The sequence below is a fragment of the Malaclemys terrapin genome, chromosome 6 (assembly GCF_027887155.1).
Source record: "Malaclemys terrapin pileata isolate rMalTer1 chromosome 6, rMalTer1.hap1, whole genome shotgun sequence".
NCBI classification, from domain to species: Eukaryota; Metazoa; Chordata; order Testudines; family Emydidae; genus Malaclemys; species Malaclemys terrapin.
In genome coordinates this window covers 111,321,811-111,565,603 of record NC_071510.1, presented here as the reverse complement: position 1 = coordinate 111,565,603, position 243,793 = coordinate 111,321,811, and the positions used below count along the sequence as shown (strand labels likewise).

Sequence of the window (243,793 nt, the reverse complement as noted above, 5' to 3'; positions counted from 1 at the left end):
AAAAAAAAAAAAAAAAAAAAAAAGCAGTGTCTCTCTTGAACCCATGTAAAATCTGTCTGCAGTAAACATTGCTAGACTGAAATGGAAGTATATCAATGTCTTTCCACAGACTATATAAAATATTAATTATGATAGCTGGTTCTTTCTGTGCTAAAGATCTAGGTTAAGATTTTAGCACACTGGCTGAAGTCAGATGCAGACACTTGAAGGGAAGAATTCCATCATTAAGATACAGCATAACATTTAAACCTGAAGTTTAACATGTACAGCTCTCACTGAAATTTGTGCCAATACTTTAATTTTTCGGTTTGAGTCATGTTAAATCACTTCACTTAAATCAACAAACTCATCATCTCTCTTGGCCAAGTCATCCTCATCTTCCAAGTCTTTCCAGGTGCTGGTGGGCAGAACTGGCTTGAGAGAATGTCTTTGAAGCAAAGCAAATGGAAACAAGGATGACAAACGGGCAGAATTTCTCAGCATAGGAAGAGCTTCCCTGCCTTGAGGGACTGTCAGACTATGTTTTTCATCCATTTTCTTCTGTAAGCTCTGAACTTCCTCTATCATGTCCAAGATTTTAGTTGCAGTGGCAACTGTACCACCGCCAAGCAGCTGTGCTTCAGGAATCCATCGTAAATATCGCTGCGCCCAAACTTTGATTCCTGGCCCTTCAATGTGAGGCAGCAGAAGTCCATGAAAGTCAATAGGTTTACAGTGCCAGCTATCATAGAATTCTGTAAAGTTATTATGAAGCTCATCTGAAGAATTTATCAGTTTGCTAATTCTTTTGCCCAGAATGTTTTTAATAAAGTGATCAGTTTCCTCCCTGAAAAATCCTCTTTTTGGAGAAGATTTTGTTTGCGTCAGTGGCAAAGAAAGCTGTCGTTGATGCTTAAAAAAAAAATAAAGAAAAAAAATGAATAAATGCACTGAGGTAAACTGCACTGGAACTATATTCTACATTGAAGCCAACGTTTGAAATGAGCCACGTTATACAAAAGTTATATTCAAATAATGCTGAATTACTAAGACACCTACTGGTAAACAAAGCCATGCTGGTTTATTATTTAACCCTTCATTATTTAACCCATACCTTTGTCTGCGGTGTATATGGTCGATGTTACAATATACAAGCTACTGAGGCAGCCAATGCACCAAGTCAGAGAAAAAAAGCCCGTTTGTGTCAGCTTGGTTTCATAAGACTTAGTACTATACTAGTTTTGTTGCCTTGTACTGAAATTCCCACTTATTTGATCTCCAACTACAGCAACTCAATATCTCTGGGCCATGAAGTCTTTTTTTCAGCAAAATAAGAGGCAGATTTTAAAAGCACTTTTAGGGACCTATAGAGATTAAAAGTGATAAAACAACTCCAGTAAAGCACTGATTTCAAGCAGCCCATGCAGACTAAAGAAAATTTATATTTTCACACTGTTCAGCCTCCAAATTGCAGTTTCTCAGCATAATGATGTAGCTGTCCAGATACTCATCATAGTTATTTGTGAGCAGTTAGTGGTCTTAGTACAGAACAGAACGTTTAGCCCCAGCCCCAGGAAATTTACGATGAAAAACTCCTAGTTAGACACCAAGCAATGCCATGAGAGAAACCAAGTATATTTTATATGAATTTTTACTACCCTATAACAAAAAAACTGGGTGCCCATGACAATCTTAAAAATACTGTAACAGACCCATTAGTTACCAGATCAAACTCAGATTAAGGTAATCCATCAGATTTAAAATTAAACTATGCATTTGGATTAGATGTTTCATGAACCACAGCAAAGCAAGTCTAATAAACTGTCTATTAAACAGATTGGTAATAAATGCTTTGGCACTACAATAAGCAATATACTGAAGTTATCACTACATTCACCCTTTTGCCAACTAATGATCCAACATAGTAGCCCAGGTTAGCTCTTCCATCTAAGTGTTTCTGCATTCATTTGCAGCGGTAGGAGGCAGATCAAACAGATCTGCTTCTTGCTAGTGCAAGAAGAGGGCTCAGAATCCTTTGGATTCTAATGTGGGCTTTTAAATCTCACCAAATACAGTGTAAGTTTTGGCTCCAAGTATATTTGTCTCAAGTATAAATGACTTGCACAAAAGTGGAAAATGTATTTTTATGGTTTCTGAATGAAGTTGATTGAACATCTTACTTTGAATCGTGTAGTTTTCCGCTGACTTTTGTCCAGTTTTGGCTTCTCCACATAAAGAGGGTTGTTGAGCAAAACCTGTGCTTTAGGTTCAAACTGCACAGACCAATCCCAAACTGTGAGAAACCTGAAATGGCTGCTTTGTGCATTGTGGCCTTCTCCAGGCTGCCAAAACAAACAGAACAATTAGTTAGAGGTGGTCAAGAACAGATTTCCACAAGACTCTTAAGAAGAAATCCGAATCTTAGACAAAGCCCTATATACTCGGTAGCAAGCTGGACAATTCTGCAGCTAGATCCCTGGATTCTGCAGTAAACTCAGATAAAATTTAAAAAAACAGAGGTTTTTAAATATAGATATTAATGCAGTCTATACAGTAACCTCTGTTTATTTTGGTATTAACCATTTTATTTTACACTGTCTCCCTGTTGGGTTTTCAACATGCCAGGTTATTGCAGTGAAAATCCCTAATTGCTTCTTGAAGATTGTCAAAAGGGAAACTGGAGGTTTGAAAGCTAAGTAGGAGACTGACAGAGCTTGTGACACCTGGGAGGCAGTTTAGGATTGTGAGATAAGCACATTAAAAGGTGTGTCTGCTAAAATGATAATGTTGCCAACTGAATTATATTTTAAACATAACAGTTAACACTCCAGATAGATCCGTGGTTCCCAAACTTTAACAACCTGTTAACCCCTTTCACTAAAGTGTCAAGTCTCGCGAACCCCCTAGTAAAAATGAGTATTTCCAGAGATTTTCTCCTTTACCTGAATACAAATTATAAAATCAGTGATCCTGGAAATATAAAATTTGTTTTTATGACATGCTTATTACACACTTATTATTTATCATTACAGTATTTTTATTACATTATGAAAATGGCAACACTCTTCCAAAATCTCACTTTCATCGCTTGTATCACTTTGAATAAGCCTGTTATAAGACAAGGCTCCTATGTTTCATTAAGGAGCATCAGATGTGAAACAGCATGAAGGTATTTAAGAAGCCAACTCAAAGAGTTCTTCCTACACAAGCATTCAGGTCTTGAGCAGTCCAGGCAAACAACACACGGTACAACAAACCTTAAACTTGTTCTTCATAATAATTTTAAAAACCAATACTAGCTGCCTATTTAATTTTAAAAACAGCAAAAAATATCCACCTCCCTTTCCATTTCTTACAAGGAGTCTTGAAATTTAAATCTCCTCAATGTAATAGATATGTTTGCTTTGATCTGCTTAGCTCTTGGAAGTCCAGAGGCTCCAGGCTGCCTGTGGTCCCTAGGGACAGCTCTGTCCGTCATTAGGGAATCTGTTCCCGAGAACCCCCTGTAACATTTTGCGAACCACTGAGATAAATGAATGGAACACTGAATATCAGCTATTTTTTCAGGCTGTTTGAATCAATGCATGTCCTTCCTAAATCTACACAGTTGATTCATGTTTTCAAGGTTTTCTACTATCAAGGGGGCTACACGAAATGTACAAGAAGTGAAGTGTGGATTCTCAAGCACAATTCTACAGCAAATGAATTCTGTGGCCACGGAATACAGAGCAGCCAGTCCACAGCTGTAGCAGTACTAGACATCTTTTAAAGATATTTTAGTTATTCTTGAAGTCTTACACTCCCATAAATAAATCCCTATTTTGATAGAACAGTAGCAACAAAAACAGATCTATAGCACTGTTTTTGAAACATAGATATTAATCTTAACACTCCTGCTCAAGTATCTGACTTTTACAGTTTGACGACATCAAAGAGATGAAATTACTTACCTAAAGCCACAAGTCAATGGCGGAATCAGGATCAAAACTCAGCACCTCCAAACTCCACACCCTGTGTTCATTCCTCTAGATCACACTGCCCTCAAATTTTCCTTGGAAACATAATTTTGTAGCTAATTCTAATGCCAGTCAATTTTTGTTAAATATTACCCATACTGTTGGCAAAAGGGTTGTCTAACACACCACTTCCCCAAAAGTACACCCTTACCATGTTAGCGTCCTTTTGATGCTGTGAATTGAAGAAGAAGGTGCTAAAAATCGGTATATAGAGACTGTCTGATAAGACAGTTAAGTAAGTCTCAGTGAACTCAAATGCCGGAGGATACTGTTGTACCAACTGCCAAACACAATCTAAGAAGAGCAGAAAAATAGGAGCCTAAATAAAAAGAAATATTAAATCAATTTCAGGGGGGAAAAAAAATAAAAATAAAGACACCACACGTTGGCCTATCATGCAGATGGTTTACTTCTAAATAGGTTTGTATTTGGAGACATTCAAATTATCTAAAAACAGCAATCTGGATTTATAGTGAATTGTGTTGAAATGTTTTACCCACTTGTTTTGTCTAAGACAGTGGCCTCCAACCTTTTTACGCACAAGATCACTTTTTGAATTTAAGTGCATCCCAGGATCTACCCAGCCCCTTTCCCAAAGCCCTGCTCACTCCATTCCCCCCCTCTCTCTGTCGCTCGCTCTCCCCCACCCTCACTCAGTTTCACCGGGCTGGGACGGGTTGGGATTCAGAAGGGTGTGTGGGCTCTGAGCTGGGGCCGAGGGGTTCAGAATGTGGGAGGGGGCTCCGGGCTGAGCCTGGGGCAGGGGTGCAGAAGCAGGTGAGGGGTGCAAGCTCTGGGAGGATGTTTGGGTGTAGGAGGGGGCTCCAGGCTGGGGCAGAATGTAGGGGTAAAGGAGGGGGTGCAGGCTCTGGGAGGGGAACCAGGGATGGGGGAGGGGTGCAGGAGTGAGTATGGTGTGCTGGCTCCAGGAGGGGGCTCAGGGCCGGGGTGTGGGCTCCCTCTGGGCGGCACTTACCTTGGGCGGCTCCCGATCGGCCCACCCTGCTCCCGAAAGGGGCCCCAAGGCGCCCCCTGGGGAGGGGCACATGACTCCCCTCTCTGCAGGCACCACTCCTGCAGCTCCCATTGGCCCCAGTGCCCCGTTCCCAACCAATGAGAGCTGAGAGGGCGGTGCTTGCAGGCAGGAGCAGCGCGCAGAGGGAGACCCCTGCCCTCCCCCAGGGGCGTGCTGGCTGCTTCTGGGAGCAGCGTGGGGCCAGGGCTGCCAGGGATCCTGCCTTACTGGCAGCCCTGTCACACCGCCTGACTTTTAGCAGCCAGAGAGTGCGATTGACTGGTTAGTGACCACTGGTCTAAGACAAAGCATAGTTTGCTCTTTGCTGACACATACAGTTTAAAATTTTGTTATGCCAATTGCTAATCTTTAGCTTAACAATTTGCCTTTTTGCACTAGACATGAAATGCATTAGCTTGTGATGAAAACTGTAGATCTGCCAGCACCACTGGATTAGCAGTGAAAGCTAGAGATTAGTTTGGATCAAGAGTCACTGGAAGCCATGCTAAAATGTTTCAGAAGCTATAGATTCCCTTCTCTCGATAAAAAATAACCATTAGCTTATTCCTAGAACTCAAACTACACAGGGAAATCTAATTAAATCCATGTTAAAAATCAATATTGCATGGAATCCCAAACATGGATGTTTCAAATCACTCCCCTGCCTGATTAGTTAACTCTATGCTTCTGCTCTATGCTCTCTACTATTTTAGAAAGACAACTTTGGAGTGTTTCGCTACACCTCCTTCAAAGACAGGAACTCCATTCCAAAGAGTGCAATCAGACAGGCATATTTATGGTGGAATTGTCACCTCTGGAGCACGCTGTACTGCAAGTTTATGAATGATGAAATACTTATCTTAAACAGATTAGTGTGATTTTTTTTTTTTTTTAAGATATGTATTGTAACCTAGTGAATAGCAATATTCCAAGATAACACGTCATCAAGGTAAAGTTTTAAAAAGTTATTTCCCAATGGAATAAAGAATAGACAATGAAGTATCTGCAATCCATAAGGCAAGATTTACAATTAAGACATTTTCAAAGCAGACCCCGTTAGCCCAAACACCCAACACCATCCCTCACAGTGAACAAGCTTTGTGAAGCTGTACATAACCAAGAGTCAAGAAACATACCTCCTCTTTGTCGTTTTGCCGTAAATGGTTGCAGCGATCCAAAAAACAATGTCCTCCCATTACCCACTCTTTCTGAATAAGGCTCTGAAAGCCAAACTTTGTTCTGTAGTGTGAATCCATCATCACTTGAACTAGACTGGAGATCACACAGCACAGATCAGAGGCATTCTCCTCTAGAAAATAGTATTGAAAAGACAAAAAGTGGTCACACTGGTAATGCATATTGCTCCCCTCACCATTTAAATGCTTGTTCACATTAGTTTGGCGTGACTAATGCTTATGGAAATATAATTTTGACCAAAAAATTTTCTAATATTTGTTTAGACTTGGATGCCTAAGGAAGAGACTTTTTAAGAGGGGCTTAATACCCACTGCACTGGTAGTGTCTTTACAGAAAAAGATGTTAATAGGTAACATTGCAGTAAGTACTATTCTGTTTTATGGTCTTATTCCATGGTCTTCTCTTCCACACTGAAAATCATCCTGTATCTAAGCATCTAAAACTTGTTCTTGCATTTTCTGTGAAAAATTAACATTCTCCCTCAAAAAAGGCTCTATTGTATTTAACAATTTGTTAATTCAAGGAAATTTAGTTTGACGTCTAAAAAGCTCCTGTCAGGTCAAGCTACAACTGCCCTAGAAAAATACATTTACTAGTCAGCTTATGAAAAAACCCAATTCATACATTTGGCATTTTACATAGAACTAGACACACTGATAATCCACTCTGGTTCACATCTCTAGCTCACCTACTGAAGCCTTAATATGAAACTTGATCTTCAAAAGAGTATTCAAAGTTTGTATGTATCAATTCTGGCTTCTGCTGTTCTCCAGCAGGGAGAGAGAGACACTACACACTAGATGCTTGAGGCCATCTCCCAAGTAGTTCCTCTGCTTTGCCCCCATGTGCTTTATCCCCTACACTCAATCCAAATGTTCATGATGTGAAAAGACGACAGAGGTGGTAATGATGGAGGACTGGATGAGCTGACAGATGGCAAAAGGGAACAACTAAAGGGAAGAGACATGGGAGGAAGGGGATAGTCATGGAACAAGGTGTATACCAAATTGTGCCTCATTCATTTTGCTTTGTAATATCTCCTTGCTTCCCATACTGTCTTGTCTCCTAGATTGCAGGCTTTTTGTGGCAAATACCTGTCTATGCCTTTGAGACATGCAGCATGTTTGCCAGCACTCAATATATTTGTATATTTCGAACTACTGTATTCTCTAATACCCTCTCCCAATTATTTAACATAAAAATAACTCCCTCATTTAATATTTTCAATACAAGACAGAGCTCCCAGTCTCAGTTTATGGTATTTTAAGAGTTGACCCACAATTCGAGGAAACTAACATGTCTGAGAAAATCTACTTTGCCATTAAATACACAGATATGTAGACTAAGCTTTAGATTATAGACCAGTAGTTAGGGCATGATCCTGTACATCATATACTGTTCACTGGTGACTACATGTGCATGTAAATGCAACAACTATTCTCAGAATGGCCATGTATCAGATAAAAAGCAACAGAGGGTCCTGTGGCACCTTTGAGACTAACAGAAGTACTGGGAGCATAAGCTTTCGTGGGTAAGAACCTCACTTCTTCAGATGCAAGTAATGGAAATCTCCAGAGGCAGGTATATATCAGTGTGGAGATAACGAGGTTAGTTCAGTCAGGGTGGGTGAGGTGCTCTGCTAGCAGTTGAGGTGTGAACACCAAGGGAGGAGAAACTGTTTCTGTAGTTGGATAGCCATTCACAGTCTTTGTTTAATCCTGATCTGATGGTGTCAAATTTGCAAATGAATTGGAGCTCAGCAGTTTCTCTTTGGAGTCTGGTCCTGAAGTTTTTTTGCTGTAAGATGGCTACCTTTACATCTGCTATTGTGTGGCCAGGGAGGTTGAAGTGTTCTCCTACAGGTTTTTGTATATTGCCATTCCTGATATCTGACTTGTGTCCATTTATCCTCTTGCGTAGTGACTGTCCAGTTTGGCCAATGTACATAGCAGAGGGGCATTGCTGGCATATGATGGCATATATAACATTGGTGGACGTGCAGGTGAATGAGCCGGTGATGTTGTAGCTGATCTGGTTAGGTCCAGTGATGGTGTTGCTGGTGTAGATATGTGGGCAGAGTTGGCATCGAGGTTTGTTGCATGGGTTGGTTCCTGAGTTAGAGTTGTTATGGTGCAGTGCTTGGTTGCTGGTGAGAATATGCTTAAGGTTGGCAAGTTGTCTGTGGGCGAGGACTGGCCTGCCTCCCAAGGTCTGTGAAAGTGAGGGATCATTGTCCAGGATGGGTTGTAGATCACTGATGATGCGTTGGAGAGGTTTAAGCTGAGGACTGTAGGTGATCAGAGCACCTCACCCACCCTGACTGAACTAACCTCGTTATCTCCACACTGATATATACCTGCCTCTGGAGATTTCCATTACTTGCATCTGAAGAAGTGAGGTTCTTACCCACGAAAGCTTATGCTCCCAGTACTTCTGTTAGTCTCAAAGGTGCCACAGGACCCTCTGTTGCTTTTTACAGATTCAGACTAACACGGCTACCCCTCTGATACATGTATCAGATAAACATACTCTGTCCTTTCTGCGTAGGCCGAATTAAACCATTATCCCTTGTACAACGTTCACAATGACAATAATAAAAAACACGTTATTTGAGCAAACTCTGGTACACACACACACACACACACTCACAGAATAGATTCAACTTTCCATTTGCTTTTTATTTAGCAGTTTGTATAACTATATTAGGGGGTTAAAGTTAAACTTAAAGTTGTTAGACCAAAAAGCATTAATAAAAAAAATTATTTTGACTCGAATTATTGAAGGACTGTTATATTTATCTTCACCCCCTTCAAGTGATTCCCTTATGTGCTGAGACTACGCATGCCAAATCTCAAATAAAGGAAACACCAGTTGCAGTACAGATGGAAGTTTTGTATGTGAATTGCCACAACATTAAATAGAGCAGATGTGTATGAATTTTAAACTCTGTTTACCATTATTTCCCCTTCCTTATATATATTTAATGGTGTATCTTAAAGTCAGTACATTTCTCGAGGTGGTAGGCGGGTGGGAGGAATAAAGAGAAGATTTATCTGATACGATCATCTCTTGATGAAAGATTCTTACCTACAAGGAGAACGTTTGTGTTCTGTCCTTCCAGATATTCAACCACCTCTATTGCTTTTTTCAGACATCGCCTAATGTGGTATGGAGAAATAAGACAACGAATATTCTCAAATGTGGTTTTCAACTAGTTCAGTTTAAGCAGCATTATGACAGTTCATATATAGTTTCAGTGATCTGTTACATTAGTTTCCCCTGAAAAAAAAACTACCATGCCAATCAGAAGCAAGTTTGGGTAGAGCAGATTCCTTAATCAAGTTTGTGTTTTAGACTGTTTCTCTCAAATTTTATCCAATTACAATTCATGTTTTAAATTTAATCTTTGGGATCAGAAGTTTTTTTGTTTTCTGATTTTACAAAAGTTTCGATTTCCAATGTGCACATTTTTGAAGAGTAGTTTTATATTTCTACTTTATAATTATCTTTCTGTTGTAGGCATTCATAGCACATCAATATATCTAGCCTCCTTCAAGTAGAGTTTACTTCATTCTGGTCTTTTTCTAACTGCGTGTTATAAAGAATTATTATTGTGCTTTACATTGAGAGCAATATAGGAATCCTCAACAAGCTTGAAAGGTAGGAAAATATTTTCTGTAAGCGTTTGGGGATGGTGATTAACCAAAGCCTCTGAAAATGCAAATAAAAGCCAAACTTTTTCACGTTAGAGACAGCATTTTCTCCCAAGGAAGAACAAGAGATTTTTTTAAAAAGGAAATACAAAAACAATTTGGAGAAGTTTTGGGTAAGTTCAAACCTATCTTTAAAGTTAGCGACTTGTTACATTGGCACACAGAGGTGAGATTCTTGCAAAGGAGCCAACATAAATCAGTACTTTCACCTTCAGTGTCTATTTTGTCATATTGCTTCATTCAGAAGTCTGGATCCCAGAACGAAGAGACTGCTTGCTGAAGTGCCAAGAATCTGCAGAGCAAACTGTGCCAAATAAGGGAAATTGCTTTTTTTCCCCAAGAGTGAGGATGTGAATTTGGCTAGAAGTTTGCATTTGGTTTGATTGTGTTTATCTCTAGAAGTTATGCTCACACTTTAATGCATGAAGGTTGAAAAATACTTGTATAAACTCACAGGCAACCCAGAAAAGGGAAATGCAATCCAGCAAAGAGGAGAAGAGAGTGCAAACAATGTATCATACTACTCCTCTGGTCGTCGGGTGAGGTCAGGGGGTGGGGAGGGAGGAACAGGGTTTTAGTATCCTTAGAGGTAATGTCTCCAACCACTGTCGCTGTTTTCAAAATTTTTTGGTCGATCTCCAATAAAGAAAAATGTGTTATATATCTGATCGTACTTACTTCTCAATTTTACACATAGGAATTCTATAAACACAGGCGGATACTACACAGGAGATTTCAGGAGATCAGGACAGGTTTTCCATATTCTGGAGTTCAGGATAAGAGACGTTTGGAAACCCAAGAAGTTGGATATTTCAAGTTCTCACATGGTTTTCCCACTGTTTCAGACCTTCCTTTCAATAGAAAATTGCTTTTAAGTTAGAAATGTTGCCAATTTGCATATTTGGCCAGTTGTTGCCTTTGCAGTCTTAACCTCAGTTTCCACAATTCCACTGCTGCTCAGCAGTGGTAACTCATGTCAAAAACTTAAATTTCTGAGACAGATTCCATTTGCGTATTTTACTGAAGACAGACTTTTGCAGGACACCTAGCTTCACATGCAGAAGAATTTTTTTTGTTTAAGGCCTTGTCTACATATAAAGCTTACAAAAAATTACTCACAGTTGTAATCACTGGTTCAGGTGATCTGGACTTTATGCTATAGCTACCAGTAGTGCAGATGACCACTATTTCAGTTGGGTTTGCTTTGCAACAAGTATTGCTACACCACTGAAAAAAAATGAATTTAGTCACCAGACTCATCTGCACTATGGTTCCCACCAGTTCACCTGAATTAGCATGAGCACAAGTGAGAATTTAAGTGTCCCCAGTACACATGTAGTCCACAGTACTACAAATCTTTTCTCCAGATACCGTCTATGGGGTGTGATGGCATGCACTCTATTGTAGTCCAGAAGTCTGAGGCTTCAAGAAGTCTTTCCTCAGGTTTTCATTTATTCTTCCATTCTTGATGAAGTTTATGAAACAGGTGATGTGAAGGCCCTTTCCACCAATGAGAAAAGTTTAGTGACCAGAGTTTGGGAGGTTTCTGTCCTCCAAACAGCTGTTTTACAGTGCATCTGCTCTGGCTGTCGCATGTACATTTTTTATTGATATTGGATCATAAAGAAAAGAAATTGATTAAGCTATGTATTCTATGCATCTCAGACTCCTGAACCAAAGTGTTTTGATAAAGATCCCCAAAAATTCATTTAATATAAAAAGCATTACTGATTTAAAACTAGTTTTCCAATAACTATAGCTAGAAAAATCACCAGAGATTCATTTAATAAAGACTGAACCCAAAGAACATATATTAACAAACCTAACAATTTCCAGCCAGTTTGTGCTCTCCAGTAATGAAAACCATTTTACATCAGTATCCCAGAAGTCTGTACTGTTATCTGTAAAAATAGAAAATTGGAATGTGAGTGCAAGCATCATGCTAGTTAACAGTGGTCTGTCAAATAAAAACAACCCCTTCAACCAGAGTGGACATCAGGCATCCAACAGACTAAGTTTTCTTTTAAGATTGTAAAGGAATCTTAGTTAGATTTAATCAAACCTGTTCATTTTTTAAAAGTGAACACCTAGTTTGGGCCCAAAATATAAAGTTATGTAAAAAGTAGTTTTACAACCCTTTATAAAGCTTCATGAAAATATTTCTAAAACCATCTGAAGAAAGTTTGGATTCCAGTATTCACTACTGTAGGTCCATACCTAGGGAAACCAAATAAGGAAGTTTGTGGAGTGTTATGTGGAGACAAGAGGAGATTAAACTGGAGATGTGAGTTCTCAGTAATCTTCTATATACCAATTTTTGTATTTTTAGAGCACATTTTATGCTGAACAACATTCTGAGACCTACCTGCTTATTTAGAATTCTAAATAAAGTTGTCTCAATGGGGAGAGAAACATTGGAAATAAGAAAATGGAATAGTAAAACCACAGAATTGGCAATGGGATTCAGGCAAGTGCAGTACATTAAGCTACTTTAAACTTTTTGTTTAAACTTTTCTGAAACTGATTAAGTATCAAGTTGACTGCTTCCTTTTAAATCAAATAGGTACTAAAATCCCAGGGACCCAACAGACATATAACCAAAGCTGACACTAGTTTGCAGAAGGGTTTAAGATTTTTGTAAATTTCAATTAAAAAAGTAAAACAAAACACCTGATCATCTTCTCTATACACACTGTAAGAGCACTAGACCCCAGGCCTTGCTCCAGGACTCAAGTCTACCTCATTCCACAAACTAAAAAAGCTTCTCCCACACAAAAAAGTGTTTCTGCTGCTACTCACTCTGAGTTTGAGATTTGCTGCATATCCCTTGTTTTGTTCTTCCTCAAGAACTCTTCAATCTTCTTTACTTTCCTGACAGTGTTTTTTATTGGGAACTTTGCTTCCTTGACACCTTCCCTGCCCTTTCAAGTCTTTCCCTTCATTCACTTCCTAGTTTTCTGTCCCCATGACATCTTACTAATTCTTGCCCTTATCTCTCTCCCATAGCTCTCACATATGATCCTTAGACCCAGTTCTTTCCTTCTGTGTTCTGGTATCTGTTCCCTGTTCTCTTTTCGGTTCACTCCATGCTTTTTAAAAAATTCTCTGGTTATTTTCCTACTCCCATCCCTCCCACCAATTCTCTTCCTTTCTTTCCTACACCATGCAGAATCCATCAGTTCATCCTCTGCACTCCAAGCCATTCCTAGTTCACCCTCAAACCTGACTGATCAGGTCTGCCCACACAAGCCACCCTCTCCCCCTTACTCAGTGAACCATCCCTGAATTCCCTGCCTCAACCCCCTGAATAAGTTATCTGCCTCCACATATCAATTCCCAATCCACCCTCTGCCCTTCCAAAATATTCGGAAGAGCAGCTATTTCTTCCCCACCTCCTTTCTGGATTCACAGGAGGCAGTTTGAGTACTCTGGGGGCTGCAGAGGAGGAGACACTATTGGTTCGCTTGAAGGGTTGACAATTTAAACATTATCGGTGAGCTAAAAATGCACTAGAAGCAGAAAGACAAGAACTGGCCTATTTTCAGTTAATAGGAATGAAGTGCAAGAATACACTGTTTGAATATAAAGATTCAATGAACTAAAACAGGTTTTGAGAGAGTTAAGAGTTTTTAAAGAAGGGTCAATTTTAACCTAAGTGTCCCTTTAATTGCAGATCAGTTTTCATCTTGTGGGTCACAGGATAAAGAAAGCCCAATATATGCAAACTTCTCCTTCCCCTGCAATAGTGGATTGCATATAGGATCCATCCAAAAAACAGTAAAACGTATGAAATGTTGTTTGCTTTAGGAGATGAACAGAAATCCCTTCTTTTCAGAGACAGACTTTAAGGGGATATGATCCTCCCATAGGTGTAGATCAGACAAGGCCAAGTTACTAAAGAAAGCAATTTTAAGTCTAATGATCTGACAGTGCCTTGAACTGCTCCAAACCCAAGCAGCAAGTTCTGGAAGGTGTAACAAGTAGCTCTGGAAGAATTTTACAGTTGACACGCACAGAAAAATTACGTATGTGCCCTGTTTGCCTCCAATATAAAGAATTAAGCCCCTCCTCCCCCCCCCCCCCCAAATATAGTTTTACATCATATATATTCAGGTCTTGTCTAGCCTTAAACTCTGAACAACTGGGGAGCTAGTGGAATTTTGACATCCCCAAGTGCAGCAATTATGGGGAAAAGATTTTCAGTCAGACTATTTAAAGAACTTAACACTTTAACTTGTCTAGATATTTTTATGGTCCTCCTCACCATCTTGTGAGTGCTTCATACAGACTACATACAACTCCTAGCATGCTTAAAAGAAAGATGTCTTGAGTCAGCAGGCTTGCCTCTTCATTTAAAATGTATGGAAGCTCACAACAGATTTGATACTTCAAAAAAGTAAAAAAAAAATCAAATACTTTGATATATTTAGGATTGGCAGGATTTGATTTTAAAATCAATAACTGTTGGTAAATATTAATTTCAGCTGACCCTGAAATTGACAAAAAATACTTATCGGAACAGTCAGCGAGTCTGCAGGGATCGGATGTCGCTGGCCCTGCAGATGTGCAGGGACCTCTCTGCAGCTCTGCTATCACAAGCCTGGCTCCCTCGCTCAGAGCGGGAAAAGGCAGACATCACATTTTTCTGAAATTTCTTTTTAAGACTCCATTAAAAGAAATACTTTGCTTGTATGACTGTCATTATCTTAAAACAATTCATTAAGTGGCAAAGCATTTTGATATCTAGATGTTTTAGTTTGGAGCTGAATTATAAGACTCTTAACTGATTCAACTGGTCATTTAAAATAATCTAGATGAACTTTAATACACTAATAGTCATGTACAAAAACCACAATAAGTAGTTAAAAGATAAAGTAAGAATTTTGTCTGAGTATCACTGCTCTGACTCCTTACATCAGTGGTTCAGGAGCCAAATTAGCAATCAACATTACCCAAAAGAACCACACTAGTGTGAATTAATTATTTCATTTAATATGAATACATATTACTCACACACACAATTCTCACAGCAAAATGACTGACCAGGTATTCTACAATTGGTTACTAACATAGCAAAAACATCCTGATCGGTTAATAATTAAAATCACAGTGTTTTCATATTATGTGTTGCAAAGAGCCTGCGAGAGACACGTTAAAGAGCCACCTGCAGTTTCCGAGCTTGAGTATCACTGAGTTAGGGAATCAAACAGGTTCACTGTTTAGGACCATTTTAACACCTCTGCAAGAAATCATTGAACAAGCAGAAACCACAACATGTTTGTTCAGTGTGATCACGTATTCAGTAAACTACAGCTGAATAAATAAGTTTATTAAAAAGCTGTAAAGTTTTTTTTTTTTTTTTTTTACATATACCCCATATTTTAAAACACATTAAATCTTTCTTTTTAAATAGAACTGTAAGAGTAACAAGTTACAGTATATGTTTAAATAAGGGTAGCTCAGCCACTGAAAGATCTTTTTTTCAAATTACAAGGGCTTCATGCATGCTTGGAAGCTACCTTAACTTTTGCCTTTTCTCCTTCCTATATGGGGGGAAATTAATGGCAACTGTGGAGGAGAGGAGGTTTCTAAGCAACAGAAGACAGTTGGATTAGCAGCCTAATAGCAGCTGCAAAGGGGAAAAACTGCCAGGAGGCAGACTGATCCTGTGTGGTAGCTGGCTGTCACATGTTTAGTAGCTACACACTAGCTAGTTGAAGTTAGTAGGTAAACTAGAGGGCCTACTGGAAAGAAGGGGCAGTGAGACTAGTGGAAGAGCTGCAGAACCAACTCACAAGGACATGCTTTCGGTGCATAAAGGGTTATAGGATTTCAGACTTTTATACAGATATTTTTCCTACCAAGAAGTTTTCACATTTAAAATGGTCATCTAAATTGAAAAAAGTCTAGGGTCTCACTAACATCTTTATTTTGATTACATCACCAACAGCTGATAAATAGTGCATGCTATATTTGCAACCACCACCACCTTTTGATATACTGAACTTCCCTAAGTCAAGAAAACAAATGGTTACATGCCATCAGGGTTTGCAGCTTTAAGTCAGTAGGACTTGTGCTCCTATCACTTAGGGTTATGTATTCACTGCAGAGTTAGCCCACATGATCTGCACCCAGCTTAACCTACCCTATATATAGGCAGCCACACTGCAAAGCCCTACCTGCATTCCTGTGTCCACACTGGTGCTGTAAGCCCCATGGGCTTCTGGAGCATATCCCTTTGTTCTGTGTGTTGCTGTACAATTCTTTCCCAGTAAATTACAGGGCAATTTATCGGTCCTCGGCAGATGTGGAGAACTGTGGGAAGGCACTGGAGGACTATCAGCATTGAAGTAATTTAGCTTGTTTCCTGTCCTCCAATGAAATGGGCTGGTTATCAGCCTGAAGCGAAAGCAGAACCTGGTCTCTAATCCACATCACCAGTCAGGCCAGCTAATTCGAGTTAAAAATTTAACCCTGGTGAGAGGTTTCTGTGTGTGGACAGGAGAGCTGTTAGGGGCAACACCTGAGTAAGAGTCCAAGGATAACCCTGCAGTAAAGACACACCAAGTGCTTTTGAAAATCCCACCCTTAGGAGTCAAATTTTGGCCTGTTTGCATAGAAGAGTTCACAGTAGCTTAGTCAATGGATTGAAAGCCTAATTTTTTTAATTCAATTCTTAAAGTAATTTTGTTTTGAAGTGATAAAGATTTTACACCATTTTTAATAAAAATACAGTTTTAGACCCTGATGCTGAAAACATTTACGTGCATACTTAACGAAAGCCCAAGTTGTCCCACTGGCTTCAATGACACTACCTCACAAGTAAAGTTACATATCTTCTGAAATGCTCACAGGATCAAGGCTTAAGTTTCAATATTTTGTTTCTGCCTATGGCTGTCTTATAAAATTCAAATGAGACCCTATCAGTGGCATTTGAAAAATTTAGCTCACAAACGTTAACCTAAAATTGCAATAGCAAAAAAAATTCAAATTAGCTCTACAAATTCACAATCTGGTCTAAATCAATGGGTTCTGTTCAAAAACAAGTGATTTAAATTAATTATTTAATCCTTCCCCCTAATCACAGCAGAGTGACTACACGATTTAACAGCTCTTCTCTAGCCTGTTTTTAAAACTGTTTTCTCTGCAGTTAACACAAATGTTGTCTCTATCTTTAGTCCTGTCCACACACAAAACCCCTGAATTTGAGCGTCAGGAGATATAGCTGCAGCACAACTTGTCAGCTGCTCATAAAATCATTCTTGTTATTTTGCAGTGTTACCTCTCTCACCTGAGCTAGGTTAGCAAAAGAATAGTTGACTGGAGTGTAGATAACTCCAGTTAACCCTGCAGTGAAGACAGCCTCAAACAGCACTTCAGAATTTAAAAAGGCGCACCAAAAATGGTGAAAGTTAATTTAGTCATCATGTTTGGAATATACATTGTTAATCAGGATGAAGTCAAACTAAATTGCATTTGTAGAGAATGTAGTCTCTTATCACCCCAATTATACTGATGTTCTCCAATATTCTGAAATCCCGCCAAATACTTGCAAATAAGCAGTGGTAGTATTTTTGGGTTAAAAACACTGATTTAACCTCATTTTAATTAGGTATGGGAGCTCTGAGACATCTGCTTAACGGTGTTCTATTTTAACCATTAGATTTTAATGAGAGACTTAAGTCAGTTTCCAATTGCTTTGTGTTCTAAGTTTTTGTAACTCATTTTCTAATGGATACTGTGACTTGTTAGTGTGGGCTAACAATTTTGACAACAGCAGGCTTCCAGTTTAATACACCAATCAAACACGCACAAATCTCACTTGATCTGCAAAGACCATCATCAGATAACTATCCAGAAAGAGTTCCTTTCACCATACAATCAGAAGAAATGGACCACCAATTTCTTAAATCAAGAACCGTATTCAAGATCTGTTAGAGACGTAATTTGAGTATCTGGAGGCAAAATTAGCAAGTCTCTAAAGGAATATTTGTCACACCTTGGTTCTTCCCACCTCATTTAACTCTAATTTTAACTTACCTATCAGAAACAGCTGTTTAAATCTAGTGTATGCAGCTTGAATGTCTTGAAGAGATGGAAGGCTGCTTGAAAGGTCATCAGTTTTCAAGACTTCATAAGGAGGTTTGTTAATTGTCTTGTAAACTCTGAATAATCAAAGAAGAGACAAAACCTTTCAGTTTAGAGAAACCTAGACACTGGTCACTGAAGGTAGCAAGGTTCATGTCCCACCCCATATACATATAGCAAAAGTAGAGCATTTAGCCACAAAAAGGTGTGTATTAGTGGGCTAATGGCCCCATGTGCATTTTAGAATACTCAGCAACAACCTTGCTATGGGTTTGTCTACACTACAAGAGTTTTGCTGCTTTACATATGCCAGCAAGCCTAACCCAGCAAAATTGTCCTGGTGTAGATGCAACTATACGGTATAAGTCCTTATACTGTCAGCTAATCTGTAATAATTTATGAATATTGTATCTTGAACAGATAGTGATTACGGTAAGCATACATTAAATTAATTCACAAGTAGGTTTGTCAGGATAAGTACCAGGGAAGGGAAGGGAACAGGGGACCGATAGTCACATCTCCTAGCAAACATTTCAAGTGATAAGAGATAATGCAGAGCCAACTGGCTAAAGAGACACAAGAGAGAACAAAGAACTTTGGCTGGTTTTCAGCAGACACTCCCTGAATGGGGGACACAGGTAAGATAGTCATGAATGACTTGTGTTAAAAACCCTTTTCTCTGGTTTTAAGAAAGCTGTTTTGGATCACTGTATTCACCACTGTCACAGCTCTGGAAGGGAGGACTTGCAGACACTGAAGCCAGTTGGACTTAAATAGTTGCCATACATATGCTGTAGTTTGGGGAGCTGTCTAAGAGTGGGAGAATCACAAGATTCCACCAGTCACGGTGTCTGGAGTGACTCTCAGCCAAGAATGCCCAAACTCAAGACAGACTGTCAGAAAACAGGGCAGATACCCCTAAGACGGTGGTCTATTCTATCATTAGATTCACCAAGCCAGTAATAAAGAGTATTCCTGGAATATAGAATGTTGTCAAGTATCAGGAGGTAGCCATGTTAGTCTGTATCCACAAAAACATCAAGGAGTCCGGTGGCACCTTAAAGACTAACAGATTTATTTGGGCATAAGCTTTTGTGGGTAAAAAACCTCACTTCTTCAGATGTATGGAGATGGCCCTGTCAACACTGGTTCTCCACTTGTGAAGTACTCCCTTCTCTTTTTTTTTAACCCATGAAAGCTTATGCCCAAATAAATCTGTTAGTCTTTAAAGTGCCACCGGACTCCTTGTTGTTTTTATGGAATACAGACAATCCCCTTGACATTCCAGCCCCTATTTACTATGCAGGCAAACTGGACTTTATGGTGTAAGGTTATTAAAACCAAAACACACCACACAATAGGTTCTTCCAACCCCAAGGGGTTGGTCACTCACCACAGGTTACTGGATACTTCAGGATCTCACCAAAAACAATACTGTGTTAGCCAATCCTTCGTAAACTAACTGAAGATTTATTAAGAAAAAAGAAATGAGTTATTAAAAGGATTAAAGGCAGATTAAATACATTACGGTTGAATCAGAATATATGAGTCTAGTTGTTAGCAGAGGTAGATCATCTTCTAAACCTCCATAAGTCTCTTAAGAGTTCTTCCATGAATCTTTCAGAGTGTCCTAAAAAAAATTTTTTTGGGGGGGGGGGGGGGGGGGGGATTTCAGTCCAATGGCTCAAACTCCCTCGATTTAGTGTTCAGTGGCTCAGAGATGGCAAGATCATGCCCAAGACCCAGTATCTATAACTGGAAATAGCCCGGAAAGTGATTTTAGCACAGCACGTGTGTTCCTCTGACAGAAGAATAGACACTTGAGTCTATGAAAAGTCCTAATGGCACTTGGTCAGAAGATCTAATGCTTCACCCCTAAAGCTTCTGTCTTGTAAAAACAACGTGAAAGCCAAACAATTCTTCATTAAGTAAACTTGCATCTAAATGTTAAATACATGCCTTTAGATCCAATGACAATTGAGTATAGTTGCATAATAAATTAATTATAAGGTAATATAAAGTTACAAGACATTAAAAGGATTTAGCAACTACAGGTTATTTTGGTTATGCTGGTATAAGGCTAATAGGGTGAAGGTAAATACAATTAACGTCTATTCTTGATTTTTATCAACACAAGTGAATGGGCTTCTGTCTGCTATTTAACATTCCTTTGTTACCCAAATACAGTGAATTAACACCTCTTTGAGGTCATGCCCTGAGCTGGCTAGCTGCCAGCGCCACATTCCTCACAAAAGGTAAGAGCATGATGCTTAACACCTGAGGAACTGCACTGAGACAAGAAAAGGAGACAGAAGTACAAGTAACCCTGTAACCATGATAAGCTTATTTTTGTTCAGGTAGGGTTACCATTCGTCCGGATTTACCCGGACATGTCCTCCTTTTTGTGTTAAAAATAGCGTCCGGGGGGTGGGGATTTGTAAATCACTCAAAATGTCCGGGATTTCCCCCCCATGCAGAGCGAGGCGCGGCTGGGAGGACTGCAGGAAAGTCAGCCTCTCGCATGGGGCTCTGGCAGCCAGAGCCCTTCCCCCTGCAGCTTGCCGGGCTAGATTCCAGAGCTGCTGTAGAGCTCCTCCTCCCCACCCCTGCCTCCCTGCATTCTGAGCCAGCCGGCCGGCCTGCCGGGCCGTTTGCATCAGGCCTCGGCAGCTCCTCCTCCCCTGCAGCCCAGCACCCCACTCCGGCAGCACTGTGCAGGGGCAGAGACCGGGTTGTGTGTTGTGCTGGGGAGTGCAGCCACGTGTCCGGCTCCGCACAGAGCCCAACACCATGTTCTGAGCGGCGGGGTAAGGGGGCCAGGAGAAGGGGCAGGGAGGTTCTGGAGGGAGCAGTCAAGAGACGGGGGGGGGGGGGTCAGGAGTTCGGGGGGGCTTTTTGGGGGGGGTGGAGAAGGTTTTGGGCAGTCAGGGTACAGGTAGGGGGTAGGGTCCTGGGGGGGCTCTTAGGAGGGGGCAGTTAGGGGACAAGAAACAGGGAGGCTTAGGTAGGGGGTGGGGTTCTGGAGGGCAGTTAGGAGCAGGGGTCCCAGGAGGAGGCAGTCAGGGGACAAGGAGCGGGGGGGTGGGGGGTTGGGAGTTCTGGGGGGGAGCTGTCAGGGGGCAGGGGTGGGGAGAGGGATCAGAGCAGTCAGGGGACAGGGAGCAGAGGGGTTTAGATGGGTTGGGAGTTCGGGGGGGGGGGCCTGTCAGGGGGTGGAGAGTGGTTGGATGGGGCGTGGGAGTCCCAGGGGTCTGTCTGGGGGTGGGGGTGTGGATAAGGGTTGGGGCAGTCAGGGGACAAGAGGCAGGGAGGCTTAGGTAGGGGGTGGAGTCCTGGGGGGCAGTTAGGGGCAGGGGTCCCAGGAGGGGGCAGTCAGGGGACAAGGAACGGGGGGAGGGTTGGGGGTTCTGAGGGGGACGGGAAGTGGGAGGGGCAGGGGCGGGGCTCCTCCCATCCTCTTTTTTGCTTGCTGAAATATGGTAACCCTAGTTCAGGAATCTAAAATAGTTATACCAGTGTAAGGCACTTCTACACCTTTATAACTGCAGCTATATAAAGGCTTTTACCAGCATAACTGTCAACAAAAAGTCACACCACTTACCAACACAACTATGCCAGTAAAATTAAGTGTAGACCAGCTGTATACTTGGAAAAAACCACAATGTTAAGCATACCTCTTAACATTGGAGTGTTACTGGACACCTTGTTGTTAATGTTAAGCATAGTTTTACCTTCAGCATACACAATGGCAATCATGTTTAAAAACTTGATAGTGGTAGTTGTCTGCACTAGGAGGTGCCTAGTGGCTGGCTAAGGCAGAGTTCTCAGGTAGATGAAGACAATGGTCCAACATTAGGGTTACCATACGTCCGGATTTTCCCAGACATGTCCGGTTTTTTGGTCCTCAAATCCCCGTCCGGGAGGAATTTCCAAAAAGCCAAACATGTCCAGGAAAATAGGGAGGCATGGTAAGGGGACCCCCGAGTGCGAATGGCTGCAGCAAAACTTACAACTCCTGCGATCTGCCAGGGCACAGAGGCAGCAACGGCATCCGAGCACACAGCCGCTTCCTCCCCGGGCTCCAACTTTCCTGGCTTCCACCGCGGCGGGGGGCTGAAGGAACTTTCCCAGCGCAGCAGCAGCCAGAGCCCGCGGGGCGGGAGGGAGGAGGGGGAATGCGGGGTGCTCAGGGGAGGGGGCAGAGTTGGGGCAGGGCCAGGACCCCCGTGGAGTGTCTCTTTCTTCAGTCTTGAAATATGGTAACCCTATCCAACATACCAACTCACATCTTGTTGTGCTATCTGCTATTTGCATATGGTTCTTTACCTTTTGAAATAAAAATGTTTTTCAAACAATTCTGAAAGGTTATTCAACATACCCTTCCATTATGAAATCTGGAAGCATAAGAGAATACAGGGAAACCTTCTCTACTGTTTGAAGCATATTAAGTTAATTATTTTAGCCCCGCCTAGAAATAGTCTTTTGTTTATCTTCTTCACCCAAATAAGCTATCCTTCAGCAGCTGTTTGTGGCTCAAAGAATCTTCTCCTTTATAATGCACAGGGTGGTAACTGTTTATAGAGCCAAGAAACTACTCCTGAAAGGGCAGCTGGGCTCATGGAGGATGGAAATTCAAAACTCACTTTCCACTTCTTTCTTAGCCTAACAACCTTTAGTCCTATTTTAGATTAATTGGGAGTTGGTTTGGGGCTGCCAGTTCACCTCAACATCAAACGTTAAATGAATTTAACTGCTTCTGTTGGTGCTGCAGCTCATTTGGATTAGAAATTGGTAACTACTAATGCTTTAAGGCAGTGGTTCTCAAACTTTTTTTTTTTTTTAACTGGTGGCCCCTTTCATATAGCAAGCTTCTGAATGCGACCCCCCCTTATAAATTAAAAGCAGGGTTTGGAGTGGAGGCTGACAGCTTGTGATCTTCCCTACCCCCATGTAATAGGCTCGTGACGACCCCCAGTTTGAGAAACCCTGCTTTAAGGGAAGCAGATGCATCTCCTCCACAGCCTAAATCAATGCTGGAGAAGCAAGATTTTTAAGATTATATAACCTCTGGAGGCCTAAAACAGCTTTAAGTAGAGCTTTAAGTAGAGCTTTAAAAAGAGAGGTGTTTGAAGTTCATTTGCCTGCAAAGGATGCAACTAGACTAAGGGAATCTGTAGAAAGGATAGGCTTTGCTGCTACTACAGCTAAAGCCTGCAGTTACCCAAAAAAGCTAACAGAGGAAACCTCTCCCCACCTTTCCCCAGTTTCCATAAAGATTTATTCTAGTGAGTACACACAGTTGTGAGATCACTCCTCCTCCCCAAAAGTTATTTGACCAATGACATCACTATTACAATGTGCCTTTAAAGCTAAACCTCTAATAAAACTGCTTTTAATACACTGGATAGAAAACAAAACTTTATCAAAAACAATTGTCTCTTGTTGCTAGGTAGGCTTAGACACAGAATATAGAAGACATAAGCAAGGGCCATAAGAAGCACTTTTTAAAAACGTCATGGACAGAAGAGCTATTACTGACCCATCCAAGAAAATTTTGTGCATTTGTGAAGTGCTGTCCTCTTGTTCTTTGGGAAAAGCAGACATTTTGAGAAGAGAAGCACCATTATGACAAGACCAACACCAAATCTACAGAAAAAACACATTTACCTGATTAGTTAGTTCTCAAGTACACATGACAGCTACATGTTTCTATTTGACTGAAGATTAGACTATAAGAAATCCCTTCCTGCTGCTTAACACAAATAGTTTTGAGGCATCCAATGACTCATTCAGCAGCAATCTTGTACTTTAGAACCAACAGCAAATACTCCAGTCACAACATTGCATAGTATTACCCTCAAGAAGTTTAATCATTAGGTACAGGCAATGGACAAGGTAGGTGTAATATGTTTTTAAGTTATGGTTGCTCTTCCCTCAGAGCTTGCACACATTGATTAGAATTGGCAACAGCTATTCCATTCAGTTCCCTTGCGTAGGCAAACTTTTAGACTGCTTTGTCTTGTCCAACAGATACTAGCTGGACTACTAAAATAGGAGCTGAGAAACTCCGATGGTGTGCATGTTACTAAAACTAGCTCACAAATAGTTCTGTTTTACAGGGCAGTATTACGCCATGTCTCATTGGAAGACAAAGATTTTGATACCCAGGTTTAAACTGTGATCTGAGATTTTCTTCAAGCAAGACTGACAAGAACAAACGACAAGCCATAAAGAAAGAATGAATCTACACTGAAATAAAGTAGAAATTGCAAAGACGTTTACTTTATGAAAACTAGTTCCTTTGTCCCTGCAATGATCTACACTTTTGGAGTGCTCACATGGAGGCATATCCTATCACAGTGGTTCCTAAACTGGTCTCAACTCACCTTTGACTCTGAAAGCCCAGTTGTTTCTTCCCTTCTCATACATCAGCAGAAATATGCTGGCCAAATTACGACTCAGTTACTCCTATGCACACCATTAGATGCCAACAATTGCACAAGTGTAACCAAGTCATAATTTGGTCTAGAATATCTGCTAGTGGGAGAGAAGAAAAGCCCCAGCTTGGCTTCCACATCCAAGAGAGAATTTGCAGGGCTGGCAGTTTGGAACACAGCTTTATTTATAAACTAAAATTTGAACTGGAAGTAATTAAGTCCAACGGTACCATTTCACAAAGACAAAGAGCTGTACTTTAAGAGGAAGGGGACTGATTGCTTGCATCAAGAAAACTGAAAGTCTGCCACATTACCCTGTAATAGTCATCTTAACCAGAACTAATTCGTCACAGAAGTGATTTTTAAACTTAGTTTTTCACTTGTTCTTTGTAACCAGAAATTAACTTAACTGAAGGGCTTCAAAAATTTCTTGCTTTCACTAGAAGAAGCCATCAGGGTAACAGCAGGTTACTGTATAACAATTCCCTTTGCTGTACTCTGTCCTGTGGCATATTTGAAGATCAGAGCACTGAACTAGGTTTAATGAGGGTAATAAAGGCAGCCAATGTTTTCTTCTAGAAAGTGTCTAGTTTAGAAACTAAAGGTGTGAAAGGACTTGCTTTTCATAGGTGAAGTCAATGGGCGCTGTGGGTGCTCAGCACCTAAGACAGAGGTCTCCAAACACAGGAATGTTCAAGGGGGCATGGCAGTGCCAGCCCCCAATAGGGGGGCAAGGAGGGAGCAGCACCCAGCCCCTTCCTGCCACCAGCTCTGCTCAAGTCCCACCCACAACTGCATCCCCAGCTCCTGGCCCCATGCCTGACCTCATCCCCAGCTTCAGCATGGCTCCATTCCTGGCCTTGCCCCCAGTTTCAGCCACTGGCCGCAGCCCCATTCCCGGCCCAGGGCCAAGGCTAGGGGTGGGGCCGGGAGCAGAGCTGCACCTGGCTGCCAGCCCCCACCACAGCAGCCCTGTTCCTGCCCCCGCCCCCAGCCTCAGCCCCTGGCCCCACCCCAGACCACCCCGAGCCTTGGACTTGGGGGGGGAAAGGGGGGGGTGATTCTAAAAAGTTTGGAGACCACTGACCTAAGATGATCAGCGATCTCTATATAAAAAGTTGCCTTGCTTTCTCCTCTCCACCATACTTTATCTGTTCTTATGACATGACTATCATATTCAGTGCCTTAACACTCACTGCTGAAGTACTGTCATTAGCACAGCAACCAGCACCAAGCAGAGTCCTGCAGATGCCAAGACACAGGTGCCTCTGGAGAACCTCAAAATCTCAAGGAAGAAAGACTAGTCAGCAAATGCCATGAGCATGTGTGGGGTCCATTAATATTCGCACATGTCTTCCTAGCCTTATTCAGATATGTAGGGAAAGGTAAAGTAAAAACTATTGCTTTATATGTTCTTTAGGGGAAGAGGAAGCTTCATGAATACCTATTTTCAGCTGCTGCTTCCTCTTTTACAGATGAGTTTGCTGTTGCAGAAATTACTTTAATAGTGCAATATGAATTACACTAAGACTAATGAACTTAAATAATGCATAATTTATTTATAGATGTATTCTGTCTGAAATACAAGTTAAAATTTTCCCATCTACATTTTTTCATGCTTCAGAATCGCATGTATACTCACAGGAATGCCTCTTCCTTGGTACTGCAAGATACTCTCTTCAGAGAGGGACATGGGAACAACAAAATACAATGGCAATCTAAAGAAGAGAGAAACATTTCCTATAGCAAAGAATTCCACAGCAGATTTAATGCCCCTTGTATGATGCGGGAAGTCCTCGCCACAGAATCAGGAAATCTGAATACTTAGTAATTCCCAATTTCCTACATCAAATCAGCAACTATGTTCTGGAAGGCACACAACAAACAGTCCAACTTTTAAAGACATTTGATACTTAAGGCTCAGTACTTGCAATATGCTATCGAGATAGCTTTAGTAGTATCTTGAGGACTCACATTCCATTGTTCTGAGAGTTGGTACATATCTGCAGTCAAAAGCTTAATGAAAACCTTAATGCTGCTGAATCCTAAAAACTAAAAGGATTTCCACTTGAAAATAAGGTCTTGTCTAAACTTGAAAGGGTTCGCGGATATAGATATACAACTCTCTCTGAGCGGGAGACAGTTTGTATCAGCAAAAGAGGGTCTGGGTTTTTGTTTTTGGGTTTTTTTGCTAATTTAGCCTAAATCAGTTCCCCAAATAGAGTAAACTATACTGGCAAAGGACCTTTTTACTGAAATAATGGTGTCTAAACTAGGGCGTTTCCTGACCCAATTATGTTAGTGGGGGGGAGGGGAATCATACCCCTGAACAATATAGCTATGCCAGCAAAATTTAAGCATACACCAGGCCTAAGTGTTTCTTACAGTGCGTGAGGCCTTGGAGAAATGAGTTGGAAGACAGCTTCCACATGGGAGGGTAGAGATTTACCACTGGTGTTCATCACTAACTTTTGAAACATGAACAGTGACTTTAATATTGAATTTGCTATACAAAGCACATTTTAGAGTTCAAGCTTACTTTTCAGAGACTTTGTAGGCTTCGTTGGCACTCAATACTTTGTATTTCATGTTCCCTTTGGTCCGTTCTAACTCCTCACGCCAATCCTTAATAGCATCAAACATCACAGTTTGGTTTTGTATGTCTGTCAACAGAAATCCAATTAGATACTAGTTTTACAGAGACAGTTGTAATTACTTGGCTATTACAAAAGCATTTTTCATTGTAAAGCAACCACTTTAAACCAAGTGCATATACAGAACCCCTCACGTATGAATGCTTTGAGCACAAAAAGTTAACGTGCCTTTGTACAGAACATTCTATGCTTCTGTCTGATCTTTACTACTTGGTCTTCAGTCAAATGCTGCTTAAACCAAGACAAGCGTTGATGCACACGGGGTCGGATTAACTCTCCTGTGGGCCCAGGGCTATTAAATTTTGTGGGGCCCCTGTATACACGTCTTTTTCTAATTAAAAACAAAATGATCACAATTATGGCATCAAGGCTATTAACGCTATATTAAACTTGCCTTTTAATTAACATAAAGCTGTTCTATGGTTACATTTCAGTCTTAAAACATGTAGAATATAGTTAAGTTAATTCAAAATAGCCCACTTCTTACCTTAGAACAGCTGTTACATTAATTTCTTTCTGGGGGGGAGTTTGGGTGCAGGAGGAGGCTCCAGGCTGGGACAGAGTGTTGCAACAGGAGAGGGTGGGGAGTGTGGGATCTGGGAGGGAATTTGGGTGCAGGAGGGGATTCTGACCTGGAGCAGGGAGTTGGGGTGCAGGAGGGGGTGTGAGCTGTAGGCGCCAGCTGGGAGGTGCTTACCACAGGCAGCTCCCGGCCAGCGGCGCAGCAGGGCTCAGGCAGGCTGCCTGCCTACCTACCAGCCATAGCCCCATGCTGCTCCTGGAAGCGGCCAGCTGCTGGCACATCTCTGCACACCCCTGAGGGGAGGTGGACAGCATGTCTCCTCACACTGCCTGTGCCCGCAAGTGCTGCCCCAGCAGCTCCCATTGGCCAGAGCTGTGGGGATGGTACTTGGGGCAGGGGCAGCATGCAGAGCTGCCTCCCCCTAGTAGGGGCCGCAGAGACATGCCAGCAGCCGGCCGCTTCCGGGAGCGGCATGGGGCATGGCATGCAGGCAGCCTGCCCGAGCCCTACTGCCCCAGGGACCCCCTTAGCCCGAGGTCCTGGGCTGTAGCCCCTACGTTAATCGGGCCCTGGATGCACAGTAAGATTTTTTTTTTTTTTTTTTTTTTTTATATAAATAGTGCTTCCAATATGCTTAAAGGCTAGTTCGCAGTCTACAGCCAAGACCTACCGTGTACTCTGCAGCACTTGCAACCATCACTGTTTACTCTGCTTATATGTTGCATCCCCTTCTCCCACTTGGTCTAGTCTATTTGGATCATAAACTCTTAAGGGCAGGGCCTGTCACTACAGTGTTCAGTGCCAAGAACACGGACCTCAATGCTAGCTGGGATCTTTAGACCCTACTGGAATATTTAAAAAAAATTAAATTTCAAGCTAAACGCTTGAGCCAACATCATGGTGCATCAAAACACCTCTTGATAAAACAAACAGATGTTTTGGGTACACAAGGAATGAAGAATCAGCAGGAACATCATTAGAACAGCACGATTACATCAGCTAGGTTTCTATTAAAACTGGCAATTTAAGAAATTAAAAGTTATCTACACAAATGTTTTGCTTGTTCAAAATATAACAAGCCACTCTGTGTGACTTAACTAGATATGGCTAAATAGAAACTTTTAAATTATTTTGCAGGATGTGTTTTACTGATAAAATATACTAATCCAGCTGGTTTAAATTACCATCCATGCCAGGCCGATCAGTGCATCTTTCCCTGATGATTGGGGGAAAAACCCAATCCTGGAATAAGGGTGGGTGTGTTTATTGCAAAATCTCTTTTGAAAAATGCAAGAACAGTTTCACTCAGTTCAAAAAGTGAGAGCAGGAAGTTACGTTCACCCTTCTGACAGTATTTTAGCCAAAACAGAAAACAGAAGTACAAAAGGAAAACTAAATAGCAGTATTTTATTGGTATCAAGGGAAAAAAATTGTATATGCAAAACGTCTGCACAAATTGATCATGAATAAGGCTACAATTTAGTGATGGGTATTTTTAGTAAAAGTCATAGACAGGTTACGGAAAATAACCAAAAATTCATGGTCCATGACCTGTTCATGACTTACTAAAAATACCAGTGCTTGACCTGCAAGTTGCAGGCTTTGTGGAACCTCTAGCATTAGCTTAATACTATGAATTGATTCCCTTCATATGCTCACTTAATGAGCCTATGAAGACCACTTTCTCTGGGCTAAAAATTGTATATTAGATACAAAAAAAATCGACATCAAAAGCCCATTGGGGGCTAGGAGCATGCAGCTGGCATGTTTGGAGATTTTAGTAGCAATCTCTAACAAATTCGACTTAGCATGTATAAATGAAAATGTTCAGAGGCTTATAACTCTGCCAAATTTGGGAATATTATCATGGGTCTAGCAAACTTCTGGGCACTAAAAAAAAATCACAGGCAGCTATAGCCTAGAAAGTAGGAATGACAGCATGCGGTAGTTACAACAAACTAAAAAAATAAAGAGCAAAGTTTACCTGTATTGGTTGGCGCAGCTGTTGCATAAGAGAACAGAAACAAGCGTTTAAGTAGTTTAGGAGTCTGGCTATGATGAACTATGCCACTGACGATCTAAGAAAGAATCAACAAATTAATACATGATATATAAGATTGTAATAAAAGCCAACTGATGCAAAGAGCATCTGCACCTCAAAGGCAAAGCCAAGGAAGGAAGAGATTACACATTTTAAACGGACATTGTCAATAAGCTTCAAATGTAGCAAGATACTAAAGACCGGATTTTAAATTCAAAAAGATGGCTTTGCCTAAGCATCTGTGCAGCTACTATGTCTAGCACTATATTTAAAGGGCAATCCTGAAATCATAACATTACTCCACTTCAGTTTCTCTGGAGCCCTTTGGTCAAGATGTATACTTTTTTTGAAGGAATGTCTTAAGAGTTTAGAAAGATCATTAGGTGAACTTCACCCTAGACTAGGGCTCAATCTTAGTTTTAGTGCACCCTTTGACACCAAGGTATCTGATATCATTTCACCCGAGTACACTCCTATGATTTGTGTGAAACTCCTTTAATACCAGCAGGAGTTGCATGTGTGCATTAAGACAACTATGCGGCCTAGTTATTTCCCTTGTTTGTGTAATGTCAGCCTTGGACATTCTTCATATACACCTTTTGGTGAGAGACTTCTCAGCTAAAGGTTTTGGTTATTTTTCATGTTAAAAGGTCAGAACTGAAATTCTTACCAAGAGAATATACTTTGATGTCTATAAGGCAGATGTAGTGTTGTGAATCAGCCTGTCTCTCTGAACCAAGAAAATTGAGTTCTATTCCCAGAAGCTACAGTCTCACTGTGTGACTCAGGAAAATCACCTACCTTTGAAAATACTACATCTCCCTAGATCAATATAAAAAGGTATGTCTACCAAACCTGTGCTAAAGCTTTTAAAAGTACAGTTAAGTCTGGAAGCAAATTAGCTACACCAAACTGTAAAACAACTCAAAAGCCAATTATTAATCATGGTCTTAAAATTTAAGTTCTAATTCTTACTTCTACTTTCATAATTCAAAGAAAGCCAAATAAATCCTTCAGTATCAGAAGAAATAATTTGCATGCCAAGTTATTAGAGAATGGACATGGCAGCAGGAAGTAAAAAGGTTAGCAAAGCAGTACCACAAGTATATACAAAGCCAACTTACATTATATTCTTTAGCTAGACAAGCTCTAGAGCAATTTATGCAGTACTTCCAAACTACTAGAACTTTTCCACAGTAAAAGCCAGTGCACCCAACATTTTAAGTTATTAGATGCACACAAAGAAAGATAGTTAAACATGTTTAATCAAATCAAAGAGTGACTGTCCCATGATTGTTCACCCCAATAGTGAATGACTCAAAAGCAAGCTTTGTTGTAAGGATTTCAGTGAACTGTTCTCAAATCAGTCTCCCTATTCTCCAGAAATTCTACATCGTTTCCCTGTCATTAAAATATCCTGTTAACACCCCACCCCAGATTTTTAAGCGGGGGAGGGGGGATGTAATCAAATATGTAAACATTGCTATACTTACCCTTTTTACCTCCTCTTCCTTTGTATACCTCAGACAGAAGTGAAATACTCTAAGATCTTTACAGTAGATGATTAATTTCTCTGGGTATTTTTTCAGTTGTGCAGACAGAGATTTCTTTTTCTCATCGTAAACTACAGAAGTAAGAACAAGGAAGAACATATCAACTTTAAAAATTCTGGCATCTCTTGTTGGGGTCCCAATTAAACTAAGTCAACAAAAGAGTTTTACTAAGTATCCTAGAACACTGACTTGCAGTGCAGACAAACGTCTGTACTCACATACTTGTCAACACTATCTTTACAGGTGAGATAGTCTCAAGATTTTGTGCTCTGTCCTAGGTCTCCTCTTTTCACTCAGAGAGGAAAGACAGTTACCTTTTCCATAACTGGTGTTCAAGATGTGTTGCTCATGTCTATTCCACAATAGGTGTGCGCGCTCGTCACGTGCACCGGTGTCGGAAGTTTTTCCCCTAGCAGTACCCGTAGGGGAGCGCCCCTACCAACCCCTGGAGTGGTGCCTCCATGGTGCGCTACATGGGGCACTACGTGCTCCCTCAACCCTAAGTTCCTTCTTGCCAGACAACTCCCACATTCCTTCCCCTCTGTCAGATGTGGAATAGACATGAGCAACACATCTCGAAGAACACCAGTTACGGAAAAGGTAACTGTCTTTTCTTTGAGTGATTCCTCATGTGTATTCCACAATAGGTGATTCCAATATCCGTTGGAGGTGGGTAGGAATTCACAAACTCTCGGGACGGAGCACAGCCCTGCCGAACCCGGCGTCTTCCTTGATCTGGGAGACTATTGCAGAACGCAAGATGAATGTGTGAACTGAAGACCATGTGGCAGCCCTGCAAATGTCCTGAATGGAGACATGGGCTAAAAAGGGAGCCGATGAGGCTTGCGCCCTAGTCGAGTGCGCCCTCACAATTGACAGCGGAGGGATTCCCGGCAGGTCATAACAGGTACGGATGCATGAGGTGATCCAGTTGGAGAGCCGCTGAGTGGAGATCAGCCAACCCCTCATATTCGGCTGCAAAGACTTCCTGAACGGCTTAGTCCACTCCAGGTAAAAAGCCAGAGCCTGTCGCACATCCAGCACGTGGAGGTGGCGCTCCTCACTGGATGCATGGGGCTTGGGGCAGAGGACCGGCAGGAAAATGTCCTGACCCATGTGGTAGGCGGAGACCACCTTCGGGAGGAACGAAGGATGTGGGCGGAGCTGGACCTTATCCTTATGGAACACCACGTATGGGGGCTCGGAGGTCATAGCCCTGAGTTCCAAGACCCGCCTAGCCGACATGATCAATCCACCGGAAGGTGGTAGGCCTGTAGGCAAATGTTGTGGGCTATACAGAAGTCCCACAGCTTGAGGGCCTCCAGGAAGAGGGCAGAGGATCGGGCCCTGTCTTGCCTGTTGACGTAAAACATCGAGGCCGTGTTGTCCATGAGAACCCTGACCACCCTGCCTTCGACATGCGAGCAGAAGGCCACGCGCGCCAGCCAGACCGCCCAGAGCTCCTTGACGTTTATGGGGAGGGCCAGGTCCTGTGCAGACCACAGACCTTGGGTGCGAACATCTCCCACATGGGCTCCCCACCCCAAGTCCAATGCATCGGACACCAGTTCCATCGATGGGGGCCTGCCTCTGAATGGAACTCCGCGGAGCATGTTCCCCAGGGAGGACCACCATTGAAGGGAGACTATCACCGGTTCGGGCACAGTGAGGACTTTGTCCATCTTGTCTCTGGCCTGGGAGAACAGAGAGGCCAACCAGAGCTGGAGGAGTCTCATCCCGAGTCTGGCATGGCAAACCACATATGTGCACGCCAACATGTGACCCAAGAGCTGGAGACATGCTCTGGCTGTTGTCACTGGAAACCTTATGCCTGTGTCAATGAGTCCTTTCAGGGTCTCAAACCTGTCTGGTGGGAGGGAGGCTTTGGCCAACGTGGCGTCCAGGACTGTCCAGATAAACTCTATGTGTTGTACCGGGACTAATGTGGACTTGGTGTTGTTTATCAACAGGTCCAGAGTAGCGCACGTGGACAGAAGGAGCGCCACGTGATCCTGCACCTGCGACCGGGAGCTGCCCTTGACCAGCCAATCGTCCAGATAGGGGAAGATCTGGACCCCACGGTGCCTGAAGTAGGCCACCACCACAGACATACACTTTGTGAATGCCCTGGGAGCAGTGAACAGGCCAAATGGGAGGACCGTAAATTGATAGTGTTGCTGTCCAACCGTGAAACGGAGGAAGCGCCTGTGCCCATCAAATATATGGATGTGGAAGATTGAGGGCGGCGTACCAGTCCCCCGGATCCAGGAAGGGAATGATGGAGGCCAGGGAGACCATGCAAACTCGAGCTTCACCACATGTTGGTTGAGGCCTCACAGGTCCAGGATGGGCCTGAGCCCCCCTTTGGCCGTCGGGATAAGAAAATAGCGGGAGTAGTACCCCTTGCATTAGAACTCTGACGGCACCACTTCCACTGCTCCTAGGCCAAGGAGCCACCCCACCTCCTGCTCGAGCAGGGCCTCATGAGAGGGGTCCTCCAGGAGGGACGGGGGCAGAGGGTGGTTGGGAAGGGTAGAGGTAAACTGGAGGGTGTAGCCCTGGGAGATGGTGATGAGGACCCCTCGGTCCAAGGTCAGCCACGACCACTCCAGGAGAAAAGCATACAAACAGTTGGAGAAAGGAAGCTTTATTGTGGGTGGAACCCTGATATGAACTGGTAGGTTGCCCCCTGGCATACCGTCAAAACTGCCGTTTCCCTGCCTGTTTGCCCTTGGAGGACCCAGGCTGGGGGGCAGACAGACTGCCTCCGCGGGTGTCGGGAGCCACAGTGTGCACTGGTACCACTGTGGCAGCCACGGGGCCCAGTGCCACTGCACCTGCTATGGCAACAGTGTAGCAGGCTGTTTGGCCTGGCTGGCCTGACCCATTGATGGAGGACTACGAAGGGAGGCCAGGCTGACGTACAACCTGCCGCTGTCCCTTGACTGGGAGGAGCGGCGTCGTTGACCATGAGACTGATCCCAACGTGGAGGAATGGTACTGCCGGTAACAGCTGTTCTGTGATAGACTCCGGCAAGCAGATCCATGACTGCGCTGCGCCAGCGATCGACGCCCACGTCTGCGGGAGCAGTGCCACGGCAGGGTCCTGTAGTGAGATGACGAACGGGAATGACGTTTACGTTCGGGTCACGACTGGCTACGACAGCCCCTCTGAGACGAAGACCTTCGGCGGCATCTGCTTTGGTCCCGTCGGTGTCCACTCCTTGAGGCGGAGCAGTGCCTGGAGTCTCTGTCAGTCGGAACCCAGCCAGACAACCTGGTGGGAGTCAACAGCGACCTGCGTGGACTACGCACGGGACAGTCGCTGAGCAGCGAATGGTGTTGGGAACATTCCCTTGACTGTGACTGGTACTGAGTCTGGGGCATCTGCGGAGATCCCAGCAGCGGCTTGCCTCTGGCCAACATTGACGGTGCTCTTGGTACCGGTATGGACATAACATCCTGGGCTGCTTGCAGAGCCTCTGGCATGGAGGGAATCCGGACATTCGGGAAAGCCTGCTCCAAATGGGCCGGGCTACTCCACTCGAGCCGAGTCAGAAGACTAGAGACTGATGGGAACCGAGGACTGCCCAACATGGGTCTAGCTTCTCCCCCAGCCTTGCTCCAGTGCCATGGCAGAGAAGGCCTCTTATCCTTCTTGGCATGCCCTGCGGATGGGGAACGGTGCCGACTGGTAGATGGTGCCGGGAAGGGAGGGAGGGGGGTGTTACTGCGCACCAACACCGTGGTACCCAGTGCCGACTCGGAGCGGTGCGCTGGAGTCGGGGTCAACGCCGACTCCAACAAGATAGCCCGAAGCCTAATGTCTCTCTCTCTCGGTCCGAGGCTTGAACGACTTGCAAATCTTGCAGCGATCGCTGAGATGGGTTTCACCCAAATAGCATAAACAGTCCGTGTGCGGATCACTCACTTGCATCCATCGCCTACAGCTGTTGCACAACTTAAAACCCAGGGGCGCAGGACATGCCCCAGCTCGCGTGCACTAACTAAACTAAACTAAAAACTAAACTACTAACTACAGCTATTATACACTGAATGAACAAGAGTTCTGGGGAAAGAGCTGCAGCAAAGCTGGAGCAGAGCAGTTCCGAAGCAACTTCATTGGTGGCAAGAAGGAACTGAGGGTGGGTGGAGGACGTAGCACCTCTTATACCGCGCCATGGAAGCGCCACTCCAGGGGTTGCTAGGGGCACTCCCCTACGGGCATTGCTAGGGAAAAAACTTCCGACACTGGTGCACGTGGCGAGCATGCACACCTAGGCCTTGGCTACACTTACCAGCTAGTTCGACGGCTGGAAATCGAAGTTCTGGGTTCGACTTATCGCGTCTAGTCTGGACGCGATAAGTCGAACCCGGAAGTGCTTGCCGTCGACTGCGGTACTCCAGCTCGGCGAGAGGAGTACCGCGGAGTCGACAGGGGAGCCTGCCTGCCGCGTGTGGACCAAGGTAAGTTCGAACTAAGGTACTTCGACTTCAGCTACGTTATTCACGTAGCTGAAGTTGCGTACCTTAATTTGAATTAGGGGGGGTAGTGTAGACCAAGCCCTATTGTGGAATAGACATGAGCAATCACTCGAAGAACTGAGTTTTTGGCTGCAGTTCTTAATTCTGACTACATGGTACCATTCCTTTGGTATGCTGAACAGGGAAGAGGCTTCTCTTATGCTGTTCACTGCTCCCTTGGCTGTTTCCCACAAGCAGTTAACCGCTGTTTCAGCTTGGGCATTAAGTTGTGGCAGACAGGGAAAGAAGCCCACCAAGTTGCCATGGGAGCAAAGAAGATTTAACTTGTCACTTCACATAAAACCATGATAGCATATAGGCTTTCCTTGAAGATCATCCAGAAGAGGGGTGGTTTTATGGGAAAGCTATAGGGCCTAGTGGAAACCTCCACCAGTTCCGATAGAATTTAAAATTACCAGATGGTGCTTATCTGAACTAACCTTTGGTGCCCACACAGCCACCAGCCTATCATTATTTTTCTTAATTTGCCACATTTAACAACATCAAACATCATCAGCTATGCAACACTGCAAAACCAAACGTAAGTATTGATTTGTTGTTCCTCTGATATGGGTTGTAATTGATTGTCCAGTAGAGAGCAGATCTTTAACACCACACTAAACACTGAGATGAGGTTCTGATAATTAAAATGTTTTAAATAATTCAAGTTCACCAGAGTGGTCACAAAGCCCTCTAGATCCTTCCCTCACTTGAATGCATATAAGCAAGGCCAACTATACAGTTGCATCAGTGACCAAAAACACAATCTCTTATGCCACCAGGTTCTGCTGTTCTCTCCCAAGGCTATTCCTTTCCCCTCCCCTCCTATCCTAACCCAAACAACGAGATCATAGGTCCCCTTCCCTAATCTCCTCCAGACTTTATTCCTTCCACTAATGCTTACATCCTACTGCTTACAAGTCCCCAGACTAGTTTTCAATTTTTATTTAACACTACTACAAAGGATAGACTTTTCTTTGAGACCTTTTAATTTAAGTAAGCTGAACCCAGTATTTGGTACAAATTTCTTATTATTTTTCTTTCCTCCCCATCTCTTTTTCTAAGGTTCAGATAATGAGGAAAGGAATGTTTTTTATTCTGAGATGGTACTTCTAGAGAAGTGCACCACAGAAGCAGGAAGTAATCACTTGGCAACTGAATATTTAAATTGCTCTGATGTGATATTATCCAGAACCAATAAAGTGAAGCACTTCTATACCTCCGTGCATCAAATATACTACAGTGGCTTAGTAAGTGTGGGGACTGATGTGGTCCAGTTTTAACCCAATACGTTACTGGGAGCACTTTGCCAAGAATCAGGACATCTCCCACTTAATTTAACTTCCAAACTGGCCTAACCAGATATGTAGACAAAACGTAGATTTTTTCCAATTTCATCTACCAGGTTAAAGAAGTGGGTAAACTATCAGGATTAGCCTGAATCAAGGAATTTTCAAAGCTATGCAAGACCTGTATCACACCTTGACTTATGCGGCATTTTGGGCTCAATCTGTTCAATCCAACCTTTACTTGAAAAGATAGGACATATGAATGTAAAAAAGTTAAGTGATGAAAGAGTTACATTGCAATGATGTTAGTTATCCTAAATAGATAAATTTGTAAACCAAGAGCACTGGTTTAAAAAGTACAGAGTCCAGGTTTTTAAAAAGGTATTAAGACGTTGCTACAACACCTAACTAATTTAGGAGCCTAAATCTCATTTTCAGTCCCATTGATTGTCAATAGCTAAATACTTTGAAAAATCTGGGCCCATGTCTTTAGAGTTATGTGGAATGTAAGACGGGGCGAGGGGGGGTGGGAGAGAGATAGGGAAGCTAACCTACCTCCGTAAATATGGTCTATACAATGCAGAGTTATGTCATTTTCTCCTACGATCATATTCTTAAATTCTGGCTCCTATAAGACAAAAAACATTTCCTGTTATACAAAATTCCTGTCAATAAAGCCCATTATAAACAATGGCATCTTCCCATTCAAGAGCTATACCCTATGTATTCGGTAAAGATATATTTACTTTAGTGACAAGTATTTATCTGTTTTTTACTTATTGGATTTTCAAAGCAAGAGTAGGAGATGGAGCAATACAAATTAGTTCAAACTTGTTTCGTACGTTTCAGTTATGTATAGGGTGACCAGATGAGAGGAAGAAAATATTGGGAGAGAAAAAAAAAAAAGTGCTGCCAGGCAGGCAAAATCTGGTCTGCAGAACTTGTTATTAACAGTGACGTAAGAAAACCCAAAGTGGTTTTCAAATCCCACACAAGTTTGCAGGGTTTATAGTTAAAGAGTTTTGCTTGTCAACTGAGCATATTTATTACAGAAATCAATTATACAAACTTGAAATTAAATCATGCCAGCTTTGCAGTCACTTTTTAGACTAGAACTTAATTTTCAGAATGGGCTTAATCTTAGTCTGATGTATTGCCATGCATATCAAATATACTATACTACACGAAACACATACATTACACACATGGTATTAGAATCTTGCTTCAATGAGCTTAGTTCATAAAATTAACTGTACAGAATTTTGGGGGGGAGGGTTTGGCTGAGTAATAGATCTAAAATAACCTTGAGTTTCTGTTCTCAGACACCAACTCAGTGCTTCAGTTCCTAGATTAACCTCAGATATTTGAGGGGAAAAAAAAAAAGGAAGTCATTTTGTTCCAGTGTCACTGAAACACTGTGCTCTGTGAAACCTGCTTAAGTTTAGTATAATTTTTAAGTCACTTTGGCAGATGCATTCTGTTGCTTCTATAAATTAAGCATAGCAATAATTAAATTGATTTTTTTGGCATTGACTGTTACAAGTGTAAGTCTTCCAAATAAATGTTTTTAACTGTACTAACTTTAAATTAAAATTTAATTTTTTCCACATGAACTTAATTGTTAATGTATCTAATTTAAAACAGACACTGAACGTGAGTCATGCAGCTATTCACATTCTATAGACTCCTAACATTCCTACCAGATTCCAGGTGACAAAAGGTAACAGTTGAGATTTTCAAAGCCAATATTTGTATTGTTCAATCAAGGACTGGGATCTCATTGTACAAACATAAGGCCATCCCACTCTGAAGAGCTCACAATCCAAGGAAACGAAGTTATAGGGAAGATGTCAATTCCCTAGACTGTTTTGAAGATCTCTTTTTCCCCCTCCAGCCCAGGAGAATAGGAAGAAGGATGTAAACAGCCAGAATTAGTTGGCCTCAAAAGGCTTCTCCACAGCTGTGCAAGACCTGTTTAGACAATACCTTGACTTACACATTTTGCGAAGGAGGTGCAGTGGTTGAGGCACGACACTGGGACTTGGGAGACCTTGGTTCAAGTTACTTGCTCTGCCATAGACTTCCCATGTGACCTTGGGCAAGTCACTTAGGCCACGTCTACACTACAAACTTTGGTCGACGCAAGTTACAATGGCATACGGGTGCCAAAGTCTCTATATCGCTCATGCATGTGCATATTTGGCTGCTTATGTCGATGCAGCAGGTACTCACCAAGAGCACTTAGGCTGATGTAAAGCACTATGGGTAGGTATCCCAGTATGTCATGTGCTGCCATCTGGCATGATGCCTTTTGGGAACATATCATAATGTGTTGCGAGATAGAAATGACTAGCGCTGGGAGGTCAGACCTCAACATGCAACTTTCTCTATCCCATAATACCATCCACATACCATAATTTTCACACTTTATATTAGGGCTGTCAAGCGATTAAAAACAACTGAATCGTGATTAATCGCACTGTTAATAATAGAATACCATTTATTTAAATATTTTTGGATGTTTTCTACATTTTCAAATATATTGATTTCAATTACAACACCGTGCTCACTTTATATTTATTTTTGATTGCAAGTATTTGCATTGTAAAAAAAATAGTATTTTTCAATTCACCTAATACAAGTACTGTCGTGCAATCTCCATCATGAAAGTTGAACTTACAAATGTAGAATTATGTACAAAAAACTGCATTTAAAAATAAAATGTAAAATTTTAGAGCCTGCAAGTCCACACAGTCCTACTTCTTGTTAAGACAATTGCTCAGACAAATAAGTCTGTCTACATTTGCAGGAGATAATACTGTCCGGTTCTTGTTTACAATGTCACCTGAAAGTGAGAACAGGCATTCTCATGGCACTGCTGTAGCCGGAACTGCAAGATATTTACGTGCCAGATGCACTAAACATTCATATGTCCCTTCATGCAGACTGTGAATGGCTAGCCAACTACAAAACCAGTTTCTCCTCCCTTGGTGTTCACACCTCAACTGCTAGAAAAGAGCCTCATCCTCCCTGATTGAACTAACCTTGTTATCTCTAGACTGATTCTTGCCTGCATATTTATACCTGCCTCTGGAAATTTCCACCACATCCTTCTGACGAAGTGGGTGTTCACCCACGAAAGCTTATGCTCCAATACATCTGTTAGTCTATAAGGTGCCACAGGACTCTTTGTCACTATTTCTTTTGTTTATCATTTTTACAGTGCAAATATTTGTAATAAAAATATACACACTTGGATTTCAATTACAACAGAGAATACAATACATATGAAAATGTAGAAAAACATCCAAACTGTTTAATAAATTTCAATTGGTATTCTGTTTAACAGTGCAATTAAAACGCAATTAATTTTTTTAAAGTTAATTGCAGGAGTTAACCGCAATTAATAGACAGCCCTACTTTATATTTAAAATTGCCAGTCTTCGGTCTCTACCATTACTGACAGAAGCATGGAGCCTGCAGAGCTCTGCACTATTCTCATTAATATTACAAATAAAGGAGGCACAATTCTCCTGTATTTGCAGACCCACAGGACATCATGATTTCTTCGAGGATAGTTTGCTGAGCCACACAGCAAAAACAAAAACAATCAAACAAATCAAGGTTATTGGTGGCATTCATGCAGCAAGTGCAGATGGTGAGGCGCCACTTCTAGGCATGAGACACAAGCAGCGATTGGTAGGATTGCATCATAACATAGCCTTGGAATGATGAGCAGTGGCTGTAGAATTTTCAAATGTGGGAGGCCACATTCCTGGATCTGTGTGCAAAGCTTGCTCCAGTCCTCCAGGGCAGAGACACCAGAATGAGAGCAGCCTTGACTGTGGAGAAGCAAGTGGCAATCCCACTCTAACAACTGGCAATGCCACAGAGTACATGAGCGGAAAAGGCTATTTTTCTATGGTTATGCAAGCACTGCTGGATCACTGGGGGCACTTCCCTAACCAACCCATATTGATATCAGTGAAGGCCCACTACACACCTGTAAGAACACATACAGCTCACTGTTAAAGAGGCATGTCTGCAGCTCAGCATAGATCTCTCGCACTCCCTTCCCTTGTGGCATGTTGCTGCAGTTCCTCCTCTTTCACGCAGCACTGCAGCCGATCCCTGCTGTACCCCTTTGCCTGCATCCCCCAGGCAATCTGCCTGTAGAAGTCTACATTTCTACAGTTGGTCCATAGCTGCGCTTGCATAGCCTCTTCCCCCCTACAGACCCAGGAGATCCAACACCTCCTGTCTACTCCAGGCAGAAGTGCATCTAAGGTATGGGGCCAGCATGATTGGTTGGCCAACTGCCCACAACAAAGGGGCATAATCATGAAAGACATTTCAAAAATACATGCTGGGAGTCGGGGAATGGCGGGGGGCACGGGGGAAGGCTTCCAGTCTCCATGACCCCTGGCAGTGGAGTTCACAATTGTTGCACTGTGGGACAGCTGCTGAACAACTTTCAGGGGTGACACAAGTCATACAGTGTTTACCTTCATGCTGCACTGACCTCAGTAGGTTGACCAGGGCTCCATGCTATTCAAGGAGGTGGTTGCGACAACACAGTAAAACAAGGTGCTTACATCAGCAGGACACAAATTTGCATGCAGCCACATGCACAAATAGGTTGACACAAGACAACTTACATCAAGCTAATTTTGTAGTGTAGACCAAGCTCCTCCATGCCTCAGTTCTGTATCTAATACATTGGGGCTAATAGCTCTGTACCTCACAAGGGTTTGAGGATAAAAGACTGGGGCATTCAAACACTACAGTAATGGGACCAGATAACTAACTAAGACTAGACTCTACATTACAAGTTGCATGGGTCTAAATAAAGATGTATTTTATTTTTAACTAAAGAGGTGTTTTTAAAATTTAATTAAACCAGTAAAAGCCCCCGTGTGGACACTCAGATTTAAACTTGACCTACACAGATTCCTTACCGACTCACAAGGAATGGATACAAACTAGGTTTAAATTTGTTAAAGAGTGCCCACAGGGGCTTGCACTGATCTATTCAAAAGAACGCTTTTAGTCAAACCCATCCCCACTTGCAACATAGCCATAGACTTAATCTTTTCCCTAAAACTTAGGAGTATAATATAAAATGCATTATTCTCAGGAACAATTTTCAATAGTGTGATAGCAAGTCTAAAACAGGCCATGAGAACTAGAGACTAAGACTTCACCTAGAAACATGACAGCATTAGTTTTATCATATCACTCTGTTCTGACTCTTTGGGACATAACAATTGGTGCTTTTGAGGAGAAAATTGTGACCTCTCACAGAAGAGATGGACTCAAGAAATAAAAGTTCTGTCATGACTGCTGTTGCTACTCATTAAGTGCCACAGAGGGTCCTATGGGGACAGTCAGTGTACAAACTGGGGTTAGTGAGTTTGTGGTGCTCAAGGCTTGCTACAAAAGCTTTCCATTTCATTTCTTTATAACATTCCCTCTACCAGGAGAGGAAAAAAAAGACTGCATAGAGGCAGTGTATATTACTTGCTACTAAGAAGTACATTCACAAGACTTAGCCAAACAAAGTTTGTCTTCCTACATTATCATCCGAAGCAGATTCATCACCAAGAAAAGCAATCTTGAAGTTTGTGCAAATGAGTTTCCCGTAGGCTCCACGATTTGACCCATCTTCTTGTACACACTTTAATACAGTGTTTGCCTCACAGAGCAGCAATTCACCTGATTGAAATAAACAGTCTTAGCTTGCAGTGTAATGAGACATTCTAGATATTTATTAATACACAAAGTCATCTTTCAACCTCCAACTCAGCATTAACTTTGAGTCCAAACTTCCTATGCATTGTTTGGCTGAGTTTACGATGTCACAGAAGTGCCAGAAAAATCAGATAAATGGCTCATGGGACTGATGTCTTCTCACCTGGGCATTCTATCTTTAGGTTACTGGTTCAAGTTTAAACCAAAAACCTGGGCAATAGCCTTTGAAATGAACTGCTGATCTTAATTTCTAATGGACAAATGTCCATATTACAATTTGTACCCTTGTGGACAGTTACATCTAAGCAATATATTGAGTTTAGATGTAAAGGTGGGTCCAATCTAAGTGGCTGCTCCAGGTTCAAATTGGAGGCATATTGCTGCCTCCTTGTGCTGTAGACAGGGATTGCACTGAGTGTCTTGGCAGATTAAAGCCAACTCCTTTCATGAAATCAAGTCTCAATTATAATTTTTCTCACTGTCAAGTTTTTGTAACCTACAGCATTCTAATGCTTTGCATCAATTTCTACCTACAACCTTAATTATCTTAATGAGGTTTTGGCTGGGAATCATGACATGCATTTGATAGGTTACCAACAGTATACAGATTCTGCAGGTACAGAGGACATTCCAAGGGCTTAAGACCACATTTGGAAGTGTCATTATGGATCTGTGATGGCCAGAATTAAGCTCTATACCCCACATGCAAAGACTGACCTCCAAGCTTAATGCTAATTCCACTAGTTTTTGTTGACTTTTTATAGCACACAGGAAAGATTTAAAAGTGGACTAAAGAGTTTTAAACAGTTGGGCTTGTGTCCTTGCTAGCATCTTTATGAAGAATGCAAAGGCTTGAATTTTTATTTTATTACTGCTACATTCTCCCATTTTTGTTGTAGAACATTTGGAATATCTCAGGGATGTTTACTGTGATCCCTAACATCTTAATCAAAGGGGAAAGGGATTATCTTTACCAAAAGCTTTTTATCTAAAAGGTTAGTTACCGAAGTTGAATAAAAAAAGTTGAAAAAATAGTGTAAGAGTAATTTTGAACTGTAACTAAAAATATTTTCAATAGCTCAACTTGCACTCTTTTCTTGAGGTCATTGCACTAGTTCTCTAATCAGGCTTTCAGCCAAGACAAGACCTAAATTTCTAATATATAGAGATTTTCCTAAATTCCTTCTAAGTCTTCTTTATAAAATAAAGAAACTTAAAACATGGGCACAATTTTTCCTCATGCAGGACACCTATAAACACAGCACTCAAGGTCCAACAGAAATACCAAATTTGCATTTTAGACCATGCAGATGCAAACAGAGCATTCAGCCTGTATGGTTACTTACCTCACATCCACTATTTTACTACTCAAGATACAGACATCTCTTGAGCGTTTACTGCACCAAACAAATGAGAATATTTTTTATATAGACATCTTCATGAGAAGACATAATTTTGAATTCTAAATTCAAAATACAATGTAACACAGCAGTTACCTGGTAACAGGTGAAGATTTAATTCCTTTTCTATGGGTTCCTTTATGTGTATTTCCTAAAACGAAAGAAGAGTCATTGTTCCTTTGTAAAGAACTTTACTACATTAGTACCATTTACAGAATGATTTTCTTAAATGTAAACACTAGATTACCTCAGGGATCTGCATAGCACTGCTCTGTTCAAGAGGCAAGAAAAAAAAGAAGTTTTATAAACTTTTCAGTTTGCAAGAGAGAAGAGATAGGGATATTTAAAAGGACACCATCCACTGGAAATAAATGTCAGAACAGAGCTAGAAGCTGAGGCCCCAACACCTCATGCAATATTTGTAGTTTTACAGTAGTCTCTGCAATATTAGTAATTTTGCAAATTTTAAAAAGGTGTTACTCTTCTGGTTTGTGACAGATCTGAATAAGAGCGCTGTCAAACACACAGTAAAACTGAAGAGATTTTCCTTCTAATATTTCAATTATTAATAACTTTAGGTAAAAAAATATTCTAGGTAGAAGTGTGACTTTTTCCTTTTTAAACAGACAGAGTTTGGCAGTAGTTCTTAAAGGTTATTTGTCCACCAGCAACTTAGACAAAAAGCACTGTCACTATTAAAGAGATCTCGGAGAAAGTGACTCCAGAAGCTCAGACAGAAATCCTTTACACACACTGAACATGGCATATTTCAATTAAGAGTCATACACACAGCACAACCCAGACGAGGGTCCCAGAGAAGGTCTTTATATATATTAATTAATTAATTACACTAGCCTTAGTGCTACTCAGCATGATTAGTGTAACTTTACTGTAGCCTCCCTAGATCAAAGAACATAATCCTTCCTGCTGAGGCAGTTCAGAATGCCCCCTCATCCCCCTGGAGTCACAATGAACAGCTTCACCTAACATGCATTAGGAGCCCTTGTGGAGAACTATATTGGTTAGCTGGAAAACCAAAGGAAACATAGCTGTTGCAAACTAAGGTTAGTTTGTGCCCAGTATTCTAACAAGAGATTGTGACAACCAAGAAAGCCAGTTGGGAAATTTATTAAAGGTCAAAATAAGAGGGAACAATAAACAGTACGCCTGAGTCTTGTCAAGCTAAGCACAAAGGAAGAGAAATAGCTCCTGGCACAAACACAAAATTAAAAATTTATATACATGCATATAAATACAGATACTGGTTATCCGGACCCAAAAGAACCTACATGCAAAATGGTGAAGTTATTGATAAGCATCTAACAAGGCAAAGGGTAGGTTTACACAGCCAAGAAAAACCACCAGCTGACTGGCTTGCCGGGCTCTGGCTGAGGGGCTGTGTAGATTTTCGAGTTTGGGGCTGGAGCCCGAGCTCTGGAACCCACCCACGCTGCAGGATCCCAGAGTCGGCTGCCATGACCAGCTGCAGGCTTTTCTTTGCTGTGTAGACATACCTAAACAAAATACCAGGAATCCTTTGCAGGTCAGCAGCAAAAAGTATTGAGTGCTGGGATAGAAGACAGAAAAGGTAGTCATCCTTGTAAAAAAGGAAGGTAAGGCAATCATGGAAAAAAATTCAAGCCAGAAGATGACAGCTAACAGAAGGGGAAAAATAACAGCTACTTTTGTGTTGTATTGTATAATCATGAATGGAAGCTTGAAACATTTAAATGAAACTGAAGAGTTCAGACATACAGAAGTGCTTTTAAACCAACAAAGTTTGTCTACAGGCAGCAACTCCAGTACTTCACTAAACCAGACCACATTGCGTGTGTGTGGAGGTTTGATGCACAGACAAAGAAAACCGAGAACTGTTTTTCCCCCACTGATTAAGCTCCACCAATTGGACAGACTATTGCTATCACTGATGAAGAACTACAGTTCCCATTTTTCAGAACACAGACACAGCCGCACATGTATGCACAGCCAACTCTGCAATTCCTGTGTGCTTAGTTCATGTGCACACACCAGCCAGCTTCCTCTTCTGATGGACAAACATGAGCTTATTTTTAAAAGAGATGTTTTCCTATTAAACTTGGCTTCAGCAGCCTAACATACATAACAGTTAAGACTATTTAAAACAACTCTGTTTCAAAATTGTATGGCTACGAATGTTAATTTATTCTGTGACTATTACTTGCGGCTCATTAGCAGGCAGTTGGCAAAATTAGGACCAAAAAAATTATTCACTTAACTCAATGACAGCAGTGGATTTTTGAAAGTTTACATCAATCAGTTAACACAAAGTGAAACACTTACAAGAGACTGCCTTTAAAAGAGATCAGCTAGAATCTTTTAAATGTATAGCTGCAGTCCTGTGAAGAGAAGCAGGCCAAAACAAGATGGCCTTTTTAGTTAAAGGTGATCTACAAAGAAAAAAAAATGTCCTTTTTGATCTTTTAAGACAACCTGAAAGGTTTTCCCAAAAGAATGTTTTCTGCATTAGAAATTCAAGTTGCATCTGCTTGAGAAACCTGGTATGAAATGGTAACACACCTGAGTGTGACAACTATTGTTAACAATAAATTTGTTAGTCTCTAAGGTGCCACAAGTACTCCTGTTCTTCTTTTTGTGGATACAGACTAACACGGCTGTTACTCTGAATATTGTTAACAAGTAGTTTAACAGTCTGATTGATACCTTGATAATTTCAGCTATAAACCGATATAAATTTGAGAAATTAATTGTTTGCTAAAGATTTAATCTTCTCACCCCCTCAATTAAAGAATGAGTTCAAAATACACATCTCAGACATCCAGGACGAGATCCTGGAAAAATAAGTAAGGATCAGACTTTACATTCCTTACTTTGTAAGAAAACACAACAAGAAGAGACTTTCAAACAAGTCAGGCCTTCTTTCTACATCAGGTAGAAAGAGGGCACAAACTCATTTTTAAGAAACATCTCTGAAGGTCAACTTAAGCAGTTATGTTGTATCCTCAAGTGGTCACAAGGGTCTTTAATGTTAGTATGCAGGAATTTTACATTAAGGTAAACTGCATCCCAAGAAGTGACTATTGGTCTCCTTTTCTTTAGCCTTATTCCCTGGCCCAGAACACCTCGAGCCTGACCTCTACATTACACTTTTTTTTTACTGAAAAAGTTGTGAGAGGAATAGAGGCACATTTTCCAGAGTGCAGGCTATCTTCTGAAAAGCCTGGACAACATGTGACAATTAAAAATAGATTAATAGTTTTGAATATTAAAATGTTTTAATTTAGTACCTTGTGTATGAATCTACTGCTTCCTTCCTATTTATTTTGGAGCAGATTAGGTACCCTTTTCTCCTTGCCTGATGGCCCTAGGGAAAAAAAATATATACGCCAACTGTTCCTAGACAAATGGCAACCTCCAACAAGTCATCTTAACCCTTTAAGATCATATTTATCAGCTAGAAGTTATCTTGTTTCAGTCATAGTTCATAGGAACTGATTGAGAAACTATGGAATTTTCTGTTGGGGCTCTATGGATTTGCTGTTTCATCTCAGGCTCTGGATAGTTCTCAGTACAGAAAGATTGCTTGCAGTCTTCTGAACCAAAGCAACCCAAAACTCCTTGAATGAAGAATAGCTACTACAGCTGTTATACCTGCAAAAAAGTCTCTGGCATTCTATACCAAGCAACCAAAAATCAGCCTGTGCTGCAGGATGATATCAAACGCAGATATCTTCCCCTTCATTCCAGCTTTGATACAGTTCTCTGTGCAACAGCCTCGGAAGCCTGAACTTCCAGGAACATCAGCTAGACTGGGAATAGCATTAGGGCATGTTTACACTAGAAACTTTTTGCAGTGTTTGTGTATCTGTTATCTGCAATAACTGATGTGAGCAGTGCACACACACTGCACTGTTAAGATGATTAAGGTACTTTTTCCTTGTATCAATGCAGCCACACAGTACAGCAATGTTTCAAAATGTAAGTGCTAGGTATTCTGGTGGGACATCCTATGGTTTATTGCTTCATCACTGTTATGCTTTCTGGGCTTTTTTTGATTGCAGTGGCTAGAATTCAGATGAGCCTGTACACTCTCCAGGGGGTAACGAAGTCCAGGACATACTCCTGATGATTGAACAGTCATAACAGATATGTGAATCCCCATGAGCTGGAACCACAAAGGACAGCACATGGCTGCACACCAGCTTTTAAATGGGAAAGTGACATCCATTCAGGATAACCCCAGAGGGCTAGCGGGTATACAAGTAAACAAAACAATAATCCAGGTAATGGGCAAAGCGGTGTATGATAGAAGTGGAAGGACTTGGCAGATATGCAACAGTTGTTCAGGATGGAGATGTATCCACACCTACTTCGTGGCGGGTACTCTCATCCTGGAAGTGGGTTTTTTAAGTGGGTTCAATAACGTACTTGAAAATGCCAGATGACTCGCACTAGAAGATTCTGTATGTGGACACAAGTTAACCCGCAATAAATGTCAAATGTAGACAAGCCCTTGGTCTTGTATCCTATGTATGAGTGCAGTTTCCTCACCTGGAGTATTATGATGCAGAAAAGCATTTATATTTTCACAAAAAATGATAACTGTTTTGAAGATAAAGCCCATGAAGATCAGATTACCTTATCCTAACACTGTAGACGTTTGCACTACCTAGTCGGTTGATTAGCTAGAGTTCAGTCAATAAAGTATATCCAATCGAGTACTGTCCATGAGGACCAATTCCTGTGAGCTCCACTAAGGAAGGGATATTATTCATAATGTACAGTTTGTGGAAAATTAACTAGTTCTACAAATTGCAAATTAGATATTGTCTTTATTACATAACTGTTCAGAAGTAAAATCTGAGATCTTTTTGCAAAGCCTAGATAAACTTAGCTTTCCAGCGACACTTATCTTAGCCAAAGTCAGCAAGTGGTGGCAGCCAAGCTATATATAGAACCATAGGACTGGAAGGAACTTCAAGAGGTCATCTAAACCAGTCCCCTGCATTCATAGCATTAAGTATTATCTAGACCATCCCTGACAGGTGTGTGTCTAATTTGCTCTTAAAAGTCTCCAATGATTCCTAGGCAATTTATTCCAGTGCTTAAATATCCTGACAGTTAGAAATCAAGATATCTACCAATATCCTAAATCCTTTTAAATCGGGTTTCAGATAGTTTTTGACACACAGCACAAACTACTACTGACCTGCTTACAGGACATAACTGGGATAGATGTTATAGCATTATCATAACTGAAATCATTTCTCTCCAAAAGGAACATAAGAGCATAAGTACGGCCATACTGGGTTAGACCAAAGGTCCATCTAGTCCAGTATCCTGTCCACCGACAGTGGCCAATGCCAGGTGCCCCAGAGGAAGTGAACCTAACAGGTAATGATCAAGGAGCATTAATGTAGTGCTGGGCAACTACTCCTCTTCCCCAAAAGACCTCACCTGCACAATCCCATCAATATCTACCATATCACTGTTTGGAGATGTAGTGAGATGTCAACAATATGACAAACATATTTAGCTGCATTATTTTCCACAGGTATAACTAACACCATCACAGGGATGCCACAATGCCTTCCATGAATCATCATCTGGATAAAAGGGCTAACACTAAATCCATGCATAACTGAAGAGATATTTGTAGGAAGAGGGAAACATTCTGAAGAACTAGTCAAGACACTGACTTCACTCTCAAAAGGTGTCTTCCTCCACTAAAAGCAGTATGCAGCCTTGGAGTCTTAGTAACAGGCCTCAATAACCAGGTAGCATCAGTGGCAAAGAGTAACTTCTTTCATCTCCAACTTGCTAGGACGCATAATTTCCTCCTGGCCAGAGCAATCCATACAGAAGTACTGCAAAGGCTCTAACTTGTGCAGAGTGCATCTGCCTGCCTCTTCAAAAGGTCAGACCACCATGAGTATTTCACTTGTGTTCCATTCCCTTCAGTAGTTCTTAGCCCATGGCTTCTCCTTCAAAGATGTCAATGGGGTCAGAAACAAGCTATCACAACTATCATGAATTGTCAAAACAGCTATCTCAAATAAGCACAATGAAGCTTACAAAGGACAAAGGACATAAGTAGATCCCCATGGGGATACAAAATTTGTATCTGCATCTGATCCGCAAAAATGGTCTGTAGATAGCCACATCCGTAAATCAGTCTTTCTGAGAGGTGGTAGCTAGGCTGACGAAAAATTCTTCAGTTGACCTAGCTGCAGCTATACTGGGGGTTGGATTGATCCAACTACGGTGCTAAGGGCACAAAACTTTTTCATAGCTCCAAGCAATGTAGCAAAGTCAATCTAATTTTTAAGCATAGACTACAAACTGTAATTTAGGAATTAAGAAAGTTTTAAGTCCTTAGAGTTGAAAGTTACATCAGTTTGCATTTGGAAAATTAACATCAATTTAGTTTGAAACAGCTGAGACCTGTCCCTAGTCATCTCAATGTGGGTGTTAACTATTAAACCCAATGAATGACTTTAAGGGACAGTCTCAAACAAGGTGCACAACTGTGTATCTAGTTTGCATTCAACCAGTACAACAGTGTGAGTAAACGGAGTAATTGCATGGGTGGAGATGGGGGGAGGCATTGCCCCCCCCACCCCCACTGGATATATTGCAGAAGCGATGCATTGGGAGGGGGACGTCCAGATTTCTCCCTTAGCCCTGCTTCCTCCCTGTGGAGGAATGCAAGACAGGGCTAGTAGTGACACCAGGAGCTCTGTACCCTGCTGGGCAGTTTCCCCAACATGGTCTGCGTAAGGGGAGGGCAGGAGAGCTGCTCCTGTTGATTCACTGCACAACCCATGTGGGGAAACTGACTGGCAGGCACAGAGTACCTTCAGTTTATGCTCTCCCCCACCCAGGCACAGAGCAACATTCGGGGGGTTGGGAAAACACTGACACCAGCCAGGTGTTTTCTGTGTGAGGTGGAGGACAGGAGAGCAGAGACCAAGGAGAGACCAGCAGCTGAGCTGCTTCCCAAGCATCTGTGCAGTGTACAACCCAGGTGAGTTAATCCTGGGGGAATTGAAATTCAACCTGGCTCAGCTGCTAAGGGGGTGGGGGAAATGGGACTTCCTCTTCCCCTACAGCAGCTGGGGCCAACCCACAGGAAACTCCCTGGCTGGAGGAAACACACACACACACACACACACACACACCCCCACACCCTGCACCTCACTTCCTGCCCCCATCACTCCTCAGCCTCAGGGGGGAGGGGGTCACTGTAGGGCATCTGCCCAACCCACCTGCATCCAGACCCCCCCCCCCCCACACACACACACTCAGAGCCCCCTGCACCTGAATCCCCATCCCACGAAGCCTCACCCCCTGCATCTGGACCACCCCAGCAGAGCACCCCCCCCCCAACCTGGAATCCTCCCCTCCCACACACACAACTCCCCTGCACCTGAATCCCCACCAAGACCCACCTCCTGCATCCAGAACCTCCCTGCACCCGAATCCTCTTGCCAAGCCCCACCCCTGCACCCAGACCCCTCTGCCAAGTCCCCTCACACCTGAATCCCCATCCCGTCCACCCAGAGCCACCCCAACAAGTCCCACCCCCTGCACCCATATCCCCCCATCCCACACCCTGTCCCCCCCCAAATACAGAAGTCAAACTATGCCTATGAGTAATTGTATGCATTTGTCACAAACAAAAACTAGGTAGAATAGTGGTCCTGAAAATGTGGAATTCCCCAAACAACTTTGCTAAGTTTAACTTTAACAATTATTCAGGAAGATCCTGAAGTATAGCAGTAATTTTCTTCTGGAGAAGAAATGTTTATTGGAAAGGATCCATTGAAAATGGGGACTTACAGAAGGGAGAGAGTTATGTTCAGATAGGTGTGAATCAGGAAAACATTAAGATTGTTTTGAGGTTAAAAGAAAATGAAAGACCTAGTAGCATGTGTTTGGTCCAGAGGAGGGCCTAGTTAGGTTATACAGGAGACCTGATACTAACTTTAAAATTCAAACCTTGCAGAGAAAGTGTCTTTGGTTACTCTCAACACTCTGGGGACATGTGACCGCATACTGACCTGACAGAAAGGTTGCTTTGAACTGCAAAAGAAAGGATTTTACTATGAAAAGTAATCAGACTTTATTTTGGCATTCTATAATGGATTACAAGATCTGGGCAGGGACTGTCTTCATTGTCTCTTGTACAACACACAATAATATGCTGTCTGTGTTTAGTAGTCTAGACATATTTGCTTCTGTTATGATTTTCTTCACGATCAATAGGCTATTCTTTAGTTTAAGGCAACTTGAATTTCATTCAGAGAACTTTTGGGCTGAACCCGGAAAAAGCAAAAGGGAAATGGACAATGATGTCATGTCAAGCACAGAAAAAACATGCAGTTTTCCTCTCTGAAACAGGATCACAGCTATCCTGGAGAGGGTGTTTGTGTGCCCATGTAGAGATAAACAACCTACGAGATATCAGGCACAGTTCCAGATTCTTCATATATTCAGAATGAGGAATTACATGTGAAGGAAGGAAGGAAGGAAAGATGGAAGCAGTAAGAAACAGACCGAAAAACCCTTACATAATATCAGCATCTCCAAAATACAAAAGTCCTAAGAACAAATAGAGGATCAAGTGAAGTCATCCAAGACAGGGCAATTGAGTTTGGACAGAGTGAGGAGTGGGAAAAAGGGAAGTCTCAGCAGATCTGAAGACAGATTTTATATTTCATGAAGTTTTAGGAGCTTCTCACTCAAGAGAAGTGGACAAAGATAATTGATCTAACATATGCTTCAGTTGTTGAACAAGAAGGTGGAAACCCAGAAGTCTAACTGGGTCACTTAAGACCCATTAAGCACTCAAGCATGTGACTGCTTTGAACATGTACCTTAGATGAAAAAAAAAAAAAAGGGCTGTCAAAACTCCCACAATTTCTTATTTGTACATGGCAGTGGATATTCTGGACTGCAAAAGCTATGAAAATGAGTTGTGTTAGGAGTGAATGAGCATTCATCTGTAATTAATGCTATAGTACAGAGGTTCCCAAACTTATTTGGCCTACCGCCCCCTTTTCAGAAAAAAAATTACTCAGCGCCTCCCTGGAAATCTACCTTCTTTAAGCGAACAAACAGAAAGATGCAGTGACAAATTTGTGTTCTTTTACGTATCTATATTTCTACCTACGTCCTACAATATAGTAAAGAAAGATGTGTTATTAGAATATCGCCCACGACATCAGGTATACAGTGGTTTTTGCATAAGATGGCAAAAGACAACCAAACTAAAATACTAATGAAACTAATAAACTGGGTTTTGTTCTTTGCTCAGCATTAGATATATGTATTTGATATTAAACTGTCAAATATCAAACTAAATTTATCAAGAAATAATTAATTAAAAATAATCAATATGCAATTAAAAATCAGTTAATAGTTTTAATTTAGTTTGCCCTTATTTAAATAATTGTTCCTTATTAACACATGCCTTATTTACCAATTAACACAGATTATTCGATAGATATAAATAAATGTTAATAGTTAACAGTTTTTTTACGATTTCATTCCCGTTTTCGTTAATATTGTAATAAAAATATGACAAATATATTGACTGCACACTTCAAATAGTACTGTACCGACACAAGCCTGCTACGATTTTATTAGTAAGCACTAGAGACACAAACATATGGTAGATATGTAAGAAAATGTATAAAAATACTCACGTGTAAATTGCTGTTTTATTGAAACAACAATAATACAATTTGCTTTGTATGTGATCCGTAATCCGTAAAGATCGAAGGTATTGAATATGAATAAAAAATTTTAAATACTTATTTGCACTATTGTTAACTGCTTTTTACACAATTAAGAAACAATCTAAATTAGATTTCATACATGTCGCCTATTTATAGTATCGTATTGTAAACAAGTCATTACACGCACATATTCCTGCCGATGCATGCTGGACTTCCTGACAATGCGCGACACGCTCGCCTGCCAACACTTGCTTGTTAAGAGGTGTTGGCGGACTTGACACCTGATCAGTTATAATTTGTGAATTTATTTGGAAAATAAAGTAATCACTACAACTTTAACTCTATGTTACACAACAGATGAAACATGTACGAACGTTTTTTCAAAATTTTCTTATATTCTTTCTTTATGCTTCCACTGCCCCCTTATTTTTATTCAACGCCCCCCAATTGCACCCGAGGCTACTACTGCCCCCCGGGATCGTTCCAACGCCCCCCAGGGGGCGGTATCGCCCACTTTGGGAACCTCTGCTATAGTACATGCAAGATCATTAAAGCAATGTAAAGTGTACAACACTTAAATACCTATCTCATAGAACTGGAAGGGACCCAGAAGGGTCATCAAGTCCAAACCCCTGCCTTCACTAGCAGGACCAAGTACGGATTTTGCCCCAGACTCCCTAAGTGGCTCCTTCAAGGAGTGAACTCACAACCCTGGGTTTAGCAGGCCAATGCTTAAATCATTGAGCTATCTCTCTTGCCTGTTCCATCTTTTTATCCTTTCCTCTTTTCCTGCATCGTTATTTAGCTCTTCTTGCTTCTTTAACTCTTCTCTCCAGCCACACTAACCTAGTTTTTAACTGTTTCCTCTTTTTCTAACCCTAACTCATTCTCAACCTCCTGCAACAACCTCCATGCCAATACACATTAGAGGAAGGGATAGCTCAGTGGTTTGAGCATTGGCCTGCTAAACCCAAGGTTGTGAGTTCAATCCTTGAGGGGGCCACTTAGGGAATCTGGGGCAAAAATCAGTACTTGGTCCTGTTAGTGAAGGCAGGAGGCTGGACTCGACCTTTCAAGGTCCCTTCCAGCTCTATGAGATAGGTATATCTCCACATATAGTAAGTGCTCCAGCCCATATTTCTTGCCCTCATCCTATCCTGTCAGAGCAGTGACAGATGACTTTTGAGATATCTTACATGAGACATCACTGTAGACATCTGAACATAAAGAAATGTACATTGCATAAGAGGGAGCGCCATAACTGATAAGGATATGGATTTGCTGTGATGGGGCCTGACAAATATATGAAAATCATCTGTACAGCAGAGAGTCCAAAAGTGGACTCAGAATTGTAGAAGCCAGCAGGGCTTTGGAGCGGAGCCCAGAGCAGCTCCGGAGCAATGGAGCTGGAGGTTTTTGCCTGGAGCTGGAGCAGAGCCACAGCACAGCTCCAAAGCCCTAGAAGCCAAGGTCATAATATCTGGAATACAGCTTTCCTCCTATACTTCAACTTCCATCACTTCAACTTTCCTCCTATACTTCAACTTCCTATACTTCAACTTCCCCCCATGAGGGACACAGACCTTTTCCTATGGATGAGACTAGGATTCCTTTCCTTCCCAATACTGCTCAGCAGGATGGATAAAAATTGATGATTTTTATATCAAAAATAAAATTTGAAATGGACAACTTACATTAAGGCCTAACTGTATTATAATCTATTAAAATCATTAAATAAAAACCAAAAGTTAGAACGGTACATGTTTGCTGCTAAGTTTTAAAGAAAGTCAAACCACTGAACTGATGGAAGTTACTAGCTAAGCACTTGGATCCAGAGTTTGTTCAAATACTAAAATCAGCATTTATGACGGTACCTCCCATAAGGTTTTATGGGAATATGACATAACTGGAATATGTTTTGTGCTCCCTGTGCCTTGTAACATCTCTCTGTAAAGGTTATGGTCTACTATATCTATTCATCCTATTTGTACATATATATCATTTTGTACTTGAGGTTAAGAATATTGGCTGTATACTTGCTTGATTTCTAAGTAAGCTTTGTGAGGCATTTGGTCAGCTTCTTTAGGAAGGAATTCGCAAGGTTAAGTACCTGATCAGGAAGCACTTGGGGAACAATGCATCTTGGAATGCTCCAATCCACATAAAAAGTCTTCCTGGAGACATACAAGATATGTGGACAATGGCTTCTGCCTGTAAAGACTGAGAGTCATGCATGGACATGTGACTTGCCCAGGTGACTCCAGAACTCCATCTCGGGGCTGGATTTGCATAGGAGTGAGGAGGGGGGTCTCCACCCACAAGAGAAAGTCTATTTAAACCCAATAGAGACCCCTCCATGGGGTCTTCAGTTGGCTAAAGAAGGAGCCTCTCCACCCCCCAGGATACTTGAAGGAAACTGGAACAAAGGACAGTAATTACAGTGGGTGTGAGTGATTGCTGGACCCAGGCTAAAAGGAGATTAGTCTGTAAAAGGGAGCATTCCGGAACTGGTGAGTATCTTATCTGCATTCAGTTTGATTAGACACAGATTTGTGTATTTTATTTTATTTTGCTTGGTGACTTACTTTGTTCTGTCTGTTACTAGTTGGAACCACTTAAATCCTACTTTCTGTATTTAATAAAATCACTTTTTACTTAGTAATTAACTCAGAGTATGTATTAATACCCGGGGGAGCAAACAACTGTGCATTTCTCTTTATCAGTGTTATAGAGGGCGAACAATTTATGAGTTTACCCTGCATAAGCTTTATACAGGGTAAAACGGATTTGGGTTTAGACCCCATTGGGAGTTGGGCATCTGAGTGCTAAAGACAAGCACACTTCTGTGAGCTGTTTTCAGGTAAACCTGCAGCTTTGGGGCAAGTAATTCAGACTCTGGGTCTGTGTTGGAGAAGATGGGAGTGTCTGGCTCAGCAAGACAGGGTGCTGGAGTCCTCAGCTGGCAGGGAAAATAGGAGCAGAGGTAGTCTTGGCACATTAGGTGGCAGTTCCCAGGGGGTTTCTGTGATCCAACCCATCACACCAGAGTTTGTTCGAATACTAAAATCAGCATTTCATAGCCATAGTCTCTTCCACAGGTGCAGAGAGAATATTTTCTTCCTTTCAATTTATTCAATTACTTCACTTCAGTGACTAGTTCATTCAAAGTTAAGGAACCGACTGGGAGTTTAAAAAAGCAGGAAAGCTTGTTTATACTTCCAATCTATGAATAAGAACTAGGTGTGAGAGGATGAGATTTACTAGTTCTAAAATCTTGAAGGACATGGTGACCAAAAATAGTGAATTCAATTCATTACACTATAGACAATGCTTTCTTTGTTTAACAAAATCAGTTCTAAATCCAAATAACGTTTGGGTAAATTTTACTATTTTTTTCCTAATATAGCCAGTATACTTAAGGTAATTTAATTTAAAAAAATGAAAATGCTGTTTGTGAATTTTAAAGTGAACCTACATTTCCATCCAACTAGATAGAGCTTGACACAAATCACAAGTACAAAAAAGTAAACAAGAAATGCATCATTCACCATTTCCTACTATAAAAATGTAAAAATAAGAAATCTGAATAAACTTAAGCTAAGTAATTGCTTCAGTAAATGTGTATAGATATAGCATGTCCTCCTGGTTCAAAAAAAGTAAAACCAAATTTAGTGTAAAGGGTATATTTAGTTGCAAGCAACATATTTTAACAGCTGCCAAATAATGAAAAAAATCAACCTTTCTTTAGAAAAATAACTAAAGTACAAATGCAAAACACGATTAAAACGGATTTAAATCAATCCACCCTATTGCAGAGGAACATTCATGGCTCCCAGTTAGATTAGGGATGACACTTGTCCAAAGTCACCAATGTCCTTGATGCTGCTATAAAGTACAAATTTCACAAAGAAAGGACTAACCTAAAAGACAGGATTTATTGGGTGGCCTAGAGAAAAGGGCTAACTTGTAGTTTTTCCATTTATTACAATCTAAGTGTCCCAAAAGTGAGTGAGGTTTTTAGGAGTGATATGAAAGAGGATGGGGTCTTGGCAAAAATCAGATTTAGAGGACATTTCATGCATAAGGGATAACATGGTAAAAGCATGTTGACTTGTGATGAGAACCTGGAGAAGCAATTTAAACTAATTTTAAAGATTAATACCTTTGGCTTTGAACTGACAGTGGGTTTGTAACTGAAGTTCCACTTTAAGAAAAATAGGATTTGGGTTGTTAGCCAGTAGTGATTTAATATCTCAAACACCTGAAACAATGAGAGAAAAATGGATGTACAGTAGAACCTCAGAGTTACAAACACCTCAGGAATGGAGGTCATTCCTAACTCTGAAATTATAACTCTAAAGAAAACGTTATGGTTGTCCTTTCAAAAGTTTACAACTGAACATTGACTTAATATAGCTTTGAAACTTTAATATGCAGAAGAAAAATGCTGCTTTAAACCATCTTAATTTAAATTAAAAACACAGAAACAGTTTCCTTACCATGTCAAAACTTTTTTTTAAAATAAACTTTCCCTTTATTTTTTAGTAGTTTACGTTTAACACTGTACTGTATTTGCTTTTTGGGGTGGGGGGGAGAGATGTGAAATATATAACTGTGCAGGAAAAAAGCTTCAAATGAATCTACACTTACAGTAAGAACATAAACATAAGAACGGCCATACTGGGTCAGATCAGTGGTCCATCTAGAGCAGTATCCTGTCTTCTGACAGTGGCCAATCCCAGAAGCTTCAGAGGGAATGAATAGAACAGACAATCATCTAGAGATCCATCCCTCATTGCCCATTCCCAGCTTCTGGAAAACACAGGCTAGGAATGCTCAGAGCATAGAGTTGTATCCCTGACCATTCTGGCCAATAGTCATTGATGGACCAATCCTTCATTAACTTATCTAGTTCTTTTTTTAACCCTGTTATAGTTTTGGCCTTCACAAAAATCACCTGCCAACAATTTACACAGGTTGACTGTGTGTTTGTGAAGCAGTATATCCCTGTGTTTGTTCCCTGCTGCTTATTAATTTCACTGAGTCATCCATGGTCCTTGCGTTATATGAAGGAGTAAATAAACACTTCTTTATTCACTTTCTCCACGATTCTATAGAATATCATAACCCCTCTTAGTTGTCTCTCTTCCAAGCTGAAAAGTCTCAGGGTTTTTAATCTCTCTTCACACAGAAGCTGTTCCATACTCCTAATCATTTTATTGCCTCTCTGTTTCTTTTTCAATTCTAATTTTTTTTTTTTTTTTTTAAAAGATGGGGTAACCAGAACTGTATGCAGTATTCAAGGTGTGGGCATACCATGGATTTATATAGAGGCAATCTGATATTTTTGGTCTTATCATCTATCCCTTACCTAATGGGTCCTAACATTGTTTGCTTTTTTGACTGACATTGCACGCTGAGTGATGTTTTCAGAGAACTATTCACAATGGCTCAAGAAAGAGACCTTGGAGTGGTAAAAGCTAAATTAGATCCCATCATTTTGTATATATAATTTGGGTTATGTTTTCCAATGCAGATTACATTGCATTTATCAATATTGAATTTCATCCGCCATTTTGTTGCCCAGTAACCCGGTTTTGGGAGCTCCATTTGTAAGTCTTCACAGCCTGCTTTGTACATAATTATCTTGAGTAATTTTGTATCATCCACAAATTTTGCCACCTGTTTACCCCTTTTTCCAGATCATTTATGAATATGTTGAATGGCACTGGTCCCAGTACAGATCCCTGGGGGACACCACTACTTTCCTTTCTCCATTCTGAAAGCCACTTATTCCGATGCTTTGTTTTCTGTCTTTTAATCAGTTACCGATCCATGAGAGGACCTTCCCTCTTACCGCATGACTGCTTGCTTTGCTTAAGTGCCTTTGATGAGGGATCTTCTCAAAGACTTTTTGAAAGGCTAAGTACACTATATCCACTGGATTACCCTTGTCCACATGTTTGTTGACACCCCCTCCTCCCAAGAATTCTAATAGATTGGTAAGGCATGATTTCCCTTTACAAAAGCCATGTTAACTCTTCTTCTTCAAATCATGTTCATCTGTGTGTCTAATAATTCTGTTCTTTATTATAGTTTCAATAGGCAAATATACCTATTCTAGGATCGGAGGTGTCAAGACATTGAATTTTGCACACTTCTATTCATCTATGCTTCCGGAGAGTTTTCCGCCCCAAACAGAATTGGCTGTGTGTCATCAAGGACCAGATCTTAGATTGTTGACATTAACTGACAATTGATCAACCTTTGCTCCCACCTAGCAAAGGATGACTGGGCTATATTTAGTCAGACTCAAAGCTCAGCTTTTCCAGAGATTCTGGGAATAGCAGTAGTTCTCATCTATTTTAACAAATGGCAACAGGAATAAAATCTGACCATGAAAATCCTCAGTTGAAGGGTAACATGAACAAGATTTTATTTTCCCTCTTGTTTTAATATTCCAAACTACTAAGAGAACCCTAAATGACAGTTTAAACTTAAAATAAACTGAATAAAATGTGAAGTTAAAAACTGTCAGTGGTCACCAGATATTAACCAAGATTAGACCATTTGTGGGGCCAAACAAGCTGGGAGCCTGGTCAAAGTCAGCTTTGTACCATCACTGTGGCTGCTGCATTCTTCATAACATCAAGGCTGCTCTAATCAATACAAAGCAGCGCACAGTCGTAAGCAGCCATTCTGGCAGCCAGAAAGAGAGGACATACGTTTCCTAATCATTTCCCTTTCCTCTGGTTGGAAGCTACAAGAACGGTGGTTGTCAGGCAGCACAACAACTGTACGACACCAAAGGATTATCTTTATGAAAGGAGAACTCCCAGCTGGCCAAATCCACCTGGTTCCCAAAATCTTTACACTAGTGGAGTGATACAAAGAAATTGGAATGAATGATCTGGCTTTGTTTATAGCAACTTCTGTAACTTCCTTCACCGCCCATTTTTCCTCACTTTAGCTATTTTCATCAAATGTCCTTCAGTGTTGAAAACTGTGTCATAATGCCTCATTGTGCAAGTGAAACTCCTACCTGCACCTCAATCAAATCCTCAGGGGAGACACCTTCTCTTCTTGTATATTTGAAAAAGCACCTAGCAGACCCTGAACACTACCACAGACAAATAATTCCTAGAACAACATATTCAGGTCATGAAGTCTAACTCCATGTATGGATTTAGTCTAGATCAGTGTTTCTCAACGACCGGTCCCTGAAATCTCCCTGACACAGTTTAGGATGGCAGCAAGCTAGTCCCTGGTATCAAAAAGATTGAGAAACACTGATTTACATGATCCAGGAAGTATATTAATCATTCATATAGGTCTTCAACAGGAAAGACAATAATGAAGTATCTATTTTACAGACAGACCGTGTCAAACAAATTGTAGTAGGTCTTTAGGACTGAACAATAGTCACCTAACAAGTAGCTTACAAATGAAGTGACTGAGCTGCTAGCAGAAACAGGTAATTTGGTAAAGTCAACTAGACACTGTCTCTTAAAACACCAGAGGAATTACAGACTACTCTGTTTTACTTCCAAATCCGTCAGATTATCTGACAAAATACACGTAACACTGTAAAACAGATCAAGATATTATATGTTGAGATTAGCGAGGCTTCTTTAAAAAAAATGCATATCTTCCTATCACTTTGAGTTGACAAGACAGTGAATAAAAATAAATTATTTGTCCTTTGAAGAGACTACTAAGAAAACTAGGTATCGAACTTTGGGGGGGGGGGGGGGGGGGGGGGGAGCCAAAATTCTGTCATGATTTAGACATTGATTAAGGAGACAAAACTAAAAGCAAGGGAGGCTCATTTTTAATATAATAAAGTGGTTGAATAGTGGTATACCCAAGGGTCTGTGCTAGGACCAATGAGGATATATTTGTTAATTATCTCGAAGACAAATAAACAGTGAGGTGACAAAATATGCTATTGACAACACTATTTAGGTTAATCAAATTCAAATTGATTTAAAGCTGGGCAATTGGGCAAAACAGTAACAGATTACCCTTCATCTATCTACACTAAATTTAAAGTACATTGGAAGAAACAATTTGAAGCATTTGCACATATACAATTTCTAAAGTAACTAACTGCTCAGGAGAAAAACCCAGGCCTCACTGTGTTCAGCTCAAAGAAAAAGTTTGTTCGATACAGAGCAGCAATTAAAAGCAAAAGAAAATACTGGAATGTATAATAAGAATGGAATAGAAAATGGAAATATGCCATTTTACAAGTTGATTGCATACGTTCATCTTGAGCTTGACATTTGGTTTATATTACCTGATCAATTACACCACAGAAAAGTTAAAAAATTTAGCTTAAAAAGAGTTTGAATTAACACACTAAAGTATCAGACACTGAAGGCTAAACACATTTTGTTGGTCAGGTTATCTTATCTAGCAGCATTAATTTTCGTAAAATGCTTCCCCTTGTTCTGAAAGTAGAACTTATCTTTACGGAACCAGAATTGTACATTCTCCAATACTAGTTGTAAGTATTTGGTCAGCTATGACAGTGGATTTTTAGTTTATATAAGCTATAATTTAGGTCTTCAGAACTCTAAAACAAAGTTTGAAATAGAAATTGTTAAACATACAGTTAGTACTGGAGTTGAATGAAACTGAAAAACAAGAATAACCAGTACAGTGTTGGCCTCAAGGGCAAGTTCAAGTATCTATCAACTGTAATTTCTTTTGCAGTTTGGCTTGCACAAGTAGATCAGTATCATTATCCTCGTCAAACGGTCTAGTGGACAAACTAGTAGCCTGTCTTGTTCAGGTTACAAAAGACATGCTGATGTTACAGTACCTAACTGTAGATGTTACAGTATCTAACAACTACCTGAGTGTGCGAGTTGCATGCTGATGCCCCTTTACACTCTGGTTTTGGGAGACAGGAGTGCAGCTCTCTGACTGTTCTCACATCTGTTTGCAGATGTGGGAGTGCAGTAGTTTGGGCAAAGTTCAGATGGGTCCCGAGACCCTGTGCCTGTGTGTCGGCCAACTCTGGTATGGCTAAGCTGCCTGTCACCACAATACAGATAAAGGCACATCTCACAGTACCCGACTCCACTTGGCACAGCTCCACCACCACCAAGCACCTCACTGCCCCAAGACTCAGCACCAAAAGCTCCGCGGCGCCCGAGCCCATCACCGGTAGGTCTACTCTGCAGCCGGGAGCGAGCCCCCTGGCCCGGCTAACACGCTAAAAGTAGCAACGTGATCAGTGCCGCCGCCCTCCGACTCCCAAGCCCAACGGCCCTCCGTGGGGCGCTGAAGCAGCAACAGCCACAGGCGATTTTTAGCAAGCTAGCTCGAGCCCCGCTGAGCCCTCCCCCAGATAGCCAGCCAGCCAGCCCCACCCCCAGCTCCCCCTTCCCTCCAACGCTCCCGGTCCCCACGTGCAGCCCCCCCGCCCAGTTCCCGGGCCTCTACTCCGCCCCAGCTCGCCCGCGCCTGGCCCCCGCCCAGCCGGTGCCCTGCGCCACACCCGCCTCCCCCACCCCCCAAGCCCCCATCCTCGCCCAGCCTGCCCGCCCCCCTCACCTCCGGGCTGACGTAGGACACGAAGGAAGGCTTGGCGGGCTTGGCCCCGCTGCCGCCGGCCCCTTTCCCCAACATGGCTCCGGGCGCTTCCCGCCCGCCCCAGCTCCCAGCGGCGGTGCCAGCCAGCGGGCACGACGGCGGCGGCACCAGCTCCTCCCAAGACTCCTCGTCAGGCTCCTCCGGCTGCAGCGCCGCCCGCCTCCGGCTCACGTAGTTAACCCCTCCCATGGCGGCTCCCGCCCCAGCCCGACATCACCTCTCCCGCCCTCAACGCCGGCCCTTTCTTGGAAACCGCCTCACAGCGTCCCGCTTCACTGTTGGACCCTGCTCGCTGTCAATCAAATTCAGCCCCGCCTTAACAGCCAGATCCCCTGCTCGGATTGGCTAACATGGGGAGAGGCCGGAGCTCACTACTGGGTCCTAGCGCCGGCCTCGTTTGAACAACAAGACGGACGTAGCTTCAGCCGACAAAGCAGTGGAGCTTCCTTGAGCGCTCCGCTGATTGGCCGATGGAGTTGCCTGCTCTGGGCTAGTCGCGCAGCTCCTGGAGGTGGAGTTGGGCGTCGCTCCTGGAAGTGGTCGGTCCGTGTGTTGCTGTGACTAATGGTTATTGTTCAGTTTATACCCCACTAACCCTTCTTCTCCAATGAGGAGAGTCTCCGCAGCCTCCCCCACTCGCAAGAGACGTGCCAGTGCCAGGCTCGGGCCAGTGCAGGTTTGGCGGTTTTGTTTGTAACATGAAATAAAACACCCAAAATGCAAATCTGCTCTAGCCTGGAGGGCAGAGAGTGTTCACCACGGTTGTCTACACTACCAGAATAGACCGGCAGCGCGGGGCTCGGGCTGCGGGGATATAAACTTGTACCATGTTCGGGATTCTGCAGCTCCAGCGCAAGCGCTAATGTTCACACTGCAATTTTATAGCCCCACAGGCTGTCAGCTGACCCAGGTCAGCCACAGGTCTTACTGCAGTGTAGACATGAGAGCAGCAAGCCCACAAGAGCTGGGCTCTTCCAGCACTTCGCTAAGCAGCAAGCCAATTCTTTAACAAATGCCAATTCTGTCATTTAGAATAATCCTTCCTGCATCAGTCGTCTCAGACCTCGCTTAGGGCACAAATTAGGCTCTGCCATCCCTGTCGATCCTAGGCTGCATTTTACATGTCCTCTGTTAGCAAATCCCATAAGGTTTCCCACCCTTTCCCTCTCCAAGTATTATTTGATGGAAGGATTCTTTCAGTCAGCTCCTTTTTCGTGTTCCTACCATTGCACCTGGCAGATGCTCTGGCTTCATTCTTAACACGTCCCAGATATTTTCATCTTCTTTTCTAGATAACTTTGGAGCGAGGTTAACTCTCTGACACTTCTCAAAATTTGTTGGTCGAACTTGCAAGGCTTGTCAACTCAATGGTGTTTCTCTGTATGTATATATGTTCCATGGTAACCTTTGAACTCTGCATCTGATCATTTCCAACATTTCAGGGAATGTTCTAGGCATCAGTGAACAGGACCCTATTGGTTTTGGGGACAATTGGAATATACTAAGTGGAAACACACGGGACACATGGACTCACAGTCATCTGTTCATCACACTCATCTCATTAACATCTTGCAGCATAACAATAACTCTGCTCATCCTCCCAATAGAGTTTAACGTGTTAACGCCCTGAATGACAGAAGAGAAATAATTGCTTTCTGTGCTGAAAGTCACGAGTCAGATAAGGGAGAAGAGACAGAAGACTTCATTCCTTCCTTCCTAAGGTTCTGCCTCCTCAGAGCCTGTTCCAGTCAGGAAAGAGAGGGCACCATCTGTCCATCTCTTCCTTCCAATCTAGGGGAAAGGAAGATACATAGGTAGGGCTACCATATGTCTGGATTTCCCCGGACATGTCCGGCTTTTTGGTCTATAAATAGCCATCCGGGGGGATTTTTAAAAATCTAAAAATGTCCGGGATTTCCCCCCGGTCGGCTATTTATAGATAGAAAAGCGGCGGCCAAGCGCCGCTGGGCACCCAAAGCCCCTTCCCGGCTCCCCCCATCCGCTGCAGCCTTATCACGCTGTCCGGCCCGCAGCTGTCTTCCCCCTCCTCTCCTCCCCTCCCCTGAAGGCTCCGCCCCCTGCTCCTCCCCCTCCCCTGCTTCCCGCGAATCAGATCTTCGCAGGAAGTCTGAAAAGAAGCAGGGGCAAGCGGGAGGCAGCAGCAGGTAAGCTGGGGCGGGGGGGAGGGGCACGAGGAGGAGAGCTCCGGGGAGGCGCGGCCTTGGCCGAGCGGCTCCCTCCGGCCCGGGCCAAGCGGCGCCCGGCTGCCCCAGCGGCTCCGGCCCAGCACCCCCAGCCTGGACCCGGCCCAGCTCAGGCCCCAGCAGCGCCGGCCCGACTCAGGCCCCAGCAGCGCTGGCCCGGACCCAGACCGGCTCGGGCCCCAGCAGCGCTGGCCCGGCTCGGGCCCCAGCACTCCCCAGCCCGGACCCGGCCCAGCTCGGGCCCCAGCAGCGCCAGCCCGGACCCGGCCCGGGCCCCAGCACCCCCGGCCCAGACCCGGCCCGGGCCCCAGCACCCCCGGCCCAGACCCGGCCCAGCTCGGGCCCCAGCACCCCCGGCCCGGCTCGGGCCCCAGCAGTGCCGGCCGAGCACCTCCGGCCCGGCCCCAAGCCCGGCCGAAGCGCAGCCCGATTCCTGGGCTCTTTAAAGCCGGCCCTGGTCAGGGGACAGGGAGGGGGGGTTGGATGGGTCGGGAGTTTGGGGGGGGCTGTCAGGGGGGGCAAGGGTGTGGAGAGGGGTTGGGACAGTCAGGGACAGGGAGCGGGGGGGTTAGATGGGTCTGGGGGGCTGTCAGGGTGGCAGGGGTGTGGATAGGGGTTGGGACAGTCAGGGACAGGGAGCAGGGGGGTTTAGATGGGTCTGGGGTTCTGGGGGGGCTGTCAGGGGGCAGGGGTGTGGAGAGGGGTCAAGGCAGGCAGGTAGCAGAGGGGGTTGGATGGGTCCTGTTGGATTGGTTAAAGACCGAGCCCAGGGAGGACTGCAGAAAAGGACACACCAACCAAGGATACGGTGGCGGGCCCCGATGGACTGTCTTAGAAGACTGAGCCCAGAAAGGGCTGCAGGACCATTGGGGACATTTTGGACTGTGTACCCCAAAAGGGGTTTGTTTGTTTTGCACGTGAACAGAGTGTGACTTGGCTGGAGGGCTGAGTCACCAAAGACCTGCCTGACATGCACAGTGGCAGACAGGGGGGGCAATGTGAGCAGAGAAAAAATTGGAGGCATGCAGACACTCGACCGGGGGCACTCACATGAGGTGACTGCACTCTCTTACAGGAGCACACAGAACCTCTGGTATGCAACAACTAGGGGACCCTGGTATGGGAGAAAGGGCTCAGTGGATACACAGAAACCTTAGTGGGGGTCACTGAGGAACCCTGATATGGTGGGGTGAATGGGGGCACACAGAACCCCGTGTGTGTGTAGGGGGGGGGGGAGATTGGAGGATTCTGAGAAGTGGGGAAGGAGGAGACACAGAGCCCCTGGCATAGGGAAAGGGGTGGCAACCAGAGTTGCTGGTATGGAGGAAAGAAGGGGGAAACGGGAGGGGTCACAGAACCCCTGCCAGTGGGGAGAATGCAGGGAGTCCCTGAAATAGATGGAAATGAGAGAGTGGTACACAAGGAGCTTGTGGGGGCATTGGAAGGATGCATGAAGCCCCTGGTGTTGCAAGCCGAAGCCTGCAGAAGCTATAAAGTGTGCATCCCCCAATTATAAATTAATTCTATTTAATGCCTAGAATTTTCCTGACAATTTTCAAAGAAGGTTAGCCATCTGTCTATACCCTCAGTGGATTTCCAGTTTTCACATCCATATGTTAAGGTCTATCTCTTGTGTGTTTTCTGTGAGGGTTGTATAGCTGGGATATAGGCCCCTAACTAGGACAGGTGAGAAAGATCTATGTGTTTTGGTGTAGGCCTGGTGACTAAGATTCTTGGGTCTTTGACATGCCAGATGTTTGAAGTCTTTGACTAGTTAATCTTTCCCTGTTAGCAAGGAAGTAGTGCTGGACAGTAGGTCTTAGTATTTGTCATTTGCAAGGCAAACATCTGAGCAGCCAAATAGTGGAATTTCAAAGGGGAATGTGAGAGCCTCGCTTGCCAGGTTCAGTTCTATGCTCAGTATTATGATGGCCAGTGGTTGCGATCTGCAATGGATGTGGGATGTTTTCTTTTCACCGTGAAGACAGAATAGATTTCCTGGGTCTGACATGTAAATTGATGGCTGTGCTAGAAGAAGATTCTTGGTTTGAAAGGGCAAGTACAGACACTATGGGACATCACAGAGAGGCTGAGGAGTTCTTGGACCAACCAGAGTTGGGAACCATTACCACCTCAGATTTAAGGAAGAAAGGAACTGTCTACCAAGGAAACACAGGACATCTGAGAGGAGGGTTGGCAGTTCTAACCACCAGTGGTAAGAAGACAAGGCAGCACTCTATAGCACCTTGGAGGCACACAAGGGTGGACAGGCTGTGACTCCTGGTCCTCTTCTCTCTGGTAAGTCCACACACCTAGAAATTTCCAATAGTTACCTGGTCCTCAGCACTGAAACAGCTGATTTAATAGAACAAAGAGGACTTTGGGACCCATCTGTGTGGGACTGCTCAGCTTAACCCAGTCGAAAATCAAGTGTGCTCATAAAGAGATCTCCAGTCCTCCAAGACTATCCTTTTTGGGAATTCTATACTAAGAAAAATTGAAAGAACGTTATGGTGTGCTGCCTTCTCAGAGCCAAGACACAAGATGTGTCACTAAGATTGGACAGGCTTCTGAAGTTCAGAATCCACTGGTAATGGTGCATGTCGGCACTAACAACATTGCTTTGCGGGATACCTCACCAATTGTAGATGACTTCAGGAAACTCAGATTGCAGAAGGACAACATCCAAGTGATTTTGGAGCTCATTCTTGTGTTATGAGCAAAGGAAGACAGAAGGCAGAAGATTCTGGAAGTGAACCACTGGCTAGGTAAGTAGTGTAAGTAGAGTGTGTTTTCATTTTGTGGAACATTAGTCCACCTTCAATGGGGAGAGGAGACTGTACAATTTGGATGGCCTCCATCTCAGTAGAAGGGGAACCAATCTTCTTGGAGACAGGCTGGCTAGACTAGCAACAACAAAAAAAGGGTGAAAAGAGGGAACAAATAAGCACTTATTTAGCATAAAATTGAGGTGATGAGAGCAAAATTAATTAAGACACAAAAGGACTTAAAGAGAAGAAATTCTTTAATTGCCTATGTACCAGTGCTAGGAGCCTGGGTAATAAACAAGAGGAATTGGAATTGCTCACTTTCTGAGCATAAGTCTACCCAGCTGGTATTGCTGAACCCTGGTGGGAAGATTTGCATGATTGGAATGTTAAAATCACTGCTTATAACCTATTTAGGAAGGATGGAGTGGGCAAAAAAAAAAGGGGAAGGGTTGTGGCACTCTATCTCAAAAATGGCATTACCTGTTTCCAAATCACTAACACCTTGGAAACAGATGATCTTGAATTCTTATCTATTTAGGACATGGATACATAAAGCACAAGATGGGGTAGACAGTGTTGGCTACAGACCACCACATCACACTAGAAAGCAGGATGATCAGCTTCTTAAGCACCTTTCTATAATGTGTAGGAAAAAAAGCTGCATTATCATGGGAGAGTTCAATCTGAGTGACACATACCACAAGACTTTCTCATTATTATAGATGACAATTAATGTATTCAAGAAATGTTGCATCAAACTTGGAGTGTGTTTGTGGGGGGGATTTTATATAAGCTTTTCTTGACAGATAAAGAAAAATCGATCACAGAACTAAAACTTAATGGTAGCTTAGGTACAAGTGATCATGACTTGATCACAAAGCTGAAAACAATTATGAACCAAGTCATTTGGGAGAAAGACTTTCAACATAAAACTGTGTATGATAATTGAGCACTATTTAAGAACATTTTACTAGATGCCAAAAAATCCACAATCCCACAAGTGAGAGAGAAAGTCACACTGGTTAAAAAATAACATGGCTTAGAGAGGAAGTGAAAACAGCTTAGAGGGGAAGTGAAAATAGATAGATAGATATGTAAATAAATGGGGAAAAGGTGAAATAGGTAGAAATGTATATAAATCAGAAGCTAGGAATTATAGAAAATTGATAAGGGAAACCACCAAAGGGCACAAGGAGAAGTCTATAGCCAGCAGAGTAAAGGCAATACGAAATTTTTAAAGTATATTTGGAACAAAGGAATCCTAATAATGGTATGAGTCCATTACTAGATGGAAATAGTAGAATTATCAATAACACAGAAAAAGCAGAAGTGTTCAATAAATATTTTTGTTTATTGGGGGGGGAAAGCCAGATGATGGAGTTATATGATGATTAAATACTTTCCATTCCAACTATTAGAAGGATGTTACTAAACCTAGAGATTTTTAAATCAGCAGATCCATATAACTTGCATCAAAGAGTTTTAAAAGAGATGGCTGAGGACTCTCTGGACAGCTAGTGATGATTTTCAATAAGTCCTGGAGCACTGAGGAAGTTCCAGAGGATTGAAAGAAAGCTAATGTTATGCTAACATTTTAAAAGGGCTAAAAGGACTACCCACGTAATTACAATTACCTACCTTTTCGTAACTGTTGTTCTTCGAGATGTGTTGCTCATGTCCATTCCATTCTAGATGTGCGCATGCCCATGTGCACAGTTGTTGGAGATTTTTGCCTTAGCAGTATCTGTAGGGTAGGCATTGGCGACCCCTGGAGTGCCACGTCTATGTACAATATATCAGTATACTTAGCATCAGTATATCAGGCACCGCCAGCCCTATGCCCTCTCAGTTCCTTCTTGCTGGCAACTCCGACAGAGGGGGAGGAGGGCAGGTAATGGAATGGACATGAGTAACACATCTCGAAGAACAACTGTTACGAAAACGTAGGTGTGATGTTCCCCTCTGGTGTTGTCTGGACCAGTGATCTGCTAGGTCACTCCAATCCTTGACTCTGGGAGCCAGCCTTACCCTGATCTACTGTGAGAACCCCCACTCCTGGGCTGTTCAACGCACAACCTCTGGCATGTAAGCTGCTCCCAGCTACTTGCAACCGAATGACACTAGCCAATATCTCTGGTCCCAGACACAACCCTAGGAACCTCCATCTTGCAGTGACCAGTTAAGCCTGCTGGACGCTGCAAGCTTCTATGAGTTCGTCAATTTAACGAAGAAATTGATATGTACCAGGCTTGTTATCCCAAGGGGAGTCTCTGACACATTTCAAACCAAACGCACTGCTTCAGGTAGAATAAACAAACAGATTTATTAACTATAAAGCTAGATTTTAAGTGATTATAAGTCAAAACATAAGTCAGATTTGGTCAAATGAAATAAAAGCAAAACACATTCTAAGCTGATCTTAATACTTTCAATGTCCGTACAAACTTAGATGCTTCTCACCACAGGCTGGCTGGTTGCTGTTCAGTCAGACTCTCCCCTTTGATCAGCACTTGAGTCGCTTGATGTGGTGTCTGTAGATGTAGGTGGAAGAGAGAGGAAGAGCATGGCAAACATCTCTTCCTTTTATCATGTCCTTTCCTCCCCTTGGCTTTGCCCCCCCCGCCCCCATTCAGAGTCAGGTGAGCATTACTGAGTCTGTCTAAGCAAGGTTGAGCAATTCCCCTGGTGTGGCCTCATGCAGGTGAGTCATTGCATTGTAGCTCCCTTGCTGGACAATGGCAGTTGATGGGTTGTTTGACACACTGCCAGGGTGTTGGTTACTTTCCTTGCTGTTGCCTCTGGGGAGCTAATATCTGGCTGATTCCCCCAACTTACAGCATGTTTTATTGACAACCATACTGCACAATTCTCATAACTTCATATGCATTAATGATATACATATATGGATAGAGAAATGACTTTCAGCAGATCATAACCTTTCCCCTGATACCTTACAAGGCATCCTTTATATGTAAGATCACGATTATATGAAAAAGAGGAATATGGGGGTTACAGCACGCTCCCCCAAGGTATAGAATGTCACAGGAGGTAACCGTTTTTTCTTCTTCAAGTGCTTGCTCATGTCGATTCCATTCTAGGTGACTCTGTTGACACGGTTTATGAGGTGGGCTCGGAGTTCACGGTCTTGCAGCATGCAGCACTGTTCTGCTGAAGCCAGCATCGTCCCGAGCCTGCTGGGTAAGTGCAAAATGGGACATAAACGTGTGGACAGATGACCAAGTAGCAGCTCTACAGATCTCTTGGATTGGCACCTGAGCCAGGAAGGCTGCTGATGATGCTTGCGCTCTCCTTGAGTGTGCTGTGACTATTGCTAGTGGAGGTACTTTTGCCAGCTCATAGCAGTAGCAGATGCAGGCCATGATCCAGGACGAAATCCTTTGAGCAGACACTGGGCGACCTTTCATTCTGTGTGCCACTGCAATGAACAGCTGCGTTGACTTGCAAAATGGCTTTGTCCTGTCGATGTAGAAGGCCAGTGCCCTCCTGACGTCCAGGGTGTGCAACCTGCATTCCTCTTCTGATTTATGAGGCTTCGGGAAGAAGACTGGTAAGTATATGTCCTGGCCAGTATGAAACTGGGAAACTACCTTGGGCAAGAACACCGGCTGCGACTGCAGCTGGACCTGATCCTTGTGGAATACTGTATAGGGCAGTTCTGAAGTAAGCACCCTGATCTCAGACACCCTGCAGGCAGATGTTACCACAACCAGGAATGAAGCCTTTCAGGAGAGAAGGAAAAAAGAGCAGGAAGCCAGAGGTTCAAAGGAGGGCCCCATGAGACTCGGCATCATGAGGTTCAAGTCCCAGGGAGGGGCAGGGTCCCGGATGTGAGGGTAGAGATGTTCCAGACCTGAGTGAAGACCGACCTGCCTTGGAACGGAGGGTGGAAAGCCAAAATAGTGGCCAGGTGGACCCTTATCGATGTCAGGAACAAGCTCGGGAGCTTGAAGTGCAGAAGATAATCCAGGATCACCAGCAGCAAGGCCTGCTCGGCACGGATACGTCGTTCCGAAGCCCAACACCTGAACCTTTTCTACTTGGCCAAGTAAGTCACTCTGGTGGAGGGTTTTCTGCTACCCAACAAGACCTGTTGAACCCAGGCTGAGCATTCCCGCTCTTCCACATTCAGCCATGCAGTAGCCATGCTGTCAAGTGCAATGTCACCAGGTTTGGGTGCAGCAGGCTGGCATAGTTCTGGGACAGCAGGTCCGGTCAGAATGGTAGCCACAGTGGGGCACCTACCAAAAGGTCCAGCAGCATGCCAAACCAGTGTTGGCAAGGTCACTCAGGGGCTATCAGGATAACCTTCGCCCTGTCCTGTTTGATCTTCACGAGGACTCTGTGGATCAATGGCACTGGCAGGAAGGAATACATCAGGGCCCCCAACCACGGGAGCAGGAAAGCGTCTGACAGGGAACCCCTGTCCATCCCCCGGAGTGAACAGAACACGTGGCATGTCCTGTTCTGACAGGACGTGAACAAGTCTACCTGGAGAGTCCCCCACTTCCGGAAGATCACACTGATTGCCTCCAGATGCAGTGACCACTCGCAGCGAGATGAGAAGGTCCTGCTAAGGTGTTCTGCAAACATGTTCCTTGTCACGGGCAGATGCATGGCTACCAGATGAATGGCCTGCCACATACAAAAGTCCCAAAGGCAGAGAGCTTCTTGGCATGACTGACCACGTACATACAGGCGGCCATGTGGCCCAACAGCCTCAAGCAGGTGTGAACCATGGAGAGCAGATGGTTCTTCACATGGGCGATCAGCTCCTACATGGCCTGAAAACGCACCTCCAGAAGGAAGGCTCTGGCTCGCATGGAGTCGAGAACTGCCCCAATGAACTATTTGTTAGACTGGCTTTAAGGTGGATTTTTTCTTATCAACAGGCCCAGGTTGCGGCAAGTGGAACGCACCAGATTGAGGGTTCTCTGCACTTGTTCCTGAGACCTTCACTTGATGAGCCAATCGTCTCAGGTAAGCAGCCAGTGGCGCCATACATTTTGTGGCTGAAAACTGCAGGGTGTAGCCTTGTGACACTATGTCCAGCACCCAACGGTCCAAGGTGACCACGACCAGGCCGAATAGTAGGAAGGAAAAGGGTTGAGGAAAGAATGGGATGGATCCTGGGAGCTGACTGGGGTGTCGCTCTTAAGCACACCCTCAAAATGAGTGCTTCTGGCCCCTGGGATGCTTTGCCTGGCTGGGCTGGACTGCGCCAGTGAGCAGGAGGAGGAAGGGCGGTAGCAGTTGAAACTTACATCCTTATCCCTTCTCCTTGCAGACCCCGGATGAGGCTGCCAAGGCCTTGAGGGTGGGGGCGGCCAGAACTGCTTCCGTGCAGACTGTGGCATACGCATACCCAGTGAGCAAAGCGTGGCCCGAGTGTCCTTCAACCCATGCGGCCTGGCATCCATCTGCTCCAAAAAAAGACCATTCCCATCGAATGGAAGGTCCTGGATAAAGGTCTGCATCTCTTGCAGGAGGCTGGTGATCTGAAGCCTGGAGCTGGGCCTCATAACCACCGCTGATGAGACTACCCTAGCTTAGGGTTACCATCCGTCCGTATTTCCCCGGACATGTCCAGCTTTTGCATCTCTAAATAGCCATCAGGGAGGAATTGGTAACAAGGTTAAAATGTCCGGGGTTTTTTTCTCCCTCGCCTCCCTCCCTCCCTCCCATGCAGAGTGTGGCTGCTGATTGAGCGGCTGGGCCGATTGAGCTGCTCCCATTGGCCTCCAGCAGCCAGAGCCCTCCCCTGCTCTCCCCTCCCTCTGCCTGCAGCCCTGTGTAACACACAAACCGACCCATCAGGCAGCGTGTTTTGCCTACATGTGGAGCCAGAATGGTAAGGGGTGGGGGGCAGTCAGGGAGCAGGGGAGTGTTGGATGGGTCCCCAGCCTCCTCCGCGCGTCCCCTCCGTGGGCCTCCCTCCCTGCCTGCCTCTCCCTTGCCTGCTTGTACTGCCAGAGCTAGCAGCAACTGCTGTCTGCTGCCCCTGGGTCCTAGTGTCCCCACTAATGGGAAGACAGGCTGCCCTTACCCTGCCCTTCCACCCTAGCCCTGAGCCTCTCCAATGCTCCAAATCCCTCAGCCCCAGCCCTCATCCCCCCGCACCCTAATCCTCTGCCCCATCCCTGAGCCCCCTCCTGCATCATGAACCCCTCATCCTCAGACCCACAGCCCTCACCCCTGCATCCCCTCCTATCCCCAAACTCCCTCCCCCTTCCCACACACACCCTCCTGCCCTCAAACTCCCTCCCAAAGCCTGCACCACCTCCCACCCCCAAACTCCATCCCAGAGCCTGCACCCCTCACCCCCTCCTGCACACCCACCCCCTGCCCCAGCCCGGAGCCTGCACCCAGCACCCAAACTCTATCCCAGAACCTGCACCCTGCACCCCTCCTGCACCCTAATTCCCAGCCCAGGACCTGCACCCCAGACCTCCTCCCCCCACACAAACCCCCTCCTAGGGGGGCAGTTAGGGTGGGGGGTTCTCATCAGGGGGCAGTCAGGGGACAAGAAGCAGGGGGGGTTGGGGTTCTGAGGGGGGCAGTCAGGGGGTGGGAAGTGGGAGGGAGTGGACAGGGATGGGGGCGGGGCTCCCCCCCCCCCCCCAGTGTCCTCTTTTTTGATTGTGGAAATATGGTAACCCTACCCTAGCTGCCGAGTCAGCCGCGTTCCGCACCATTTGGAGGGAGTACCTAGTCGCCGTGGTGCCCCCCTCCACCAGGGTACCAAATTTTTGGGCTAAACCCTGTGGGAGGAACTCTTTGAACTTAAGAAGGGAGTCCCATAAGTTAAAATTTTATCTGTCTTGGAGGGCCTGGTGGTTCGCCACCCAAAATTTCAGTCTAGCAGTTGAATAAATTTTCCTCCCAAACAAGTCCAGTCTTTTGGCCTCTTTGTTTTTCAGAGTTGAGCCGGTGTGCCCCTGCTTGTCTTTTTCATTGGCTGCAGAGACAACCAATGAGCCTGGGGAAGGGTGGGTATAAAGATACTCTAACCCTTTGGCAGGGATAAAGTACTTCTTTTTGACCCTTTTGGAGGTGGAAGGGATGGACGACGGGGTTTGCCAGACAGCCTTGGCAATTTTGAGGACTCTGTCATCCACTGGTAGTGCGACACAGGTAGGGATAGAGGTTGAGAGGACATTGAACAAGGAGTCTGCTTGCTCAGCCATTTTCTCCACCTCTAGGCTCAAGTTCTTGGCCACACGTCAAAGCAGGGCCTGGTGTTCTTTAAAATCGTCTGGTGGTCTGGCCCTTAAGTGTCCCATGACTGCCTCATCCGGGGATGAAGATGATGACTGTACCACCGGGGAAGGCCCTGGGGCATCGTCCACTGTTGGGGAGGGAGGTTTATGGCAGGGTGCAGTCTCCTCTGCCTCGACCTCTGAGCACATCTCATGCACCAAGCCCAGTGCCGTCAGTGCCGCCAACTGTTGCTTCGAGATGGCAGCAGATGAGCGGTGTGAAGGGTGCATTGCCATGACTGGCACTCACCATGCGCTCCAATAAGGCCACTGCGCTGGCCACTGGCCATGCTGCCAAGGCAGCACCGTCGATGTTGACGTGGCCTCAGGTGCCCAATTGCACTGGTGGAGTCTGGGTGAGGGGCTGAACTGCCCTTCCATGCCGGAGGAATCCCCTTCCGGTGACCACGGTGGGGCCGTCGATGTCTGTATCTGCCTGCTGACCATCACCGCCAGAGACCGGTGCCTGGAATGAGCGGATCAGTGCCAGTATTGAGGAGATGTGGGCAGGGGGGACCGGAGATGTGATGGGAACCACTCCCACAGGGCAGGCGATCGAGATCTGTGCCGAGAGGACGACCGGTGAGAGGGTGAACGGTGCCAGTAGTATGGAGATGGGCGCCTCCCTCTAGGTGATCTGTGTCGAGACGGTGGGGACCGTAATCACAGTGCCAGTGACCAAAGGTGAGCCCCAGAGGATTTGGGCTGCGACTCTGGCCAACTGCGGTACAGAGGTGAGGAGCACTGTCTTGTTTCAGGGGATTGGTGGCACTCCACTGCCCCCTGACGGGTTTGAGCAACTGGCTTGCCCTTGTGGGGAGCCTTTTCCTTTTCCTGTGGCATGAGTGAGGCCTCTGCTCTCACAGTGCCGGGGGAGCTTGGGAAGGCTTCGGTGCTGTCAGGGATTTGGGTCCCCTGCCGCTCCTGGGAGTCGATGGTGGACGTTTTTAAGGGGCCAGGGAGGCACAGACATGTGGCTCCGGAGTGACTGGGCGGCCCAAACTGGGTCTCTTTCCATGGCTCTTCTTGCCTGGTGCCGGGGAGCCGTGCTTCCTTGTTTTCTTCTTGAACACCGGCAATGGGGAGTGGTGCTGGCCAGAGCCTGGTGCCAGGGGTGCACTGCACGCTGAGGCCGAGGTACCCAGCGAGTCTTGGCGGGACGGCTCAGAAGCTGGACGAAGGGCTGACTCAATGAGGAGAGTCCTCAAACAAATATCCCGCTCCCTCTGAGTCTGGGGCCGAAAGTTCTTACAAATACGGCATTTGTCCTTTATGTGTGATTCCCCCTAGCACTTGAGGCAGCTGTTATAGGGGCCACTTACAGGCATAAGCCAGTTACAGTCTGCGCAGGGCTTACACCTGGGGGACCGGGGCAAGCCCTGCCTGGAACGAAGTCCCCAGTGGGACACTAACTTCTAACTACTAACATGTAACAATTGCTTAACACTGACTACTATAAACAAACTATTTACAAGGCCCTAAGGCTCGAAGTCAGTAGAAACAAAACCGCTAGCTCTTGCTATGCAAGGAAAGGCACTCCGACTAACCACCATGGGCGGTAAGAAGGAACTGAGAGGGCGTAGGGCCTAGCAGTACCTGATATACCAACGCATAAGTGCAGCACTCAAGGGGGGACTACTGCCAACTCTATGGATACCAGTAAGGCAAAAATCTCTGACTGCACACGTGGGCGCGCGCAGACCTAGAATGGAATTGACATGAGCAAGCACTTGAAGAAGAACTATACAAAATCAAATTAAATGGCACACATCAATGGATTGAAAACTGGCCAATTGAGAGGTCTCAAAACATAATTGTAAATGGAGAATTAGCACTGAACGGGTGTGCTTCTTGCAGGGTCCCACAGGGTTTAGTTCTTGGCCTTATGCTACTTAACATTTTTATCAATAATCTGAAAGAAAACATAAAATTATGGATAAAGTTTGCAGACGACACAAAGATTGACGGAGTGATAAATAATGAAGACAGGTCACTGATACAGAGTGATCTGGATCGCTTGGTATGCTGGGTGCAAGCAAATAATGTTTTAATACAGCCAAATACAAGGTCATGCATCTAGGGAAAAATTAATCCAGGTCACACTTACAAGATGAGGGAAAGAAGTGGCTTTGGAAAGGACTTAGGTGCATAATCAGGTGCAGGTAGGCTACTGTAATCCTTGGATGTATAAGCAACGGAATATCATGTAGGAGTATTATCTCCATCTATGGCATTAGTAAGATTGTTACTGGAATACTCTGTCAAATTCTGGTATCCACACTTCAAAAAGGACACTGAAAAAATTAGAAAAGTTTCAGGGAAGAGCTACAAAAATTATTCAAAATCAGGGAAATGTGCATTAGAATGAGAGACTTAAGAAGCTCAATCGATTTAGCTCATCAAAGAGAAGGTTAAAAAGTGACTTGATTATGGGCTATAAGTATGTACAGGTGATGAAGAATTTTACTAGTAGAAAAGACTTCATTCCAGCAGACAAAGATATAACAAAATCTTGTGACTAGAAGCTGAAGCTAGACAAATTCAGACTGTAAATAAGTTGCAATTTTTTTTTTTAAAGAGTAGGGGTATTTAACTAGTGCAGGGGTGGGCAAACTATGGCCCACCAGCCGTTTTAATCCAGCCCTCGAGCTCCCACTGGGGAGCGGGATCTGGGGCTTGCCCCGCACCGGCGCTCCAGCCGGGAAGCAGGGTTGGGGGACTGCTCCATGCGGCTCCCAGAAGCAGTGGCATGGCCCTGCTCCAGTGCTCCAGCCAGGGACCAGGGTCAGGGCCCACTCCACACGGCTCCCGGAAGCAGCGGCATGGCCCCACCCGGCTCCTATGCATATGGGCAGCCAGGGGGCTCCACTCTGCATGCTGCCCCTGCCCTAAGCGCCACCCCTGCAGCTCCCATTGGCCGGGAACCGCAGCCAATGGGAGCTGCGGGGGCGGGACTGTGGACAGGGCAGCGCACAGAGCCGCCTGGCCATGCCTCCGTGTAGGAAGCAGTAGCATGGCCCCACTCCGGTGCTCCAGCTGGGGAGCAGGGTCAGGGGCTGCTCCACGCAGCTCCCAGAAGCAGTGGCATAGCCCCGCTCCAGCCCCTACACGTATGGGCAGCCAGGGGGCTCCACTCTGCATGCTGCTCCTGCCCCAAGCGCCACCCCCACAGCGCCCATTGGCTGGGAACCACAGCCAATGGGAGCTGCGGGGGCGGTGCCATGGACAGGGCAGCGCACAGAGCAGCCTGGCTGCACCTCCGCACAGGAGCCGGAGAACGGACATGCCGCTGCTTCCAGGAGCCTCTTGTTTTTGCCTGGAGCTGGAATGGAGCCGGAGCGCAGCTCCAAAGCCCTGTTAGTCTATTTCTTGTTTTTGAATGGATGATTCTCCAAAATGACCTGTTTGCTACTGCATGTGCAGAATGAACCGAAGTGTTAAAAGAATTTCTGCTGCTGTAGATGGAGTGCAGGGAGGAACACCACCTTTTCCACCAGTATGAAGGAGCAAGCTGTTCTGATTCAACTGCTGGGATTATATTCCACATTGTTTTGAAATGATTGAGCAGGATGATTCTTGTTTATAATTTGCCGCTGTCCGAATTGTTTGTTCATTTGTATATCCATTAAAACTTGCATCAGCCACTATGCGGTCATAAACTGAATCAGATTAGTCATTAAAAGGGTCTTGGCCCTGGAAGCATGGATCAAGAGGTATGCAGCATTATATGCAGGTGGGATCACCTGGTTTTTCAATTATATCACTTTGTCTGTAAACTTTTTCACTTTGGTTTTTGTATGTGGACTAGATTTGTAAGCAGAGTCTGAATGAGCTCTCCCCTGACATCTAGTGGTGAGCTGTGGAAAAAGACTTCAGAAGCTGATCTCTTGTTATTCTTGTTGTGTGAACCAGGGGCAGCAGAAAAGACAGTTACCTTTTCTGTAACTGGTGTTCTTTGAGATGCGTTGCTCACGTCTATTCCACAATATGTGTCTGTGCTCACCACGTGCACCGGTGTCGGACGTTTTCCCCCTAGCAGTACCCATAGGGGAGCGCCCCTAGTGACCCCAGGAGTGGCACCACCATGGCGCGATATAAGGGGCACTGCGTGCTCCCCCCACCCTCAGTTCTTTTTTGCCAGACAACTCCAACAATGGGGAAGGAGGGCGGGATGTGGAATGGACATGAGCAACACATCTCAAAGAACACCAGTTACGGAAAAGGTAACTGTCTTTTCTTCTTCAAATGATTGCTCATGTGCATTCCACAATAGGTGATTCCAAGCTGGATCTGTTGGAGGTGGGTAGGAGTTCACACTCAGGACGGAGCACTGCCCTGCCAAACCTCACGTCCTCCCTAGACTGGGAGACGATCGCATAGTGCGAGGTGAACGTGTGGACCGATGACCATCTGGCAGCCCTACAAATGTACTAAATAGGGATGTGAGCCAGAAAGGCAGCCGAGGCTTGCACCCTTGTCAAGTGTGCCCTCACAATCGGCGGCAGGGGAACCCATGCCAGATCGTAACAAGTACGGATACAGGAAGTGATCCAGTTGGAGAGCCGCTAAGGAAGACTAGTACAGGTTCAGGCACAGTGAGGACTTTGTCCAGCCTGTCTCTGGACTGGGAGAATGTCGAGGCCAACCAGAGCTGAAGGGGCCGCATCTTGGGTCTGGCGTGACGAACCATGTAAGTGCACGCCGACATATGACCCAGGAGTTGGAGGCATGCCCTGGCGGTTGTCACGGGAAACCTTGTGACCACCCCCATGAGCTCCCTCAAGGTGTCGCATCAAGAATCGCACCAATGAGCTCTATTCGTTGCACCGGCACCAATGTGGATTTGATGTTGTTTACCAGCAGCCCCAGTGCAGTGCACGTGGACAGAAGGAGTGCTACGTGGTCCTGTACCTGTAATCTGGAGCTGCCTTTGACCAGCCAGTCGTTGAGGTAGGGAAAGATCTGGACCCCCCGACACCTAAGGTAAGCCGCTACCACAGTCATACACTTTGTGAAGACTTTGGGTGCCATCAAGAGGCCAAACAGGAGGACAGTGAACTGGTACTGTTCCTGTCCTATTGTGAAGTTGAGGAAACGCCTGTGGCCCTCGAATATGTGAATGTGGAAGTAAGCATCCGGGAGATCGAGGGCGGCGTACCAGTCTTCAGGATCCAGGGAGGGGATGATGGAGGCCAGAGAGACCATGCGAAACTTGAGCTTTACCATGTACTGGTTCAGGCCTCGCAGGTCCAGATGGGCCTGAGCCCCCCTTTTGCCTTTGGGATAAGGAAATCGTGGGAGTAATACCCTTGTATCAGAACTCCCCAGCACCACCTCCACTGCCCCTAAGAGAAGGAGCTGCCTCACCTCTTGCTCGAGTAAGTTCTCATGAGAGGGGACCCTGAAGAGGGACGGGGAGGGAGGGTGGATGGGTGAGGTAGAGAGAAACTAGAGGGTGAAGTCCCAGGAGATAGTGTTGAGTACCTATCGGTCCAAAGTCAGCAGCGACCACTCTGGGAGGAAAGTACATAGACGGTTGGAGAAGGGTAGGTCGGGTGGATCCCCGATACAAACTAGTAAGTTGTCCTCGGGCGTCCCATCAAAACTGACGCTTACCCACCTGCTTGCCCTTGGAGAACCCAGGCTGGGGCACAGGCTGAGACTGCTGCTGTGGGCACTTCTTATAGTCCCTTGATTTTTTGTAATGGGGCTCATATCTGGAGTGGGTGGCCTGACTGGGGGCCTGCTGCAGTTTGAACTTGGTCCTGGCTGGGGCCGAGACATAGAGACCAAGAGTCTTTAATGTCGTGTGGGAGTTCTTGAGACCATATAACTTCATGTCTCTTTGTTCCGTGAACAGGGCCCTGCTGTCAAATAGGAGGTCCTGCAAGGAGCTCTGTGCCTTGCTGGACAACCCAGATAACAGGAGCCACGACGCCCTTCTCATAGACACCGCAGAGGCCATTGTTCTTGCAGCCGTATCCGCGGCGTTGGAGGCCGCCTGAAGGGCCACTCTGGCGGCAGCTGTGCCCTCCTCTATCAAGCCTTAAACTCCTTCCTAACTTGCTCTTGGAGGGAGTCTGCAAACTTTGGCATTGAGCCCCACAAGTTAAAGTCATATCTGCCCAGCAGGGCTTGGTGGTTCACCACCCTCAGTTGGAAGCTCGAGGAAGAATAAATCTTTCTACCAAACAAGTGTAGTCTGCTCGAGTCCTTATTCTTAGGGATAGGAGCGGGTTGGCCTTGACACTCCTTATGGTTGACCGCCTTGACCACTAGGGAGTTGGGGGTCGGAGGGTATATAGATATTTGTGCCCCTTGGTGGGCACAAAATACTTTTGTTCTGTCCTCTTAGAGATGGGGGGCAAAGACGCCGGGGTCTGCCACAGGGCATTTGAGATTTTTGCCATCCCTTCATGGAGAGGGAGAGCCACCCTGGCTGGCACTGTAGCCGAGAGGACATCGAAGAGGGAGTCTGAGGGCTCCTCCACCTCCTCAGCTTGTAAATTGAGGCTTGAGGCCACCCTTTTCAAAAGTTCTTGATGGGCTTTCGTGTCCTCCTGAGAGACAGGAGGAGGAGGTGCCATGATCGCCTCATCGGGGGACGATGAGGATGGGGGTGTGGTACTCTGTGTCCCCACCAGTGCCGCAGGTCCCAACACTTGGTCCCATTCTAGTGCGGAACTGGGGAAGAGTGCTCCACTGACCCCTTCCTGGGGGGGCTGAGAGAGGGAGGCCGATGGTCTTTCCGAGGCTCCAGCCATTGAGTGAGCCACCACCGGGGGCCATTGGTACCAGGACGCTGGCCAGGGATCCTGGTGCCACTGCACCTGCTGTGGCACCATCGGAGCAGGCTGCCCCGCCTGACTTGCATGGCTCACCAACTGCTGCAAGCGTATAGACATTGTAATTGGAGTATTTTGTTACACGGGCAGAGTTAAGGGTGCTTGAATTCAGCGCAAAAATTTAGAAATGTTGTTTAATGGAGTAAGTGCACAAACTCTGTTAAAGTTGGTGAATTGTTTATGTAACCATAGCTTGTGATTTCCACAGTTTAACACTCAGGGGTTTTTTTTGGCGGGGGGAAGGGGGTAATATTAATGTGTTCAATGGAATATATTCTCATGTTCTTAAGTGAAACTTACATTTTTTGTTCTGAATTACACTAATTCTATTCAGAGATATGCAGTCTAATTATTTCATTGTTTCAGTTAAATTCCTAATGCAGAAGTGCCCACACCACATCATTGTAAACCATAACTGGCACCTTGGATATCAGTGAGGAAACAGACCACAGACTTGTGGGGAAATAGAAGAGGGGGGCCTTTTTTTTAAATAGCCAAAGCTGTGAATCTGAAGGCCCTGAAATAAAGCCTCTAACAGAGGACTGTTATGTTGACTGCCTTTACAAAAGTAGTACAGGCCAGGGCCTGAACAAGACTGAACTGCACAGTTCTCTGCCAAATTCGGTCAAGGGTCATGACCAGAGGAGGGAGGGGGGAGGAAGTAACAGTGATAAAGGCCTCAGCAACCTAATAACCACAAGTTTATGAAATGTAATAACCGCTTGTATGAAGAAATTGCTTTTGCAAATGCCAACTTCTCCTGTGATTCCAACTATCTGCAAAATTAGCCAATCATAGATCTTCTTTTAGCGTCCCCTGATAAATCCCCGTTAACCCTTCACCGAAAACCCCCGGAAAATAACACGTGCCTTGCCGAGAAATGTACTCAAACTGGTGCCAAGTACCACCCCTGGGGAAAACCACCAAGCACCTCTCTACCCAAATAAATACCCAACTCTTGGGAAATAATAAGGAGGATGGAGCGGGGGGGGGGGGGGGCTCACCCCAACCCCAATTTCTGAATTCATGACGTATTGTTTGTACTTCGCTTGCGATTTGACGAAATATAAGCCGTCTGCATGCGGCCCTCGGTGTGTCAGTCTTCGGACTGCACTCCAGTGCACGGGTATGTATGTCAATGAAGACTCAAGCCTGAGGCCAGTTTAAACTAAAATCACTGCGTAGGTGTCTTTGACCACAACAGACTGAATACTAAATCTTGAGACTGAACCACTCAGTTTTAGGAATAGTTCTATTAGGGGTAAGGAACATTCACAGAAAAGTCAGTGCTGCTATTTGACAAGTCTTCTACCGACAGCGCAGGCATAAGTGCTAACAGCTTTCACAAATATAACATTATTAAATAAAAATACAAAGGAGAGTTAACCCTGTGCAGTAACTGGAATTCGAGATGTGTCCCCCTATAGGTGTTCCATTTCAGGTGCTTATGTGCCCCTGTGCCTTTGATGGGACATTTTTGATAGCAGTGCTCGTTCAACCAGGCATGCACCCTTACATCCTCATCCCCTACACTAAGGATACTGCACAGATGAACATGTTACCCCCAGGGAAAGTAACTTTTCCTTCTTTGAGTAGCTGTCCCCACACTCCCAGACCCCTCCCCCACTGAGCCCCAACCCCCTGCACCTGGACCCAAGCTGCAGAGTCCTATTACTGTTCCACCTGGAACAACCCCCTCCTCCCCCCCAACCAAACCCCTATGCATCCAGAGCTGCCCTCAACCAGATTGCTCCACCCAGAACTCCCTCAACCCACACCTGGATTCCTCCACACATGGATCCTGCCTTGCTCAGCCTGCCTGCCCACACCTGGGGCACCTGGCACAGAGGGGCAGGTCTCTGGAGTGTTTCTGGGACGGGCCCGATCCTTGTGCTGTATCTGGGTTGGGTGCAGCCTCACCACTGAGTGTGTCCTGGGGAGAACTGCACACTGATCTCCCACCTCTGTGTAGCCCCTGGCTTGTGCTCCCCAATGCCATGCTGGAGCCTTCACAATTATTTGACAAATAAAATTTGAAAAATTTTCAAGTATTGTAAGCAGATTTTAGGGGAGGGGGGGGAAGCGCAGAATGCCCTCAGGAGTATGAACAGGAAGGCTCTAGCCATAGAAACTTCAGACAGGGGTGAAGTTTCTGACTGGCATACTGAGACAACAGACAGGAGCAGATCGGAAGCCGCCACAGTGGGCAAGAAGCAAATTGGATGGGGTAAGGATACATCTGTCTTGGCCAAGTTAGAGCAATCAAAATGACTCTAGCTCCGTCTTGCTTGATCTTGTTGGAACAGAATTTGCTGCACTAGCTGCACTTCATAGTGGCTGCTCCAGCACCAAGACTGACCTCTAGGAATCCTCAAGCTAGGAATAGTTGTTGACAACCTAGAAGTCCAGTTCCCATTCATGATTTATGGCGAAGTGTTAGCTGAGGTAGTCTGCCATGGTGGTAAGAAGCTGAGATGACTGGTTGTCTAGACACCAATACCAGACTTTTATTGCTTGTTCCGGTTTGTTTGGTCTGTAGACTATATGAAACCATCCCTAGAGACACCGAAGATGTAATCTGGTGTGCTGAACTACAAAAATTCAAGCTGTCATGTGCCCCAGCAGTTGAAGACAATCTCTTACTGGTGTTTGGGAACTGAAATGAATTCCTGGGATGAGAGTCTCTCGGGTGAGAAATCTGTCAGAAGGCAGATAAGCCCCATTTGCCACTACATCCACAAAAATGTCTATAAAATTTAGATGCTGAAGTGGTGTCAAAAACAGACTTCTTGAGATTGAGTTGGAGGCCTACCTAGACTGTGGAATAGAGCCTGTCCCCTGTACTGCCGGTAATACTTTAAGATAAGATCTGCCACAATCAACCAGTTGTCTAGATAAGGGAAAATTATGCCTAGATAATGAAGATGCTCAGGTATGACTGCCATAATCTTTGAAAATACCCTTGGGGCCAAGGATAGGCTGAAAGTGAGTACCTGCTGCTACTGGCAGTGGTTGATGATTGAATACGAATCAAAAAAACGTTTTATGAGAAGGGTGAACTGCCACATGAAAATGAGTCTTGTAGGTCAAGAGTTGCAAAGCAATCTCTGGAGTCTAGAAAGGGAATTATGGCTGCAAGGGTCACCATCTTGAATTTTTGTTGTTTCACATATTTGTGTAGATGTCTGAGGACTACTGTTGGCCTCCATCCTTTTGGGGAACCAGAAAGTATTTGGGAGTAAAATCCCTTTATCTTGTGCTACACCTAAATGTAGAATAGAGGAAAATCTCATATCAAGAATTGATCATGACATAGGTCCCTGAAAAGGAATGGGATGGAACTGAAATGGATGGTGTAAAAAACAGGTACTAACCTTTTGTAGCTGTTGTTCTTCGAGATGTGTTGCTCATGTCCATTCCACATTAAGTGGAATGGACATGAGCAACACATATGCCGTGTGCACCATTGCTGGAGATTTTTCCCTCATTGGTATCAGTCGTGCCAGCTCTAGCGCCTCTGGTGCCACGTGCTTATGTGCCCATATAAAGGGCACTACTGGCTCCACACACTCAGTTCCTTCTTGCTGTCTAACTCCCAAACAGAGGGCTAGAAGGTGGCCTGTGGAATGAACATGAGCAATGCATCTCGAAGAACAAGTTACAGAAATATTAGTAACCTTTTTTTCTTCTTCAAGTGCTTGCTCATGGCCATTCCACGTTAGGTGACTCACAAGCAGTACCCAAGGAGATGAGTTTGGAGTTCATGGACTTGTGGTCTGCAACACAGCTCGCCCGAACATGACAATCTCAAGTCTGTTGGGTGATGGCATAGTGAGAGAAGTACGTACTTACGACCAGGTTGCAGCCCTGCAGATTGGATTGGGACCTGGGCCAGAAACGCTGCTGAAGAGGCCTGGGCTCTTGTGGAATGAGTGGTCAAGATGGCCAGAGGTGGAACGTTCACCTGTTCGTAGGATGCCCAAATGCAGGCAGTTATCCAGGATGAGAGTCTCTAGGCTGAAACCGGGAGGCCTTTCATCCTCACTGCTATTGCCATAAAGAGATGCATGGATCTATGCAACGGTTTAGTTTTCTGATGTAGAAGGCGAGGGCGCACTTAACATCCAATGAGTGAAGCCGCTGCTCTTCCAAATTCTTGTCTGGCTTCAGGAAGAAAACTGGCAGGAAAATGGCTTGGTTGGTATGGAACAGTGAGATCACCTTTGACAGGAAGGCCAGATGGGAGTGTGGCTGAGCCTTGCCGAACACACTATATGGTGGTTCTGACATGTAAGGGCCAGGAGAGAAACAGCAGAGGGCACAATGCTAGCAGCTCAAAGGGAGGGCCTGTGAGTTTCAATAGGACAAGGTTTAAATCCCACAGGGGAATTGGTTTGTGGAACCTGAGGGTAAAACCTCCCTAACCCTTAAGAAAGCAAATTGTCAGGTCATGAGAGAAAACTGACCTATCACTCACAGGTGGGTGGAAGGTTGAAATTGCTGCTAGGTGCACCCTGATAGATGTAATGACCAAGCCTTGCTGTTTTAGCAGGTAATCCAGAACAGATTGAAGGGAAGACTGAGTTGGAGAGACCATATCGAGAAATGCTTCCACTTTGCAAGATAAGTAGCCCTTGTAGATGGTTTCCTACTTCCCAGCAAAATCTGGCGGACTTGTTCCCAAATAGGTTTGCTCCTCCGGTTCAGCCATGGAGTTTCCATGCAATTAGGTAAAAGATGAGGTTTGGGTGGAGTAAATGACTGTGGTCCTGTGAGATCAGGAGCAGGCAGAGTGGGATTGGTGGCGGGAGTGCTACTGATAAGTCTAGCAGGGTGCCAAACCAGGGTGCCAAACCAGTGGTGTAGCCACACTAAGGCTAGAAGAATAATTCTCACATTGTCCCGCTAGATTTTCAGAAGGGCCTTGTAAACCAGAGGTACTGGAGGAAATGCACAGAATAGGAGCTTTGTCCATAAAAGCAGGCAAGCGAAAGGGAGCCTGGGCTGTGCAGCGAGCAAAACTGATGCCATTTCCTGTTACGATTGGTGGCAAAAAGAGAGACAACTCTCCCCCCACAATCTTTGGAAAATTAAATTGGTGACGTCTGGGTGAAGGGACCATTCAGGGTCAGAGGAGAAAGATCTGCTTAAGTGATCTGCCAGAGTGTTCCGGGGTCCTGGAAGATGGGAAGCCTTGAGGTGGATGGAGTTCTTCATGCAGAAATCTCAGACAGATGGCCTCCTGACACAAGATGGAGAAGTGTGCGCCTCCCTGATTTTTGATGTTACACATGGCCGTGGTGTTGTCCATCAGTACTCGCACTACTTTGCCTGTGATCTGGGGGAGAAACACTTGACAAGCTAAGTGGACCACTCTTGAGCTCCCTGATGTTTATGTGGAGGGAGAGCTCATCCTGGGACTGCAGGCCCTGTGTTCTGAAGCAATCAAGGTGGGTTCCCCAGCCTAAGTCTGAAGCATCCGACACCAGGAACACTGACGGCTTGGGAGGAACAAAGGGAATGCCTGCCATTGCTGACAGGACGGTCTTTCCAACCATCCAGGGCGGCGAGGATTGGGGCTGGAACCATAAGCACTGAAGCTAACCACATCTGCAGGGGTCTGAGGTGCAGTCTTGCATGCGGTACCACATAAGTGCATGAGACTATGTGTCCCAGGGGCTTGAGGCAAACCCAGGTTGTTGTGACTGGATGGGCCATGACCTGGATATCAGGTCCAACGTTGTCTGGAATCGAGCCTCTGGAAAGCAGACTCTGACGTGGGTCAAGTCTAGTACTGCAGTGATGAACTATTCTCTGTACTGGAATGAGAGTCTACTTTTGTTTATCAACAGGCCCAGAGCTCTGAAGGTAGTTTGGACCAGGGTGATGTGGTTTCTTTCCTTGAGCGTCTGAGTGGCCCTTGATCAGCCAGTTGTCGAGGTATGGGTAGACTTGGACTCCTTACCTTGTGGAGGAAGACCGCTACCACTGCCATGCATTTTGTAAAGACCCAGGAGGCTGCAGATAGGTCAAAATATGAGGACAGTGACTTAGTAAGGGTCTGGTTTACTATAAACCTGAGGAATCTTCTGTGGCCTTGAAAGACTGAAATGTGAAAATAAGTGTCCTTTTAGTCAAAAGTGCCATATCAATCCCGTGGATCCAGGGAGGGAACGATGGAGGCCAGGGAAACTGTGAAACTTATTTCTTGAGATAACTGTTGTGGCGGTGCAGATCCATGATGGGGCAAAGACCCCCCCCTTGGCTTTTGAGATTAGGAAATAGAGGGACTAAACCTCCTTCTCTCTCAAGCTTTGAGGGCTTTCACAGCTCTCACCCAATAGGAGGGTTTGCACCTCCTGACTTAGGAGTTGTTCATGAGAACAGTCTCTGAAGATGGATGTGGATAGGGGGTGCATGGGAGGGGGGTGGATGAAAACTGAAGTCTGTAACCATCCACCACTGTATTTAGTACCCAGGAGTCTAATGTAATGAGAAACCATGCTGAGTTGAAGTGGGAAAGTTGGTCCAAAAACAATGGGGATGTGTGTGTCAGGCTCCAGAACAGGAACTGGTATAGCGCCCTTGGGCGCACCTTCAAAAGGCCAGCATGGGTCCTCCAGAGTACCTATGCGACCCGCAGGAAGACTGAGTCTTTAAATTTCAACAGGGAGTCCCACAAGTTTTAAATATATCTCCCCAGAAAGAATCACTGGTTTGAGATATAAGAACATATGCAGCTGGAGTCCACCCGTCGAATAAATTTTTTGAACAAACAGATCCAGTTTCTTTGCATTGTTTTGTTTGGCCCTGTCTATCCCTCTCATGGGCCACCACTACAACTAGGGACCCAGGAGGGTGCAAGTACAGGTACTCATACCCTTTGGCTGGTACACATTTCTTTTCAGCCCTCTTCCAATTGGGAAGGAGAGAAGATGGAGTCTGCCACAGGGCACTGACTGGACCCATTACAGCTTTGTTAATGGGTAGAGCCCACCGTAGATGGAGCTGCTGCAGCCAGAATGTCCGTGAGGCTGTGGGATGATTCGTGGAGCTCCTCCACCTCTAGACCCAGGTTAGTCGCAATCCTGTTTAGAAGCTCCTGATGGGCTCTAGAGTCATCTTCCAGCAGCAAGTCACTCGGTCCCGAGACAGCCTCATACGGGGAGGAGGAAGAGGTCTGTACTGGAGAATGAGCTTCTTCCTCTTCTTCAGTCTCAATCATCACCGTGGGGCCCACAGCCTGTGTATCAGTACTGGGTTTGGTACCGGAATCAGGTTCCAGTGCAGAGCAGAGTGGTGTGGGGGCCCACCTCTCGGAAGTAACCAAACATGATTGGTGGGATGACAGACCCAGTACCTGGGGAACCCCCCATGGTTTCCAGATCATCCACTGCATAGGCCACTGGCTAGGTACTGGCAGAGGGGACCTGCACAGGGGTCTGGTGGTATGTAGGATGGGTACTGATGGTGGCCCTTGGGATGGGTGTAGGGCTCCACCTCAGACTCCGACGAAGAGTCCTTCCATGGATGACCACATGGGAGCAGTACTCCTCACTTCTGCTGTTTGACGCCAAGAGTATGGGGACTGGTGCCAGAAATGACCTTGTAGAAGAAAGTAGGGTTGGCTTGCCCCTGGAAGATTCAGTATAGGGTAAGAAAATAAGAACTTGGAATCCCTGCTGGGATGTAGTACTTTTTATCTGCATGCTTGCAAGTTGATGGAGTCTGTCAGATGGTTTATAGCAGGCTCCAGCAAAGCTTCATTGATGGGGATGGCTACCTGTATAGAGGCGGAGGTGTGTAAAATGTCCAGGAGTTTATGATGGGAACCCTGGACTTCCTGTAATGGAATTTGAAGCATATAGGCAATACGTTTCATCAGCTCTTGAAACATCCTAAGTTGATCTGCCATGGAAAGAGGTTAAGGCATGATAGCTTCATCAGATGGTGATGAAATATTAGTGTCACCTCTTTGTCACCCCTTGCTTCCTGCACCTCAAAAGTCTCCTTCTCTGGTTGAGAAGAATGTCCCTATCTATGCTCCAAGTGGGTAGATACTGACCTAAACTGTTGTCGGTAAATGGGCCAAGGATCCCAACAAGGCCACTAGGGCATAGCAGGAGCAGCCTCTACTGATCATACCAAGGGGGTGGAAGCTGAGGTCTGGTATCCTCCATAGTATCAGTACATGTGGGTTAATTATGCCTCCTAGAATATACAGAAGAACCCTATACTAAAATTTGTGAGTCAGAGGAGCTCTCCTCAACATATCCCAGGGGAGGTGATAACTATTCGCCCTGTGTGGTTGAAGTCAGTAAGACTGCCTCAATGACAAATGTGGAGCTGGTGACCTAGCAGACTGCAGTACCACAAGATGACTGGTACCAGGAGGTCTTTAGAGTATCTAAACTCCTGCAATACCGATGGTGTATCAGTGGGAATTTGATGATTTCCTTTGGAGGCCAGTTTCGGTATTGATGGTACAGAGAACCCTGATATGAGAAAGATCAGGTCAAATGCCATTGGTACCGATGCAATACATGATGATGGTATAGCTACCGAAAGGATAACTGAGTCTGATGACACAGCTACTAGCCTAAGTTCGGTTATCTATAGTTGAAGAGGTCCTCAGTACTGAATCCTGTTGCAAGGTATTGCTCTTAGAATATGCTTTAGAAACCTTCATGGTAGCAGAGCCATTCAAATCCTCAGGGACCCTTTGGGACCGGAGATCTCCGGGAACCTTCTTGCGAATGGTGATGAACATTTCATAGTAGAACAGGTGCTCCTACTCTTTTTATTGGTGGTCAAAGGCTTCGATAATACAGCTCTCTAACCTGAAGGTACTGTCACAGAAGCTCTCTCCCCTGAGGCTTTCGGTGAGACACGCCCAGAGGTTGAGGATGACACTTACATACTTGAATCTCCAGAGATGCTCAGTGAGTGTTGTCTTGAGATAGATGAAGCACTAGTCATACTGGAAGCTCTGTGTACAGGGAGGTCCTTGGTACATGGGTCAGAAGCTGATCTTAATGCTTGCTCCACCATTAAAAGTCTAAATTTGACCTTTCTGTTCTTTTGAGATCTGACCTTGAAAGATGAGCAAATCTTGCACTTACTGGGGCTATGGTAATCTCCCACACAAAGGAGCACCAAGGACGCCCATCACTTACTGTGATAGCCTCCCATACCTCTTAAAACCCAGGGATGCTGAAATACATCAGAATAATCAATGGTGGAAGGGTGCTTGCATCCCTGAAATGGAGCAACTATAGGGAAACTACTCAAAGAAGGTAAATATTGCTAAGTAGTTATGCAATATATTATCAATATTATTCAGTTTAACTGATTATTACATTGGATAGTCAAATGCTTAGTATCTATTATCTGTGTGTTTGCAAACCAGTTTTAGGTATTTTTTGTAAATGCATGCATATAAAAAAGATTTACTAGATTAAACAGTTTAATGCAAAAGTATTCTACAAGCTTGTTAAAAATAAAAAACTCAAATTGTCTGATTTTTCCTTCTCTTAATTCTGCACAAGCCAGTAATTTTTGTCAAGTTAAAATAATCCATTGATCATGGATAGGAAAAACAAAACTGCAAATCCACTCTTTACTACAAAAATCATGGTCACAGTTTCATGTTTAATGGGGAAATCACTTCAAGTATACAATATTTCAAACATCCAGAAACTGGTTAAGAGGTATAAGTCAGTGAAACAAAAATGCAGGAAATCCAAAACTTATCTTTGACCTTTTCATCCTAAAGAATAGGGTCACATGACTAAACTGACAGCATCTCTCATTTGGGTAGGAAACTTCCGTAGGGAGTTAAAATGGCCAAATGAACAGCAACTGAAATATAAAACATGAAGCAACTTCCAAAATAATAAACGGCAATGACTGATTGGACACCATGGCAGCAAAACGTCTTCCTTTTTAAAGGCAGAGGATCTTGGGCAACTGCATACTGCTGAACTGAGTGCCAAGGTAGCACAAAGGACGTTAGTGCAATCCTCTTTTGTTAAAAATATTTTTTGAGCACATGCTAGTTACTCTATTTCCCATATGAAATTACTTTTAAGGAATCTTTTTCTGTACTGGGAAAGCTTTCCATTATTTTGTTTGCTGACCACTAATATCTTTGTATTAATTTTTTTAAGTCGCAGTGTTTGATGCTCACAGGATACTGTATATTTAAACTTACGCAAGATCCCCCTCCTATATTAATATTGTATTTACATTCCACAGGCCACTGTGTTAAAATGTTTTCGGAATTTCTCCAGTATATTTTGAAGGACAAGCAAAATAATTAATTACTTAAAAGGTCAAAGATAAGTTTGACCTGATGAATTGGATCAAAAGGCTTTGAAGTAATTTTAAATCAAGAAAACCAGTGTTCTTTGCAATATCTGACATTTTCCTACAGTCATTTGTAAAATAGTTATAGGAATGTTATCATAGTCAATATTAAACCCACGTATTTTTTCAGGTCTTCAGCTAAGCATAGTGCACACCAAACAGAAAGAGTGAAACTTCAGTTTCCAGTGTATAATGAATGTTAAAGTCATTTAATAAACTTTAGTTTTTATTTGCGTATTTCACTGTTGCGTATCCCACTGTAGTGCTGTGACAACAAATCACATCTGTGTACTGGAGCATACATCAACAGTATGATGTAATTTTACTTACACCATTGCTATAATATTTAGCTTTTGAAGAAGACATAAGCATACACTATGGCCACACCAAATAATTTTCTGGGTTTTTTTCTTTGATAACCTTCACTTTGTCAGCAATACTTTATCCACTTTAGTTTTAGTTTTCAAATTACTGAAAAAAAAAAAAAAATCACAGAAAAATAGCTATACAGGAATAGCTACTAGGAGTTACCTCACAGGCACTGATATGGCAAACATCTATTTTAAGGGCTAATGAAATGGCATTAGTATCACATTGACAAAGCTGTTTGAAAACAACTGCCAACTTTGTCCAAATGGGAAAATGCCCTCTTTTACTAGCATCTTAAGAAAAAAAAAATTCAGAAAGTTATTTTTTTGGCCTTGCTATGTCACAAAGTCAGTCATACAAAGACCTATGCATTAAACCTAAAATGATAGTTTTAAAAGCCCTTCTATTAAAACAAAAATGTCATGCATTTTTGATCAATTATGCAGCTGCTTTAAAACTGTTGCAAGACCATACTGTATATATTAGCTTTTATACTGCTAATGCACAACTAACAGCAAACTTGATTAGATTAACACAAATCTGTCTTAATTACACCGTTATATCACACTAAAGAGACAAAATGCCACAAGATTGGCAGAAACATTTAATTCTGAGCACTCAAACGGCAGGATAATTGTGTGTTGTAACCCTTCACATTTAGGAAAAAAACCGAAATCCTGCAGTCTCACTTTACAAAAAAAAGTTCTGCTGTAAAATATTAAGTGGGAGGGAAACTATATACCATCTATAACACAGAGTAACTTATACAACTAGTGTCAAAGGCAAACAAAACTTCTAAATAAAATATCAAAATACTCATAGCTACTGAAGCACAAACGCTGCATTAAATAGAGTCAGGATTTAAGACAATGCACTAGTGACTAGTTAATAAAAAGGACAAAAAAATAGGGAAGTTACTACAGTTAGTAACCTATGTCTAAATAAAAAAAATAATGGGGGGGGGGGGAAATTAAGCTAATATTTTTTTAAATCAGAGCACAATTTCCATTTGTGGTATCTTTACATCCATAATTTGTCTGATACTGCACATCCATTAAAAGTTTAGAACTTCACAGAAGAGTTAAGTCCTCTTTCTGCAAAATTGATCTTCCATCTGTTTTTTGGATGTTTTAAAACAGACATTATTATGAATAAAAAAGAGTCAGGCAACAAATGGACTCCTATTATCACTTCCTGTCTTAACACTGATGACAGACATTTTTAAAAGTTATCGTAATCTTTTTTGTCTTTTTTCCCCTCTGCTTCAAACCCATCGACCCCATCACTGTCTCTTCTCCTTTTACGATTGTTATGAATGTTGAAACGTTGATTCATCTGTGGCAATGGATCCATTCCTAGAACTTTGTGTATTTGACGGAATGCAAGGAGTCTCAGTGCAAACTGGTAACAGAGGGAGGAGGGGGGAAACAAAACAAAAACCTTTTATCAGAAACAAATGTTAAACCTAAATATGACAGTGGAGGCAGTTAACATTTTCTTCATAAACCAAATTAAAAAAAACAATCAAAGCTTACGCAAATTTATCTACAGTAATCCTTTTCAATCCAATATAGTTTTAAGTTTAAACAGGTACAGTCATTTAGATTGATAAAATACAGACAAGTGTGAAGAACTTTGCAAGTACAAAAGGATGGAACTGCAGTAATCCTTTTCCTAATCTTGGCAGTAGCAACAGCTAATCTTAGGTCCACATCTTAGTTTATGACAAAGTACCCTTTGTGCCATAAAGCTGATCTAAAACTGCACCAAACGTACAGTTGGAATACTTCCCCTACAAGGGAACCCTTGTCGGGCATAAAGCCATCATAAAGGCTATCCTTATTTAGGAGCTAGTTTGATTCCTAGTGTAAGTGCCCTCAGGATTTATTGCCTGTTTCTAATAGGTAGACTGAGCATTATGTGAGAACACCTGAGTACTCAGCCCTTAAACTGAGCATATATCTGTGCATTTATTCAAACTTTTGTTACATTCGTCAATCCCCCCCCCCAGTTTTACTACTGAAGGAGAACGATCTTCAATATTTCAGCATACCACCACCACCACACTTGGCTATTTTATTATAATGTTGATTACCTGTGCACTCGAAGTAATATCCTCTCGTTGCTGGTCTGTCATTAAAGCAAGTGTATCATAAGGATCTTTTTCACAAGGATCCAAAAGGCCAGGACCACCTATAACAATACGGCTAGTTACCATTACTAGAGTCCACATATACTGATTATATATAGCAACTATAATATACATTTTAGCTGAGCTTATAAATACCCTTGACAAAATCTAAAATTTGTATCAAACAAGTGCAACCTGCCTTTAAGGATTATTCCTGAAGATATACACTCAAAAACTCTCCTCAATGCATCCCCAGGGCTTTGTGGTCCAGAAGCACTGCTGATCGCTTTCTCTACTAGTAACTCCATAGCCTAAAATCAAGAATAGAAAGAGAGACTATTTTATTAGGCTGCTTTAAAAAAAGAAACCATCACAATTCAACTCAGATCTTCTGGTATACACAGCTTAATACGTTACACAAAGAATATTGTGTCCAGTTGAAAAGTAAGGAAAAGTTAGACTAACAGATTTTTAGACAGCTGAATAGTGATACAAAATTAGCCTAAGAGCAATAACCCCTATATTTAGGTTGTTTAACACTTCCCATTATAAGATTCTTATGACCTTTTTTGAGATGCTCTAACACCTCCATTGTTTGCAGTTGGCCTTTGAAATTCAGCAGGGAGAACATCCTAGGGTTAGAAAAGTACCTTTTCTTTGACCCATGAAATTCTGTTCAGGCTTAGCTAAGATATAAATGAAAAAAAATCACAATTTTCCTTCTGTCACATCTGTTAGCAGCATGCCAAAAAACAGTCCCCCGAACACAAACATTCTAATCCAAGTCTGGCCTACATCACTGCCAAAGCAGCACCAGTAATACAGACTGCACTGGGAATCCCAGGAGTGGGCACACTCTTCAGGGAGATTGGGTAGGGAATGGGTTGGGGGTGGAGAGAGCACAATCTGAGCCTGGTTCCTCCTCCCCTTCCTGTACTGAGATGGGAGGGTGAGAGAAGAGAAAGGGAGAATAAGCGTGTGCGCACTGGGCCAGACTTCCCTTGATCAACCCCTTCCATCCTGAGGGATAATTTCCTATGCTCAAATTGTTAGTCCTGTGGGTCAAGCTGTGTGGAACAACTGAAGGTTTAGCATTCAAACCCTACACCAGGTGATGCATGATAGTGGGGATGATACAGCTGCACATGAAATAATTTACCTTTTTTTCTTTTAAAAGACTAGGAAATCCCATAACCTCCCTCCCCCTGCCTCCCCTGGCCAAAAAAATCTCCACCCATTAAAAGAGGATTATTTATTTTACTAAGAAGCGACAAAGAGTCCTGTGGCACCTTATAGACTAACAGACGTATTGGAGCATAAGGTTTCTTGGGTGAATACCCACTTTGTCAGATGCATGTAGTGAAAATTTCCAGACCATGCGTCTGACGAAGTGGGTATTCATCCACGAAAGCTTATGCTCCAATACGTCTGTTAGTCTATAAGGTGCCACAGGACTCTGTCGCTTTTTACAGCTCCAGACTAACATGGCTACCCCTGTTATTTTACTAAGTTGAGCATTAGAAAATAAGGCATTTGGGTTGCCTGTGCGGCCGTAATTCTGCAGCTTTGTTTACATTCATTCTGATAGTATGTGATCAGGTAATTAAAGACTGTTTTCCAGAGAATCCCGGCTTCATTGAGTGCACAAGATGCACAGCAAGCAGGGAATGAAGCACAGTCAAGTAATGAATTAGTCTGTAAGAACCTTGCTTCATTTGTTCTAGCAGTTGGATAGTGTGTAGAAACCAAGACAGGGGACTGCAAGAAGAGAAAGGATGATCTTGTGGTTAAGGCAGGTGAATGACATACAGGAGAATCCAATTCTATCCCTGCTTCTGCCACGGTCTTTCAATATAATGCTGAACAAATTACTTAAACCAACATTTTGCTACTAATTGTGTATTCCTCATTCCTGCTCTGCTCAACTTGAGATACCTGGGGCCTGATATGCAGAGCACTCACAGCTACAACAGAAGTCAATGGGAGCTGTGAATATTCAGCAGCTCTAGCAATAAGACAGTATGGTCTGAAAGAATGAGGACAGGGTTGGGAATCAGGAGTGTGTGTTCAAATCCTAGGTTTGCCACTGATTCACTATGTGGCCTCAGGCAAATCTTTGTGTCTCAGTTTCCCTACCTGTAAAATGGATGCCTCCCGTCTTGCAGTATAGAAAAATTCATTAATGTTTGTGAGGCACTCACCTACTAAGGTGATGAGTGCCCTAGAAAAGACTATGAGGAAATAATTCTGAATTCACTGGCGGCTTTGGATGGCATCTGGTAAACAAGGGAGAGAGGGCCACTAACTGAACGGGGAGTACAAAAATATCAAACAGCTGCCTCATTCTCTGAGCACTGTCCATCCTATGAACCAAATCAGGTAGGAATAACGAGGAAAAAAAAACAGTGTATGATCATTCAATAAATAATGCATCATAATGCAATGGGGTAGAATTTGCAATGCATAAGTAACCTAAATACTGGCATTTCCTAATTTTTGAAAAAAGAACGAGGAGTACTTGTGGCACCTTACAGACTAAAACTTATTTGGGCATAAGTTTTCGTGGGCTAAAACCCACTTCATCGGATGCATGCAGTGGAAAATAAGAGTAGGAACACACACACACACACGCACAAAAATTGGTGTTGCCATACCAACTCTATTGAGACTAATCAATTAAGGTGGACTATTATCAGCAGGAGAAAAAAAAAACTTTTGTAGTGATAATCAGGATGGCCCATTTCAAACCATTGACAAGAAGGTGTGAGTAACGGTAGGGGAAAAATTAGCATGGGGAAATAGTTTTTACTTTGTGTAATGACCCATCCACTTCCAGTTTTTATTCAAGCCTAATTTAATGGTGTCCAGTTTGCAAATTAATTCCAGTTCGGCAGTTTTTTGTTGGAGTCTGTTTTTAAGTTTTTTTGTTGAAGAATTGTGACTTTTAGGTCTGTAATTGAGTGACCAGGGAGGTTGAAGTGTTCTCCGACTGGTTTTTCAATGTTATAATTCTTGACGTCTGATTTGTGTCCATTTATTCTTTTGCGTACTGTCTGGTGTGGCCAATATACATGGCAGAGGGGCACCGCTGGCACATGATGGCATATATCACATTGGTAGATGCGCAGGAGAACGAGCCTCTGAGGGTGGGCTGATGTGATTAGGTCCTATGATGGTGTCCCTTGAATAGATATATGGAGAGAGTTGGCAATGGGCTTTGTTGCAAGGATAGGTTCCTGGATTAGTGTGTGGTTGCTGGTGAGTATTTGCTTCAGGTTGGGAGGCTGTCTGTAAGCGATCCCTCACTCTCACAGATCTTGGGAGACAGGCCAGTCCTTGCTTACAGACAGCCCCGCAACCTGAAGCAAATACTCACCAGCAACCACACACACCACAACAAAAACACCCATTTTTTCCATGTTCTCTGTGTATATATACACATCTTCCTACTGTATTTTCCGCTGCATGCATCCGATGAAGTGGGTTTTAGCCCACGAAAGCTTACGCCCAAATAAATTTGTTAGTCTCTAAGGTGCCACAAGTACTCCTTGTTCTTTTTGCTGATACAGACTAACACGGCTACCACTCTGAAACCTAATTTTTGAGTGTTTGATGTTTTGCAACCTAAAATGTTTTGCTGTAGTATTTTTCTCCTGTATGCAATGCATTATATAACTTCTTCTGTAGAAAAAGAGAACTTGTATCTAAATTCCTCGGGGCCTCTAGGAAGTGTGTATTAATGAAGAGCGTAGTAGTAAACTTCCTCCTCCCTCTGGCTCATCACCCCATTTTAAATAGTTAAAGCCTCACTTTTATTTTCCTAGAAGAGGGAGTTTGAACCATAAATAATGAAACTCAATACCTTTTTTTCTTTCTGCAGAAATTTGTAACTTTACATTGAGGACTAAAGAAACTATGAAGCTGATTCTATGCCTGCTCGGGCTCCTATATCGCACACAGATGCAGCTGGCACATAGGGCCAACACAAGTTGCACACGCAAGTTCCAGTTTAAGGGGTGTGTTTCGGGGGCACAGTCATAGTACCTATCACTATGGTGACACTGCAGCCCAGAGGGCAGCCCGAGGAAAACAGTCTTAAGTCAGAGCAGCCTCCAACTTCTACTGGGGACTGTACCAGCCTCTCAGCAGTCTGGAATGCTGGTGGTTTACGGAGGGCACCTTTGCCCTCTCTCCCCTTGAGCTATGCTGTGTGTGCTGGCTCTTTCAAGAGATGCAGCACAGAATCTGGTGCTGTGTTTAGTTTGCTCAAGTATTATTTTAAAGCCAAATAAGCCTTAATGAAAAAATGTAACTATTATACACTATTTTCAGTTAAGCAGAAGTGAATTGGTAAATTCTTTTATAGCCCTCCTTCTACCTTAGAACTCACTTCTGGTCCAAACCCAAACTAACAATGAAGTGGCTTGGACTATTTCCAACACGCTCCCTGTCAAAGATGGATCATCATATATCAGTACTCTGGTACGATATCTGGCAGCAGCAACAGATATTAAGGGCTTGTCTATACTTACGCGCTGGTTCGGTGGCAGGCAATCGAACTTCTGGGTTCGATTTATCGCGTCTTGTCTGGACGCGATAAATCGAACCCAGAAGTGCTCCCCGTCGACTCCAGTAATCCTGCTCGGCGCAAGGAGTACGTGGAGTCGACTGGGGAGCCTGCCTGCCACGTCTGGACCGCGGTAAGTTCGAACTAAGGTACGTCGACTTCAGCTACATTATTCACGTAGCTGAAGTTGCGTACCTTAGTTTGAATTGGGAGGGTTAGTGTAGACCAGGCCTAAGGAGAATGGTAACAGAAGGGGTCCTCAGCAAGTAACTTTTACACAAAGTTTGTTCTGCAATGGTTATCCAGATACATTTGACAAATTATTTCAAACAAGTCTCAGGAAAGGCCAAGCAATTCAGAGTAAACTGAGATGAAAAATAATCATTCCTAACTTCTATACAAACTCTTAGAAGAAGAGAAAAAAAGTACTGAATTCTTTGGTAAAGATCTAGCCTCAGAAATCACAGGATACCAGAAGTCTGGGTTCTTTTTAAAGATTTAAAAGAAACTGTCTGCTGAGGGGGGGAAAAAAAACACCAACCAAAAAACTGATTCTTGACATATGGCTTTATTTAAAAAAAAGTTGCACCAGCATTTTCTGACACTGAATTTGTAGCAACATGCTGCTGCCTTAAAGTGCATGCAAAAGAGGATTACTCACCCAGCTTGGGAAGTCAGACCAAGTTGGAACTCTCTGACAGAGGTCACGAAGAATACGTATGATAATCACACAGGACTGCAGACCATTAGCTCTAGCCTTGAGAGCAATACAAAATCAAGTTAATTAATCCCAGCACCTACAGAAAACAGGCCACAGGTTGAAAAGCTAAAACACCACTGTTCAATGGAAGCTCAGATATAGAATAGAAACAAGTCACTAAAACTGTGTTCATGAGCTGCCATTTACAGCAGTATTTTGTGCCAGGGTTAGTAAACTTAAGGTGGTAGAAGTCAAAGTGCACAGGTTATACAAGAGTAATATTTCTTGATCCCCTGTACACTTTGACCTATATTCATCTGTAACAATACATATAATATCATATCTTTCTATATTAGAAATAAAAAGAATAAAGATCTAAAAAGTATGTATAGAGACTGAAAGGTCAAGGGAATCTGTTTGGTTTCTTTGTTGTGCCTTTGCCAGAGTGCAAAGTCACTAAACCAAACAGTTATTTCTCACCTTTCATTCCCTACACTTAATGCACTTCAAGAAATAGGGAAAAAAAGTCTTAAATCTAAACACAAAGCTTTAAACACATATTCCATTATTTAAAGCAAAGTTACTCTGCAGCCTTATGGAACATATTACAAATACACACAGCATATGATCACCCAAAGCGAGTCAAGCTTTCAACATCGCCTTCTCAATGATCAGAAAAAGAGTTTATGTCAGATCAGCAATAACTGCATAAAGCAGTTCTTCCATACTGAGCTTTCTATGATAACATTTTTCTGTTCATTTAATTTAAAGTATTATTACCATGGGCAACCTTGAGTTTTTTCACAGTTAAACATTTATATTGCAACTGAACTAATCTCTCATAAGGCTACAAGAAGAAAGTAAAATGATGTTCCGAACCTGGAACCACTTAGCGTGGCGTAGAGCAGCCAGAGCGTCAAGGCATTTTTGCCTGTCCAAGACGTCCGGTGGGTCTTTCACCATACCCGAGGTTACATCTAAAATGGATTGAATTGGCAAAATGCAGTGAGGAATGGGTGTTTGACCAGGTAAGCAAGACACTTCCTTAAAGTAGCTTCAATGTCACACGTGCCATTTAGAGTTTAACCCCCATCCAACATATCAATAAAATCCCTTTAATTGGGATTAGAATATAACCCAGTATAAAGATTAAGAGCATAATACAATTTAGCCCTCAATCTCATTTTTTAATGGACTGCAGATTATGCAGTAGTCTGCAGTTATTCATACAAACTAACTCTGTAAAAATAGATTTCCCCTAAAATTAAATATTGAAGGAAGGATGGTTGGACACAGTGCACCAGCACAGAGAACACAGACAGAAGGAACACAAAAATCCACTTTAATGGAGTAGAATTTACAACAAACTGAGTTTGCTGAACTTAAATGGTCTCATGTTACTCTGGACCTACTTCTAATAAAAAAGGGACAAGTATAACAAATAAGCTCTGGAAGCACACAGAATCTGGTGATATCATCATTAAAATTTAAATTATAGTGCAAATTATTTTGCTTTAATATGACAAAGTATGTGAAATACTCTCTAGAATTCCAATCAGTTTAATTACTTTCCACTATAATTTCTATAGCTTTTGCATCTCCACGGTGTGCATGTGCACACCTTCCAATTTCATCTAAGAAATATTAACGAACAGCTGAAAAAGGCATATCTTGGTTAAGTCTAAGCAGGAGAAAGAAGAAAGAAGAGTAGTAGAAGCAGTATCAGAATGTTTGGAAGATAAAAGAAACAATAGATCTTGTACATTTAAGTGTTCAAGAAACGGGGTTTTGATCGTTATGACTACCTAATAAGTGACCAAAAGATACAATAAGCTTTTTCAAATTGGTTGTCCCAACAAAACAGGCAACACTGAGTGATTCCAAAAGGTAGTTTCTAGCTGGCTAATGGTGTACCAATGATGTAACTCAATTATTAGTTTTATAACGCCCTTAGCTTATTATATATGAAAATGGCCTTCATGATGAGTAACAAAATATGTTGATATGGCAGAGGATGACTAATTAAACAACACTCCATTTGGCTCATTCAGAAGAGTGGCAATATATTAAAAGCAGTCTGGTGTTGGAAAATGTGACATGAGCAAGTTAGAGTACCAAACAAAAAAAGTGAGGACATTCACTATAACACTCATGAAGCATACTGACTTGAAAAAGATTTAAGGGAAAACTTTAAGGCAGCTGCCAACATATAAAATGAAGGAAAAAAAGTCAATAGGCTATTAGGATGTACCCACAGTTAAAAAGCATATAAATCAAAAAGGATAATATAACTCTCCAATATAATTACTAAAAATTAAATCTAGAATACTGTTTGGATTTGGTTTCCTTTTCATTGGAAAATTTATTTTGCTCTGCACCAGGTGAAATATAAGAAGCCACAATGATTCCACATTAAGAATTTTTGTTGGGGAAAAAGTAGATACTAATGTTGAGTATATTTGTGAGATTGTATTTGATAAGGTGAAATGAGGAGCCATTTACACTGATGAAGGGGTCAAAGAGTAAGTGAAGACATTAAAAGTAAAATTATTTCAGTCAAGAATAGTAAACCTACAGAAAAAAGCTGTCAAGTAAGACAATCTAAGAAAGGAGCATAATGTGAGTATTAGAGACAATGAATACATTTAGAGTAAACCCATTGTAGAAAACCAAGGGGAGGTTGAGAAATTAACTCAAACTGGGGGGGGGGAGGGGTGTCAAGTGGCCTGTGTGTGTCAGTCAATTATCTACATTCTTATAACACGAATGTGCAATTAGGTGACACTGTGCAATCTTTCAGCATAATAATATACTATATAACTTGAAACTGCAATTACTCAGTTTCTAGCACTGAAACACTTTGGAAAATAATTCTATTATGAAATATTTACATTTTAATGCACAGTAGACAATCTTACTTTATGCTGGAAACATGGATCTGAAATATGCCATGTGCCATTAATAATGGAGACTGCATGAATAACCTTGAAACTTAAAGCTATTGTGAAAGTCAGAAGATGCCAAGGCACCTATTGCAACTGAGAATAAATTTTGGCTGAAAATATATTTGAGAAACTCTTGTAAAATGTCATTGTGGATTTTTGCACCTGTTTTACGTTTCAAGTGGATTAACCCCTTAAAGACTATAGTAATTAGACTCCTAACCTGCCACCCTGTTAACCTAAAACAAAAGCTATGTTAATTTACAAAAACAAGTACAAATTCTTACCCTATGTAACTGTATTTTATAAATAACCTAAACATAAGGGGTTAATCTTTGGTTAGAAGACATGCTGTGTCCACACTATTTCCTCATTAAAAGTTAACAGGTATATCAATTTCAGTAAATTCCACTATGTGAAATACATGTTACCCAGTCAACTATTTCAAAACTAGTGTGAACACTGCTTAATTCTAGAAGAGAGACAAAAGACAAAAAGAAAAAACACAAAGTAACAGTAAATGCTAGGACTATGCAACCAAAGCCTATCCTTTATGCAGTATGGCAGGTGTGACACTGAGCTTTAGAAAACCTTGGTCAAAAATCCTTCCGATGTCTTGGCAGCAACCCCTGACAGGATTCAACTCCCTCTGCTAGAAGGCTTTGGACCGGGACTGATAAACTAAGGATTAAAAAAAAAAAAAAAAAACCACCAACAAAAAAAACAAACAAAAACCCACACACACACACACAATATACTTTGTTTGCTGAGAGAAAGATTCTACAGCAAGGGTTAGAGCATTTAGAACTTATCAGATTCCAAGTCAATTCAGGGAAATGCTGGATAACTGTCAAATGCACAATAATGTATGGCACAATTGCCGTGCGGTTAACAGTTTTATTTTTAAAATAATTCATTTTCTTTTTTATCCTTTTGTCATTTAATGGGATTATTATCACACACTAAATATGATTTTACTTCACATGCAAGTCACAGTCTCATCTTTAATCAAACTGTTTCTTCCGGCAAAGCCTTCGTTATCACCTAAACTAGCTCCCACAAAGCCAGCAAAAGACTTTAAACCATTTTAAGACACAGAGCATTAGGAGCTGCAGTAAAAGAAAAAACACACATTGTTATTCTGCAGCAAATAAGCAGCAATCTTCATAATAAGACCTGGTTTATTGCAATAATCTGCAGTTCAATATTCTGCATTTTCTTCTAGTTTCACGAGTGAACTTTTCCGCACATCCATTTTACACTGCTCAGTGTCTTGAAGTGAAATCGATTTACCCTGTTTGATTTTGCTTCCCTAAAGGCAATACCATCAACTCAGCAGGTGACTCAAACTCAGAATGACAATTCTAGCTCAAGTCTGGGTCAGACAAAAATATAGTTTTGTTTCCTTTGGGGCATAAAGTATCAATGAACTGAAAAACACCTGTGATTTATCTTTTTACATTTATTATAGGATAAAATTCTAATGGCCACAAACCAATTTTACTGTAGTTTAGAACTTCAGTGTGGACTAATTGTAGTTTTCCACAGTACATTAAGGAATAAAGATAATGGTTAAAATTAATCTAATTTCATAGCATCTATAATCAAACCTATAACGGCGACTGCTTTTTCTTTTCTTTTTTTTTTTTTTTAAACCAATTGTTAACAAGGTGAAATGCTTTGCATGATTCAGTCCAGGTGAACCGAGTATCACATTTCTGGCATAATTTCAATTGCCAAAAATGGAGACGAAAATGGCTGGGTTTGATGTAATAATATTTGTACAAAGCATGTATAGTTGGAGATATACACACAGTTCATTAATTGTGTACAGCACATTACTAAAGATCAAAAATAAAAGTCATCCAATCCAGAGAACACATATTCCAGCTTTGTTTTCTGGCGTAGGAAGCAGCTCTGACAACAAAGCTTGATTATAATTCTCTAATTTCAAAAATATCTAACATAAGGAAAAGCCTCAAATATTTTAAAGGATAGATAAAACTGCTGAGACAAAATAAAAGAATTAATTCTAGGATTTTAATTAAATAACTATATATGTATATACACACGCACACATATACATACACACACTTTTTTTCCCAACCTGCATCATGAAAAAGTGTTAATACAGACAAATTGCCTGCTTGTAGGTTCATATTCAACAACAGACCCTGGTTTGTTATGATCTCTTTGACTACGAAAGCACAGGATGAAAGGAAACAAAGTTAATTTTATCTGACCCACAGAACAATAGAACCAACCTATTGCAGACATTAATCATGCTTGTTGGCTAAAAAGCTTTTGGAGCTTTGAAAGTGTTACAGAACAGACCCTAAAGCAACACTGCTGGCACCAGTGGGATTGCACATTCACAAATATAAATCGGTTTTAAGAGCGCCAACCAACTTCTACTTTAACTCAGTGACCAAACCATTTCTTATTACTGTACTACTCTGTGTATGCTATTTGGGTAAAATACTCAGATCTTAATACCAGGAGCCTGTATATTTAAAAAAGCACTCCAGTCCAAAGACCAACCTCAGACAGCTGGAAAAATTCACATCTTCTTTCAGAAAAGCTACAAGCACTATGAACATCAAAATAACGTGTATATTATAAGCAGCAATGCCATTTTAAAGATGTAAGTGGTGGCAAGACAGATCCAGTTTCAAAACCAGAATGTAAAGATATAAAGATTTAGTTTTCTAATATGCTGCAAAATCTCTGAGGGCAGGCTTGTAACCAACTTGCTGTAAAACATTTAGTTTTCCAAATAACTGAATTTTGTAAGGGGAGGGAGGAGAAAAGAGACACAATTTAGTAACTTTTCCAGAAAGCTGAGGCTGGACATTAAGTTAAGGGGAAGATGATAATTTTTTGATCTAAATAAATGCATCATATAAGCCTTGAATTTTAATGATCTCTAGCAAGACTGGTTGTTGAATAAGTAGGGTTTCAATCAAATACGTATATTATGCCAGCATGTTGCCTTCCAGGACTTAATGTCATCTTAAACAGACTAGATAAATATACAAAAACCGGTAATATAGAGGTAACATCTTTAACAACTTTCCAACCTCCATCCCTCATGTTCTCCTCCCGAATGATCGGTGATGTCAATGTGATAGTAACTTGCATTTTGGGTTCCACACATGAATTCAAAATTATGGCTGCTTCTGGTACTGCACACTTTATTTCATACTTCTCAGGACTTATTACCTGAATAATGAAAAAAATCGGAAGCAATTGCACGTTTAGCACTTACAAAAAAGAGGGGGTGGAAGGGGGACACGTTCATTCTCAGAGGGTCACAGAACTACAATATAAGAATGGTGTCTGCTCAATACATAATTATGATTTTAATCATGCAGTTTAAAAAAAAAAATGCCATGCAGTTTTATCAGGAACTGTAACTAAAAACATGTAGCAGTTGCCCCAAAAGCATTTTTAAAAGATACCACACTGAGGAAATTCATGCACAAAATATATTAAAATAAGGGGTCAGATTCTCAGCAATTTTTAAGTTAAAAAAAACAGTCTTAAACCCGGTTTAACTAATCAATGGAGGATTCCCCTGTTTTGGAGAAATCTTTAGATGACGCAGAGCTGAAGTAGTGATTCCTATGCCACAACCCCTTCGAGTGCAGGTAAACTGCTATATTTACTTTATTAATGGTTGCTGGAGTGGCCCCCGGGGGCAGCTAACAGACCACGCAATAACTTAAAGAGTAGCCATGAGGCTAGTCTAAGTTATTCCTTATGATCAGAATTACTGGCTTCTAATGACACAAGGAAAACCTGTCAACACTGTCCTCCCCTCCTCCACAAGCTGCACAGGGAAATGGCTGGTTTCGAGGACCTGGCCCAAGGTTTGCATATTTTGCTTACAACAACAAAAGCAAACAAAAAATTCAGTGAAAGCTAGTTATTTCTCAATTCATCCACTGTGCCAGCATATTGTCTTGCAATATTATCCTCTGTCAAGTAACATCAGAACAGAGGACAACATTGCAAACCTTCTATGATTCCATAACATACGTAGGCTTTTGGAGTAGATGAGAGATAAGATCATAGTTCTAAGTATGAATTTTTCATTATTCGGGGATTTATGGCAGATGTTTTACTTCACATTCAGTGCTATGTATGTGTGTGCAATCTTAGAGTGAGTAATGAGGTAGGTGCCGTTCATAAGCCGAATATTTTTGGTAAAAAAGTGACGCATCAACGAGCAGGGGTCAGCTTATAAACGGGTCTACACCAAAATTTGATGATTTAAAAAACTATGTAATCATTGAATTGAATATCTAATACATTGTCATTTTGTTTACCTGGAGCGTTCACTGGCATGCCATTTCCCGTAGCTCCCATTGGCTGGGAACGGCAAATCGTGGGCACTGGGAGCGGAGGGGCTCCGTGCCTGTGAACGCCCCAGGTAAACAAAATGTCCAGGCTAATGCTAGCGGCTTACCTTAACGGGCCAGGAGCCAAAGTTTGCCAACCCCTGAAATATAGGGTCGGCTTATGAAAGGGTCATACAGTTTTTGCTATTTTTACCTAGTCATCTTGGGGGGGCATAGTAACGGATAACTGTATTGCTATTTATAATCTCCATTCAAGTAAACCACCTACGACTGTTACCATGTACGTATATTACTTCCGTCTTTGGCACTGATGGTAGTTTAGGCAAAAGAGGATTCTTACACCAACCTCTGTCTCCACATATAAAAGGACAGAGAGATTACTACATCTATGAACTGGCACTACCTGTGAGGAGCAGAACAAACATTTCCATGCTCTTGTGAAATGGATCCCGCTTCTTGCTTACCCATACAATGGGTTGAAAAGACTTTTCATGGGCACTGAATTCAGATACAAATACTGGGAAAATGCTACACAACTTTTAATGTCCCTGCTAGGGAACAGTCAGCCCTACAAATAATTTGACTCCAGAAAACGTTCTTTATGGCATCTTCTCAAAAATCCAAATCCAACTTACTGCAAGTTGTTTGGGAAGACTTTCTGCAATACGACTGAGTAATGCCTTTGAAGGCTTCTCAGCACACAGCAAAACAAGGTTGACATTTCGGTCTCCACGGAGAAGTAAGCCTTTAGCCAAAACTCCTACCCGTAAAACTCCTTTCAAAGCTCTGTGGGGAAGTGAAGTTATAGTTACAAGACGTGCTTCAAATCATATCAATCATTCATAAACAACTTTGAAGATTAAAAAAACAGATAAAGTAAAACACAGCGCTCCACATACTCAGATACCATCGTGATGCATGCAGTCAGAACCTAGAGAGAACAGAATCTGAGGCAGCACTAAAGATGATATAGGGGGAGAAACATGGGATGACTTTTTCCACCTCAGCACAAAATTTTTTTAAACTGCAGACAGACATACCTGTCTTTACTGCCATCTTTCTTATCATCTCCCTCTTTGCCCTTAGTTTTTTCATTGTCAGTCATGTTGTCAGACACAAGTTTCAGAGCACGCTCAGTGATGGAAACTATTTTTTGGACTGCCTGAAGTTCCTCCTCAGTTGGATAAATGGCTGCATGTTTGGTCATCACATAACGGTCATCAGATGAGTCTGGACGACGCAGAGGCTACATTGAGAAAAATTTTATGGTAACTTTACTTGAATTTTTAAAATACAAGTTCTAGCAAGAAAACTTAATTAAAAACAAAACCAGTAAGAGGGCTGAGTGACAGCATCATAATCACATATAAAACCTGGCAATTTAAAAGTAACAAAAACTAAAAGCTAAGGACACAGTAATTTTAAGACTACTCAAGTAAACATGCATGCAGATGCTCCCTGACTTACGCAAGCGTCCCGTTCCAGAACACCTTCCATAAGTCAAATTTTGCATAAGCTAGGAATGTAAACCTGACAATTACACAAAAAAAAAAACCACCAAAAAAACCAACCCACAAACACACACTGCTTACGGAACTTTTTCCGTAAGTGCGGGTTTGCGTAACCTGGGGAGCGTCTGTATAACCAAATATAAGAAAGGTTGGAAGGATTAGATTTTTATCGGTAAATGTAGATAAATGCTGAACACACACACACCATGAAAAAATAGCTCCATCTATTCTAAATTTGCAGCTAGGCAAAGAAAGAAAAGTCTGCTTGAGAACTTAGTAGAGTTTTAAGGATACTGACTTTATATATCTGGACACGTTACAATTTGTGGTTTAACCGCTAAAAAGCTTTAACTTTTTGAATTCCAATGCCTACTCTTATTAAATTATTATTGTCTTACTCTTATCCCGTAATTTCCTGCAACAATTAAAATTTAAATTGATAATTAAAAAATGCTTAAAAATAAACATGGATATTATCCTTCAAAACTATAAAAATCAAATTCTGTCAACTCTACATGTAAGGAAATGCATTGTTTATCAAAATCTAACCTTAACTTTTATCCTCTTTCTTGTAAATAATGTAATGTTTGTTGTTTTACTGTTAATTGGGAAATAGTTAGATATTTATTAATCAATGAAATTTTTTGTAAAGTATTTATTTCTGTTTTTTGAAAATAATATTGTATATGAATATTAACTCATGGTAAATTTATGCAGGTAGACTTGCACGTGAGGCTGGTCAACATGTACCTTTAATAGGCTCTTATATTGACACTTAATCCAGCAGGACTCTCCGACAGATCGTTATACCTGTACAGAGTCCCGTTTTTTTCACATTTCCAAGCACTTTATTAGAGAATAATATTGAAACAGATTAATGTAGTAATACAGATGGCCAAGATCAAATATACCCAAGAACTATGCCTGATTTAAGAGACTTCAACTTTTAAATTTTCCAATTTAAGAAACTTACAGCTGGTCCCTGGGGCTGAGGAGGCATTCCTGGTCTGACGCCTAGCAAGCCTAGAGGTCCTGGAGGGCCATGAGGATATCCTCCATCAGGTATTCGGCGACGGTCATCCCAGTGATGCTGCTCCTCCTCCATCCTCCTCCAGTACATGTCCTCCTCGTAGCGTCTGAATTGTATGAACCAAAGTATGTTCTTTACATAGCAAAGAGCAGTTTTCAATTCTTCTAAAAAATTATTTGATACTATTCACTAGCTCATCTTTAGTAGTCATGACCTTGGGAGCTCCAAAGGATAAGTAAAAAGGGATAGTTGCACTAGAAGCAACCCCTACTCTTAAATACAAACAATTTTAAACAGACCCCTATTCCTCAGATGGATCAAATAAAAAATGCTCAGAGTTGTACGATGGCCTGAAGACAAAAAGGTTTAGAGTCCTCAACATGAGCATTCATCAGGAGGTAATTAAATAGGATGGAACCAGAGTTCCCTCTAATTTTTCACACCAATGTGCAGAATGAATTTTGCAATGTGCACCAATATGGAAGTGATGTGTGACACATTACCTCTATATTGGTGCACATAACAAAATTCACGTGACGGGGTGGGGCAGAGAGTTTCGGAGTGAGGGAAGGGACTCAGGGCTGGGGCAGAGGGTTGGGGCACGGGTTCTGGGGTGGGGCTGGGGATGAGGGGTTTGAGGTGTAGGCTGCCCCGGGGCTACGGCAGGGAGAGAGGACTCCGCCAAGCTCTCTCCCCCCCAAGCAGCACCTGGACTGGGAGGGAGCGGCGCCTCTCCCCACTGTGGCAGCTCCAGCGGGGTTGGGCCAGGCCAGGGGTGGGGCTCCTGTCCCCAGCTGCGGCAGCTCCAGTGAGCGCACATAACAAAATTCATGGGGTGGGGTGGGGCGGGGCCGAGGGGTTCAGAGTGCGGAAGGGGACTCAGGGCTGGGCAGAGGGTTGGGTTGCAGGGGGATGAAGGCTTTGGCTGTGGGTGCGAGCTCTGGGGGTCAGAGGGTTGGGGTGAGGGCCTGGGCTAGGCCGGGGCTCCTCTCCCCGGCAGCTCCTGAGGGGCTGGGCCGGGCCAGGGGACCTGCGCAGCCCTAAGTAGTCTGCTGCGTGGCCATACAGCTTACAGGGAACCTAGGATGGGAACCCTCTTCAGGTGACCTCACTGCAGCTTTTGTTCAACTCATCCGATACTTATAATATTAGACATGTTACCTCATTTCCATCCTCCAACGTTCCTCCTCTTCTCGTCTTCTCCAATATTCTTCTTTCTGCATCTGCTTTCTCATCTTCTCTTCTTGAATTTTTCTTGCTCGGATACTGGGCTTTACTTCTACTTGCAAATCTGGATTTACTTTTTTCTAATGTTTCAGAGATAGAATGAAATGTTGGTTTTACTTTTCATTTCACCCTGGCTTTAGGAAATTTACTCTTATAGTATTTTTCTACCAAGTCAAACATTAGTACTTTAGAACACAAGGTTTTGGTTAAAACATGCAATTTTAATAAATCATGTTTTAAAGACTGGAATAACTGAGCAATGCCCAGAATTAATATAAAATTAAGAAAATACTGCCAAAAATAGAAAGTTTTACTCTTCCTATCACCCTAAGTAAGTCAATTTAAAGAAAAGTGTTCTGTAAAATGTAGCCCAATGCTAATCCTGTACTATTGCTAATTCATAGTAAAAAACATGCAAGGACCTACCGTAACTTTAATTACTACATTTTAGTGTTTCCAAACACTCAAATACAGTGCTGCTTAACATTTACATTAAAAAAAAAAAACACAGCACATATCACTTCTTTAAGCCACCATATATCATCTTAAAATACACACCAAGATAAATACAACATTTTTCTACCCTTTTACATACCATTTGGGCATGGTAACCACTAATCTTGAATCTAAGTAACAAGTTACTACAATTAAGGTCTTGTAAAGTTTAAATACGGTCAGCAGTATATCAACTAACTTTATATTGAAGCCTGTGCCGCCTTCCTTTTAGATGCATCTCCTTGGCATTAGGATCGTTAAAGCTGCACTCACAAAGTTTGCAGTGAAAGCGGATCACCTTCCCTTCATCATTCCGTACCTTGGAAATAAAATAATGTTGTATTAGTTTTTTTGGATATTAAAAATCCCACAATTTACCTTTTCTACAAATTAACCTAATTTTACAAGAATCTTAATTGTATCCCACTCAAAATATGTTAACATATTTACACACATATTTTAGTATGCACTTTAAAAGAGGTATTGTCAAGATAAGAATTGTCAATCATGATCAGATCCCCACTGTGTTAGGTATTGTACGAAGAGGAACACATGATTCATACCCAGAAGAGCTTACAGGATTAAAAATATAGTTGTTTTATTTACTCCTTAGATTCAAACAAATACTTAAAAAAAATAGTGGAAAACCTTTTTTAGTATATTCAACTTAAACCCTGGATCCTACAAAACTTATATACACATGCTTACCAGAATGCATGGTGAACAGCTCCACTGACTTCAAAGGTTCTGCTCACAAAGTTTAAATTTAAGCACATGCATAAGTCTTTGCAGGATCAGGGTCTTGCGTTATAATTTTAATTGACACATTTTATTTAATCAAACAAGTACACTAAAAGGATGTTCAGATTAATACCTCCTCCACATAGTCATGGCCCACCGGCTGGACATCACTCTGCAAAGCAGCAAGAGTTGTTGGAGTCACTGGTTCTGATGCCGTATCTGGTTTTACTTCCTGCGTCTGTACAACAGCAACCAAAGGAGTATTCTTAACATTTTCAACTGCTTTCATATCTTCCTGTTTACTTCCTGTTGTCTGTAGTTTATTACCACCTAAAATCAAACAAGTTTAACAATTCATTTTAATTTTGGTAGAATGATTATATGCTTACAGATTAAAGAGATTTCATTTGCAAATGGCAAGATTTTGGCCAGAGTACCTCCATTTTTTCAATTATTTTCAGAATAAATTTAAACACCATAAACATACAATTAAACAGAGAACACTGTATAGGGTTACCATATTTCAACAAGCAAAAAAGAGGACGGGAGGAGCCCCGCCCTAGCCCCGCCCCTGCCCCTCCCACTTCCCGCCCCCCCAGAACCCCCAACCCTCCCCCCGTTCCTTGTCCCCTGACTGCCCCCTCCTGGGACCCCTGCCCCTAACTGCCCCCCGGGACTCCACTCCCTATCTAAGCCTCCTTGCCTCTTGTCCCCTGACTGCCCCAACCCTTATCCACACCCCCACCCCCAGACAGACCTGGGACTCCCACGCCCCATCCAACCACTCCCCACCCCCTGACAGCCCCCCCCAGAACTCCCAACCCATCTAAACCCCTCTGTTCCCTGTCCCCTGACTGCTCCAATCCCTCTCCACACTCCTGCCCCCTGACAGCCCCCCCAGAACTCCCAACCCATCTAAACCCCTCTGCTCCCTGTCCCCTGACTGCTCCGATCCCTCTCCCCACTCCTGCCCCCTGACAGCTCCCCCCCAGAACTCCCAGCCCCCTACCCCCCGCTCCTTGTCCCCTGACTGCCCCCTCCTGGGACCCCTGCTCCTAACTGCCCTCCAGAACCCCACCCCCTACCTAAGACTCCCTGTTCCTTGTCCCCTAACTGCCCCCTCCTAAGACCCCCCCCCAACTGCCCCCCAGGACCCTACCCCCTACCTGTACCCTGACTGCCCAAAACTTTCTCCACTCCCCTCCAAAAGCCCCCCCCCCGTTTCTTGACTGCCCCCTCCAGAACCTCCCTGTCCCTTCTCCTGCCCCCCCTTACCCTGCTGCTCAGAACAGGGTGTTGGGCTCTGTGCAAGCCGGACACATGGCTGAGCTCCCCAGCACAACAAAACCCGGTCCCTGGCCCTGCACAGGGCTGCCGGAGCGGGCTGCAGGAGGAGGAGCTGCCGGCCGGCTCAGAATGCAGGGGGGGGGGTGGGAGGAGGAAGCTGCTCCGGAGTCCAGCCCGGGACTTTCCTGCAGCCCTCCCAGCCGCTCGCTCTGCCGGGGGAGGGGGAAATCCCGGACATTGTGAGTGCTTTACAAATTCCCCCCGGATGCTATTTTTAGCACACAAAAGGAGGACATGTCCGGGTAAATCCGGACGAATGGTAACCCTAACACTGTAAAAGTTCAGCTACAATCAACATTTAGGGTGGGTTGTTTATTTTTCTTAAATACTTTAATGGTACCCAAACTTTTAAAACTGTTGACCAAAAGTCTCCATTTTTGCAGTAAAGATTTAGTAGGCTTATGCAATTTAGACTTGTATTAAATCCAGCTCAGTGTTCTGCAAGCAGGAGGCAAGATTGAAAGGGAGCAACCAAAGAAACAACGAGGAGAGTCCATTGTTTTTGTGGATACAGACTAACACGGCTACCCCTCTGATACCGGGGTTGTGAACTCAATCCTTGAGAGGGCCATTTAGGGATCGGGGGGGGCGGGGGAGAAGGGGGGGCGGGGTGGTACTTGGTCCTGTTGTGAAAGCAGGGGACTGGACTCAATGATCTTTCAAGGTCCCTTCCAGTTCTACGAGATAAGTATATCTCCATATTAAAGGTATTCAGATGAGCAATCTTTTTGCTTTCAGAAGTAAACCACTGTACAACTGCTTTCATAAGATACATTTTTTGCTAACAGGATAAAAAAAACGGAAAGCATACCAGAACTGCATGTTTATATCACATAAAACACATAGCCCTCAATGCTGCCAACACTTATGCATTTGACTTCAAGGGGATTACTCTATGTGGACAAAGTTAACATGGATAACTCACATGCATAAAGTTATGCATATGCAGAAGTGTTTGCAGCACTGAAACCATAGAGACTAGATACATATAAATTTTAAATCCTTATAATAGGTTAGATTTCAAAATGAAGACTGACTTCTGTACTTGCCAACAAAGTTTATTTTCGGTGTAGATATTTTCTTTACAGGTATATTAGCAGCAACTATGGACACTTTGCTGTTGGATGCGGAGTTAATTGGTGTGCTTGCTGTGGGAGTAAGAATTTTCACTGCAGAAGATGTAACGGAGGAGTTCACAGTGCTGCTGCTAGTTGCAATATTTGAAGCAGAGGCAGTCTGTTTGGAAGCAGATGCAGCTGTTGAGGAAGTAGACTGGGTAACAACGTTTGGTTCAGTTGAAGGAATGGGCTTTCCAAGTTTTGTGTGCAACTTAACCACCTAAAACCATAAAAAAAAAAAAAAAAAAATTAATAGGCTCCTCATTAAAAACATGAACCGCTTGGTTTACATTTAAAAAAATAATATGGCTAATATCCTTAAAAAGTTGATCTGTACATGGGGAAAAAAATGAACTTGTGTCAATTTTTGGTTTCTTTAATGATTTATGAATAGAAGTTTCAGTCCTCTGTAAACTTTTCTCTGCTTGCTTTTTACATTAGAAATACTGGCCTCATCTATCCCAGAAAAACTCCACGACGACTGGACAACTAGTGAAAACGTGACATCATCAGAGTCAAGAGTCAAAAAAGCCAAGAAACCGAGATGGTGGAGGGATTTTTAGCCAAATTGTTTAAGATTTCATGTGCTCTCTTCCGCCTTCCATGCACCTTGGTGGGGAGCTTACTAAACTATTTTAACTACTATGACTGATGAACACTTTGGAGAACAGAAGTCTTTATTAAAGATTCAATAACTCTGCCCCATCATTTAAAGTAAGAGATTCCACAACACAGACTGACATGAGCAATAACATGTCTTTCAGCAAATGACATTCCTGATATTATATACAGTAAAAAACAAGCAGGAAAACAAGTATTCAGGTTTCCTTTATATATCATATCAAGTCCTTTGCAGGACACCTTAATACAATTAAATTTCAGTTTTCTGACAGATCAGATTTAAAAGAAATATTGACAGACTCCAAAAAAAGAATAATTTAGTGCTCAATAAAAGGTACAATATGGGAAGTGAGGGTGGAGAAGGGGATAAAAACGGTAGATTAATCTTAAAAGTTTGACAACTACAGTAGAACTCAGAGTTACAAACACCAGAGTTATGAACAGACTAGTCAACCACACAAGTCATTTGGAACTGGAAGTATGCAATCAGTGAGCAGCAAAGCCAAAAAAATAAAACACAAATGTAGTAAAATATTGTGTTAAATGTAAACTAGAAAACGTAAGCTAAAAATAGATGAAAAGTTTTTTAAAAATTGACTAGGTAAGAAAACTATTTCTGTGCTTGTTTCATTTAAATTAAGATGGTTAAAAGCAGCACTTTTCTTCTGCATTGTAAAGTTTCAAAGCTGTGTTAAATCAATGTTCAGTTGTAAACTTTTGAAAGAACAACCATAATGGTTTGTTCAGAGTTACGAACAACCTCCATTCCTACCTTCTGATGTTTAGCTCCACGAATATGGGCAGCATATGCATCTGCTCCTGTACAAGACACATCACAGAGCTCACAGCGCAACTGATTCTGAGTTCCACGAGCAGAAGTACTGCTGTTGCTAGTGTTCTGAGATGCTTTTAATGCCGCTTCTTTCTTTTTGTGTTTCTGGCCTTCTAAATGTTCTTTATAAGTCTATTTAAAAATGCAGTGAAAAAGCATACATCCTCAATAAATTATTTTTACTCCATTAATTATGTCAATCATATGATGCTATAAAATATACAATAGGTTATAAGCTAGAAATAATCATCAACACTTAGTTTGCTAGGGAACATATTTCCTATACATAGCACTGCCATTTTATTGGGCACATGCTTTGAGGCATAAGCCAACTGCTGGCAAGGACCAGGAAATAATTTTCCTTTCATAGGGTTACCATACGTCCGGATTTTCCCGGACATGTCCGGCTTTTGGGGGTTCAAATCCCTGTCCGGGGGGAAATCCCCAAAAGCCGGGCATGTCCGGGAAAATCGGGAGGGAGGGAGGGATGGAGGGCTCGGGCGGGGCCTCTTTGGCCGGGCCGGTGCGGGGCCGGGCCGGGGGCATGGTGCCGGGCCAGGCGCGGGGCCGGGCGGGGAGCCGGGGGCGCGGTGCCGGGCCGGGAGCCGGGCGGTGCGCCGGGCCGGGGTAGCGGGGGGGGTGCGCGGGGCCGCGAGCCGGGCCGGAGTAGCGGGGGGGTGCGCGGGGCCGCGAGCCGGGCCGGGGTAGCGGGGGGGGGGGTGCGCCGGGCCGCGGGGCCGGGCGGGGAGCCGGTCCGGGGTAGCGGGGGGGGGGTGCGCGGGGCCGCGAGCCGGTCCGGGGTAGCGGGGGGGTGCGCCGGGCCGCGGGGCCGGGCGGGGAGCCGGTCCGGGGTAGCGGGGGGGTGCGCCTGGCCGTGGGGCCGGGCGGGGAGCCGGTCCGGGGTAGCGGGGGGGTGCGCCGGGCCGCGGGGCTGGGCGGGGAGCCGGGGGTGCGCGGGGCCGCGGGCCGGTCCGGGGTCGCGGGGCCGGGCCGCCGGGGGGTGCGCTGGGCCGCGGGGCCGGGAGCCGGGCCGGGATAGCGGGGGGGGTGCGCTGGGCCGCCGGGGGCCGGCAGTGCTGGGCGGGCTGGGGGTGGTCGGCCAGGGCTGGCACCCCAGGGCCCCAGCCGACCCAGGCTGGCGCTGCCGGGGGGCCAGCCTGGGCCGCGCCTGCTCCCCCCACACACCCCCTTACCAGCTTCAGGCTTCCCGCGAATTTAATATTCGCGGGAAGCAGGGGAGGGGGCGGAGACTTTGGGGAGGGGGCGGAGTTGGGGAGGGGGCATGGGCGGGGCTGGGGGCGGGGCCGAGGCCCCGTGGAGTGTCCTCCATTTGGAGGCACAAAATATGGTAACCCTACCTTTCATGATATACAGAACTCCATAGTTGGTAAAAAGCAGTAAGGACTTTTTTCACCTTCCTACTTCCCAAATCATCAAGTATTGTCAATGCCAAGTGACAGATATTAACAATCAAGTGATCTTATCCAGTAGGCTGTACCCAAGTCCCGAGTGATTTAGAGCACCCCAAAGAACTTAATTCAGAAGGAGACACTGAATAAATACATCCAGGTGCAAAGTAAAACTTTTAAAATTGAAAGTGTCCTTGCGTGGGAAGGGGCAGTCCAAGTGGGAGGAGAAGTAGAAAACAATGACAGTTTTTTAACATGACATGCAGAACAACAAATATTCTAACCAAATGTGTAAAAAACTCATGTTCTTTACTGTCTTAATCTGAATGCCCTGGCAAGACAGTACTACATTTAGCCATTTCAAAACTAGACTGGGGTGCTAGAAGGAGAAACAGAATACTACAAAGTAGATTATTTTTCAAGGACAAATTTTATAAAAGCTTAAATTCTCAAGGGTCTATGGGTCTGAGAAGAGTTTTCCCCAGGAAGTTTGCTTCTGAGCAGAACAGTGCTTCAAATGGAAAATGTAAACTTTTAGGGTGGGAAGTAGAATTCAGCTGTTCACATAGAGCACAAACATCAGTATTTCCTTTTCATAGTGGTACACATTTTCAAACTGCTTCTAGAGCAAAGTTATTTAAATAATTTCCTCAATCCACAACTGTTCTTAAATAATGCCTGTTTTTAGCTATATGAAATGATGACTAAGAGGTACAGTGGAATGTCATGTAATACAGGTACCTGTGGTCCAGCACAACTGATTTTACAAACATCACAATAGTGGATCTGTGGTGGTTTGGGAGGTTGTTTTGGTTTCAGCTGCTTATTTTGGAATGGTGCCTTTTTAGTAAAGGTGGTCCCTGTCCAGGCAGCTGTTGCAGCAGCAGCAGCCGCCGCTGCCGCCGCCTGTTTCTGTTGCTGCTGCTGCTGCTGGTAATAGGACGATGCTGCTGAATATACTGCGGCTTCATAGCCGGAATAAGAGGTACCTCAAAGATCAAAATATGATAATGTTACATTATAACACATTGTATATCACAGTTACACACAAGCTAGTTCCAGGGATGCTGCATGACATTTAATTTTTTTCCATAAAGGTACATTTTGTGATCTAAACATTTTGACACGGTCCTGAGATGCAATGTGTGGTCAAATGATCTTATCACTTACTTAATCAGAATTTTACTTGACTTTTTATGATGTACAAATTTAAATACTATTTCCCACTTACGTCAGGGGTATGTATTCTCTCAGACAGATCTTTGTAGGTATACAATTTTAAATATACAGCGGTCCACTATGCTGGCAGCAGTATCAAAGCTGCCATTCAAGAATGTGTCAATGCTCCTGGTACATCTGGGAGAGCTGGGTGTGCACAGCAAAGATGAGATAAAAGCCACTAGAAATGAATATTTCTTCAAACCCAGGTTTATTAATAAGCAACAATTTATGGTGCAAGATTCAAAATGCAAAGAAAAGGACACAAATGGATGTGAAACAAAAACCACAACAGCGCTTAGGAGCCTCTTCTCTTTGGTATTTAACCATCCAGCACCCTCAGATGCACTTTGGTGCAAACAAACTGTTGGCCTGCTTGGTTCTCTGTAACTTGCCTTATCTATTCACATCTTAATTTCTAGTACCACAGTTGAATAAATCAAGAAAACTGTGTTTTCATACCTTTGAGCCAGTTTTCCCATAAACGCTCCACATCTAGTGTTCAACTACTTGAATCCACTGATTAGGCTTTTCCTGTTTCAAGGAACATTTTAAATGTCCCATTTAAACAGGATACCAAAAGATCCAAGCAGCTGCAACTTTCCAGTTGATTACCATCTGGTTATAAAGCAAAACAGGATTCCTTCCACTTTTAATCAAGCCTTGAATCTCTTATGTTTGGAGCAAAGCTCTTGTACCACCCCCTCCCTCCCACGTGAGATGAAAGTAATCCAAAGTCTAAGTTTTACTCTGGATTGCCCAGTCTACTCTTCACAACTGTTGTCTGATGGTGGTACATTGCCTCCCAAACATTTTCTTTGGACAATTGTCTGTTTTTTTCCATTCCATGGTCTCTGCTCCCTTCCCATACTTGACCACCACCAAAAACTATCCAAGCAGTGCTGCAATCGCTTTGATTATGTACAACAAAACAGGACCACATACAACTATTGTTCTCGTCCAAAAATATGTCCGAATACTCTGCCAATACAGTGATCTAACTGGCTGAATATTTCTTGGTGCTTTATGACACAACTAAACACAAACTTAATTACCAATTTTTTGAGCCTACAAAATCCTTTTCCATAACATGACTCACAAACCGCACAGTAATATAACATGCAAAATTCTTACCAGAGTAAGTAACTGCTGTTGTACTGTAAGTAGCACTCTGAGTATAGGATGGAACGACAGTTGCTGCAGCTGCTACTGGCTGCACAGTGGAGGATACTGGATATATGGAAAAAGTAGTTGTAGCTGGACTTGGGGTGGCTGGTTTTATGGCTGTCACTTGTCGAGTTTGCTGGGCTTGAGTATACTGAGTTGCTCCTTGGCTATATCCTGCTTTTGGAGCTAATTAAGATAGAAGAGTAAAGTTGTACAAAGATTTAAACATTTGAGACTAGGAGAATTTCAAACTACATTAAAATAATTACATTCAATTATATACAAGTAACTAAGCATATAACAAATGAGGATTTTTGTGTTACAAAACACATATGCCAGAGAGAATGACCATGTAATAAAATGAATACAATCCCAAAGCGCATCTGCATAACCCATTTCACTTTTCTTCTCTAAATACAGCCAGGCATTTTTCTTAAGGGTTTAGTTTGAAGCTCATTAACTGACAAAAATTCAGACGCATATTACACAGATGCTGGTATTATTTGTAGTATTCAAAATACTTTTTGGCTACGCTGAAAATGAAAAACCAAGCAACACAAGTATATTATGCCTAATCTCTCATCTGCTAGTAGCTGCTCAGTAATTTATAACCTGTCACTGGAGGGGAAAAAAGAAAAAAAAGAAAAAAGTTCTACCATAGAAGAATGGTTTAAAAAAGCATAGAAGGATGCTATTATGGAAAAATTAACATACCAATTACATACCCAGAAAATTGACAGAGGACAAATAGATACTTAGATATTGGATTGGGTTACCTTTTATTCAGTACTCATAAGAGCAGCCCTACTGGGTCAGACCAAAGGTCCATCCAGTCCAGTATCCTGTCTTCTGACAGTAGCCAGTGCCAGGTGCCCCAGAGTGATTGAACAGAACAGGTAATCATCAAGTGATCCAGTCCCTGTCTCCCATTCCCAGCTTCTGGCAAACAGAAGCTAGGGACACCATTCCTGCCCATCCCGGCTAATAGCCATTGATGGACCTATCCTCCATGAATTTATCTAGTTCTTTTTTTGAACCCTGTTACGGTCTTGGCCTTCACAACATCCTCTGGCAAGGAGTTCCACAGGTTGACTGTGCGTTGTGTGAAGAAATACTTCCTTTTGTTTTAAACCTGCTGCCTATTAATTTCATTTGGTGACCCCTAGTTCTTGTGTTATGAGAAGTAGTAAACACTCAGCGTACATTCACCAGAAAACCCACCCAGCAAGTGTCCTTTTTTCCAAACTAACATTTGATAGACATGTCTGGTCCATTAATTATGTATAATCAGAGATTTCACTCAATTTAATAAAATCACTAGAAATAACATCATAGGTGTTGTTAACAATGCTCACTCTTTAATATGGCTAACTCCCTGATGAACAAAGAGAGCTATCAGAGGGGTGGCCGTGTTAGTCTGAATCTGTAAAAAGCAACAGAGGGTCCTGTGGCACCTTTAAGACTAACAGAAGTATTGGGAGCATAAGCTTTCGTGGGTAAGAACCTCACTTCTTCAGATGCAAGAGAGAGCTGATGAATATATTCATGCATGTCTCTTTAAACAAAAGATTAATGATTACTGTTTTGTTTCTGATATTTGTATGGCAAGGATTTGTAAACCTGTTAATACTTCCTAAAAAAAAAAAAAAAGATACTATGCCAGGAACATGGTGTTTTCACACAAAGAACACTACTACAGGCTCAGGCCACAAAAACCCTTCAAGTCCAAACTAGCTATGCATAAATATCCCAGAATATTATTTCCTGTAAAATCTCTCTCTTGTCCTTTAGTAACATAGCTGTTCTAGTTGTTCCTCTACTGCTGTACTTGGTAGGAAATACCACAGGTTTCACTCACTTCAGGGCAAAAAGGTTACCTTCAAACTAATTAGGAAAAAACTTTCTAACTCACTGGAACAGGTTCCCTAGAGAGGCTGTGGAATCGCAATCACTGGAGGTTTTAAAAACAGGTTAGACAAACATCTGTCAGGGATAGTCTAGATATACTTAAACCTGCCTCAGCACAGGGGGATAGACTAGATGGCCTCTTGAGGTCCCTTCCAGGCCTACATTTTTATGATTTTTGTGAGTCACTCACTTCTAGCCTGCTGTTCCCATAGCTTTAGGAGTATTTAGTGTTGAGTCCTAGACTTTGTTTCTTGTTTAGACTGCATATCTGCATCTACCTTTACTATTTCCTTTAGAATTCTGAAACCAGAGAATACCAATTTTTCCAGAATGGCACGAAAAATAATCCCCCTTGCTTCTTTTGATCCTTCTCAACCTCCTCAAAATCCCTTCTCTAATATGGTACTCACAATTTAGCAAAGTAATCTACAGATGGTCCAACAACAATCACAGAAGAATAATTTCTACTTGTGTCCAATTCTCTTTGGCCTCTTATTGCTGTATTAGGTTTCTATAACCCATAGAGCAGCGATCTGGAATTTCCCAGTTGTACTACTTCCCATTGACTCCATATAGGCCTCCCAGGTCATGGGAACCTTGCAGAATCTTGAAAGCCTTGGCATGGCATGGCAACAAACATTCAGAAAGTTTTTCTTCTGTATGTAGATCTCAGGTTACAACTATTTTCTGGACATGAAGACTGAACTGACTCCTTTCAGAATTCCAGTAAACTAGAGAGAGATAGTTAGGGATCTACCAAATTCACACTTCATTTTGGCCAATTTCAGGGCTAGAGGGTTTTAAAATTAGTCAGTTTCACAGTGTTGTAACCATGGAGATCCTGACCCAAAAAGGGACTGTGGGGCAGGAGGGATCCCAGAGCTGTTACAAGGTGGTCATAGGATTGCCATACTCACTTCTGTGCTGCCTTCAGAGCTGGGCTCTGAAGGCAGCAGTTGTGGAGTTTCCTGAAGCTGGAGGTGATGGTAGGTCCGATCTACTAGGGGCTCCCAGCTACTAGTCACGGTCAGTGGCAGATTAATGCATGGGGCCACTGGGTCCATGCCAAGTTGAAAAATTAGTGCCTGAGCTCTGGCAGTAACAATGGGAGGGGGGGAGAGGAGAGGGGGAAGAAGAGGGAAGGAGGGGAGAAAAGGCCCGAACCCAAGCACCCCGAGCCCCAGCTGGAGCCAGAAGAGAAAGCCCTGAGCCCGGGCAGGAGCCGCAAGGGGCGGCACCCCCAAGCCCCGGCTGGAGCCCAGGCACCCCCATCCCCTGTAGGAGCTGCGGGGCGTGGGAGGGCAAAAACCTGGAGCCTGGGAACCCCAAACCCTTGCAGGAGCCGAAGGGGGCAGCAGCCCCCCATCTGGGCACCCCGAACGCCAGCAGGAGCCACAGGGCAGAAACCCTGGGGCTGCTGCAGTGCAGAAGTGAGGGTATTTTACCCTCACTTCTGCACTGCCTGCGAGGTAGGTCTGATCTCCTCCCATAACCACTATACTGGGGAAGGACAAGTCCTGTCCCTCCCCAGGCCTGCTGAACTAGTAGATTTCAGGGAGATCAGGTTTACAGGGAAGGTCTTATTTCACTGTCCGTGACATGTTTTTCATGGCTGTGAAATTGGTAGGGCCCTAGAGTTAATGACACTTAAGTTCACACTGTATTCCTCTCTTGAGCAGAGAAGAGTGCCTCCCCTTGCTGGAGAGTGAGAGGCATTAAGTATGAACTCTGAACGTAGGTCTCAAACTGTGCCTTCTCTTTGTTATTGGATTTAAAGCCCCTCCTAATACCATTTTTTTTAAACTGCAGCCATATACTGTACAAATGGCATTTTTTTAAAACCACATACACAGTAACTGGTCTCTCTCCCCACAGACTTCTGCCATGTTCTTAAGCAACTTGCTCACCCTATTGCTTTCTTCTCCCACCCTATAGCTAAAGCTTGCCTTTAATTTCCCATCCACACCAACATTATAAAGCTTTAAAACCTGTTTAAAAACAGGATTTAAACTTTGTGATGGCCAAAATGGGTTAATACTGACGTGTACTATTTAATATAACAAAACTGTGTTCAAAAATACTTTTCTTGTCCAGGTCTCTTCCTGGCCAGCCAAAGTGTATTTGAACTTCGTAGGCATAACATATTTTAAAAACAGAAAAAATTGTTAAATTCAATTTACATAGAAAAAAGTGTGTTTATTTTTGGGCAAGAAAGGTATTTGAGGCAATGTCTTCTTATTAAGTGTTGGGTAACAGCAGGATTTTTGTCCATACATTTATATTTATAAGGGTTACATTATAAAGCTAAGAATAAAAATCAATTTGTCGGAGGTATCCAAAGAAACGTTTTTAAAAAACAAAGCGGCACACTGTTTGGCACTGACCAACAAGGAATTTCATGCACGCCACCCACCTGTCTGGTAGTACGATTCGGCTACAGAAGGCTGAGGCTGGGCAGCAGCAGCTACTGCAGCCGCTGCTGCTGTTGGTTGTTGATAGTACTGCTTACTGTCATAAGCCACAGCTGGGGCAGTGGATCTAACATATGAGTAGGAGTCCTTAAAAAGCATGCAAAACAGAAAGAAAGGACCTGAGTTTCTGCTTAAATATGTCTGGGGCCTGGGATAATCAAAGGCATCTATAGGGAGAGACAGTCTACTGAATTAAGTCAAACAATTCATTTAAATATGTATATGATTCTAGAGTTAAATAAGCCTTATATATTTTAAAAATCTTTCATCTTAATTTACAGAGACTAAGAAGAACAAGTGCTGAACAGTTTTGATGAACATTAACAGACACAATAAATAGCAGCAATTCAACTCTTGCATTTACAAGTATTTTCTCATTTTTCCCCTTAGTTATTTCCATTAAGGAACAGAAAGATGCTACTGTCAGACTGTTCCACTATTACATTTATATCAGAGCAGAAATTCTATATACTTTTAAGAAAAGTCACAAGCCTGCTCAAAATGTGTATTTTCACAAAGAAGAAAAAGCCCACCAACACTTTCTAGGTATTACAAAGTTGATGTAGCATTTTTCCTATTTACATATATATTAACTGTACCTTTTGTAAGCATTCTGTTTTATATCTCATCAACCATTCTGCAGTTCAGAGAATTTTCTACTTGGATTTACAGCACTTGTTAAGAAGCTTAAAAAGTAACACTTCATTCCCTAGCAATTTTGGCAACCTTGTATTTTTTCCCCCTCTTTGTTTAAGGCTCCTTTTTTCTCTGTCTGTGCATCAACATCTAGTAGCAGACATATGCACTGCTCCTGTAATTATTAGGATATGTTAACTAATTGCTGCTTCAGACCATGGGAAAGAGCTTGCTTGTTTTTCAGGACTCTAACCAGAAGTGGCGATTTATAGGATTTTTTTTTTTTTAATTAGAGGGAACAATTAAATAATCATTAATACCACCTAGGTCTTCTAAAGTGCTTTTCATCAAATGAAAATAAGTATTTTAAAACTAGAAGGCACCCCTAATAGATAATTTTATAACATGGCCCTTTAAATAGGGCAGTCTTTTTCAATTTATTCTGCTTTACCCATAAAGGAAAACAGTAGTGTCCATACCTTCATTTTAATACTTTACATTACACATTAAATATGACTAGTGCCTGCATATTTACCTCACATAAATCCTGTAAATATAGATACTAGCCTCAGTAACCAGGAAGACTCCGAGGTACCGACTGACTTTAATGGGAGCTGAGATAGCAAAATAAATAATTTATTAAACTGGACCCATACCCTGTAAAAAGAGCCACATGGGCAGACGTGCCCACACAGAGCCCCAGTGACTTTATTTCATGTCCCACTGACTTCAATGGACTATTCACATGTGTGAATGTTTGCAGTATTTGAGCCTAAATTAGCAGATAGGGATGATGGCGGCTTTTAGTTTATTTATTTTTAAATTGAGTGAATATGGGCTTGAGAAAAGTGCCAGATTAACAGTTCTGGAGACTGAAATCTGCTCTCTCTACAAAGCAGATGTCGTACTGCCATTCTTGGTGTAACTTTCCTCACAGTCCCTTGGTTATATGCCTCAACCCTGACTTGGAGAAGAGGGCATGCCACCCCCGCCATTTTTGGCCTTTGTAGAAGATATCACAAGCTTGCTAAACTTAATGGTAGTTTTTACGATTTGGACATTTGCCCAGTGGGAACTAGACAGATTATCAAACTAATTTCACACAGATCACCAAACATCCATCAGATAAATTTTGATCACTACCAACCTGAGATGGATTCAAAGTGGCACTTACCTGGTAGTTTTGTGTAGTGACCGGAGGAGGTGGTGGTGGGGCTTCCTGTTGTCTTTGGGTATAACCGTAATCTGTCGCCGTGTGTGCCGTAGGATAACCTCCATAGGCAGCAGCTGTGGCAGCAGCTGCAACAGCTACTGGCGCAGGCCTGGCTACTGCAACTGTAGCCGCTGCTGGGGCATATGCAGCAGTAACCGTGTGTGCAGCTACTGGAGCCTGATGGACAGTGTAGCTAGCAACTGTAGTTGGATGGGAATAGGCTACACCCGAAGCTGGCTGCTGGCTATATTGGAAAAGAACAGTAAGTATTACCCATGGAGTAATAAGTCCATTAGTTCAACAGCTAAACATGTTAGACTGATACCTAAATATTTCATTCAATTTCAAAATACCAGAAAAGTCTTAAAACTAAGCTTTGAATAATCCGGGAGAGGTCTACAGGTTTACATGAAGCACTAATTTATTTTATATATAGACTTTTTTATGGCACTCATTATTTAAGTATCACTACATTGAAGTGCTTATGGCTGAAACATTCAACAAAATGGGGGCCCATCTGATAAAGGTAAACCTTTTGGCACTGGCAGACAATCTCTTCATTTCAAAACAGTAAAGAGATCTCAAATAATCAGATTTTGCATGGTATGGAAGTACTATAATAATTCTTTGGGTAGCATATTTGACAACTCACGCACTGCAAAAAGAACTACTACTTCCGTGAAAGCTATTATTGAACTATTCCATCTTGCATGGCATTTTCAGGGCAAAATACAGGATTCCTTTTATGCTACTGGAGTTGTAAGACTAATTACTTCGCCAAAAATATACCACCCCATGTAGGCCTGTTGACTGAACAGTTGAATGAAGGAGAGTGACTTTTAAAATGTTTTAATTAGAAGTCAATGCAAAAATCCCTAAACTCAATAGGGAGAGACTTTTGAAACTAATTTCTGATGAGGGAGTCCCCCCTCCAAATATTGAGATTAGATAGGTAGGCCATTGTATCTAGAAAAAAACTAAGAAAAGATGTACTAACAAAAGGTCTGGTAGCCAAATCAAGTGTACTATAGAAATGAGTGTGAAGAGTCTATCAAGATTCTTCCAATCTTCAGAGAATGCTGTAAGACTCATCTGTTTCCCCAACCTTTGCAGAAGGTGCATGCATGAAGCAGTGTACAGGTAAGTATTAACTAACAAGAGGCAGATATTAACAGTCCAGTGAGAGAAGGACAGTCTCAGAAGGTGCAGTGATTATTTGAAGGGTAGAATCTAATAACTGCTATTGCTCTATTTTGATTTGTAATATATATACAGTGCATTATACAAGACGCCTAAGAGTTTAGGTAGGCTAATTTAAACATATAAATAAATTAGTAAAATAATTATTGCCAAGAAATCAGTACTTATTACAACCCTGAAAAGAAATGGGGGTTACAAAACAAAAGCTAGGAACTTTTATTTGACAAACCGCCCATGCACCAGCATGATTTGTTTCCTGCACGTTCATCCAATAACACTATTAATTACTCACACCACCTACATGAGGATACTATTATCTCTATTTTATAAACTGGGAAATCAAAACAGAGATATTAAATGCTTTGGCTAAAACAGTATACTGAGTCAGTGGCCGAGATGACCATTTGTAATTTTGGGTTTGCTTAGATGCCAGAGAGATAATACCTAGCTAAAGTTTCCAATAGTCAGTCTGGCACTAGCTGCCAAAAACCGTATTACCTCTTGTCTATGGGTATGCTTTCTGCTTCTATAACTTGTCAGTGTTCATGCTTGGTCAAAATTTATCAGGAGAAAAATGCTGTACGATTCTGTCATTTTAATGTCAAAACTGCAGTAAGTCTACATATCAAAATGGCATTCCAATACCAGTGGAAACATAGTAAAATATACTGCCAATTTTGGCAAGTCCAAGTAAATACAGCAGTTATATTTAAAAAAGTCAAACAGAATGTTTAAAACATTGTTTGTTATGATTATTCAGAAACGTAAAGATGTACTAAAAACTCTAATTTTAATAAAATGCCCTTTAGTTATCCTTTTTTAAAGACAATAGTACACATCTTTAAATTAGTTTGCAATGAACATCCAACTGTATGATCAATTAGTTCAAAAATCACAAATCAAATTAAACTAAGGTAAAAAATAAAAAATGCTATCTTTCAAGTGAAGGGGATTCTGAACAGGGAAGTGCAGAGTTAACTATGTGGGATGGGTCTCTACCAGGATAACCTCCTACAGTATTTAGGCACAAGAAAAGTAAGCATTTGGAAAGAACAGAATGAATCTTTTAGCACAGTGAACAATACCCACGCACACAGAATTTATAGGAGAAAAAGTGATATGATAATATAATAAAGGGTGGAATATCACAGAAAAATCCTTTGAAACCTCCTGGCTTTGTTCTTGCTGAATACAGCACTAGATTTATAAGAAGAAATCAAGAAATTACAGAAGAATGCTCCAAGTTATCATATTTAATATATTTCTTATTTTACCAAATGTAATACAGTCCTGAAACTAAAAACACTTTGAGATAGTATTTTGATGCCAGTAATTGCACAGGACACAAAGGAAGAATTAAATAATTGGATGAAGATCTTATTTGTGTTGTAGAAGTTTAAACTTGACGCTCAAAAAACTATAATCTTCACTGAAAATCAGATGCTACAGTCCTTTCAGTAGCTCCAGCAAGTTTATATTTCTGAAAGACAGTCTAGGTTGGTTGGCACTCCCCACTCCTCAAAAATTTTATTTAATCACTAAGAGCCCAACTCTGTTCCATTTAAATCAATGCGGGGATGTGCCACTGACTTAATGATCAAGCCCACATTTTCTTTCAATTCTCCCTCATTGCAATGTTAAGAATCATGGGGGCAAGAAACAGGTCGGAGCCGTTGCTACCACTACTTGAGAATGGTTCCTGCTGCTTCTCAGACAAGTCTACGCTACAAAGTGAACTCGCTTTAAGTTACGTTGACGTACAGCCACCACAGTAATTAAATCTGTTTTGCATGTCCATGCTAACTCCTTCTGTTGGCGGGGTGCATCCTCACCAGGCGTGCTTGCACTGATTTAACTATCAATGTGGGTCACTGGCAGCCCTGACGCCTGGAGCTGACAGCCCGAGCCCTATCGTGGCTTTGGGCTTTCAGCCCTGGTGTGGCTGGAGTCCAGGCTGTCAGCTGGAACAGTCTGATGTAAGCAACACAGCATCTACCCTGACACGGCGTTGACCTAACTACATCGACTTAAGCTCTATGCCTCTTGCGGAGCAGGAGCAGACCAGTCTGGGAGGGGTGGCTTCTGGTGGTAAAAGGTGAGAACTGCTACCCAGAGACATTAGATCGGGCTACAAACAGCTGCCTGTTTATCAATACTGAATTGTGCATGTGGAAATAACAGAGATTTCCTGAATTTGAGAGAAGTTGTTCATGAGATCACAAGCAGCTACTAAAAATAAGCTAAACCATGAAATGCTCAAAAATGTTGAGAGCAGGCAACTCTTGTAGTAAAGCTTAATTATTGTTTAAGTTATACTACAATACCACTGCTCACATACTGGTTAGCATCATACCTATCAAAATAAGGTTTTTCATTTTATCCTTGATTTTTTTTAAATCTCATTTGTAACTAGGAACCAATTTCCCAATCATTAGTGAGAGTTTAGCAAGGTGGATCATAATTTGAAAAATATTTAGTGTTTGGCAAAAACAGTTGTCTTGTAATGGTACAGAATTAACAGCCCTAGTCATGTGATTTCTAAGGCTAATAAGGTTCTATTACCATGCTTACTTTAGCAAACCTGTTCCCCTTGCTTCTGCAACATCATGCAGAGCTAGTGATCGAGTTTGCAAGATTATAGGAAAGTATTCTGAAGTGACAGTTTCTTAGGCAATTTTTAGATGCTTACTGTCAATCATTACAGTCTTAGCATTCTGAAGAACTCACCACACTTCCCTGGAATCTTCAAATCTGGCTCAGTACTCACAAAAATCCCTCTATGGTTCTTTTTTTCAGTTTCTTTTACTCTATCACAACTGGTCCCTATCTAATGAGTGTCACACTTTACTGATTCTACCTTTCAGAACTCCCTCCCTGTCATAGGTTATTTTGTTGTTCATATGGATATAACCCACAAGATGTGCATTAACAAGATATGGTGCACACTGTGGGTATATTGTAATCAACCACCCCACAAAACCACCAATAACCTAATGCCACACACACTGGCATGGCTCATTTATCATTGATATGATTACCCACACTTTCCTGCATGTGAAATACAAATGGACATCTTAAAGTTCCAAGAAAGTAAAAAAAAAAAAAAAAAGGCACTGGGTAATTCTGCAGAACCTCAAATGGCTTTGATTCTCATCCAATCAGGGGAATCTACAGAAGCAATTATCAAAGGAGAACTTCAGTTACACTGCAATTTTGGGTCCAACTTCTTTTCAACCCACTCATTCCTATCTTTTAATTTTTAAGTTCCACACCACAAAAAATTTGATTACTTCTGGGTTATCTACCTTCTGCTCTCTTGGTTTGCTTAAACCCTAGAGTCCCGATCCACAGCAATTTGTCTTTCCAGAGGATACTAGATAAATGGATAAATTTTGTCTCATTTAATTTTAAAGGAACTCACTATCTGAGGGTACTTTAGATCAGTGGTTTTCAAACTTTTTTTCTGGGGACCCAATTTAAGAAAATTGTTGATGCTCACAACTCAAGGGAGCTGGGGATGAGGGGTTTGGGGTGCAGGAGGGGCTCTGGATTTTTTGGGGGGGCACTCTGACCTGGGGCAGGGAATTGGGATGCAGGAGGGGGTCAGGGCTCTGGGCTGGGGGTCTTGGGGTGCAAGAAGGGGTTCCAGGTTTGGGGGGGGCTCAGGGCTGGGGCAAGGGATTGGGGTGCAGACTTACCTCTGGCGGCTCCCAGTTAGCGGCCCAGCCGGGGTGCAAAGGCAGGCTTCCCACCTCTCCTGGCACCGCGGACTGCCTCAAGCGGCCAGCAGCAGGTCCGGCTTCTAGGCACTCGGCTCTCGCCCGCAGGCACCGCTCCCCTACCCCCAGCTCCCACTGGCAGCAAAGTGGCCAATGGGATTTTGGAGCCCGTGCTCACGGTGGGGGCAGCGCGCAGAGCCCCATGGCCCCCCTGCTTAGAAGCCGGACCCACTCCTGGCCAATTCTGGAGTGCAGTGCGTTGTCGGAACAGGTAGGCACTAGCCTGCCTTAGCTGGCCAGTACCGCCAATGGGAATTTTTAGACTAGCCTGCAATGCTGACGAGAGAGACCCAGTGCCTTTCATGCTGTGACCCAGTACTGGGTTGCATCCCAAACTTTGAAAAACGCTGCTTTAGATGCTCTCTATCCATTCCTGTGCCTTGCTCCTATCCCCAGTGGTCATATAGGCAGAGACCAAGCCTGGGGACATTTCCTTCCTTATGTACATGAGCTGTTGCAAAACTTGCCTCCAATGGCTCTGCAAGCAATGTTTGCATTTGATAGATTATAATGTTCCTCCAGAAAGTCACGTATATGTTTTAGACAAATTTTCTTAAGGGCAGGATATCAGGGACTCTCAAAAGGGAGACTTTTTTTTCCAGGAACAAAGTACTCAGGAGAAATGTAGACAGAAGGTCAAACAAGGATGAAAAAATCCTTATTTTCAGTGAGCTCTTTTTACATACAAATAAGACTTATTTCCCATTTAAAAACAAATACTAATTAAAAAACATAGCACCATGTGGAACCAAATTGGCCCCCGTGTAAGTAATCAGCACGGTTGGAATCTTTAGACCCACAGAATAGACCTCTACTACTTGAGTTAACGAGGTATTTGGTAACAGTAGTAAGTAGGCTGTTATACTCTGTGTTGGACCAGCCACTAGAAAGAGAATGACATGCACACTGTAATTCTGGGTTCTATTTCAAGTTTGAGGGGAATGTATTCCAGCCATTACAGACCTTTCTGACCCATCTCCCCCTAGTATGACTATATCTAGCCTCTCTGCTTCTCTCCAAGTCTCCCACACAAAGCCTGTCCCTGTCTCCCTCTACTTACATTGCCCTACTCAGCCTGCACCCCTTAGCTTGCTTTAGTCCAACCCAGCCAATTCCTAACCCTTCAGCCTATGCTGTCAGCCCGTGCCTGTTCACCTCTGTTATCCTCGGCTTCCTCAATCTCCTCCACACTGCCTGCATAATCACACCTGGAGCATTGCAAGCACAGGAGAGATACAATCTCCTTGCTCGCAGTTCTGGTGCTGCAGTGACTCCCAGGAGGAACATTAATAGAAAATGTCATCTATAGCAGCAGTTCTCAAACTTTAGCAATCCGAGGACCCCCATTTTGACTTAATTTTTTTTGCCAACCCCCCCACCCCCATTCCCCCTGCACAGCCCCAGGCCCTGCCCCCATTCCATCCCTTCCTCCAAGGCCCCACCGCATCTCTTCCCAACCCACCCTTCCCCGCCTCTTTCCGCCCCATCCCTGCTGTTCCCTGGTGCACAGGAGGCGCTGGGAGGGGGAGGAGTTGATCAGCGGGGCTCCACAGTCAGCACAAAGAATCTGGGTGGGGATGGAGCATACACAATGCAGATGGAATCTTTGAGGAATAACACTACCAACCTCTAAAAACCTCTACAATTAGTGTCAGTTTGGACAGCGCTATGTTGGCGAGTGACAGTCTCCTGCCAACACAGCTACCACCACTCCTTGGGGGTGGTTTAATTATGCCAGCAGGAGCATACAGCAGCTAAACAGGAGACCTTACAGCAGTGCAGCTGCAAGGTCCATAGTGTAGACATAGCCCAAGTTAAGAATTATTTAGACAAGTTATGTGTCTTCAAGTCAGCAGGGCCAGATGGACTATATTCTAAAATACATGAACTGGCTGAAGAGATCTGAGCCATTAGCAATTATCTCCTGAGAATTCATGGAGGACAGGAGAGATCCCAGAGGATGAATAGGGCAAATATAGTACCTATCTATAAAAAGGATAATAAGGAAAACCCAGGGAATTGTAGACCAAAGTACCCGGAAAGATACAGGAGCACATGATCAATCTGTAAGCACCTAGAAGATAATAAGGTGACGAGCAGCAGTCAACATGGATTTGTCAAGAACAAATCATGTCAATCCAACCCAATATCCTTCACTGACAGGGTAACAAGCCTTGTGGATAGGAGGGAAGCAGATGATGTGATATATCTCAATTTTAGTAAAGCTTTTGATACGGTCTCACATGATTGTCTCATAAATAAACCACAGAGATCGGTCCTGGATCTAGTTCTATTCAATATCTTCATAAATGATTTGGATAACAGCATAGAGAGTAAGCTTATAAATTTTGCAGACAATACCAAGCTGGGAGGGTTTACAAGCACTTTGGAGGACAGGATTAGAATTCAAAATGATCTTGACAAACTGGAGAAATGGGTCTGAAATAAACAGGATGAAAGTCAACAAGGACAAATACAAAGTACACCTCTACCCTGATATAACGTGACCTGATATAACACGAATTCGGATATAACGCGGCAAAGCAGTGCTCCGGGGGGCGGGGCTGCGCACTCCAGTGGATCAAAGCAAGTTCGATATAACACGGTTTCACCTATAACGCGGTATGATTTTTTGGCTCCAGAGTACAGCGTTATATCGAGGTAGAGGTGTACTTCACTTGGAAAGGAACAATCAATTGCACAAATGGGAAATGACTGCCTAGGAAGGAGTACTGCAGAAAAGAATCTGGGGGTTATAGTAGATCACAAACCTAATGAGAATCAACCGTGTAATAATATTGAAAAAAAGCAAACATAATTCTCTGAGATGTATTAGCAGGAGTGTTGTAAGCAAGACACAAGAAGTAATTATTCTTCTCTACTCAGCACTGATTAGGCCTCTACTGTAGTACTGTGTCCAACTCTGGCCACCACACTTTGGGAAAGATGTGGACAAAGTCTAAAGAAAAGCAACAAAAATGATTAGAGGTCTCAAAAACATGACCCATGAGGAAAGATTTAAAAAACTGGTTATGTTTAGTCTGGAGAAGAGAAGACCAAGTGGGGCATAACAGCTGTCAAGTATGTAAGAGGTTGTTATAAAGAGGAGGATGATAAATTGTTCTCCTTATCCACTGTGGACAGGAAAAGAAGTAATGGGCTTAAATTGAGGCAAGGGAGATTTAGGTTAGACAGTAGGAAAAGCTTCCTAACTGTAAAGTAGTTAAGCACTGGAACTAATGGCCTACAAAGGCGGTGGAATCTTTGTCACTGGAGGATTTTAAGAACAGGTTAGACAAACATCTGTCAGGGATGGAACAGATAATACTTAATCCTGCCTCAGTGAAGGGGACTGGATTAAATGACCTACTGAAGTCACTTCTAGTCCTATATTTCTATGATCTCTGACTACTTTGCTGGGTTGGAGCGTCTGTGATTTTGCTAACTGTTAATAAAAATTAGAGCGGTCAATTAATGGCAGTTAACTCACATGATCAACAAAAAATGAATCATCGCTAACCACACTGTTAAACAATAGAATATCAATTGAAATTTATTAAATATTTTGGATGTTTATTTTCAAATATATCTATTTCAATTACAACACAGAATACAAAGTATACAGTACTCACTTTATATCTGCAGTGCTATAGTGCAATCTCTTCATCATGAAAGTGCAACTTACAAATGTAGGTTTTTTTGTTACGTAACTGCACTCAAAAACAAAACAATGTAAAAGTTTAAAGCCTACAAATCCAGTAGTTATCAGTTTAATATCTGATATGTTCTTTATTTCTTGTTCAGCCAACCACTAACACAAACAAGTTTGTTTACATTTACGGGAGATAATGCTACCCACTTCTTATTTACGTCACCAGAAAGTAAGAACAGGCGTTCGTATGACACTGTTTTAGCTGGCGTCGCAAGATATTTACGTGCCACATGTGCTAAAGAGTCATATACCTCTTCATGCTTTGGCCATCATTTCAGAGGACATGCTTCCACGCTGATGATGCTTGTAAAAAAAAGAATGCATTAATTAAATTTGTGACTGAACTCCTTGGGGAAGAATTGTATGTCTCCTGCTATTTTGCCCGCATCCTGCCATAGATATGTTATAGCAGTCTCAGATGACGAACCAGCACATGTTGCTCATTTTAAGAACACTTTCACTGCAGATTTGACAAAATGCAAAGAAGATACCAATATGAAATTTCTAAAGATAGCTACAGCACTCAATCCAAGATTTAAGAATCTGAAGTACCTTCCAAAATCTGAGAGGGATGAGCTGTGGTTTTAAAAGATCAGCACTCCGATGCGGAAACTACAGAACCTGAACCACCAAAAAAGAAAATCTACCTTCTGCTGGTAACATCTGACTCAGATGATGAAAATGAACATGCGTTGGTCTGCACTGTTTTGGATGGTTATCAAGCAGAACCCGTCATCAGCATGGACGCATGTCCTCTGGAATGGTGGTTGAAGCATGAAGGGATATATGAATCTTTAGCGCATTTGGCAAGTAAATATCTTGTGATGCCGGCTACAACAATGCCATGAAAACCCCTGTTCTCACTTTCAAGTGACATTGTAAACAAGAAGCAGGCAGCATTATCTCCTGCAAATGTAAACAAACTTGTCTGTCTGAGCGATAAGCTGAACAAGAAGTAGGACTGAGTGGAGTTGTAGGCTTTAAAGTTTCACATTGTTTTGTTTTTGAATACAGAGGTTTTTTTTTTTAACATAATTCTACATTCGTAAGTTCAACTTTCATGATAAAGAGATTGCACTACATTACTTGTTTTAGGTTAATTGAATTTCTTTTGTTTTTTACAGTGCAAATATTTGTAATAAAAATAAATATAAAGTGAGCACTGTACACTTTGTATTCTGCACAGTAATTGAAATCAATATATTTGAAAATGTAGAAAACATCCAAAAATATTTAAATAAATGGTATTTATTATTAACAGCACAATTAATTTTTTTAATTGTTAATAAGAGCCCTAATAAAAATATTAGAAAGTCAAGAGGCCTTTCCTAACGGAGAGTGTCTCTGCTGTTGACATTGGAATCCTCATAGTGACTCCAATACTTCTGGCTCTGATCTTGGGGTGGAACCCTGCCAAACCACAGAATGGTAAATTGAGGTTTCTGATTAACAACATATAATCAATAGATCAGTCAACAAAATGGGGCTAGAGCAAAGGTTATTTTTATATTTCTATATTGAAACGACTATAGGAAGAATTGTCAGTGGCTTACCAGACAATGGCCTACTATAACCTTGCCCCGTTTTCTTCCCTGATATTGGCCTTACCTGAAAGTAAACTGTGGACTTCCTGCAGCACAAAAGCAGGTCTTTTAGGGTTAGAAAGTACTGTGGTTTATTAAATATTGTTAATGACAATGTTAATGCAACGTTTCATGTCTTGGAAAGTCTCTGACCTGATTGGTCAGAAAACAAATTTTTGGGAAGCAAGCTCTGAAGAGTCTTTGATGGCTACATTTAAGGAATCTATGAACTAACTGGGTAGAATACACATTAGTAAACTTATTTAAATCTGCAGCAATTACCAGAAAAGCAGCACACTTTTCAGAAAGAATATGGTCTATATACTATTTCTGTGAGAGGATTAACTTTTACCACATTGTATCTAATGTGTGCTTGCATACAATAAACTTTAGTGTTGCTGTTACTCCCTTTGTCTACAATTCTGAGCACTGAAAGAGCTCTTATCAAACTAAAGGCAATCAAAAGATTGAATTATTTCTTGCCATTTTAATCTTATGGAAATACTATTTCGCTTTATAATTAAGGTTGGGACTAAGTAAATTTTGACTCTACCCAAACTCCCTCAGACAACAGGACTTCCAAAATAAGTCTCATATAGGTGCTCTCCTGCAAGGAGGAAGAGGAAATTCCTCTTGGAAACAGTCACTAAATGTACTATATATGAGTTAACGTTTGATAGCTGTTGATTAATAATGTTGATGCATTATAGCAGAAGTGACTGTTTTCTATGCTATAAAAACACCCCCAACATTTGAAAAGGTACTACATTTTGGAAAAAAAATGAGAGACCCTTTGTTCTACTCTGAGGATGACCAAGTTCAGCTGTATTTCCAAGGGTAGGCCTAAAGAAATATAGGAAATATCATACTGGATCAAACCCACCATCCAACTAGTCCAGTATCCTGTCTGCCACACTAACACCAGATGCCTTGGAGGAATGTCCAAGAACTACCTACATAGATGTGGAATAATCTGTCCCCCCATGAAAATCTCATCTTAACCCCCAACAGTTAAGAGACTGGTTTAAACCCTGACATATGAAGTGTTTCTCTCTTCCAAAATGTTATTTATTATAACTCCTCCAGATCTTCTTATAGTTTATATAAATGCCCAATCCTCCTTTGAATTTTGCTATATTCTTGGTCTCAATGACATTCTGTAGCAATGAGTTCCACAGTCTAATTAGGCATTGAATGAAAAGGTGTTTCCTTTCATCAGTTTTCCCACCTTTTAATTGAATACCTCGTTCTTGTAGTATGAGAGGGGAAAAATAGAAGCTCCCACTGTCTCCTCTTTACCATTCATTATTTTGCATAATTTTATCATGTCCCCTCTTAGTGATCACCTTTCAAATGTATGAATCCCAATTTTTATGAGCTTTTCTATGCTCCTAATTATTCTTGTTGCCCTTTTCTAAATCACATTTTATTCTGTAATTCTTTTTTAGATGGAATGACCACTAATGCACGTTGTACGCCAGATGAAGGCAAACCACTGATTTTAGCACAATATTTTCTCAATCCCATTCTTTATGCATCCTAATAGATTTCCTTTTTGACTGCAGCTGCACACAGTGGAGAACTCAATGATGAGATCTCCTTCCTAGACAGTCACTGATTTTATGAAAGAATCTTTTGCCAGTAGTGGTATTTGATACCATACCATGACTGCCCAGGACAAAAGGAAAAACAATGGCTACTCTGTGGTACTCTGCCTAGTAGATGCATCACATTTTATTTTACAATTTTTTTTAAATTAAGAATTTATATGAACAAAATAAAAACAACTCCAAAGATACTTCCTGTTTGGCAATGATACTGAAAACCGCAGCCTTACCGTACGGTGCAAGAGCCTCCATCAATATGAAAAATTCCAATCAATTTGGTCAGACATTCTATATTTCCTGTCCCAAAGTATGGTGTAGTTTTTTTCTGGGCACCATTAAGTTATTTCACCCTAGAATTAAACTCTAACTTTAGTAAGCTGTTTCTATGGGAAAAAATTTATTCTAAAAAGAAAAAAAGTTTATGTGCCCAACCCTCAAAAATAACCCTATTTTTCAAACCTGTAAGTAGTGAGTCATGATTTTTCAATCCCAAATTTGATAAAATGCAAACAAGATACCAATGTGTAATTTCTCAAGACAGACTATAAACCCACAAACTCACATACACATAGATGCTTGCAAGCAGTATGGTTTAGAACAAAGCTAGATTTAAATAAAAGTTATTCGTAATGATCATTATTAACTGGAACATCATCAGTCAAGACACTATAATGGACTACACATGGATTTATGCACTGAAAACTTGATGCACTAAACTACCTTACTGACATTACTATTAGACATAGATGTTCTTGCCCCAGAAAACTACAGAATAAGAGAGAAAAAACTCTTGCACTGAAGTTGCTTGCTCAGCTAAAGTCTAAACTTTGCTAGGCAGGCACCTTCTGTCATGAGACTCCCGCCCTTTAGCTCATTGTCCAGACCTCAATAGAAATCTGACAAAGTTCTCAAATCTCTAAAAGATATCTGTGCATTGATACATGCACCCCTGCAAAACTTTAACAGTTAAAGTGCACAAGAAGACTCCAATGAGGTATAACAGTGTGTGTGGATCTGTACGCCAGAGTGACGTAGACTGAAGGGTGGATGACAAGGAGCCCCCCCTTCTCAAAACACTTCATCTCCTTTATGTCTTCATTGACAAAGAGTTGAGAAATTTTTATTTATTCATTTTTAATTAACCCAAGGTAAGTCATGCAAGATAGCTAACCTCAAGCAAAATCCCAGTAGAGACAAGGCACCTGTAATTTTTAAACACAAGGTAGCTAGGAAAGATCAACACTATACTTCCTCTGCCCATGTCAAGCCTTCTCCTAGTTTACCTTGCAGTAAATAACTACAGGTGCCTTGTCTCTATAAAGATTTTACGGAAGGAAAGCCAATGTGCATTAGTTATTCCACCATAAAAACATAATATTTTTCTTTAAAGCAGTGAAGTCAAAGCCTAAGGGCATTTCTTCACTACAGAGCTAACCTGAGTTCTTACTCAGGTGGTGCCCCTAACAATCATAGAATATCAGGGTTGGAAGGGACCTCGGGAGGTCATCTAGTCCAACCCCCTGCCCAAAGCAGGACTAATCCCCAGACAGATTTTTGCCCCAGATCCCTAAACGGCCCCCTCAAGGATTGAACACTTAACCTTGGGTTTAGCAGGCCAATGCTCAAACCACTGAGCCACTTTTGTCCACCCACAAAAACCTCTGGCTGACATTTACTGTTACTTTCAACCTGAGCTAGCTGGCCCATTTAGGGCTGTAGGTTAGAGCCCTAAGTGCAGCACTTCACAGCTTCCTCAATGTTTTGTGGCGGAAGCTGAACCCAGACAAGACAGAGGTAATGCTAGCGAGAAGAGGGAAATATGGAGGAGACTTCTCCAATACAACAACCCAATCCATCCAAGGCACTTGATGTCAGATTGTTAAATTATTCTATAGCCTTAGGGTCTTGTAGATTCTGCTCTGCACTTGGACACTGAAATAGTCACAGTGGCAAAAGACTCTCTTCCATCTGTGGCTCACCAGAAGATCTCACCCAATTCTGGCTACAGTTGTTAAGCCCAGCACAGATCACTGCAATTGTTTTTTATCTAAAAATGAGAAACTCTGAGAAAGATCAGATTACCAGTTCACTACTCGCTGCACTGAGAGAATATAGTCCTGTTCAAGGTCACTGAACTAGTCCTAGTTTGAAAAATTGCCTCTCTCTCTGTAGCTATGACCTCTTTTACTGAAACAGTGAAACTGTCAACCAACAGTGGGAGATGCAAGATGTTCACAGAAGCCAGACAAAGACTTTGGAACTTACTGCCAGATTAAATAAGGAAGACCACTAACTTCATCATATTTGGAGCCAAATGAAAACCTCACCTCTTTGCCTAAGCTTTCCCTCAATAGTACACTCTCACATACCAACACACTCTCACTTCTACAGTTAGTAGTAATTAAAACAAGAATCTAACATTGCCTCTTGTCAGCAGGGAAGTGATTATGCTATTGTCATTTATACTCAACACAATCAGATACAATGGTGATAGGTGCCAATATAAGAACCTAGGCAAATAGTGGATCAGGGAGCTCAGGGCCACCAAAGGGAAGGATTACTTCACAAGGTACCATATGTACTTATGAACTCCCAACATATCCCATCACAGTTTATTTTATTTACATAATAATATTTCTTTAAATGTTGAAAGAGTTATGTTGCAAAATCAAAGTCTGTAAAGTGAATTTGTGTGTGTCAATACCATTAACAGAATGTACAAACTATAAAGGTAATGGAGTATTTATAGCAGTTACCTTAATTGGTCATTTCAATAATGTAATGTTTTTCCCCTGTAGACTGTAATGTTACAACTATATAGTTTGCGTAAATGGTTTTGAATGAAGGCTATATAGAAATGACTGATAGGCAGTAGGAAATTATACATAGTGGTGTAAGAGTGAAGGAAATAACACTTCTACTCCATTATTTGTGTGTGTGAAATGTGGGCACTTTGCCCATTTCCTTATCTGCCTTCAGTTTACAAATTTGTACAAATGTACAAATGCAGCTGGTTTACGTATTACATGTTCAAAATCTTACTTCATCTCCTACTTATCAACTAAGGGACTTCCATGCCTTTTTAACCACCTAATCAGTTCAGGGCACTGTGCTTCCATAGTTTTATGTGTAAGAGATGTTATGAACAGCTGCACAACACAGTAATCTTGAATTACCTGAACTCAGGCCCTCACTCCTAAAAAGACTCTTACTTCACCTTCTACATTTGTATTTTTTAAAAATAAATATGTATTCATTTTAGATTTTTTTACAATACTTTTGATTCACCCGTCATACAAAGAATGTGAATATTTAGTTATGAAATCAAGCTAGATTAGGCAGCAAACTAGGTTCATAGCAATACTGATAGCACACAAACAATTTCTATTTCAGTTACATTTTCATCTTCCTCTAACTTTTTGTCAATTTTAATAAACTGAGGAATTACCTAGTTTATTTATACTTTGACAATAGTTCTTATGTAATATATCTATCATTATTCTGTTGCATAACTGTATATTTAATCAGTGTACTTGGGGTGCTAACAGAGTTGGTACTTGGTCTCATTTTAAAAATCTGTTCTGAACTAAAGGAAAAGATACCCCTCAGCACCTGACAAATTTAGAACTATTTAGTCTCTCTCGGGATGAAAAATTATTTTGCTTTGGATGTTTTTAGTGAGAGATTTTAAGTTTTAATTCGTATTTTGAGATATTCAAAAATATAAATTAATTAAGGCTCAGATCCAGGAAAGAAATTCATGCAAAGAGATCCTTGTAGTTTCATCCATGTCCAGTGAAGTCAATGGGACTTCACATTATCATAAAGTATAGCCCATGTGGATCTTTTTCCAGGATCTAGCCTTAATGTTGTCCCAACTGGTCAGAGTTTTGAGTATTTATTTGTAAAGAGTTGGAAGGGTCTGACTTATGTCTGCATGAAAGATTATGTAATTATGTGTTTGACGTATATTAGTGGGATAGGCATTTTGGTACTTACTACAAAAATTAGCTACATTAGTGCACCTTTAATATGGGATGGGCCACTTTTTATATGTCCAAATAGAGTATTGATGCAAACCAGGTAACAAAGCATTTAGTCATAACTGCTACAGGTGTAATCAGTTGAAGTCTTACATTTCAAATCTGCGAGTTAGTCTTCAACAATTCATGATTTTGTCCATCTTTATTTAAGACCTGCTGATATGTCCTCTGCCCAGGTATTAAATCCTGTACCTTCACAGCAACAGACTATTTACAAATAGTAAGTAGATTTATTCTCTCTGTAATTTCCGTAACCCTAGTTTTTGAAGTCTTATCCTCCACTGACGCAAACTTTATTTTTTGTGTGTTTCAGAGATATACTTAAGATAAATTGGAACATTTTGAATGAGGGTACTCAGCCATGTAGGGTTATTTTTTATTTTAGTATAAAGGGCATGTTAGTACTTTTGCTGAATTGCCCTTCACCACCTTGTCTTTTTCCAATATTGCACAGTGACACATACAGTTCTAGAAATAAATTACTATGGACCTACTGAGTCTTACACACTTGGGAAGTAAAGTCCCTTGTAAGAGATTCATTTTTAGGCAAGTTTTTTTTGGAATCTCTTCCTCTTGTAATGGATTTTTGGTTTTGGCTGTGTTTTTCCAACAAAACATTTACAGTCTTTTTCTCTTAATCTGTCTTGTATACAAAGGGTATGTTGAATACTGCTTACTTTATCTCATTTCACATCTACATTTGTAAAATCTAACTCATTTAGCAGAAGGAGATTCCTGCACTAATGTATCTATGAAACAATATCTTGCATTTGCGAAGGAAACACAATAATCAACTAGGACAGTTCTATCACTAATTCCTACGATTCTATTTAGAATTAATTACAGAATCAATTTTTAAAGTCTCATCCTCTTGCAATGAAGGACTTTTACTGTGTGCTTCAATGGGAAATTCCAAACCTCAGCCTTTCAAGTTATCATCTTGTCAACTATGCAAGTTCCCCCCGACCCAATATAAAGAGAATATTAATTATTTTGTGTCAGTCTACAATTCAAAACTGTAGAATTCAGTAATTTGGGATTCATTTTAAAAAACAAATTTTGTTTTGTGTTAGAATAGTGTTTGTTGTTCAGAGTTAAGAGAAGTGTTTACACTTTTTCTTCCAGGTGGTGAAGGATTTTCTCTCAGGAAGTCATTTACAAATATGACAGTCATTGTTAAATGCCATGTATGCTTACTGTGCATACATAATAACCGGCAGACCTATCAAATCTCACTCACTTAGGGAGGGAGGTTCTTTGCATTAAGAGCCAGTTATCTCACATTTTATGTTTAATTCTGTACTTCCAGGAGAGAATGGAAGCAATCATCTCTAAATTTCCAATATCCATTATTCTATTTTGAGTTATTTTAAGAGTACTTTTCAGTGTCTCTCCATGTGATAGATTTTGGTAAACAAGCACCATAGATGTTGAATGATCTCAAGGTTCCTTTTAAAAATAAACCTTCCCCAAATTATTGGTTAGGCAAATAGTTATATTATTAGGAAATAGCTAATCTATATGAACACGATCGTATTAGCATCAGATTATCTCAACCCCTCTCAGCTATTAGTTAACAACAAGACATAGGTGAATAAAACAGACTCCTAAAGGGAGGGCCTGCACAGCTCTTAATAAAAATTGGTTTTGTCCCCTGATTAGGTCCAGTAGGTGCTGCTGTAATACAAACAACCCCAACCCCTCAGATCACATACCAGATTCTGCCACTATAAGCAGACAGTGCTGACAAAGAAGTCTTAGCTAAAAGATCAGGCGACATAATTTTAACTATGGACATGTTAATGCTTTATTGAAGTACTTTCTTCCCCTTATCTGTAAGCAGTATGTACAGTTATACTCTAAACTCCACTACAGGAACTTCAAGTCTCACATATTTGAGTAGAGACCTTCAGTACGAATGGATTTTAACGGCCTTGCCTCTCTACCCCTTCTGCAAAGGAGGATTTTTTTCCGGAGCGCATTTCTGTGGAAAATACACACCCCTCCACCCCATGTTCCTGGTGCTTTAAACTCTCCTTCATTCACCCGCTCACCCCGAGGGGGAAGAGGCGATTCTGCCGCGTAACAAAGACTCTCCCATCATGTGTGCGTCGGGGGCGGGGGGGATAAAATCCCCTCTATCGAGGAGGGTGTGAAAGGAGGAGGCAGCTCTGTTTCCCTGGCGTCGCAGACTGAGTGGCCATTTTAATTTAAGGGCCTAGAGATCTGCTGTTCCTCCTCCGCACGGAGCCCAGCTCCGCTCCGCCCACCACCGGATCGGGGAGGCCCCGGCCCTGCCGCACACGGCGGAGGAACGCCAGGCCCATGGGAGAAGCCCCCCATGGGGTGCGAGCGTGGGCGAGGGGCTCCGGCTGGGCGCACGCACGCGGGGGCCGGGGGCCAGGCGCGGACCCACACGAGCGGGCAGAGGGAGGCGAAGGGCGGGGCGCTCGGTTACCTATACTGGGCAGCAGCCCCGCTATGGGTGAATCCAAAGTAGTTGCCGGTGGCCATTTTGGCATCTTCCCCCAGCCGGCTGGGCACTGCGGCGGCGAGGCAGCGGCGACGGTCGGGGCCATGGCGGGAGGCCCGGCGGCGAGGGGGAGGGGGGAGAAAGAGAGAGAGCGAGCGAGATCAGACACGGCGCCTCAGGCAGCCCCCGCGCGCGGCCCGCAGCCGCTGTCCCCCTCCCCCGCCCCACCCGAGTGGTGTTACTCACCATAGGTGAAGGAAACTACCGGGCATATGGGAATCATGAGTCCTGGCTGGCAGCAGTGGCGGCGGCCGCTGAACTCTCAACTCTCACCCCCTCCCTCCTCACCGCCGCGCTCGCTCTCTCTCTCTCCCTTCCCCCCACCCACCTACGGCCTCAACAACGACGAAGTGATGTGCGAGCAGGCCCGGGTGATGCGCATGCGCCGGATGGGCACTAGGGGCTGATGGGAGATGTAGTCCCCGTTCATCCTGCCATCGCGCGCGATGTCGTAGCTGACTCGCGGGCGTTGGGGAAGGCTGCCGCAGTGAGAATGCATGCGCGGGATGGGCAGCGGATGATGGGAAATGTAGTTTCTCCCCTTCCGCCACTATCCCGGAGTCAGAAGACGTAAAGAAGCCTATAAAGAAGCCATTGACGTATTGCCTATAATCATGCATATGCACTTTCAGCCCTTTCTTCTGGGGAAAACATGTTCATTTGTTTTGCACCGACATTATTTTATATATCATTGAATGTATCAGTAGTTCCATTACAACTATCTTTGTACAAGTGCACATCTATACAGTTACACATTATATACAAAAAGAAGAACAGGAGTACTTGTGGCACCTTAGAGACTAACAAATTTATTAGAGCATAAGCTTTCGTGGACTACAGCCCACTTCTTCGGATGCATATAGAATGGAACATATATTGAGGAGATATATATACACACATACAGAGAGCATAAACAGGTGGGAGTTGTCTTACCAACTCTGAGAGGCCAATTAATTAAGAGAAAAAAAACTTTTGAAGTGATAATCAAGCTAGCCGAGTACAGACAGTGTGATAAGAAGTGTGAGAGTACTTACAAGGGGAGATAGAGTCAACGTTTGTAATGGCTCAGCCATTCCCAGTCCTTATTCAAACCGGAGTTGATTGTGTCTAGTTTGCATATCAATTCTAGCTCTGCAGTCTCTCTTTGGAGTCTGTTTTTGAAGTTTTTCTGTTGTAATATAGCCACCCGCAGGTCTGTCACTGAATGACCAGACAGGTTAAAGTGTTCTCCCACTGGTTTTTGAGTATTTTGATTCCTGATGTCAGATTTGTGTCCATTAATTCTTTTGCGTAGAGACTGTCCGGTTTGGCCAATGTACATGGCAGAGGGGCATTGCTGGCACATGATGGCATATATCACATTGGTAGATGTGCAGGTGAACGAGCCCCTGATGGTATGGCTGATGTGATTAGGTCCTATGATGATGTCACTTGAATAGATATGTGGACAGAGTTGGCATCGGGGTTTGTTACAAGGATAGGTTCCTGGGTTAGTGGTTTTGTTCAGTGATGTGTGGTTGCTGGTGAGTATTTGCTTTCGGTTGGGGGGTTGTCTGTAAGCGAGGACAGGTCTGTCTCCCAAGATCTGTGAGAGTAAAGGATCATCTTTCAGGATAGGTTGTAGATCTCTGATGATGCGCTGGAGAGGTTTTAGTTGGGGGCTGAAGGTGACAGCTAGTGGTGTTCTGTTATTTTCTTTGTTGGGCCTGTCTTGTAGGAGGTGACTTCTGGGTACTCGTCTGGCTCTGTCAATCTGTTTTTTCACTTCAGCAGGTGGGTATTGTAGTTTTAAGAATGCTTGATAGAGATCTTGTAGGTGCTTGTCTCTATCCGAGGGATTGGAGCAAATGCGGTTATATCTTGATTGCTTCCGTCGACGTGCAAAGGCTGAAATTGTGGAAAAGCAACATCACTTGCCACATAACCTCAGCCATGCTGAACACAACGCCATCTACAGCCTCAGAAACAACCCTGACATCATAATCAAAAAGGCTGACAAAGGAGGTGCTGTCGTCATCATGAATAAATTGGAATATGACCAGGAGGCTGCTAGACAGCTCTCTAACACCACATTCTACAGGCCATTATCCTCTGATCCCACTGAGGATTACCTAAAGAAACTACACCATCTGCTAAAAAAACTCCCTGACAAAGCACAGGAACAAATCCGTACAGACACATGCCTAGAACCCCGACCAGGGGTATTCTATTTGCTACCCAAGATCCATAAACCTGGATATCCTGGACGCCCCATCATCTCAGGCATTGGCACCCTAACATCAGGCTTGTCTGGTTATGTAGACTCTGTCCTAAGACCCTACGCTACCAGCTATCTTCGAGACACCACTGACTTCCTGAGGAAACTACAATCCATCGGTGATCTTCCAGAAAACACCATCCTGGCCACTATGGACGTAGAAGCCCTCTACACCAATATTCCACACAAAGATGGACTACAAGCTATCAGGAACAGTATCCCTGATAATGTCACAGCTAACCTGGTGGCTGAACTTTGTGATTTTGTCCTCACCCACAACTATTTCACATTTGGGGACAATATATACCTTCAAGTCAGCGGCACTGCTATGGGTACCCGCATGGCCCCACAATATGCCAACATTTTTATGGCTGACTTAGAACAACGCTTCCTTAGCTCTCGTCCCCTAACGCCCCTACTCTACTTGCACTACATTGATGACATCTTCATCATCTGGACCCATGGAAAAGAAGCCCTTGAGGAATTTCACCATGATTTCAATAATTTCCATCCCACCATCAACCTCAGCCTAGATCAATCCACACAAGCGGTCCATTTCCTGGACACTACTGTGCTAATAAGCGATGGTCACATCAATACCACCCTATACCGGAAACCTACTGACCGCTACACTTACCTACATGCCTCCAGCTTCCATCCAGGACACACCACACGATCCATTGTCTACAGCCAAGCTCTAAGATATAACCGCATTTGCTCCAATCCCTCGGATAGAGACAAGCACCTACAAGATCTCTATCAAGCATTCTTAAAACTACAATACCCACCTGCTGAAGTGAAAAAACAGATTGACAGAGCCAGACGAGTACCCAGAAGTCACCTCCTACAAGACAGGCCCAACAAAGAAAATAACAGAACACCACTAGCTGTCACCTTCAGCCCCCAACTAAAACCTCTCCAGCGCATCATCAGAGATCTACAACCTATCCTGAAAGATGATCCTTTACTCTCACAGATCTTGGGAGACAGACCTGTCCTCGCTTACAGACAACCCCCCAACCTAAAGCAAATACTCACCAGCAACCACACATCACTGAACAAAACCACTAACCCAGGAACCTATCCTTGTAACAAACCCCGATGCCAACTCTGTCCACATATCTATTCAAGTGACATCATCATAGGACCTAATCACATCAGCCATACCATCAGGGGCTCGTTCACCTGCACATCTACCAATGTGATATATGCCATCATGTGCCAGCAATGCCCCTCTGCCATGTACATTGGCCAAACCGGACAGTCTCTACGCAAAAGAATTAATGGACACAAATCTGACATCAGGAATCAAAATACTCAAAAACCAGTGGGAGAACACTTTAACCTGTCTGGTCATTCAGTGACAGACCTGCGGGTGGCTATATTACAACAGAAAAACTTCAAAAACAGACTCCAAAGAGAGACTGCAGAGCTAGAATTGATATGCAAACTAGACACAATCAACTCCGGTTTGAATAAGGACTGGGAATGGCTGAGCCATTACAAACGTTGACTCTATCTCCCCTTGTAAGTACTCTCACACTTCTTATCACACTGTCTGTACTCGGCTAGCTTGATTATCACTTCAAAAGTTTTTTTTCTCTTAATTAATTGGCCTCTCAGAGTTGGTAAGACAACTCCCACCTGTTTATGCTCTCTGTATGTGTGTATATATATCTCCTCATTATATGTTCCATTCTATATGCATCCGAAGAAGTGGGCTGTAGTCCACGAAAGCTTATGCTCTAATAAATTTGTTAGTCTCTAAGGTGCCACAAGTACTCCTGTTCTTCTTTTTGCGGATACAGACTAACACGGCTGTTACTCTGAAACTTGACATTATATACAGTATTAAAATATAGTGAGACGAGTAGCATTTGACACAGGTAAAACGTGACAGAGTCCTGTGACACCTTATAGACTAACAGACATATTGAAGCATAAGCGTTCATGGGTGAATACCCACTTCGTCAGACGTATGGTACAGGTAGTCAGTCAGTCAGTGGTAGTCACTAGATTTTCACCCATCTTCTTTCTATACACATCCTCAGCTTTTGCAGGTCCCTCCCTCTGAACAGATTCTATTTCCACATGTGGGAGATTAGAGCAAATGAATAGTCACACCCTGATCCTGCAGTGAGCTTCTTATGGCTGCATAGAGCACCTTTTAAATCAATGGGCTCCTGTTGGGCACATGCAGGGGTCTGCCCATGAGGCCCTGATCCTGCAAAATCTGAAATGGGTAGATCCCTTCTAATATCCATGTGGGGGCCTACTGCATCTACCAACACAACATGGCATGAAAGTAAGAGTCCACATAGGTGGATCCCTTTGCAAAGCTGAGGCACAAAGTCCACAAACTACCCATTCCACTCACACAAATGGATGAGTAGAGGGTTCCTTTGAAAATACAGTCCTTAGTGTTGACCCAGTATGAACAGTTTAGAAACAGTGAATATGATCACCTTTGTTAGGAAACCTATCATCCTAAGATTCCTCAAAAACTAGGGTTACCATATTTCAGCAAGCAAAAAAGAGGACGGGAGGAGCCCCTCCCACTTCCCGTCCCCCCAGAACCTCCAACCCTCCCCCTGTTCCTTGTCCCCTGACTGCCCCCTCCTGGGACCCCTGCCCCTAACTGCCCCCCAGGACTCCACTCCCTATCTAAGCCTCCCTGCCTCTTGTCCCCTGACTGCCCCAACCCTTATCCACACCCCCACCCCCAGACAGACCCCTGGGATTCTCACGCCCCATCCAACCACTCCCCACCCCCTAACAGCCCCCCCCCAGAACTCCCAACCCATCTAAACCCCTCTGCTCCCTGTCCCCTGACTGCTCCGATCCCTCTCCGCACTCCTGTCCCCTGAAAGCCCCCCCAGAACTCCCAACCCATCTAAACCCCTCTGCTCCATGTCCCCTGACTGCTCCGATCCCTCTCCCCACTCCTGCCCCCTGACAGCTCCCCCCCAGAACTCTCAGCCCCCCACCCCGCTCCTTGTCCCCTGACTGCCCCCTCCTGGGACCCCTGCTCCTAACTGCCCTCCAGAACCCCACCCCCTACCTAAGACTCCCTGTTCCTTGTCCCCTAACTGCCCCCTCCTAAGACCCCCCCAACTGCCCCCCAGGACCCTACCCCCTACCTGTACCCTGACTGCCCAAAACTTTCTCCACTCCCCCCAAAAAGCCCCCCCCCCCCGTTTCTTGACTGCCACCTCCAGAACCTTCCTGCCCCCTGGCCCCCTTACCCTGCTGCTCAGAACAGGGTGTTGGGCTCTGTGCGAGCCGGACACGTGGCTGCGCTCCCCAGCACAACAAAACCCGGTCCCTGGCCCTGCACAACAAAACCCGGTCCCTGGCCCGGACCGGGCTGCAGGGGAGAGCTGCCCTTGTATCAGCACAAAGTGCTCCCGCTCCGCTAAGCTGCATGGCAGAAACCGCTCCCAGTTGCAAAAGGGGAGGGCTGCACTTTGTGCTGAGACACTTGCTCAGAATGCAGGGCGGATCCGGCTCCTCTACAGCTGCTCCGGAGTCCAGCCCGGGACTTCCCTGCAGCCCTCCCAGCCGCTCGGTCTGCTCTGCCGGGGGAGGGGGGAAATCCCGGACATTGTGAGTGCTTTACAAATTCCCCCCGGACGCTATTTTTAGTACAAAAAGGAGGACATGTCCGGGGAAATCTGGACGAATGGTAACCCTATCAAAAACCCCTAAAAGAATCTCCAAATATATGGGACCAAGTTCACCATTTGTGTAACTATAGTCAAAGTTATACTCAGTAGGCTAGATGCATTTACTTCTCACCTATTGAGTTCCATTCTGTTCCACCTTTAAGCAATCTTCATTAGGGAACCGATAGTTGCAAATCCCTTGAAATGGAATGACTACACACAAGTTAACTTTTCCCCCCTTCAGTGGGTAATATTGACCTTAAGACCCAATATCTGCAGCAGCTTCAATAAACTATCAAAGGCCTGTCATGTTGCACTCTTTTTAAATTTAATTTTAAATTAGTCATTTAAAAGAATTTCACTCCTTGAGGAAGGATTTTGCTCTGTTTCAAAGTGATTTTTTAAAAAAACTGTTTAAGTAATTATCACAGCTTGAGCGTATCTATTATCATTAAAAAACAGTGACTCCCAAAATGTTTTAGCAGACTTCTTAGTGATAATTTTTACCTTTTATTTCACTATGGACATATTTATAAAATAGGCATAACAAAAGGGAGGCATCTGCGGTTTTGATTCTCTATGCATCTGCAATAGTTTAATCACATAACTTTCCACACAATTATTAGCATACCAGTAGTACCAAATCACTCCACCTAGCTTCGTAAGCCAATGTAGTAGCTTCATAAGAGGAAATAAAGATATGTACTCCTCTTGTTATCTTTGTTCCCACTCAGGCAGAGTAAGGAAAGAAACCTGCACTGGTAAGAGAATGAACAAGGTGAACATAGGTGTTTTAGTTTACATCTCAGACTACCAAAATTACCAACCTCCTGTAACAGATAGTGTGCCATGAGTGAAAGTGCTCTCTTGGATCCTCTCTGTGAAGAAAGCAGCTAGTAATTAGGGCCATTTAATTGCTTTTGCTTTCATGTCAGCTAAAGATCTTATCCTGCAAGATGTTCTACACAAGCTGACACCTACACAGAAAAATGCACGGAACTGGGAATTAAGTCATTAGAGCCTCAATTGGAGTCAGGACACTTAAAAGAGTCATTTTGCTCCTAAGAAACTGTTGACTCACTTAATTTTCCATAACTGGACTTCAGGTTTACAGTGTTTGGGATTCTCTTTTTCACTTCATCCTTGAAATTTTTCCTCCTCTGACAAATGACCTCTGAGTGTTTAGTTTTGTTTTTAAATGACATTGCTAAACAAGTCATCTGCAGGAGATGTGCAGACCTTGTGATTCCACTTTATCTCCAAGATTCAACAAATATATTTGCAACATTTGTCTCTTCACAGACTTTTGGAGCTAAAAATCTGGGAGGAACATTCTCTTGTCTTATCTACAGTACAGATTTCTATTTCATACTCATTCTGCACAAGGAGCTTCTATGTAGATCACAAGCAGTTTGTTATACAAACTGAGTGCAGAATATTTAAGAGTTCAGCACTATTGAGCTGCATTCACTCCAGATGCAGACTTGGGTTTCCCACTTTGTTGCCTGATGTAGCTACACAGGAGTTGCTTTTCCACATAGTTTAATTTTGATTGATTCTTCATACTTCTCTTGTTTTAAAGAGACAGTAGTATAATCACTTCATTTAGATATGGAATTATAACAACTTGATGTTAGAGTATTTTTAAAATATCCCTGTGGTGGTGGGGCAAGGAACTACTTTTAGAAAATTTTCTAGAGTTTTCCTCAAAATATCAGCACTATTTGACTAAACATTGTTCCTCAGCAATTTCTAACTGATTAGAGTGCTCACAGTTCATATAGTCACCAGAAATCATTATGTGAACTATACTTCATTACTCACGTGAGTAGTAGCTTGCAGGATCAAGTGCACAGGATGAACTGCAGCATTAGGCACAATAATACCTAGAAGAAAAACATCCCACATCTTAATGATGGGAGTTGTAATCTGAAGCAAATCGGATACACCATTACTTTTGGATAAACTCTCCCCATGGCAGTTTGAGATGCAGCTGTTTCTGCATCCTTAAATGCGAGAAAAGGAAAGTGGGGGGGGGGGGGAGTGAAGAAGTAGGTGGGAAAGGGAGTAGGCAAAGAAAAACATTATTCAAACAGGTTAACATATATCTGAAAATATTTCTTAAATAAGGGAAGAGTCCTCTCCCATCTCTTCACCCATTGAGATACCACAAAAATAGTAAAACTTTTTTAACAAGTGATGGAAAAATGTTGGGGGGGAAATAATAAGCATGATACATTTTAGCCCAAAGGGTGGGGTCCCTCCTTCAGTTAGAACTTAGATGCACCTAAAAACAGATAGGAACACAAATGGAAAGTGAATCTTCCTCAACTTTGGGAGTAGGAGGAACAGGAGCAGATCTCCACTTCATGGTGAAAAAGAAGCAGTTTAGCATTTTGCCATCCATTTTGACTGTTTAATTTGAGTATATGATGCCTAGACAGGATGCAAATATCTGCTATTGTATCATAGCATTGCATGATGTGGGTTTCCCTCCATCCCTTCTCTCCCCACAAAACTAGCCTCTTTCGAAGCTCTCAAAATCATAGACTGAGCCAGCCTTGAGTAGACTTGGAAGTTTTTGTACCAGGAGGGGAAAAGGTTTCTTTAAAAGATATTCCTGCAGGCTATTAAAAACCTTAAATTTAAAATGGCCCTTGTTTGGCCACCAGAGGGCAGGGCAGAATTTTCTACAAAAGAAGATGAATTTAAAATTTTTCACACACACAATCCAGACTAAGCTGGTCTTCACTTCCCCAAAATCTATCTTTTTACAGAAAGTTAGTTATCTTTCTGTAAAATAACCCCCGGCCTCCACACACCCCTTTTTAAGCAGTGAAGAAAAAGCCTAAGATGAGCAGTGCTAACACTCTTATCACAGAGACTGGTGATTAAAGAAAATGTGTTACCTCTTGGCAATAGGCCTAGGTGGTGGATGTTCCTGGCTAACATGCAAGTAAATAAAATTAATTAAACCATGAATTAAACGAAAGATAATATGTTACCAGCATTTACAAAGCCTCAGTGCAACAAGTATCGGGGTAGCCACATTAGTCTGTATCTACAAAAACAACAGGGAGTCCGGTGACACCTTAGAGACTAACAGATTTATTTGAGCATACACTTTTGTGGGTAAAATCCCCACTTTTTCAGATAGTTTATGCCCAAATAAATCTATTAGTGTTTAAGGTGCCACCCTGTTGTTTCAGTGCAAAGAGAGTCATGAAAAAAGAAAAAAAACATGCAATTATCTTGAGTTTTATAAAATTCATAATAAAATTATAAAGCTAGTTAGTTAGAATTCATAATACATGTGACACACAGAGAACCAATCATGACACACAAGTAACTGCATAGCCTAATTGTATCCTTCAGACTTTCTCCCCTCAGCCCAGTGTGTTGTCATCACACATTGCATAGGTCTAGAACCTATTTTGGGGTGTGGTGGGGTAAAAGAGTAAAATTAGAGCCTTCATTTGTAACTGACAAGTTTTTTTTCACATCCATTAAAATGTATTGAAGCTCAACATTACTGAAAAAGACAAGTACTATAGACATAATAATAAAAATATACCTTGTCAAATGTTAATTGTGCCATTTATAGCTTTAGGAGTCAAGAACCATGCAGTTAATTACTGCTATATGGCTAAAGCAGATTTTATTGGAAAAGTGGCAGTATAATATTTTTCCTCATTCTCATTCAACTACCTAAGCATGCTAGCTAAAATTTTTCCCTCTGAATGAAGAGCAAAGAGCACTACAACATTATTTCCAGCCAAACTTGTATGTGAAATTAAATGAAGTTTTCATGCAATTATTGAATTAGGAGAAGGATTTACATCCTTTTAAGGAAATTAATGAAGAAGAGAGTTTGGACAGAGAATACACCCACTATGGAAGGTATTTTAAGGGTTCTGAAAGTAGAATTGAACCACCTGGGTCAGCATGTGTCAGCAAGTAGAAGAAGGGTTTACCTTGGGAGAGTAAGTCTTCTTCACCTTTTTCCTAAAATGTCTAGAATCTGTTTTTTTTCTTTTGAAACAGGCTTAAGTAGCAAAACACTACTCAAAGGAACCCCTCATCATAGGGAAGTTTAACATTAGATCCCTCACTTTAACCAAACATTCCCTTCCTGAGCTTGCTCTGCTGCTTGGAGCTATGGATATTAGAACAGATTTGGTGCCTGCTTAGGAAAATAGCCCAGGTGGGATGGATTAACTAATTAAGAACCATGAGGGAAAATCCTTGTCTCCTTTATTTATTTTGATTTCTTTTAGGGCCCAAGTCCTTGATTTAAAATATAAACATAATTTAGAATGTGTCTGTCATTCTCTATTTTGATTTGTGTTTAATGTCCATAAAAGTTTCTTGTATTAGGACTAAGGAATAAAAGCTGTTAGCCCTTTAAGAGAGCAAAGTGCATTGGAATACTTGCAAATTATAAAGGACTGTGCAGGCATTTTTAGTTTAGTATAAGGGTTTGTTCGTGAGGTAAGGGTCTGAAAAAGAACACCTTCTGTATTTAAGTATTTAGGAATGTTTTGAATATTCCTAAAGAAAATCTCATCTCTTGAAACCCAGGTCTGTTCTTTATGTACAGTCTTCCTTACTGTAATTTATAGTAGTCAAAAAAATACCTGCTGAATGTATTTGTGGTTGTGATAAACATTGCCTTCTTTTTCTCCTAATTTAGAGCTCCTGTTTTGTTTTGTTTTTTTCTTCCCCTTCACCATTCTAATTTAGAACATGATTAGCTGTATGTGACTCAAATTTCAAGTGTATACTGGCATAACATTACCAACTTTGAGCATTCAAAAATCATGAGTTAAGCCCTCAAAAGTCATGAGACTGGCTCAAAAATTGTGTGTATGTTTGTTTAAAAATAATGCTGGGTTATTTTCTTTTTTCTTTTAGTATCTGAGCCTTGGGATGAATTTACTTTGTTTTCTCTACATACACACACACACCCCATTGATGGGGAAGTTTTGAGCTTAAATTTGAGTATAGGCTATTTACCGAGTGCTAGTGATATTTGAACTAAAACTTTTTATTCTTTCAAATAACAAGGGTTTCTTTTCCCTGCATGATGCATGTCAGTGTAATAACTGTTGAGTAAGTATGGAATGGGTTATCTGTAAAAACTTTTTTCTGGGTGGCAGTCTTTCTGTTTGTTCCTTCTACTGTAGTTATTCTATGAACATTAAAGAGGTTTTTAAAAGGGTGTGGGAGGGGGCAGGAGTAGAAGAGCGGGATTACCTCATATTTTGTGACTTTCATTTGTATGGAATTTGTTCTTTATATGTGGTGGATTAGGGATGAACAAAGAAATCTGATGACTGACTGCATTCATATTAAACAAAATGGAGAAGACTTTTGATGTATTGCTGGCTTTTAATACAGAATGGGTTTATCTACAGAAAATGCTTGTCTTCCTACAGAAAAAGTTTCCTTTTTATCCCTATAAATAAGTCTTTTTTCCCAAGAATGCTATTAGGGGTTTGTTGATATTTACTCTGACTCTTTTGAGGTTATCCTTGCTTTGACATGTAGTTGATTATACATCCTGCTGGCCTAGCTAGCTGATAAGTTTGTGAGATTTTGGGGAGTGGAGACATTTGTAACCCTGTTTTCTAATGCATTATTGCATGTGTTTGTCCTTTAGAGTAAACTGATGAGGCTGATGACCCAACAGCTCATCAGTTGTATTGCTCCTCAACAAACAACTTTATTTGGATGGTAATATTGAGACTATTCCCACTCCCCTCTCCTATACCTTGTCTATGCTAAGTGTTTTATGGAAAATCCACTCTTGTTGGTGTAGCACTAGTGCAGCTCTGCTAGTAATAACCATGGTGGGAGAACTAGTGTAGAGTGACCCTGGGTATCTTAACTTCTGAGGGCTGGTCTTCACTACCTGCCCGGATCGGTGGGTAGAAATCGATCTCTCGGGGATCGATATATGGCGTCTCGTTGGGACGCGATAATCGATCCCCGAATCGATGTGCATACTCTACCAGCCCAGGTAGGAATAACGGGGGAGCCACGGCGGTCGATTTGCCACTGTCCTCACAGTGGGATAAGTTGGATCAGATACATCGAATTCAGCTACGCTATTCCTGTAGCTGAATTTGCATATCTGAAATCTATTTCCCCCCCGTAAGACAGGCTATGGAACTTCCCAGAATAATTCATAGAACATATTTTTTTAGAAAAACATCCAATCTTCATTTAAAAATTCTCTGTGATGGGGAATCCACACTTGGTAAATTGTTCACTGGTTAATTACTCTCACTGACAAAAAAGTTTATATCCTGTCTGAATTTGGCTAGCTTCAACTTTGCATTATATCTCTGCTAGATTGAAGAGCCCTGTGACACTGCACCCCATATTCTTCATAGGGATATTATAATTATGCTATAATCATAATGCATTTTATGTAAGATGGGTCATGTAAGAGGTCATTGGGAAAGTTATGATTTGCTGAATATGATTATCCTATTTGTATGCATTTATCACTTTTGTATCTGAAGTTATGAATATTGACTGTATCTGTACTTCAAATGTAGTTACACCTGGGGGATGCCCATTAGGCAAGATGCTTTCAGAGAATTTCAGTGGGTGGAGAAGGGCTTATTCAGATTAAAGATCCATTACGGAAAACAATAGGCCTTAGGACAAGCCTGGTGAGCCTTCCTGAGAATGCTCCAGACAGCCTGTAAGTAATGGCTTCTATGACTTCTATGACAAGGTATGCAAGGGCCTGTGACCAGGCCACGTGACTCTGGACTCCATCTTGGGATGTCCATGTCTTTCCACAAACTGAGTTTGGGACAAAGGGTTTCCGCCATATGCTAAAGCTATATAAGGCAGGGAGTGACATCATCAGTGGTTCTTCACTCCCCACACAAGAAGATTGTTCTTCAGGTGTTTCCAGGAAAGACTGAACTGGAGGAAGTGCTGGATCCAGGCTAAAAGGATTTCTAGCCTGTGTATGAAAGACCGGGTATTCCAAGCTGTAAAGCAAGTGCAGCTTGTCCCTTAAGAATCTGCAGCCTGCTTGTATCATCAGCCAGGGTGAGAATTTGTTAATTAATATCCTATCTGTCTAGTATCTGAGGGTATGGCTACACTACGAAATTAGTTCGAATTTATAGAAGCCGGTTTTATAGAAATCGGTTGTATACAGCCGATTGTGTGTGTCCCCACATAAAATGCTCTAAGTGCTCTAGTCAGCGGACCGCGTCCACAGTACCGAGGCTAGCATCGACTTCCGGAGCATTGCACTATGGGTAGCTATCCCACAGTTCCCGCAGTCTCCGCCGCCCATTGGAATTCTGGGTTGAGATCCCAATGCCCGGATGATGCAAAACAGTGTCGCGGGAGGTTCTGGGTACATGTCGTCAGGCCCCTCCCCCTCCGTCACAGCAACGGCAGACAATAGATTCGCGCCTTTTTACCTGGGTTACCTGTGCAGACAACATACCACGGCAAGCATGGAGCCCGCTCAGCTCAGCTGAGCTCACCGCCACCATATGTCCTCTGGGTGCCGGCAGACGTGGGACTGCATTGCTACACAGCAGCAGCTGCTAACTGCCTTTTGGCGGTAGACGGTGTAGCATGAGTAATAGCCGTGGGGCTGGCAGCCGTGGGGCTGCATTGCACCAGCCCCTTGCCCTTTGGTAGAAGATGGTATATTACGACTGGTATCCGTCATCGTCATATTGCAGTGGCTGTCAATCATGGGCACCTGGGCAGACATGCTACTGTCTCGATGATGATGGCTATCAGTCGTAGTATACTATTTTCTGCCAATTGCCCAGTATTGTCTGCTAAGCACCCAGAAGAGGCTGAGGGCGATCTGGGTGCTGGCAGACGTGGGGCTGGAAGACGTGGGGCTGCATTGCTACACAGCAGCAGCCCCTTGCCTTTTGGTAGACGATGGTATATTACGACTGGTATCCGTTGTCATCGTACTGCAGAGGCTATCACTCATGCTGCACCGTCGGCTGCCAGCTTAAGATGTAAAAAATAGATTTGTTCTGTATTCATTTGCTTCCCCTTCCTCCGTGAAATCAACGGCCTGCTAAGCCCAGGGTTTTCAGTTTAATCTTTGGGGGGACCATTCTGTGTGACAGTTGTTTGTGTTTCTCCCTGATGCACAGCCACCGTTCTTGATTTTAATTCCCTGTACCTGTACGCCATGTCGTCACTCGGCCCGCCCTCCCTCCTTCCCCTAGTCAGTCAGATACTAGTTTCGCGCCTTTTTTCTGACCAGGCGCCATAGCTAGCACTGGGATCATGGAGCCTGCTCAGATCACCGCGGCAATTATGAGCACTATGAACACCACGCACATTGTACTGGAGTATATGCAGAGCCAGGACATGCCAAGGCGAAACCCGGACCAGCCGAGGAGGCGATTGCAGCGCGGCGAAGAGTGATGAGGAAATTGGCATGGACATAGACCTCTCACAAGACACAGGCCCCAGCAATGTGGAAATCATGGTGTCACTGGGGCAGGTTCATGCCGTGGAACGCCGATTCTGGGCCCGGGAAACCAGCACAGACTGGTGGGACCGCATCATGCTGCAGGTGTGGGACGATTCCCAGTGGCTGCGAAACTTTCGCATGCGTAAGGGCACTTTCATGGAACTTTGTGACTTGCTTTCCCCTGCCCTGAAACGCCAGGATACCAAGATGAGAGCAGCCCTCACAGTTGAGAAGCGAGTGGCGATAGCCCTGTGGAAGCTTGCAACGCCAGACAGCTACCGGTCAGTCGGGAATCAATTTGGAGTGGGCAAATCTACGGTGGGGGCTGCTGTGATCCAATTTGCCAGGGCAATGAAAGACCTGGTGATAGCAAGGGTAGTGACTCTGGGCAACGTGCAGTCAATAGTGGATGGTTTTGCTGAAATGGGATTCCCAAACTGTGGCGGGGCCATAGACGGAACCCATATCCCTATCTTGGCACCGGAGCACCAAGCCACCGACTACGTAAACCGCAAGGGGTACTTTTCAATGCTGCTGCAAGCCCTGGTGGATCACAAGGGACGTTTCACCAACATCAACGTGGGATGGCCGGGAAAGGTACATGATGCTCGCGTCTTCAGGAACTCTGGTATGTTTCGAAAGCTGGAGGAAGGGACTTTCTTCCCGGACCAAAAAGTAACCGTTGGGGATGTTGAAATGCCTATCGTGATCCTTGGGGACCCAGCCTACCCCTTAATGCCATGGCTCATGAAGCCGTACACAGGCAGCCTGGACAGGAGTCAGGACCTGTTCAACTACAGGCTGAGCAAGTGCCCAATGGTGGTGGAATGTGCATTTAGACATTTAAAAGCGCGCTGGCGCAGCTTACTGACTCGCTCAGACCTCAGTGAAAAGAATATCCCCATTGTTATTGCTGCTTGCTGTGCGCTCCACAATATCTGTGAGAGTAAGGGGGAGACCTTTATGGCGGGGTGGGAGGTTGAGGCAACTCGCCTGGCCGCTGATTACGCGCAGCCAGACACCAGGGCGGTTAGAGGAGCACAGCAGGGCGCAGGGCGCATCAGAGAAGCTTTGAAAACGAGTTTTGTGACTGGCCAGGCTACTGTGTGAAACTTGTTTGTTTCTCCTTGATGAACCCTCCAAACCCCCCCCCCCACCACCACCCGGTTCACTCTACGTCCCTGTAAACCAGCCATCCCGCCATTCAGCCCGCCACCTCTCCTCTCGTTCATATTGTGCTTTTCTCATGTCCGACATTGACTGCCTCCACGCATTCTGCTTTGCTCTATCAGCGTGGGAGGACATCTGCAGCTCCGTGAACATATCGTCCCGCGTCCTACGTTTTCTTTCTAATGTTCACTAGCCTCTGCGAAGGAGAAACATTTGCAGCTGGTGGAGGAGAAGGGAGAGGTGGTTTAAAAAAGACACATTTTAGAGAACAATGGGGACACTCTTTCATTACAAGGTTGCATTTTTCCTCTGCCTGCCGGTTTGGTATGAGAGATCACTCACGCAGTGCCCCAGGCAACATATTTCGGCTTGCAGGCAGCCATGGTAGGCCACAGTGTTTTGGCTTTTTTAACCTTCTTAACATGCGGGAAAGGTTTCAAACAGCAGCGCATTTCCCATATCAAGGATGAATTGGGTTGGCCATTTAAAATGGGTTTTCAATGTAAAAGGAGGGGCTGCGGTTTCCCGGTTAACATGCGGCACAAACACAAGTAAACCACCCTCTTCCCCCCCCCCCCCCCACGATTCTCTGGGATGGTCACTTCACCCCTCCCCCCACCGCGTGGCTAACAGCGGGGAACATTTCTGTTCAGAAGAGCAGGAACGGGCACCTCTGAATGTCCCCTTAATAAAATCACCCCATTTCAACCAGGTGACCGTGAATGATATCACTCTCCTGAGGATAACAAAGAGAGATAAGGAATGGATATTGTCTGCATGCCAGCAAACACCGGGACCATACGCTGCCATGCTTTGTTATGCAATGATTCCAGACTACGTGCTACTGGCCTGGAGTACATGAAGGAGAGCTTTCTGGAGATGTCCCTAGAGGATTTCCGCTCCATCCCCATACACGTTAACAGACTTTTCCAGTAGATGTACTGGCCGCGATTGCCAGGGCAAATTAATCATTAAACACGCTTGCTTTTAAACCATGTGTAATGTTTACAAATATTTACAAAGGTACTCACCAGAGGTCTCCTGTGTGCCCTGAGGGTCTTGGTTGAGTTCGGGGGTTACTGGTTCCAGGTCCAGGGTCACAAACATATCCTGGCTGTTGGGGAAACCAGTTTCTCCGCTTCCTTGCTGCGGTGAGCTACCTACAGTACCTCCATCCTCATCTTCCTCGTTCCCCGAACCGTCTTCCCTGTGTGTTTCTCCATTGATGGAGTCATAGCACACGGTTGGGGTAGTGGTGGCTGCACCCCCTAGAATGGCATGCAGCTCCGCATAGAAGCGGCAAGTTTGCGGCTCTGCCCCGGACCTTCCGTTTGCTTCTCTGGCTTTGTGGTAAGCTTGCCGTAGCTCCTTAATTTTCACGCGGCACCGCTGTGTGTCCCTGTTATGGCCTCGGTCCTTCAGGGCCTTGGAGACCTTTTCTAATACTTTGCCATTTCTTTTACTGCTATGGAGTTCAGCTAGCACTGATTCATCTCCCCATATGGCGAGCAGATCCCGTACCTCCCGTTCGGTCCATGCTGGAGCTCTTTTGCGATCCTGGGACTCCATCATGGTTACCTGTGCTGATGAGCTCTGCGTGGTCACCTGTGCTCTCCACGTTGGGCAAACAGGAAATGAAATTCAAACGTTCGCGGGGCTTTTCCTGTCTACCTGGTCAGTGCATCTGAGTTGAGAGCGCTGTCCAGAGCGGTCACAATGAAGCACTGTGGGATAGCTCCTGGAGGCCAATAATGTCTAATTCCGTCCACACTACCCCAATTCCGACCCGCAAAGGCCGATTTTTTTATCGCTAATCCCCTCGTCGAAGATGGTGTAAAGAAACCGGTTTAAAGGACCCTTTAAGTTGAAAGAAAGGGCTTCGTCGTGTGGATGTGTCCAGGCTTAATTCGATTTAACGCTGCTAAAGTTGACCTAAACCCGTAGTGTAGACCAGGCCTTAGACTTAGTTTGCATTTTTGTTTATTTACTAGGTAATCTGCTTTGATCTGTTTGCTATCACTTAAGAGGTATCTTTTTGTAATTAATAAACTTGTTTTTTGTTTTAATCTAGACCAACGAGTTGGAATGAAGTGCATGGAAAATCATAGGTCAAGGGACGAAGACTGTTGCATATTCCTTTCCACATTGAGGGGGAGGCGACATGGATAATAAATTCATAGTAGTTGTGGTTTGGACCAGGGCAGGACGGTACAGCTCTGGGCCATAGGGTGGGAAGCTGGTGGTTACATTGGCTGTAGTCTCTCTATTATTGGGTCATGCAGGGGTTGGTCAGAGAGCCTGCAGGTAACTGCAGCTAGGTGTGTCTCTAGCCGTATGAATGCTGGTGGACGTTTAGGACAGGGAGTGGGTCTGCAACTTGTCACAGCAGCTCAGTGAGAGAGGGAGCCTAGGCTGTTGGGTCAGAGGGCTCAGTGGTACCCCAGTTCCAAGTGGCATCCTGGGGGAAACCTGTTACAAGACCATTGTTCAATATTTGTTCCCTTCGTAGGTATTTATAGACTGTAATCAACTCACTCCTTAACCTTCTTTTTGTTAAATTAAATTGAGCTCCTTAAATCTGTCACTATAAGACATATTTTCTAATCCTTTAATCTCATGGCTCTTCTCTGAACCCTCTCCAATGTACCAACAACCTTCTTGAAGTGAGGACGCCAGAACTGGACACAGTATTTCAGCAATGGTTGCCCTACTACCAAATACAGAGGTAAAACAGTCTCTCTCCCTCTCCCCCTACTCAAGATACTTTTGTTTATGCACCAAGGATTGCACTTGCCCTTTTGGCCACAGCACTGCAGTGGGAGCTCATATTCAGATGATTATCCACCAAAACCCTCAGTCTTTTTCAGACTCTCACAATGATGGACTATCCTGGGAAGCAATAAATATGGCCTACATTCTTGGTGCCTAGATATATACGTTTAGTCATATCAAAATGCATACTGTTTGCTTGAGCCCAGGTTTCCAAGTGGTCCACTTTTTGTGTCATCAGCAAACTTGATCAGAGATGATTTTATATTTTCTTCCAGGTCATTAATAAAAAACGTTAAATCACATAGGGCCATCCCTGCAGGACTCCAGGTACCCATTCCCTGTTTACAGCTTTTAATTCATTTGATGCATTCCATGTTAATTTTATGTCTTTCTAATTTTTTTAATCAAAATGTCATGTACCAAGTCAAAAGCCTTACAGAAGTTAAGGTATATTACATCAACACTACTACCTTAATCAATTAAACTTAGAATCTCCTAAAAATATATCAACTTAGTTTGACAGGCTCTACTTTAATGCCCATCAACATGGGTTTATAGAATTATATTCCTTCCCCTTTAATTATTTAATAACTTAGTCCTGAATCAGCTGTTCCATTTTCTTGCCTGCAATCCATGTCAGACTGACAGGCTTATAATTAACTGGGTCATCCCATTTACTCTTTTTAAATACTGGTGCAACATTAGCTTTCTTCCAATCTTCTGGAATTTTCCTGGTCTTCCAAGACTTATTGAAAATAAACATTAATGGTCCAGTTAGCCCTTTAACTTTAATCCAAGACTTTAAAAGGGCTGGCTATCTGGATCTCCTGACTTAAGAGTGACTACTTTTAGTAGTTGCTGTTTTAACATCCTTCTGAGAGGGTGGAATGGAAAGAGTGTAGGTGATGTACTCATCATCTGATGTTTCTTCCCCCAAATAAATAACAGAAATATGTAACAAACTCTTCTGCATTATTATTGATGATTCTATTATTTCCCTCTATTAATGGACCAATAACAGTTAGAATTATTTTAGTTCCTAATATGCTTAAACTCCTTCCTATTGTGTTTAACTCTGCTGGCCATAGATTTTGTTATGTCTCTTTGTTTCCCTTATCAATTTTCTAGAATTTCTAGCTTCTGATTTAAATTAATGACTATCAACTTCCCACTTCTTCCTATTTATTTAAATAAATAAATTTATTTATTTATTTTATTTTCTATATCTGCCTTCACTTCCTCTCTAAACCAACTTTCTTAAAAACCAATGCAGCCTTTTCCCTTGGTTGTGTCTTTATGGGCATCTAGTATAATGTTCTTAAACAATTTCCAATTATCATACATATTTTTCTGATAAAATTCTTCCTCTGAATTGATTTAGCTCAATTGTTTCCAGCTTTGTGAAATTGGCCCTTTTAAAGCACCACTTGAAACTGGTAGCCCCCTTCTTCCCTCACAGAAAGGCAGGGACACTGGGGCCCTTTGTCTCCCTGGAAGAGCTGCCAGGAGCTTTGTTTATCTCAGCAGCTGGAGTGCATCTGCTTGGATGGGTGCTGCATTCTTGTTCTCCTGCTACCCAGAGTTCCCTGCTGGACTGGTGTTGGCATGGCACTCCAAAGCAGTGAGTCTTGTTGTTAATACCTCATTGAGATAAATGGGGTAGTACATCCATCTTAGAGCTGTTGTCTTAGGCTCTAGATTCTGTAGACCTATTCAGACGTCAGTGCATTGGATACACTCAGGTCATCTTTTCAACCTATTCTTTCCAACTAGAAGGGTTAGAAACTTTTTTTTTTTTTTTTAAGAAGATAAAAACAGATTCTTATGTAATAACATGACTCCTAGGGCTCTAGGCATGGGCCTCTAGTGCCTACACCTTAATCTGGCCCCAGCTATCAATGAAGATACAGAACCTTCTAGCTAATACAAATGACCAAATGATAAGGTGCATGTATTCCCCCCAGAGTCTTGCAGCAAGGAATTAAACTCCTTCACTAGAGTTAAGAGAAGAAAACTAGCTCTTTCAGGTACAGTATCTTGTATGGCAGGCAGGCATGGGACACCAAATGAAGTGGATTGTCCAGCAGTGTCAAAGACCCTTATGTGCAACATGTACTAAACACGTGGGAGGTAGGTCAATGGAAGAATTCAGAATGAGATTCTTCAGGTTTCTGGAAAATGCCTTCTTCATACTGAGCATTCTCTGACATTTAACAAAGACATAGCAAAGTCACTACTGTACTAGCGTTACATCATCTCATTTGCATGGTTACCATCTATTAGCAGGGAGTACGTCTACACTATAGCTGGCAGCGAACATCCCAGCCCAGCTGGGTAAGCCTGCTCACACGAGCTTGGCATGAGCTAGCCTGCTAAAAATAGTAGTGTGGACGTTACCACTTCCGAGGAGACTCAGACCCTTGAGAGCCTGAACTGCACTAACCACACCATGCTGCTATTTTTAGTGCACTAGCTTGAGTGGAGCTCACGTGAGTCTGTCTGCTTAGGCTGGAACACCTTGCTTCTAGCTGCAATGTAGACATACCCATAATGGTGTGCATGCTATATTCTTGTAGAGGAGGTTCTAAGTTAGTGGTTCTCAACCAGGGGTCAGAGGGCCTCTAGGTGTGTGTGAGCAGGTTTCAGGAGGGCTGCCCAGCAGGGCCAGCAATAAGACTTGCTGTGGCCCAGGACAGAAAGCCAAAGCCCTGCCACATGGGGTTGAAGCCTGGGCCCTGAGCCCTGCCACTCAGGACTAGGGTGACCAGATGTCCTGATTTTTTGGGCTTTTACTTATATAAGCACCTATTATCCCCCACCCCCTCCCAATTTTTTCACACTTGCTATCTGATCACCCTACCCAAGACTGTTGCCGAAGCTTCATAAAGTAATAGTGTGAAATAGTAATAGTGTGAATTTAGTGCTTGTGGAAGGTGACAGTCTTGGAACATTGTCTTTTTATCAGTAGGGCAGTTGGTACAACTCTGCAACTGATGATACATGTTCCTCTGAAACTCAGCACAGCTCTATTTCATCACTAAACTAGCACTTAAATTGTCACTAGCATTCAGAATTAACACCCATTAGGATGAATGAGGGAATCGTCTAGAGATACTGCATGTTTAGTTGTTGACTTGTAGGATAGCACTGCATCTGTTCACATTTGGAAGGGTCTATTTGCAACTCTACAACCTAGAGACTTCTTAGACAAGGACAAAATCTCAAGGGTAAGTGATAGGGTCCTATGCAGCTGCAAGCTATGGCTCTGTGATAGCCATGACACAGGTTGGAAAGGCCACTGCTGTGTGAAACTAGTTTACTCCCCAAATGTGCTGAGATTATTAGCAGGGTGGCATAGTGTTAGCCCCCTTGGTAGCTGGGGGACTACTGAGATGCACCTGCTGTGCAAGGGGAGTCTGGGCCCAGAGTCCCTGCTCTTGATGTGTCCAGTCTCCCTTCAATTTAGGGTGCAGGGGAGACCAAGACAGGCCCTGCACAAAGGCGCTTTTACGCTCCCCCCCAGCTGAAGGGGGTGAATAGGGTTCAGCTTCCTGTCCGTTCTCTGGGCTTGGTCCCTTCTAGGCCGGGGAGGGCAGCACAGGGCCGCCCATGCCGCCTCGTGGCTTGGAATAAAGAGACGCTTCCTTCCTCTTTAAACACCCCCGGGTGCCTCCGGAGTACCCTACGTGACGCAATGACGCAGGCAGGCGGGTGGGGCTTGCCGGTTGCGACATTTCCGCTTCTCTTAGTGGTGGTGTGCTTCGGAGAAGAGAGCAGCACGCAGAGTGAGCGGGACGTGAGTATCGCATCGCTCTCGCGCCCCCTCCCCCCCCGGGGGGGCCGCGCGCCTGCACCCGCCGCCATCTTCTATCCCCCTCCTCCCCAGCTCAGGGCCTGTCGTGCCGGGGGAGGGGTGGTCTGGCAGCTCCGCGCTCGGGCCAGGCGGGAGGATGAGCCGCCGCGTCTCGAACGCTGGGGAAGGCTCGGCCCGCGGGATTCCCGCCGAGCTCCTGCTCTGCCCAGTGCCGTGGGGTAGGAAGACCTTCCCCCGGTCACCGGGGGGGCGGGAGGAGCGCTGCGTCAGGAGACGCTGCCATGTTTGGGGGGCAAAGAAAGCTCATCGGAACGAGGGAGAAAATGGCGGCGGGGAACCGCCTACCCCCATCCCCCACTGCGCGACCCACTCCCGTTCTCCACTCCATGACATGACGGCCGCCCCCCCACGCCGTGAGCCGCCCCCATCCCCCACCCCGTCCGCCCTCAGTGATTCGGTGTCGCGTCTCCCTTGCTTAACCCGTCCCGTCTTTGCCCCATTCTCTAGTCCTTGGGGGGAGGGGAGCGTCTGAACGAGGGAGAAAATGGCGGCTGAGAACCGTCTCCCCCCTTTCTCTGCTGTGTTTGTAGGCTGTCCCCCATTCTCTATTCAGTGACCTGTCCAGTCTCATCTCCCTCCATTCCCCTTTCAGTGACTCCCCTCCACGCCATTTTCCTCTGGGTGCCCCACATCCACTCCCACCTCGTGACCCGCATCCCATCCCTATATACTAGATAACCTTGCCTCTGAGTGACCCATTCGATCCCCATTGCCCTGTTACTCGATATGGTCTCTCCCTAATCTGAACCTATCCCCTATATTATTCCCCATTGGTTCTCTATCCCCCTCACCCCATTCTCATTCTTGGTGCCCATTCCTCCTCCTTCCCTTCATGCACCTTTTGCTATTCCCCCCCCCCACACACACACACACTCTTAAAAAAATTCTGTACTGTTGCCTGCACACTGTATCAGACTCACTGGCCTACCTTCTTTCATCCTGTTCCCCACCCACGTAGTGGGTCCTGCCCCTCTTCAACACATTTCCAACCCTATAACATGGCAGACCGTTTTTTTTTTTTCCTCTCATCCCTTTTGTAACCCCCAGCACATTCCAATTTCCTATTCTCCCTTCTCCTCCTCACCTGTGTTTCATTTCCCCTCATGTTGGCTGCTTTTTCACCTGACACTGTTCTTTCCCCACATGCATTCATTCCATATGTCAGGGGTGGCCAAACTTACTGACCCCCTGAGCCACAGAAGACAACCTTTAGAAGTTCGAAAGCCAGGACATGCCTGCCGCATGGGGTTGAAGCCCTGAGGTCCCCTCCCCATTGGATAGAAGCCCCCACCCCACCACCCTGCTGTAAGGCAGAGGTCCTGAGCCTCCTCGCTCCCCACCAAGTCTGGTAGGTGGCGAGTGGGGGGCTCCATGAGCCACACTTTTTAACTGTAAAAGAGCCCCATGCTGCTCATGAGCCAGTTTGGCTATCCATGCCATATATTATTGTGCCTTCATCCTAAAACACTACCTTGTACTATGTTATTGCCCTGATAGTCATCCTCCCCTTACTTGACATAAACCAGTAGTCCAAACCGGACAGTCCCTCCGCAAAAGAATAAACGGACACAAATCGGACATCAGGAATGGTAACATACACAAGCCAGTAAGTGAACACTTCAATCTCCCTGGTCATTCTATCACAGATTTAAAAGTCACTGTCATTGAACAAAAAAACTTCAGAAACAGACTTCAAAGAGAAACAGCAGAACTAAAATTCATTTGCAAATTCAACACCATTAATCTGGGCTTGAATAGGGATTGGGAGTGGCTGGCTCACTACAGAAGCAGCTTTTCCTCTCCTGGAATTGACACCTCATCTATTATTGGGAGTGGACTACATCCACCCTGATTGAATTGGCCTTGTCAACACTGGTTCGCCACTTGTGAAGTAACTCCCTGCTCTCCATGTGTCTGTATATAATGCCTGCATCTGTAGCTTTCACTCTATGCATCCGAAGAAGTGAGGTTTTTACTCACGAAAGCTTATGCCCAAATAAATCTGTTAGTCTTTAAGGTGCCACCAGACTCTTTGTTGTTTTTGTAGATACAGACTAACACGGCTACCCCCTGATACTTGACAGTAGTCCACATACTCACCAATCTCCCACTATAGTTCCTTCCTTACAAACTATTCCCCTTTATAACATACTTTTCTGCTTTGTTCTTTCAAAAGCTGGGAAGGTATTAAAAGCAATTAATTAGAATCCTTCCTGTGCCTCTTCTCTACATGGAATACTAGATGTTCACATACTATATCGATAGGTTTGCAGAGTATACGCATCTGGCAGAATGCCTTCAAAAAGATATGGATTTCCATGCATGCCTAACTAATGAAATTTGGGCCATAAGTGGTTTGCCTGAGATCACCTAGGCAATATGTGGCAGAACTGAGAATACAATTTTAGATATTCTCACCTAAATGTGGTTTAACCGCAACACCATATTTTCTTTTAATTTCTTGAAACATAGGTAGGAAAGTTTATAATGATGGTTCTGTATCTGTTTACCAGTACTTGTCATTCTGTGACCTGGAAATCAAAGTAGACAAAATAACAATACATAAGAGTGAAGGGAGTCATTTGCTAGATAATGCTGTACCCATATGTTTTGTGACATTAATTGAAAACTTCAGTTTGTTTTGTTAATAAATTAAATACTTAGTAACTCAAGGCTAGTCTACACTAGCCGCCCAGATCGGCGGGTAGAAATCGATCTCTTGGGGGTCGATTTATCGAGTCTCATCTAGACGGATAAATCGATCCCCAAATCGACGCGCTTACTTCTCCTGACGAGGTGGGAGTAAGTGCCGTCGACAGCGGAGCCGCAGCGGTCGATTTGCCGCCGTCCTCACAGTAGGGAAAGTCGAATAGGATACGCCGAATTCAGCATAGCTGAATTTGCGTATCTTAAATTGACCTCCCCTCCCCCTTAGACTGAGCAGTTTATTACTATTTTGTGCACTCCAAAATGTGTTAAGTGTATCACAAGTCAAGTAAAAACGGAGGCCACGTCTACGCTATAAACGTACATCAGCATAACTACGTCCCTCAAGGGTCTGAACAATCCACACCCCATAGCAACGTAGTTATACCGAACTAATCCCTGGTGTAGACAGCGCTGTGTCAACGGGAGGGCTTCTTCCATTGACATAGCTACTGCCTCTTGCAGAAGTGGATTAACTGCACTGACAGGAGAAGCTCTCCCTTCAGAGTAGTAGTGTTTTCAATGAAGCGCTGCAGTGGTGCAGCTGCTGCTGATACAGCGGTTTAAGTGTAGACCTGCCCTGAGTCCTTGTCCTGAAGAAGTTTCAAAATAAGTAAGACAGTACACAAATGAAGGGAATGGATCAAAGGAAAGGGAGATGAAGGACTAGGGTGATAATGAGATTACACGTTGCTCAGATAGACATACATTGAAGTTTCCTGCCACTTCCTGTTGACTTCAAATAGGAGATATTTGAATAAGATGAGAGAAGAGGCTTAGCAAAGGGGTTTGGGGTGTGCATTCCAGTCATAAAGGGCAGTGTTTCCGGTATGATATTTTCACAATATCTTTCTTCTCTCCAGAATGCCTAAATCAAAGGAACTTGTGTCTTCAAGCTCATCTGCCAGTGATTCAGATAGTGAAGTTGACAAAAAGGTGAATATTGGACACAATTGTTTACTGCATTTTAGTCTAGTAATTAAAAAACAAAACACCAAACAAACTTCTGGATTTGATTAGGAGGCAATTCAATTCTGATGGAATATGTACGCCAAATATGGAATGAATCTATTTTTTGTTTTAAGATTGATTGGCTTTGTATCATTTGTTATTTCACTTGTGGCATCTAACCACAAGGTTCTTGTAGTTCTGTAGATCTGTGGTGAGAGCAAGAATACTAAACCATTTTAGTCCCCTTGCTCTGTTAACATTTATTTTCCTCCTAAACAGCTGTGAAAGCTGATGTTGCTAAACATGATTGTTTAGCTTCTCAAGCCCATCAGGAGTTGATATACACGCTGGGCTACAGTGATTGTAGTGAGCATTCTGCATTTGAAGTGCTGGCTGAGTTTTCTGTAGATAGGCCAAAACAGTATTATTTTGTTATGTATATTCTGTAGTTCACTGCAGATACTATGGCCTTGGCTACACTGGCAATTCACAGCGCTGCACTTGCTGTGCTCAGGGGTGTGAAAAAACACCCCCCCCCCCCCCCCCGCCGAGTGCAGTGCTGTAAAGCGCCAGTGTAATCAGCGCCTGCAGCGCTGCACGCTCGCTCGTAGCGCTGCAAGCTATTCTCCTCGGAGAGGTGGAGTACTTGCAGCGCGACTACACTTGCGCTTCACAGCGCTGCCGCAGCAGCACTGTGAATCCGCGAGTGTAGCCAAGGCCTAAAGGTGTGGAAGCATGAAGATCTTGGAGTGCTGTATGTAAATTAGTAACAAAATGGTAAAGTCAGAATAAAAGAGAGAGGAACATTCTTTCTCTCCTTCCCTTTCCCTTGAATTGGGGAGATTTAAAAAATGCAAGGTGAGTGTGTATAAAAAGAAAATGTACTGTCCACCTCAATTTTATTTAGATCTTCTTTGGGTTCCAAAAGATAGAGTTTACAAAAGTGCTTATTCTCCTAAATATGTTCCTCTTGGAGTCCAATGAGAGTTTTACCATTGACTTCAGTAGGAGCAGAATTAGGACATCTTAAAGCACTTCTGAAAATCCCACCCCAAATTCACTGTATTAAAGTCTTGTATTGGTAGTGAGATGAACTACATAATAGAATAGTTCTTTGCAGCCTCTAATTCTTTTAATAACTAATAAAATGGGATGTGCTTTATATTTTTGGTTTAAAGGCAAAGAGGAAAAAGCAAGCAGCTCCAGAAAAGCCTGTAAAGAAACAAAAGACCGGTGAAAGTTCTAAAGGTGCAGCTTCCTCTAAACAAAGCAGCAACAGAGATGAGAATATGTTCCAGGTAATATTGATAATGCTACTTCTAGAGGCTGTTGATTGAAGGGTTCCTGAGGAAGCATGTTACAGTTTGTATTCTGTAATCTTTATGAAGAGAACTTTGAATGCTTTGGTTTTTTATCCAGGTATAGTATAGCATTCACTCTCTTGTCATCTTTTGGCTAAATATGGTTACAATGTTAAAGTGAAAGTGAGATACCCAGAAAAAACAATGATGAGATTTGGTAGAGTAAAATAATCCATGCTATGCCATTCAATTCTAACTTTGGTTCATTGATTGTATCACTTGTTCCCAGTATTTTGTCTTGGTTTATAGTGTCATTTTTTGAGAGTTTGGCATTTCTATTGTAGACTCTATTAATAGGCTTATGATTAGGCTGTAAATGTTAGTTCAAAACCAGAGCTATATGGGAATGCTTTTAATCAGGGCACTTTGACAAGAGGTTCCCAGAAATCAGTATGGCTTCTCCTCTTGTCTACCCAACTAGACCAAGAGCAGCTGTCAGAGCTTTCACTGTACCAGACAGGGTCTCAGGATAAGTTTGTCCTTCGGTTTATATGTGCTTCTTTATTCTGTGGTTCAGTTTTTACTAACAGAATATCAGAGAAGATTGAAACAGATCTTCATGGACCACTGCTAGTGGTATTTGCAACAGAGTGTGCTGGCCTCTTTAAGACAGGCCCAGGGTTCAATACTATCCTATTTCTGCAATGAGGCATTCAGGGGGATTCCTGAGGATATCTGGGAGTTGTAAGCCTTACATCAGTCAGTGTGCTGAGAAAGGAGCAGGAATATAACGATTCAGTTTTCTCTTCCTCATTGCAAGAAAGATTGGGGAGAGGAGAATGCCTGCATTAAGACAGTAAGAAAGGGACAGGGTTTTTCCACTCAAGGAGTGAGGGAGGAGCTTTTGAAGAATTTGGTGAAAGGGCCTGAAAAGAAGCCTAAACATAGGGCATGAGTGCTAGCAAAGGGAGTAGCTTGGGGTGGGGGACAAAGCAAATGAGAGTTGGGCTTGAACTTTAGTACTCCGCATTAGCTCTTCAGTCTGCCTTGTATTTAAAAATAGAGCACACTGTGATGTATCCAGAATCTGACTTGAATCAGAACATTTCCAAAGATTGGGATTCTGGTTCGGACTTGCTTTTGTCTGTTAGCAATGTCAGTGGCATATCGGTGCTGAAATTAAATATGAAGATTAATAGGAAAACCAGTAAAATATGTTTTTACTTTTTATGTTGAATGAAAGTCTCCCATCTTGGAATGCTTTTCACTTACTTTACATTGCTTTCAAACTTGTAACATACTTCAGAATTTGGCACCTATAGGCAGGCAGTTCTTAAATGTAGGGTAAAGTACTGTTCCCTCCCATTCTTGATTACTTAAAAATTCCTATGGCAAGTAAAGCAATTGCTTACCTGGAAAAGCAATATTAAACTGTTTGTGCTTTTAAGCTTCTTTTAATGTAATTTGGTGTCTGAAAACAGTGGAACCAATACAGTGCTTCATAGGGGTTTTTCACAGTGAGAGGGTGACTTCTGGAAATTCTAATGGTGCTGTCAGGTGCAGTTAATCTGAGAAAACCAGACAGTTGCTTGCCATATATAGATGTGAAATCTGCTTTCTTGTGCCACCTAGGATTTAAATTGGTTGTGATATCCAATTCTCTAATTCTGTGAGGATTTAGCCTTGAGCTAAGCATCAGACAATCTGTGTGTGTTTGGAGCTTGTGGCCTCCACCACATTAATTTTTCCAGTACATTCAGAAATTCAAGGATTTTTGTTTGTTTAACCCATGCAGATCTTTGTTTCTGGAAGCATTGAAATGAACTCCGATTTAGAGCGGGAGGAGGTGATGGCTCTTCTATCATCTTCATTAGTCTCATAGCTTGAAAACAAATTTGAATGTATTGTCTTCTCTAGCATTTTCTAGTTTCATTAAAAAATTTTGCACAAGGAAGCAGGATTTTTTTCTGAAAGAATCAGTAATTTAAGTTGGCAATATTTATTAGGCATTCAGCTTTTACGTACACATGAATTTTCTTTTGAGGACACCCATTTTTCCAGGAAATAATGCTGAATTCTCTTAATGTGTTAAGTCCTTCATCCATTAATGCTGTCATCACTTATTAGTCCTGATATACTACTTTGGGAAAATACTTAATCCAATCATTTCTACTTAAATCTAAAATAAGCTGCAGCAATATGCAGTGCCTCATGTCAAAGTATTTAATGCTGATTAGAAAAATGAATAATCCTGTACTGTGTAAAATGTATTATTGTTCTGATTTGTTTTATTGGCAGATTGGCAAAATGAGGTATGTCAGTGTTCGTGACTTTAAAGGGAAAGTCCTAATTGATATTAGAGAATACTGGATGGATCAAGAAGGTGAAATGAAACCTGGCAGAAAAGGTGAACTTCTATTTTGTGTCATTGGTTGCATAGTATTAGCTAAATATATTTAGCTTAGCTTTATTGAGGAAAGTGGACAATTGTTTAACTTGAAGATTCGTATGGTTCACAGCTAAATAATGAGGCCATTCTTGATTCTAATACAAAATTTTAATGTGCCTTGATTCTACTTTCTTCTTACCTGATAACATATTTTAGAGTTACTTAGAAGATGTCTTAATGGGAAAGCGTTAATATTGGCGGGGGGGGAGGGGGAATCTAGGCACATGCTGCAGTTCTGGTCCTTTTCCTTTTCTTCTCCCACTCCTAAAAGTCTACTTTGGTTCCTTTGCAATGAGGATACGGTCCACAGTTTTAGAACAGGGTATAAAACCCCGTAACTTAAAAATAAAAAGACTATTTTTAAACAGATTAAAGCAAATTTAAACCTGAATTTACAACTATCTGCCTGAAAGTTATGCTTTAAATTTTTATAATTTAAAATGAAAAAAGTTTGTGTTGCAGTGGATTGAAGTTAGGCACCATGTCTAAATAGCATTAATCAAAACAAGCCTGCATTTTATCTCTTTAGAAACTATAGATGGGAAAAGTATTAAAAAAAATTCTGTAACCTGGACTACTGAATAATTGTTGCATTTTCTCTAATATCTTAGCACTTCTTATTTCCCTCAGGTAGTTTTAAGTTACCATTGCATGAGATAATAAACTGCATGATAACCTATTATCAGTTTTGGAGCTGAACAGGGTTCAGTTGAGAACACTAAAGTGGAAACACAACTGCTGTGATACAAATTTTGCAGAAAAATTTTGTTTAATTTTTACAGTGTTATACCAGTAAGTTATAGTACTAAACATTTTTTGGGGGAACCTACCGTGTCTCCAAGATGCAAAAGTCCCATATGGGAATATTTTTGAAGAGATTCCTGTATCATTTGGAAGTATTAAGAAAGGATCACATGCTGTATAAGCGTAACAAAGACAATTCAGGGCTTGGTAGCAGGAATGAAAGAACATTTTGAAAAGTGTGCTACCCATGCCAAGGATGACATTGAAGATACTGTTTCTCTGTCAGTCTGAATATTCTGGATCTTTTGGTGAGTAATGTTAGTGTTTTTATTACATTTTAGAAAAATATTTAAAAACAAAGTTAAATATTGCTGGGTTATTTTCCTGTGGGGGTTATAACAAGAAGCAGAGAAATTTCGTGTCATCTGAATGAGAATTTTAAGTGTTTGAAGTTTAGAAATTTGTCATTAAAGGCTCCATTCAGTGCCTGTCCATGTTTAGGGAAAGGCTCCCATTGACTACAGTGGGTATGGGACTGGACCATGAGAGAATATCAAAGGTGGAAGTGCAGTGGGGCATCCATAATATAATGGAGATGTCCAGGTATCCATATTGATTTGACAGCCTTGTACTGCTGAGTTTTGAACTTGACACAGACATTCTGTATGAACTAGCTTAGGCAATGGAGTAAAACACCAACCACAAGCAGGTTGAACTACTATACTGCTGGTATAAACATCATTTGAGCAAAACACCATACATAATTTTTCAGTTTTTTTAACTAAATTTCTTGAAACGTCCAACTATTAATCCTCAGTTCAGACTAAATCCATTGAAAGTTTGAAGTTTTAAAAACTAACTGCTTTGAATTATCTGAGTACAGATAAACTATCAACGTCTGTTTAACCCTCTTAGGTTGGGACTAGGCATGAGAAATTTAATTCCAAAATGTTAGTTGAGGTGAAAATAGGAGTTTGGAATGCAATGACTATTCCAATATATATTTTATAGTGGTGGTGCAATTCAGATCTGGAACACAACACAAACAATGGCACTTTCTCATAATCTTTCCTTGTGTCTTATGGCACCATTTTTACTGAGCCGTTCCTAGTGTCTGTTGCCAGCTGGAGAGGGACAGAGTTAAGGTACACACCATCCCTGCAACACAACCTTAACTTTGTATTTCCTGGTTTTCAGAGGTTTAAGTTTAGCCACTCTCTCCACATTCTGGAAGGGCACGAGGCAGCACTGGGCAACTTTATCTGTGTGTCAACGAAGTTTTCAGGCAGTTAATTTTAGAATTATACAGGTGAGATGAATGACCACTTTCTGCATTGTTGTTAGCTTCATCATTACCACTATTTGATGCATCTGGCAGCAGCAGTACAACTGAACTTGTTAGAACGCTTGTTTGGTGCACAGTCAAAGAAATATCCATTTTCATCATCCAAAACAACCATGGACTACTTTATATTCAGTATTGGTATTCTCAATGAACAGTTCATAGTTGAAGATTGCTTGGTTCATATAAGGAGCTAATTTTTCTTACAACTTTTTCCGAAGAGTTTGAGATGGTTCAAGCTTTGACAAGGATCAGGAAAAATGTCAGCGGTACCCAAAATTAAATTGTAGATATGTAAAGCACTTACTTGATTCAACTTTCTTTCCTGCATTTTCAATCTAAAGTACCAGTACCAGATGTTAAAAGTAAAAATGAAATGAATGCTGCTATGACATGTACATTATAATAATTTTTCAGAGCTGGAAGAGAACCACCCAAAAATGTGTGTTTTGCTGCTGAACTCCGAAGTTAAACCCGTGGACTGGTGGAAATGTCTGGCCAGTCTCTCAGATGTAGAGCTCAGAAAATAACTTTTTTTTTTTTTTTTTCTCCTGGGGTTGAAGCTACTGCAGGTGTACAAACGACATTATCTAAATCTTGACTAGTTTGTTCTAATTTCAGAAACTGATAATGTGTAAAGGAAGTAGGTAATCTATCTTGAACAATTAATCCAGGTGGCAGATGAAGACACTTCTAGAAAATTTCTCAGTGCAGTTTCTCTCATTTATTTAGTCACAGTTTACTAAAACTGAAAAAAGAAACTTGTTTTGTCATTACCTACTGTTGATTTAGTACATATCACACTAGAGCTTGATTTCAATTGAGGTTTTGTTACTTCAGCAATTGGGAAAGCCGAGGCCAAGCAGTAACATTCTAACGTGTTGGTTTTGGTGTAATCCCAACAAAATTTACTTGTACTGTAGTTTCAGGCTAGGATTTTCAGTGGAGCCTACTAATGACTTAAACATGCAAATCCCATTTAAATTCTGTGGGAATAAAGTGCCTAACTCCATAAGCCCCTTTGTAAATCCAACATGACTAAACAAATGTTGACTAAATCAGAAATGTTAAGTCTCTAAATTTGACTACCACAAACTCTCTGAAGAAGTTTGGTAAAGTAAATTGCTGCTGGAACAAACCATGTATGTTACTAAGATCATGTCTATATGTGCTGCAGCAACGCAGCTGTACCAGTACAGCTGCAGCTCATCTGATGAAGATGCTCTGTGCCAAAGGGAGAGAGCTTTCCTGTCACCATAAAAAACCCACCTCCAAGAGTGGCATAAGCTGTGTCAGCGGGAGAAGCTCTTCTGCCGACATAGTGCTGTCCACATGAATGCTTATGTTGGTGTAACTTACGTTGCTTGGAGGTGGAATATTCACACCCCTGAGTGGCATAAGTTTTACCGATCTAGGATGTAGTGTAGACATACCTAAAAAAAATTAAGTGATATTTAGGCTATGTAGCCAACACTAATATTACATCAATAGACTGTTTTCTCTGTTATCAATTATGTGATGCTTCCTTTCAGAAACGAAACTAAAATCTAATCTTAAAATCAGTATTGTCTTTCTGCTATTGATTTAAATTGCCTTGACTGAAATCAGCACACTTTGAAAATCTATGCTAGATTAGAATACTTGATATTTTGTTGATCTGTTCATCTAGAAATGAAGTTGGTGACTATGGTAAGAATTTTGAGATAGTTTTATCAAATTTTGAGAAGACAGGTTTGTTTGTTTTTTAAAGAATCTTGAACACTTTACTGAAACTGAATATTTGATTTTGCACTGGAAAATATCAAACAGCATTAAGCCCTTTCAGTCAGAAAATATACAAACTGATTTATGAAGCTATGTGTGACAGCATGTTCAGAGTAGCTGGTGTCCAAAACATGAAAGAATGTAGGAAAAGTTTTTTTCCCTTTAGATTAATGTTCACAGGTGGCTGACAACAGCAGTACTTATGTTTAATATTCTCAAATAATAAAAATACTTGGTACCAAAAAAGTCCTGATCCTGTTTCCCTTGGGTCCTGTCACAGGTTTCCCCAAAGTGCGTCTAGATTGGTCCTTGAATGAATGGAGACAAAATTGAATAAATCCTTAAATAAACAATGAGCTTAAAGTATAAGAAACGTGCGTAGAAGCAAGAGTAAGATTGGTGCATGAGAAGATATAGATGTCATACTATTCTGTGTGGTGGGAGAGAAGAACGGTGCAGCACAGTGCTGCTTCAAAAATGTTTACATGCTTAACATACAGAATTTAGTTTTAACAAAGAAGATTAAGGGGTGACTTTAAGGAATGGGGAACAAGTATTTAATAATTGGCTCCTCAGTCTAGCTGAGAAAGGTGTAACACAATCCAATGTCTAGAAGTTGAAGCTAGTCAAATTCAGACTGGAGATAAGTCTTACATTTTTAACAGTGGAGGTAACTAACCATTGGAATAGTTTATCAATGGTCATAGTGGATTCTCCATCACTGACCATTTTGAAATCAAGATTAGCTTTTTAGAAAACATCTATGCTCTAGGAATTTTGCAAAAGTTGACTGGGTCCTGTTGTACAGGTCAGGCTAGCTGATCATGATAGTCTTGTCTGGCCATTGAATCTACGAACGTGTGTGCAAACTCAATCCATAAACACATGGCTTTTATCACACTAAAGAAAGAAGCCTGGGCCTCTCCAGCTCATCCAGAGTTTTAGTGCAGCCTGCCATCAGGGCCACAGCTACATTTGTAGCTTCTTGTGATTCACATAACACCTGTGGATGGGTTTCTACAAAGATGCTGCACTACAGTTTGTATCTTCACATCCAAACAGAATCCATAAAGAGACTAATCTCTTGTTTAGCCTGAAGTTAAATGTAAATATTCCAGTGAATAATCAGATATTTTAGATAATGTAATTATTCATTTAACACGCACTACAGCTAACATGGTTTGTTAGTTATAAAAATATTGATGACATCATAGTAAGATTGTTTTGGGTTCAAAGATCGTTAAAGTTGTACAAAATCTTGATCTTAGTTTTCATACTGCACTAAGGATATGTTTTTAATGCATTTCAGGTATTTCTTTAAATCCAGAACAGTGGAGCCAGCTGAAGGAACAGATTTCCGATATTGATGATGCAGTAAGAAAACTGTAAAGACAGCCATACAGAAACTTACTGTTTTAGTTGTTTTAAGCAGTCTTTTTACACATTGGCTTTTGTTTTCTAAAATACTTGTTTTCCAAGCTATTGTATATTTGGATTGCAAAACAATTTGTAAGATGAATACTTTTTTTTTATGTGCATTAAAAGTGTATTCTAAGTGAGGCTATTTGTGTATACTTTATTAAAAAGGAATGATTTGCTTTCAACACAGTGTAAAATAAAAACCAATCCAGTAATACTATATAACGCATAGCTGTTTGTGGCCTTCCAGCTAACAGTTTTTAGTCTCCTTTTCTTTAATTTTGGTTTCAGTTCAGTTAAAATATGTTCATATTAACTGTTAATCAGGCGACATTAAAAAAAAAAAAAAAACTTGCCCTTATTGCAAATATTCGTAACTTTTATATTTGAGATTTCAACTCAGTCCAAATAATGAATAATTAAAATAGTTTTTGTAGATAATCTTAAATACTGTTTTTGAAAATTCACCACATTATTCTTATGTAGATAAGTACATAGGTATTTGGCATTGCTTGCATGAAGTATTACACTAAACAAGCTTATGTGATTATTCCACAATAACACTTGGACACAAGCCACATTCTTCCTTTTCATTCTTCTGCAGGTCATTTGACTTAGAAAAGATAATTAGCTTTTATTCTTAGACACTAGATTTTTAGTATGGTATACGTACATATGGTAAGATTTTTACCTCAGAATATGATTTATTAAGATTGTATTTCAAAGGTCCCAGCTTAAACAGATGAAGTAATAACCTTACTTATCTACTCTTTTCAAGCTTTGCATTAGATTAAAATAGTTTTTGAACATACTATCTGATATCCAGGGATTATTCTAATTGGCAAGAACCCTTACCCTCCCTTGATAGAGCTCTTAGTCATGCTCGACAATTCTGCTTAAGTATGGCTAATACTACCGGTAGGCTATAATACAGTTGGTGTAGATTGAACCAAGCAGGGTTAAAACTGGCGTAGCCAAGGTTTCAGTGTGGGCTAAAACAGTTCTGCTCTGTCCATATTGCTTGATCAGGCCACATGTGTGGCTTACATGTGCACAGTTGTTTTAGCCTTTTGGGAAGGGCATGTTTGGTGCTGGCATACAGCAGATCATGATTTTAGTGAACTTCACTTGGCTATCTGCATCCTGATCTGAAGTAGAGTGATGCTTCTTTTCAGTAGGAGGTGAGGTAGTGTAGATGCAATGTAACTGAAGGGAATTTTGATAGCTAACTTAAGATACTTTTATGCTTTCCCTTTCAATATTCTTATTATAGTTGGGAGTGAGCTTATAAAGGTCACTCCTATATTAAAAGTTATCACACCTTATTTTTGTTATCAGTTAGTGGATGAATTAACACTACATTGAAGAAATTTATGTTGGGGGCGGTGCATGTGTGTATCTGATTTTCAAATTGCTTTAATCCAAGGAAGAAGATCGAGACTTCATGAAAATTGCAGTTTTGGGACTGTATATCACTGAATGTACAAATACTGAATCTGCTGTATTTTTCCCATTTAATGTTAAACTATTGTATTTTTCAACATGTTTAGATAACTGGTTTTTGCTATTCATTTAATTTCAGAATATCTTAATATTGTTTGCTGTCTAGGTCATAAGAACAGCCGTACTGGGTCAGACCAAAGGTCCATCTAGCCCAGTATCCTGTCTACCGGCAGTGGCCAATGCCTGGTGCCCCAGAAGTCATGAGAAATTTATTGATATTGCAGATGTTCAGAGGCCCTGTTTTAAGTGCCATATACGCTGACTATCCCTGCCCTGAAGAATTTATAATCTAGTACACATGATACACGAAGCCTGAGGAGAAAGGGATCTAATTAAATATACTGTTTAATTTACATATGCAGTATCATATTTTCCTCATTTGCTCCTTAACCCAGTCAGCAATGATTTCAAATGTGACTAATCAAAGAGGTGATTTAGTCCCTTGTCACTTAGAAGAACTTTGAGATCTTAAAGTGCTATTTGTGGGCTGGAGGGGAGGACGAGGCATGTCTGAGGGTAGCAATCTCATCTTTAGCTCCACTGTCCTTTTTGAATAATATCCTGTTGCTTGCAGTGTATCTGCACCAGAAAGAATAGTAAATAAGTACCTGCCAAAATTCCACAGAGAAATGAAGGAAAATAATTGCTTACAGACCTGTATTCTTGTTAACATTACTTATTCTATCTTTGGAAGAGTTTTTTTGCCTACTTTTGCAATATTTATATCATAATAGATTTTATAGTATGCAAAATCTAACTAGAAATCTCACCGTTAAATCAGAAACTTTGTAACTTCAGACTTCACCTGCCTTACCTCAGTTGTTTCATCTGGTTGTTTTGAAGAACAGAATTGTAACAACGGAGGGAGCAATGTAATTTCTCCTTAGACGGATTAGTGGTTGTCACAGCACTGTGCCTTGATGTTCTTGCATGGTAACTGTGGGTTAGGGCGCAATATAACAAATGTGTGTGGGTTAAGGAGAGATCGGAAGTTGAGTTCTCTGGTGTTGGGAATGAATGAGAAGGCTTAATAGGGTTGGTGTTAGTTTTATTGGGGAAACAATGCTGGCAGAGATTTATAGAAGCAACTAATTTTTTTAGCCAAGGAGTATTGGCTCTTTTTACAGACAAATTACAGTTTTAGCAGGGATAATTTGAATTTACTGAAGCTGTTAGATTTTACTTAATCCTTGGTTTTGTTGGCATTTTTTACTTTTTTACATTAAAAGTTTGGTACAGATTCATTTTACTTAAAACTTACTACATTACAAAAACAATTTTTTTAACCTGCCAGCCATATTTCCTTCTGAAATATTTTCATAAAGCTTTGTCTATTTTACTTCAGAGCCTTCCATTCCCCAGCCCATTTACAGCAATAAAATGCTCCTCCAAAAATACGAAGTAATTCTCTCATCAGCCAGTCAGTTTCAAGATTTAACTCAACATGCTCTCCAAAATAGAATGTTTTGGAACATGAAGAAAGCTGGAGTCCTGAATGGCTGATGTGGAGGTATTTATTTAACAATGGTGAATAAGTGTTCCATTTTAAGAATTCTGCATCAAGAATTACAAGAAGTATTTAAACTGCATCAATTTACATCATATGACTATTATCCAATGCTATATCATTCTGGTTTTAAAAACAAATTGGAAGGATTGTATGTCACATCTAAAATTTGGATAATTGACTTGCGAATTAAATAAAAATTGGTGGTTATAAGTGTACTTGTGAAATTAAAGTGCACAAGAAAGAAAGATGTTACATAGTATTGACTTCTTCATATATTCCAGTTAAATAGGAACCAGTAAGAAGAGAGATGTACAAGTTTGATAATCAGTATTTATATAGTGCGTAACTGCAAAATATTAAATCTGTTCCGATCCATAAGATCTCAAAGTGCATTGAAAGTTTTGCCGAAATATAGTCTCAGTGCTAAATGAATACCTCATAATGTACATTATCCTTATGTACAGGTATTCATTTCATTCCTATTAAAATTAAACAGATGTAGTAGTAATCTGATATTGACTGTTAACAGAAATACCCCAGCAACAATACTTTGTGTTATCTGTAAGCAAAAAAAAAAAAATGTATAAAACAATAGTTGTAATTCTAGTAACTAAAATGTCATTTTGTTAACTGTGTGGAATGTATGTATGTTTTGGTGGTATCTACTATGGAGATACCACTGGAAATATGAACCATCCAATTGTAATTATCTTAAATGTTCAAATAAAAATTAAAAATGATATGCATGATATCAGTTTCAAGATCTGAAAATGAATGAACGTGATTCAAAAAATAGGAAATTAATGACAGTTGAAATGTAATCTTTAGATTTTGATTTGCACCGATATTAAGGCTGCTATTCTCTCACGGTGGTCGTGGAAGTCACGGATTCTGTGACTTTACGTGACTTCTGTAGTGGCTGCTGCAGCTGACTCCAGGGCTGCCCGAGCAGCTGGCAATGGGGCTGGCTGCTCGGGTGCCCCATGGCCAGCTGCTGCTGGAGCAACCTAGGGCCAGCTGGCCCCGGGAACTGCATGAGCAGCAGCTGGCACAGCTGGTCCTGCAACTGCCTGGATAACGGTCCTGGGGACCGCCCTAGCAACAGCTGCGGTCCTGGGACACCCAGAGGCCATCCAGAGAGCAGCAGCCTGGGGCAGTCAAACCCCGTCTCTCTCCCCCTCTCCCTCCCCAAAAGCAGGGGCCACCCAGAGTTGCAGGGGCCCAGAAGTAGAGATTTAGTCAGGTATTTTTGGTATAAGTCATGGGCTGTGAATATTTACCCAGAAATATCCGTGACTTAAATCTTAGTGTCGACCATTATGACTGGAACAGTTGATATCTCTTGCAACTATTAGTTTAGTTTGCAGTTTCAGGCAGAGAATGCTGCATTTTTACCCTTGGTTCATGTTTGGAAGGTTTTCCTCACAACCAAAACTGTAAGACTATAATGTGAAATACGATTCTGCAGCTAGCTGTGGATGCAAAATCACAAGATATGCAGGTCCCTACCTTTAAGTACTTTGAGTGTTGCTTCCAGGTTTGAAAAATCCACTTATGCTTGGTGAGTAGAAAACATCCCTATGAATTATTTTGTCTGACAAAATCTAAACTTTATTTTTTTTTAAGTGTCTATTCTTGAGGTGATTCCTGTTTTAATTATCTTGTTCTTTCCCCATGCCCCCCCCCAAAAGTGCCAAAGAACCCCAAACAAAAATCCCAACCCCCACTCTTCTAACCTTTTTTTATGGTCAGGAGTAGTTAGTTCAGTATAGGGCTCTTTTTAGAAAGAAGACTCCCGTTTTTCTCATGCTTGCTGGAGTGGTCTGTAGAGAATGGATTTTCTGGTTGCATTGTCCTTCCCTGAATTTAGCTTTCTTGCAGAGCAATCCTTGCTATGTCTTTTGTTTCAATACAAGCAGCACTGAAAGGGCAGAGATGCACTTTGAGAGAAATAGAGGTCCCCTGGTATGAGACCAATCAATGGAGAATATTTTCTGCAATAAATTGTCCTTCGTGGAAGGAGTCTGTTCTACAAAAAAGTAAGAACTACCCATGCTTATGTTCCTTGAGTGAGCAGAAAGTCATAGCACTGTTCTAGGGTGACTTTTGTAGACTTAGAAGACTTGGTGGCTCTTCCTCTGTATAGCGATATCCTTTGAACAAGAATTTTGTAGCTGTTAAAAACAAACCCCTCTTCTCTCCCCCTCCTCCCCACCCAAATATTTTGATTAAATGGAAACTGAGGACTTCCCTTTGTCCCGAAAAAGTTCCTAGGGCACTGGGAAACCATGTGAAAAACTGGTAAACCAGGAACGTGGTTGGTTTAGCTATCACAGTACCCTTCTATGAACTTTCCTATGAAAGCTTAAGTTTTATTCACTACACTTGGGTTGCCATGCTTTTATTTGAAAAAGACAAACGCTGAGTCACTATTTAAATGTTTCACTGCATCCCCATGTATTTTGTCTGATTTATATTGATTATTTATGTACAGATTCCGCCACCTTTACTCTTAGTGGATGTTCCTGTTCAAATCAGTGGGACTAATGAAGTCAGGCACTACCCAGCTTAAGCAACAGTGACAGAATCTGATCTTAGATTGTGAACTCTGAAGGAGGGAGAGAATTTTCCTTTTATTTTTGTGTATTCAGTGCAGTATCTATCATGCCATATACACAACAAATAATTTCCCAGTTTTTGCCTGGGAACAGGAGTCATGGAACTCTGGAAAATGTTTGTCTAACTAGCTGCTAAGATATTCGTGGAGACTGCTTGGGTTTTGGAAAGAGACTTTCTAACTTTTTTACCCTCTCAGCCCACCTTGATGCACTGACACTTTCACCCTGTTCTACTGTTCAGTGAGAAAACATTGCTGAAAAAATGAATTATTTTCTGGGATCACTAGAGGGCATCACTTGCAAATTTATTCTAAACTTATCAAGTGTACAAGTATAGAAAGTGGCAATAGCCAACAGTCAGAAATATATGCCGCCTAGATTCATATACTTATTTCATAAGAAATGTCGGATTCCTAGTTTTTAAGTCCAGAAGGGACCATTATGATCAATCTAGTCGGAGCAGCGTAACAGGCTATTGAACCTTACCTTGTAATTCCTTCATGAAGCCCATCAAATGGACAGTTGGGTAAACCTTTCTGTTTTTTAAAAAAATGCAGCCGCAAATAAGATGATTTTTGCTTGTGTGCGTGTGAAATGTCTTCTAAAAATATTGCTTCCCTTACATTTTGAACCCAAACTCTGATAATGCTTAGACAAAATTCTAATTTGGAATAATTTTTATTTAAATAATTTCCTGTTAAACATACACAAGACAGAAAAATCTGTTCATTTTACACATTTAATTTGCCCTATATTAAAATATGAGTAGTTTTTTAATAGGTGAAAATTGCCATATTTTATCTTTAGATACATTGGAAATGTTTCTGCTAGTTGATTTCTATAAATATTCATTTTAAAGTTTTTCTTTTGATGTGCTATATTACCATTTGTACTGTTTGGAGCACTGAATATGTCATCTCGTTAAAAGGTATTACATGAGGTGATGTTTCCTGAAGCTCTCTGATCTTGTCTGAGCAGGTAAGACTAGACTATTGCTTGTGGTGAAGTTTTGTGTCTACCACAGCCAGACCACTTTGATCAATGAAGCAGGGTCAGGCTTGGTAACAACTTGAATGAAAGATTTCAGGCAAAAGCCTGTGCTGCATGGATGATGTTGGTGTTCTGTTTGAGTCAGTGTTGCAACAATGTCCCACAGTTGTCATCGGGGCACTGTCACTGGAGGTGGTGGTGTTAAGGTGAGAGACAATCAAGGTTCTGACCATTTGTAATCATTAAAGATTCCATGACACTTCTAAATGTGAATCTAGGGCATTTTTCACAAGGTAGGGGTGTTACTATGTATTTGAAGTCAAATTGAGGGAGAATTTAGATAAAAATTATGGATGTAAATTGTGCGCGCTATTTTCCTGACCTAAAGGAAGTAAAGACCATCATATACAATTAACAACTGTATATTTGTACAGTTTCCTGTTGGATATGCTGCTTAGGCAGCTTCCTAATTCTACCTCAGAACTGGTTGTATTTCAGTGATTGGCAAAGCGATTCCTGTAGGTGTGCATATATACGTATGGTTTCTACAGCATTTGGGCTGAAGTTACTATGTAATGTAAGGTGATATTACTTAGTAAAACAAATCTTATTTCACATAATAAAACATTCATGTGTAAGATGAAACGGCCCTATGAATTTCACTGGCTTTGGGATAGTCTGAGGCTGAATAAAGCAAGATTTCAAATTGTATTCTCACATTTGAAAAATGTCTTCCTTTTCTGAACTGAAAGGCAGAAAAAGCTCATTTTGGATCAAACATTTTGACTGCTTAGTCAAAGGGGGTAAATCTTTAGTAGGAAATCTCTGATCACTTCTGAAAGATTAAATGTTTTTTTGGATACATCCGTTAATTACTTTTGAGTTATTCTTGGCATGTGATGGCAGTTTTCCCAGATAATAACCATTTAAAATGCTTTCTCTGTGGATTAGACTACATCAGAGTTTCCCACTCTGTGGGTGGTGACTTCCAATAGAATTGGACAGCATTTTGTGGGGGGAGGAAAGATTTAGTAAAAATATAGCATAAAAATAACTAAATATGAGAGAAAAAATAGATATGCAATATAAGCCCTGTAATGGTGATATAACTGTAGAAACCTAGGTACTGCTGCAACCAATAGTGCCCTTGACTAAAGCAGTACTAAACCAGAATCTCTGCACTTGGATTTACTTGACACTAAACTGTTTATATATACACACACACACCAAGCAAACCAAACCTCCATTACAAACATTTATTATAGATGACATAAAATAAAAGCATCCATGCATACAGGCCATGACAACATTGAGTCATTGAACTGGAATGCTGGCTATGTCAGCTATAATTGGTAGGGCCCGAAGGTACTTATAAGCATCATGACAGCATTGTATATCTTGTTAGCCAGAGTGAGCTTCAAAAAAGACCTAAGATAAGATTCAGAAAGATATGTCATGAAAAGGAGGGTGGCAAGTTGTTCCGCAGACAGCTGAGAAAGGGGGGAAAAAATAGAAATATGAAGGCAAATATTTGATGGGTGGCCTTATATTAACTAATTTGAAGCCACAATGTTTTCAGAGGAGCTGATTGCCAAGAGTGTGGAGCCTTTGAAGCAGTTGCAACATTTAGAAACTATCTTTGTGACAGATGTTCAATCTGGAGGATTATTCTTAGCAAAACTTGAACCATCAAATCAATATCTTGATTACCCAAATTGATGCCCTCCAAGCATTTTGTTTGGTATTTCTATAAATCACATCAGTGTAAGGCATTTCCCACTGTAGAAAACCTTATCCTTCTTTCTTTATATCGACATGTTTTGAAATCCAGATTGAGCTCAATGACAAAACTTTTATTGACTTCAGTGGGTTCAGGATTTGACCCATGATTTCAAAAGTTGCAGGACCTAATGCAGCAACTTTGTCAGATAACACTGTCCTGCTGTTTTAGTGACATGACCAGATGACAGAGAGCAATTGCTTTCAAATCTCAGGAAAAGTGATCATGTAGCAATTCTGTTTTAATGAGTCAGATGTGTCTCTGGTGCTGCACATATATATTTTGTGAAATATCTTTGGGTCTGTTGTAAAATATGCTCTGTTGTAAAACTGTGCCAGAATGCGCAACAAAAGAATGCTGCTTATTCAAGACACTTTAGAAAGCAGGCAAGGATTTTTGTACAGTCATTAAAAACAATTCCGTACAATCTGCATGGATGATTCCAAGGCAATGATAGGTTAAAAAAATTAATTGCAATTAATGGCGCTGTTAATAATAGAATACCATTTATTTAAATGGTTTTTGGATGTTTTCTACATTTTCAAATATATTTATTTCGATTACAACATAGAATACAAAGTTTACAGTGCTCACTTATATTTATTTTTGATTACAAGTATTTGCACTGTAACCCCCCCCAAAAGAAATAGTATTTTTCAATTCACCTAATACAAGTACTGTAGTGCAATCTTTTTAACATGAAAGTTGAACTTACAAATGTAGAATTATCTAAAAAACACCCTGAATTCAAAAATAAAACGATGTAAAATTTTAAAGCCTGCAAGTCTACTCAATCCTACTTCTTGTTCAGCTAATTGCTCAGACAAACATGTTTGTTTACATTTGCAGGAGATAATGCTGCCAGCTTCTTGTTTACAATATCACCTGAAAGTGAGAACAGGCGTTCTCATGGCACTGTTGTAGCCAATGTCACAAGATATTTACGTGCCAGATGCACTAAAGATTCATATGTGCCTTCATGCTTCAACCACTGTTCCAGGGGACATGCGTCCATGCTGATGATGGGTTCTGCTCAATAACAATCCAAAGCAGTGTGAACCAACGCATGTTCATTTTCATCATCTGAGTCAGATGCCACCAGCAGAAGGTTGATTTTCTTTTTTGGTGGTTCAGGTTCTGTAGTTTCCGCATCAAAGTGTTGCTCTTTTAAGACTTCTGAAAGCATGCACCACACCTCATCCCTCTCAGATTTTGGAAGGCACTTCAGATTCTTAAACCTTGGGTCGAGTGCTGTATCTATCTTTAGAAATCTTACATTGGTACCTTCTTTGTGTTTTTGTCAAATCTGCAGTGAAAGTGTTCTTAAAATGAACAACATGTGCTGGGTCATCGTCTGAGACTGCTATAACATGGAATATATGGCAGAATGCGGGTAAAATAGAGTCTGAGACATAGAAGATTAGGGTTGGAAGAGACCTCAGGAGGTCATCTAGTCCAACTCCCTGCTCAAAGCAGGACCAACCCCCACTAAATTATCCCAGTAAAAGCTTTGTCAAGCTGGGCCTTAAAACCCACTTGGGATGGAGATTCCACCACCTCCCTAGGTAACCATTCCAGTGTTTCACCACCCTCCTAGTGAAATAGTTTTTCCTAATATCCAGCCTAGACCTCCCACACTGCAACTTGAGACCATTGCTCCGTGTTCTATGGAGAACAGTCTACCTCCATCCTCTTTGGAACCCCCCTTCAGGTAGTTGAAGGCTGCTATCAAATCCCCCCTCACTCTTTTCTCTTCTGTGACTAAATAAGCCCTGTTCCCTCAACCTCTCCTCCTAAGTCATGTGCCCCAGCTCCCTAATCATTTTCGTTGCCCTCCACTGGACTATCTCCAATTTGTCTACATCCTTTCTGTATTGGGGGCCCAAAACTGGATGCAGTACTCCAGATGTGGCCTCACCAGTGCAGAATAGAGGGGAATAATCACTTCCCTCGATCTGCTGGCAGTGCTCCTACTAATGCAGCCCAATAAGCTGTTAGCCTTCTTGGCAGAAAGGGCACACTGACTCGTATCCAGTTTCTCGTCCACTGTAATCCCCAGGTCCTTTTCTGCAGAACTGCCACTTAGCCAGTCGGTCCCCAGTCTGTAGCAGTGCATGGGATTCTTCCGACCCAAGTGCAGGATTCTGCACTTGTTCTTGTTGAACCTCCTCAGATTTCTTTTGGCCCAATCCTCCAATTTGTCTAGGTCACTCTGGACCCTATCTCTACCATCCAGCATATCTATCCGGCACCAACCCCTGGGGCACTCCGCTTGATATTGGCTGCCAACTAGACATCGAGCTGTTGAGCCCGATGATCTAGCCAGCTTTCTATCCATTCATCCAATCCGTACTACTTTAACTTGCTGGCAAGAATACTGTGGGAGACCGTATGAAAAGCTTTGCTAAAGTCCTGGTATACAATTCTCCCCCAAGGAGTTCAGTCACAAATTTAAGTAATGAATTTTTTTAATGAGTCGTCAGCATGGAAGCATGTTCTCTGGAATGGTGGCCAAAGCACAAAGGAGCATATGAATGTTTTTAGCATATCTGGCATGTAAATACCGTGCAATGCAGTCTACAAAAGTCCCACACGAATGCCTGTTCTCACTTTCTGGTGACATTTTAAATAAGAAGTGGGCAACATTATCTCCCATAAATGTAAACAAACTTGTCTAAGGGTATGTCTTCACTAGCTGCCGGATCGGCGGGCAGCGATCGATCCAGCGGGGATAGATTTATCTTGTCTACTCTAGATGTAATAAATCGACCCCCCTGAGTGCTCTCCCATCGACTCCTGTACCCCAGGTCGGCGAGAGGCACAGGCAGAGTTGACAGAGGAGTGGCAGCAGTCGCTCACCACGGTGAAGACACCATGGTAAGTGGATCTAAGTACGTTGACTTCAGCTACGTTATTCACATAGCTGAAGTTGCGTAACTTAGATCGATTTTTCTCCCTCCCCCCACCCCCAGTGTAGACCAGGGCTTAGTGTTGGCTGAATGGAGAAGTAGGACTGAGTTGGCTTGTAGGCACTAAAGTTTTGTACTGTTTGTTTTTTGAGAGCAGTTATGCAAGAAAAATCTACATTTGTAAATTGCACTTTCACGATAAAGAGATTGCTCTACAGTACTTGTATGAGGTGAATTGAAAAACACTTTCATTTATCATTTGTATAATGCAAATATTTGTAATAAATATACACTTTGATTTCAAGTGATTACAGCACAGAATACAATATATATGAAAATGTAGAAAAATATCCAACATATTTAATAAATGTCAATTGGTATTCTATTGTTTAACTGCAATTAATTGTGATTAATTTTTAATCACGATTAATTTTTTGTTAATTGCATGAGTTAACTGCGATTAATTGACAGCCTAATCAAAGATATTGCATATAATGCCTCATATCTTCACTGTTTCATAAACCACCAAGCATTTGCTGCTAAGGACACACTTGAAAATCTGAAACAGGTCCTTCATGAAGCTGTGAAAGTAGGGAGCTGCTTCCGATGACTTCTTGCATTGTGTTCTGATTACATGAGTTCTCATCACCAGCAACTTTTTGCACTGAAGTGAATGACTTTATGGGATACAGCGCTCATCAGCTCTTTGAACCAAAAGAAGTACAGGTTTTCCTGAATGATCAGCAGTCTCTTCTTGAAGGTGCCTTCCATAATTCATCTTGAGTAGCACACTAAGTCTACCTTGCATCAAGCTGACCACTTCTCTCCAGCAAGGAATTTGTTCATGCACAACAGGGTAGAAGCTTTCATCAGAATGCTTGGTATTGGTCTTCCTGGAGTGAAGAGGAAACTTTGTCATTCCCTTGTTTCAGATTGTCTGGAGGGAACTGAGGAGATGGTCAGGACCCAACAGGAACTCCTAAGGACCAGGTAAGGAATGTTCGAATATAGCTGCAGGGCTGTTTTCTGCACAGAGGGGAACCAGGTGGACTACCAACCCTGTCATTTAGGATACTGTTGACTTGGCAGCACTGATTGGGCTGTTGTAAGCAAAACTGACAGACCTCTTATGTGACGAGACCATGCAACTGACTTCCTTTAGAACTCAGCAGATCTTGGCCACCTCCAAAGGAGCGCCACTCTGCTTGATTAGCAGAACCCATGAAAGTTCCATTTCCATATCTCTAAGTCAGATTTCTCAACAATTTTTGGCACGTAGAAATCAAGTATGGTAATTGCCTGTTGATCACAAGTGGCTTAGGATTGTTCAGTCTTGTGTGGAACATATTTTGTCACCATGACAGGCTCTTCCACTAGATTGGATTGTGATTGTTTAAAATGTTGTATCTTTTAATGGGGTTCAATTTTTGAAGCTTCATCCTTAGCTGTTACAGTTACAACATTTTGCCTGCTCAGAGTAAGGCTTAGGGGGCTTGAAGGAGGGAACAAAATATTTCTTACAATGGAAAGGGATTACTGGCTCTGAATTTTTTTTGAAAACCCTGGACTAGACTATACTTTTACCAGTTTCCCAACAGAAGGTCCATTGCTCACAGTGAAAGCATGAAAACTACTGTCCTTAAACTAATCTCAACAGTAGAAGGCAATTAAAGAACATAGATAGCAAACAGACATGCATCTTAGGGGAAACACCTGGGATGTAGTTGTGGTTTCTAAAAGTCAAAGGTACCATGGACACAATAAACTGATTAACAAAAGTCTGTCTTTATTCCTAATCACAGGTTTTCTTGTGTCTTCAGTAGCAGGAGTGCTGATTTTAATTTCTTTTTGGTATTCTTTTATAATGGAAGTGGTTATATTTGCCTGCTTTTCATTTGGATAAGAAGGATAGTCTTGTGATTAAGGCACTAGCTTGGGACAAAGGAGAACTGTATTCAGTTTCCAGCTTTGCCACAGAATTCCTGTGAGATTTTGACCAAGTCTTGATCTCTCTGCTTCAGTTTCCCATTTGTAAAATGGGGGTGACAATACTTCCTTTCTCCCTTATCTGTCTTGTTTAATTGTAAATGCTGCTGGAGTGGGACAGTCTCTTCAAGTTTGTACAGTATCTAGCACAATGGGTTCTCAGTCTTAGTTGGGGCCTCTAGGCATTATTACAATAGAAATTCAAAATAGTAAGTGATGATAAATATCCATTTTTATAGTTTTAAGGACTACATAGCTGTAAGTAACAGTCTGCCAGTAGATGTCAGCATTATTCTAAATGTTCTCAACTCGAGGAGTGCTTGTACAATAGTTCTTGGAAAGAATAGTCTGATGTGAAATTGACATTTTGCCTATGGACGTTGGGAGAGTCACTGCATTTCTAAGCTAAAAGTACGTTGGTAAAATGTAAGTGGTTTTTTGTGAGTAATCATCATGTTAGAGTACCAGACACAATTATTCAGAGACTCACTTCTGTACTGAAATTATAATAATTATAATAAAATAATCATCCATATTAAGGATTTTTGTATTAAAGAAATATGCAATGAAGCCAGTACTGGTAGCAGATAAGCATGGTGAATTCTCCTAATGACCAGTGAAATCTCAGTCCCTATGAAAGTTAAGCAGCCACCTGTTAAAATGGCCAGAAACAAAGTAGTCTTCAGTAATGTGACCTTGACAAGTTTTGCTTTATGTAAGATTTGTATTCATTTGTAAATAATTCCAACAGTGAAATGTCACAAATTTCTTCTAGTCGACCTTCAAGCCTCTTGAGAATTCTTCTCTGACCTACCTCTCTGATCCTGTTGTTTTCACCTCCACTTCTGCCTCATCAGTAATGCCATCCTTACTGCCCTATTTGCATTTTCTCTCACTCCCCTCTCTCTGCCATTTTTCATGCCATCATTAGGCATGGAATGCCCTCCCTCTCCTGATTCACTAAATCATCTCTCCACATTCATGTCTCTCCTAAAAGCTCACTTTTCTACAATGCCCACAAGAAGTGATTTTTAAACAAATTTTCAAAATTAACCCTTTCACTAGGCTTCCCATTGCATCACACCTTCTTGGTTAGAACTTCTAGATCTTGCAATTGGATGCATGTTGGCAGAGTTTTGCATCCATTGAGAGGTCCACTAACAAAAGAACTTTGAGTTGGCCTAAGGGTTGGCCTGTGCAAATCTGATTGCAAGATTAGGGCCTGTGATTGTAAATTCTCTGGGGGCAGGGGCCATCTTTATTTTGTTTCACCTACAGGGCTGAACACAGTCAGTGCTTACAACGAATGAAGTGATAATAGCTGATGTGAGGTAGTCCTTGATATCCATTTTAAGTGTATGAAACTATCTGTTAACTTCAGGGTTATATAGTCTTTCTTTCTTTCTTTCTTGTATACTGTTGTTCCCATGCTTTATAGTGATTAGTTTGTCAATTAAAATGTTTTATCACTTTATTTTGTGTGGGTCTTCTATCATTTGCCTCCACTTATCAGTCCTTTTGTTGAACTCATAATTTACCTATCAATGTTGTTTCTCATTTCAGAATGATTCCTTTTTGGCTTTAGGGAGGAAGAGAAGTTGGCCATCACAGATTGTGAATCTTTGTGTCTCAGATGTACTGAAGAGATGAAGAGTGTGGTGTTTATTCAATAATGATTGAATTCTATATTCCCTCAAGCCCCCTTTCATGTTTTGCAAAATTGTTTGGTAGAATCCAGTAAATACCAGCAAATAGCCTTTATTTTGAATTGGGAATTTCATATTCTTTTGTCCATTACTGGAACAAAATACTTTTCCCCACATGTTTTGACTACATTATAGTGGCGCCTTTCACATCACTATAGTTAAGGTTGTGTCAGCATTCTCATGATAAACTCTGTTTTTCAGGCATTTGTAACTTGGCTGTAAAAATTTACTTCAAATTGGAAACTTGGTCTCAGGCCAGGAGCAATTAAGAAAAACAAATACGGATTTTATATAAAATTCATGTGGCCAATTTGGAGGGTGGAGGAAATTTAAAACTCGAGACATTGGATACTTTAAAGTGGCAACTGTGCATATGCAGTAGCTACTTTTAATTAGTGATGGGAAACTCAAGAACATGTCAGTCAGAATCCTTTAAAACTTTGGGTTCTCATATTTATTATCATCAGGCAGAGAAAGAGATAATGTTTTAACCCTACAGATTTAGATTTTTGTTCATTTACTATTTGCCGGCAGTGTGTCTGTCACAGCATGAGACACAGGAGGAGGTATGTACTGTCCCTTCCTGAAGGAGGTTGCAAGAGAAATAAATCTTTAGAAGTTTTCAAAAAGTTCCAGAGGTTTATAAAATCCCCAATCTCTCCTGGGTTCTCACATCTCAGTGCCAGCCAATCAAGGAGACCATGTATCTATCTATCAAAGTTACAGATGTGGCCCCTGTTACCATAGTATTTATGACTGTCACAATCTTCAGTGTATTTCTCCTCACAACACCCTGTGGGCTAGGGTTAAACTATTATCCCCATTTTACAGATGTGGAACTGAGGGACAAAGTAGCTACATGACTTGCCCAAGGTCCACAAAGGAAGCCTGTGGCTGAGCAGGCACTTGAAACCAGCTATCCCAAGTCCATGAGTAGACTTAACCACTAGACCAGTGGTTTTCAAACTTTTTTTTTCTAGGGACCCAATTGAAGAAAATTGTTGATGCCCATGACCCAGCAGAGCTGGGGATGAGGGGTTTGGGGGGTGGGGGTGAGGGCTGCGTGGTGAGGCCAGGAATGAGGGCTTCAGGGTCTGGGCAGGGAGTTCGGGTGCAGGCTCGGGGTGGGGCTGTGGATAAGGATCTCTGGGTTTTGGGGGGGGGGGGGGGGGCTCAGAGCTCGGGCAGGGGATGGGAGTGTATGGGGAGACTTTGGCAAACCAGTAAAGTGCTAGAAACCACTATGGCTTATTGTTAAAGGTGGCCTAATCAGCAAGCTGTAAATTGGCTATTTAGCAAACTCAGCTTGACCAAGGCAGGAGAGGAGGGGGTTTTGGGTGGCACGGAAAGGGCAGCTTGACCCCGCATCCTTCCGGATAAGAATTGTGTTGAAATTGCTGATGCATGCGTTTTAAAAGAGTAGGATATGCCCCAGGAATATCTATTGAGGTCTCAAGGCTGCAAGTTCTGGAAAAATCCACACCTAGCTAATCAATAATCAGAAAGAACCTCTTGCTTGAAACTGCTTACTTAACAAGGTTTCTTTAAGGGACATATCCTTGTATTACTAATGTATAAATAAGGGGGGAAAGCTTGAGATAGGTGGGACTCTCCTTTGGGGGACTCTTCAGGACTGGTCTCTCCCTCTGGATGCATCTTGTGTTCCCCACCAGCAGACTGGCTGCCACTGTGCCACTCGAAAGCCACACTCAGCTTTGGTAATTATCAAAGGTTGGGGGTATTTTACTAATCTTGTTGCGGACGTGTGTAAGTGCTTGAGACTAGTAAAGTTTAGCTTTAAGTGAAAGCACTCTCGTGTTGTCCTGTTTGTGCCAGCCATCTATTGGTCAGACGGCCGTGTCTCCCCTGATTTATTTCCTGACACCACCTCATACAGAGTAATGTTACGAAGAGCTTTGGGTTGAAAGAACCCCGAGTAACAGGGGGTTCGGGCTTACTTCGGGCTGCTCCTGGTCAGTGGTGCAGTGGGGATACTAAGGTAGACTTTCTGCCTGTCCTGGTACCACGGACCGTGCTGCGCCTGAACGGGCAGCAGCAGGTCCGACTCCTAGGTGAAGGTGTGCGTGTGGCTCTTGTCCGCAGGCACCGCCAGCCTCAGCTCTCATTGGCCAGTTCCCAGCCAATGGGAGTGTGGGGCTGGGGCTAGCGCGTGCGAATCCCCGTGGCCCTGCTGCTTAGAAGCCAGACCTCCTGCTGGCCGTTTCCAGGGCCCAGCGCGGTGTTGGAACAGGTAGGCAGTAGCCTGACTTAGCTGGGCGGCAGCACCACCAATGGGACTTTTAATGTCCTAGTCGGCGGTACTGACCAGAGCGACCCAGTGCCTTACATGCCGCAACCAAGTTCTGGGTCGTGACCTGAACTTTGAAAAACGCTGCACTAGACCATCTCTCAGCTTGTGTGATTGGGGTTATACTCTTTTGCCAGGGGTGCATCCCATGAAAGTTTAGCAGCCCGTGGGCTGGACTTTTCTTCTTGAGCAGCAGGGAGGGAAGGGAACAGTTTACCCCCAAACTTCCTTCTACCTGCCAGCAGGACTAGGGGGAGAGGGGACTCTTGGGCTGATTTCCCCACGTTCAGCCCCCTCTCAGGTAACTAGGGTCACTCTCTTATAGTCTCATACCAGCACTTATGACCCTTTCCAGATCAAGTGCTCTCCTTCACTTCAGAGCCTACAGGTGATTTGTAATTCTCCTGGGCTCTGCAGCATTGGGGAGTTACATGGTGTTCAGTGGGATCCTTCGCCCCGCCCTGCATCTGTGTAAACCCTCATACAGCTACAAAATTTTTCCCAGCCAGTGTTTGAGAAAGTGCCTTCCCATGCATCCCAAGCAGTCAGGGAACACTTGATGTGGCTCAGAGAGACTGTTGACTGGCAGATCCTTTATGGGGGTGCAGTTCTCAGGCAGAAAAAGAAGAGAGAGGATCACTAAAGGCTTTTTGTGATGCTTTGTACCAATCTCTGGCTGCCACCCTGGAAGACGACTTGGTTTGGTAATACACCTTCCAGCTGGATTATAGCAACACGGTCTACGTGGGAATGAAACTGTCTGACATAGAAAACTACAAAATATACAATAGTACAAATGCAGCAGAGCACCTTCTCAGCAAGCAATTCAAAACAGTTCTCCACTCACTACACTGGCAACCTGTAGAATAAGAACTGCCCTATAACATCAACCCGATGGTCCATCTAGCCCAGTAACCGGTCTCTGACTGTAGCCATTACCAGGGCTCCAGAGGGGTGTGTGTGTTCAGAACAGGGTAGCTGGAGTGATCCCTTCCTGGCTTCTGGTAGCCAGAGCTTTAGGGTCACCCCAAGCATAGGGTTGCATCCCCCTTGACCATCTTGGCTAATAGCCAGTGATAGACCTATCCTCCATGAACTTATCTAGTTCTTCTTCGAGTGATTGCTCATGTGTATTCCACAATAGGTGTGCGTGCTCGCCACATGCACCAGTGCCGGAAGTTTTTCCCCCAGCAGTACCCATAGGGGACTGGCCCTAGCAACCCCTGGAGTGACGCCTCTATGGCGTGGTATAAGGGGTGCTGTGTGCTCTCCCCACCCTCAGTTCCTTCTTGCCACCAGTGAAAGTGCATCGGAACTGTTCTGCTCCAGTTTGTCTGCAGCTTTCCTCTTGAACTCTTGTTCATTCATAGTTAGTAGTACCTGTAGTTGAAGTAGTTTAGATTGGTGTTAGTTTAGTCTAGTGCGCCCGGGTTGGGGCATGCTCTGTGCCCCAGGCTTTAAGTCATGCGACGCAGGCAGCCGATGCCATTGAGTGACCTGCACATGAACTGTTTATGCTGTCTGGGGGAAATCCATCTCAGCGATTGCTGCAAGATTTGCACATCTTTCAAGCCTCAGACCAAGAAGGAAAGGGACATAAGGCTCCGAGCCATTCTGATGGAGTCGGTGTTGACCCCGACTCTGGTGCGCTCTGAGTTGGCACCAGGTACCGCGGTGTTGGTGTACGGTGACCCTTCAGTGCCTTCCACCAGTCGGCACCACTCCCCATCCACATGGCACACCAAGAAGGCTAAGAGGTCTTCTCTGCCGAGGCACTGGAGCAAGACCGGGGAAGAGACTAGACCCTCCAGGCCCCTGGCCCATTCAGCACAGGCTTCCCCAGATGTTCGGGTGCCCTCCACGCTGGAGGCCCTGCAAGCGGCCCGGGATGTTATATCTCTGCTGGTACAAGGGGCACCGCCACCATTGGCTCTCTGGTCCAGAAGCAAGCCACCACTTGGATCTCGTCAATCATCTCCTGGTCAGTACCGTTCATGGTTGAGGGATGCCATTCGCCACTCAGCAACCATCCTGTGCATAGTCCATAGAATATCAGGATTGGAAGGGACCTCAGAAGGTCATCTAGTCCAACCCCCTGCTTAAAGCAGGACCCATCCCAGCCAGGGCTTTGTCAAGCCTGACCTTAAAAACCTCTAAAGAAGGAGATTCCACCACCTCCCTAGGTAACCCATTCCAGTGCTTCACCACCTTCCTAGTGAAAAAGTTTTTCCTAATATCCAACCTAAACCTCCCCCACTGCAACTTGAGACCATTACTCCTTGTTCTGTCATCTGCTACCACTGAGAACGGTCTAGATCCATCCTCTTTGGAACCCCCTTTCAGGTAGTTGAAAGCAGCTATCAAATTCCCCCTCATTCTTCTCTTCTGCAGACTAAACAATCCCAGTTCCCTCAGGCTCTCCTCATAAATCATGTGCTCTAGCCCCCTAATCATTTTTGTTGCCCTCCACTGGACTCTCTCTCCAATTTTTCCACATCCTCCTTGTAGTGTGGGGCCCAAAACTGGACACAGTACTCCAGCTGAGGCCTCACCAATGTCAAATAGAGGGGAATGATCACGTCCCTCGATCTGCTGGCAATGCCCCTACTTATACAACTCAAAATGCCATTAGCCTTCTTGGCAACAAGGGCACACTGTTGGCTTATGTCCAGCTTCTCGTCCACTGTAACCCTTAGGTCCTTTTCTGCAGCCCTGCTGCCTTGCCATTCGGTCCCTAATCTATAGCAGTGCATGGGATTCTTCCATCCTAAGTGCAGGACTCTGCACTTTTCCTTGTTGAACCTCATCAGGTTTCTTTTGGCCCAATCCTCTATGCCGGTCACTATCGACCCCCCACCAGGGTGTCTGTCTGGGTTCCGACTCACAGGGGTTCCAGGCACCGCTTTGCCTCAAGGGACCGTATACCTCGCCAGGGGAGTGGGCCCCGTCGAGACTGAAACAGATGGCACTGGAGTTCCTCATCTCCGAGAGGCTACCGTAGCCCGTCGTGATACGGGTGTCAATGCTGTATCCGTTCGTTGTCTTGTTCCAAGACCCTATCACAACATCGCTCCTGCAGTCCCAGGCATAGATTGCTGACACCTCACCGTCGCAGATCTGCCCACCGGACCAATCGCAGAGCAGCTGCTACCAGCGGTACCATTCCCCTCTACGTCAAGTTCACGGTCTCGTGGTCGGCACCATTCCCGACACCACGTCTCCTTCTGGTCCCGGGACAGCGGTAGGTTGTACGCCAGCCCGGCCTCCCTTCATAGTCGTCAGTTGATGGGACAGGCTAGTGAGGCTGAACAGCCTGCTCTGCCGATGCCACAGCAGGTGCAGTGGCACTGGGCTTCTTGCCCAGCACCGTGGTACCAATGGGTCCTGTGGCCCCCGACGCAGCCCCCCATGGGGCTCGCTCGGTGGCCGGAGCCTCGGAAAGACAGTTGGCCTCCCTTTTCCAGCCTCTCAGGAGTCGGTGGGGCATGCATCTTCAGTTCCGCGCCTGGAGGGCAACCAAGTGTGGAACCTCCAGTACCAGTGGGTATGCAGAGTACCGCGCCCGTATTCTCATCTTCCCCTGATGAGGACTCTAAAGCCCACCAGGAACTATTGAAAAGGATGGCATCAAGCCTCAACCTTCAGGCTGAGGAGGTGGAGGAACCCTCGGACTCCCTCTTCAATGTCCTATTGGCCTCGGTACTGGGCAGGGTGGCCCTCCCACTCCACGAAGGGGTAGCAAAAATTTTGAACGCCTTGTGGCAAACCTCAGCTTCCTTGACCCCCATCTTTAAGAGGGCAGAACGGAAGTACTTTGTACCTGCCAGGGAGCATGAATATCTGTACACCCACCCAGCCCCCAACTCCCTGATGGTCAAGTCGGTCAGCCATAGGGAGAGGCAGGGCTAACCAGCCCCTACTCTGAAAAATAAAGACTCAAGGAGGTTGGACTTATTTGGGAGGAAGGTTTATTTGTCCTCGAGTTTCCAGTTAAGGGTGGCGAACCATCATGCTCTCCTGGGCCGGTATGAGTTCAATTTGGCTCTCTACCCAAATTTGAGGACTCCCTCCAGGAGTGTGACAAGAAGGACAAGCTCTGGTGGAGGAGGGTACAGCGGCTGCCAGGGCAACCCTGCAGGCAGTGTCGGATGCTGTGGATACAGCTGCAAGGTCCAGGGCCTCAGTGGTGTCCATGAGGAGGGTGTCATGGCTCCTGCTGTCTGGGCTATCCAGTGAGGCGCAGAGCTCCCTGCAGGACCTCCCGTTGATGACAAGGCCCTGTTTGCGGAACAGATGGACGTGAAATTGCATGGTCTGAAAGATTCCCGCACTACTCTTAAGACATTTGGCCTCTATGTCCCGGCTCCAGCCAGGACCAAGTTTAAGCCTCAGCAGGCTCCTCCCAGGCCACCCACTCTAAATATGAGCCTCGTTATGAAAAGTCATGGGACTATAAGAAATGCCTGCAGAGGCAATCCCGGTCTGCCCCCGAGCCTGGGTCCTCCAAGGGTAAACAGGCTGGGAAACATCAGTTTTGATGGGACGCCCGGAGGTGATCTACCAGTTCTTACCAGGGATCCACCCGCAATAAAGCTTCCCTTCTCTAACCGGTTGTGTGCTTTTCTCCCGGTGTGGTCGTGACTGACTTCGGACCATTGGGTCCTCAACACCATCTCCCGGGACTACACCATCCAGTTTACCTCTACCCCGCCCAACCACCCTCCATCCCCGTCCCTCCTGAGGGACCCCTCTCATGAGGCCCTGCTTGAGCAGGAGGTGGGGCAGCTCCTTGGCTTAGGAGCAGTGGAAGTGGTGCCAGTGGAGTTCAAAAGCAAGGGGTACTACTCCCGCTATTTTCCTCATCCCAATGGCAAAAGGGGGGCTCAGGCCCATCCTGGACCTGTGAGGTCTGAACCAGTACATGGTAAAGCTCAAGTTTTGCATGGTCTCTCTGGACTACATCAACCCCTCCCTGGATCCTGGGGACTGGTACACTGCCCTCAATCTCCAGGATGCGTACTTCCACATTCATATATTCGAGGGGCACAGGCGCTTCCTCCATTTCACGATTGGGCAGGAGCACTACCAGTTTACGGTCCTCCCTTTTGGCCTGTACACTGCTCCCAGGGTATTCATAAAGTGCCTGTCTGTGGTGGCGGCCTACCTCAGACGTCGTGGGGTTCGGATCTTCCCCCATCTGGTCAAGGTCAGCTCCCGGTCACAGGTGCGGGATCACGTGGTGCTACTTCTGCCCACGTGCGCCGCCCTGGGCCTGTTGGTGAACGACACCAAGTCCATGTTAGTCCCGGTACAGCTCATAGAGTTTATCGGGGAAGTCCTGGATGTGACATCGGCCAGGGCCTCCCTCCCACCGGACAGATTCAAGACCCTGAAAGGCCTCAACGGCACAGTCACAAGGTTCCCTGTGATGACAGCCAGAGCATGTCTCCAGCTCCTAGGTCACATGTTGGCGTGCACATATGTGATTCACCATGCCAGACTCAGGATGAGGCCTCTCCAGCTCTGGTTGGCTTCGGAGCCTCCCAGGCCAGAGACAGGATGGACGAAGTCCTCACGGTGCCCAAGCCGGTGATTGCCTCCCTACAATGGTGGTCCTCCCTGAGAAACATGCTCCGTGGGGTCCCCTTCAGGGGCAGGCCCCCGTCAGTGGAGCTGGTGTCTGACATATCGGACCTGGAATGGGGAGCCCAGGTGGGGGACATTCAGACCCAACCTCTATGGTCTTTGCACCATATAGAAACATCAAGGAACTCAGGCTGGTGGCCTTCCGCTTTCATCTGGAAGGCAGGTGGTCAGGGTTCTCACTTACAACACGGCCTTGATGTTTTACATCAACAGGCAAGACTGGGACTGCTCCTCTGCCCTCTGCCAGGAAGCCCTCAGGCTGCGGGACTTCTGGATAGCCCACGACATTTGCCTACAGGCCTACCACCTACTGGGTGCCCAGAACTCACGGGCAGATTGTCTGAGCCGAGACCTCTCAGCACGAGTGGTCTCTACACCCAGAGGTGGTGCTCAGACTTTTCCAAGAGTGGGGAACTCCACAGGTGGACCTGTTTGCTACTCGGCAGAACCGCTGGTGTCCCCGGTTCTGCTCTGAGGGGGTTGGGAGGGGGTGCTATCTCCAATGCCTTCCTCCTAGCCTGGTTAGGCCAGCTTCTGTATGCCTTCCCCCCGATCCCGCTGATCAGCAAGGTCCTGGAAAAGATAAAGAGGGCCTGGGTTCCTGATTGCCCCAGCGTGGCCCAGGCAACATTGGGACCCTCACAAGCCTGGCAGTCGCCCTGCCGTGGTTGTTGCCATCTTGCCCGGACCTTCTCTCCCTCCACCCCAATCTAGCGGCACTACACCTCACGGTATGGCTGCTCAATTGTTAGGCTGGGAGGAAAGGACATGCTCGGAAGGGGTTCAGCGTGTCCTCTTGGAAAGCAGGTGGCCTTCCACGTGTGGCAAAGTGGTCTCGGTTTTCCTGGTGGGCGGCTGAGCGTTTCCCCCGTGGCTGCCCTGTTCCAACTCATTTTAGACTACCTCCTTCACCTTAGAGCCCCAGGCCTGGCGCCCTCGTCTGTCAAGGTGCACTTGGCGGCCATATCGGCCTTCCACCCACCGGGGCAGGGGCACACAGTATTCTCCCAGGGTATGATTGGCCGATTCCTTAAGGGATTGGATCGTTTCTTCCCATACGTTAGGCCTCCAGTCCTGCAGTGGGACCTGAACTTGGTGCTGGCCTGGTTGATGGGTCCCCCTTTGAGCCGCTAGTACATACTCCGTGTTGCCCCTCTCGTGGAAGGTAGCCTTCCTGGTGGCAATCACATAAGCTAGACGGGTCTCAGAACTCAGGGCCCTGACTTCCGAGCCCCCGTAGACGGTTTTCCATAAGGATAAGGTCCAGCTCTGCTCACATCCTTCATTCCTCCCGCCTACCATATGGATCAGGTCATTTTCCTGCCGGTCCTCTGCCTCAAGCCCCATGTGTCCAGTGAGGAGTACCACCTCTACACGCTGGATGTGAGTCTTCACAGCTGTTTATCACCTCAGCCGAACGCCTAAGGGGTTGGCCAATTTCCACTCAGAGGCTCTCCAACTGGATCACCTCGTAACTTGGCGGGAATCCCTCCGCCATCAATTGTGAGGGCACATTCGACTAGGGCGCAAGCCTCTCGGCTGCCTTTTTAGCCCATGTCCCCATTCAGGACGGTTGCAGAGCTGCCACATGGTCTTCAGTTCACACGCTCACCTCGCATTATGTGATAGTCTCCCAGGCCAGGGAAGACGCTGGGTTCGGCAGGGCTGTGCTCCATCCCAAGAGTTTGTGAACTTCAACAGTTATAGCTTGGAATCATCTACTGTGGACTAACATGAGCAATCACTTGAAGAAGAAAAGACAGTTACCTTTTCCGTAACTGGTGTTCTTTGAGATATGTTGCTCATGTCTATTCCACATCCCGCCCTCCTTCCCCTCTGTTGGGGTTGTCTGGCAAGAAGGAACTGAGGGTGGGGAGAGCGTGCAGTGGCCCTTATACCGTGCCATAGAGGCACCACTCCAGGTGTTGCTAGGGCTGCTCCCCTATGGGTACTGCTCGGGGAAAACACTTCCGGCACCAGTGCGCATGACGAGTGCGCACACCTACTGTGGAATAGATCTGAACATTTTCCAGTTCCACTATATCTTTTTTGAGATAGGTTGACAAGAACTGGACACACTATTCAAGGTGTGGGTGCACCATAGATTTATACAGTGGCATTATGATGGGTTTTTTTGTTGTTTTCTATCCTTTTCTTAATAGTTCCTAACATTCTGATAGCCTTTTTGACCACTGCTGCTTATTGAGGTGAAGTTTTCAGGGAGTGACTCCAGGATCTCTTTCCTGTGTGGTAACAGCTAATTCATATCCCATAATTTTGTATACATAGTTGGGATTTTTTTCAGAGTAACAGCCGTGTTAGTCTGTATCCGCAAAAAGAAGAACAGGAGTACTTGTGGCACCTTAGAGACTAACAAATTTATTAGAGCATAAGCTTTCGTGGACTACAGCCCACTTCTTCGGATGCATTATGTTTTCCGATGTATATTACTTTGCATTTATCAGCACTAAATTTCATCTGCTATTTTGTTGCCCTGTCACCCAGTTTTGTGAGATCCCTCTGCACCTTTTCACTGTCAGCTTTGAATTTACCTCTCTTGAATAATTTTCTATCAGCAAATTTAGTCACTTCCAGATCATTAATGAATATGTTGAACAGCACAGTTCACAGTGCAGATCCTTAGGGGACCCTGCTGTTTACCTCTCCATTATGAAAACTGACCATTTATTCCTACTCTTTATTTCCTATTTTTAATTACATTAAGTTCAAGGTCTCAATCTTTATCTTCAAGATGCTTAACCATCGGGAACCAGAATGCTTAAAGCGTCATCTGATCTTTGAGACAAGGAGCACAGCTGATAACTCTGCTCCTCTGGCATGATAGAACTGTTAACAGCAAGTGTAAAGCTCATCTGTCCAGGAGACAGCTTTCTTGAGGGCTGGTCCAAGTTTACAAACCAATTTCCACAGGTTCTAAGAACTACCCCAAACCTCACCACCTTCCATTCTAAATGCAAACCACCTTTCTTTAACCTGCCTTCACCAATAAAAACAGAGCACAGTAGCCAGAAATAAAATTGTCCTCTTTACTGCAAGCAGTGACTGGGAAAGGACAATAAAGAGCTTTCCTTATCCCATCACCAGCTCCCAGTTTCTCCTGTAGATAGGAGAGGGTCTGTACCCCAAAACAGTATTTTTGTGGGCCTTCTGAGTGTGATTTTGAGTACAAAAAGCACAAAGAGAACAGCCTTGGTTTCCTTCTATTCTTCCCCCTGGATACAATAGAGGGTTATTGTAGCTCTAGTGACTTGTGGGATGAAAGACAGGAGCTGAGAGAGAACAAAAAATGTGAATACAATTGGTTTAGGCACTTGGCTTTATGGAGAAGCTTGGAAAGAAAGATATTTACTGGTTTCTCTTTGTTTTGCAAAATAACATTTTACATCTGAAAACAACATTTTGGATCTAGAGCAACTTTCAGTTTCATGGTTAAACTAGTTTTTAACTAGACTTCTTAATTCTCATGGACGCAGCCAACACATTAATGATGAGTGCTTTAGAAATGCTGATCAGTTCCTTAAAAATGGCTATGTAATCACAGTAGTTTATTTTGTAATATTAGATCAAACTGAGAAGTTCGAGCTAGTAATTTCAATAAGGACCTGGGATGGGGTGTACCAGACACTGAGGCCCCTTGCTGGAGGACTTGTGGTCCTACCACACCCCATCCAAGGGAAGTGCAGGAGAGGTGAGTCCGCCAGGCTGCCTAGAGTGGCCAATCAGAGAGGCTGTAGGGAGCAGCCAATCCAGGCCCAGCAAGATAGTGTAAAAGGAGCTGCAGGGCTAGATAGGTTCAGTTGCTGGCTGGAACCAGAGGAGCAAGGATAGTGCTCTTAGCTAACTGCCAGGTTGGACAGGGCAATTGCTGGCAGGGATTGGGGAGTAAGGAAGGAGCTCCTGGCTGGCTGCTGGGATTTAGTACAAGATCTTTAGCCCTGAGGTAAGGGTGAAGGGGCCCTGTGGAAATTGGCCCATGGAAATGCAGTAGATTAGTACATGGGATGCAGCAGGAGGCTACTATTTGTAGGGTCCTTGGGTCGGGACCCACTGTAGTGGGTGGGCCCAGGTGTCCTCCCCCCCCATCGCCCCCCCCCTGTCCAAAGGCAGTGTGGCTAAAGCCCTGAGAAGGGACTGCATTCATGGAACATTGATACCCTGGAAGGGGAATGAACTGAGCTAAAGGACTGTCCCAGCTGGAGAGCTGGGGCAGTAGTCAAAGGGTTTCCAGGGAGGAAGCCCTGGGAGCACTGCTCCATTCTAGAGCAGGGACAAGAGCAATGCTAGCTCAGAGGAGAGGGCTGAGAATTGAGCCCAGGGAGACTACAGAAGAGAATACCAAAGAGGGTACTGGGATAGGCTTTGTTGGATGGACTGACTGAGGACTGAGCCCAGGGACAGGGCTGAAGACTGAGACATTTAGGGCACTGTGCTAGATCCTGTTGGACTTGTACTCCAGAAGGGTCTGTTTGTTGTTGCACATATGGACTGTATGTGACTTGGCTGGAGGGCCGAGTCACTAAAAACCTACTGCAATATGAGAAAAGTGCAGGCATATGCAAACTCAATTGGGGCACTCAAAAGAGGTGAGTGGCAACCATCACAGGAACTTTTCTGCATAGTCTTCTCTTGTGATTGAATTGCCTGGAGGTGTCTGTGCATTCTGAATGCCTGTTTAGGTTCCTCCACAATGAAGTAAGATCAACTATCAAGATTTCTCATTGATTTTTGTTTGAATAGAGTATCTCCTGGAGAATCAATATAACTGAAGGAACTGTAACATATTGGGCTACCTCACAGGTCTCCCTGGAGACGATATTGGTTTGCTTCTGGGAGGCAATCTTAGCTCAAGGAAAGACATGTAGCAGATCAAGGATTCCTTCTGACTGCTTTTAGATTGCAACAGCCTTTTCAAAGTTAATGCAGATTCAGTCGAAGACCCTGTAATGTGTCCTCTTAACTACAAGATGTCTAGCCAACCCATACTCCTCAAAGACAACTATGTCTCTTTCCAAAATCAGTAAATTCACACGCAGACCCATGATTAAGAGAAAAGATGTTTTGTGTCTGTTGAAAATATTCAGAAAAGAATATTGCAAAGTGAGATGTTCTGGATATATAGACTCAACCACTGAGGTGCTGAGATACCACAGTAATGGATATGGTGCAGCTACATGGGACCTGATGCCCATTTTATCCTGGGGCCACTTTGGGAATGATTTTCACCCACTTTCAGACCCCTTTACGCTGCTAGTGTGGCTTAGGGTAAATGAGAATCAGGCCCACTGGTGCTGAAAAATTCAATTTCAATACTGCAAAACTAAGGCTATGTCTGCATCATTGCTGTGTACCACTATTAAATTGTTTGTTTAAAACGTATACTGTGTGTGTAATATATATAGTCTTTTGTCTGGCGAAAAAAAATTCCCTGGAACCTAACACCTCCTATTTACATTAATTCTTATGGGGAAATTGGATTTGCTTAACATTGTTTCGCATAAAGTCGAATTTTTCAGGAACAGAACTACAATGTTAAGCAAGGAGTTGCTGTACTTGGAAAAGGATATTGTGCAAAACCACAATTGAGACCAGAAATTTAAAGTCAGTGATCTGGTTTGCCAGTCTTTGGTCCTCATGTCAGATTCCAGCCTCGACTTTACTCGACTGTACCAGTTCCATTAGGGTATCATAAACCTCAGAAGCTTGGTACTTCACTGGCCTTATGCTATCAATGTGGATCTTCCAGCAAGTGTCGACCTCATGGTCAGATTTTTAACACTGTTCATGAGGATCTAACATCTGATAGTTGATGCTGAAAACAGGACCTATATCCTTTGCAGTAATCCGAAGAGAGATACTGAATCTAAAGAAGATGACACTGCATCTGACACAAACAAGTTGAGGGAATGGCGGCACCAGGCACAAAGGAAACTCTTGGATTCAGTGCAAGGATCCTTGCCTGGATGCCACTGTTTCTTCCCTTCATGTTCATGCCACTGTCATAGCCTTGGCTGCAGAAGTCCTGAAGCTTTATTTTAGTCTCATTCAAAATGTTCATAAACAGTTCTGTTAGGCCTTTTCTAGTAGAGGTGTCCACAGACCGGAAACAGATAGTGTTCCTTTACTTGGATACAGCCATCCTTGTCGTCAACAAATCTTACTGTAAATGACATCTTTTCACTGTGACTAATGTTGGAAGTGAAATCCATTATTACGGCATAGTACTTCACTTTTGCCGAGCCGTATCAATATATTATCAAGCACCTTCCTTGCCATAAGGTCAGTCATTTCGTTTTGAATTGTTTTACTGTGGTAATGCTCCATAGCTTCTTTACGAACTGCTCAACGTAAGTGCTCATGCATGTCGTCATCATCGTATTTCCCAAGGAGATCTACCAAACTGAGAAAATTACCATTATGATCAGTGAACATCTTATCCAACAAGTCCCAGAAAACCTCTTCCTTGCAAAGAATAATTTGGCTGACTGAGATCAGATGCTTGAGCATGTTCCTCCAACCGTGAGTTTCTATATTAATAATGCACTGGTTTTCTGCATCTATGCATTTATTCAGCTTGAGCCTGGACTTGATCTCCGTCCATTTGGAGCAGGCCGTAAAATGGCCAGGTGACTTTTCATGTTGCTTCACAGCATCGGGTAAGTTATGCCAGTAGTTGTACCCAGAAAGTGCAAGCACCAATTTGTCAAATATTTTGCAACAAAACCAGAATACTTCATCAGTTGATTTCGTGTAAACTAGCCAATGCCGATTCAGTTTCTCACTATTTTCGAGCACTCTCTTTTGCAGTGTGATTTTTTTTTTTTTTTTTTTTTTTTTTTTTTTTTTTTTTTTTTTTTTTTTTGGAGAAGTGTTGCTTCTGCTCTTTTACTGGAAATATCATATCCTCAATTTTGCCTGGCCTGTTAAACATTGTACGATCAATATCAGCAGAGTTTAGGACCACTGGCCATAAAGCAGGATCTGATATATTGACTTGTGGTATGCAATTTTTCTCACTGTGTGAGGCTGATTCTTCTTTATTGTTTTCTCCGTTTCATGTAAACCAGATTTTTCTTTGTCATTACTCTCCTTTTCATGTGAGCTACATTCTTCTTTATCATCACTCTTCTTTACCTCTCCAGGAAAACTGGACGAGTCTCCATCACTTTCCTTACAGTTCCATTCCTTAGGATCAGGTAAATCTGCTAATTCCTTAGTAATAGGAATTCCATCATTTATGCTTTGGTCCTCAATTTCTTCTGTACTGCAATGATCGCTGCTGCCTAAAGCCCCAGCCTATGTTGTACTGTTTCAGATATTTTCCCATCAAATTTCCCCTTGCTGTGAACTAGATTGCAATTGAGCATTTTGCTTCCTATTCTGAGCTTCTAAAGGTTTCTTCAGGGGCATCTTTTATTTTCTAGGGGGAAAAAGACACCATTAGGGAGAGTAAAAGTCTGTTCTGCAGTCTTAGAAAGTCATCAAACATTATGTATTAAGCATGGCAAAAGAAATAACAGTATTTCTTTTATATTGTTGTGTAGATAGGGGTTTGATATCTTGTTTAATATGTCCTTCATTAATCACTACTTACACTCTTCCAGTCTTAAAACACAAATACAGTTTCACAATTACACAATAAACCAAGGTTCACAATATTGTAGCTGGGCTATCACTTCATTCTTGTATCTCACTAACTGACTGGCGATGCTCCACCCCTTTTTATACCCGCGAGGGCATAGCTGACATTCTAGGAGGTTCAAGGAAAATGTAGTTCTCAAAGTCTGGAAGGTTCCATGAGATTCTACAAAGGTCTAGAACGTTTTAGGAGGTTAGTGGAAAAAAATCCACACATGGAATACCTGAAACATTTTACTTAAAACATGCTATTTCTCTTTTGTCGCTAACAACAAAAACAGCACCCTGAGCCTGGCGCCCTCCAAGCCCAGCATCTCACATGATTGCCTGGATCACATGCCCCTAAATCCAGTCCTGCTTGCACCTTCCTTTAAAGTGGCTGGTGTTGGCCAGTGTTCAGTGCATGCTGCGGAATTATATGGGCCACTGAGCTGATCCAGTCTAACAATTTCTATGTTCCTATAACCAGAAATTGACATTAACTACAAGCATAACAAGAAATTGACCCATCTGTTTTTATTGTCCAAATTGAATGAAATGCAAAGATTAATAAGTGGCTGAAATGGTCAGAAGAAAGTTAGACATTTAATAGTACTTCATTTTCAATTAAAAAGTCTTATTAATAAAAGAGGTAAGGAGAATTTTAAAAACAGTACCTAACCGCATAGGCGCCAACTCCTCCTGGCGCTGGTGGCTGCTCGATTTTTTTTTTTTGTTTGTTTCCCCCACCCATCCCCAAACCCGCAACCATTCCAACCCCTTCCCTAAAGCCCCCGCCTCAACTCTACCCCTTCCCTGTACCTATTGGACTCCTTCCCCAAATCACCACCCCAGCACTGCCTCTTCCACACCTCTTCCCCTGAGAACGCCGCGTTCCCCCTCCCTCCCACAGCTTGTTACGCTACGAAACAGCTGTTTTGCGGCGGCAAGTGCTGGGAGGAGACGTGGGGACGTGGCGCACTCCGGGGAGGAGGTGGAGGTGAGGTGAATTGGGGTGGGGAGCTTGGCTGCTGGTGGGTGCAGAGCAGAGCATCCACCAATTTTTCCCCATGGGTGCGCCAGCCCCAGAGCACCCACAGAATCAGCGCCTATGCCTGACTGTATCTTTTAAAAATGATTGTCTATCTTTCTTGGGAATGCAAAATTAAAACCACTATGGTATATTTAACTCCCCCATCTCATGTAGGATTTCCACCTTTGAAATGCAAATAAACTGGCACCTCCACAAGGCAAGCCCGCCCCAACCCCAACCACAAGGCAACTCCGCAATCTCCCCCTTTCAACAGCCACTTATCTACATGTGTTCTCTCTCTAGATAATTATAAGATTGAGGAGACATGCAGTGTTCTCACTGTCTCGCACAACTCAAACCCTCTCCCACACAAGCACAGTGCACTTGCGTGTTGGTGGGCAGACAACTGCAGTATTTTCAACAGTTTTGATCTATTATTGCGTAAACTGCGGAAGTGGGAATGCTACAGCATCTTTAGCTGGACACAAAAACTTTTAAGATGTTATCCCAGTGTATTGGGGTGATAATGCAAATCTTTAGACCCATGTAAAAAAAAAAAATAACAACCCAGCAGATTAAATTATTTTTCTGGCAAATCCTACTCTCATGTATTTATTACAAAGAATATAGTATGTAAGCAGGGTCTGAATGAATTCTCCCCTGACAGCTAGTTGGGAGGGGGAGAGAGTTCAGGAGCAAACTGTATTTACATGAACACACCTACTCTGCCAAGATATCCAGCAAATAGAGCTGTGTTGCTCAAAGCGATTAACTTTGGCTGGTGTTGGGTTACAAATCACTTCAATACTGAATACAGGGGTAGTAAAATTTTATCAATGTTGTTGTCTTTATTGTATGAATAAAGGTGAGCAGAACTGTGCTTAATGTGTCCCAAATGAGGGGGTCACCCTCAGCTGAAAAGACCTTATTAAGCCAGGGGCTCAAATGCCAGACCCCTGTGAAACTAAGAGGATTGCGAACAGATATCCTAGCTAGGAGGTGTGGATGCTCCATAAAGGTCCCAGATCTGGTTTAACCCATTCCTTCCACTGTTTAAACAGGCTCCATTAGAAGCTTTTGTTATTTCAAGTGCTTAAATAAGAACTGAAATCACTTGTGGTGGGACAGCATTTCTGCCCAGCCTGCTAAAAAACTGAAAGTCACTAAGAGCTGACAATCACTAAGAGACTGACCTGCAGAGGTCACAACAGAGAGGCAGGTGGCAGCAGAAAGTAACTGATAGTCGGCTGGCAGGAGCGGTGAGCAGGCAGCTGGCGGGGCGGCTAAAGGAGAGGAACCGCTGCTGGTAGGGTGGCTAGCTAGAGCAAATGCTCAAATGGCAGAGCAACAAGATGCCTTCTTCCTGGGTAGGTCGTCAACCTACACAGATGCACCTCTGAACCCTGGGTCCTCACTGACCAAGGACAACCGCTGTGAGTGGGATACGGTGAGGGAGCAGAGGGGGACACAGAAAAGGAACTTTTAGTTGCAGAACTCAAGAACATGAGGCAAAAGGCACTGCTCCACGCACTCTGGGGTGGGTGTCCTGCTCACGGTTTTATGATTATGAATCCTGCTTGTGGCATTTTCCCTAATTTAATGTCGGGTGACTTTCCTCCTTTCATTAAAAGTTTCTTTTCTACACTCTGACTCTGTGCTTGCGAGTGGGGAAGTATTTTCTCTCAGAAGCGCCCGCGGTGATGTGTAATTTTACTGGGTGGGGGCTTGAGTTGGTTCTGTGTTGTATTGTTGAAAAGAAACCCACCCCTAGATATTGAACCCAGCCCTGGTTGCTCCTGGCTCCACCTGGCAGAAAGGTTATAAGTATATGGCTTTTCATCACAGTATCCCATAACACTAGAAAATTGAACATGCCTGAGAGAGTCCAGATGAGGCTGCACAGGACACACAGGAACTAGATTATTTTATAAACTTTTCTTCCAAGTCCCATTCAGGGTCTCTTCTTGAGCTTTTGACCCCTTCTAACAACCATTCTGCTGCCTCTGCTTCCCAGAGGAGGTACATTTTGCCAGCATGCTTTGTTTACAGTTTTGCTGGGGAAAGAACTGCTTTTTCTAGTAATGAAGTTATAATTGGGTGCTTTGCCTGAATGCTAGAGTTCAAGTGAGGAAGGAAAGGGAAATTACTGGGTTTAAACAATAATATTCACCAGCTTGCAGAGATTTTTTTTTTCTTTAAAATCAGATAATCTGAAGGCAACAGTACTTCTCACATCATTGTTGTTCGTTCCTCTAATTAATACACTGATAACCATCCTTCTTTAAATGCAGAGGGTCAAATCCTGGACCAGAGTATTTAAAGAGCAAACGCCTGTTGATTTCAATAGGACCAGGATTTGGTCAGACCATGGTCTTTACCAGCTAGTAATATATGAGGAATGACATCTTCGCTTCTTTGGACAAACCTGAAATCTAAGGGCTAAATTCTGCCTTTGAGTATGCATGTTCATCACCCCTTGCACAAATTTATGATGCAGGGTAAGGAAGCCAATGTTATAGCAGAGCAGTATCTATCTACACCTCTAGCACGATATAACGCAACCTGATATAACACTAATTCGGATATAACGCGGTAAAGCAGCGCTCTAGGGGTGCGGGGCTCCATGCTCCGGCGGATCAAAGCAAGTTCGATATAACACGGTTTCACCTATAACACGGTAAGCTTTTTTGGTTCCTGAGGACAGCATTATTTCGGGGTAGAGGTGTATATGTAAACAGTTAATAGAAAAGGTACCGGTAGATCATGCTTGAGAATAGGAAGCCTTGTTCCTGAGCTTTGTAGGAACAATACAATTTGGGATCTGCATATAGCTTCTTCTGGCTGCTTTCTCTACATCAGCTCTTAACAGTCTCCTTAGTTGATTTCTGTGTGTTTAGTGTGTGTGTATGTGTATAGTATATTAAATAAACTGCAACTCTGGATTATGTTTACTCTCTGTATTTCCTGAGTCTCCCATCTTCTGGATGATTTTCCCACCTCCATCAAGTTCTTCTCTTGTTCCCTCTGTTTCTCCATTACCCTCTCTTGTTTTCTTTTTTTAATCTTGATCTCTAATCTTCTCCCACTCCTGATTCATTACACTGAGTCTGATTACTTCCCCCCCCCCATCCTTTCCTGGTTTACTTCCTCTTTCTTTCCCATCATACCCCTTCCTAATTCTCTGATCCTGCCCCTGCCTTGCTGCTAGGAGCGCCACCAGCTTTTCTGCCGTCCTAGGCGGCGGAAGGTCCTGCCCCGAAATGCTGCCCCCCACAGAGGCAGCGGAAGGTCCCACCGGCAAAATACTGCTGCGGTCGCCGCCCCCCAAATTGTAGTGCCCTAGGCGACCGCCTAGGTCGCTTAATGGGTTGCGCCGGCCCTGCTTGCTGCTCAGAAGTGCTGCTCCCATAGTACTGTCTGCCTATTAGAGACTGAAACAATCTGCTTCTCCAAAGGTCAATCAGATTTCCTAGGAGTGGGACAAGAAACTGTGAGTAGCTGCTTGCGGGACAGAAGAGGAGGCTGCTTTGGAGTAAGGAAGCTTCCATATAGGGTTGCCAACTGTCTAATCACACAAACCCAAATACCCTTCCCCACCAACCCTTTCTCCGAGGCCCAGCCCCCCTCCCTCCATCACTCACTCTCCCCCACCCTCACTAACTTTCACCAGGCTGGGGCAGGGGGTTAAGGTGCAGGAGGGGGTGTGGGCTCTGGTCTGGGGGGTGGGGCCGAGGGGTTCGGTGTGTAGGAGGTGGCTTGGCTGAGCCTGGGGCAGGGGTTGGGGTGCAGGAGGGACTGTTGGAGGGGGTGTGGGCTCTGGGAGAGAGTTTGGGTGCGTGAGGAGGCTCTGGGCTGAGCCTGGGGCTGAGGGTTGGGGTGCAGGCTTGGAGAGAGCTTGGATGCAGGAGGGGGTGAGGGGTGCAGGCTCTGGGTTGGGGCAGGGGGTTGCAGCGTGGGAGGGGGTGAGAAGGGCACCACTTACCTCAGGCGGCTCCCGAAAGTCATGGCACATCCCTCTGGCAGTGGCTCCTAGGTGGGGGAGGGGGGCAGGAGGTCTCAATGCACTGCCCCTGCTCACAGGAACCACCTCAATGGGAGCTGCAGACTCAGTGCTTGGGGCACGGGCAGTACGTGGAGATCCCCTGGTCTCCCCTGCTCCCCAGGGATTTCAGGGATGTGTCATCCACTTCTGGTAGTGTCGTGGAACCAGGGCAGGCAGGGAGCCTATCTTAGCCCTGCTGTGCTACCGGACTTTTAGTGCCTAAAAACTCCTGTTTTGGCTGCAGTAGTCTCTGGGAGAAAGATCCTGATTCTGGGAGACTCCCAGTGAAACTGGGAGGGTTGGCAACCCTACTTCCATACCTTGTTGTTATAGGTCTGATGCAATATCCATTTTGGGGTTTTCCTGCCTTGGGTTTCTGGTGATGTAAGGCTAGGTGTTGTCAATAGCACACCTTGAACAGCCTGAGGGATGAAAGCCTTGAGGAGGAACATAGTGATCTGAAAGACTGGGTCTTTTTGCTAATTCTATCTATCCAAGATACTTTTATCATTTCACTACTACAGTATGTGAGTGCTCATATTCTTTACGTATTTCTGCTCATAACATCCCTGTGAGGTAGAGTATTATTATCATCCCAATTTTATCCCCTGTTCCACAGAGTAAATCATTCTCCTTGCTTGCACACAGAAAACAGCAGCCTCAGAAGTATGGGAACTCACTGCGGCTGTCCTATTTAGTCCTGGTGGACTAGATCAGGGTTGAAAAAGAAAATTGTTCTTCCTGTTGAAAACTGTAGTGCAATATAATACTTGCCACACTTCATCATGTACCCATCTTTAGGATGGACTTAGGTCAGTGAAAATGGTTGGCAAAAGGATGAAATGTCCGCTAAGGAGCTATAATTTACATCTGGGATTTTCAAATGGGCCTAAACATTTGGTGCCTGAATCCAATGAAATTCAGTGAAAATTGGGTGCCTAACTCACTGGGGCGCCTCTGGAAATCCCAGCCTATGTGTCGGCTGGAGTGTGTGGAAAACTAATTGATCTATTCAAGTACAATATTAAAGTTTAGCATGCTTGAAACCCATATTTTAAGTCTGGTTTCAGTGCAAATGGCAGGAGTAATTCTAGGCAGCTTTTTGGTAGAGAATATTTCATATATCCTAATGAAAGGGTTTATTCCTTCACTGATTGCTCTGTTGAGAAATGTAATGATTTTCTCAAGTTTTTCCAGAGTAAAAATTGATGGTATCAGAACTGCTTTTCCCATCACCCAGGATGAGTCTCTGACTGCCTGATTTCCTGCTGTTGCTATTACTGTCTTTTTTTTTTTTTTTTAAATCCCAAACCCTAATCCCCCTTCCCCCAGCAATGATCTCAGCATTCAGGATTGCTGTGATGATTTCAAAATTAAATCCCACTACTCACACGCTTGATTCTTCTCCAACTAAATTACTCAAAGAATGTATTCCTGAGACAATTCCTCTGGTGACCAAAATTGTTTTGTTCATCCTCTGGCAACGGGTATTGTGTTGCTTGCTTTGAAAATGGCTACAATTACAGGCCTTTGCTTAAAATAAATAAATAGAATAAAATCTGCACCGGTTCCAGAAGCATAGGTCTAGGTCTGATTAGCCATTTTTGTCAAACATTCTTGAACAAGAACTTGTTTTCTCAGTTGCATAGCATTTAATTACATATAATCTCTGAGGAATTTCTGAGGGCTTCATGAGTCTTCAGAGGGCCGAGACATCGTTAGTGAAGGCTTTCAATCATTGACTAATGATGCCTTACTAGAGTTGTTAGTATTAATTCCTCTGAACTTAAGTGCTACTTGGGCACAGTAAATCATGCCCTTCTGAAATGTCTTAGCAATTGTGCTGGGTTGTCTGACGCTCTGTGTCAGTAGCTTTATGCTTATTTTGCCCAAGGTCATATTGAGCTTGAATTGTGCCAGGATTATGTTAGTCTGATTCCCAATTATAGAACTGTTTTATTACGGATTCTGACTCTATCAGTGGTTAAATTGAATCTAAAACTTTTTGTGTTAATATTTGCACGATTAGCACTTTTACTTTTTTTTTTTTTTTTTTGTAATGACGACAGTATCCTTATACCATCTGTGCCTTGAAGTTCCCCTGATTACAGATAGCTGGTTGGAATCTGTACACACACCATCTCACTCATTGCTTCACTGTTCACAGAATGCTAGCACTAGCAAATATATTGTAGAGAAAAATTCTTCACTGGTAGGGGATAGAGCAAATGGTCTGAAAGCTCCTTTCCCAAGGTAAACATGCCTTTATCAACCTACTTGATATCACTGAAGTGTCTAAGTATTTTACTTTTAATAGACCTGATTTTTAGGCTCAAGATGAACTACAATTTTGTACTTGCAGTGAAATGCATGTACAGTTGTTCCCATTTAGATGCCTAACTCTAGTAAGAAACCTGAGTCAGATTCTGGTCTCCGTTATGCTTGTGTAAATCCAAAGCAATTCCACTGACTTGGCAGAACAACATAGTCACTAAAGTTACTCCAGATTTGCACTAGTACTAGTGTAACTGAGAACAGCTGCTTAGTCTCCCATATACTGCATTGTCTTTTAGGTTATAACAGAACCAACATAGTGGAATGGCATTGCTTTGCCATTCAAGAGGCCAAGCCAGCTTTCATTCCCAGAGTCTTTTCAATCTTGGGTTCAACAGAAGCTAGAAGAGCTGTAGTGGCAAAATACATTGCCATCTGCCACACTACTGCTGACAAAAAGAGTCCTGGCCAGTCCTCTCTATGTGATACAGAACATATATGCAAAACCCAAATAAGCAGCATTCTCTGGCCCCGGGAGTCTTATCCGAGTCTCCTGCACTGGAAGGCTGGACTGACACTAGGCTGCTGAGTTGGCCTGAAAAAACAATTAATTTTAATTATCCAAAAAAGATCAATGACTAGAAGATACCATAGATTATTGTCAGTCATGTTTACGTCATGTAACATCAGAAATATTTGCACAGCAAATAATATAACTGTTGGCATGCTAATTACGGAAAAAGTTAGTGTACTGTAAATCAGTACCAAAAATTTGCAGATGCTTTTACAAGTGCGCGCACACACGGCTCACTGAGACTTGCCAGACTTCCAGAAACAGGTGGGTGGCAGTTGCTGAGAACCAAATAAAGATTCTTTATCTCTGCATGTCAGATTAATAGAATAGATATAGTTGATAAGAAAGCAGCAATAGTGCACTTTGCCACATGTCATAAGTTATTTATTCCCTATGGTAGCCAGAACATTAACAATATCCTATAATGTTGGAGCTGAATGTTCCTTAATATACAGAAGCTGGTTGGCATTGAAAGATTATTATATTTTCAGCATATAATGGTATCCACCGTAAAACTGGAGTTACTTACAAGGCTTTGGTATCTTCTTGTGTATGTCCCTCTGTAGGTTTTCTATGATGTTCATGGTGAACATGTTGTGCCTCATATTGTCCTCTTTTGGTATCTAAAAATCAGTGGTTAAAATCGATCTTGATAGGTGTGGGGAGCTTGACTGATTTGGTGGCTGTTTTCACATCACCATCATGTGGTGATGTACTGTTGCATTATCTTGTAATGTAGGTATTCATCTAGAGGAGAATAGGGATGAGAGGAAAAAAGCATTCAGGTCCCAGATAGGTTTATAGGCAGACGGACAAAGTATATATGCATGCAGTGTGTGGAGCTGCATAGGGGAACAGCCCTAGCACTTTTAACCCCATTTTGATCAGGATTAGGAACATTCCCAGGATGCAGAATATGTATCAATGTAAAAGCAAATGAAAATGTGATGCCCGGTGGGCTTTTCTTCCCCAGAAAGCTTTGGAATCCCCCATATGATTTTTGGCATTTTTAGAAAACAAAGATATTTCAAAAGTGATTTTACACATATTCTATGGATTATGTAATATCCCCCAACCAGAGTGGGGGGCAGAGCAGGGTGTGCCTGCACCTCTCCTCCTGTAGGGAAGGGGAAACAGCCAGAGACAACAGTAGTTCTACTTCCCCTCCCTTCCTGGGGAAAAGAGAGAAAGACTGTGGGATTGGGCAGTTCTTCCTTTAGAGGAGGTGAGTAGGAGACTCCCAAACAGGACAACTCTTTTCCCCCTATACATTGCTGCTGCTGCTCCTGCCTTCTGATAGGAAAGGCAGAGACCTCCAGCAATTCCTTATCTGGACATCAACTCCTCCTACTGCTCTCACTCCCGATGCCCCTAACTGGCAGGTGGGAGTGGGGAATAGAAAGGGAGGAACTCTGAAGAACCAGAGAAGGAGATGGACTTGGGGTTTGAGGGAGAAAGTGAGAAATGAATTTAGAAGCACAAGAAGGACTATTTGACCGTATATTTTTTTTCTCTTCCTTACCAGCTTGAATCTACTTTGTTCCTCATCAGTAGGAAAATCAAAGGTTCTTTTAACACTTGACATAATAGGAAGAGACATCCCAGTTTGAGACACATGAGGGAAAGTCAGAATGGGGTGAAGAGGGGAGACATCTACTTTTCCTGTGATATCCTGTTCTTGTTATGATGCAATGGAAGCTCCTGTCATCTCCCACTCTGCACCTGTGTGTCTAGTCCTTTCTCTGTTGTTATTTCCAAGGGCTGAGTGATTCCATCTGTCTCCTAATGTGATACACAGGCAGAGATTCTCCAGGTGCACTCAGAGGCTCAGAAGATGTCTACTGGCCAAGAAGGAGCTCTGCTTGAAGACCTGGATGTGGCTGATACAGGAGGGCTTGCCAAAAATTCTATTGTACAACGGTTTGTTTCTATCTTCTGGAAGAGGTCCCTGTCAAGGCTGAAATGGCCAAGTAGAAAGTATATGCAATGTGTTTGTTACTGGAATATGAAGAGGGCCAAACAGATGTAGAGCTGAATCCTGAACTCTGGCTACTGCTGGAGGTTGTGGATGGGGAAAAGATTTCTGAGCTACAACTAGACCTGGGGGCTTTTGTGAATGCTTCCAACTTTCACTTGACGTGGCCTCTTTGTCAGCCTGCTGAGCAAAGCTCCAGAAACTCCCTATGCTGATATAGAAAGTTGATGATGTGTAGAAACTATTTGAGCCAGATTTATTCTGATGGTCCAGCCCTGGAGGTGGAAAGTCCATTCAGGGTCCTACGTGGAGGTTGTGGAGGGTGCCTCCAACTTCTCTTTCACCAAGGAGCTTGCAGGTGCCAACACAGCCCCCTAAAATGGGTGAAACTGACCAGGGAGAAGACATGGCCAGTGCAGCTGGGGGGATATGTTGATTCAGTGTGTCCTCTAGGCAAACTCCTCTGGTAATGAAAGCTCTCTTCCTTCGGCAGATCCTCTCAGGAGGGCATTGTTAGAATACTGTCTAGCCTTACCCTGTTGGTGAAAGGCCCTGAGTGAAATGGCCCTTTTTGGCTCAAGGCAGTGCAGTCTGCATCTCTTGGCATCAGCAGCAGTAGATTAAGTCCCTGATTATCACCAATACATGATTTGTAGGAAGTTCCCCCTCTCCCGTGACAGAACTCCAAGATGTTTCAGGTCTGGGTGACCTTTGGACCTTAGTGGCAGAATTTTCAAAAGTGCTAAGCACCCAGCAGCTCCCATTGACTTCTCTAGTTCCATATCTATTATTCCTCTCATCACAACACTTCCCAGTTCCGTAGTATCTACAAATTTCATTTATGTGTTGTTTACCCCCATACTCTTCCCTGTGTTCTCCCTACTAAGGCCTTGTCTGTATACAGTTTTTGGATAAGTAAGTCAGTTAGGGCGTTATTTATTTATTAGTTCACTGAAATAATTATACCGGTACAAAGCCTAGTGTGGAGACAGTTATGTGGTAATAAACGATTCTACTATAAAGTAGGGTTACCGTATTTCAACACTGAAAAAAGAGGACACTCCACGGGGCCCTTGGCTCCGCTCCCGCCCCAATTCCGCCCCCATTCTAACCCCTTCTCCAAAGTCCCCACCCCAACTCCGCCCCCTCCCCTGAGCACCCTGCATTCCCCCTCCTCCCTCCCGCCCTCCGGGCTCTGGCTGCTGCTGCGTTGGGGAAGTTGCTTCAGCCCCCGCCGTGGTGGAGAGTGGCGGGAGCCGGGAAAGTTGGAGCCCGGGGAGGAGGCGGCTGCGCGCTCGGATTCCGCCCGCCGCCTCTGTGCCCCCGCAGATCGGGGGAGTTGTTAGTTTTGCTGCAGCCACTCGCACTCGGGGTCCCCCGAGCGTCTTTTGCCCGCGCGTGACCTAATAACATAACCTTATAGGAGCTATCTGTAGGAATTGAGGGTACTTAACAACTTGCAGAAGGTGCCTAGCAATTCACAGGGTCAGGTACGTAGGCACCAATCTTCAAAGGTATTTAGGTGCCTAACTCCCAACTGCCTAAGTACTTTTGAGGAGCTGGGCAATAGAGACTGATTTTCAGAGGAGCTGCAGCTCCTATTGATTTCAACTGGTGTTGGTACTTCTGGAAGTCAGGCCCAAAATGTGCTAGCAAAGAGCTCCTACGCACTACTATGATGTAATTGACTTTAGAAGTTCTGTGTCTGGTAAGAAGTACACTAAAGTTGCCATATCTGTTGTCCAGTCCCCTGGAGAGCTAATATAGATGCAAACAAAGGAAGAATTCTTTACAAATGTTCATAAATTTGTTTGCTGTTTGGCCTGCTGAATGCAGGCAGTCTTCCCACTGCGTCCATGGGATTGGGAAGTCATGGAGACAGCAGACTTTGTTCAATTCCTCATGCTGGTTGGCATATGCTACTCACCTTTTCATACCGGTTCTAGAGCAGATACTCCAGCAGCATGTGACATACTATGCCTGCACCTCCACTCACCCATCCCGTCCCATTTGTTTCCAACTGAAAAAAGGGACACTGTCATATTACAAATCATGAGCTCAATTCTAACCCCCTCCCTGACCCTTACATGCCACTCAGGCAGTGTAAAGCGACCTTACAGGAGCTGCAAATGCTGGATAAGAATTCCTCCGGTGCAGGGGCAGTACAGAATGAATATAAAGAGCCCTACACTGCCCCTGCTGTGGGTTGTTTGCAGGCGTCAGGGCTGGGGATGGAAGAGGAAGTGCCCATAACAAAGACTGCATGTCTATCAAGGAGGTCACAGATTCTGTGACTTTCCGTGACTTCTGCAGTGGCCGGTACGGCTGACTCAGGGGCTGCCCGAGCCAGGCAGCCCCAGGACCAGCAGCACCAATAGTTTGGGTGTGGAAGGGGACTCAGGGCTGGGGCAAGGATTGGGGTGTGGGGCAGTGCTTACCTCAGTGGGACTCCAACTGACATGTCCCTGCAGCTCCTAGGCAGAGGGGCTAGGGGGCTCCGCATGCTGCCCCCACCCGGCCAATGGGAGCTCGGAGCCGGCGCTTGTGGCGGGAGTAGTGCGTGGAGCCCCCTTGGCTGCTGCTCCCCCTAGGAGCTGCAGGGACATGGCGATCGGAACCAGGTAGGGAGCCTGCCTGTCCTGCCAACCCTTCCCCCAGCATGAGTCCCGGGCCATGCACTGCCAACCGCCCCCCCCCAGCACCAGCAGGGGTCCCGGTCCGTGTGCTGCTGCCCACCCAAGCACTAGCAGGGGTCCTGGGTCAACGCTGCCACCCACTCCCTCCCCATCAGCACCAGCAGGAGTCCTGGGTCCCTGACTGCACATCGTTGCCTGGCACCCCCCAGCGCCAGCGGGGGTCCTGGGTCACGCTCTGCTGCCCGCCCCCCCAGCGCCAGTGGAGGTCCCAGGTTGTGTGCTGCTGCCCGCCCCTCCCCCCAGCGCCAGTGGGGGTCTTGGGTCACGCACCGCTGCCCGCCCCCCTCAGCTCCAGTGGGCGTCCCAGGTCGTGCACCACTGCCAGCCCGCCGCTGCCACCTGCCCCCCAGTACCAACAGGGGTCCCAGGCCATGCGCCGCTGCCCACCTCCCTCCCAGGACCCGTGGTGTCCCCGGAGTGCCCCTCCAGCACCAGCAGACCCCCAGCCCAAGTTTTAGTTGAGGGTAGATAGGAGGGCTGTTGATTAATTGCAGTTAACTCATTCGTTTAACTCAAAAAAAGTAATCACGATTTAAAAAATCACCGAAAGCCGCCTGACTGCCGTGCTTGGGGCAGCAAAATACATAGAGCTGCCCCTGACCCGAACCACCAAAAAATAAACCCAATCTTCTGCTGGTGAGATGATGAAAATGAATAGGCGTCCATCCGCGCTGTTTTGGATTGTTATCGAGCAGAACCCATCATCAGAATGGACTCTCGTCCTCTGAAATGGTGGTTGAAGCATGAAGGGATATATGAATCTTTAGCACATCTGGCACATAAATATCTTGCGACGCTGGGTACAACAGTGCCATGAGAATGCCTGTTCTCACTTTCAGGTAACATTGTAAACAAGAAGCGGGCAGCATTATCTCCTGCAAATGTAAACAAACTTGTTTATCTGAGCGATTGGCCAAATAAGAAGTAGGGCTGAGTGGACTTGTAGGCTCTAAAGTTTTACACTATTTTATTTTTGAATGCAGGTTTTTTTGTACATGATTCTACATTTGTAAGTTCAATTTTAATGATAAAGAGATTGCATGACAGTGCTTGTAATTGGGGAATTGAAAAATACTATTTCTTTTGTTTTTTTACAGTGCAAATATTTAATAAAAATAAATATAAAGTGAGCACTGTAAATTTTGTATTCTGTGTTGTAATTGAATCAGTATATTTGAAAATGTAGAAAACATCCAAAAACATTTAAACAAATGGTATTCTGTTATTTTTAACAGTGCTATTAATTGTGATTATTTTTTTTAATCACTTGACAGCCCTATTATATAGTAAAAGTCATAGATAGGTCACAGGGTGTGAATTTTTGTTTACTGCCCGTAACCTGTCCATGACTTTTACTAAAAATACCCGTGACTAAAACTTAGCCTTACCCATAACATTGTGTACTATGGAAATTGTGAGTTGTGATCCAGCCCATAAGCAACCCTTAAGAGTTGCCACAAATTAGAGCTACTTCATCTCATGCTGGGATGGAAGCATTTTAGCTCTGTGATGGGATGTACTTGCCCCACACTGGACATGAACAGATTAACCCCACAACTCTGGGCAGAGGAAGTCATGCCCCCTTGTTCCTGCTGCAACTCCAACAGTTGCAGCAGAATAAAAGGGAGCAGCCCAGTTCATTCTAGGGTGACTGTTGCAGAGGAAGGATGCACCTTGCAGGCTGCAGGCCAGGAGCAACTGGATCCTCAGACTGTGGGAGCCAGAGGTGCCAAGACCCAGGTAGATGTCTGGATACCTGTGGATACCCAACGGAGGCTGGAGCCACTAGGAGCAGTGCAGGCTGAGGAACCCGGAGACCCCGAAGACATCCAGACCACAGCATCAGGAAATACGGTAGGAAGTAGCCCAAGAGAGCTAGACAGTGGACTGGATATTGAACCGGATCTTGAGCCAGTGACTCAGTGGCACTCACACTTGCCACTGCCAGGGCCCTGGGCTGGGACCCAGTGGAGAAGGAGGGCCCAGCTCCTGCTACCCCGGCCACCTCCCCTCCACCCCCAGGTGGCAGCCCACATCCCCGACCCTGACCACTAGGTAACATAACCCTGTTAAGGAGGGCAGCCACTAGGCCATACAGCCTGAGAGAGAGAGGGCAGTTCTATTGCCTCTGGCCATTCGGCCGTACTGCCCTGACAGCAAGGGTGACCCTATTGACTCTGGTCATTGGGCCGTACTGCCCTGAGGCTAAGGGATGGCAGGTAGACTTAACAGTGGGACTGCAATGCTTGTGCCCCGCCCCAAAGGGGGACAAGTTGTACTTGCCCTGCAATAAGTTCTCCCAGCAGTCCAGAAGCCAGGTGATATAATGCCTCTTTTGTACCTCCTAACCAGTCACAGCACAGAATTGGTCTCCATATTTTAATAAAATAGCCTAATCATGTGGCAACAATTTACAATGAATATTTAAACAAAAACCTAAATGTACTCTTCGCCATTTGTTTGTTTGCTCATTTTCTCTATTTATGCAATGAAGTAGACTAGTCAGTTACACATTTGTTTATAGTGAATTTCTAATCATTTTTACTCTTGAGATGTCAGACATGGGCAAAATACTTCGGTTGTAGGTTTGAAAACACTTCAGAGGAATGTTTATATCCCAACCAATCAATGTTTTCATTTTTGGAATTTAAAAAAAAATTGAATTTTTTAATTTTAGGAGTAGCTGGATAATGAGAACATCCACCGTTAGATTAGAAAAGGAAAACTATATATAAGGGATATCATCCTTCATGCTGAAGGACATAAGTCAACATCTAAAGCCCTTTCTAGATTGGGGTTTAAAGATGTGTTGTTAGAATGTGCTAGTGAACACACTCCAACTAACATTTGAAGAGTGTAGTGTAGACACGGCAGCATATTCTTTAACAAATGCTAGGTTGTAACATGACCAGCTTAACATGTGTTAAAGACAGCATGTCTTGTCTACACTAGACTTTTCAAATGTGTTAGGATGTTTAGCTGAGATATTTTAACAACACACTTTTTATTCTAGATGAGATAAGTGATGGGGGTTAGGAGAAGGAACTTCCCCTATTGGCTGGCTATTCCCTAATTGTCCACTATGGGGGTCTCCTGTACCTTCCTCTGAAATATTTAGTACTGGCTGTTGTCAGAAGCCCCAACTCAGGAAAGCACTTAAGCACATGCCTGATTTTAAGCATGTGCTTAACTCCCAGTGACTTAAATAGGACTTAGGCATGTCAACACATAAGTACATGCTTATGGATGTTTTCCTGTATCAGGGCCAGAGACAGGATACTGGGCTGCTGGTTTGATTTGGTATGACATTTCCTGTTCCTAAAAACTTGTCTCACAATCTATACTTTGGGCTTAAGTCAACTTGATGGTTTGTCCTTTTATTAGTAACGATTATAAATTAATGCTTAATAAATATAACATTTAAATAGGAAAAAGTGATGGTGTCATATTGTGAGAATCAGCTGTAAGGTCCAAAATTCCTCAGATTTACCCTAATTATCTTTCATTTGAGACAGGGTGGAGGGTGGTGCCTGTATGCATGTTTGTTGATTTGATCTTGGAACCTGAACACACAGTTCACACTGATAATTTAGGTGTTTTTTGTTTTGGTTGCTTGTTTTTGTTTTAATAAATTATCTGTCTTCTGTACCAATATAATCTCTACCACCTATGCCTGATTTTTGGAGCATAGGTTTTTATGTTAGCAGCAAATTGCTACAAGGAAAAAGGCTGGTTTATTTCCTTTCTTTTACCAGTAATAGAGGATATTTCAGAGGAAATTACTATGTATAGCACACGACAAAATATTTTGTTCCCATTGTGCTGGAATGTGTCTAGAACAGAAAAACTATACTTAAGATTACAAAAAAAAAAAAAAAAAGAAAAAAGAAAAAGAAAAAAGGGAAATAACAACATGGGGTTGTCTGCAGTGCAATAAGGGTAACAGAAAAACACCAGAAGAGGCATCCTGAAAATATGCTTTCTACATGCGTTAAATATTTTAAAACATGAAGGTTTTCATTTCAAAAACAGCAGACCCATTGTTTTTACAATTCCTTATTTTTCTGAGGAGAATGTTGCATTACGATATTTGTAGGACACTCCACTCCAGTTATAAAGAGAGTTGATTGTGGTTACTTTGACAAATAGAGGAATCAGCATGTGGCTTGCCTGGATGAATATACAATTTATTTTTTTGTAAGTAAAATATCTATAAAAGCAAGTCAGAAACACAGCCTTGCCATCTATTGGCTGGTTATTGGTCCATGGTACTGCAAGTACACAATACAAATACACAATAAAAAAATACATTGCATTGTACTTTGCAATTTTATAGGATATGATTACAGCTTGTGTTTTTTTTCCTCATGATAAAACTTATTGTATTGATTGTTCAGATTTGTAGCTAGCATTGTAATAGTGAAAAAATGTTTTTATGCTTAACAAAGATGAAGCGAGAAAGATATCTGATTAATAGCACTTATTGCCATATCCTGTAGTTCCAAGATAAGAAATGTACGTAATTCCCAGAAAATAGTTAGAGTAGGCAGCCCTTCTCCACTGAGTTATTTGGAATCCAGTGCTTCTTTCCTATATCCAGATCATTTGTATGGGGGAGGAGAGTGACAAAAAATAAACTATACTATGGAACATATTGAACCACTGATTTTTTTAAAGGATAACTCTTTATTATTATTTATTTGTGTTATTATAATGCCTAGAGTCCACAACAAAGATTGTTGCCAAGTTGTGTTAGACACTTACCCAAAGAGTTTACAATCTAGCCAGGCAGGAAAAACCGAGGGATGAAGAGACTTGCTCAATGTCACCCAGCAGATCAGGGCATAGAACCCAAATGTCCTGCATTAGTGCCCTGTTCACTGGACCACACTGCCGGACTACGCTACAGGACTGTAGTATCACGATTGTTGGAGCCTTTAGGGAATCTTTCATCGTCATGCCTGGCTTGTGTATGAAAATAAAAATCAAAGAGAGAACATAATTTTTAGCACTATTTGTCCTTCAACTTTCAGACCACAATATACACCGAAAAGAATATTTCAAAAGGGGAAAAAAAGTGTACCTTTTTTCACACAGCATTTGGACCTTGTCTTAAAGATTTATGTTGAGTTTTTCATTGCAAACTTCTCCCCACTCTCAAAGGAGACCATACAAAGTACTTTTATGTTGCTGTAACCCTTCTGCCCCTCTGAGTTGGCAGCAACAAGGGCCGGGATCAGTATCTAGGGGTTCCATTTCAATAACGCAATGCAAAACCGGCTCGAACCCCCACCCAGTGACCTGGGACAATTACATATCACCCCCCGGGCGCCTCTAGGAGGCAATACTTCCCCTCTCGCAAGCACAGAGTCTGAGTGTAGCAAAAGCCTTTTAATAAAGTAGGGAAACAATGCGGCATTATGTTGGGGAAACACCACAAACAGGATTCATAACACAAACCATAAGCAAAAGACCCACCTCCAAGTAAGTTTGGCAGTGTCCTTTTCCCCTCAGGGTCTTAAGTCCAATCACCCCAAAGTCCAACAACCCCAAAGTCTCTGTCCCTGGTCAGTGCTGCCCCAGAGTTCAAAAGTTTATCTGCAGAGTTTTACCCCCCCAGCCTGGGTGGAAATGGGGGGGGGGCACACAGGATGTTAAGGAGCACCTTACGTGGTCCGAGGCCAACTGCCCCACCTCTCTGTGGAGTTCTGCTGCAGCCTTTACCACGAATGGCTCCGCTCTACCAGCAGCGCCGCGCCGCTCCTCCAGCCGTCCCCGCAAACTGCTCCACTCCCCGTTCCGTGGGCCACTCAAACCATCCCACAAACTGCTCAGCTCTGCCAGCTGCTTAGCAATATATCTTCAGGCTCCCCCACTGGTTAACACAGCACTTAGTGATCTCAGCTCAGCAATTTTAGTGATTTCAGCTTGTAGTAGGGGAGCCCCAGTGCTGGTGCACCATTGGCCCAAAATGAATTCAGTTCAGTAATTTCTAGCTAGATGCCTAATGGAAGCAAACTTAGCTCTGCTATTACCCTGTTTCCCCGAAAATAAGACAGTGTCTTATATTAATTTTTGCTCCCAAAGATGCGCTAGGTCTTATTTTCAGGGGATGTCTTATTTTTCAGAAATGAAAAATGCCTTATTATCGGTGGATGCCTTATTATCGGGGAGGTCTTATTATCGGGGGGATGCCTTATATTACAACGAGAGGCAAAACTGTAAGTAGGCCTTATTTTCGGAGGATGTCTTATTTTCGGGGAAACAGGGTAATAGTGGAGATAGTGCAATTGGTGTTCCCGGCCCTCAAAAGGGGCCCATACTGTCAGATGCACATACCTATCCCCAACCTTTCTCAATTCACTAGGTTTTGTAACCCATGCCCCTTGTCAAGCGAGTGCTACTTAGTTAATGGTGAGTCCTTCTGTCATACAACAGTTCCACTGGCCTTGATTCACAGAATCAGGGTAACAAAACTTTATTCTTCCTGCCCCAATAACAGAGAAACTGGGGATCCCACACCAGCCAAAGTAACCACTTTCAGTTGCTGTTGTCTTATGCCAGGCGGGTGGGTGTGCCTATGCAAACAAGATCAGCCCCTGGAGTTCTTTTCCACACTCGCCATAATTCACCACCAGATGTTAGGGTAGAGCTCATCCTGACTCTGCTTACATCGCTATAGTTTGTCAAAACGAGGTGATACAGCATACTTGACTAAATGGACTTTTAGTGTGGTTGTAATAGAGCAGTGGTTCTCAAACTGGGGTTTGTGAACCCCTGGGGATTTGTGAAATGTTACAGGGGGTTCTCGAGGAAAAAATTTCCTAATGGTGGACAGAGCTGTCCCTAGGGACCCCAGGCAGCACAGCAAGTCCCTGGACTTGGACTTCCAAGAGCTAAGCAGATCAAAGCAAGCATATCTATCACACTGAGGAGACGCCTTATAAAAAATGGAAAGGGAGGTGGATATTTTTTGCTGTTTTTAAAATTAAATAGGCAGCTGTATTGTTTTTTAAATTATTATGAAGAACAAGTTTAAGCTTTGTTGTAATGTGCGTTGTTTGCCTGGACTGCTCAAGATCTGAATGCTTGTGTAGGAGGAACTCTTTGAGTTGGCTTCTTAAATGTCTTCATGCTGTTTCACATCTGATACTCCTTGATGAAACATAGGAGCCTTGTCTTATAACAGGTTTATTCAAAGTGATACAAGCTATGAAAGTGGGCTCTTGGAAGAGTGTTACCCTTTTCATAATGAAGTAATACTGTAATGATACATAATAATTAATACATAGTGTGTAATAAGCATGTCATAAAAACCTATTTTATATTTCCAAGATCACTGCTTTTATAATTTATACTCAGGTAAAGGAGAAAATCCCTGGAAATATTCATTTTTAAGAGAGGGTTTGCGAGACTTGACATTTTAGTGAAAAGGGTTCACAGGTTGTTAAAGTTTGGGAACTACTGTGATAGAGCATGCTCATCATTGCCGTTTCTTGTGAATAATGTGACTTTTAGCCCTGGTGGTGGTCAGTTTGTGAAAAGCTGCAGCATTTGTCTGATTTTGGAGTGACAGTGTCTGTGTCTGTGTCTGCTTTTAGAAGTGGTTTTAGTTTAGTGGAAGGTGTGCTAAACTGCAAGCACACAAGTTCTGGTCTTGATTGTTCCACTGATTGCAGGTAATATTTCTGTGTCCTTCACAGCCACTTTTATGAACCAAGTTTTTAATACTTTGGGGAGTTTTTAATTTAATATACAGAGATATCCTATCTCCTAGGATGGATGCTGAAAGGTCATCAAGTCCAGCCCCCTGCCTTCACTAGCAGGACCAAGTACTGATTTTGCCCCAGATCCCTAAGTGTCTCCTTCAAGGATTGAACTCACAACCCTGGGTTTAGCAGGCTAATGCTCAAACCACTGAACTATCCCTTCCCCTGGCTACTATTCACCAGTTTCACAGATAAGATAACTGAAAGCTTACAGAAAGGCATGCTGGTAAAGTGGAAAATAGAACCCAGCTCTCTAATATAACAAAGCAAGTCACATCCACTTTGACAAACAGTCTTTCAGAAAAGATATGCCAAAATACTGTAGATGCTTCTGTAATGCACTTGAATGTTGTATGGCTCTGTCTCACTCTAGTATCTAGGTCATCTGTAGACATTCGAGCTTGCTACCAGCTTAGAAAGCTGGTTCTTTAGCTTAAGTAGTGGAGGTTCATGCTTTTTACATCCAGAGGTCCTGGGTTCAGTCTTCCAGGATGACTCAAACAGAGGCAGTGTTACATTTGATTATGTTGCCTGGAACTCCTAAACCACAATTTACTCTCAGAGCCACAAATAGAAATCAAGAATCTCAATGCACAGTGTTCCACTGCTTGCTCACAAATACTTACGTAATCCATTGACAGTGCATGTACTGTGTCTCGTAGCATAAGTTGGCCTACAGAGAGGAAAACCGTTGCTTCTGTAATTGAAGAGATTGCTGCTATGGGTTTAAACCTTGCTAATAATTGTAGGGATCAAAAATATAGATGTATAAAATTAGTGTAAGTAATATTTGGAATGATTTTATATTGCAGAACATAATACTTAGAAGTGAATTTGGATGTTATGCTAATATTGTATTGTTGCATGTTTACTATTTGTATTTGCTTAATGGAAGCTGTCTTTTTGAGATGGGGTATGGCAGATTTAGAGTGTGTTTGCAATGGAGAGCAAAGCGTGGGAGAGTTTGTCTGTATGTGCATCTAAAGAGTGTAAAACCCTTCCTGTGTAAGCTCCAGCAAGATCTGAATTTGATTTAATGAACTTAGCAAAGTTCATTCTCAAAGATGTAACATTGGTTTATGTATACACTATAGGGCATTGTTAGTGTGCTATAGAGCCTTTCACCTGGTGGTCACTAATATGTAAAGCTGCCCAGCTCAGCAGGTAGTAAAAAATTGTTACCATCTTATGGGTAGCCCAGATCAGTTGGGTGAATCCCACATCACATACTCACTACCATGCATTGTATTAGATTGTAAGCCAGTGATTCTCAATCTTTTGTGCTGGTGACCCCTTTCACATAGCAAGCCTCTGAGTGCAACCCTCCCTTATAAATTAAAAGCACCTTTTATATATTTAACACCATTATAAATGCTGGAGGTAAAGTGGGGTTTGAGGTGGAGGTTGACAGCTCGCGACCCCCCATGTAATAATCTCATGACCCCCTGAGGTGTCCTGACCCTAGTTTGAGAACCCCTGTTGTAAGCTCTTCAGAGCAGGGACTATGACCCAGATCCTCAAAGTGATTTAGGCTCCTAACTTCCAGTGATTTCAATGTGAATAGTATTTAATAATTTCATTGGACATTAGGAGCCTACCTACCTTTGAGGACCTGGACTGATGTGTTTATACAGTGCCCCAATGTCATTTGCGTCTTCCAGTGTAAGCTCATGTAACAAGGGCCAAAATCACATTAAATCTGTTCAGTTAGAAATTTCCACACACATTGGGAGAGTGTGTGTGTATGTGTGGGGGGAGGATTTCAAAAATCAGAAGACAGATAAAAACATCATGTAATTTCATTTTTGGGGGGGCCTGACACATGATTTTTGCAATGTTATGTGCTGGCCCTTTAAAAGCAGATGTGCCCCAGAACATCTATCTGGGGCCTCAGCCCCTTTAAGAACAAAGTTCTGGGAGCGGTAATTTCCAGAGGGTATCATGTGACTGATTGTGTGACTAGGTTGAGAGCAAGGCATGTTGGGAAGAAAGAAGCAGGATAAAAGGCAGGTCTTGGGTTTCAGAAGCTGCATTTTGGTGCAAGGCATATCAAGGATGGATATAAGGAAGGACTGCTGGTGGCTCCCTAGAGGGAGCTGAAAATGGTGCCTATGAGTTACTGAGCTGAAGAAGCCTGAGAATAGCCTGGGAGGAAGTGGCTCTTGGAAATGTGAATCAGGGAAGTTCACTGCCCACAACTTAGGGTCGTCAGAGTAGAGGGAGTGCCTAGACTCCCTTGGGATGACCTAGTGGCTGTGCAAAACCCTAGCATGTAATTGGAAAAACTTTGAGGCAAGTAGTGGCTTGGGGAAGTGAAGAGTGGCTTGACCTACTGATAAGGGGAGATGGAACCCTGTGACCCTGGAGGAGAGTGACAGAACAGGTTGGCTGTGTCAAGAGGAACAAGTTGTGACCTGGGGATGGCTGAAGGACTGCCAGGCAATCTTGCATCATTTGGGGTGATGGACAATTGAGCCTGGGGAGGACTGACTGATTGTTTTGTGTGTTGGAACTTTTTATTTGCCCTAGAAAGGAATGACTTTCTGGTTTGGATGGAGGGCCAGCCTATTCTACTAGAAGGGAAACTGAAAAACTAAATTACCACAATTAAATTGCCTATCACAAGAGGGAGACTAGATAACCTGTGGAGTGGAAACTGAGGCATGACCACACCTGCTTCAGAGAAGTTAAGAATGCATTAAATCAGTTATAAAGGTGCTTGTAAGATGCTGGGGACATGTATAAAGTGGGGAGTCCACAGTACAACTAGTCTCTAAGAGTCAAAAAAACCCTTACAACCCCTAAATACTAAAACTGCACAACTGTGTAGCTGACTTGTTTTGAAATCATTAAAAATGCTCCACGGGTGAGCAGTTGCAATTCCAGCACTGATTCTGTATACCTCAGCTGGAGGGCAAGAGGGTGAGGTTTTTTTATCTTGTACTCTTTACTGACATCCTTCTGGAATATGCTGTGTCCAGACTGATTTAAAATGCAATGAGGTTAATTATCAACAGAGGAAGAGCGTATGATTCCAATTATTTTGCTCCTTAACAGTAGGGTAACCTTTACTAGACAATTTATGCCTCAGTAGCCTTTTGTACGTCTTCTGTGGAATCTGCTTTGAGCCCTTTAATGATGAATCAGGAGGTCTGGTGTTCAGCAGAGGCAGTCAGTTACTATTTGATTATAGAAACTTTGGGCAGTTGTTTCCTTGAGCAATTAAGGATAAACAACAGTCCAAAATAATAAACTAAATTCAACAGTAAGGAAGTAGGGAGACATTGGATGGTTCACAAACCCTTTGTGGATGGCCTGATTTGATAACTTGTGATGAAAATACTTCAATGGGGAGTGTTTCACAGAGATTTACATAGTGGCTTGATATGTTTTGAATCCGATCAGCTGCAGATAAACAGTTCAGAAGTGGCATAAGCAAGGAGACATTTGCACTGTATGTCCTACTGTAAACTAGAGTAGAGAAAAAGATTAGGCACTGCTCTTGTCACATTTTGGGCCTGATACTGGTCTCAATGAAGCCAGTGGCAAAACTGCCACTAATTACAGTGAGAATCATTCCCATAATGAATAAAAGTAGACTTGACCAGTGTGTTGGGTGGTAGAACCATCTGTTTATGGAAGGAAGTGCAGGTATAATAGAAAAGTTTAGTGGCTGGACATGAGGAAGAGGGTATAATTCAGTGTTTTCTTTTCGTATTCAGCTTGGAAGCACAAGCTCCATCCTAAAGCTTGCCTAGTCCAGGCTTTCAAAGTATTGCCAAGGCACACTGCATGAAATTGTTACTGCTGCTCAGAAATGGGTGTCTCTCTGGCAGGCCTGCATGATGGAGTAGTATCCTTTCTAGCTGACATAGAGGACTATGCTTCTTGTGCCAGGCAAACTATGAGCACATCTTATGCCCTCAATGGCCAGAGCAGTTTCTCTCAAAGCCAGCTATTTCAGGCACATCAGCTATGCCCACTGCCTTTGGTTAAACCACATCAGTAATCTCCTCACAAACCTGTACTAGCAGTTGACTGGCTAACACCAGACTGGTTAGCCACCAACCTGTAGCAGTCTGGGGTAGCCAGCTTCCAGATGGCAATAGAAATCCACTTCCAGACTGGGATAGCCTTCTTTGTATGTGTACCCCGGTGCTGGAGGGTCTACGCAAGCTACTCTCACAACTCCATGAAGGTCTAATTCCTCATGTGGAATTTCTTGAGCCACTTCTGGTCCCCCCAGCTCTCTGGGATGTGATTCCACCAGTCTGTACTAGTTGTCCTGCACCACAAGTGCCAATCTGCATGTGGGGAATCTATAGTGACTGCAGCATGCATTAGTGGTTTCCGTTCTAACATCCAGCATCCACCCCTCATGACTTTCTCTCTGAGACCTGCTGCCATGTTCTAAGGGTCACAAGCTGCTGCTGAAATATCCTCCTGTGCCCCATGCCCTTGCCTGCATCCTGCTGCAATAGCAGAGCAGACAAAAGCAGAAACAGTTCACTAACCTCTGCTGGATCCATATCTCGGTGTGGGTTGGAATGGAGGTCATGGACAGAAGTGAGGCATGGGCAGAGCTGGAAGTGCTTTAGTTTACTATATTGGGGGGCTATAACCTGCTGGGTGTGGGCAGGACAGACAAGTTCTCCCACAATACACTTGCCACAGTTCCTAGAGTGGCTCAAGTTAGTGAAGCACTAAAAACCTGGGGATACCTAGAAATCCTAGACCCTAACTTGGCTAACTGCCATGCCAGTGTAGATGCGATACACGTGTATGAGTTGATTGTGGCTCTGCAAAGCTGGGTTCCTGTGCCTGAGTACCCTGACCTGGGTACACTCGGCAGTGAAGAATTACCCCTAGTTACAACCCCACGGACTTCATGCTGGCAGATGCAGCCAGTAGGCCATAGACCTTCCCCTCACCCCACCCTCCATGCCTATGGTCCCAGACAGTGCTAATATGGAGCACTAACTGTGCTCTCCACCTATATTGTAGTTTGCCTTTCTGCAAGGATTTTGAGGAGTGCAGAGGCCTTTTGTGCAATTTCCCCCCATTGCTCACTTCACAATTTCACTCCCCTGTGAGCTGTTTATTGTCAATCCCAGATCCCTTTCAGCATTACTGCTTTCCAAATACCTCCTACCTGTTAGACAGCTGTGTTTCAGACTACTTGCCCACAAAGGTATTAGCTCGCATTGATTCAAGCTTAATTTCATGTCCATATATCTAGTCTAACCTCTCTGGATCCTGTTACATTATTTCCGTCTTTACTAATGTTTGCCACACATTTCAACTTAATTTAGAATCATAGGACTGGAAGGGACCTCGAGAGGTCATCTGGTCCAGTCCCCTGCATTCATGGCAGGACTAAGTATTATCTAGACCGTCCCTTACAGGTGTTTGCCTAACCTGCTATTAAAAATCTCCAGTGATGGTTTAGATGATATCAACATGCTCTTTACTCCTACTTTCAGACCGCTAATAAGAATACTAAGTGGACTGGGACTAACACTGACCCTAGTAGGCTTCACTGCACACCTTATACTCCTATTTTTCATTACCAGCAAGTTGTGTTTCCAGTCTGCACATGGCCAAGGCTGTGGTGAATCATTTTTCAGATAACATCTTTCTTGACAGCTACTTCTAGCTTCTCCCTAGGGAAAGGTGGCAACCTTATCTTTACAACTTTATGTGATACAGGGCTGCTTCTCAATATACTTTGGCACATTTCTTTTGAAGTCTTCTGTACTTTATGCAGCACAGCTCTCCCTTTCTTTTGAGTAACAACTGTGCTTTTCTCATGTAAAAGTGTTTCCACTGTGCATAAACAGTTTGAGAAACAGAACAGTGTAAACACTATACAGGCTTGCTTATTGGGCACCTTTATCCAATAAGACTTAAATATTTATGCTATTCTAAAATGGAAGCATGCTGCAGAAGTAGACACTAATGAGAAGACAATTTATTTTCTCTCTTTCTAAAAGAGAAAGTATAACAAAAGCAGTTGGCATCTTCTCTCCATCTGAGCCCATCCTGCCTTGAATACACTGGGATGCATGCACATCATTTTGTTTTTCACCAATAGTTTGCAATGTACACAAGTCAAATTGGGCACTTGGGACTCTTAGTGTCTTGTGCATTCTCTGAGTGTTTAGTTATGTGGATGTTTTCCTTTGCTTTGCATTTGGAACATGTCTTGTTAGAGCCAAGAAAACTGTCACTGTTTATACATAAGAATAATATCCTCTTTTAAAAAAAGATCCAGATGGATCTTAAAAAACCTGAACCCGAGCATTTCCTGCACTGCAATCAATTGCATTCTCAGCATGCACAATTTGTATTGTCTCAGTGAGGTGTATACTGTAACAAATAGGATGATTGTAATATGACAGGAGAACCATCAATCTCAGTTGGTTTTTTTGCACCAATCATATAGTTATTTGTTTTACTGTTCCTTTTGAAGAGTTAAGCAAATGAGCATCCACCAACAGATCCTAAAAGAGGGAAACATACTGTGAGCTGTGCATAGACTTAAAAACACGAACACTGTCGATTTAAGGATAGGGTGAATCAACTCTTTTTTAGGTTACGACTACACCACGAGCTAGGGGTGTGATGCCCAGCTCACGAACTCATGCTAATTCCATAAGAGCTAAACAGTAACGTATAAACAGTAACGTAGCACAGGCAGCAGCAGTGGCATGGCTTACCCTTGCAGAGTATGTACCCTGGCATTCAGGTGGATTTGTACCCAGCCTGGCTAAGCCATGCCACTGCCACATGTGTTACTGTGGCTACACTACTATTTATATTAGTGCTAGCTCTTATCGACTAGTTTGAGCATGTGTATGTGAGCTGGGAATCATGTCCATAGCTCCTAGTGTAGATGTAGCACTACAGTCATCTGATATCAAACACCGCTCCTAAACAGATACTAGCTACAGGTCTGACCTAACTCTGAGTCAAGCGAATGGCAGACTTTCCATTAATTCAAATGGGAGCTGAATTGGGCCCTATGAATTTAGAACGCAATCCTAAAATACGTGGCTTAGTTTTTATTTCATGTCCATTCATTTCAGCAGGAGTTTAGTGGGTTCTGTTAGTTTTGGAAAGTAATCTGAATGGAAACTAAGGGCTATGTACCCCTTCCTCCAACTCTTAACTGTTGATTAATTATTTGTAGCTGTTGGTACAAATAGATGCTGTTTGAGATGGTTGTTTGAAGTAACCAGTTTCTGAAGAATAATTGCCACAAGGTATATATAAGTTCTATCTTGTTCTTGCTCTGTTTTTATTAACTGTTAAAGTTATTCTACTGTCTGTCCTCTGCCAGAATCCTGCACAGTATCCAGCACTAACAAGTGGTTTTAAAGGCTTATGAGTAGGGTCATAAACATGATTTCTGCTTGTGGAATTACTGCTTGTACTAAAACTCCTCAAGTCCAATGCACATTTGGCACTAGGCATGTAACTGTACTTTCCCAATCCTTGCCCATATGTTGGTAAATTCTCTGTAAATCTTTATTTTCCTAATGAAATCACTGAATGGTTCTGCACTCTGGTTCCTGCCTCTATCCAAAAATAGCATGAACCTTACCTGACCTCATGATGTAAATAACTGTCTACATTTGAGTTGATCATGATAAACCTGGGGTTGTGTGCAGTCACCAAGAAAACTAAACCACCTTAATTGGGGCTAGTTGAAGTAGAAAGCAAACTTGACTGTTTAAACTCTCTCAGATCCAAAGTAATCATATAATCTGTTTCACAATCAGGACAGGTTCTGAATGCAGCATTTATTATGTACCATCTCTTACTCTGACAGTTTCTCATTATTTTCCTGTTGTGATGGGGAATCTCTTTTGTGAAGGACAAAACAGGGCAATGTTATGTGGTGCCATAGGACTGTGAGGGGAGTGAAAAGATAAGTGAGAAATGTAGTTATTTTTCAATACTGGTTTTAAAATTAACCCCCATCCTGCAGGTTTCATGAGTTGCTTGCTGCAGACAGTCTGTTGCTTTCTTTCTTTTGTCCTGTGTCCTTTTTCTATGAGTGCCTGTTGCTCAGATGACTTCCCCAAACACTCAGCAAGAAATTGCACTCCTGAATTCAATTCCAGCTCTATGAGAACTGAAGATGAGTTCTATCCCCCCCAATTATCTCATTCTGTTTAGCTCTTGGGTAGAAAAAATTCACTGGGCAAAAGATGCGATCATACAGACTACCAATATTTATCTGAATATGGAATAATTGGTCCTGAAATTCAGCAAATGCTAATTGTGAACTCAGTTGTGCTGTGAAGTATGTATGTGTGACATGGGGCAGTGAACCCACCCAATTCTCCTCCCACTGCTCCTAGTGCAAGTAGGCCAGGCTAGGTGGAGGAGAATTTGGAGAAGAGGGGAAGTGGCCAGCAGAAGGATGTTGGGATGTAGCTGAGTGACTGGCTGGGTGAGAGTGGAGTCTCTAGCATGGGGGAACAGTGGCAGAAGAGTCTAGGGGTCCTCAATCCTGAAAATCTCAGGTTCATTCTCCAGACTAAGAATCTTTCTGACAAGTTTGAGGAAAATTGGCATACCTGGAGATCTTTTAAAAAAAACCACCCCACTCCATTTCTAGGTGTGCTTTTTAGTTATTGGCTGCATTGCTCATGGCTACTGTCATTGGTTATTTTTTTTAAATTAGCATTTGATGCCTTTAAAAAGATATATAGTGTGGCTACTCATCCCTGTCATTTGACAGAGATACTAGCCTTTTTGTAACACTGACTCATCTATTATTGGAGCCAAGAAATAAAGGCCAATTTCTGCTTGCACTCCTTATTACAGTAGGCTGTGGTCTCTTGACCCTGGTGGGCCACTGAAATGTGAAGGGTCAAGTCACTAGTTTTGTGTGCAGGGTAAAAGCCTAGATGTTGCTGATGTGAGCTAACAATTAATGGTGATCTGCGGGGATGGTCTGTAGATCATATGTGGTGGCTGGGGGACTGCTTTGAAGGAATTTGTAGTACGTAGGTGGTGGGTAAGAAGATTCCTGGTGTACAAACTGCACCGTCTTTCACCCTTTCTGATGCTCCTCATTGTTATGCGGAGATCTATTTCTTTTCCCGTAGCATTCAGTCCCCCACTTGCTGTGCAGAATAAAGGTTGCAAACTGCCATGGAAGATCTCTCTCTTGTTGTCCAGTATGTCCTACAGGAAGAGGAATAACCTTGAGCCTCCCAAAAAGGAAACCAATGTGAAACTCTGCAATGCCATAACCCCTCTTACTTGCATTGAATGCTAACTCCCCTCATATTCTGAAGGCACTTTGTCTTTATCCCAAGTCTATGAGGTCACATAATATGAATATTTCTTTTTCTCACACCATCCTCTGGGGAAAATAGTTGGATGAATGTTATTCCCTTTGGTGCCCTGTATGTCTAGGAGATGTCCACAAAACAGCACGCAAACAGTCCTTGGAATGGATGAGAGTCAGTTTTGGTCCAAATAACAACGGAAGCCCATCACACACCTAAATAAACAAGCATGCATGCCAATGAACACATTCATTTACAGGGCGATGTTAGTGTAGAAGTAGTGTTCTGCTCCCTGGATTCTCAGGCTGAATGCTTTTTGACATGCAAATTAAAGGAACAGCTCTGCTAGGTTCAGCCACTAGACTCCTATTTTGCCCATAATAACACTAAAAGTAATAGCTTACATTTATCTAGCACCTTTTATCTAATCATCTCAAAGCACTTGACAAACTTCATTAGGTCCCCTCACCCCTGTAAGAGGTTGCTGTTTTCCCATTTTACACATAGGTAAACAGAGGTATGAAGTGGTTAAGTTGACTGTTTTATTTTCAAAGACCTGATGTGATTGCTGGTTGTAAAGCATACTGTAAGAAAGAATGGCAGTGAAATGTCTAGAGTGGGGGGGACTGGGAGTCAGGACTCCTGAGTTCTATTTCAAACTCTGTGACTCATTATAGAATCATAGAAACATAGGGCTGGAAGGGACCTCAAAGTCATCAAGTGCAGCCCACTGCGCTGAGGCAGGACCAAGTAAACCTAGAAGACTATCTCTGGCAGGTGTTTGTCCAGCCTGTTCTTAAAAACTTCCAGTGATGGATTCCACAAACTCCCTTGAAAGCCTATTCCAGAACTTAACTACCCTTATAATTGTTTCCATAATGTCTAAACTAAACCTCCCTCAATGTAAATTAAACCCACTACTTCTCATCCCACCTTCAGTGGACGTGGAGAACAGTCCTCTTAATAATAGCCCTTAACATATTTGAAGACTGTTATCAAATACTCCACTCAGTTTTCTTTTCTCAAGACTAAGCATGCCCAGTTTTTTCCCCTTTCCTCACAAGTCAGGTTTTCTAAACCTTTTAGCATTTCTGTTGATTTCTTCTGGACTTTCTCTGATTTGTCCAAATTTTTTCTAAAATGATGGACACAGTACTCCAGTTGAGGCCTCAGCAGTGACATGCAGAGCAGGACAATTACCTCCCACGTTATACATATGACACTCCTGTTAATACATCCCAGAATATTAGCTTTTTTCACAACTGCATCACATCTTCAGCAGTACTACATTCTAGCCAGTTATTCCCTATTTTTGTAGTTGTGCATTTGATTATTTTCTTTCTACGTGTCGGAGTTTGCACTTGTCTTTACTGAATTTCATCTTATTGAAATAAGACCAATTCTCCAATTTGTCAAGGCCATTTTGAATTCTAATGCTGTCCTTCAAAGTGCTAGCAATGCCCTCCTAGCTTGGTGTCATCTACAGATTTTATAAACATACTTTCCACTCCATCATCCAAGTCATTAATGAAAATATTGACTAGTACGGGACCCAGGACTGACCCGTTTGGAACCCTGCTAGATATGCCCTCCCATTTTGACAGTGAACCATTGATAAATACTTTTTGAGTATGGTCTTTCAACCAGTTGTGTGCCCACTTTATAGTAATTTCATCTAGACCACATTTTCCTCGTTTGCTTGAAAGAATGTCATATGGGACTGTGTCAAAAGCCTTGCTGATATCAAGAGAGATCATGTCGACTGCTTCCCCCACCACTAGGCCAGTAACCCTGTCAAAGAAGGAAATTACATTGGTTTGGCATAACTTGTTTTTGATAAATCCATGTTGGCTATTCCTTATAACCCTTTTATTCTCTAGGTGCTTACAAACTGATTGTTTAATAAGTTGTTCTGGTCTCTTTCCGGGTATCAAAGTCAAGCTGACTGGTCTATAATTCCCCATGTCCTCTTTGTTCTACTTTTAAAATGTCTATCATTGGGCAAGTGATATAGCCCCACCTTTGTGAACATGTCCAGTAACTTTGGGTACCTCAACTTTTGGGCCCCCAAAATACCGCGCAGCCTAGAAAATGTAGGCCTACGCGACTTGCCCAAGATATTATTATTAGACCATTTGCACTGTTTACCCCCCTGTGGGGGCTATCTACATTGCAATAGCCTGCATGGGAAGCAGGAGAGCAGCCAGTGTGAGATGGAGTGGACAGGCAGAAGTGGGAGGGGTCAGCCTACCCCCAATGCACTAATCAGCCCAGTTGAGCTTGCATAAAGGGGGAGATAAGTTATGCTAGTATAATGGTTGCTACGGTCATTGGGAGGTTGGTAAAACTATGTCCAGTGGCTCATTGATGACATTGGTATGTTGGTGGATTTGCACAAAACACAGAGCACAAAAAACACCAGCACTTAACGGAAGCACCACGTGAAGGTTGTTGTCTTGCAGGCAGGGTTCCAACGTAAGTTGAAGACAGGAATTGCCCTTTTTGATCTGTCCTTGGCATACAACACGGTCTGGAGACAGGGCCTCCTCCCTAAGGTCTCCCATGTCATTCACTGCCAGTGAACGCGATCTGCCTCTTGGCAGCAATGACTGGGGACTGCTGCTTTAAGGAACACCTTAATGGCCAGCTCAGTAGACCAAGAACTCTTAACTCGGGCATCCTGCAGGACTCTGTCCTGCCCCAATACTTTTTAATCTATACACCATGGATATACCAGCGATGGAGTCAAGGAAATTCATGTATGCGGATGACATTGCCCTAGCTGTTCAGCATACAAGCCTCCATACCATCAGCTGCACTCTAACCTGAGATCTTTGCACAATGGCTGATTATTTCCAATGCTGGAAATTTAGGCCTAATCCAAAAAAAACCCCATAGTAACTGATTTCCATCTGAACAATAAAATGGCTAATGCCAAACTCGATGTGCAGGTGTGTGGTGAGAGTGTCAGCCCCGAAGCTAATCCAAAGTATCTTGGCGTTACACTGGACTGGAGTTTGACCCTTTCAACAACACCTTGAGAACACCTGCAATAAGGTCAGGTCTTGTGTCACCCTTATCAGAAGACTGGCCAGAACATCATAAGGCTCCAGTTCACGGACCTTACAAACCACAATAATTTCCTTGGTATATTCTGCAGCTGAATA

At 43.1% G+C, this 243,793-nt stretch overlaps 3 protein-coding genes and 1 non-coding gene across 9 annotated transcripts; 1 reads left to right on the top strand and 3 right to left on the bottom strand.

Annotated features, from left to right (window-relative positions):
* Positions 1–276: 276 nt before the first annotated feature.
* Positions 277–63,712, bottom strand: MTMR12 (myotubularin related protein 12). 4 transcript variants are annotated; one of them, XM_054032211.1, is made up of 16 exons: positions 63,485–63,712; positions 44,277–44,331; positions 42,605–42,744; positions 37,585–37,657; positions 31,157–31,287; positions 29,607–29,700; positions 26,985–27,108; positions 26,088–26,163; positions 23,548–23,654; positions 17,961–18,085; positions 11,743–11,821; positions 9,295–9,365; positions 6,147–6,319; positions 4,147–4,314; positions 2,160–2,321; positions 277–891 (listed from the first exon to the last, which is right to left on the bottom strand). In XM_054032211.1, exons 1-16 carry the CDS (start codon positions 63,710–63,712, stop codon positions 319–321), a joined length of 2,379 nt encoding a protein of 792 aa, XP_053888186.1. In that variant the 3' UTR covers positions 277–318. The 4 variants fall into 4 exon arrangements, with proteins under 4 accessions (XP_053888186.1, XP_053888187.1, XP_053888188.1 ...); XM_054032212.1 differs by lacking the exons at positions 42,605–42,744; positions 63,485–63,712 and adding an exon at positions 44,127–44,177; XM_054032213.1 differs by lacking the exons at positions 42,605–42,744; positions 44,277–44,331; positions 63,485–63,712 and adding an exon at positions 38,730–39,397.
* Positions 63,713–92,251: 28,539 nt separating this feature from the next.
* Positions 92,252–145,792, bottom strand: ZFR (zinc finger RNA binding protein). Of its 3 annotated transcripts, none has more exons than XM_054031483.1 (20): positions 145,649–145,785; positions 145,388–145,472; positions 126,967–127,249; positions 125,099–125,243; positions 120,745–120,963; positions 119,134–119,381; positions 116,924–117,115; positions 115,450–115,750; positions 113,199–113,395; positions 112,524–112,643; positions 111,764–111,909; positions 110,546–110,708; positions 109,102–109,307; positions 108,697–108,847; positions 106,778–106,919; positions 101,635–101,732; positions 100,717–100,812; positions 95,688–95,799; positions 95,453–95,550; positions 92,252–94,758 (listed from the first exon to the last, which is right to left on the bottom strand). In XM_054031483.1, exons 1-20 carry the CDS (start codon positions 145,683–145,685, stop codon positions 94,579–94,581), a joined length of 3,219 nt encoding a protein of 1,072 aa, XP_053887458.1. In that variant the 5' UTR covers positions 145,686–145,785; the 3' UTR covers positions 92,252–94,578. The 3 variants fall into 3 exon arrangements, with proteins under 3 accessions (XP_053887458.1, XP_053887459.1, XP_053887460.1); XM_054031484.1 differs by having other exon boundaries at positions 115,462–115,750; XM_054031485.1 differs by lacking the exons at positions 92,252–94,758; positions 95,453–95,550; positions 95,688–95,799; positions 101,635–101,732 and having other exon boundaries at positions 100,725–100,812; positions 145,649–145,792.
* Positions 130,702–130,838, bottom strand: LOC128839904 (small nucleolar RNA SNORA66). Its single transcript, XR_008445557.1, has one exon. It is a non-coding gene; the product is annotated as a small nucleolar RNA SNORA66 (small nucleolar RNA).
* A 21,716-nt stretch (positions 145,793–167,508) lies between the features above and the next one.
* Positions 167,509–180,505, top strand: SUB1 (SUB1 regulator of transcription). The gene is given in 6 exon segments (XM_054033188.1): positions 167,509–167,595; positions 167,597–167,610; positions 171,258–171,330; positions 172,524–172,643; positions 174,945–175,053; positions 180,255–180,505. Coding segments are annotated over 6 exon segments (483 nt in total). The 3' UTR covers positions 180,335–180,505.
* Positions 180,506–243,793: the final 63,288 nt, after the last annotated feature.

Coding starts and splice junctions, on each gene's coding strand:
- ZFR (XM_054031483.1), bottom strand. CDS start 145,685: ATGATTCCCATATGCCCGGTAGTTTCCTTCACCTATG. Junction 119,382..120,744: donor AACAGCAGTTACTTACTCTG/GTAAGAATTTTG, acceptor TTGATCTTTGAG/GTACCTCTTATTCCGGCTAT. Junction 94,759..95,452: donor ATATTACTTCGAGTGCACAG/GTAATCAACATT, acceptor CTCTGTTACCAG/TTTGCACTGAGACTCCTTGC.
- MTMR12 (XM_054032211.1), bottom strand. CDS start 63,712: ATGGGAGGGGTTAACTACGTGAGCCGGAGGCGGGCGGCGCTGCAGCCG. Junction 31,288..37,584: donor TATAGACCATATTTACGGAG/GTAGGTTAGCTT, acceptor TTACTTCTGTAG/TTTACGATGAGAAAAAGAAA. Junction 9,366..11,742: donor AACTGGCTGGAAATTGTTAG/GTTTGTTAATAT, acceptor ATACCACATTAG/GCGATGTCTGAAAAAAGCAA.